Source organism: Mastacembelus armatus, chromosome 11, assembly GCF_900324485.2.
Source record: "Mastacembelus armatus chromosome 11, fMasArm1.2, whole genome shotgun sequence".
Classification (NCBI taxonomy): Eukaryota; Metazoa; Chordata; class Actinopteri; order Synbranchiformes; family Mastacembelidae; genus Mastacembelus; species Mastacembelus armatus.
In genome coordinates this window covers 16,121,574-16,362,037 of record NC_046643.1, presented here as the reverse complement: position 1 = coordinate 16,362,037, position 240,464 = coordinate 16,121,574, and the positions used below count along the sequence as shown (strand labels likewise).

General features: G+C 39.0%; 3 protein-coding genes and 1 long non-coding RNA gene across 7 annotated transcripts; 3 read left to right on the top strand and 1 right to left on the bottom strand.

Annotated features, from left to right (window-relative positions):
* Positions 1 to 84,645: 84,645 nt before the first annotated feature.
* On the bottom strand, positions 84,646 to 88,967 carry LOC113126365 (uncharacterized). The gene is made up of 3 exons (XR_003295298.1): positions 88,696 to 88,967; positions 88,558 to 88,597; positions 84,646 to 86,655 (listed from the first exon to the last, which is right to left on the bottom strand). It is a non-coding gene; the product is annotated as an uncharacterized LOC113126365 (long non-coding RNA).
* Positions 88,968 to 93,456: 4,489 nt separating this feature from the next.
* On the top strand, positions 93,457 to 140,781 carry angpt1 (angiopoietin 1). 2 transcript variants are annotated; one of them, XM_026299594.1, is made up of 9 exons: positions 93,457 to 94,323; positions 113,623 to 113,778; positions 114,405 to 114,526; positions 115,300 to 115,532; positions 121,332 to 121,459; positions 122,639 to 122,740; positions 125,383 to 125,549; positions 136,093 to 136,223; positions 138,794 to 140,781. In XM_026299594.1, exons 1-9 carry the CDS (start codon positions 93,940 to 93,942, stop codon positions 138,955 to 138,957), a joined length of 1,587 nt encoding a protein of 528 aa, XP_026155379.1. In that variant the 5' UTR covers positions 93,457 to 93,939; the 3' UTR covers positions 138,958 to 140,781. The 2 variants fall into 2 exon arrangements, with proteins under 2 accessions (XP_026155379.1, XP_026155380.1); XM_026299595.1 differs by lacking the exon at positions 93,457 to 94,323 and adding an exon at positions 98,146 to 98,166.
* Positions 140,782 to 148,464: 7,683 nt separating this feature from the next.
* abrab (actin binding Rho activating protein b) lies at positions 148,465 to 152,700 on the top strand. Its single transcript, XM_026301220.2, has 2 exons — positions 148,465 to 149,446; positions 149,709 to 152,700. Exons 1-2 carry the CDS (start codon positions 148,656 to 148,658, stop codon positions 150,190 to 150,192), a joined length of 1,275 nt encoding a protein of 424 aa, XP_026157005.1. The 5' UTR covers positions 148,465 to 148,655; the 3' UTR covers positions 150,193 to 152,700.
* An 841-nt stretch (positions 152,701 to 153,541) lies between these two features.
* On the top strand, positions 153,542 to 233,219 carry samd12 (sterile alpha motif domain containing 12). Of its 3 annotated transcripts, none has more exons than XM_026300399.1 (5): positions 153,542 to 153,706; positions 166,947 to 167,155; positions 174,006 to 174,135; positions 183,004 to 183,144; positions 185,059 to 185,268. In XM_026300399.1, the coding sequence occupies exons 1-5, from the start codon at positions 153,694 to 153,696 to the stop codon at positions 185,115 to 185,117; spliced, it is 552 nt and encodes a 183-aa protein (XP_026156184.1). In that variant the 5' UTR covers positions 153,542 to 153,693; the 3' UTR covers positions 185,118 to 185,268. The 3 variants fall into 3 exon arrangements, with proteins under 3 accessions (XP_026156184.1, XP_026156183.1, XP_026156182.1); XM_026300398.1 differs by lacking the exons at positions 153,542 to 153,706; positions 185,059 to 185,268 and adding exons at positions 154,148 to 154,517; positions 230,729 to 233,219; XM_026300397.1 differs by lacking the exon at positions 153,542 to 153,706 and adding an exon at positions 154,148 to 154,517.
* The last annotated feature ends 7,245 nt before the right edge of the window (positions 233,220 to 240,464 follow it).

Genomic DNA, 240,464 nt, shown 5'->3' with positions numbered 1-240,464 from the left:
ACAGGAATAGCTAGCTCGGCTTTGCCTAAAAATTATTTTTTTTAAAATCCAGCACTTCTGTTAACATATTTCTGATGGTTCCCCGGCAGACTCAAAATGACAAGGCTAGAAGTTGAAACGAAAAGTCACTGCATTCGAATGCTGTTTGCTAATCGCTAGATATTTCAATCATGTAGCTCTCTGTAAAACTTTAAGCTTTATAGAGTGTTACATGAGTTACAGTCTTTTTTTTTTTTTAAACTTTGGAAGAAAACAGTTGAGATTCTCTTTTTTCTACTGTATGCTAACTTCATTCCATTATCATACTAGTATTATGAGTGTGTAGGTCATGCTGTTCTGCTTTTTTTTTTTTTTACAATGTTTTGTATTTTTATAAATATCTCAGAGGAATGATTTCTTGTAGAATCTTTTCCTGAGTGGTTTTTGTCTAAAAAGTTGAGCGCAGATGCTTTACTTTTCAGCTCCTTAAGTTTAGAAAAACATCTTCAACAAAGTGCCCGTTTGGCTAAACCATTCCCACTATGGTTACACTAAATCCCAAAATACCCCTAAAAATAAACAGAACACGTAACAGTGAAATGTATGGCTGCCTTTAACACTCTACAGCACTTTCCCTCTCTCAACATTACTTAAAGTCTAAGGGGATTATCAGTGTGCAGATGAGTAATCTTTATGTGGTTATGTGCTCCACCATATCATTTTAGTGGCCTAATCTCTCCCCGTTACAGAAGGAGATTAGAGTAACGGTGGGGATTAATCTCTCACAGGATTGCACATCCTGAGTGATGCCATGATGGTGGAATGAGAAACCAGTGATGCCAAAACAAAGCTCTGACAAAACTCTCTCTCTCTCTCATTAACTGGTATATTTACTCAGAGTTCCCACATGAAACACATCAGGGCTTGTGCCTTATGCTCTGATGAGGTAAATGTGATTATCTCCTCCTGGAGTTGCTCATTAAAATGTTTTCCCTTTTTGTTCATTAAACAAATACATGTAGCGATTGTGACAATTAAGGTAGGACGCATTTAATTGCATCTGAATCTCATTAAGATTAAAGGAGTAATTTCACATTTTGGGAAGAATGATCATTATTATTATTTTCTTGCCAGGAGTTACAAAGAAAAAGGCACATGTGAATATGCAGGCATTACTATATTCTAAAACTATGTGTGTCCCCATAGGTGTGTTAGCATGTCAAACTGACTGTCTATGTGGATGCATATTGTCTCTTAAGAGCTGCACCTATCGATCACTTTTGGAGTCGAGTATTCTACCGAATATTTCAGCAATTACTCGAGTAATCGGATAAAATTGACATTTGCATTTTTAAACAATAATACTATTGTGAATGACATGTTACCTTAAAATGACGTTACCCTGTGTCGGCTCCGCTGGGTGAGCCGGTCTGGTTCACAACCGGATGTTTTCTGTTCAGATGTTGAAGCTTTGACGAAGTGTTGTTGTGGTTCGCCGGTTCTACTTTACAATATACGCCTTGCACCGTGTTGTTGTCTTATTTAAGTCCAAACTTTGGACATTTGCTGCCTTTTACGGACGGTTTCGCTCTCTGCCATAGCGCCAATTTTTGATACGGAAATGCGTTGTGCAACAGTGATTAAGGTCCGTGTGGAACAATGACCCCTATGCGTAGCATGTCCGATAACGCTAGTGATAGAAATTAAACGAGTAGTCCTCGACGATTTTTTGGGGGGTAGTGAAGCAGCGAGCCAATGGGGTTGTTTAAGTAACAGTCGTTTCCCAATCTGTCTGCTCCTCTATGTTGCATGTGTTTGCCCTTTTAATCTCCAGTTTGTGTCAAAGTGCAAAAAGGATTTCTACAGTTTTGTTTTGTTTAGGGGTCAGTTTGTGTTATCTCAGAAAAAAGAATATAAATGTAAACCGCAGTCAATAATAGGTGGATGGCTTTTAGACTACTTTATGAGCTTTGCCTCTTTCTTTTTACCATAAATCTCATTCTCTAACTGACCCTGTGTCTTCTCTTCTCTCGCTCACTTTGTAGCTACAGAGCGAATTTAAAGCTGTTGGCCATCAAGTGATAGTCAGTACCAAACCATGCGGAAACATCAAGGAAATGGCGTCCAAGATAAACAGCCTGTCAGGGCCCATAAGAGCTCATGACAGGAGACTAAGCCTTGGTACAGCAGCACAGCAAGCAGACAAAACACTGCACTGTATCTGGCCAATGAACCAGTCCAAGCCCAACCCCAGCACATAAAACTGTTTTAATTATAGTATGATGAAGTTTAAGTCTAGGCCCTTGTTCCAACCGCGAGTCCATATTCTAGTCTGGCGTTTGTCAGAGTTGTCACTGCCACAAGCCTCAATCTCAACACCACCAACCACTGCTGCATGGTGCTTTACACCTCCAAACAAAGAGGGACTCTTACAGCAATACAACAGTGACGTTCACTGGCAAAAACGTTCACTGGCAAAAACTACTACAACACAAAACAGAATAATATCCAAAACCCAACATACATAGTCTTTGCAGACACATCAAGGACAGTATATTTTAGTTTGAATTTTATTCCCATATCTACCTATGCCATGGGATGGTTAAAAAAACATCTCTGTCCTGCCTCAATGAATCTAACTTTTCTTTTGTTGAATCTTCACTGGATTTAAGGGTTTACCTGGTCAGATAGAGGATCACATTCTGTATTTTCCTAACCTTTCCTAAAAGCAAAACAGTCTCCCAGCCAGTGAAATTCACCTGTGTGGGAAGGGAGCTGAACACTTCTTGGGATCAGAGGTTTTAGCTTCGGAGGTATATCATGCCTGAATGTTGTAAAAACAGTAAATGCATTGAACTTGCACCAGTTTTGTGTGGCCTTAATTTCCATCTCCTTTATTATTGTTCTACTTTTTAAAACCTCTGAGTCATTTACAAAAAGGTAATTTGGGTCTTGAGGTTTTCAAACTTAATGATGCTTTTACAATTAAACAGGGAAGCATGAGCTAATTATGCAACAATTTTGCTCTGTTTGGGTGATCCACTGGGGAATTTAAACAATTTTAATTCCTTGGTTGAAAGTACAAAGACAGCTGAAGCAGGTTAGGAGTGAGATGCCTGGTTGCTACTGTAAGTAAGCCATCACTGGTGAATAAAGGATGAACCACTTGGAAATGAAGACAAGTGTAATCACTAATACTGAGAACACACCCTAATAATGAGAAATAAGGTTCTCCAGCACTGTCAGCAAAACCAAAACTAACATGATGCAGGAATCAATCAGAAGTAACAAAACAACAGTTTGGGACACCTTCATCTCTCAAAACATGATTCTTGTCATGGTAATGAAAACTAGATGTATAAATTCTATAACAGTCACAGGTTTTTGTCTCTTACATTGTTATTTAAACAAGAGAACAAACAGGTAATAATACATTTGTCTCTGCTCCTGTTGAAATATAAAACAGACAATATTGTTTGCAAAAAACAGGATTGCATTATGTCTCGATTCAGGTTCATCCAGTTTGTGGGCAATGTGTCATCAGGCCTGTGGGTCAGTGTAATTTAACAGCAACAAGATTGTGAGCTCACAAGATTGGCCTCATGCCTTCTTCTTATATATATATATTTTTTTAGCTCATTCTGTACAGTCACACTCAATTAAATTTCCTCTTTGCTCTAATTTTTGTTAATAACCTCACAGTTTGTTGACTTAAGACAAAAAAGTTAAGGACTAATGAGATAAATCTTTTATCAAGATCAACTTTAACAAGTTTTAAATGTCTTAAAAATACACAGAATATAATAATATAAAAGTATGTGTTGCCCCAAAGGACGACCACTTCCTGACAAAGTATGATCCACTTGGTATCAGTTCCAGCTATGCTCTTAAAGACTAGGAGCCAAAGAACCTAAGCATTCTTCTGCCCTAAACTCCAGCTGTCCCAGTTTTTATGACATGATTTAGAGGTTTTGGCCTGATTTAGTTGGAACTATCCAACTTTGAATGGTGGAAAAGTTCCAATAAACACTCAACTCTTGTCCCATTCACAAAAAATTCACAGAAAACACAAATGAAGACTTATTTAATCTCTAATCATGTCAAAGTCTTGGAACTCTGTAAAGTAAGAGTTCTCATAGAGGGGGCAGCTCTATGAGGATGTACTTAGACAAAGTGGTGCTTCACGTTGATATGCAGATGTTTAGTAGGCATCATTTTTTCATGTTCACCATTTAAGTTTAGTATTTTAATATGTGATGGGCATGTCATCAGTTTGACCTTTTTAACCTGACAATGGTCAATGGAAAGGTGCATTAGATCTTAATGCAGACGTGAAGCTTCATGGCAATCCATACAATAGTTGACCATGAATGTCTGTACAAAATGCAAATCACCAAAAATGTAATGGTGTGTTTCAGTCAGGACCAAAGTGAACAGATCGTTCACTTTGGTCCTGACTAGTGCAGTCCCTTGGCAAAAAATGTGCATCCTCAGAAATTACCAGAAACATTGATCACTAAAAAACTGTAGAACTGTAGAACTGTAGAACTGCTAGTAGGACAATGCACTGACTGATATAATTTAGAAATGGCTAATACACTTTTCCACACACACGACAAACTCGATTTAGTGAAACAACAAGCAGCTCAGTTTCCCACTTAATCACAGAGTTTCTTGATTAAATGCTGACTGATAATGAATGCAAATGTGCCACCTTGCTTCTTCTTGATAGGATTTGGAAATCATTTCATTCCCATAGCACCTTCACACAAACGTACACATGCACGCTTCTTATTACCAGACTTCTCATCTTCCCCTGCTATAACCCGCAACATGATATTACAATCATTTCATTTAAATGCAGCACACTCATTAGAGGTCCACTGAGGGAAAATGGAAGTTTTGTTTTTGATTAGGGCGCCCGTGATGATAACGTTTATAACTATTATATACTAATTAGATTTGAAGCTATGTGGAGGAAAAGTCACATGGATTCGTGCTCTGAGCCCATGGGAATACTCTCTCTTCTGGGACTGGAATGTTTATTTCAGTGATGGTTTAAATTATGGTTTTTAGTAGCGTTGAGGCCCTGGAACATCAACTGCATCTGCTCATTTGCTATTCACCATATTCCCTGTGTAGTAAAATATACAGTACAACTACTCTTGAAGTTTCTGGTAAAAATCAAGGTTGAAGAGGAAAAATATAGTTTTGATATTTAATGCATCAACTTTATAACTAGGTGTTAACTTTAACATAAAACACATCTACAGTACAGTGAAAGGGTTTAGTCAGGTCATAACATACAGGTATAACCATTCTTTTAACATTTCTATGGTTTGATTTGAGATTCATCACAGAAAGACGATTGTTTTCAGCTGCTGAACCTCAGAAGAACTTTTCAAAGACCTGGTTTTGCACCACTGCCTTTGTTCACAAATGTCTGCAATATTTCAGGATGAAAGCTCCATATATCCAAATAAACAGTCTTTCCAGGATATTCAAATCCAGGGTACAACAAAGTCAAATCTGAATGGAGAAAACTGGAGGTATCCTGTCTAAATGTTTGTTAATGCTCACAGTACATACTTGATGACTTATTTGTGGTGTGATGTTAATGATAATAATTGGCAGCTGGGCTCGAGAGGGTTTTGTCAGATTATTCTGCTGGTAATAGATACGCTGATACACACCTGACACTATAAGCTGATTCAGTGAGGTGAGGCTATTTTTAATGAGGACAAACAGAGCATTAGCATTCAGGGTCCCCCCCTCCTCCCCTCTAGCCACCACTGTTAATGACCTGTGCCATCTTTCCCGCTGCTAAAGGCTGCAGAGACACTGTGAAGCGCCAGAATCTTCCATGTCTCTGGCATTCAAATCATGTCCCAGTCTGGACCACCACCTCAGGATCAATGACTGCATCATGTTATCAACCCTATTTGGGCTTAGTTCCGTCTGTGGAAATGGAGCAGTTTCTCATCGGAGAACTCATGACATTCTCATCAGCTTCAGTTTCACGTTTTCACTCTGAGCATGTTAGTATTTAGGTAAAAGCACCGCACTGCTCTCTAAATACAGCCTCAGAGAACTGCTAGCACGGCTAGCTGACTTTCTGCTTCTGTAGACTCCATGTAGGAGACATGTACAGGAGTTTTACAAATACATTTTGCATCTGTCTTCTATTTGTATGTAGTATGTTGACTTTGATTTACATGTTCTTCTTGAACCTGCCTCCTGACATGAGATAAATCAACCAATCCACTTGCTAAACACCCAAATTGGCACACTGCACTGTTGAGACTGAGCAAACATCCAAGCACTGATGCAGAATTGTTTTCTGGAACCTCAGCTGTATCATCATGATCTCTGAGTCTGTCCTTCCATCATGCCTGACTGCATTTTCATCATTTGTGAATTAATCTCCGTCTGCAGAGAAAAGTAGTTTTTTTCTGTCTGACAGATGTCCACGCCTGCACGTCCAATCAAAGCAAAGTGACACCATCTCTTTGATTCTGTTTCTGTAGACTAAAGTGTATGCTGTCAGGAAGATGCACTACTTGAAGTTTTCATTCTCCTAATGATCACTTGTGCTGCTCCCTGAGGTTTTCCTCATCACGACATAGATCCACATGTCTGAAACCAAATATCAAATTTATCAGCTGTATCTCACACACTCTATATTATTATGATTTTAAGCTGCTTTTCTTTTCAAAATAAAATAGAGGACTGTTAAATGGCAGCAGAGTCGTAATTTAAAAGAGGGTATTAATGTGTACAGCAGTTTTTTGGATGAGGTTTTACGATATTCAGAAATTCTGCAGTTCTTATAACGAGACTTTTTGAGAACAGTGCATTTTCATTTGACAGCTGTTAAATTAGGTGGCACATCACCCTGCGACGGCTGACTTCAAACTGTGAAGCATTCACATCTGTTTCTATTCTGATTCTTCACTCAAGCCTATGCACACCTTTTCATCCGTTTCTGACTTAGTCATACAAGACAGAAAGAAGAGCAAGACAACATCACTGATTGAGCTGGAGCAGCAACAAAAGATGATAAGACTCAACAGACATGACTTTCTGTTTGCTGCATGGCTGATCTTTTTTCTCTTTGTGTCTTTTAGCCTCGCTTTCACTCTTTTTCTCTTTCATTCGCTTCTCTACCTGCTGTTTTTAATGGCTGATTGAAGGCAGGGGAGAAAGAGAAAATGAGCGAGACAGACAGTGAAAAAAAGGATGAGGAGGATGAGAATGGCGAGGAGTGAGGGGAGGGCTCCCGTCTCCAGGCAAGGCTTTAATGAAGAGCCTTTGAAGTTTCCTGTGATTGAGCAGCACCCGTGTCCTCTTCTCTCCAAAGACATGCCGTCATTTACTCTCCCTGCCCATTTTCCATTGGTCCCTCTTGATTTTCTCTCCTTTGTCTTTGTAATTTCCATGTGAGCTCTTTACCTCCTCTTTCTCCTCTCTACTGCATACAACTGGCTACTTTCACCACCACCCCCTACTCCCCTTTCATCAACTTCGCTTCACCTCCTGTCCTCTGTGATCAGGACATGGATCATGTCTCTACTTAACTAACCATGGTGCTCCCATCCCGCTAGCTTTAGGACTTTGAAGCCCATGACTACAGTACAGGATGAGATGTATGGAAAGAAGAAATGTGTGTGCAGCTTTGGTGGTACCTGCATGTGTGTCTTGCTTCGGTTGTCTTGGGAAATGTATCTATACGTGCAATGACACACATTCAGAAACACACATGCATCCCCCCAGCATTCAAAAAGAGATAGTGAATCCTCTCCCATCATCCCCTGTACACTGATACTTCTCTGTTATCTCAACAAAGTGGCTCAGTGGGTGATTTTGCCGCTGTTCACCCATCAATCCTACCCTCCTACACTCTTCCTCTTTTTCCTGCGGGTCATCCTCCTCTCTTGCGTTCTCATTTGCAGTGGCACTCCATTTACCCCTCCCCCAGCTAAATGAGCTATACTCCACTGTGGCAATGTGCCTGCCATATACAGTCTCTGACTCCTGCCTGAAGCAGTCTATCCGCATGTGTTAACAAAAGAAGTATAGAGTATATTGTGCTGCATATGGTTAGTATCTGTACTGAGGGGACGTGATCTAGCAGATCTAGCAGTGATCTAAAGCACCACAGGACCAATATTATGTGGAAAGCCCTATAAACATAATGTAATTGGACTCAGCCCACTTTGTCACAACAAGGAAACCCTTACTGATTTCAGACAACAGTGTGCTTATATGTTTGTGTCAACAATTTGGGGAAGGCTTTCTCCTGTTTAAACATGGTTGTGTGCAAAGTGATATTTATAAAGAAGTGGTTTTCTGACTTTAGTGTTTTGGCTTTATTAATCAACAACAGTGACCAACTTGACTAATACAAATATGGATAAACAGAAGCAAATCACTGCAGCCAGAGTCCAAAATCTTTTCAAAAACCTTTTCAGAACAGTGGAGGGTGTTGCAGCATGTACATGCCCATGTTTCAATACATCTTGTTTGTTGAGTCTGTCCACATACTTTTGGTCATGTACTGTATACTATTGTTTTACATTCATCTTTGTATGGAAAAAAAATATATTAACACCATGGAGAAAATGACCTGAGGTGGGTCATCTATCACAATAAACATCAAACGTGATAACTTTGTCAGTCTCATTATAATTGCATGGTAAAACTGTATTTTTTAAGATTAATCTGCCTGTAAAATGTATTACCAACCAATGATAAACACACACTGACAAAATGTGGACTTGTTCACTGTGATGGATTACACAGAACAACAATCGATAATAAATATCATTAGCTCTAGCCTTAATTATAAGAAAACTGCAGAGCAGCTATATATTCACACCAAAGTTTGGGAAAAGATACTTACATGTAACATGCCATTATTTTAGAATGTGACTTGAGTTCTATTAAGACTTCTTATGGTTATTTTGCAGCACCATATCAATATAAATTTGTGATTGAAAGTTAATTTTTCAGTCGACAACATTATCTTTGTCTTCATTCTTTACCTATGCAACCATCTGTTTTGCATTTGATGAGGCCAGGGCTGGCATGCGTAAATTTAACTCTGGATTTCATAAAATGGACAGGAGTCCAGGGACGACAAGTCAGCCACTGGCAAGCTTAGTACATGCGATTACAGCCCCCTTCTCATCCAGGCCCTGTTTTTGCAGCATGGCCAGAGAGAGATTAATGGGTTGAATGAAAACATTAGCACAGTGCTATGGTTCACACTCACCTCTCTGCCTCTGCCAGCTTAGCCATGCTGCCCTCACTCTTTTCTCCCTTCTCTCTCATTCTCGTCGAGTTCAGAAACCCTGCACTTGGCTTTTACTGTGAAGGAGATCTTTGAAGGACATCTTAATCACAAACGCTGCAGGTCTTGCTACTTAATATGAAGCTAATCCTGCTGGTTGACATTTTGCACACATAGTCCAACTTTTGCTACTAACAGTGAAATCAAAGCAGCAAAAAATATCTTCTTTTATTGTGCTTTAAACTACAGAGAAGTAATACCACCATATTAAGTCTTTTTTCCACCTGATAATCTCTTGTATATAGACTAACACCAGTGTGAGATGTTGTTGCTCACATGTGTCAGATCATGAGACACCAGGCCAGTAATAACCTAAATTGTAAAATCACTACACAGGGAATAAAGACCTGCAACATACTGATTGTACTGAAGCAAAAATGAAAAAATATTAAAAAAGGGTTTGGTCCCTTTCTTCTCTACGAAATGCACATGGAGTCAGTTGCCTGAGGTTCTATGCTGTGCTGCCTCATGTCTGGAGAACAACTTTGAATGTTAACCCATAAAAGATTCACAGTCATATTTTTAGGCTGAAGCCATTTTGAATGACATATTTATCAAGTGAGCTGTGTGTGTCCATATTCGAGTTGGCATAAATATGTCTACCAGTGAGATTTTCACTTTGGGTGTTTTAAAATGCTTTAAAATATTTATTTTAGTGCCCTGGTTTGTGGATCTTTAATCTTTTCGAAGGCAGGGAGGTTTAAAATACAATATTTGAATGAGAGATTATTATGTTTCTGCTGGATATTCATTTGTCAAATTAAAACTCCTTTTTGCTAAGACACCAGTAGAGTAGTATGTTTGCTATAGAGCACTACATCAGTAGTGAACCATGAAAGTTGATACCAAATTACCTAATTTCTAATTCTTAATGGAATATAAACGTCTTTCGACATATATTTTCATTTGCTTCTAGTTTTACTTACTGAACTTTTGACTTACTTTTACTAATGACTGAACTGGTCCTTGTTTATGTTACCACCCTGGAGCCAGTATGTGGGCTCTAATGTACCTGTCCCCAGAGCTATGGACCACACCGAAGTCAGACTCCTGACATGTAAAGACCTGTAAGACACTGTGAAGCCATTCAGCCTTTACAATAAACGGATGTCTGCTTCAAAAAAGAAAAGAATTCTAGATATGTCTAGCCCAGACAGAAAAGCTTCACACTTCAGTCAGACTCAGTTTTTTATGTCTTTTACAGTTTACAAAAGGGTTTTGTGTTGCAAAAAGAGATTGATTATTTAAGGTAGGCTAATGATGCTCTCACTTTTTTCTGATCTTAGAAGATCTCTGATCTTTTAGTGTTTTTTTAAACATTTCCCAAAAATCAAAGTTTGATAAGTGTTTGATAAAAGTAAGTTATACTAATATAACACAGATTAATGGAAATGACCTAATAAAGACTAATTGGTAAAATATTGTGTTTAATAAATCATGTTTTGAGAGATATCTATTCAAGCTACAGTCACCTGATATCTAAGCTTGTGTGTTCACTGCCTTGAAGCACATATACATAAAAGTACAGACAAAAATGTATCAACTAGTAATTTTATGGAAACATATAATTTCTGCCTCTATGAGAAGCTCTTTGTTCTATCATAACTTAGAAGTTAAACTGGATTTGGAATACACTTCCATAGCTTAAGAAGGATTTTACACTCTAGCCTTGTGGTGTTTTGGGAAATGGTGCCTTGTTCCAGGCACAAGTTGAAATTAATTCAAGGAAGCACGCTCGCACACCTCGTGCACACTCACAGGCTTGGCTGTTTTCCTGTTTTGACTTATTGCTTTGCGATGCACTTTTCACCTCCAAACCATAATGAAAAATAAATATGTCTACCTCTTGCGCAAAACGGAGACTGCTGATAATCCACCAAGCTGAAGATGGGCTCTGCACATTACACTTCTAATTGGAGTATATTCTTCTTTTTAACAACAATTACTTGGATGAGCAGAAGTAGTTGTTTGCAATGACAGTTGAAAGTGCTCCTGGGTTCTCCATTGGAAGTTATTCAGGTATGTCACAAGCTCTTTAATAGAACTTTTCTGTGTTTTCAGGTACAGAGTGCTTCTCTTTTTATGATAATGCATTTCTGAGCTCCCCAGTTCTCTTATTATTCAGTGCAAGTGATAACAACTGACTGTAAATCACATTTGTAGTGTGGAAAAGTGTGGGTGTTAGAATGTGAATAATCTTTTATTCCCCTACTTTCGTAAAAATATGAATATTTTTTCCTTTCATTTCACAGGAGCACAGATAATCTTTTAATGCTCTGCCTACTTCTTTGTCTTTTCCCTTTGCTTCTTCAATTTCTTCAATCCCCTAGTGTCAAGGAAAAATAAGAGTCTAGTACTCATCATATTAGGATACTAGGTTGTTCAAAGAGCATTAGTCAAAGTTGTAGACATATATATATATATATATATATATTTTTTTAATATACTCAGTTTTTCAGGATTGCCACTCTAGATGAAGAGGAATGTAACTCAGGTTCCCACACGCAGAAAACATCGCTCCGTGGGACATGACACCATGTAGACTGAACTGTCTGGGTGCGATTAACACCTGGTATTATATCACAGCAGTATCATTAATAATGTGGCAATTGTTCTACAGCTGTATCCTTAACTGCAATTTAGCAGATGAGATCTGTGAAAAGAGTAACATACAACCATCATTCTTAGTTGAAATAAGAGGCATGTCATTTTTGCAAAGTAACATACAGGACAATTAATACATCCACTATGTTTATCAGTGCTGTATCTAAGACCTTTATGAGACCGTAGCACTAAAGTCACTTCACACAGTGACTATTCCGAGCTACACATTTTTGTTTATGTCAACATGTTACTGCAATGTTATTTTTAGCCCTATGAGTCATAGATTACAATTTTTTGTCAAAAAGTTGCTAAAATGATTGTGTTTGGACTGTGACTCCACCCTGAGCTGCAGTGGCAAATCACTCCCCGTCACCCCCACCAGCCTCACATCCATCTAACTATACCCTGTTTAGAGAAAATTGCATTTCTAAGGCACTAAGCAAAAACCACTCCCTTGTAAAATTCTAGTGGTTTCATGTGACTGCTTATAAAAACAGACAGTGGCCTATTAGCACCAAATTAGGCTTTTACACAGTGTTATGAAATGGAGGCCATACACCCATTTAGTCTAACCCTGCCAGACTGAAAGATAAATTGTGGTTAAAGAACACTGTGATGTTTGTCCAGAAATTAGTTTCTTTTCATTTTCACACCTCTTCAACTCTTACGCTCCTCTATCTGCCACCATCTCCATGGTTTTTGATGAATTGATATTCATCTCCTGCTCCGGCCTCACGCTTGCTCTTGACGCCTACAATTGATTGGTCAGCCTTATGCATATTTCACACGAGGACAACCTTGTCACTCTGACGTACTATCAAACTGTGCTCACACGCATTCAAATAATGCCTTGGTGTAAATCCACCGGAGAAAGAAAAAAAAATCCTGAAACTAAACTCTTGCCAACCATGTTGCTTACCAATGCAATTTTTATTGTTTTTACAATTAGTAGTACTTGGATCATACTGCACAGCAAAGATCTTAATCTCATTAAGCTACTGAATCTTAATGACCTTGGCGAACTTGTGATTCTTCCTCTAGTGCCACCATGAGGTCGACATTTGTGATTTTGAGTGACATTTCTCAATTGTTTTATGCAATTGAGACATGTCCCCCCCAATATATAATTTAACTTCACAAACGAGGAGTGTGGTTCTATTGTTACCAGAGTGGGTAAACTGTCCTAGGTAGGAGAAAGGCTCCTTTGTTTCCCCTCTAGACAAGAGACATGGGTGCGCCATCACTTGAAACACTCCTTGTCTAGGCTGCACAACCAACACACCCTCTTAGGTTTTGTATTACACCCAATCAACATACCATGAGTGCGTGCTTCAGACACACTTGTGTGGCATGGAGAATAGAGGATGAGTCCGAGTTTCTGTTTCTAGGCTAAAAGGGAGATTCCACTCAAATCCTTTTTCATGTGTGTTATATATTAACACTTCAAGTGAGATTACTACCTTAGGAAAGTGTCACATAAGGAATATACATCCAATAACAATCCTATGGCACATACTACAGCTGCGTTTACTTGAAGAGAAGTCTGAATTGTGGTTTATGGCCTCACTGTAGACCAGTTTACCTGATGTATCAGCACACGTTCACATAAAGTACAGCTGTATTTTCACGGAACAGTTCAAGTGTGTAATTGAGAATCGCTGGTATTCACGACTGTTTACAAGGATGGGACGCACATTCATCAAGATAAACATACAGTACACACACACATACATACACACACACACACTGGTTTATAAAAACACAAACAGATATTTGTGGATTTTAAATCACTGCTGTGTGACAGGCAGGGCAAGGGCAACAGATTTGTGATGTGTTATGTCACAAAGAGATGCTTTCTAATGTGGACAGATGTGATCCCGCTTTGAATCAAATGGAAATATACAAGACTAATGAAGTCTGACATCAGCAAAAGCTAATCTGTGTGGCTATTTTTGTACTTCACAGGTTATCAAAGAAGATGTCCTTAAAACTCCTGTTTCACTGTATTTTCCCTACCCTATTTCAAATATTATCCACATTATCATTGACTGGTATCTTCATCTGATTTAACCTCTCCCCATATTGCATGAAATTCTGTCTACACCAGAGTTTTCCCTAAGAAATGTAAAAAAGCACTATGAGTCATTTCAACATAATACCTTGCTTTTGGTGAATTTTATAGCTAAGAAAGGAAAATTCATTGCAGCTGTATTAATAACAAAATACTGTACTACACTGTGCAACTATCTAAAATACTGTGAGTGTTAAATGTCAAGTTCCTCATTATCAACAATCAAATGCTTCACAGCTTGGTCCTTGTTCCTAACAATAACCTAAGAGGAAGAAGTAGTGAAGAGAAGTAGTGAAGGCCAAAAGATTTGTCTATTACAGCAGCTGTAATAGACAATAATACAGTGCAGCTGTACAATATACATACTGAATTTTGAGTGTGGTGAGCTAGTTATACTTCCACCCCTCAATTTTGACTAAGTGCAGTTCACACAACATCTGCAGGGAGTCTTAGCAGTCATTCTGCAAACTGCTGCTAAATATAGCATTAAGTAAAAGTAGATGAGGTGTGTTGAGGAAAAGGAGGTACACCACAAAAACAAGAACTTCATCATATGCATCCCAAAATAAATTCCTAAAATACACCAGACATCTCAAGCTGCAGATACAAAACACAGTGTGGATGCTCCCGACCATGGAGTTTTTCCACCGTCAAGCTGCAGTCTAAAAACAGACTTGTTGCCTTAATGCTGCTGGTTAAAACTATGAGACAATGCTACAACACTGTGTAACAGCAGTGTGACTAGAAAAGAGTGATTATGTCAGCAAAGTCGATAGTCTCAGTAAAGTTAGTTTTCACAGCAATATCTAAATATGACAATACTAGTTGCTACAAGCTCCTGGAAAAACCTTACCTACAGCTCCATGTAAGGTTGGAGAGCAAAATGTCTGAGTGTATTTCAATAGCGAAGATATGTTTTCTTCTCATTACATTAAAAGTTTCCTTTGTACAAGAAATCTGTGTGAGTCTGTGTTTCTTCTTTAAAACAAAAGTGCTTTAAACATCGATCTAAACAATTATACTGGGTTGCTTCAGTTGCGAAGACAGTGATTATACAAACGTGTACCCAGACATTTTAAGTGGATAAACACAGGTTAGACGAACTTTTCTTTCCTATCAGCTTGCTGCCAGTCCATTTCAGTGTTTCCCACAAAGTGTTTTCTGTTTTAAGACTTGTTTTAAGGCCTGTGCCTAGCAAACACTTTGTTTTACCTACCCTGTCTTAGATGGCTGCATAGGATAATTAAAAACCTGTCCTAAATGTCATGCATTTTCTTTTAAACTTAAAATATTTACTGTAACCTTTCAGGCTTAGCACACTGAGTTATGTAGATAGTTTCTAATGAAAAAAAAAAAGAAAAGAGAAGAAAAAAGCCAGTGCTGTTGAGACAGCTACAAAAACAACAGTTACCCAAATGCAACCTTGATTTATTGTAACTCTGCTGATTTATTTCTGTTGCTATTTGCCTCTGAAATGCATTAACAGAGATGTTGAAGAGGTTTGTATAGTACAAAAAGCAAAAAGTGCTCATTTGAAGGGTTTTATAAAAGGTTTCATAAAAGCAGCTGAAGAAAAGCACCATGGTTTGACGTTGGTTAAGGAGCAAATCATGTATTTGGGATGTTAAACCCATTAAAAAATTAAGAGAAAAGAGCAGCTGGAGCCAAGAATAAATCACTCAACTCTAGACTTACACTGCCAGCCATCTGAATAAGTTTAAGTCTGACTCTAACCCATGCTGTTGCCAAAAATACATATCACTAAGCACGAAACACTTCTAATTAAGGTGTAACCAGACACAAGCACCAGAATTACAATGTCTTGACTTTGATACAGTTACACTGCAAACTAGGAAAAACTGACTGCTGCTGTGTCTAATAAACATTTAAGGATTTTTCTGTTCTTGTGATAAATGTGTTTTGGATGCCATTGTTTCAAATAAATAAAAGCATTCATGCACTGAGAAGTGTTTACTTATTTAAAAAGCAGGGCAGAAATACATTAAAGAGGCCCAAGAAATATGTAGTATTTCCCTCCTTACGAGAAGATGGAAAGACGTATTTCATGTAGTGGCAAAATGCAGCTGACGCAGCACACATGCCACATACACACATACACACATACAATCTGGAGATGAACAATAGAAACACTGAAGCAAAAACATTTGCACACAACCTCTTGTAACCCCTTTGCCTAGCTCATTTCCACCCACACACATACAGTTATCAAGCAAAAGGAGTCATTGGAGCTGTGGCTGTGTTTGCTGGGGCTGCAGCCTGCTGTGGTGAGTCTGCCAGTGGATGTGGTACATCAGTCCCTCAGCCTGCTAAATGAAACTAAATGAAAGGCTCTCAGATGGTGTGACCATTGTGTAAGCGAGGAACCGACCAAGGTCCCTGGATAAGCTGATTACGTGGCAGGCTCATATTCATTTCCACATCTCATAAAAAGCAGAGTGGCATGGCTTAGCGAGCCCCATTCCTCTCTGCTCTCCCTCCCAATCTGCTCTCCTGCTCTCTTCTCTTTGTACTATATATTCCTCTATTTCCTCTCTTTTGGACTTTTAGTGTGTGTGCTGACACTGTCTGTGTGTGTTTCAAATTATCTCCTCTTACATGCTTCTGTCTGCAGGAGTCAAAGGCTAACTGTTAAATCTGTTGGAGATAGCAGTAGCAACAAGACTCAAAGCATGTTCCACTGGTTAAATACGCAGGCGTGGTTGTGCATAGTGTATATATTCACGCATGCACACAAACACAAGCCTAATACTTCAGATGGCCTAAACTAATGTAGTGTGCATAATGAGGTTTAGCAGCTGTAAAGGTGAAAATGGCAGGTCAGCTGGGGATGTTACCCAATTGTTTGCCTCGTTCTGTATGCCACTGCATACTTGTGGGGTTAGGTTAACAGTAGTCACACTGTCAGGTCAGAGTTGACATCCCAGGAGAAGCAGCAACAGACTAGAAAAGTGTCAGAGCTCAAAGTAATTTAGTAGAAGTTGTTTTTTTTCCTCAAAAGGAGGAGGGAGAAGAAGATGGGCTTATGGGAAAGTGAGGCTGTGACTGGTAAAGATCTTTAACAGGTAGTTGAAGTTCATCTGTCCGTTCCTTTCATGATAATACATTTCTATGTCCTAGCATGTTACTGTGTATGTAACACAGGGTCTCGTACATACATGAATACATTTTGATATAGTTCCATGTTTTGCTAGTTTATACTTTCTTGCTACTCTTGATTACAGAGGAAAATACTTCACTTCTTATACCCCTATAAGAGGGTTTTAATTTTTAATTGTTTAACTACATAAACATATAGAATACAATACATCATCCAAGAAGAAACCAGTGTACTGCTTAGAGAATCAGTATACAGTTAATCTCCACCTCAAACATCAACACCAATAATTGCTGCTTGAGCAATGATGCATTAGTATTGACAATCTAATTGAACAATGTCAATACAACACTCTAGGGCCTCATTGTATTAATATTATGTGCTTTTACTTACATAGGGGATGTTTATTGCTGTGTTGGTACTGTATTTTTACGTTACTCAGATTGTGCATTATTCATTTTCAATATTCAAGGTGGTTTTAATAATACACTCCTGTGCCATTAGATTTGTTCATTTCTCTCAATCCCCTGATCGGCACTTTAGATCTATTATAATAAATAAAAGAGTGCATTTCTTCCATTTTCTAACTATTGTATAATGAGCAGGATGTGTACAATACTGTAATTCCTGTACAGGTGTAACCACTGCATATCCTGTGTGTCGAGTGAATGAACAAAAGGCTTATTATAGAAGTTTCCTGTCCCACAGACGAAGACAAAAGTTGTGATTTAAAGTAAAACACTAGATATAAAAGAAAATAAACACAACTTGAAAAACAAATCATCAGCATACAGTACATCAGTGCACGTGCAGATGCTGATACAGCTTTTTGAAATCTCCTGGTATGGAGACACCGTAGTGCTATTTGTTCATTCTTTCGACACACATGGTACGAAGTGTAGGTGCAAGGTGCAGAATTTATTTTCACTACTTATTCAATATATTTCATGCACATTCAGGTTGTGATGCTGAAAATCAATTTTTCTGCTGCCCTTTTCACTGTGTCTCCTGTGCAGTTGACATGTGTTTGCTGGTACCTGCTAACCTATTATCAGAGCAGTAACTGCAGTGTCACAGTAACTGCCCTTTACCCGCACATACAGATTCATATTCATCCCAACCTCTCCGGTCCATTACCAGTGACCTGTTCTAGACCTGTATCCATAGCAACTGGACAAACTAAGTTACTTATTATAGGACAGGGCTCAGCTGTCAGGTGGTTTACAATGAAATTTGTCATATCCTCTTCCAAACAGGTTGACAGCACACAAATTACAGGAAGTCAAATGTTGAGATTGTCATTTTTAGAGTGTGAAAGTTTTTTTTTTTTCTTTTCAGAATTATGCTGTTTCTTTGTGCTCACTGGTGTGATTATATCTCCATTTCTCAATGATGGTTAAACCATTTTTAACTTAAATTCCTTTTCCTCACAAGGTTAGCTATTTCTAAAAGTTAAAAATGACAGTGACCAAGTTATGCTGGTGATATGATGACAGACAGTAATGCTTAAAGCAGAAAATCAAACCCAGGAGATGGACTACAAGCACACATTAACATACAAACTCAACCAGAGCCCAGCGCTGTAGCTTTACAGACCACTGCCCTTCAAACCAGCACTATAATCCAGACCCTAGAGGATGTAGGTACAGGTACAAGACCACACATACTTAACCAAAGTAATTACTAGCTAGTGAGAGGGCTGGCAGGACACTTAAGCAGCAGTTTGTACAGATTTGGCGTGCTATGTTATAGTTAGGGTTTTTGTTTATGCAGTAGTTACACATTTTTGGGAAATACTCTCTTCACTTTCTCACTGACTGATGAGAAGATCAATACTACTCTCAGATTTGTGCACTGAATATTGAGCTGCAGCCACGAGGGGTTATCTTAGCTTGGTATAAAGATTGTAATCAGGGGAAAACAACTAGTGCGAGTGCTTTGTTATAGCCACGTCAATTGAGTGACACTTCAAATGGCTTCACAGACTCCCAGAGAGTGAAGGAAGAGATGTGGCAGGAGGAGGAGGGATATTGGTTGGCAGCAGCTGCGGGCAAAGATGAAGAGATAGCATTGCAGACTGTCAAATTCCTCCCTATCCCTGTCTGTCCTCTGAAGCACATCTGCATGGAGGCCAGCAGGCTGGGACCTCAACAATGGAGGACATTCAGTGGCTCAGATAAACTCCACTCCTTTATCCGCCGTACCAGCATCACCACTGTTATCTCAATGCCTCCTCTGCCTTCACGCTTCTATAGGTCACTTCCTTCTCCTTTTTTGCTCTGTCCTTCAAATCTCACCACCACCTCTGTAGCACAGCTGCGTTTCCCTCTCTACCCTAGTGAACTAGTGCCTGCTATCCCCTCACCCGTGTTATCACCCTGCTGTTACCCTGCACTATGAGGGCCTTGCCTCATGTGATGTGTTGCAGCAGGACGTCCTCTTCAATACCACTTTCATTTTTTCTTAACTTGTATGAACATTTTTGGTGTAGCTGCAGTAACTTTCTCAATTAAACAGTTATTGTGTATATTAATCATTCAGTGAGATTCACAAAATGTATATTAGACATAGAAGTAATGCTGTTTTATAATGCAGGTGGAACTTATAGGGGTGGGGGTTGAAGAAAATACAATTCCAAAGAAAGGAAAAGCATTTTAAAATTTGGAAAACTCCTTGTTTGGGTAAATGTCCTCCCAGCCTCTTCAGCCTTTCTGTAGGGATATATGAGCGCAACTAAAAATGAGTTTCCCTTTTGTCCCTCTGTAACTTCTAGACTTTATTTCAGTAACTTTAGAGTGCATGAGTAACTAAAGAAAGATTTGACTGCCTTTTCAGTTTCATTACTCAGAAGAACAATACCATCTGATACAAAGCTTTGGTTCACAGTCATTGCTCTCATCAACATCAATTTTGTTTTCATTTTTGCATTGTTTGCATTTCAGTCACTATTTCAAACACATATCAGCTTCAGTCAATCTTCAGTGTCAAACTGGATCTTAACAGACCATTTCAGGCCGTGGGTGAAAACAGGTGGACCAGAAATGCACATTAAAAATGTCTGAAAGCATGTAACCAGTTTCTATTAGATTCCTGAAAAAATACTAACCTTACAATGAGCAAATATGGTCCCTTTAATCTAAAACTCTGACCATAAGCCAGTCTCATTACTGCCCCAAACTTTATGGCGACTAACACACATTACATTCATAGTTAAATGTTTATACATGCGGGCTATTGACTCTCACATAGCACTGAGCTTTAGGACATGAACACTGCATTTGCTCTGTTCTGTCAGAGCAATTAAAAACAGCCAATCTGGAGGCTTGTAGCTTTATTACCAAAATGCTGGATTACATGTATCAGCGTCAGAACTGTAATGAGCCGAATCCTCCCCATAATGAGCACATTAATCCAAACCCCCACCCAGTCTCCTGTCTTCCTGTTTGCAGTGATAAACCTGTAGCAGTAGATATGACTATCAACTCTCTCTTCCAACTACCAGAATTAGTATTTTATCAGAGGATGTTTCGTATACATCACAAAACTGCCTCCAAACATTTTTCCCCAGGTCTGAGTTATTTAACATTTGAATTAATGCAGCAGAGACAGACAAAATCCTGCCCTACTGATAATCCTGCCTATAGGTTAAAAACCACTTAATTTTAAAGGGTGACTCAGTGTTGTGGCTGCAGGTTGTGGCAGTTCACACATTAAGGAGGAAGCAGCCACTGATGTTCAAAGTCCACAGTGTGTCACGGAAATAATTACGGGCTTGTTCACTGTCTAATTTTATTAATTTATTAAACTGTATTTATAAAAACAGTTTTACTTTCAGAATATACTGACTAATTTTTATCACATGAGCATAATTTCATACCAAAGTAATGAGATAAAAACAACCATGAAAACTTCCCCTTTCTCCCAAAGGAAAAAACTTTTCTCTTGTATCCCGCCTGCACAGAGATGAACGTACTATTCATTAACTGTACATCATTAACAGAGGCCTTATTTTTTCTCACAGAGGAAAGGAGCATTTAATCACAACACCTCAAAACAGCTTAGGTGTGCAGGTAAAGAAGGTCACTTTTTAAGCCAATTCATACCTAAACTGTAGAGAGAATAGGAGGAATGCTCCATTACTCCATTAGTCCAATAAGCTTATGAAGGAAACACCCTTGAACATAAGGCTGGAGAATGCTGTTTTAATAGTGTTGATGTCTCAGGGCCTATTATACTGCTCCCATAACAACCTTAGGTTTACCCTGCAAATTACCAGTTAAAATCTGGTTTATGACACAAATCAAGAGAAATATATGTGTTTCTCCTGTGTATAGACAGTAATAAATATTATTCAGATTCACACACAAAGAATAATGACGCAGGTTGTGTACATTAAAGCCTAGGAATTTGGAATAAACTGGCAAGGCCATGCTATGAAATTAGATTAGAACCAGTAGAAAGCTAACTGGATAATGAGAAAACAGGGAATCGCCCACATCATGACCTTCAATGGCATGACTGCTAATTATGCAACAACCTACAGTACTTTCAGGCTGAAGCATGTGATTGAATAAGTTGTGTGTGAGGACACAAGGCAAACAAACTGATTGAGTTTTTGTCAGCAGGAAAGTATTTCCAGTGAAGTTGAATATGAATGTTCTGTTTGCAGAAAAACGTAATCCATGCTGGAGCCATGTACGAATTATAAAACAAGGTGGCCCCAGGGCACATCCATGCACCCCACACACTTTTTGTGGACATTTTACATGTTTTTCTATTGTTTACCTTAACTCAAAAGTTGGATTGATGTTGGTTGAAACTATTTTGTTTATAGTAGAGATGGAGAGACTAAATCCACTCCAAATCCTCCTGCCTCAATAGTTCCACAATGACATTTCTCTACACATATACCATCACAATCAAGGGAAACATGCAATGCAGGTTTTGTACAAGGAGAGCTATTGGACTGCCAAACATATTGGTTAATCATTTTAATGTAGGCATGCAACAGCCCACATACAGCATGTGTAGCATATGTACTGAGCAGCTTTATCAGGGGAAGAATGAAGAAAATTCTACCAAGACATGCTAGTACAGAACAGCAGCGCTAAATGTTAACTTTAGCATGCTAACATGATGATGTTTATCAGGTATAATGTTTACCATGTTCACCGTGTTATGCTATTTTAGCAGGAATTAGTACTACAAACAAACTAAAGCTAAGGTTGATCAAGTCCTGTGACATCAAACAGAGGTTCTTAGGGGGCCATGCAGGCCCCTTGGTTTGTACCTGTTAGACCTGTTCAGTAATCTATCCACGTGTGTGTCATTCAAAGAATACTGGGCATAATTTAGCTGAGATACGTTGGTTTGTGAGCATGAGCATAAAAAAAGTGGCCGCACATATAGAGTGCTTGTTAAAGTGTATTATATCTTATGCCTTTCACATCAAAGCCAGACCTGTACAGCCCTGCTATGTCAGAGAGGTTTCGTCCTGAATATTCGTAGCAGGGGTCGTCATGTAATGACAGCACCTTTCTTACCAGCTCATAGATCTAACACTTCCCTTCCTCTTCCTCTCTTTAATCTTTTCATCCTCTCTCCTTCTCTGCTCATCTCACTCTGATCTGCCTTGCTTATCTTATTCAGGGGGGGTCGCTGAGTGATGGGGCCCTTTCGTGGAAAGGACGGATCTGAAGATAAAAGGTGCGTTTAAAATGCTGGCGATTCAGCAAAGCCACTGTAAAATAAACTGGGATGGCACCTCTCTGCTCCCATCACGTGCTACCTGCTTCATTTTGATTCCTGGATCAGATAAGCAAGCACCCACTAACTAAACTGAAAATTCTCTCTCCTCATAAACCCCACAAAGATTAATTTAGTTTAACTTGCTCCCTTGCTCTCAGTCATCCATCTGTTTTTTCTCTCACCCTCTCTCCTTTAATCAGCTCTTGGTCCGTTTATTTAGAGTAAGTGATTGCCTGTAATGTGCTCCGGCACTGAGAGACCAGAGTCCCAGCCATCATTGAAAACTATAGATCTTCTCCCACCGCTATCGCTGGCTTTCTAGGTGTGAGTGATGATCTCCATATGCCCAGACAGACTATCCCCTATTCTTCCTAGTAAGACTGTGTATTATTCATCCCTGCACGCCATTATCACCATGTATCAAGTGGAGGCCTGGTATATGTGTGGGTTTGTGTGGACAAATTCAAGCATGCTTATGTGCATAAGCTTCAGATGACTGTACAGTTATTTGTATGTGTGTGTGTGTGTGTGCTCTTGCTTTTCTATTCCGGTGGGGACCACCACCTGACATATCACTTCACCCAAGGGGACCAGGTCTCGGTCCCCACACTCACAACCATTGTAATCAGCAAAAAACAGCCTCCTGATATGCAAGTGTGTGAATTTGCACTGGTGGGGCCCATTTTCCTGACAAAGTCCTGCATATTAGAAAACTTCATATTTAATGAAAATTATTATAGTTTGTGCACTTTATATAAAAAATCTTTATTCGTATCTCTGATATGAAATTAATTTGCAGAAAATCAGCAAGGGGACTCATGTAATCACTATTATGTCATTTTAAAGCAGATTAAAACCACAAATTTTAAAATTACAAAAAAAAAAATTATATATATAGTTTGTGTATGGATGTAATTGTTAAATGTACCTAAAGCAACAATTAACATGATAATTATAGATAAATAATATTTTTATCAAAATTGCTCAATCACCCAGCCAAGTTACTCCCATACCTAGGGCTGTTGGACTGGGGTGGGTGGAGGCTGAAATGGAACAGCTGTGGCTTCTATGGCGTGCTGACTGCGCCAACAGGTTAGGGTTGACTTATGTATGGACTACATTGAAAATGATGAATTATTTTGGCAGTTATAGCTGACACTTAGTGATACAACTTTTAATATACAACACAAGCATAGACTCATATCATGTATAATTTTCCATTATACTTGAGACTTATGTCCTATGTCCCCTCCACTCCCCCCAGTGTCAAAAGACCAGACCAGCTGCTGTTGCCTGACAGTATTTTTTGCATTGGAAGAAAATCAAAGCCTGGAGCAGAGTGAAACAGGCGATGGTGGAAAATGCTGAGGAGCAGAGAAGATACAGCCAGCAAAGGTGTAACAGTGACAGCGCTTTGAAAGTCCAACGAGGTGGATGCACAGTACAGTGCATTGCAGGTGGTGTATTTATAGCATGTCTGGTACAATTTATGCATGAAAAATTCAACTGGGCAGGAGAAGAATTTGTCAAAAAAAATGACCCTTTTCAGTCTTATGATTTCCTATCCTACAGCAGTTAGAAGAAAATGAATGCATTTCAATAAGATATGGGTGTGTTGTGTAGGTGAAGTATGATGAGCTGCTGCTGCCAGCAAGCATCAGATGAACTCAGCCATAAACCTGTTCAGACATCCAACAGTCCCTTTGCGAGTATCCAGACCCATCCATGTCTGTCCAGCTCAGCTGCTCCATCCAATCTGACAGTGGTTCTGGAAGATGGCCAGCAGTCTGAGTACAAAGCCCTCTTCAAGGAGATCTTCACCTGCATTCAGAAAACCAAAGAGGACCTCAGTGAAAACAGGTGGCCAGTCAGGGGCAGTGATTCACAGGGTTCTGCCAAATGATTGCATTATTCTTCATTCTGGGACTTGCGCTCATTTGTGTTTGTAAAAGATGTTGACAAAGGAGAAACTTTGAGGTTGCTTTGCTATAAAAATATCCATGGGCAGCAGATGAAACAGGCACACTCTGTCTCTGTGTATCTTAGACATACTGCAGACCTCTTATCTGCTGTCATGTTGATGCACCTATGTTTTTGACAGCACCATTCCTTTTATTCTGTCCTTATCCAAAAGTAAGTGTGTATATAGCAAAATATAAACAGCTGAATGATTGCATTTTAAAGTTTAGCAACATCTAATCAGAAAGCTATATATATAGACATATTTTTCAGAGTCCAGTCGTATTTTTCTGAGACCAGTCGTATTTTTGTGGCATCTTCTGGCAATGCCGAAACGACAAAAGGTGTGGTAAATTTCAAGACAATACAACACACCTTGAAGCCAGGTCAAAAATTTATGGTGAGTGTTTCCATTTTTTAAGTCATTTTCATCATGGAAAAATGAAGCATGAATTTAGCAGTTAAAATCACATCTCTAAACCATTCAGAAAGGGTGGATCCCACAAGGATTGTCCCAGTCATGGGGCCCCACAATGTATTAAAAATAGGTAGGTGTTTGTGTGTGTGTGTGTGTGTGAGTGCCCTGTTTCCATGTTGCTACTTGAGCTGGTGCCTCACCATTGCAGACATGTTAGCTTTTTGGCCAAGCTACTCAGTGGTTGTTTACACCAACCTTGTCTGCACCTCTCATCTCACCTGGGCTGCACCTCCTGTCACATACAGAAACTATATCTGTCTAAAAGTCAAAATACCACATATACACACATAGGACTGATACAAGGAGGAAGAAAATATATATAATACAAGAATGCTGCACATGCACATAATGTTGTTGCTGCCGGCAAAAAAGTCTAACAACTTTGCAATATGTTCATGATGGTTATAATGTTGAATTTAGTGACACTTTATGGTCTTTTGAAGGCTGCAGATTGTGGAACTAACATATTGTCCATGACATCTATTTAAATGAGGGTAGACTTTGTGAAAATATGATTTATTAGGACTGTGTTTTAAACAAGTGTATATAATCAAGTGGCAATTAACTACTGCATGTTAGACATAATTGATTTACACCACCATCTTTTCAAAAATTCAACAACTGAAAGGTGGCACTGCGGTCAGGCTGTATTCAGGCTATTCTAAATGGAAAGCAATAGTGAGTTGTTTACTGAGCAAAAACACGTCCACAGAAACTACTCAAACCACCACTGCAATCCACTTAATTCAAATATTAGTTATTAGCTACGCGTATATATGATTCCATCAATCTAATGAATACATCTGTGAGGGTATAATTAACAGTATAAATAGTATAAGTATTTAGTGGTAAATAGTATAATAGTATATCAGTATAAATTAACATAGGCCATCCTGCTAAACAATGAGGCAGTAGATGGCACAAGATCTAGAGATGAATAGCATGCATGTACTGTATATATAGTATGAGAACTATCATTCGGCTCATGCACAGATGCACATCACATACATATGTGCATGAACAAATAGCTACATACACTAAACTGACATGACCTTATGTTTTACTGTTGATATTAGATCTTTCTCTTATTATTAGTCATGTAAAACCCTTTAAATTACATTCAATTACAAAATCTACAATACATTACAAATAGCCTGACACTTGACTGATATAATGAAATATATTATATATAATGAAAGGGGTATTTCCTAAGACACATGCTACCTTCTGCTAATTGACAGTTATATAATGAAAGGGCTATTTCCTAAGACACATGCTACCTTCTGCTAATTGACACTTAGTTGGTAAATTTAGCTTTCCTTCTTTTTAAAAAAGGTTAAGGCAACTTGTTCTGACTTTAAATTTGCTTAAGTTAAGTGTATTTTCTTGCAAAAAAAAAAACATAATATGCAACACAACAGGGAAATTTATTTATTTACCTGACATTAGAGCACAGTGCATGGGCAGGGATTCAATGGCTTGCTCAAGGAGACTTAAGCAGGGAGCTTCAGTACTCTTTAAGCCACAGCAACATGCTGCCTGCTATAGCACTTTTAACAGTCATACAGTTTCCTCTGGCTTTATGACTGCCCATGGCTACAAACCTGCGACACTAAAGCTGAGGGGAGTTTCTGACTGTCTCATAGCCCTTCTTGTCAGAGAATTGCAGTTATACCATTTAGAGACCTTGTCCCATCTAAACAATATGTGTATCTGGTTGTGTCACTGCTACAGGCCAAACTATTTATTGCTCTCTGTACTTGTACTCTGCTGCTTCAGACATCCCAGGGCTCTGACACCCACGGCTGCATCTCTATTTTGTCACATGTTCCCAACAAGTAGCGCCAGAGTGGGAGTCTCCACACTGACACATGAAAAATTCGAACTTCCACTGAGGTGAACCAGCCGGAGGAGGAGAGATTAAGAGAACAGCTAAGAAAAATGGGAAGCAAAGTAATACAGACAAGGGGAAGGTTTTCAACTGATGCAAGGGGCAAAATAAAACAAAAAGAAAGCATTAGGACAGAGGCTCACAAGATGGAAGAGAACTACGTTCAATAATGTCCTTCTTGCCAACATTTCACAAGGCTGCGAAACTTAAAATTGCCTTGGATGCATTTTCAATTTCTTTGTAACAGCATTGCTTTGTGGCAGTGTTCAGTCTCCTCTAACATATGCTGTACATTTTTATTTAAAAACCTAAACACAGGCACACACACATACTCGTGCAGAGCAATGCGCACAGATGAAAAAAAAAAAAAACTAGGTCATGTATTCAGGTTACAAAAGGCAGACTGTTTGCTCGAAGGCCAACGAGTGGACGGCCATGCGATCAATCAGAACTCAGAAGGGCATCTGCAGCTATGAAGGAAACACATACTACAGCTAATAAGCAGTCACACACATGCACAATCACACCAACACATTCATACATGTCCGCATGCACACACGCTCATATAAAATGTGAAATTTAAGCTAGCTCTCACCACCACACCTTGAGACTGTGCAGCACTACACTCACTGCCAGACCACATCTAATGAGACTGCAAGGGACCACTAGCTGAAGGGAGTCTGCCTAGACACACACACACACACACACACACGCACACGCACACACACACACACACACGCACACACGCACACACACACACACACACACACACACACGCTTCACTTTAAAAACACTTGTATGAAGAAATACTGCACAGTATCCTGCTAGACCTTATAACAGTGTAATATTATCATGCCAGAGCTTATCTAACTAAATAAGAACATGATGTTGCTCTCATACATACATACTGTACTGTACTATACTGTACCCTTAGAATAAAGGGAAATTGTATCATGGTGTTACATATATATTTGTAACAAACCCTGGTTTCCATTGCATATCTGTTAATATCTTGTTCGTACAATACAGTATATGTGTATATATATGGACAGACACAGTACATTTGTTAGTATAGTATGTGAAAGTGGAGATGTTCTTGCAGCTGTTAAGGGGATGTAGCCCAGCTGAAATTAATTTAAAGGGTTGATTCAAGCAACAAAAACTGATTGAACAATTCAGTCCGACCACTCATACACTAAATATAACTGCCCCAAATACTCTCAGAACATATCAGATCTGAGAACATAAAAAGTATGTTGTAGGAATGTGTGTCTAACTGTAGATAGATTAGAAACTGGTGAGACCTTCAGGGCTGGTAAGAAAAGAAGGAGAACGAGGAAGTGAGAGGAGTAGAGAGGAAGGATATGAGGAAAAATTAAGTTTGAGTTTTCTTTCTTCTCAGTCTTCCTCTGTCTCTCATTTGCTAAGCATTTACTTTTATCTGCCAGTCATTTTCTGCAAAAAGTTCACCAGAATTCACCACAGCTACCTTTTCTCCACAGGTACTATATTCTTAACTCATCTCACCCCTATTGTATCTCATTTCCAGTTTTCCTCCACCCTCCTTCTACATCTTTAAAGTTCTTGTTTCCTTATAAATCACCAGAAATTAATTCATCCAATCTCACCTTTCTGTCTATGTCTTTTTTTTATTTTTATTGTAGCCCCTCAAGTCATATGGGGCTTGGGCAGTTGGCCAGGACAGTAAGCCGTGTTTAACTATGACTGCTCTCTTCCTGCCCTATAGGCAGATGGAGAAAGACAGAAAGAGCAATAAACAGTGCAGACGAGCTTGGGTGGGGGTATGACAAATGACAATGAGTCAGGAAATGGCTTTGTATACAGCCAGCAATATTTATAAAGTACTTAAATTGTTTGGATCTTGAATATTCATATACCAAAGCCTAAACCTGCAGCCTGTGAGTTTTTAAGAGATTCTGAATATATGCAGGACAGAAAGCATTAGAGATGCCCTGGAATAAATAAAGTATTATAGCGAAACTGCTTCAAGTGTATGCATTTTCATTAGATCACTACAGATAAACAACCACTTAGATGTTTTCATGGTTATTCTCACTCATACATACATAATGGCCAGGAGTAATGCAAACTTTCTCAATATGAATATCCTCTAAAGGGGCAGGGTTACAGCACAGATGGTAAAAAAGAATGAACTAATAACTTTCCAGTTACAATGGTTCCTTTCGCAAAGGATTTTATCATAGTGCAAAACATTCCAGGCAGCCATGGAAAACCTAAACTGATCTATAAATTAGCTTTCAGATCTTCTGGTTGGTTAAGCCAGAGGGATTACGGTACTGATTTGTGCCAATAAGTCTCAGGATCGACAGGCTGCCTGCCGGGTATCCGTGTCATATAATTTTCTTCCTCAGTGTGTTTGGTATTGTGGATCTCTGCTGCCATTGTGGTTCATACAGTAGATGGCATCTGCTGATATTCATTACGCTCTGGCCTCCCTGTCTCCATCACTGTCCGTCTTTTTCTCTCTTCATTTGCCTTCATAGATGGACAGCCCCTGTAACCCAATCCCCATCTTTTCCCTGCATACCTGAATAATAACATGCATACAGAGGAAATGCAGACAGGTCACCAGGGTTGGGACCTGCTGCCTGCCTGAGGTTGTGACCTCTGTGTGACTTCAACCTAAGATCTAAACATAACTTGTGGTGGCGCCTTGGGAAAATAGAGGCTAATGGATTAGCTATAATACATCTTCGGAGAGTGAAGAAGACCGTCTGTTGTACCTGGTATTTTTAGCCGTAATGCCCCAAAATAACTTACAAATCATTGCAACACCTAAGCTGGGTCTCACTACAAAAGCTGAAAATTTTATGAGGCAAAAATGTTTCACTCTTTGAAGAAAACAACTTTAATATTTTATCCTTTATTTTTCTCAGAATACATGAGAGACATGGCATCCTTGTTTGGCTGACTTTAATTATATTAAATCATTGTGCTGATAATGATGTATTTAACCCATCTACACTCAAACAGCCCCTTCATTAAAGACTGACTAATGACTTACTAATGTCTAATAGTTCTTCCTGTGTTCTGACTAATGACCCAGACTTCCAGTGTCACCTTGGCTCCAGTCAGATTGAACTCTGACCTCTGTGACATCATGGTTCACACTGATATTTATTAACAAGAACAAGGTCTTCCTAAACTTAAGTGTACTGTCTTGTCTTATGATCTTGTCCTTCCTTTTGTCACAAACAGTAGCACTAAAAATCTGCAGTAATACACCAATTACAGTGAAGTAGTTGCCAACAACTGTCAAATTAAATTTGAGTCAATTTACAAGGAATTACTAGAGCACATGATAAAAACAGTGAACGCCACCATCATTACCAGCCTTTCCTTAACATTTATTCTTTGTTACCCCAGTTATTTAACATCCATGATGGGTTTATTACCATCCCTGCATGGTAATAGACTTCTGATTGTTGAGAAGCCATGTGGCCTGGAGCTACTGGGGATGATGGGCTGGTTTAAAGATGGATCTGGTCGACGTGTGCTGTTAATTTAATCTTCTAACGTGCGTCTGTGCAAATGTCACTATGGCCTAGAGCTGCACTGTGTGCTCTCAGCCCCAGCACCAACAAGTAGGAACAGATATCACTAGAAATAATTCAAAGTTTTTATGTATGTGTAGTAATATCTGGGAGCATCATCAAAAAAATAACTTCAATGTAATGTCTTTGATGTAATGCATACATAAAAGAGTTTCATTCATCTCTCTGTTCTTTGTTGTAACATGATATTTTGTTTTCCTCCATAAGTCAAATTCTCATAAAGTCTTGAGCTTTGGGCATTTTGCTATCCTTCAGAACACTCTGCAGAGGAAACCTAGAGTACATGCTAGGCAAATGTGTTGCTGCCCTTGACCAACAATAAGATGTTTTGGGGCATCCCTAGACAATACAAGTATGGCAGCTTTGAATCGATCAGTGCTTTTTCCTGTTAACTTGTGCATTGAAGCAAAAAAAAGAAAAAAATTATCTTTTTTTGTGTCTGAGTTTGATTTCTGTACAATTTTGCTTATCCTATCTGTAGTTTTCTTTTTTACTGAAAGCCACTTTTCTAAGAATGTGTGTTTTATGGAAATCCAATACACAATAAAGAGCGCTGAACTTGAAACCAGACCCAGCATTGGGAAGGCTGGTTGTAATAGAAATACCGGACGCAGCGAAGTGTACAGTCAGTGCCTCACGCTATGTCAAATGTTAGAGGATGCTGCTACTATCCCATGAGAAAATCGACAGGAAGATCAATACAGAACAACAGGTCAGAGTACATTTGTTTGTGTGGGTGAATGAACAGATGATTTAGTATTAGGTCATGTGGGACTTAAGTACGTGTCTGTATAACATCAGCTGAGGTGGATTTGGAAGTCCAAAGCATCAATGTAACTGACTACAGACGATTATGAGACTTACTAATTATATTCAATTAAACATGTGGCAAACAAATTAGTGTGACTGTTTCATTGCTGACATTTTGAACAGATTTTTTATTACACACTGTAGGATTACACTACTTTGTCCATACGGGTGTGTATTACATAACCGTACATACATATTTAACATCATAACAGTCTAAACAGAGGGCACAGTATTAGAACCATGTTAACTAACAAGCAGGAACAGCTCTGATCTGCTGTGTCTATAAAGCAGGCATTCAAAAACAAGTATGTGTCTGCAGTCACCCCCCACTAACACACAGTCACTGTAATTATGTGTAATAATATGAAGGAGATTGAAAGACACAGTTAGAATGCTTTTCATGTGGACACACTGTGGGATAAGGTTTTCTAAAATAAAACAAAAATACTTGGACATTTTGGGAAATTCATGTACTCTCTTTCTTGCAGAGAATGAGATGAAACATCAAAACCACTCTCATACGGAGCTGGAATCAGGACATGATTAGGTTAGCTTAGCACAAAAAACAGGGAGCAAGTGGAAACTGTTGGCTAACTGTCTAACGCACACGTCTACATACATTATATCTGTGCACAAGCAAAAATGTAAAAACTACAGGTTTTTTTTTGTTTTACAAGGAATAATTTGTTGTCAGAGCTATAATCACTTTTTCTTTTGGTCATGGCGAGATGAATCTTTGTTTGAACTGTTCAGTTTCAAACATATCCTGCCCTCAACTCTCAGCAAAATATAAAAAGCATAAATTGTTCTATTACCAAAATTCATTTAATGTTGTATTCAAGTCAAACTGCAAGATTACCTGAATAACTATAATCAGTTTTTATATGATAAATAGTGTTAGGTTTTTGGCCTCAGATCAATTTATAATATATATATATATATATATATATATATATATATATATATATATATTCCCAGTCTGTTCATTGTTATTTCAGGACTGTCCTGATGTCAAACCAAATCACAAAACCTGAGTTCTCTGAAGAACCCCATACCGCACAGCATTCAGAGGGTATTTTTACCTTTCTAAGTGACGTGAAAAACGTCCTCATCAATAATAATGGATTGTATTGTCTCTGAGCTGTCTGCCTGGCATTGGTTAACTGTTGGCTGCTGAAAACAGTAGTGCAACCATCCAGAACAGGCCATGATATATCGTTGGTGGCACAATTAGCACACCGTTAATTGGAATATCAGAGGCAAATATTCAGCTTGCATGAATAGTGGGATGAAAGCTGCTTATATTTTGAAAAATTTTTGTGGAAATGGACATGTGTGAGTTCACATGTGTCTAGTATGAATATCGGTATTCCAGCACAGCTAAGGAAAGGTGCGATTTGCAGGGTTAAATTTCACCAGTTGAACTTTGTAGTTCAACATTTTGGTGAGTGAGGTAAATCACACTTGGGTGACTGCTGTCAGAAATGTGACACTTCAAACCGCACCAAGGGTCAGGAAGGAATTTGAAGAGACTGCTCTGTCTCATATAATTATTTTGACTAAATTCCATCTCTTGCTACAAGAGCAGAAACTTGTCCTATTAACTGGACTCCCAAAGTCACAAAGGCAAGTCTTGCATATAAGTGTTTTAGTGTGTACTGTATGTGTATTGGTCCAGTCTCCTTTTATTGATGTGTCAGATGACTTGAGAGGAAGTGAGGGCCCCAATGTGTGATGCAGATGTTTGTGATAGAGGGAAGACAGACCTCGATGATCTTCTCAACTGTACTCACTATCTGCTGTAAGGTCTTGCAATCAGAGATGGCACAGTTCTCAAACCAGACAGTGATGCAACTGCTCAGGATGCTCTCAGTGGTGTCGAGGGACCAGGTGAAATCCCCACCAGGTGGACACTAAGGATTTTGGTGCTCTTGACAATCTACACAGGGGAACCATTGATGTTCAGTGGAAAGTGGTTGTCCTGAGTCTTCCTGAAGTCAACGATCATCTCTTTTGTTTTGTCAAAGTTAAAAGACAGCTTTACATGGGTTGACTGTGTGTGGAGCTTTCCTCACATCAGCTGTGGTAAGACACAGCACCTGATCCCTGGAGGAGGGGTGGTCTTCCTCACTGACCTGTCATTCTGCATTTCAAACCAAGCGTAAAAGCTTTTTAGCTCATCCAATAGAGAGCCTTTGCTGTCGCAGGCAGAGGTAATGAGGAAGAGGAAGACATGGGAGATACATATATAAGAAATGACGCACTGTGGTTAATGGTGAGAATCTCTTCATTGAGACTATAACTGCCACTGAATGACCAACTCTACAACTGGTAAGGATCTGATAGCAAAACTCAACTAAGAATCATCTTTTTAAAATCATCAGTTGGTCCCAGGTTTTGAGATCACAATCTTGTAATGTAGGGTGCGTGACTGTTACAGTGGGTGCACCCAAATAATTTGTGTATCTTGCCAACTTGGTCTGCTAAAATATGGAGTATTTAAAGTGGGCAGATATAGGATTGAGATATTTTTGAAGTAAAGCTATTGTTTAAGTGTGTGTGTGTGTGTGTGTGTGTGTGTGCTGCCACAGTCCAGTGGTCCTGAAAAGAGGATGTCTGCTTCAGTGGCCTGTCATAAAAAACAAAACAGAACTCTAGACAAAGTCTGTTTTCAGTACCCCTTGACGACCCAGTGCACAGGTGTGTATCCGTATGTGTGGTGTGTGGCAACACGTCTGTACTATCACTGTGTGTATGTGTGCGTGTGTGTGTGCATGCTTAAAATGTTACTATTACAGTCCCTGGTGTACCCACTGGTTTCCTTTGTCTGATCCCTCAGACCCCATGGGAGCTCAGTGCCTGTAAATGCAACTTGACTGCTTCCTACACACATATACAGATACAAACACGATTCTACACTTTGCTCTATAGATCCCTAGTCTGCCTCGTCCTCCCATTGATCACAAAAAGGAATCCCAAGGGGCCTGAGTCAGCCTCCCTATTCATTTACTCCATGTCTGACATCGACAAAATGACCTGCAACCACTCAACCAACACCTTTCTGTTGCCTCCAATTTCCTGGTGATTTACTGATATAATACAGATGAGAAAGAGTACTGTAAAGAACCATGTGCTGTGTCAATCCTAGGTAGTGAAATGGGCAAACTATGATCTTATAGTGGTCAATAATATTCTATAATATTTGTGTAAAATCTCAGCAGAAAATTACTAGCAAAAGAAATCATGACTCATATGAAAGTTAGTACATGCAAACTCTCAAATGAGGATGATAGTAAAGGTCAGTGGATACAGGTGAAAGGTCTGAGGTGCGGAGACTAAAAGCTCTGGAGCACGGACTAAAATGGCAACAAGATTCAACAGGTCATCATCTTAGCCAGCCCAGCAAGCAGCTGGCGTCTGGAGATGCAAATGGAACTGCTATGTTACGCTCTTACACGGATGCCTGTTGGCAGTAAATGTGATGAGTTTCACTGATGGAGGTCAAATGAGCTTCCTCAATCTTGGGGAAAAAGGGTCTGCTGTGTCAATTTTTAGGCTACATCGTACTGTATTGTAAGTTCATGTCACTGCCCACATTAATAAGGAAGCAAAAGTAAAAATCAAAACAGTGTATATTTTCTAATTTGAAACGGATCACTAATTTTAGTTTACTCCTTTTTAGGCCTGACATTTTCCACAATAAGCTGACAGAGCAGGGAAATTGGTTTTAGTAGCTTTTTATTCTATTTGATCAAAAGATCAAAAGTCACTATTGAGGACAGATGGAATGGAAAATTTTTATTTTCCTCTGGAAACTGCAGTTATATTTTGAGTGCAGTAGTGATCTAAGTGGTAAATTTATGTTTTTCTATCAGACAAATTTGTTTGCAATTTGTGCAGGTGAATGGCTGCACAATGAGGACTGGTTGGACAGGTGCACAGAAAGCACAGGGCAAATTAATAGTGAAAAGTGTTTCTTCTTTTCAAATCATGGTCAAACTTCATAACTGGAATCAAATTATGTTTTAAATGTTGTGTAACATCCACGACAGCATTACTGTGACAGCTGGGTAATCTCAAAGTGTTTGACAGGTCATCAAAGCACAAACACCGGAGTCTGATCCTTTCGGCTTCATTTTGAATGTTCTTTGGTTTTGATTTTAATCTGTTATATGAAAGCCCAGACCTCCTCCAGCATACACACGTGCATGTGTATATGCACCACACACAAAATACTCATATCCCCAGTGTTCTGCCTCCACCCTCCTCTCGATCCCATCAGCCATCCGTTTCTGTAGACTTTATTGCTCTCTCCACCAGACATCATGATCTATTCTCAGTATTTGTCCATCTCCTAGTGAAGTAATCACCTCAGCTCTGCTGTAGCAAACTTTGCTGTCAGATGAATGATACTGAAGGAGTAACAAGACAAATCCACAGTGGCTTCATTATCCTACAAGTGAAGTAGAAGCCTTTCACATTCAGGCGTTTCTGATATTTTACACAAATAAAATGGACAAGCTACAGTATCTCCTGAAGAAATTCTCTAATCGTCAAATATGAGGTAAGACTGCAAACAAAACCCGGCTTCAAAGGATTTTTCATACAAAAAGTCATCGAGTTGCATCGAGTCAACCTTTGGAATTATTAGCTCAACACCAGTGTCTTCATCAACACTTCAGTTTGAAGTGTGAAGGTCTAATGCTGCCTTGAGATTAAAATGCTTTTGTTGTTAAGCAGAAGGAGATGTCAAAAATAGCTTATGACAATAACTGCTCTGCCTATAAAATGCCATAGAAAATAGCAAAATGTATGTCACAGTTGTCCCATAACAGAGGTGACCTCTTCAAGTTTTACTGTAGTACAACCAACCCTCCAGTCACTAGAGACGCAATTATTCACAACTGAGCAGTTTCAACAAGGGACTGTCTGGAAATTTTGCTTTAAAAAAAGCAGCATTTTTAAAACGATAATGACATAATCATGATTAGAAGAATAATATAACTTTAATTTAACTCTACACCCTTCCATAATAATACTGTGGAATTATTCCAACTATAGAATATATATAATTTACTATATTGTACTGATTAAATATGAATTCCATTTAACCTTAACTAAGACATTGCTTTACAAGAGGTAAAGGCCACAGTAAATAAGGTTACATATTTTTCTTATATTACACCATGTAAAAAATGTAATTAATCTGGTAATTAGAAAAACCATAGACATGAATAATAAAAAGGCGGTTCTTCTTCTGGTGTTTCTTCCCATAAGCCTCATTCTTCCTCATGCTTTATCCTCCTACATAAACATGCGCAAATACCCACACACACACCATACCGCCCACTATCTCAATTTAAGCATGGACTCTGTGAGGTCTTAAATAGCTCTCTCTTTCACTGGTCTGTCACTTAAGGATACAATGTGCATGAGGTCCAGTGAGCACACTGAATGATGGCATTTTTGTCTGCTATCTCTGCCAGAGTTTGAAGTGCCTCTCCTCATGGGCCTCATGTTTGCATCTTCTGTGTTGTGGCCAAGGTAGATTAATCATTAATCAGTCCTCCCTCTGTCCCAGCCATTCTTTGATGGTTCATCCTCGACTGAAAAGACCCCAACCATCCCTTCTTTCTTCCACTCTTTGTTGCAGCAGTGTTTGTTCATGCTACATGTCACTTTTGGATTGGGGACATTTTTGATTCAAGGGAAAAAATGTTATTGAAGAAAAGTCGACTTGAGACTAGACCCAGGATAAAAACTAAAATGTTTAAACATTTGACATTTGTGCTAGTGTTTACCTCATAATGTGAATAATAAAAACTCCTAAGCTGGGACTTACTACTATAACTTACTACTAATAATCCAATTAACCCAGGCTGTAATTGTTTCAATATTTACTGTGTATGTTATTTCAACTCTTGGAAACCTCTATTTTAAAATCTATCTTCTAGAAAAGGTGCATTAAATAAATTAAAATCACAATCAGCACACTGCTGTCTTTGACATTGGTACTGTTTTTGTTTTACAGCATGTTATTCCTTGACACAAATTTGTGACTTATGATTTTGGGTTATATAAATAAAATCTGACTTGACCTATATCAGGAGTTTATATTTTAACTTGCAGTAAATGGAACAATAGAATCACAGTCTAATCACCACTTAATTATCCTCAGTTGGCAACTACAGCGTCATTTTCTGGTTTCACTCATTATCCATGTGGTGTTGAGTTGGCCCTTAGAGGTCTTGCAGATTGTGGGAGCAGATGACTGTGGCCCCACAGCTGCTTTTCCCATTCTTATCTCTCTATGACTGTTGACTTCATTTCCTGCAGGCCTCGCAACAGGACACTAGTCTGCTTTTTCACTCCTCTGGTTTTCTATTTCTTCTATGTTCCCTCAAGTGTTTGTTTCTCTATGTTTCTTGCTGAGTCTATTTTTCTGACTTTTACTCACTGTCGTTCGCACTGTTCTTTCTCAGCTAACCTCGCTCTCTTTGCTGTGACCTGATGGTCACCAACCTGAACCTCTCCTGTCAGCCAGATCAAAATACTCAGTCACAAGAAAGTTTATCAAAACAAAAGACTGAATATAAAGTAGTACTCAATAAGATACCATCACTGTAACCAAGCATAGCAAATGACTTTATGATTGAGATATGAACCACATGCTTTTGAGCAAACAAGAGGCAGCTGACAAAGAAGTTCTGTTTCAGTCTACTACATCATCAAATCATTTTTGTTGCCATATTTCAACTTTTTATTGAGGCTGCTGAACTGTAAGTAGCTGCAAAGATACATTAGTACAGAATTAAAAATTAAACTTCCGACTTCACACAAGTGTGTGCCCCTTCCTCAGCTATTTAAATGACTTTTTAAAAGCAAGTGGTTCATCTGCAGGTCAGCATCAAAGAGACATTGGGTGATTTATGGTGTCTGCAGGAGGGAGGAGGAAGAAGAAAAAGGTGAATGGAGCGGGGGGCACATCTCACACCCCATTCAGAATGGGATGTTTTGGCAACCTGCATGTTTGGTGCCCCTGCCGTGACAAACTGTGTTGACACCACATAAAAAATAGGCTAAGGTGCTTTCAGGAACATGGAACTGTGAAAAAAATCAAAGACTCTATAGAGACTGCATCCCACTGTTTTTTTTTCTTTCACTTTAACTACCTCCAACCATTTCCCTTCGTATGTATTATGGGAAAATGTGGCATCAAGCTCAAAATAAGTTTCAATCACATGAGCAGTAATTTAAAACTTAGACACACAAGCCTTTATATACATTCATTCAAGACTGAAAAATAATTGACTGTTTTTATTGGAAGTCATTAGAATGACAACCATAACTGACCAGTCAGGTTCACTGCCCCCCACTGTGCTCCCTTCCTACAGTCACGCATTTCTTCCTTTCATCCTGAGCCACACTTTAATCACAATCACTCCTGATTTCCTCTCCATTTCCTCTTTCCATTTCTTAGTCTCAAACATCTAATGTCCCTCTGATTAAAAGCATATATCGGTCATGCATCAGTCAGGCTCTATTAGTTTTGTCATTCTTCACAGATATAGTAATATTGTCCGTGAAGAGATCCTACTGCCATCCAAGCACTCAGAATGAGTCTGGGTGTCACAGTCTTTCTCTAAAGAGGAGCCACTTGTGATGGCAATGGACATGTAAAAAAAAAAAAAAAAAAAAAAAACAGAATTATATACAGCAGTTCTGTGTTTAATAGGCATCGGAGTGTTACTCTTTACTCTTCTTGTAAACTGCCTCCTATAGTGAGGATAAAATAACTGCACACACACCACACACCAGTCAGAACATGCATCAGCTTTAGCTACTGTTTATTATTGAAGTTATTTTAATTAAATAAGTAAGTTATATATTAAATACCGCTAACTCTGAGACATCTCTCATCATTCCGTGTATTGTTATTATCTGTTGCTAAACCAAATATACTCACAAGCAATGTAAAAACTGTCTGTATATACAGAAAAGTGAAGAGTGCGTGAAATGTAGTGCACTTTAAGAATGTTAAAGTGAAAAGTGACTGACTGTAGTTTTTTGGGGGGGGGCACGTAGGGGTGACTTGGGTACTGTGACTGATGACTGAAACTGTTCTCATGGCGTGAGGTCCTGGTCCTGATGGATCGGAGTGTTTTGCTAGAGGGGAGGGACTGGAAGAGTTCTTGTCTGGGATGAGAGGGGTCGGCTGGGATTCTTGATGATGATCTCCTTTGCTCCACAGTTTTGTGGCTTTATTTCTTTATATTCAGTTAGAAAATATAACTCTTTCATCTAAAAGTGTGGAAAAAAGTAAACACCATATTGTTTTGGACTATTTCAGAGATAAACACAGCTGCTTTGCAAAATGAATGAGCAGTTTTAACAGCTTTTGCATATTTTCCCAAATTAAAATCCTGTTGATTCACTTTGGTTTCCAAATAATTTCCCTAAAAACACAATGAATATATGAGAGTATATTTAGTGCATAAATATTTAGATTAATTTTGGTCTTTACCCATGGTCCTGTGTATCCTGTATTTTTGTTTTCCTCTCAAGATGCATCAGCTCAGTGCTTCTCCTATGGGTCTAGTGTTTGATGTGGAGTAAAAGGCTCCAGGAGTTTATAAATGAATATTTCAAAGAGATTCAGAAAGGTGGTGCACTGCAAAATGGTTGCTCTGTCCTCACTACAAGTCGGTCAGTCAACCTGCCACAAGCCTAACTCTGGTATCTCATAAAAGCAAAGCTGCGTCACTCTGCTGCGAAGGTGGGTTGAGAACAGGAAAAGGCCTATATATGTGTATTCAAGAGAGAGATTTGAAGGAGAAAGAGAAACAGATAGTGTGAGACCAAAAAACAGCGGTGCAGGTTGTGGGAAAGAGGGCAAGGGAAAATGTGTTTGCACGTTTCTAAAATGGGAACTTGTGCTGTATGAATCTGTAGGTTGTCAAACCTATGTGTTAATCAGTGCAGAAGTTGCTCAAGATGTAAAGATATCTGTCTCCTCTCTATTCACAACCACATGGAATCTTCAAGAAAATCAGAACAAATAATATATTTAACATTTTTTTATAATCATGATAATGACATTTCTTAATTTTATGAGAATTGTGTATAAACATGATTTGTGTGTGTTACAAAGCATCCTACAGATAATATGCATTTACTTTCTGAAGCAGCAGAGACCCTCTCTGTAAAATATGATTTAATACATTCCCATATGTACTGTATGGGTGTTTGGCGTTGACCGTACTGTTTTCTGTACTCCCTGTTTCACAAGCACTTGGTGTTGGCCAGTCCTGTGAAACCCTGCAATCAGCCTGAGGCTTGTTTTAGTGTATGTTGAAAAACTACATCTATGTAATGTGATCTCACCTCTAGTTTCTTCTTTTAGGCCACTGTGTGAACATTCCTCTCTATCTAGTTCTAAACAGTCAATCTCTGTTGGTTTGGAGGAAGGACAGAGGAAGGCCATGATTGGTTAATAGCTGAACTACTGAGCTGCAATGGATCAATATTATCAAAGAATGCAATGAAAAAAAAATCTGCTTAAATTAGGACATAATGTCATCTTCAGAAAGCGTGGTTTGAATTTTATTAGAGCAGTTAAAGTATTTTTGAACTTAGTGGAAAAAAGCAAAAACAAGTTCTTATGTACTGTATTTGACTCCTGCCCTAAACAATATTGGGAAAGTTTTGTCTGGGAATGCTGCCATCTCTGAATGCATCACCTCAGACATCTACGAGATGAGCTCAGATGGGGCATATGTGCTAAACACACATGATACAGGGATCCCTGAGACATTAGCAGCAGGTTTTATATGTGAGATTATTATGGTCTGTCTCATTTAGGGTCTCTGGCATGTTTAGTATAAACTGACTAAAATGTCTGTGTTAGTGCTGGACTGCATGCCAACACATCATTTCAAAGCAATTACTCAACACATTTCTTAATTTATAGTGGACTGGAGTAAAATTTGAATCATTTTAAATTAGGAGAGTATATAAATGTCTGTATCTGAGTCACTGGCCAAAATACCCTGTGGCAACATTTTGAGGCAGAATCAATAGACAGCAGTTGGCAAAAAGGTCAAAATCAATATTAGATTGCCTTGCCCGAGGCAAACCTGCAATGAAAAAACACCAGTGGATAAAATATGTCATATAATTTGCTGTAAAAATGTTACATGCATCTAAATGTACTAAAGTTAATAGTTTTAAAGTGGTTCATAATTACACACAACACAGCCAATCCATTAGGCACACACCCAGTTTGTTGTTTGTCAAGTTGTAATCAAAATAACGTTTATGGATTTGTACAGCTTCAAGAGGTAACAAATGAAGCCCACTGTGTATGATGTTAAGAATAATAGCTGACCCAGCGATGCCTACTGACATGAGACAGAGCAAGGCACAAAGCTACTACTCAAAAAATGTGCACATTTCTTTCAGCCACCAAAGTCTGTGGAAATATATCGTTTTTAGTCTGATTTTAAACTTAAACTTAAACTTGAATTAGATGATTTTTATGAGCTGTGTTTTGATACCAGACACCTACAATCTTTGCTATTTTATATGAAAAATGAATATTGTGAGTCAAAGCCAGCAAGTCCACATATTTGTGACTTATTAAACTCCGACTGTAGAGTTTGAGCCAATCACTGACACAAACTAAATGATAAAATATAGTTTTATCTGCTTCCAGCTACTCCCAAGATGTTAAACTTACATCTCTCTTCTAATAGATTTTGTTTAGCACGAGAATTTGTGCATATCTTTCATGTGAGAACACTTGAGGTAGGTAGTTTTTTTCTCTTTCAAACGAAGCCTTGTAAATACCTGCTGAGGTCCCTTAAATGTTTGCTGATAAAGAAAAACAGGAAGGCTGGCATGCCTTGGTTCATTAGTGACTTAGTGAGTAAGGCCTGAGCAACTTTACACTACATTCACAAGTCAGTACTGCAAACACATACACACACAGGCTGCGCATATTAAGGAAGCAGCAAAATACACACATGCATGCTTACATCCATGCAATTATTAATGTGCACACTACTATAGAAGAATTCACAAGCTTGGTGTACTTCATTCCCAAATACACACAGGCATACACACAGAGGTGTGATCTGCCAGGCAAAGCCATGAAATGTCGCTATGTGAGAAAACACCTCGCAAAGCAAATAAAGCCTCACAAGGCAAGCACTTGTTCCAAGGCCAGAACCCTGAGTTGTGCTCCTCGCATCTCTGTGAGAGGAGATGGAATTGAGGAAGGAGAGAGAAGAGAAGAGAAGAGAAGAGAAGAGAAGAGAAGAGAAGAGAAGAGAAGAGAAGAGAAGAGAAGAGAGGAGAGGAGAAGAGAAGAGAGGAGAAGAGAAGAAGAGAAGAGAGGAGAGGAGAAGAGAAGAGAAGAGAAGAGAAGAGAGGAGAGGAGAAGAGAAGAGAAGAGAGGAGAAGAGAGAAGAGAAGAGAAGAGAAGAGAAGAGAAGAGAAGAGAAGAGAGCGAGTAATCAGATGAGATCAGACCTGAAATAAAAGGTTCTTATTTAAAAGTGGCAGAAGGGTGGAAGTGAACAGGGCAATGAAAACTGCAAGTAATTCACATACTTTTTCTTGCCACTGTATAAACTCACCACAAACCTATTTAAGATGAAATTCTCATCTTAAACATCTCAAATAAGTCAGCTAGAGTTGGCAGTTCCAACCAGCTAAGAGAGCTAATATTAATGGCTTGCTAACAGCTGATAAAATCTGCCAACAACAATGTTCAGCCAGAAAAACTGATGACAGTTGACAGCAAGAAATGAGAAACTGCATTTATCTGAAATCCCAAGCCCACAGTTTCAAGTCACTCATTTAGAGTGGTAAAACTGACAGCATTATAAATGACAAGTGTATATGTACAGTGCAAGAATGGAAAGTCTGACAGGCACACCAACAAGTTGGGCAGGGCTGAGGGATCTTAGCAAATAAAAATTAGACTTTTTTTTTTTATAGTGACTCTAAATACTGCTAATCTTTCAACAATGAGCCACAATGTCTGGAATCCAAGATCTAACAGAATATTTTCTCCTCTCCCTCTTTCTCTCTCAAAACGTTTCAATTTTCTCTTAAGCGGAGGCAGACTGTTTTGAGAAATGTGAGCTTGTTATGTTTTATGATCTGCAATCTGCTGTCTTAGAGACAAGTTGCTTTCCCTACCACAAGAGAACCCTTCAGTAACATAACTCAACATCCCCATGCAGCCTTCCATGTAAAAGGCAAAAGGATGGTCGAAGTTGTGGGTGTTTTTCCAGACATGCCTTTTAAAACAGCTACTTCAGGATGATCGCCACTCAGCTCAGTCTAGATGTCTGGCTTTTCCCTCTATAGAAATAGAAGTGAGATCTTACTCAAAAATGCATCCATAACAACAAGCTGCTGCCAAATATTGTAATGACTGTGCTGGTGCCAGGGAAAATGATAGTCTCTCATACAGAGCCAATGTTTTATTTTCGTACCCAGAAAAACATCCATATGTACAGTAACGACATTAATTCTCTACTTGCTTATGTTTATAAAGGAGCTCCTTTTATTAAGTTCTTGTCCAGTTTACTGCTAAATGTCTTTTCCCTCTAAACTATGATAATTGCCTCTGACAGTCTTTCCAGTCTGGAAAACTTTACTCTGATTGGATGACGAGTTGCTCAAATGCCCGGTCTTTGCTCTGTTCTGTTGCCATATGCATTCTGGGTTGCCGTGATGCCTGGCATCCAACTATGGGATTGGATGTTTATGTTGGCTATGGGAGCTCTGCCAGCTAAAAGTTCTGGAGCCCAGCTGTAATGAAATGCTATACTGCGTATTTCCTCTCAAAATCATAACAAACCTTATGTCAACAGCATTCATTAAACATCCAGTAATCCTTTCTCTGTGTTGCTTATGTATTTTAGACATTTGCATTATTGCTAACCAGAGCTGGCAAACATATCACTCACAGAGGCGTATTTGTAATGGGTCTTGTTGATGATGTGCATTAAACGGGCAGTGTTCTCACATTTAAAATGGCATCCAGTTTTCAGAGCTTCCTGTGTTCCCTATCTGTTCTGTCTCTCCAAGCATCTGTTAACCATCACCAAAACACCACTTCAAATGTAACACAGCTGAAACCAAACTGCTGGATAAACTGCAATGAATAAATACCAATCAAAGAATTAAACAACAACAAAAAAACACAAAACGTACTTACCGTAGTGACAGTGTTTACAGAATCTATGATTACCTTTGCTATTAAAAAGAAAAACTGCAGGAAGTAATTTGTCTTGTGAATAGATGCCATAGCTATGTAATTAGGATTTGTGTGCATAAAAACAACATGTAATATAGACCACTGAGGAATTCTGTTCATATTTTACATCAAAAATTAAACGTTATCTCAAACAAAACATCTTGAATCTGCTTTTCTTTAGAATGTCTCAATGGGCACGTGGGATTTACAGCATATCCACACATGTTGGTCAACAACAACGTCTTGTTCTGTCATTCCCTGCTTTCACTTTTATTTCATTTCAAATAATTTCATTTGTCCACACTCTGGGAATAATTTCATTTGGTTTCATTGTTATTTCAAATAAAACAATTTTTATTGCTGAAATAATTTTATTGGTTAACTTTTAATTCAGCTTAAACCACCAAGTCTTAAAATAGTCCTAAAATACTTTGGAAAGGACAAAGTTGGCTGAAAGTTTTGGTTCTTTTCCTGAGTTTGGGGGGGGGGGGGGTTTGTTGAGGTGTATGACTATGAGTGTGTGTCCACATGAGTGAGTGCAGTTCTACTTCTTACCACATACACGTGTAGGATGTCCACACTCTGGGAACCGGATCCAGACCTACAGCTTCTGCAAGACACTCCTCTCCTATTGAGATCCAAACGAACAGATTCTCTCTGGTGTTCCACATCTGGAAGCAGTTGAGCGCCAAGGATCCACTTTTCCTGAGAAATATACAAATATGTAGGACAAAGTGCACATGAGCAGAGGGGATATGACTCCATACTGTATCTATGTCACTGTGTCTAAATGCACCCTGCTGAGCTTTGATGTAAATATTAAATAAGTAAAAATTTATTGAACATCTTGCTTTATCATTCTTGGAATTATTTACCAAAACAACACAGTATTTTTATTATGTGTGCAATGATACTTATACAGTGGTGTGGTCATTGGAATCGTTTTACAAAGAGGTTTTTCAATAAATAGTTTATCATTTATTATTGCAGAATTAAATGAGAAGATGGATACCAGTTTCAAATATGAAGCTACCTCCAGGGGACAAGTTGGTGTAACTTAGCATAAAGACTGGAAAGAGATGGAAGCAGCTAGCCTGGCTCTGATAGGTGGTTTTAGTTTACCTTTGGACAGATCCAGGCTAGCTGTTTCCACCTGCTTCAAGTCTTTATACTAAGCTAAGCTATCCATTTCCTGCCAGTACCTTCTGATTTAGGCAAAATGGTGATCTCAATCTACTCATCAAATTTGGCGAAAACTATTACTTTAACAACAGCATGCCAACGTATCACCTGCTAGTTTGACCTGCTTGACCACATGCACTTGAACTGATCTATGATCTGTAGGGGCCCCTGATGACCCAGGCTAAAACAACACCACACAATGGCACCTCCTAGGGTTCAAACCTGGTTTATGGTCTTTACACCTTACAAATAAGATTAAAAAAAAAAAATCATAATACATTCCTCCAAAAATGATATGTTCAGTATCAAGTATATCAATTTCTCCACATCAAACGTACTCTATATATGTAATTATCAATAATAAGTGCATGATAAGCCTCTATAATCTCCCATGTGGGAATGAGGCCTTAAAAAAAACAAAAAAGCATGCATTGTTTTAGCATGTTTTTATAAAAACAGCCAGTGTGTGAAGTCAAGTGAAGATACAAAATGTTCTGATAGCCTCTGAGTACACACTGTACCTGCATATTCACAAAGGCTCAACTGAGTTAATACATATACATATACACAACAAAAATGATAATATTCTACCATCTGTGGATTCACTGACACCCCCCCCCCATTCTCGTGCATTTTTGTGCCACGTGCTGCTGCTCTCTGGAGTCTGATGTTTTTTTTCCATGTGAGATAATTCATGTAAGCACACTGCATGGTAATCACCAGCTCATTGCTGTGCATCAATCAATTAAGAGACGCTGTCAAAGCCCCATAATGGCTTTAATACAGTGTTTCTTCCACTGGCCCATGGGATCGGCTGCATAACTGCTATATAATTACAATGAGGCATCTTGGGTAGAATTCTACCTGATTAAGTGTGTGCGTAGATATAATTGCATGAAAAGTTACTGTGGTTTTGGATGACTTGTTTGAAAGCAAAGCCTTCTCTGGGGAGCTGCAATACTGAATATCAAAACAGCATTGTATAGTTGTAGGTGGCCGAGGCAGAGATTATTTTAATCATTTCATAAAAAAACATGAAAATTGATGAGCTCATCATATGTTTGTATTTAAAACCTTGATTTGTAACGTAACAGTAGATATTAATGTGATGGAGTAGAGTAAGCAAAATATTTCCCTCTGAAAAATACTGGAGCACAAGTATAAGATACTGTAGCAGCTAATGTGTCCTTGAGAAATGTACTGTAACCCCATAAATGTTCATTCATTCAAAGTAATTGCAGATAAAAGCATCAGCTATAATGACATAGCATAAATTTAAAACACTGTGTTACCTCATACTACCTGGATTTCATCTCAAACAACCAAGTGCTTCAGTGAAACATTTTAGACAGAATAAAAACTGTTTAATTCCAAGTCAAAAAATGGAGTTTTTCTTGAGAAAAACTAAAATCCAACTCTAATTTATCTCACAATATGAACATAATAACATTGCATGCTAAAATATGCACAGCTACCGTGGCACATCCTTCATGATCTAATAAGATAAGTTAAGGCTTTCTGTGAGCAATATATTGACAGTCAATTTAGCTGAATTTCACTTTCAAATGAGGCTATTGATGCTTTGAAAGTTTCAGCAGTCTCAGTCCAGCTGTGGCAGTTGGAAGCGACTACAGTGTGGTTTTCACTGCCGAGTAAAAAGCAACAAGCAGGGCAGAGCCTTTGTTGCTTTCATAAAATCCTGCCTTTTCCATCTGCTTTACTTTCATAAGAAATTCTTTCAAATTATTGTCAAATTTGTCAGGAGGCCAAGGATAAATGAATATATTGCCTCGCCTTGTTTCCAGTGAATTCAGCCCTAGTAAGTCTGTTGGGGCTTCCTATTAATGCTGTCTGGCCTTGTTTGGTATGGACATTGGTACCCACACCCAGGTCCTCTTAGTCTCTGAGCTAATTAAAGTCATTCTTCAGTAATACTCCTAAATCAACTGTTTCCTCTTTCCTATTTAAGAACTAATTGGAAGCATGTGCACTCAACCTGAAGGGCTGCTTTTAACCCCTGACACCTCAAGAATGTGTCTGTTGCGGTCATTGAATTTCCTTTGCTGTGTTTCTTTGTTTATTGTTGCAGTCAGGGAAACTGCGACAGTAAACTTTTGACGTCTTAACTCATGTCTCTATTTTATGAATTGATGGCAAGTGGTTATGATGCTTTGAAGGACTTATTTCAGTGTTATCAGCCCGTCACTCTCTGTAACAACACATAACTGTCCGGCTCCACTGCTAACCCCATGCTTCACGCTAAGGGGGTTGAATGTGGGTCATGACATCTGGTCGAGGGAGCAATATTTCACCAGAAGAGGCAGCAGGAAGAACACAGAGTTGACCCCAAATGACTTCTTACATGTACATCTGATGAAAAACATTGACAGAACAAATACTGTATGTCTAGCTGTATTCTCTGGGTAATTTTTGATGTTGAAACAATCTTTCTCTGTGATTTCAGACCAATTTCATCATAATAGTGCCTTCTGCAAATTCTCTCCAACTTGATATTCCTTGTTTACAACATAATCTGCCATATGGCATATATTATTAAAATATCACCAGAAGATTAAAGCATACAAGGATGAAACAATCTGCTGCTTCAAGTCCATGACTCATGGACAGAGACAGCATGGTTTGGAGTGGCCTTACAAAATTGTGAGACTGAAGAACTCGCTCTTTTCTTTTCCAACAAAGGTTCTGCATTTCCACCTCCTGCAGTAAGCAATGGCTTTGGTGTTTATCTACAAAGGGTGGATACCTGTTAATTTGCTTTAATCATTAATGTTGCTTCATTTGAGTGGATCTGCAGGTTGTTAGGGGGTTCAGCAGCCGAATCTGACAAAAACAGCCCACAAAACAAAGAGGCATAAAATTCGATTCGCATGTGAGAACATTTCAAAGATAAACGGTTGTGATATTTTCCAGCGTGCTTCCTGGTTGAATGGAGTGATTGCTGTGACTCATTGACGCACCAAAGCTTGTCGTTTTCATGCAGGAATCAAACATACGGATTGGAAACAATCAGAGGAAAGAGGCTAAGAGGGAAACTGATCTGTTCACCAACATTTCTGATCCATTAGGCTTTTTCCTATTCTTTTCACTCCTGATACGCCTCCTGTCACACACCTGCCTCCTTATGGTACATTTGTTGAGTTCAGAGGTGAGATAAGACACACTGCCTCTCAGTCTCTGTTGGTCAATATATCCATCTTTTGCCTATAGTTGCTTTGTGAATGGAGAGTTACTGTACCTGTGCAAATTGCTGTTTATGGGCAGACAGTCATTATTATTTTTGTTCACTGGAGTGCCTTCACGCAGTAAAGTGAAACGCACTGCAAGGAAAGCGGGAGGAAAAAAAAAAACAAAAAAAGAGATTATTGCACTACGTGCAAGCAAGCATTGCTTTCTGCCTCTGCACTGTGACGCTCAACTTGCAGGAGCAGAATATGTTACACCAGAGGATGGGCTTTAGCAAAGAATACTGGTGCTATTGTGTTGCAGTCATAACCATCATGCACCGAGTCTGTTAGTGTTTCATCCAGTTGGGTTTTTATTCTGTTGCTGTTTCATTCACTACATCTCTGTGTTCTGAACTAACAGGCTTTTCTATTACTTTGTCCAACTTTATATTTATATCAGAGGCTAGATTCAATAACAGAAACAATTCTCTGTATAATGCAGCAGTTTCATAGCAGCACCTAGTCTCCAATATGATCTCACAGTTAAATCAACACATATCTACAGCCTTTTTAACAAAAACTGAACATTATCACCTTTGTGCTTTGTTGTATTAGACTAACTCAGTCTTATGTAGGAGTGTATGCAAATCAATCACAGCACAGGCAATTTTAGGGGATAGTTTCTTAACAGCACTAAAGAGTATAGCCTCAAACATGACCATAAGCTGAACCATCACCCTCAATACTCTCAAAAAACAAATATTATGAGCTCCACCAAAGTGGCATCTACTGCAGAGTGAGAGCAGTGTATTATCAGGTGTTTAAGTCAGTTTGGCACAAGCACATATACCAACTGCCAGAGCTCAACTGTGACCCTGAGAGAAAGATTTGGTGTCAAAGGTCTTTGGAAGTAGCTTGGGCACAGTGGCCTCTGCTGGGTGGTAAGGGTACTGCATGCAGGGGTACAGATCAGTGGTAGAAACGTGGAGGAGGGCACAGCTGGCAGTGACATTTATTCAAGAATGAGACAGTGATCACTAATTAATTTAATCCTGCATTAATTTACATGGTCATGCTGATGCTTACCTTAAAGAAATAAATCGCACTCAGCCAAGTGGTGTGGTGGATTGTAACTGACATGGAAGGAGCCCAACTGCTTACTGGGAGAAGATGGCGGCATCTGTCCTGCCTTTGCACAGCTGCTGTAGAATGATGACAACAATGTTTGGCTTTTTAATTGAACTGGAAGGTAGTGCCAGATTAAATTAGAAGTCAGTCATGAATGTAGCTCATCAAATTATACCTGAGTGGGAGAATCAATTCTACGTTTGTATGCATTCTTATCATGGGGAGCAATATCAAATTAATATCTGACTATAATTAGCATTTCTGTGATAACAGAAAGAACAGAAGCTGAAAACAACAAAGCTTTCTGTGTGTCCACAAAAACAAAACAGCAAAACAAAACATACCCAGATGCATCTTTTAAAAACTCTTACTCTTTGAGGGCAAACTTTATGACAAAATGGAAACACTTTCAAATTAGTAAGTGCCAACCACAGACAAAAAGAGAACAAAAGAAACTGGTATTAAAAACCAAAGCTCTCAAGACAACAAATGCTATTGTCTAAGGGCAGAGCATTCAGCCTAAACATACTTCAAGTGATGTTTTCCCATAAAGTGCTGTCAAAGAACGTACTAAAGCTATTTTCAGTCTGTTTAAAAGTAGCCAAGCGCTGATATAAATCAGGTAATTGCTAACAGAGTCCCATGATGTAATTTTAGCTTTAAGCTACAAAAACCAAAGATCAGCCATTAAAGTGAAATAAAATGATACAATATAATTCATCTCCACTGAGAGGCCTAAGTCAAGACTGTGTGGCAATGTTTCATGTTTAAAGAAGTGCAATTTAAAGGGTAATTGAAGGCTTTTATGTCACCAAGTGTTTGGGTCTAAAGCTATTGCAGACAGATTAAGCCTGACTCTGATGACAGAGCATTATAAAAATGGGGTATTTCACAGTGAAGACAAAAAAAGCGATTTTTTTGGATCTTCAACGATAACTTTGATGTTTGAGCCAAATCTTCCATCCTACAAATAGACGGGTTTTATGTGTCATCATTACAGTTTAGGCAGATTGTATTACTGTATTCTGACACAAAAATACTTGTGTGAAAGAGTGACAGTTAAAACAAGATGCCAGCATGGAACAGCTTTTGGTATGTCAACTTGTTAGAGTTCTACATTAAATGGGATTAAAGAGGAAGCTTCTGCTTCGGGGACAAGTAAATCTGGAACGAAATGAGGAAAAAAACGATCATAATTTAAAATGTGCTTTTCTGCACTTTAAACCAAACCGTGTTACTCCAAGACATTTTGGTTGTGTCTTTGCTTGTGTCCCCAGTGGAATTTCCTATCGAATCATTTCAGTATGGGAAAAGGATTACTGTTAAATAAATGGTGAAATAATTCCCATGAGACAGGAGCAGGACTGAAAAGAAGCCAAACCCACCAACTACCCAGTCAAACCAACGTCACCCTCCTTCACTGCTATGTCATGACATCACCCTGCTTCCTCTTCACTGGTTTCCCTGTGGTCTGGTCTCCTAATTCTCTCCCTCGACACATGATGTTTTTAAAAAGAGCCTGGGGACTTAATCCAACACCGAGAGACAAGAAAATAATAGCACTCTGCTTTAGCAAGGTCCTGTTGCTCAGTCTCTCTGCAGCGTGCCAATGTGAATATTCTCCCTCTGAAGAGCGCTGTGATACAACCTGACATTAGCAGTTCAGACTGCCCTCAAATTAGATAGAGATAGTTTGCTTTGGCTGCACTCTTTGCTCCACAAAATCCTGGACACGGTATGAACTCCACAAATGTTTCTAATGACAGACACATACCACCAAAATGTGACTCTGAGCTAGAGATAATCACTGTCATTTAGTGGTAGAGCAAATCAGTGTTGTTAACACCAAGACCAGTACACATATACAGCAGCAGCAAGGGATCTACTTGGTTAATAAGAAACAGCAATATAACTTTGTCAACATTTGCTAAAATACTAGTTTTAATAATAACCAGAGAAACAGTAATGCAACACAATACTGTGCAGACTTTTTACTTTTTGGCCAGTGTTTCATCTGTTATCGGAGAGGTTTTAGACAAATCCTCAGGTTAGTTGGACTGATTTGAAAGAGGGAAAAAAGGCAGAAAGTGACATTTAGAGCTGAAACAATTATCTCGGTCAATCAACATAAAATTATCTGGCAACTATTAAGCCATTTGTTATGCAAATGCCCTAGACATTTGCTGGTGTCAGTTTGACAAATTGGAGAATTTGCAGCTTTTTCTTGTTGTTGCTAAAATGCTCATTCGACAGACAAATATAATTGCAATCATTTTTCCAGTAAAAAAACAAACATGTTGTTCCATTTTCTTAAATGCAAGTAAAAATATAAACTGCATGAATTCTAACTAATGATATTCATTTCTTTCACTGACACTGTAGCCATGCAGGACAATGCCACACTTGCAGTCCAGTATGGGGAAGCATTTCACCCTGCCCATCAAAGATGGGAATGAAACCCTCAGTGTTCAAGGACTTACACAAAGTATGGTACCAAAATGCAGATGCATTTGGACAAATGGTTTCACAGTGGTCACCGGACCCAGATGGGAACTCTACTGCCTCTATTCCTGATCCCTCCTTCTTTTTTTACCCTCTGCCATTCCTGGGAGACAGTTCCTCATTGATTCAGTGGATCCGCAGCCAGGCGTAGTGTCTGGCAAGAGGTGTGTACATCACTTCCTCACCCCCTCACTCTCGCAGACAATATTTACTGGAAACTATTTTTCAGCGTGCTCTGGACTTCTTCCTGTCCACCAACACGAGAGGCTTTGTCCTCTCATCTGTTAGTATGACAGAGTGCAAAGCCATGTTCATGTTCATGAGGCCATAAGGAGAGCAGACTGTGTCACCATTATCTGCAGTGGCTGGTTGAACATAAAAGAAACAGGAATTATCATTTATATTGTTAACTCCTGCACCTCTGTTCTACAAATCCACAAAGACAAAGGAGCAGACACGTGTATGTACATTCATTGCTGAGGAACTGAAAGATATCATAAATGAGGTGGGGCCACGAAAGGTCTTTGCTGTCGTCACTGATGGCTGTTTGGGTGGAGGTGGAGGAAGCTTTCTGCAACATATCAACTATTGGCTGCACTGTATGTGGCATCTAGCAGCTCTTTGATGACATAGTAGCACAACCATCCATGAAGGCATTGGGCTGGAGAGCTGAGCATGTGGTGAAGTATGTTAGAGAATGTAAATTATTAGAGACCTTTAGATACTGCCAGAAGACTAAAGTAAGAAACAATACTTGGATGCTAGCTCTGACTGGACTTGTGTGCTGAACATGTTCAACAGCCTTCTTGAGGGTCAGAACTCTAAAAGAAATGGCCTTGCAGGGTCCCTGTCTGGGTCTATACTGAACAAAAAGCTGTTATGGCATCACTAGTCAGGAATTTTGCCTTGAGCCCATCCACACAGCACCATACATGCTGGATCCAAAGCACGTTGGACAGCATGCATGTAATAGTGCTTGCTGTGTGATATCCAACCTGTCACGATCTGAATCTTAATGAGGGTAAAGTACTTGGCAGCTTTGCCAGGTTCTCAGCCAAACACGGACTATGGAAGTGGGCTGCGATATGGAGCTCATGTCAGCATATGTCTGCATCCACCTGGTGGAAAGGTCTGTGTTGCTCTGAGCCACAGCCTGCTCTGGTCTGTGCTTTAACAGCACGAACCTGGGAGCACTTACGATCATGTCTCTGCAATACAAAGATCCAAGGTTCTCTCTTAGCCGTCAGGGTACAAAAGCTGGTAGCAGTACAGATGAATCTCAATCTTTTAGAGCCATGTGATGGTGAGTACGCTCTGCTGGAGAGTGAGAGAAGAAAGTTTTATTTCAATCTGAAACTCAGTAGGAAAACAAAATGAGATATCTGGAAGCCGTATAGAGCAGACAGCATGGATTGTGAAGCAACTGGCCAAAAACCTTTACAAATCAATGAAATACAGACTGCTAGATTAAATTTAAATTTGACATAAAATGTATGAAGTTAGCCTAAACTTTCTCAGTTGTGAATACACTGTGCTCACATTCCTCTCTTCATGCCAGTGCCTGTGAAAAATGAAATCATATACAGTACAATGCATAACTCCCAGTTTTCTTTTACAACTTCAAATAGGATCTCTCAACAATATGTAATATTGGTCAGACTAAAAAGAGGTTGAAGCTTTGTTAATTATTTCCACTATGCAAACGGTCTAATTATTTCTTTCTGTGTGTTCTGGGTTTTTACCTGAGTTACGAAAATGGAAAATTCCTCTGTCCTAATTCAGTATAAATGAAAACCTGCTAATTTCAGTTCTGGGGGAAAGCCTTGTATATACTATCATTATTACTCTTAATATGAACAAACCAGGATGGCTCTGGAGGTCTCCCCCTCAAAGATAGCAGACCTAAATCTGAGACCTTTTTCTCCACTGCATCACTCAGAAAATCTACCACTACCTACATCTTCCCTCCCTCTGTTTTTCACAGTTGCTCTGCTGCCTGTAGTCTGTTCTGCATGGGGACTTTGTAGGCAGTGACAACAGATGTGTGGGCAATAATTAGTGATGGTATATATAATTTTACAGATGAAGAGGGCTGTTCTAATGATGTATGCTGTTTGGGACAGATGGCAGTGCGTTGGTTGGTTATAAAGTTGCCCTTTGTGTGATTTAGTCATACCAGGCATGAAATTACTGGTTTTCACTCAGGTTGTGGTTTCATCTATGTTTCATCATTCGCTGCAGGCCTAACTTCTCAGTGGCAGGGACCTGTGTGGTATCAGTTCATTGAATTGTTTCTAATAGTTTGTAACATTGTGCAAAAATGTAGATTTCAGGAAATCTTACAAACAAAGTGGACAGACAAAGAAATGTTCATTGAGTGTTTAAGGTAGCAGCACAGGTATCTGTGATCAGCTCAAAATACATTACTGTCATAATTCAATGTAATGTCACCCAGTGTAAGCTTTTCAGTGGTTTTACACTACAGTGAAAATCTGTAAACAGAAGATTAACTTATGAGACTTTGGCAATGAAGTTAACATGCAGAATATAGAATATTAGAGCAGTTTCTGAAGAACTGAGTCAACAAGTTTGTCAATCAACACTGTAGATCCAGTTCATGGAATAATGAATAGCTATAGTGTCACCAAAGTTCTTATAAAATGATCTCAAGGGAACTATAAATATATTTACTTTTTTGGCACGCCATTAAATATTTATTGAGATATTTCAGACAAAAATGCTAATGCTATATGGATACTTTATGCCTTCCTAAGGAAAGCATGACATTTCATCTCAGTTTCAGCCCAGTACGCTACTGAGGAAATACAAGCTCCCATCCTGTATTAGTTACACACATAGACTCATAAAACTCAGAAGGTGGTCTGGCAGCAACAGTCAACATTGGAAAACATTCTTCTGTCTTTGGAGAACTGTGATTGGGATACTGATTAAGCTGTCTGAATTCCCTATTAACTCTCTACAGCACATTACTCACCAAGTCTCTGGTGGGTACTATGGTGGGCACTACGACAGCAGATTTAGATGTCTCTCTTAACTCGAACTGGACATGTTTAACTTCAGAATAGCAATATGCAACTTGTTTGTAGTTCTGGGCTATAAACCACAGTTCTAGGTAAGTGACCCATTATGGTTCAATAATTAATGTCAGATGAGATTGAGTATAATTTTGTAATCTAATCAGGTCCACAAAGTATGGCTGCTTTAACAGCTGGTGCCAATCCAGCTATGACTCCCCCATCAAGGACTGATGTTGATATCTTGGCCTGGAACAATGGCTGGCTGTAACAGTGACTGCATGTTTGAGATAGGAAGCAAGTGAGGAGCCAGTGGACTGCGTACATTGCGAACAAAAGCAAGCTTGTCTTGAGATTACTGAGAACAGAAGGTTATATTTTTACACTAGTGTCAATGGATAAGGAAACTGAATATAAAACCTTTAGGGGAAAGGTATAATATTTCATCAACAAGTCTTTCTTCTCTCTCTCCATGCAGCATATGCACTGAAACACAAAAACACACACACGCTCAAATAGGACCTTGTATCTTCAAACCAGCTGCATGGCAACTACTTTTACATTGCAAAGAAAGTTATTTAATGATTGTATAGAGTTTCAACAGAATATATACTTTATGTTTACACTGAAATAACTGTTTCTGGTAAATTCAACTTATGTAACACCTTAAGTACAACTGTTAATGAACAGTTACAGTAGTTCTATAAAAGGAAATGTTCAACATTTCAGGGTAGACATTGGCTCTTCCTTCACTTCATCCTTCTCACTGAGCCCAAAGTGGCCAACCGACTGCATCAGTAGGCTTTATTTAGAGATGACCATTGTGTCAGACTGTTAGACCATGTAACCCATGTAACCATTGGTTCAATGTGCAGTCTACTGTAATAACAGACCGGCAACAATTTGTGGCTAAAGCCTCCCATTATTTTTTCATTCCTCACACAGGCCAACAACAACCCACCCATCAACCCACTCTCCTCCCACACTCAGCCTGAAAAACAAAAACAACAGATGGGCTGTGCCAAGGAGACTGTGACTGCTCCTGGCCATTACCACAGTCAGGAGCCAGAGGGGCGGTGGGAGGGTTTGAGCTGCTTGGGTTGCAGATATGTAAAGTAACCTAGAGGCAAGGAGAGTCTGGACTGTTCTCCCTTGCTTGTCCTGTTCTTGCTGTTCTCAGCACCTCATAATGCTTTTATAATTACATTCCAACCCATCTGAATCAAGATTAGGCGATTACAGCTTTTTTTTCTTCAACTTCAACTTCAACTATAAAGGCAAGTTGTAGAAGAAGTACTTCAAACCTCTAATAAAAGTACCAAGGACACAATGTAAAAATACTCAAGTATTATACACGACTATATATGTACTTTCAGTATTGTAGTTGGATGCTTTACCCTTTTGGTCCTTAGCATGTCTTTGAATGAAACTTTCAGAGGTTTAGAAGGGAAATCAGTCTTTGATAGAAATGTGTGTAGACATTTAAAATGTGATAACAAGCTCCAGCTATCCATCCATCCATTATCTACCGCTTATCCTGGCACAGGCAAGGTTGTGGGGGCTGTAGCCGATCCCAGATGACATTGGGTGAGAGGCGGACCGATCACCAGTTCATCACTGGCAACCATAAAAGATTGGGATCATTTAAAATCTTAATCAGAAAACTAACAAATGATAAAATCAATTGCCATGATTATGCATACTCAATAATTTAGGTTCATTATAGATTTTTATGGTGAACTATAAAAACTTGAACATTTAAGAAAATTTGCTGTATGAATATTACATGAGTTTCTTTTTTCCCCAAACACTTGCATGAAGCAACATCTGGAGTTTGAAAAAACTGGAAATGTGTTGCCTAAAATCGGCTCTTTGTTTTGAGCTGTGATGATTGTGTGTGAGTTTGCTTTGCATGATACTGAGCCTCATGAGGACAGAGCACTTGGTAGGACTTGGCGTCACACATAACCTCATTTTATTTCAACAAACACAAGATTTAGCTGAAAGCTGAGGGACTTGTATGGGTGAGAAATGGCATGAAATACCAGTAATGGCTCTGTTGTGGATGGTGCCATTTGCACTACACAGGAGGGCTATCTATTTTATCTTTGGAAAGTCAATTTGTTTGGGGTAATGGCAAGACATTCTTATCAAAAAGAGTTTGACAAAATTGCAAAAGACGAGATGAGGACATAAAACAAAGCCTGTTAAAGAGGGATCTTAGACTCAGCTGTTCAAACACTCTGTAACTTCCTACCAATGGGACACTGAAAATAACATTCATTTGTTTTTCCACCTAGTAATAACCACATTGGAAATACAGATTTCAGCAGTAGTCATAAAAGGAGCATGTGTCATGTTGTTATCATTAAAAGTGTGGGAGAGATCTGTCTAGAAGGCAGGCCTTGCCTTGCTAGGCCTTGTCATAAATCATTTCCAGGGGTGTTTTGTCCTTTGTCAAATGCTTACACCCCACCATCCTGCCCTCTCCCTGTCCCTTTTATCCTCATTCTCCATCTCATGCTCTCACTCAACAATGACTACTGCTTCAGAAGAGAAATCAAAGCAAAGATATGAAGGAAAGCCAGGGATGTCTTCCCTCCACATCTCTCCTCCCTCCCATGAAGACCAAGTATTAAATGGCTCTTTTGTTTCTATCCAAGAGATCAAGTGAGATAAGTGAACTGGGCCTGAGCTGCTCTTGGAATGTGGTGCTGCTCTCTTCAAGTGGCAGAAACCTCAGTGGTGCCAAGTATGCAGCTCTAACTGCCACCAGATGTGCAATTATAACCATTTACAACCACCAAGACCCTTTTGCAGGGCAAGGAAACTACTGGGCAAAATAGTGGGCGTTCTGCAGAAATATTTATCTGTTTCAGCTTTAAACTGCTTTTTAATATGGCTATTTTACTGTTTCTGAGACACAGATTGTGTGTTGTGAGCCACATAAACCACCGCAGAAGTTGACATGTTTTATAAGCTAATTATACCCCAAACACACCCACTGAATAAGACAGGGCGTATTGATTTTCATCCAACTCATTATTAAAGCCAACTCAATGTGCCAGATTCTTTTCTCTGTCCCAAAACCTCAACCAAATTCTGAATAATTATGAACCTGTTAGTTCTCCTCGATTTTTTTTTTTTTTTTTGACGACGTAATGTTCATTCAAGTTGACATATACTTTCTTTAACTGTGCCCAGGAGTTGCACAGCCCACCCATCGCGTCAAAATGGTCTTATTTTTCTCTGTTGTACAGATTTTGGAGTTTGTGGGAAGTTTAAGAAAGAGATGGGGGGAGACAGAAAGAATGAAAAACATCTGCTTCACATGTCTGGGAAGTCCTTTTTCCTTCATATCATACATATGTAAAATATTTTCTACTAATCTGCTAGATTACTGCTATCAAGTAGAAGGCTAGTCAGCAAGGAAAGGTATGTTTCCCCATTGCCTTATATATTATTATACACAATCTGTGAGGTCCTCACTGAATCATCCAGAGATTTTTTTGTGGCAGCAATGGTAAGGATGAGTCATTGTTATTAGGTAAAGGAGGAATACACTCATAAATCATCAAAGGGGCTTCTCTTTTTCTAATAATAAAGAATAGCTCACAGTATGACAGTGCTGTGGATACTTTCTTATTTATTTGCATTATTTGACAACTAGCAAGAATTTAGCCCATTGAGCCCAATATGTATGTTTTTCTCATGCTAATTACAGGATTTCGCATTTAGACTATTTAGACTGAAGTCTATACAAATACACTGTTTGTAGAAGGATGTAAGATAGGAAGCTACCCCATTAAAATGGAAATCATGCCAAAAAAAAAATCTTCCCTGCAAAACTGTACATTTTCTATGGAACAAATGCCCTGTCTGTTGGCTGCAGAGGATAAAACATACAGGCAATTACCAGCTATGCAAGCAAATAAAAAGCTGACTGGTCAGACTGTGGCTCACAGGTGCCTGACTGTATATATAAAATGTGGACAGCATGTTATTACAGGTGTGTAACCACATGTTGACGTACTCTCCATCCTCTGCTGACAGGATGTTATACTGTATGGTTCAGTCTTCTCTGACCCTGAAGGCCAGGTGAACACAGTGGAACTACTCACTGTAACCTAAGCTCCCCAGAGTATGACAATATGATTTAGCTTCAGTTTTGTTGTTAGGAACATAATGACTCAAAGCGTCGCAGGGAGTTGGTGCATGATCCTAAATCACTAATGCGAGAGGAGTGATAAATATGAATGAAGGCGCAGTCACTTAAGGCCCCTGAACAGGAAGAAGACCAAATAGTTTTTCAACAACTTATTGATCTTTTGTCTGAGAAGAGAAGGATGAAAATGCAAAGGTCTCTCATTAGGGGAGGGCAACTCTGTGGTCTTTTTTGTCTTATGCTGCTGATTTATAGCTATAATTGAGATCAGGGGTTCCAGTCATCTGACGGATCATAAAGCCTCAGTACGTGATGAGCAATTGATTTTCGTGAAGTTTGCTGATCATGCACTACAAGAGGACAAGTATTGTGTACTGCCAAGAGAAGCACAGGAGCAGCCATCATGACTTTGAGGCCAACATGAGTGAAATTATTAACTCATTTACTTACTTTTCCACTAAAAACAAAACTAGTTAAAGTTCTTGTAAAATGTTCTCTATGTGAATGCTGAAGAGGTGCTCCCTAGTTGAAGACACAATGTAGAATATACAAAGAGACCAGATGACAAGAGTCTTCATTGTTAGTTTACTATATGTCAGAATGAACCAATATGTGTTGATGAGATGTGAACCAGTAGAATGACAGTGGGACAGCAAAAACCAACACTGCCACACTGCACAAAACTGACATCGCAGGCATGAGTGGATCAGCCACTGTTCAATCTCTGCATCACTCACTGTTGCTGCTATGCAACGCCGACCAGTGAACTAATGACCAGTGACATATTTTGGCAGTTTATGAGTTTATTAGCAGACTACATTTGTATTTCCAAGACTATTCCATAGTCTCTAATTTCTTTTTTCAATCTGCGTCAAGTTGAAATATGAGTCCTGGTTATGTTAATAATGAAACATGTGAAAATGTATTTTAATGACAAATTAATTAGGGGAGAAAACTGAAAAGTGAAATTTTTAACAGTAAAACAGTAAAATGTAATCCTTTCTGAAAACCAGACATATATGCTCTGTCTAGCCCCAAACTGTTTTCCAACGTTATTGCACAGATTAAAAATTGATACCAGTTTTGTTGTTTTTCTTTTACATGTTGCTGCAGAGCCATTCAAAATTGCTTCGGTGGCTTTCAGAGGAGTCATTTTACAGCATAACAATATAAAACTTAAAATCATTGGACAAATATTGTTTGAGTCTGTTGTGTAACCACCGGATTTACAAGAGGACCTGACTCCATCTGTCTCTAGACCAGCTTGGTTTGTGAAGACTGCTAACTGCCTAAGTCTCCACAGTCCAATCTGGAGGAAAATAATCCAACCAACTGACACTTCTGTCAGGTCTAAGAACAAGTATCCACTATTGGATATTCAAACTTGGAAACATGCAGTGTTTTGGATTCCATGTTCCAATATTAGTATGATTTACATTATGGATTAGGCACAACACATTGCAAAATGAGTATTCTGCTGAAAGTGACATTGAGGATTTTAAGGATTTTTTTCTGAGCTTGATCACAGGTATCAACACTTTATACTACAATTAACTGGAGTGGAGATGACTCAGAGCTGTCACTGGTGTCTTCATAAATCCATCCCATCAAACAGTATCTATGTGGTTTACCACACAGACACAATATTTACTCCACATTAATAATTCATTATTGATTTCAAAGGGTTGGGGGGAAGGGTGTGGTGCTTGTGTAAATCTCAGCTGACATTGGGTGACAGACGGGGCACATTCTGAACAGACCAAGTCTCCAGTAGGCCAAGTTCTCCAGTTCACTTAACCTGCATGTCTTGAGAAACCCAGGGTACCTGGGTTGAATGGAGTTTGAACCTTGAACCTTCTTGTAACAGCGCTAACCACTGCACCTCCATTCCATCTTTCTTCAAAAACAAATGTCATTGTCAGATCACAATGGAAGCCTGCTTTTGTCTAACTAAAATCAGTATGCTGTTGAGAGTTTTGAGAGACAAATCAGCTGCTGTTATTACTGCAAAATGCATGTGCAGGAACAGAGTTTGACAGTTTGACAGGTGTAGCAACAATAACAACTTCCTGGGGAGCCATTCTTCATTTAGATAACTAAGATAAGTGTGACAGATTCAAAAACATTCCATTGATCCATCCTCTACACTGAATAGTCAAATTCAGGGTCACAGTGACTTGGAGCAAATACCAGCAGGGAACACACTGGACACATCAGCAGTCCACCACAAACACACCAATTAACATAAACACAAACTGCATGTCTTTGGACTTTGGGAGGAAGCCAGAGTATCTGGAGAAAATGCACACAGGGAGAACATGCAAACTCCACACAGAAAGGCTGCAAGTTTCAACAGGATTTAAACCCAGAACCTTATTGCTGTGAGTTGGCAGTGTCCATTCAAAAGTCATATTAAACTCAATAAATTACATTGTGGTGGCTAATGTGGATTGCTTCATAACAAATATTTTTTTTCCCATCAACCATTTCTATCAAGTAAATAGCCTGCTAGGATTTTACAGCCTGGAAATGATAAATGAAAACAGAATAACATTAAGACTGTTTTCTATGCGCCACTAAATTTGTCATATCTCTGACAATGTTGATGCATTATTTTGACACAATGCCATATGTTGTATTCAAGTGAGAATCATGCTTATGTGTTACAAAAAGATGCCAACCTGTGCATCCAAGTGTGGCAGAATCTTCATTCATTTACATTTGAATAGGAGAGGAAAGTTTAAAAGTAGAAAAGCTGTTTCTTCTTTCAATATGGCAGCACGTCCTGTTGATGGAATATGTCTGTGAAATGCACACATACATTATCTTCTGTTACAAGCACAGCGGAGCCTTACAGGCACCGGTGTAATGACACAGAACCTTTTCTGGTGACAACTCCCGCATCCACCTTTTATTCTCCTTGGAAATAAAGCTTATTCGATTTGTCACAGCTTACAATATTCTAACTTTCTAGCAGGAATTGAATGTTGCGTCTCCTGTGACATGCAGGTGGTAAAATGAGTTTCAGGAAATCTATGTGGTCAGATATGAGGCAGGAATCATATCGTATGAATCACTCGTTTGGAATTCATTGGGAATTCACATTGCCAGCACCCTCTTAATCCCTCTACGGTTTTGGCACGTCAATATATAAATATAAATATCAGATTTAATGCCATACTTCCAGATTGCAGTGGAATTAAATTATCAGTCTTTGGAGATCACAGTGAAAAATGACACAACATTCAGCAATATTTAATATGACTGATAACTGTGCTGTTGTGATCAACAGAGCATGTTGACATTTAGGATTAAACCGTAGAAATGAAACAGATAAAAGATATTTTATAGAGATTATGAATCATTTTTCATTCTACACACAGCCTGTGTTCAGTGGACTTAGAAAGCCTCTGCTTTTCAGCCAAAAAAAGATGTCAGTTCAGTGCCAGATTTTTCAAAAATACTGCAGTCCTGCAGTTTGTTCTGCGGTATGTCATGCTAGCCTCTTTCAGCATGTGTGGCTTTTTATATTAAGAAAGAGCACATTCACACACTGCCCTACAGGTGTGCTGTCAAGAGTTTAAACTTCTCTTTACGAGAAAATATTTTATAGAACTGCAAAGGGAACAATAAAAGCAATCACAGGACTGGAATGGGAATCGACAACATCACATAGCACTATGATAAACACACTTATAGTACCTAAATCATAGCATACACAGAGTAGTCTGCTTTGTCTCTCACTGTCAGTTCGTCTCTGTCTGTCGTCTCCCTCAGCTGTATAGACAGTAAGCAGGATGTTTTTCTTCCAGCCCTGGGGTTACCTTGGCAACCCACAGTAAAGAAAACGTGCCCGGAGACTGTGCAAACTGGGGCGTAGGCTGAATCATGTCTTTACAAGCTGCGGGGTCCATCACTGAGCCAGCCACATGTCAGCAGGCATGGTCACTGGCCAGTGCTTCTTTCCAGTAAGGGATTTCAAAGAGACCTGGCAGTGCCCAGGTCCTCAGGCAGACTGTCAGTGGGTGCAACTACACATGAAGCCAATATGAAGTGTTACATCTCTGGAAGACCCGGCTGGCTACACATTATGACTAATCCTTACAAACCCACCACTCTATGGTTTAACAACTCTGATGCTATTTGACTTCCATTCAGAGCCAAAGAGAAAACTAGGAAACATATAATCAATGAAGTCATGACTTTCCCACAGCATCAGAAAAGTCCAGTAGACATCTGTTGCTCAGGTACACAAGCATTTCTAGCCAAAAAGCCCTCTGAATGATTTATTGTGTGACGATAGGGTGATCAGTTTATTTAGAATTTAGTGATTTAACAAATCAAATGACATCATTCTTTCTAATTTTTCAACAGTAACCAGTAGTGCCCATGTAAACACCAGAACTTTTTCTCAGTGGTCACCTGGCATGTCTAGGACAGTCCAAGGCCATTCATACATAAAAAAGCTCTAAATCCTTATAAGCAACTCCAATATTTCGAGTGTAACATCCAGAAATATACCTTTCTGACCATGATGTATGCATGTGGACAAGACAGTGAACATTTACAAGGCACTTTCAATGTCTTATTATGGCTTTTGCTGACAAAAATATAGAATATCACCATCATCATGTTTAAGTATAGTATTTACCACTATTGAACCTTGTCTGGGATGAAAACTATCTGATCAATTTGCTCTATAATGAAAACATTTATTGCTTCTGAAATAAGGCACTTGAGAGATCTTTCACTGACTTTAGTCTGCAGTTAGATAAATTGTAGTGAGCTAAATTTCTCAGTACAGGGTGGTGAAATGACACCACTGTGTTTTTTTTGTCAAATACAACAACGAAAGAGCTGCAGTGTCAGTGAAACCTTTAATCAAATCACTAAACATTTCCTTTCAGGTTCAACATGAAGTCTTCACAAGCTTTAATTTAAAATTCCTTGGTCCTTCTCTGTCTTAGACATCAACTTTCCATCCTGATTGAGTACCCTACTTTACCACTGCCTAATGACACATTTTCACCATAGCAATGGCTGATGAGGGTGTTCTCCACCTGTCGCTCTCATTAATGAAAATTGCATCTCTTATTCTTTTCTGCTCTCTTAAATAAGCCACAGAGGCTTTCTTTTCACCATGATCCTAATTTCATTTCGTCTCTCCCTGAGCTATTTAAGAAGTCATTTGAGAGTGCCATTTTTTTCTACAGTGTCACTTTGTTCTTATCCCACCCTGCCTCTCACTATCCAAATGCCATGCCAGCACTCATGCTTTTTTAACAAGAGCAAGGGGATATGTTTATTCTGCATAGTCATCTGCATGTGAGTGCTGCTCACATTTGTTTGTAGAGATGAAACATGGTATCACATCAGCTGAGTGCAAACTCTTTTGGCCTCATTGACGGTTCTCTTTCAGTGGCAATGTTACCTTGCTGCTCACTGTACATGTGAGAATGTGTGTGAATGTTTGCACACAAATGCTGAATGTGGAATGGGCCTCTCATGACACGACACCACAACATCCTGCATGTCAGATCATCCTGACCGCACCACAGTGAATAAACGTGTACCGTACATGTGTATTATACGTGATTGTGTGTCCCTGTAAGGTCATCTTGCCTTATGTTATCATCTCCCGAATCACTGTATACTGGAAATGGAGAGAAAAGGCAGAGTTTAGGTGTAGAAAACCCCATCCCATCTCACAAAAAACAAATGTCCTAAAAAAGCTGATGTCTCTTATTCCGAGTCATCTTCACCCACAAAAGCTCATGGCAGCTGAGCTTTCTTTGGAATGGAAGCCCAACATGGGTGTGAGAAATTTCTGGATGACTGCGGGAAATGTGAAGTTTGATATTAAAATCCATAAAGTTCATGAAGTTAGATGGTTAGTAAGGTGGGAGGCAGTGGGTTGCAGCCAGGGCAGGACTATGATGGCAGATTTTCCTTCTGCCTTCATGTGTGGCAGGTATGAGCATTTCTCTGTTTAGACATGGTCAGATGACATGCAGCTGACTTTGCTAAGGTCTTTTTCATTCCCAGTAACACATCTTCATGAAAAACTCTTCCAGATGTTTTATTCATTTTACAGTTTATTAATGCAAGTAAAGGATTTACTGACCTAAATTCATGCATAACAGATACTTTGACCTCACTTTTTTCAAGCACTGACACTACAAAGTAGTTTATGTGTTTTATATTAAAATCATTAAAATCGGGCAAACATACTGTATTTATATTTAGTAAAATAAGTGCTTTGACTAATGTAGAAGAGCACACTTTAATCTTTGCTGCGATTACAGCTGGTGGTCCACTGGGTCATCGGGACCATGTCCATTAGATCAAAGCCATTTATCCCAGCAGACATCTCATTAGATAGCAAAAAGCAATCAGACTGTGTATCTGTAATTACCAGTCATCTCTCTGATTGCCTCCACACATTTTAATACCATACCAGTATCTGAGCTCTGTATCCCCATTATGCACTGCTTAATTAAAAATGCAAATTAACTCCATCTAATTACACATTAACTGACATGAAACTGGACAAAGCATTTGTGTGCGTGCATGCAGGGGTATGTGTATTTGTGTATGTGTGTGGGTGCGCATGGGGGCTGTATTAAACGAAAGTGAATAATTCAGCTGATGGTTTGAGTGGTGAGTTGTGAGGTTTTATGAAAATGAAATTGCAGTGAGGACAATTAATGAAACTTTGTTAATGTCAGTCAAATTTTAAAAGGTGAAATTAATCCTCAGACTGAGTCTGTCAGGGACCGGTATTGACATATAAAGTGCTTACAGCTCTGTAGATGCAGTCCATCCACCGTAATATGTCTTGAAGGAAATTAATAAACATATCTAGTAAGTCAGTCAAAATGCCCTGAAGTGCACCCTTCAGGAGAACACTACATATTGGGTGTGATTTTTACAAATGTCTGTTGTCTGTTGACTCTGATAACTCAGGTTATTTAGTGTAACATGAACACTGCTAAATCTATTCTTTGCCATCTTTTCCATTGGCAGCAGTCCCAGACATTTTGTTTCACAAAAGCTCTGTTTCCCCTGAACACCCTGAAACACCACGCTGGCATTTTTTTGTGGACATACTATTAAAAATGTGTTTGCTGTAGCAAGTACAGTAGTGTAAAGCATTACCACTGAAAATTCACAAATTTATTAGTTACTAATCTCAGTAATGCTTGTTATGTTGAAAATTTGGGTGACGAGCTTATTTGATGGAGGGTTGCAATTAATTTGGTATCTGTGCATTCAATTGATTCAGGTTAGTCTCTTATCTCACATAGGACTCACAGTAATTCCAAATCTGTGTAACATCTAAAGTTAAGCTGAATATTTTCAAAAACAGCTGGGACCTTGTGAAATCACAAGGTTTCATTTTATATTTTTGTGGTATAAAGGGTTGGGAGCTGCTCTGAGGTAGATTGGGGTTGAAACAAAAGTACAGTAATAAATCAGCGAATTATGTGGAGTGAATAGTAAAGCAATGTAACTACTTTTTCAACAAGAATTCTGAATCTAGGAATTACATAGATTTTGCTGGTAATGCTGAACATCAGTGTTAATAAAGGAAAAGATGAAAAAAAAACTCCATTCATAACAGATAATTGGATGTGAAATGGCATTTGTCATACAGAAATCTACCAATGTGATACTGTGAATTGGAATTAAATGTCATGCAGTTGCTCTGATGCTTATTTACCCTGAGATAATCAAGGCTTTTGGAAGCTCATCATAACCCAACAGTTCTAGTCAGAGATGTCACTGCTGCCAAACTGACCACATCATTGTTTACGCTGGCTTAATATTATATTTAGGAAGTAAATGGAAAAATAAAAGACAAAATTTACTACCTACTGAAGTAGATTAGATGAATTAGGACAAGAAGCAGGAAATGCTAAAGGGAGTTCATCTTGAGGTTAAAATTGATTTGGAGATGAACAAGAGGAGCCTTCTACTCACCGTGCAATCACCACCTTTTCTTTAAATCAGACATGACAGCTTAAATTGCTATTACTGGAAAAAGTAAGTGAAGCAAAGAAAGAGATAAAGTAAATGATGCAACAAAGGATTTTACCCAAGACACAGCTGTTTGTGTGTAACTGTACTGGTAAAAAAATAAGTGACTGCCTTTTTGGGCTGCGGAAAGATAAGAAGGGAAGCATTCCCTCTGCTCCACAGGCCGTCATATGTTTGCTGATCATTCAGCACATCTCTGGCTGTCAGAACTCCTCTCAGTTGGATGACCTCCAGCTCACACAGGCCCATGGGCTCGGCGCCCTACTGTATCTGCGTGGGCCCAGTTTCTTCTTTCTCATGGAAACAACAGGGTTCTAGTTTACCATGGGAATTTCCTTGGACTGCAAACATCACCTATTTAACCTACTCTGTGAGCAAGATGGATTTGGTTTTCTGAGAAAGTCAGACCCTTTCATAGGTATTCATGGAATTTCATTCTCTTCACCATGCCTGCTTAGCCTCTGTCTTGTTCATGAGATTTTGCTTGTATACGGTCTGCTGTCATTGCTATTTTTTGTCATTTCATTTCAGGCTTTCAGATCCACTGTGTCACTCTGGCAAATGTGTTTGCCTGGTTTTCACTTTTCATTCCACTGCTATCTAAAAGCCAAATGGAGGTAATCTTTGTATTTCAAACATTCATTTATTCATCCAAGTATTAAAGCAGTATGGGGTCCTGTCACCTCAGCCTGCAGTGTTATGTTCCAGTACCATAATGAAGCTGAATCCTGATGTTTTGTATAAGAGCCAGACCACAAAAAAGATCCACTTTAGTGGCAATAACAAAGTCAAATGTGCCCAAACAATCTTCTGACAAGAAAAATAACTGACAGGGCCGCAATAAAGAACTAAAAACTGTAGATTTTGCCGAGGCAAGGTTTTACTAGGTATAGTATTACATATTAAACAGTACTGCATATACCCATACTGAATTCAAATACAGAAATGTTTTTAGTCTAATCTTTTAATTGTCATTGAGGTAATCACAATGACTTGATTTTAGAACTACTGTGCATTATTGAGTACTGCTGTCTTTTGAAATTACCTAGTTTGAATTGAACCAGATAAAACTAACATGCACCTCAGTTTCATTTTAGCAATGTACTGAAGCACATGACCCTACATACGCTACAGAACAGACTAAAGGTAGAAACAGAGTATAAAAAGACATCAGTTCTGGTCATTGCATTATGGAGAAAGAAACTGAAAAACACCTGGGCACTGTAGTGGGATATATTTTAAATTAACTTCTACACTCCTTCCCAGTTACCTTGAAGAAAGCGACCTTCTCTGCTATTCGCCAAATGTGTGAACCAGAAGACTTTGATCTCTGCCCATCAACAACTCAGGATAGCACACGTGTGCCAGTGTCTGTCTCTGTGGAGGGGAAACCTCAGTCCTCTCTCATGTGGTTGTCTGCCCCTCATCCCAGCCTGTCTGTTCTGAAACCCACCAGACACAAGTGCAGCCTGCCCAAAGGCCTGTGCCCGCTACAGACATCCTATCAAAGCTCTGGGAACGACGTGCTCCAAGCAAAGTCAACTTGGCTGCATCTGAGAGCAAATATTTGAGCAGTGCTCAGTGCCACTGGCAAAGCATCACAGGATCCCATGTCCAAAACAAAAATTTTGGGAGGCAAATAGATCAGTGGACAGGGTGTCTCAATGTCAGGAATTTGCATTATGCATGTATGTGCACAGTTCAGGCCATTGCACTTACTGGTCTTTCTGCTACAAAAGGGCAAAAATCAGGTGGAAAGAATAGCCTCAGTTACCTCAGCTAAATCTTTAACAAAAGTTTATTTTTTAGTTATCTGTAATTTCAAAATATTAATTTTGACTAAATGACAGTTTGCTAAGTCTAATCACTGTTTCACATAAAAAAGTAACCATATCAACATGCAATGAAGAAAAATTTTCAGCTAAAAGAAAGAAAAAAATATCTTATTATAGCAAAAAGGCAGTAACTTCTATTCTAGTGAAATTCATAAAATTTGACAGGTACGCTTTAAATGATAAAATTCTGTATGTATTAAAATTTAAATTCATTTATTAAATCAGTTTTAGCAGATATGAACTACATTTTTAAAAATGTATAGACTTCAAATTGTTTTTCTTAAATAAACTAGTTAAAATGGATAAGCTAAAAAAACATTTTTATTGATTATATTGATTGATTGGGCAGAGTGCAGTAGTTGTGTAGGACAGAATACTATCATGTGTCATATAAAGCTGCTCAGACTCTGTTATGGAATAGCCTCCTGTAATAAATCTAAATTCCTATCATGGAGACAAATAAAATTCATAACTGTATAGTGTTTTTTTATACATGTAGGTGCTCTTCCATTTCTTCAAGCTCCTGCAAAAACATATATTAAATTCACTTCTGACGCCTTCCTGATCTGGCTGTGAGCATTTTATGTCTCATGGTGAAATATTAGGCCCAAAGGGTGCGTGTGTATGGTGAAGCAAGTTCACATTAACTTTCACTCAACTATTCAGATATCAAGTTTCAGGTTTGGCATTTATAAAACCCATAACAGAGGAGGGCATGGCCTCTATATAACAGAGTTACAAGAATGTAACTTTAGACTATTGTGTTCTTTCTCCTCTAAAACAGTAAAATACCCAGTTTTATTCACAGTCACATCGCTGGAGGGTTGGTATAGATTTATTCTCTCACACCTTGTGCCACACAGATAAATATAAATGCAACTCTCCTCCGAGCAACACTACAGTGTTTTTACCTGCTCACCTCCCACCTCTGGGAACATTCAACATGAACAAAAAAAATCTTTTTTAAATGCAGATGCTTGTTGATTTTATTCTGCATATTAATTTGAGGTATGTTTGTCCTCCAAAACTGAATGCAAATTCAAAACCATCCAATAAATACCATATTTTATGACACCAGGCATAAACACCATATGTTGTTAATATCTTGAGATCATATCAGATCTTCCATATTTCCCTGCGCATGTGTGTCTTCATTTGTACAGTACAGTATGAGTATGGAAACATGACGTTTTTTTTTTTTATGTAGAATACTGTAGTGCCATCTAGTGGTTAAGAGGTGTAATGGATTACATCATCTCTATCACCTCTTTCTCATGTCTCTCACTCACACACACACATCCACTTATACACAAAATGATGCTAAAAACTTTACATATCCCCATTTGATCAAATTCATCGTCTGGTTTGTGTCCAGTAATCTACCAAGGAATATTTTGGGACCTTTCAGGCCTGCACTCACCTCTTAGGGAAGGTTAGACAGGACACAGGCCGCCTAAACGCCAACACCACATATTTGCTGTGTAGCCCAAAATGACTATGGGACATAAACTAAACCAGAGACCCCCCCCCCCCTCCCCTGAGGGTGAATTTAAAACCAGTTTTCTTCAGTTCTGCTGGGACATGAAGGGGAAATGGGCACGACGTGTTTGTGTGTAAGTGTGAGTGCACTGCTAAAATGTAGAAGATAAATCATTACTGGTCTTAACGGTGACAACCTAATTCTCCGTCTCTACCCTAACCCTGGCACAGCAGATTCTCTTTAGATACGCAGACGCTGCATTTAATAGTCTGTTAGTGTTAACCTTGAATTCATTCATTTTGTCTTACTGTGTAAAACTTAGAAAACCTAAAAACCTTGAAGCATAATGTTCTGAAAGAACAAAACAAAACAATAAAATAAATTGTGTCCATTAATGACATTAATGAGGAAATCAGGATTTTTTTCAGAACATCTCAGCATATTTTTTTGTCAAAGGAAAAACTTAATTTCATTTGATCTAATTAAACCAGATATCAAATCTGCCCAATGAAGCCCTGATCCAGCTGCAGGACCCATGTATATTTACACCACATAAGAAGATGAACTCCACAGTAAAGGTGTAGCAAAGGTGTTGACTATAAACCACATAATGTACATACAAAAAAAATAAATAAACTGAAATGTGTGTAGAAAATTATTTTACAGTATAATCATTTCACTCTTTTAAACTATGCTTTTTTTCTGTCCAACAGGTGGCAGTCATGCTTTATTTTGCCTTATGCAGTTTCATTTTAATAACTCTGAGAAAACACCGGTGTTACATTTGGAGCAATTTGGATGTCCATAATAATTAATATCTATAATTAATAATAATTAGTATATGGAGCAGATTCTATCATTATTTGTTAAAGTTCCTATCAGTATTGCTATCCCTTTAATCTTAACAAATTCATTTATGCTTTCACACTTACTGACCCACAGTCTGTATTTTTTTCACAACATTCTGCAGATGTATTGTTCATCTACTGCCCATTAACTGAATGAAGAATATCAGGAACAAGACAGTTTCAGTGACTGATGTTAAATGTTCCCCTGTGTCAGCCCATGTCCTAATCTCTTCCACAGCTCAGATAAATCAATAAATCACTGCCTTTTCTGAATGTTGCCTTTATACTGACACTATTCCCACAGCAACAATTTACAATTCCTCTCTTCTATCCTTTTTTATATGATATGGAAATCCCCCCAAAAAATGACAGACTGCAAAGGAAGAGAAGAAAGATAACCATGCAGATGGATGATTTACTGACTACTTTTACAGGCTTATGTAGCCTTGGTGGGCCAGGAATGATGACCGTAACCCAGCAGTAACTTAAAGAAATCCGCTTTTTTCGCTGACTTCCACCGAGAGCCCTCCAAAGATCATTCCCTTACTATCAGCAGAACTCTCTTTGTCTCTTCGTATAGATAATGCGGGTCAATAAATGCTTTCCAATCTCCTTTCTCTTGTCCAGATCCCACCCCAGGGGCAGTTGCTATCAGAGGCCTTCATGATCCATCTTCCCCGAGGGTTTGCTACACCATAGCTGAAATACACACACTCCTTTGATCTCTGCCACAGAGCAGCTAACTGTTAACAGATTCTCTCGCATTTGCATAATGCCTCCTTTAGTCATTTGCAGAACAGGCTGTGGGACTCAGGGGGAAAGAAGCAGCCTGCACAGTAACTGCATAAAGGCCAGTGCTGGCATCATTTAGAACTATAGCCAATACTGTGTGTAATTAGTTCAACTGTTTTAAATGTTTTGCCTAAACTTTAAAGTCCATAGTATTTTTGCAATGTTGTCTTTTAATGGCCCCTATTTCTTCCCTCAGCTGTCAACAGTAAATGACATGAAATGCTCAATGAGAAGAAAAATAAGATGTTGATCGAACCGTAGTCATGTTAAGGCTAATAAATGATCTGCAGCACTTGGAGCGACTTGCAGATGTGGAGGAAGCAACTTTTCATGCTGAACAAATGGCAGCGTTTGATTGGAGGGAAATGACCCTTGGTATGTCCGACTATATTAACTGTGAAGGAAAATGTAACTGTAAACCATCCACCTGTAGTTTTCTTTAAAGGAACAATTAGTTTGACATTTTGCACAATATCCTTTTTGGTTGGTTTGCCAGGATAAACAGCAGGTGGTGTTAATTTTCCAGTCCGGCGCCATTAAACCGTTGCAGGAGAAGAAGCAGCAATAAGATAACATCATTAAAAAAGGGCAGCAGTTAAAGCTCAAAAGGTAAAAAATGTTTGATTGACATACAGCAATTCATTGTGTCTGTGTCATTTTTCCTCTTCTCTTTGCTTCACACAGACCTGTTTTGTTCTGCCACTATTTTTTAATTTAAGTGACATGATTTTTGTACGTTATGAATAATATAATGTAATGTAAAGGGTTAGGGGTTATAAAGTCCATTTCTGTAACATTTTGATTTCATTATTATAACTTTTCCACCTCATTTGTGTTATGTGCTCATTGAAAATGTGCATGAGAACTAGTGACTGGAAACCTGCCAACTGATATCAATCTTCTCATCTAACTTTCAACAACAAAAAACATATGTCCCAAAATGTTGAACTAATCCGTTAACCACACTCAAACTGAAAGAACGCTACTGAGAAATAAATCAAGACCAATTTTCTTCTTTTACTATGGACATTTTCACCACTAAAGTAAGGCCACCTTTATTCAGAATAAACAACAAATTGTTCAAGCTCCAGTGATCTTCTAACAGACTTCACTCAAAGACAAGTTTTACGGAGTCCGTGTGTATAAGTAAACCAGTCCAGACCTAAAGGAGCTTGTGTCTGCTCTTCAGCCCTGTGCACCACTATCAGTTCTCTGATGTGTATCCTGAAACCATCCGATCTGAGACAAACACAAACGCACAAAAGGACACATGCACAAACCCCCTTGTGACCTTGTCTCAGTCACATGTCTGGAAACTCAGGAATCTGAAATCCTGGACACAGCAGTTTTGAACTACCTGCTCAGATTCCTGAAGTTGGAATCCTCTACAACCACACCCCAGCCCTGCACAAACACAAGACAGTGGTGATAAGTGACAGCTTGGCCCTGCAAACAGAGTTACAGCATTTAAAATAGAGAATCATCTTGTTTCTCAGTTTCTCTAATCAGTAACCTCTGGATGGAGGGAACAGTGTTTTGAATCAAACTTGGGTTGGGTTTGCCACTATAGCAAACATATAAAAGAGTTAAGCTGTCATCCTGAAGTCGTATAGCTGCTTTTATAAGATCGGTCTCCTATTGAATAAACTGAGTCGACAGTGTGACTTTAATTGCTGGTACACTGCAAAGTTTTTATTGTCACCACACATTCTTCCTTGTCAAACCTCAAAGAGAAGCATAACTAATGTCACTCCAGTGGGACATTTGGATGCTATTTCTGTACCAAGTGACAGTGTGTCAGGCTTTGATGAAACATTTCTACATTTTGAGAAACAGATTCACTTGCTTGTTTTTAGTTGTGACACAAAGCTAACTGGCTGCTCGTAACAGAACTATATTTAAAACACTGATATGAGAGTGGTGTCAGTTTTCCCCAAGTAAATCTTGGCAAGAAAGGAAATAAATAATGTTTTATGAGTGTAAAGACAACCTGTTTGCTTTTGTCAATAAGTAAAAATAAACTAAAATCAAGTCTTTTCATTATCAGTATTTCCATGTTGTTAGATTGGATTTTTGAGCTGTGTATATTTAACATGCAGCAGACCTGAGGCTGGTGTGGTTCAATGATATTCTTGGATGCCATGTTTTACAGCTGCTATGTTTCCATTAATGATGAAAAGACGTGGAGTCAGTGACTGAGTATGAAACCTTAAATTTCACTTCTCTCTCTTAAACACACAGAAACACACACACATACACACACTAAAGTGTTACAAATCAGCACTATGCTAGTGTTACTGTTAGTTTACATCCTTCAGAGTTGATTTATTGTGGATGCTAGTTTTAGCTGCTCCATCCTCTTCCCCTCATTAGCTCTGTAAGTGGACCAGCACTCCAAACAGCACTTATTAGATAATTGTCTTTTAAGAGATCAATATTAAAGCCGAAATCATCAACTTATCATGAGCTGTTGAAATTATTTAAGAAAATATTCAAAGTGCACATTGTTCAAAGAAGCTTCAATCACAAGCAATTCACATTCAACAAACTCCTTATGAGTACTTATTCTTCTATTTGTTCTGTCCTTATTGTACTACTATCTATCAATATTATTATTGGTAATTTGTTTCTCTCACAAAGGACATTAAATTAATTTTCTATCTGTTATAAATCCACTGTCCATGTTACTGGACTAGAAGTTTCCTTGCATGGACTGCCCATATTGGATGGATGCTGCCCAAGAAGGGGAATGATCTTTACACGATGCAGTATAAATTTTAAACTATCCATCCATCCTCCAAGGATCATGGGGAGGGACTGAGCCAGTCCCAGCTGACAATGGGTAAGAGGCAGGACAGATCACATGTCTACCACAGGGCTGACATATACAGTATGTGACAGTCACACATAAGACCAATTTAGAGTCACCAATTAGTCTAACCAGCATGTGTCTGGACTGTGGGAGAAAGCCATGATACCCAGAGAAAACTGACATAGACTCCTGGGCCCCAAGGTTGAATGGGATTCAAACCCAGAACCTTCTTGCCCTGAGGCACCAGTGCCAACCACCTTACTACCATTTCAATCATACATTGAGAAAATATAATCAACAATAAATTTAAAAGAGCAAACAGAGTTGGATATTAATTAAAATCTTTTTGCTAGAGTGAACCTACAAGTGTGACAAAATGCACAATCCTCCAGCTGAACTTTATAATGAATTGATCGGCTCTAAGAAAAATGTGTTATGAGTTTATTCATTCATGCAAAAGCTCCTCTTCAATTATCTAAGCTGTAAAATAACCTAAAATATAAATAATATTCAGGTTCAGTTTGTGTAAATTATTCTGCTTAGAATTAAAGGCTTTGATTATCTGGCTTCATTTCTTCATACACACTCATTTATAGTTGTACTATAAAAATACTATAGTATTTTTCACTATCAACTTTTTGATCATTGTGTGGAGGCTTGATCAAAAGTTTTGAGGTGCACTTAGAGGTGAAATTGCTGTATGTTCACTTTGGCTGCCAATGCTTACAGAAAGGATTAGAAAGGTTTATGCCTTAATGAAAGCACATTATTTTCAGTCAGATACAAGCCCTAAAGCTCTATTCCCAGTGTGAATTATGACAGTGTATTATAACGGTGAATATTATGTGTATTCAAAAGGGTCTTGATATGACACACTCCATCGGATTTAAATTATGGAAAACATTACTTATAGTTCTATCACGGCAAGCCAGCTGACTTTTAAGAAAACCGCCCTAATGAAAATGTAATTTGTAACTCTATTCAGTGCTAACACTGTGAGTCACAATGACAATATTTTAAAACATGATGCCAGAATTTTAAAATGGCCTTCAAAGGGATGACAAATCACCTACAAGATCGAAGATAGCACACTTTTTCCTCTTTTCCCTTAAATGTCTTGCCCGAGTCTGGAACTCATTTCTGTCCGTTTTCAGATAAGGACATGAGTAGCACTGTTCGTGACACTCTGCAGAAGGCGGGTCTGATCCGGTCACACAAAGGGCCTATTCAGCTACGAGGGCAGAAATATCCTTTCAACACAGATGCCATCTCTCCAGCGACATATAGGACACTCAAGAGAGACGTGGCAGTAATAAGCATGGAAACTTTTAGGCAGCTCACAGCCAGACATAGTTCAGGTATGTGTGGTCAAGAGAAGAGGGAATAAAACACAACACTAAAGTGAAATGAAGCAGCTCTCTGGGCTAAACCGCTAAAATTGAGGTCAGATTTATTAAGGGCCACTCAAGGGAATGCATTGGTTTTCAGATTAATCACATTTATTCGTGGTTACATGTGCAGACACACACCATGTTGGCAGAGTCAAGACACTTCTGCAATTAGAGTGGAAACCTTTCGCTAAACCTCTTTTCATCGATCAAGCTGACACAGACTGAACTCATTGGCTCACATTCAGCGATTCCTGTCACATTAGTGATGTCAAACCGACAGTTGTGTGCATCCCACTGCCAAATCAAATACATCATATCATAGGTGGAGTGTGGCACACCGCAGTGGGCTCATATCAAGGCTTGTGCAACAAATTGACCATAATGCCAAGCACCTGTGAATGTGATTGTATAATTGCAGATAAACAGAGACATCTTACAGTCTGGATTTCCCAAAGCAACACAGGTTGGTTTGTTAACACAACATGAGCTCGTAGATAAATTAGGACAAATTAGTCATTGAAGTCTATTATTTGGGAAATAAAAAGGAAGCCTGTCTTAATGAAACATGATGGTTGAGAGTGTGTTTTTTTAATTTACTTGATTTTTATTGTAACCAGTGAGAAATGAGTTCCTAGGTCCCACAGGTGCCATTCAGATTGTTGAGGATGTTGCAGAGGAGGTCTAGTGTCAGTTTTACATGAGGCATAAAGCCGGGACTATGTCAATATTTGAGATTCAATTCATGTGCAGTGGTGGGATCGGAGTGGATAGACGCTTGGCATCCGGCTGTTCCCTCTCTGTCGGAATAGGTTCCATGTGCTGCCCGGATCTGCTGCACTGTACAGCTGTCAGGGGTTGGTAAAAATAGAGGGTGCAAGGGAATGAAAAAGTGATCACGCTGCCCTGTCATGACACCTTTTAGCAGATATGAAACACAATTAATGTAGTGGCTCTTCCACACACTTAGGAAGAAGGCAGTGTGTGGCTATAATCTCCTGGCACCTCACTGACACCACACCTCATGGAAGGGGCTCTACATTGCAAAAGGCCAAGCCCCTTCCCCATACTTCATTTAATGTATCTTATCGAATAGTTAAGAGAGCATGCGGACATGCACAAATGCATATTCATGGAATAGACGAAGCTTTTACTTACTTCAGTTTATTCAAGAGTACTTCAACCAGCTACAATGCTTCTTACATGCACCAATAATGAGAATCCATAAATATATCCTTCATTACCCATTCTAGATAACATGTACTTTAACATTTGATAATCCCACTACATTTAGTTGCTAATACTTTGAGACTTTCAGTTAAGTCAAATTTTGAAAGGACTTACTTGTAATGGGGTGTTTTTACACTGTGGATCAAGTAAATGATCTAAATACTTCTTCCAACCACAACACAACACAATTGAAACAGCAAATCAATCTAAAAGGCCCCTTCTCTGAGACATTTATTTTGCCTTTAAGATAAAGGGTACTCACTTTATAATCACAGACTTTGCCCAAAGCACAATTGAGACTGTACATTATCACCACAGCAAAGACCAAAGGGCTTGGCAGCAGTGCCAGTGTTGGAACACAGTCTCAGTTTCCAGGCAGAAGCTGGATTGCATCTGGCTGTTTGTCCAGCTCCAAGGTGACAGGAAGGCTGTGGCGATATCACAAGAGGGTGCTAGTCACCACACATCACATCAGGGTAACACTGCTGGTACTTTTAGGAATGTAGTTACAACTCCACATAAAAAGCAATCCGGCACACACGCCGGAGGTTGATTATTAAAATGAAACTGAATAATTTAAAAAATCTGCATTAAAGTCCATTTACTGCATCAGGCATCTACACCATTTTTACATTTCACAGTGTATAATGTGAGTTTTTTTTTTATACCTTGGACACATTTGGGACATAACCACTGGTTTGTCAAGAGGACAAACTAAGGGTGCAGCTTCGGTAACATGGGACCACAAAGTCATAATTTAGTTTTAACGTCCCAAGGGACTTCCAGGTCTGGCATTATTCAAGGAGCTAAGTGGCTGGGCACACAAAAATGGCAGAAAAAGTGGTGGTGGAAACTTGGCTACATACTGACTAATTGTAATTTCTACTCAGGTTTGCATCCAAAAAATTTAAAATGATACAGAAAATGTACAAAATAAATTGATTGAGAATTTCTATACAGACAAGTGGATGAGAACATACTCCAGTATTTTAATAGTTAATTTAACTTAGCTTTCATTTAACTTGTAATAAAGTGCATATATAATCTCTTCTGAAAGGTAGAATAAGTAATCAGTGTATAACATAATGGTTTGAATCAATGCCACATAAAAATACTGCATATTGAAAGTTGAAGTATGCCTTCAAATATGGATTTAAAAAGGAACACACACACACACACACGCAAGAGAGAGAGAGGGAGGGAGAGACAGAGAGAGAGAGATGACCAGTGCTCCTCTCTGTTGGTATTATTTATAGAGCTGTGACCCTTGGCTATCCTTTCTCACAAATTAGACTCTTGTTGTCTTTCCCAGTACTTTGCTCCCCTGCATGCTCTTTCCATATACCCTTCATCTTCTTCACATAAGTGCTTAATAGAGCAGTTTGAGAGTGCCCCCCAACTTCAGAAATTTTGTGCAAACAGCATATATTCAAGAGAGCGTCTCCCTTACTGAGTATGAGAATTGTAACCTTGCGATGTTAAGAACTTTTTACTAAACTCCTGGAGTAAATCCATGACTGTCCAAGAGACATACATGCAGAAAGGATTGGAAGTAAAACAAAATAAACTGGAAACAAACTTGATTAGGGACTAATGTCTTGTAACATTCATTGAAGTAGACTAAGAGGAAGAATAAGAGGAAAACATCATGTTGGCTACTTCTCAGCATTTTTCCATAGAGCTTGTATTTGTGGCATAGGTAGATGATTTTCATTAAAGGAAACCCATTTTGTAAGATTTAAGACTAACTCCTTGTAGCTTATGAATAAAACACTATGAAACCCAATAAAAGGATAATAGGCAAAACCACAAATATGTGACAAAATACTGTATGTCAGTATGATCGCAGAGGGGTGAAAGTTGGACCGTCACAGTAACAGCAAAAGGTGAGCAGTCAGTGTTGGTTATGGCAACAATTTCAAACTAAAACAACCCAATAAAAACAAGCAGCACTAAATTTGCACAAAACCCCCTCTATACAAAGTATAGTCTATATAGGAAGTCAGCAATACAAATTCCAAACATGATCTAAAAACACTTTACACAATCCTTAGCTTTTCACCCCTTTCTGTGAAATCAATATTAGCACTTGCACAATACCAACTGAAGTAAGACAGTTTCCCACAAAGTAACTTCAAATTTTGACTGAAGAGCTGTAGGAGCCAGAATGGAGAAAGCTAGGATCCATCACGCTTTTATCTTTTTATTTCCACTAATTTCTGGCTGCATAACCTCTGAGAGGTCAAGAGATCTAATATAACCGTCTTTCTGTGTCCAGTCTGTGGACTGATTACAATCCTACAAAAGTACTGTACCCACTGACAAGACACATTGACAAATGAGTCAAATGAGTCATTGATTAAAGTTGCATTTTTAGATACTGCTGATATTTATTTGCAGTATATATATTTATTTTATTTTATGGTTATATAATGGTGAAATGACTCAATTATGTTACTGAAATGAAAAGCATATCCAGTAACAGAGGTAAGAAGGGCAGTTGATTTATGCTCTTATGAGATGATCCTGGTGTGGTGTTGCCAAAGACCTGGGCCAGCACCCTCTCTAGTTGGCCTGCTCTACTGCGGTATCTGCAGAGAACTGGAGTCATTACTAATAACTTGGGGATTTACACCTATCTTTTTCCTTCTTTTCTGTTTGGAGATCCAGCAGGGAAAGGTGTTTGTCGGACATAAAAAGTGGCACTGACAGGCTGACTTTTTAATAAACCCAAGAGAAGCTATCATTCTGGGCCAATCTCCATGTGTGAGAGTTTTTCTGGCAACTAGAACCCAGCATTTGAAGGTGTTTAGTACAAAACGTCTCCCTTCACCATGGCAGCGGAAGGAATGAGGTGGAAGAATAAAACAGAGCCGGTATTTTAAAAGCAGCAGGGGTTGGATGCACTGTAGTGTTGAAAGGCTGGCTGGTTTCCAGTGTCCTGTGTGGTGCTGTGTGATAGACAAGCTATGGATGATATTAAAGGTTCTGCCCCAGTTGTTTGGTGGGGTCTGGGTGGATACACGTGTATTATAATGTATAGTCTGACATAGACCACAGAATCTGTGGAATCTGGCATCATTAGGAAGACTTATGACAAATGTTGTATGGCCAAATAACATGATTCTTTTAAGTGTAAAAGTATATATCTATGTTTCGCTATTTTTTTTTATCAAGAAAGGGTATCATCACATCTGCTCTCCTAGTGATAGATCTAGAAGTATTTACATTTTTTTAGGACAAAATAAAAGGTTATCTCAGTCTATGCTTTCAAAAAGCAGCAATGACACATGCATCTTTTCCAACAAACTGGACTGAAAGGACCTTTGCCGCATTTTACTGGAATTTACTTTATAAGTAGCAATAGTGAAGAAACTCTTTTCCCATCCTCACCCTATAACCTGGGATGTGGTCAAAATCTTCAAATAAAACATCTTCAAAACCACATTTGGACTGTTGCATATTAAATCTTCGGAGAGCTCAAACTAACACGCTTCACATCAATCTCTTGGCCTCCAACCATCAGCTGTTGCCCAGCACAGTTTTGAAAATACATCCCAGACAAAAAACAACCTGAAGCCAGAACTATGACTATGAGATATCATCAAACCACACTATTTATCACTGAATTATTAAAGCTGTACCGTTTATTGACTTTACTATGGTTTTTCATTTAAACATTTCAAATTTCCCTCCATCCACATATTTTTTTTATCACTGTAAAAATATTCCATGTGAATTCAATTTGTTGTATGGTTCATATCTAAAGGACTAGTTTTATATTTGAAAACACACTTATTCAATCTTTTACCAAGAGGTTCTTGCAACTAGTCAAGAAACTGCTTAAATTAAAAACAGCAAGTATAGTGGACACTAAAAGGCTGGATAACCACTGGGTTGGTTTAAACAAAAGTGAAAACTGGCTTACCTACAGTTTGAACAGGCAGGTGTCAGAAGACAAAGAGGCAATCCAAACGAGGCAATCAGTCCACAGGGAACAGACCTTCTAAAAATCCTGGCAATGCCAAAAGGGAACAGGCAAAAGTAAAGTCCAAAAGTCCAAGCAAAAGTGATAGAAAAGCATGATCAACAATCTGTCAGGGATCAAGGAAAAACAAATTGACACATTTATATTTAGAGAGAGAGGCTGATGAAGGAAGTGGAAAGAGGTGATCAGGAACTGGGAAAAGTCTAGGGACCTCTAGTGGCCCTTAAGGGAAAGACTGATTTGTGACATATATAGTCCAGTATATAACCTGTTAAATCACACCCAATGATTACTTGTCAGCCTTTGTACAAAATCAAGAGATAGAAATATATTAATTAGTGAGCTTTAGTGGTGCTGGTAGGTAGATTTTTCCAGCTGTTTCCAGTCTTTGCTGGTGGTGCGTATTTTCATCTAACTCTTCCAAAGAAAAGCATATTTGCCAAAATGTTGAACTGCTTCTTTATCGGCGATTATTCCAGGTAATATAATTACAAAATACTGCAGACATGTAAAAGGCTAAGAAGCTCTTCACTGGTAGTGGTGACCCTACGATACTTTGTCAATGTCAACTGTTTTTATAACTTGACTTGTACTTTTCCTGCAGGGTAACAATAGCAGTGAATACATCACAGCTGTATGCCCAACTGTGAAAAGTGGGAAGTGGTGTGTACCTCCAGGCCCCAGTTCTGTCAACTGTTAGACCACTAGAAGCAACAAACAGAACCAGAGAGATCGGCAAGTTGGCCAAACCCCGGGGTCAGAGAGGTCACGTACCATGTGGTGTTGCTGTTGCTCCCCATTTGCTAATTTAGTTTCCATTTATTTTTCCTTGGAATGGTGGCTTCAGTGTGTGACAAGTTCATAGACATATACTCAAATAAGCGCTAAGGACCCTGACTGGTGTGTCCCGGAGGCAAGGCAAGATGGCCAGTCAGTGATTGTGTTTAGTGTTGGCCCCCTGACCCATACAACAAAGAGACATGATGTAAGCCATTGGTGCAATTCTGGCTTTATTTGAAGTGACAGACCTCTGGTAAACATATATGTGGCATGCTCCAGTTTATACCACTTCTCTAGCTTCCAATTCATTTTTTGAAAGCGATACGGTCCAGTCATCAAATGTGTGAGCACAAATTATCCTGATTTAACGGAATCAATTCATCAATCATGGTAGTTTAATGAGACATTTGTTTGTGATCAGCAGCCAAGAAACAATTCAAGTGTTTTTCCACATAAAGTGTGACGAAAGAATTGAAGATCTGGTTTGTAGCACAGTCTGTGTTTCTGACACTTCACCATAACACACCTGCCACCAATCACCAGGTGAATAACTGCCAGTTTGCTGTGAGCCATGTTAGACGTGCTATTTGCTATTTGATTTTTAATAGGCAGCTAATATCCCTGCTTTCTGTGAAGTGTTTATGTTACACCATGTCGCTTACTCCCCTGACCTCACTGTGTTTCACTGGTTGAGGCAAGCGTCACCAGACAATGATGCCATGATGCCTCACATTTCCATATTCACAGAAACTAGAAAAGCAGCTTGCATTCTCCTTTCACATTAGGGTAATATCCTTTCCGTTCTCTTTTTCTCTCTCCCTGTCTTTTTTAATTTAATTCTATAAATGTCTCCAGTTATCAGAGGGTCTTGTCAGGCAAAGAAAGAGGTGCTATCAACAATGGTCATATGGGTTATTTACTTATTCGTATCACTTTGACATTACACATGCTCTCACGCACTTTCTAAATGTTGCACTGCGTAACATCAACCTAGTGGCAAAGAATCAAAAATTAATTGCTTTGGCTCATGGACATTTAACTTTCTAAGTTTGCATAGGGATGTGGTCATATCTGTTGGGTGCTGTTTTCCATATGGTTGTCATAAAAAATATGATCTTATAAGCTTGAAACATATCTTCAGAGAGTTGTAAATCACATTTTGGCACAGTAGCAGACTTGGCAGCAGAAAATCACCACAGTGCTATCACAGCTTAAAAGGGTGCTCAGCAACTGATACTTGTGCAAAAAGAAGATAACCACACTAAATGGGTAAAGCTGTAATACCCCAGTATCTTTTTAATGTACTGTTACAGTGGTGAATGTCAAAGCACAGCAAATGTACATTTTGAGGCCGATCAGCTTGTGGATATCTATTGGTGACTCATGACATCACAATAAAATATATGAAATTTTGACATTTACAAACCATTTTAATAGCAAAACATGAGAGAAAACGTGGAGCATTTTTTTCATTCAGTTTAGCTGCAGGGAACATGTGATAGTCACAATACAGTCGGAAAAAGGGAAAACCCTTTGTGTTACATTTAGGGGTCATCACTGTGGTGAAAGGCAATAAGAAAACAAAAGCAAAACAGCTGAATTCCTTCACATTACTTCAGAAATACAGGGCTAGATGTGAAAATTAGGAAAAAGGTCAAAACTAGCAGTTCTCCCAGTGACAACAGACCCAAATGAACTCAGTTCATTTTTGCTCCATTTTGCTTTAGTGTGGTGACAATTGTTCATTATATAAACCAATACAAACAAAAACGTGAGGAGACTTCCACATATGTAATACAAAAATATTGTACATTTTTAATAGAAAAATATAAACATATTGCATTGCATTCATCAAACGTAGTGTAACCCAAGCTAATCTAATGATTCTGAGCTGATGACAGCACGATGTGCAGCAGTTCACCTGGCAGCGTTAGTCAAAAATGCTTCACTTTTGTTGAAAACCTTTTCCAAAGGCTTTTTTTAATCAGATTAAAAACATAACACTGATTGTAGATTTCTAGTGTAAATGAACAAAAATGCTTTGCTTTTACCAAAAATATAACAATCTTTTTATATTTTCCCACAACAGAGAAAACAAATTTGTAGATAGAAACCTGACTACCACAGCTACCACATATTCAATCAAGTTAATTGATGACAAATCTACTTTGACATCTGCTAACACTGGTGCTGTACCATAAAAAAAATGCAGCTGATTAATGTCAGCACTGCAGAGAATCAAATATGAGCACCACTTTGTGTTGTCATCAGGTGTTCCAGATGTAGAGGTTCAAATTGAAAACAGACCATTGTGTGGGTGCGTGAAAGTGAGAGGATGGGAATACATATGAATTAAAAGTATTTTTTTTAGACTATTAGTCTATATTCTATATACACATACACATTTTTCTCATATAGTAAAAAGCTGATTTCTATACAAACTGGTACAAGTACTTTACGGTTCATAACACAAAGAAAAACAAAATACAAGAAAATCAACAAACACTGTATCACTAAAACATAGTGTATGTAAAATGGAAGAATACATATTGAGATATTAAACATAAAAAAGGAAAGTGATTTATATCTGCTCTGTGGTGATGCAGTTTGAGCCAAGCTTGGTGGCTGCTTTCTTCAAAGCAAATGTTCAATATGTGAAATATGACAAATGCTAAAGTTTTCTTGTCCGTGACTTTTTTTCATGATAGTCAAAATATTTGGCTTTTATCGTGGTGCCGTACGGGTTAAAAAGAAGCTGTTTTTTTTATTTTATGCCATGATTACTAATGATTCCTACAACAACAGTAAAACAAACTGTAAAAATTATAGCATGTGTACTTACTGCGGCATGCCGGCTATAACAAATCATTCATGTTACTTCATGACCATTCTTTATACAATCGGTGATTGATTTAACACATGGGAAACCTTAACCCATTTTGCTGGAATTCAATAAATCAAACGAGTATTATCCACCGTTTGCTGGAAGTAAACTGTGTAAGGCTTTTATTGCTTCATTGTAGATAACGCAGGATGAAGATGGATATTGCATCAAAAACAGTATCATAAAGATCCATCTTCTGTAACGTTTCCATATTATACACTACCTTACACTGCAAAGTGTGTGAACATTCTTCTGTTCTCAGCAAACTAGTCCATTAAAGGATTATCACTGTGCAGAATTGGAAAAACCCTGCTCTGTCTGGTGTTAGTTGAGTCATATGTCAAAATATTCACAAACAGATGAGTAGTTGCATGTGGGGCGGACAGTGAAGTGCACGACCCCACCCTTGTTTACAAGACCTCTTATTGGACACCTTGCCCTCCATACAGTATGTGAGAAGTTAGCTGACGGGGGGATCTGTCTGAGATGAGGCTGGTGGTGTAGACTTCATTGCATCATTCCAAAGGAAAGTGATACATAGACATAGACAAAAAGGACAGAGAGTACATGGATTAAATTCTGTATGACAACCATTTTCAACACTGTTTCTCAGACTATATATATGAGTCATTGAGCATGACAGACAACATGCAAGTGAACACACCAAGTGCAGTGAATCTGTATTTATTGCTTTCACATGTATGAGCTCACTCAAGTGCAACACTCACCTACAAACTGGCTCAGTATATGTTGTTGACTCCACAGGCAGGTTAAGTAAAGAAAATAACCATGCGCTGATGTCATGCTCCTTTCCCAAGTGAGGAGGAGCGACTGGCCCCATTACCACAGAAGAAAATATAACATGACAAATGGCAGCAAGCTGGCTGCACATTAAGATGAAGAGAGCAAACAAGGCTTGCCAGCAGTGGAATTAGCAGAGTAAGTAAAAAGATATAGTTTGGCTTACGGCGTCTCTTCTGATGTGTGACACTGGACAGTGCAGCCTATCTAAAGGCAACAAACAGCGTCTCCATCAGTGTCATCATGATTGATGTCAAGCAGTGGTCCAAGTAGCCAGGTTAAATTAGTTAGCAGCAGATCAGGTTCCACTGTTTGATAATGTTGGGGGACTGCTGCAAAACACCAAGGTGAGACTGCTGTGGGATAATTGCATTAACCAGTCTGCAAATTTTGCTAAAGCTGACAGAGAAGCATGTTTATGGCCAGTTTCTGATTGTGTAACCATACACATATATGCTGAGGAAACATGGCAACAGCAGCAAACATCAGCTTGCTGTTGTCTAGAATACTAAACTTCACTTTATCTGATGTGGCAGAAAAGGATGGAGAACATAGATGAAGAGTATTAGCTAAAGGCTGAAGAATGTGATGAGTGAGGCTATTATAATTACTGATGCTGGAAACAGAGCTTGAGATGATTTAAACATACAAAGCATGGGAATCTCAATACAAAACGCTTATTTCCACAGATTATTTAGTACTGACATTCAGTAAAGAGTGCATACTGTATTGTTCAAATGAGTGCATATAAAGAACAAAAGATATCACACAAACTATGATTGGAATAACATTTCAGGCCTCACCGCTGAAACCTAAGGCATTAAAAATATTTCCTCTTTGCTTTCCAGTTTCAGACATTTAAAAATAGCCAGACTTGGGCCAACTTGCTTTAATTAACACTGCAAATTGTAGCTACCACTGACCCAACAACCATAACGTGTAATATATGTACCTGTTGAGCCTATACATACATGAGCATACATTTATGCATGTTTTCGTGTTTTTTCTGAAGATCTACACACTGTTCAGTGTGAGCTCAGTTCTCTACACTAGTGGATCAGAGTAGCATACCCAGAGTACTGTAGCAGATTGTGGCCAAACCTTCTTCTAACCAAGCATTGAAGCAGCAAAGGTCATACTTTGTGCATTTGTTTTCACATGGATAGTGTTATGATTGTGAATCAAAAACATAGTCAAGTGACATCATCTAAACTTGACTGTGACAAATTTGATCTCAGTGATTTGCAGAAAATTATCGCACTATACACAACAGAGACAAAACTAAACTAAAACACAGTGTGTGGTCAGGTCATGATGATGCTTTGGAAGAATGAGGGTGAGAAGTTGGAAAAGGTCACATCAGATGGGACTGGTAACATACAACATACATAATATGAAGAATGTGAACTTGAAAAAGATTTTTCTGCAATGACAAATTGGTGAAGCACAGAGGCTAAATAAACATGGGTTTTAAACTGCAAATGCTTTTGCAAATTGGATGCAAATCCCTCATCTATCTTTTTGTTTTTGTTTGCTGATGTGTTGTTATGCGTTTTGTAGTGCTACCATGGTGCCATAACTGTTGGACCTTCAGGAGGCAGGTTACCTTGCTCATGGATGCCCTCAGTTTTGTAACTTCTTATTTCCTGTTGAGAGAAAAAAAGTATGTGATAAAACGCTGTTTCTGTTAAGAGGTTAAATAAATGTCATGCTGACAGAGAAGTCTTCTTACTTTTCCACTTACCTCGGCCTGAACTTTGCCTCCTGAGCTGAGGATGGGAGGGACTGAGGTGAAACAGGGATCAGGTATGGCTGCTTTGACAGGAGACAGAGGCCATGCCTGTGGTAATCACCAACATGAGAGCCCTGGGGATAACAAGGAACGACAGCCATCTTGTTCTAATGGGCATGCAGTGTCACTCTTCTAGTGTCTCATGATGATGACATCATTGCTCATGTCACATTGGGTTGTTCAGGATCGCTATCAAATTATCTGTTGCTGCAGAAATGAGTCTCAGCCAGCACTGACAGTCAGACATATTTATGTCTTTAAGCACTGCAGGTTTTTAATCTGTATTGTCAGTAACCTTTTTAATGAAGAGAGGATAACAATTCCAAAAGCCTATACAGCCATGCTGCTGCTGCTGCAATGTTGTATTTAAGCACCATCAGCATGTAAACAGACACAATGTTAACACACTGAGGTTAAGCAAGTGTAAGATTTACTATGTTAAATATCCGAGCTTAGCATGTTAGCATGCTAGCATAGGGTAATTAGCACTAAACATCAAGTACATCTGAAAATAATTAAACAACATATTGGACAAATAAAAGCTTTGACCTGATGCTGTTGGACTGAAATGATTACAGTTCATCCTGAAGGGAATGTGAATATCTGTACTATGGCAATCCATCCACATATGTCAACTTCACGGTGGTACTAGAGGAATAATCTGGAGATTAAAGTTATTAGACTCATTAATCCCTGTATCAAATTCTATGGCAGTTCATCCCAGAGTTGTTATGATGTTTCATTGAAATCCAAATATCATTTTGATGGTGACACTAACACATTCTGTGCCAGTAGATATTGTCCTGCTTGTTTTCCAACTACTCCTCCCCTACACTCTGCTGATTACCTAGATCAATCAGTCAGAAGCTGGAAGATATCATCTCAGATGAGGGTTGGGGGGACAAAGTGAATTGATATCTTCCAGCCACTGATTGACTGGACACATCTGATCTAGGTAATCAGCAGTGAGTGGGGCAGGAAAGCACAAAGTCATTAACCAAAGTTCAGTGAGATATTCTGTTTTCTTCACTGAGTATAGGTTTTAAGGAATTTAGGATTAAAGATTTAAATCTACCCTCTCCAGAGGGTGTAACAAAGCAAACCACCTTGTTAGGTAGGCCTCTGTTTATCTTAAGACTCAGCTGAATGTCTATTTTTCCTCTTAATCCTTTTATGTTTGTCTTTGCAAGTAGAATTATAGGAGGTTGAGGCTCAGTATTATTTTCCAAAAGGATTTCTGTAAGCAGACCTAAAATTACTCTATAGACTTACTGGCTTCAGAGAGTAAGCCACGAGTGTAACTCCTAACTCCTCACATAGGTACTTCAGCACATCCACTCACACCGAGTCCTTCACAAAAGCCAAATCCACTGAAAGCACACACCAATCTATAATTCCTCTCACCTTTGAACCATCAAGCGTGAAAAGTGAAGTCATCACTCAGCCAAATGCTAACGAGACTATTGTGTGTGAGATCAACATCCCGGCAAGGTCCCAGCAGATTGGACTGTGGTCTTTCAGAAGGAGCTCAGAATATGTCAGATCTACCTTGAATACAAAACAGGAGAATAATACATGAAAGCGACCAGCATTAGCTGCAAACAGATGTCTCCCCTGTAGACTCAGTGGTGTGGATGCTGGCAATGGTTCAGCATTATCACTGACACTGTGTCTTAAGGTGAGTGCACACTTTAATAACCATTACAAATGACAAAACATAAAGGCATAAAAAACTGTGCATCGCTTTTTTGGCTGGGTTATACAACCATTTAATCAAATTCAAATTTTCCTAGCTGAAAGAAACTGGCAAACACTGAGTGTGCCAGATGTGTATTCAAGCACATCTGAATTACGCATGTCTGAATTGGTTGCTACGGTTTTTCTTTCCAGTCAAATGGAAGCTCTTATCTTTTACACCCAGTGACAACAGAATTTCTAACTTACAGTGTGTTTCTTTGAGTTCTGTCCAGAGACAAAAAGAAAATACAGCCACGTTTTAAAAAAGCAAGTAGAGCTGTAAGTACTAGTAACAGTAAATAGAAATGTTTGAATTTCAGGTATGTTTTAAAGTGAAATAAGTTCTTTCCAGGCAGAATGTATTGAGTCTTAGAGGATTAGAGTATTAGTGGTCAAACCAGGGAGGACTGAAAAAGATATAAAACTATGATCTTCTATGTTCCCACGTCATAAGCTCAGTTTTACAGGCAGTGTCAGTCAGATTGATGTTGAGTTATACAAAGTGTCCTCCCAAATTTTTCACAAATAAAATGTAAGCCAGATTCCCATGAAGTCCAGCTGCCTCGAGGCCTCTCACAACTGACCGTGTTTGACTGTCACCAGCAAAATGATTGTTGCATTTTACCAAAGTGTGCATTGAATGTGTGTGGGACAGTCCACACAGAACAGCACGGGCCCTCAAGAGTTAGCAAATGATTAGACATTTGTAGCTCTGAAAATTAGGTTTGTTTTTTCAGTGAGTTCACATTCCCATAGGAATTTAGTTCTGAGATTACAGCATTCAGTTACCGACTCATAAATATAAACAGCTTGTGTTTTCTCAAGTTCTGCTGCTTGTTCGAGTAAGACAAGCCAGTGCTGGCTGCAATACAGCAAAATATGAGAAAGTTGATTTGGGTGTTGCAAAATAGGGTTTTAAACGTATTTCACTGAAGAATATATGTACACTAGTTGATATCAAACTCTAAATTTCCATATAATGCTTGGGCAACATTGACCCTTGGTTAAAATCTGTCACCCTTAGTTTCACTCTTTCTGCCTTCTTCAGCATCTCGTACAGCGCTGTAGTTAAGATAGTGTTGTGGCTGATTTACCACTTGAAATTCATGTAATTTATTTTGAAGAATCTGTCTGATTTCACACCAATCACACTGTCGATTTTGTTGGCAGAAATGAAACTACTTGTCTGGACAAGCGAGATTAGAGCAGATGATCACATTATTTAATCCATTCTTTACACTTTTGCTTTTACAGTTTTGGTTTTGGAGAACCTGAGAAACGATTTACAGGCCTTTTGTACCTAATTATGATTAAATAACTGCTATTCAGGGGAAGAGGTTTAGCAAACAAGTTAATTCATAATTCACAGAAGACTAGATATAAACGCATCCCTTCCTGCCTTCTTTTCTAGTTTTGTGTAACTGTTCAAGTGATGTATATTTTCAAGTTTGCAAACTCACAGTTGCCCAAGGGTTACGATTATCTCCCACTTAAGTTTCCCTTGGATACAGTAACTGGCGCCCAGATTTTAGTGCACCAGCAAAGTACGTCAATGTAAAAATCAAGGTCTCCAAGAGATATTTGGACATGCTTTGTGTATGGGCCAGTCTGGATTATTCAAGAGGAATGTTATCCTGAGTGCGTTTGTTCACACAGGCCTTCTGCTTCCACACAGAGGGTCCGACTTTTTATAGCCACTTGCTATCACTAAATACACACACTCTATCAAACATACACATCAAACACAGACATCAAGAAACTTAAAAAAGTACATGGATAATTATACACATATACACAGTATGTGTACGTGCACAATACATGCATGCATGTACATTAGACGCAAATAAAAGCATGTACCTCTACATTAACACTGCATGCACTCTCACAGATATTTAGATGTTGTGCTGGTTTAAGTAATGTTAAAGTCCAGCCAGAACTCAGACAGCAGTGTCTCCTTGAATCTGAGATTTTAATGGACTGTCCACAACAAGGACTTGACCTTTGACCCAGGGCTTTTCAGCACCTTGTGTCCTCACTCTGCTCCTTCTGGCCTGATGATGAAGGGACATTCCTTCTTCTCCTGCTCATTCTTGGATTTCACTTTTGTTTTCTCAAAAACATGACAGCATAGGGTGTGTGTGATACAGATTATACTGTAATGTATACTGTAATAAAAATGGGGGATACATGTAGTTCATGTAATGGGGATTAAGAAGACAAAAAAGAAAGATAGCAAGTCTCATACTTAAATTGGTTCTATTCTTCAGTGATTGAAAATAACTATAAATGTCATTTATACTATATGTTATATTTTCATTATCTTTTTCATTACTATTTCCAGAGGGGGATTTATAAAGTATTTCTGTATATGATTCTGGTTCTTAGTTACTGGCAATAGTGGAGTTTAAAATCTTTAGAATAAAAAATACATCACCATTTTGCTGAACTTATAATCCTAAAACCTAAATTTTGTTCTCTGCATCTGCTCAATCTTAGCTTTTTGTTCAGAGATTTAAATTCAAAAACGTTCATAAAGCGTTCACTTACCATGATGATGGTTTATGTTGTCAAGGGAGAGACAAGAGAATTTGAGAACCAGCCTCTAGAAACACCTTGAAATTTACCTTCCATTGTGTGTATTTGTAATAGAGCACCTGTTGTTGTAAAATATGGAGCACAGTAGTTGTACAGGAGTATATACATTAAGTACCTTTAAATCAGTATTTTGTTTCAACACACAGCTCAGAAGGCAGTTCAGCCACATGAGCTTGCAGTCAGAGTGGCTGTAAACTGATCCTCAGAGTCTAAGCACATCCTCTGTGCTGGGGTCCCTTTTCTGCCAGGATCACACACGCACGCATGCACACACACACACACACACACACACACCCACACACAAAAACACAAACACACTTGTCCGTGCACATACTCACATTCCTCTGCATGCTCTGTAAGGGGCAGGCGCAGAGTGTGCTGGAAGCTTGGAACTGTTCTACAAAGTAAACGTCTCTCTCACTCTCCCTAGTCCTTAAACCAGAGAGCAGAGGAGGAAGGGAAGGCAGAGAGACCAGGGGAGGTCTGACGACACCAACCCGGCACCTATTTTATATGCACAGATTGATAAATGCAGGCACACACTCTGTGCCTGCCTTTGATGTACAGGAGGAACATCAAAATTTATAACCAAGCTGTCAGTCTGCAAGTTATGTGTGCAACTTTTCCTGCCAGAGCAAAAACTTAAAAGAAGCTTTGGAAACAGCATTTGTGAGTGTCCTTGAGTGAGTCTGCAGTAGTTTTCAGTGCTGGGGGTCCAATGTAAGGATGGATGGACATGTTCCAGGCTAAAGGTGTTCTTCACCGTTTTCTGATCCAGGTTTAAAGGAAAGACCTTGCCAAACGAAGAGGGAGTAGCTAAAGATAAAAGAACTTGTTCACCCGCAACCTGTTATTCAGGCTGATATGATGCTGTGGCACCACTTTGGCCACCACTTGCTGTCGCTGATGGCACTTCTGGTGATTGTGAGCTGCGGAGGAGGAGAGCAAAGGAGAGGGACGGATAGCAGCACCAGTAGCACAGGTGGCAGCAGCAGTAGCAGCAGCAGTGGACTAAGCAGTAACAGACGTTTTCATAAGATCCAGCATGGCCAGTGTACCTACACATTCATCCTACCTGAGGAAGAAGGAGCCGGAGGAGGCCCTTGTAGGGAGGCGAAAGCCGGTAGCCCGCAGTACAACGCCAACTCTCTCCAGAGGGACGCTCCACCAGCTGAGCCAGACTTTTCCAGCCAGAAGATCCAGCAGCTTGAACACATTATGGAGAATTATACACAGTGGCTACAGAAGGTAAGAAGTGGCTCAGGTGATATGCAGTTTCATAAATAATATTCAATGTTTCCAATCTTTCCTTTAAATAAATATTTCTTAATCTATTGAGGGAAAAAATGCAATTATGACTTAAGAGAGAATTGGCTGCTGGTTTGCTGTTTGTATTGGATCTCACCAATAACATTCCTGCATTTGACTGTATCTAGTTTTCTTTAAGTGGTCATGCTGTAGGACAGTTTTTTTAAACAATATTTGTGTTCCTGTGCGTGTGTGGTCTCGACAGAGAGCCTGTTTGCGGCTTCACTAGATAACTTATTTTGGTTTCTGGATGAGGCTCTCAGACAAAGCTAAGCAATGTTTTCTGTTTTCTTGTAGTCAACACATTGTCAGTGTCAGTCAGAGAGTACATGCTTCAGGAGTCAAGCATTTTGTTTTCAGTGTCATGCTGTGCAGCTGGTTTCAAAATAAAGCATCAGTGAGATACAAATTACTCTGACATACATGAGGATATATATACGAAAAGGCTTAAAATGCTTTTAGTAAATGAGAACTGATCACGGAACTTGGTCCCATGAAAACTTTTCAAAATGTGCTGACTCAGACAGCTGACGACACAGCTGTTTTGTTTGTTTCACATGTGTTGATGTGGAGAAACAAAGATCAGACGGTGGCAAAATATGCATTTGATAATGTAGTGGCAACAACCCTGCTGTGTTATGTGACTGTGTACATTAACTGAACTGAACTTCTTGTTCATGTGGGTGTGCGCATGTGCATGTATGTGTGTGTGTGTGTGTCCATGTTTTTGTGCTGTCACGCAACTGTCTGACTTTCCAGCATCCACAGACATTTTGGACATCATGTCTCTGCTGCTCTCTACCAATGCAGAGATCTATTTTTCCTGTGTAAACTACCGTGTGAGTGAATTCCACACGTCCAGTTGAGTCGCACAGAATGTTGGTCATAGAGCAGAGGTAGTTATATGTCAGTCACCCCCTGCTCTCCAGTGGGCCGTCTCTTTAATGGCAGGAAGTCAGAGAGAGCCCCTGGAGACACTCGGAGGAGGAAAAGACAAAAAGAGAATGCTCACTTTATTTATTCAAGTCAAGGATGTGTGAGTATAACTTGAAAAAATCTACACACACGACAGTGAAAAGGCTCTCTAACCTGTTTGATTTCTCTATAGGACTAAAACAAACACAGTCCCCATTATATTTGAGCTAATATGATATTACTTAATTAATGTTGAACAACAAAATTAGATTTATTTATAGAGTCACCTCTCTATTTATTATGTTCAAATATGGTTCTACTGTAAATTAATGAGTCGCGATTTGTGAGGCCATCTCTGGTATGGCTTGGCTGCCATCCTGCTTTTCTAAGCTTTGAGACTTTGTGTCTCCAGTGACTGCGAGACTATCTCTATGAAATGAATACATGAATCAAATAAACAGACTTCCAAATTTGGCATAACCATCTGCTCCTCTGCTTTCCCCAATACCATTCATCTCAAATAAGATTAGCAGGTCCAATCTGTGATTAATTGCTTAAAGCTAATGGTTTATTTTTGTCTACAACACAGTCCAATGTAACAAGAAGCAAATGCACACACAGATAATACCTGAGGGATTTGATGCATTACAATAGAAAGAGAGGAATTAATCAGCTTGACTGTCATCAGTACCCTGAGTCTGTTCATTAGCAATCAGCATGTTCTCCTGCAACTCTCTGCGCTTCTCTGCTGTGCCTGCTTTTCATTTACCCAGAGAAAGAATACGTTTTACTGCTTGAGTTAAAGGAAATAGTCATTTCTCATCAGTTAACCAGGTGTTGGTCACACTGTTACAGCGAGATGCTGGTTGAGTTTTTGAATAGGAAGGTTCACTGTTGGATGCTACTCAAACCCTCGTGCAAATTAACAATCTCCTTCTAAATCACAAAGCAGATACGAATGTGTCCAAATCCAAATGAAGTATTGCATGAGAACAATTTTACGATTGCACCACAGTATCTGTGCAATATCAGCATATCATTGGACTGTATATCACTGATTCTACCCTGGTTTAGAAGAGGAATTTACTTTACATGGTGTATTTCAAGGTTTAAGACGTGGTGTAATGCAATAGCACTGCCTGTGGATTCACCTTTATATGTCAGAAATGCTTTTTCCGTTTTTGAATCGTTTGAGTTGAGACCTGTACATGTTTCTGTATGGCTCCCAAAAGTGATCCATGTGTCAAGAAAGGCCAGGGGTGAAATAACACTGGCTTTATCTTTGCTCAGTGAACCTCATCCATCTGTGATAGTATAAGTGATACTATGAAAACACAACAGCAGAGTTGGTTGACTGACGGTTGGACTAATGAGACCTCTAGAATAACTTTCTCTTCTGTAAAAATGGGAGTTTTGGAAAACATCTGCAACCCCAACAGTCCTACCATGCTTCTTTCTTGATATTGTAGGACCATTTACTGTAGATATTACAAGAAAATCAGAAAGACATACACTGTTAACGAGAATATTGTATGTTATGTAAAATTCAATGGATTACATTTTTTGTAATGAACAGAATTATATTTCCACATCCCTGTGTGCGTGTAACTGAAAAAGTGTTTGGCTCTGGACAAACACAAGCATAAAGTATACAGATCAGCATAACAAAGGAATTGGTGTAGACATTTCAGAGGGGATGCTTAAACACATAATTCAGCCTAATTATGTTGCATGGGTGGGGGGTGGGGACATCAGGATGCAGTTAACATTTTTCATTGGACAGAAGATTAAGTGTCCTGGCCAGACAATCTATCTTAATAACACCAGCATTTTTAATGCTTGTCAGAGATAGAGCTCACCCTGATATTGCGCCAACCAGCCCTGATGAAAGAGACGGACAGTGGAGACCATTCCAGATAGCCCCATACCCCCATGCCTCGGTCCTCAGTCCAATGTTGGAGGTTAGTCAAGGAGAGAGAGTGATGCAGCAAACAGCTGTTAAAGTCTGAGATCTTTCCTTCCTCAACCCAGGGTGGAGTATACGGACCCTGATAACATTCTTGACCAGTCATAGGTGGCTTGTGCTTGTCTAAGAATTATTGCCCTGATGTGCTTATGAGGCAAAGAACATCACATAAGCTTGGGGATCTGAACTTAGTGAGAAAATGGATCAGGACACAGTGTTATTTACATATAAACTAATCTAACTCTGACCTTTTGTTATCTAGCACTTTTCTTTAACACAACTTGCTGCATTGCAAATTTAAGGCTGAGAAAAATATGGTGTGTGAAATTACTGATTGGTTTGGGGCTGTCATAGGTAAATGTAATAAATCCTGGATGAAATCTACAGTATAATAAAAGGTGATTTTAGCTCATAATGTGAAAGCATGTCAGCAACTAAAGAGAGCTAGCATTAAAAATCTGACAGTGCCAGAAATTTAGTGTGATAGCTACTACAAAATACAGACCATCGCGTAAATGAAATGACGCAGAATGCACTGGCAGGCTGTCATAATGTTGCTGCTAAAAATATACTGACCTCAGACTCATTTAGGAAAATCAGCATGTCATGTTACTATCTTTTCCCTGCCCATGACATGGCTTCACAATCTCCCCCTACTTCTCTTTTGAGGTTTTATGACTTTTAAGCATAGCAATGCCAAAGTGTGCTTTTTATTTTTATAAACTAGAGCTTTCCTCAAATATTTATGTTTTAAATGTTATACTTAAGGGAGGAATATTAGAGTGGTAACAATCTTTTCATCTAACTCCTGACAAGAAAGCAAATCATTTTTTTCCCAGAATATTGAACTGCTCCTTTGACAGACATGAATAAAATCTTATTATGGATTCTAAAACCTGCAGGTAAGACTACTTAGTGTTTATTTTCTTTCCTAGTATTGATTTCATATCTGAATTTTGGTATAAACTCCAATTTTAATGACCGATTTTCAATAACAATACCTTAAATTTGGGTACTTGATGGTGTTTGAGTTTGAGTTTTGAAACAAGACTCTTCACCGAAGTAGCAAGTGGACTGACAATAGACATTTAAGATAAATGAAGGCTGCAAAGATGAAACATGCACATCACACATGTACATAATGAGAATATGCTTTCTACTTCTCATATATTTCAAGGACAATGAAAATTTGGCACAGATAGAAGTTTAGAAAGCCAAATTCTGTTTCTGCTCTCAGGGGACTGAAAGTAATAGAGCTTCCTATTTCCCTCTTGGTGGAGGCAGTAGAAAGTGGTTGAGAGCAGTGTTTCTTGAGGAGGACAGCCTGTGCCAAACTAAGCTGTTAGGGAGGAGAAAAAAACTATCAGCAGTGTCTTATCCATGTGAAATTCCCATCATTCTGCCTCTTCATGAACACGACTGTGCTGCATGTGGGCAGGAGCGTGTTTCCCTTCTATGCTTTATACAAGAAATTCTGAATACTGAGTGTTTCTCTACTTAATGCTATCAGAGGGCCACACAGCATGCCTGGGGAGAAACCTATCTATTTTCAGGGTGACTTCCTCTATTAGGGTTTATTTTCAGTGATAATGTGGGCCAAAACTAACAGCTGGATGATGCAGACACACTAGGAAATGCTCAGAGGAATAAGAACTTCTTCCTTTGTGTCTCCAAAACTTGTAAAAAGAAAAGCATGAAAATTTCTGCAGGACATTACAATAACAGTTTTCAGAAAAAAAATTGTTGCGCTTACACTCTGAAAGCAAAAAGGAAACAGAGCTTGCTGCTTAGTATGTCATGGGAATATTGAAAAACATAATGGACATGTTGCAGTATTTCCACATGGACATGAAAATTGAGCCCAATATTGTTAATGTTCCTGATTGTCAGGAAAAGGGCATTTAGTAGTTCTGTCATGCCCAATATGGCAAGCCACTTTGGGTTTTTTTTTCTTCTCAGAAATCATATTTCAGCTCAACCAGACACCTGTAATATGCTGGAAGTTTTGATATTGTGCAGACAGGTGTGAAACACCTATGTGTCTTTAAAGTTTAGTGAATGAAGCAGTGAATTCAATGGTAATTTTCTGTGTGTCCTAAATCTGTCTACTTTACCTTATTGCTGCCATAAAGCAAATGTGTAGTTCATTTTCCATCATTCATTTTAGTGAATTACTCTCTGGTGGGTACTTTATAGGGATTTATTTTATTTTAATTACAAGGCTATACATTTGGCTAAATGCATGCAGGATTTATGATGCCCCTTCTGAAAACATTGCTGTTAGCTTGTAGTTTGGCACCCACTGATGCATCTGTGGGATAAATTGAGAGTTTCCTATTTGTGTTTCTATGCACCCTTAATTATATTTACTCAAGCAATGGCGCTAATTTTTCTTGGGTTGGTTGCTGAAAGTAGTGTAGCTGTAGGTCCTCAGCAGCATGTTAGTCAGGTATGGAAGTGATCTGTTTAAACCTGGAATTGATTTCTTTTAGGCCACGTAGAGTCAGCAAAACATTCGATAGTATAAACACAAAATGTAAGTATTAATATGTACTGGTCTGGTCTCCGCCAACTCCAGAGGGATATATGAGGTTGCTCAGAGCTCCACTATGTGTGGCAGCAAGTTTCTAAATGAGTCCGTCTGCTGATTTTCGTTGGGTAGGTAGTACAGAGTTCGTTTTTCAGGGCTTGTGCTAAAAACTGTCAAGTGGTGTGATTAAAGCAACACTGATTTGAGTAATGAGAAACCACAACAGTAAAGCTGTGCATTCTAAAACCAAAACAAAGGGCTTAAAGACTATAAAATGCTAAGTAAAGTTAATGGGAACTGCAGAGTTCATAATTATCTATGGGTTCATCTGTACCTGCACCATCTAACCCACACATGGTCATATGATCCACTGTTAACACAAAAATAGTAACCACAGCAGCTTTGAGGTTAAGTTAGGTTGATGTGTGATGATGTGAGTGCCCTGCAGCATGTTATACAGGTATGGTCGACATACAGTATTTATGTATTTTATTCAGCTCTGGTGTTTAAATATTTTCTTACAAAATGGCTGAAACAAGAGCAAAGGTTTTTACAAAGGAATGAGTATAAATAATATTATTTTGGGCAGGCAAGTGGAAGTCATTAGTACTGAGTGTGTAAGTTATGGTCAGAAGAGTTGCCAAAAGCACAAGGTTCATGGCTGCCACTGCTAAGCCTGAGTGATTATGACTTAAATATGAGATAGCAATAGCTTAGATAGAGTGAAACATTAGACATTGTATTAAATCTGTGTGCACAGTTAGTGGGCAAGTAATGTGGCGCTTTTGTCCTGCAGCAAATCATGACGTGTTTGAATTTATTTGAACTGAACTGACTGTTATCTTTGTTGTATTTTTGTTACATGCTGACGCTTGATAAACAGAGCAGATGATAATATTACTCACCCATATCTCCTGCTATTTTTTTTTTCCTCCAGCTTTCAGACTTGTTCAGTTTGTGCATTGTAAATCAAGGTGTGATGAAGGTCACAGGACGTGAAATGGCAATTAAAAACAAATCCACTTTTGAGAATTTGAGCTGCTTGCAAAGGACACCACAGGACATTGACACAGTGTGAATTTACAATAACGTGTCAGTCACTTTTTTGAAATTTTTTTACAGCTGCTTTGCTTCCAGGAAAAGATAACACAGAGAAAACATGGATGACTTGTACTGCTGATTCTGGCAGCAAACAGGGGAATGAAAAATCTGAATACATTTTAAGTTTGAGTGCTTAATTTTATGTCCTTCCAATTCTGAAGTTTCTGTAAGTTTTCTCAGGAATCCCCATGTATTTGAAAATTATTAATCCTTAAGTTAATTCTATAAAGTCTCTGAACCTGGGAGAAAAATTCCTGAAGCCTCCCCACATGCTGCCTCTGAGGCCTACTCTCCCCACAGCGTCTCTTTGACTCTCCCTGACAGATGTTGCGTTCTGAGAGGATGTCTTTGTCTGTCAGCGCTAGGGAGCCTTCCAGAGGTTCCAGAGGACAAAACCACTTCACCTTTTTTGGAGTTTGTTCAAGCGGATCGAGTGTTGCCATAATTTCAAATATGAGAAACAAAAAAATCACAATCAGATGCTGTTAAGCCAGAGGAATAGGCCAGAAATGAATAGGCCAGAGACGACAGAAAGCAAGTGAAGGTGAAAAGAGAAATAAAAGGAGATAGGAAAAGATTTCAAGATACTACTTGAAAGATAAATAGCTTCACCCCCTCACAGTGTGGGTTAGATAGATCTTAAAATGACTAATAGTTGGCTCCAGTGTTTTTGTTTTGTTCTTGTGGCACTGGGATCGGAGCCACTTGTTCCTAAGTTCTTAAAGCCTCTGTGTCACATCCAGGAATTACTTCACTTATTTTTTTAAGCTTTTCTTGTACTTGAGCATAGTTGAGAGAACTCTACTGCTGTATTATCTTCAAATTTCATCCCACACATCTTGATGGTACAGTCAGGAGCTTTGCAGCATGGCAGCCTGATTGGAGCCTCTGTTCTTTGTGGGTGGTTTGAACACTCAAGCATGCTAGGTCTTGATTTATTGGTTAAGAATTGTGATTGGTGCAACACCTCAGTCTGCCTGCTCCCAAGCTGACAAAAAGATGTAGATGCACATGCAGACACATACACACCACAAATCTGCATAAATGGTTTGCAAACAGCAACAGACTCTTAACCCTGTCCTGCGTTGTTTGCCTTGCCTGGGACCTAAGCCAGGCTTTTCACATTCCACATAATACAAGTGCTGGAGCTGGCACAGAGACTCCAGATGGTGAAGTGGGTTACACCCCTGACATTTCTTATCCCCCACTGTTCAAAAAAATCAGCCTCAAGGCGTACGATATGTGAGTCAAGTGTCCTCATAAAATCATCCTCAGTGTTGACTTTTCACTGTGTTTCTTGTCTTTCTAGCTTGTTGCATGTTTGGTGACACCTGAGTCCGTATTAAAGATGATACCATGTTCTTGGAAAACTCCACACAAATATCATTTTTCACTGAATGAATCCATTATCAGGTCCTTATTTCTCTGATCCTTGGTCATGTGGAGGCTGGGGTTGATAAGTGCATTTTTTTAGAACATTATTTTTTTTTAAAAAAGAGTATTTATTGCATGTTTTAAATGCAGCCAGGTCTCTTTGGGGCAGCAAAACAAGCTGTAAAAACAAAGTTGACATACTATCACCTTATAAATTTGATACGGCAAGTTGCAATTCTGGCCACCTGATGAATGTAAGTCCATACTCACTCTCCATCCTCTCCTGAGGAAACTATTGCTTTGCTCTTTAGCTGCCAAATCTTCCACTATGTTCACCCGCTGGTCATAAACTATATCTATGTTTGGTGCTGGAAAGGTAGCAGTACAGTGAGTAAATTAATGTTTTGTTGCTAAAAACAGCTGTTGGTGGGAGTGAACCAAAATGTGATGACCTAAAAAGACCAAAACAATAAGCTTAAAGACACTAAAGCTAGGTTTAAAAGGTGGCTGGTAGGTTAGGTTGTTTTATCCTCCTTTTTACTTAATAGCAGTTGTTATCTGAGCTCATTTTGTTCACGTCTGATTATAACAATGACAAGTTTTCAGCATCCATCCATTATCTTTACCTGCTTATTCCTAACCAGGGTCACAGGGATCAGCTGGAGCCTATCCCAGGTCTCTTTGGGTGAAAGGCAGGGGTCCACCCTGGACAGGTCACCAGTCCATCACAGGGCCACATAGAGACAAACAACCTCACACACTCACACTCACTCCTATGGGCAATTTAGAGTCACCAATCAACCTGACATACATGTTTTTGGACTGTGGGAGGAAACCAGAGTGCCCAGAGACAACCCACACAAGCACAGGGAGAACATGAAAACTCTACACAGAAAGGGCCCTGCTGGGTTTTGAATCAGGAACCATCTTCCTGTGAGGCAACGGTGCTAACCACTAACCCACCGCGCTGGTAAAAACATATCAAACGTATTATATTTTTACAGATAACTCTACAAACAAACTAGTCCTAAAACATGCTGTTGTAAAGCTGTGACTCTGGTATTGATCAAACAGAGGGATGTGCGTTTTGGCCTGGGTTTACATTTACAATGCAAATAGTTACAAATGGCTCCTTAATGTTTATTTAAATTGACATGTTTGCAGCAGCCCTGAAACGGAGAGGCTAATCCACTAGAGGCCTATGTGTGTATATTTACAGACAAATCTGTTCCACGCTGATGTACATTTGTGCATATGTGTTAGTGCATGACAGTGTTTGATGTACATGAGTCTGTGTTTGGTTAAAATGGCCTTCATCTTAACTGAAGGCCTGTAAAGGATCAAATAAGATGTTTTGTGTCTGGACTCAGTCACTCATCGCTCGGACAGAAAAGAGGCTGTCACATTTTGCCAGTGGCTTTCCAAACAGCACTTCCGTTATGAGCGTAGATGTATACATCGCGGTGATGAATGCTTTCTATGTGGATGGCATAATACATGATAGAAACAATTGTGTCAAATAAAAATCCTTCCTGAAGAAAAATATGTAAGACACACTTGTCTGCTCTAACTCAAAGTCCAGTCTTAATTTTGGAAACACCAGTTTTAAAAAAAAAATCACCACAAGGTTTACAAAGCCTACAGGATGGTCTACAAGATGACACGTTAAGGATGTTTGTGTTTGGCAACACTTTTGATGTTTACTCTTAAACATGGTTGATGTTGAGTAAATCTAGGTCCATGGAAATTTTGTTCTGTTCTTGAATGTTTTGCTTTGTTGTCCGAACATAATCCCACTCTGGTTGCACTGGATTTAGTTTTATCATTTGATCCATCCTCTACTCTTTCCTCTGTCTTGACTGTGCTTATTCAGACATCCTGTGTACTTCAGTCTAAGAAATGCAAAAATAAATAGAGACTAGGCCTGGAATGATAAATACCATACTTTATGCTCCAATCTTATTAAACCACCCTTTTCCTCATAGAAGGGATTTACAAAGAAAGTTCACTGTCAGTCAGATTTCTATGTTTGTTTGGTTTAAGTAATTGTAGATGCATGACTGATATATTCATCTACAGCTTTTATAGAAAACTGAAAAATGAAACAGAGCAAACAACAAAACAGAAACATTAACATTGGCAGCATTTTTATGCATCATCAGCTGAAGGTCAGACAGCAAATGGGTCTAATGTTGCAGCATGGTGGTGATACAGTGGTGGCTGCACTTCATCATTAACAGCAGCATCTATTTTCCTCCAGCCGCCATGGTGCAGACTGAAGCAGTTCCATGTGGATATGTTGGAGCTACTGCACCTCGTCTTCCCACTCATCTCTCTTGTTTAGATTGAGTGTTGGACCAGGCGTCACTCAGTGGAAACTCAAGCAAATATGCCTGACACAGCCACATATGATCCATAAAAAGTGACAGCGGGAGAGTAGAAAATGAGTCTCAAGTAACATAATCTGGACCTGGTGCAATAGCGTCAGTTCATATTTGGTGACAGAAGCAAAGCAAAGCAGAGATTGTGAGAAAAGAAAGACAGAGAACAGTACACAGCTAAGTGGGAGACAGAAAAAAGAAACGTTGCAAAGCCTTTGTTTTCCCCGACCAGGACATTCAACATGCAGCACAGCAGAGTTTAAAATGAAACATGTCCTTTTGCATCTATTTCAACACCTTTTTCAGAGAGGGATCCCCTGCTCTATTGAGAGCTTACGCTAGAATACTATCTCAACTATTTGGATGTAAACCCCTCCTTCGTGGGATGGTGGGTTTATGGTATCCCTGTGTGCTTTGAGAATAAAGCAGACTGACATGGCCTGTAGCTCTGACACAAAAAAGCCATCATCAGGCACATTCCTGCTGGGCTGAGTCCCTGAGGAAAGATTCCCATGCTGCACCATTGCATCATGATAACTAGAGACCTTCTGCTGGTGCTGCTCACTTCTTAAGAGCTCTGGATGAATGACCAGGTCTGAGTTTGTTTAGCTGTTTGCTTTTCCTTATGCATTCCCATGTCCTGGGTGAAATCAACTACTTCCTCTCCCATACAGCCAGATACGCATAATTAATTGGTGCAATTTTTGGGCCCATTTTGACATTAGAGAGCAGGACTGAAACATGAGGATTTCTGAAAATATACATTCATGTGTAAGCTCTACTTCACTAGTAGTATTTGTTTTTATTTAACATGGATAGACACCACGTGATGTCTCTGATAGCGATCACTGCATCTGAGTCAGACATTAAAGAAATATGTTAAGTTTGTTTGATACAGGATTGTTCAGGTTCAAATGGGTCCTTTAGTACAAGACAGTTAGTATAATTGTTTCATCCAAGCCAAACAATAAACAATTCTCAGATAGTTGTGCATCAAGTCATATGAGATATATGTTATTGTACATTTAACATTGAAGGAAATGAGAATTTTTAGAGAATTATCTTCTGTGGATGAATAATAGGGTTTAAAAGTACTCTTCTTCACTAGTTTATCTTCATTATAATACAAAATACTGTAAAAACATTCTCTTCTTGTAGTTCCACAGACTGACAGAACAGGTTATTTACTCTTAACTTTTATTTAGCGACAACAGACAGTTGGACAGTTGAGAAAGATGTACCCAGGCAGCTAACATTAGATTGTTTATTAGCCAACAGAATCACCTTTCATTTGGTCTTTGTGAACAGCACCGATAAGAAATCCTTACTAGTCAAATATCAAAGTAATACATAGAGGTATATGACTCCCTAATACACTGGTGTAGGTTTACCAAATAACAGCCATTTCTTTCATTTTGTAATTTGGCTTATAACATGTGCTGGGAGGTTGTTTGGAGGTCACAGGGGGTTGCTCTAACCCTGTTAAACAGTATTTTCATGTTTTTCCGAGAGCTTTTTTCAAACTATCTACTACTGTGTTTTTCTTTATGGAGATTTTAAAATTCTTTTCCACACAAGCAATCTGTGACTTGAGTTATGTGTGCTGCTACTGGAATCTAATCAAAGAGGAGATCCAAATGTTCTGCCTAGACTAACTCTGAAAATTAATTTCCGGAATGAATTTTGATTGTAAAAACAAACGAATGTCCACACCACTGTACCAGTATCAACTAAAGAAAAGCAAACATTTCTGTTGGATGTGCCCATTTGGTCCGTCTTTGTCTTTCTGATGTCAAGAGAAAGTTCATGCTTTTCATAACACAATGTCAAAATTTAATTTGTATACCCCACTTAACTTTTTAGATGAACTGGCTTTCATCTTACATATTACAGTCATACTAAAGACTTTCTTCAATTCATCTTGCAGTAGGGGTCATAGTCATGGAAGGTATGTCTTGTAGACATAACACTGTCAGAGTACTTGATTTAAAGTCAAGAAAGTTAAATGTAGATCACAAATGTGATATTTGTGTCCAGGGGAAAAATTGACGATAATAACAGTAAAAGCAGATTGGCACAAAAATGTTTGAAATATGTCATTTACTTCCCAAAGGAAACTAAAAACAGCAGCGGCACATCCAGCTTCTTTTTAACTTCTCAGGGTTTTTATATTTTTGGATATTTGACCTCATAAATACGTTTTTAAATCTCAAATTAACTAGAACCACATTTCTGCCCATTCGTGTTTCAAAAGCATGATTTAGCATCACATTCTTAACATTTTACTCAGGCTTTCTGAATTCAAGCCTTTGTGGTCCTCTGTTGTTGCAACATTTCACTCTGTTTTTACAATATGTGGGTAATTTTTTTATTCTTAACACTGATTTAGTGATTTAGAATGCCTGATTTGTACTGTACACATTTGACTATGGAAATCAATTTGGCCAAAACATTTGCCCTCAGAAGTTAGAAGCTCTGATGAGTTTTTCCAAGGAAACACAATCTTGAAACTCTGCCATTAATCAAATTTTGTCACTTTCTTTTATTTTCTTCTGCCCTGTTGACAAACCATTCTGACAGAAAAGCTTTGCAGGGAAGAAACTGGTGTGCATTTGAACCTGCCAAAAGATTTTGGGCACCTCGAACTAAACACCATGATTTACTCTGTGATTTATATGGGGGAACTGTTGGTTTGTTCTTAGGTTGTGTACACAAGGCTCATTACGGCCTTGAAAATTCACAACTGGACCACAGTTGACAAGAACACAATACCAACTTGACAGAAAGACAAAGGGGGGGAGATGAAAGAAAGATGCAAAGCAGATGATAAAGGGGCTTTAGAATAGTGGGTGTTGGCAGCAGCTGGGTTGTTTTTCGGATGGCAGTCAGACTTTTCTGGCTCAGGAGAGTTTGGGAATTGACATTTTGAACAGAGCAGTAGAGACCACCCACCTCACCGTGCACCTCTACCATGAAACAATCAAAATTTAACACTCGCCAAGTTACTGTCTACAATGGTGACAATAGCAGATTTACCACTGCATTCAAAGATGGCGTGCCATTTATTCCTATGAAAGCTACTCACTTGGCGTGTACTCCAAAAAGTGTTTCCACAGATTTACACAGCCTTTTCATTTTCGTACCCAATCAAGCTTCTTAATCAGTTAGAGAAAATGAGTGTCAGAGACTTGTGTTCGCCACATCGACTGATCAAATTCTCTAACAAAAACAGTCAAGTTTAGGTTTAAGCCATTGGTACAGTGACTTTGTTTCTTCTTAGTTCTTCCTTTGTCTCTACTGACATTCTGTGAGAGGAAAAAAATTATGGCAGCAAATAAGAAAACACCTGGGTGAAGGTAAGTTGTACCTGAGTTGGAATTCACTCAGTCTTGACCGAATTTAAGACAGACATCCTTAAACCTCTTGGGAGTGGATATAAAAAACAAGCCAGTGACTGAGTAAGGCCACTTTCTAAGAAACATACAGTATCTGTAATATGAAATGCTGAAGTGTGGCAACAGAGTGACTTGGTAATACCTTCTAAAACTCTACCAGGGTGTCAAATACACTTTTAACATTCAGTAGGCGATAAGAAGGCCTAAGTGTGCATGCTGGCATTGGTCCCAAGGTGGCTTGTGATACACCAGGAGGTGCTGATTTGGGGGGTGGGGTTATAGACCCCCATGCTCTTGTCCATGAAAGTGCTCTGAAATGAATCCAGGAGTGTAAGGAATGCATCCCAGAATCTGGACTGTCCCAGTAACACCATCGCCATCACCTCCCCCCACACACACAAAGCCAGAGATAAGCAGGGATGTGACAGAGCTCTAGCAGTAGGTTTTATACAGTCCAGACCTAATGTTTTCTACTTCTCACAGTGTCTCGGCACCGCCACTGCTGCTGTTTAGAAAGAGATCAAGACCCCCTTTTGGAATGGAAGTTAAAGTAAATGGGAACTGTCAGAAAAGTGGTAAACATCAGCACTAATCTGTAACAATGATAGCAGCAAGTATCATCAGAAGCGGTTATCCTGTTATTGGCTTTTAAGCTAAGGAAGGTCTGCTATGATAATGTAAAGAATATATATGTTAGGGTCTCAGCTAATGGGGTTTGTACATTTTTGCATGTTATGCAACCTAAACTCTTGTCGCTTTATATGATGAACAGTCCATTTGCTCCTAGAATCTGGATCCTCCTACATGCTTAACGCTGCTGTTTATTTCCTTGGCAGCTCAAAGAAGCTTGTTTAGTGATAATCAGTCAATTGTACCTCATAAACTGTCTAAAAGGACCAGTCTGTACACGTTGCACTATAGGGGTGCAGTTAAAATACTAATGGCTCTCCATACTTCGGATGTCTACCAGCATCATTAGTCACAGACTGGGCAAGACACACTACTTTAAAACCTTTATGTGTCAGTGTAAAATAGTATTTAGGGAAACATAAAAGGCTGTTTATGTGACTCTTACTTAGCAAACAGTTATTTTGTGAAACCAGAGACCAGATTTAGGAGTTTCTAAAAACAGAGCCTGGTATTATTGCACTTTCCGGAATGTCTCTAATAAGTCACTGGTTTATTTGTGTTTTGTTGAACATAGAGTTTAATTTAAATAAGTGTTGTTTCATACATGCCACGTGAAATGGTGGACGTCTATGGCACAGACCAATGAGACTAAGCTAAACCAGGTTCTGGATTCACAGAGATTACAGTGAGTACATCAGTTTCATTATTAGTTTCAGACATTGTATGGGATTTATGAAATAAATCATTGGCCTTATCCCTTAAGGCAAGTTTATTGGTCTGAAATTTGTTTCTTGTAAAATTCCTGTCTCTGAGAAGAATTTATGAGTATTAGACTAAATTACCATTTTTGACATTTCAATGGCTTTTTGACTCTGAAATGCATAGAGAACAGCACCATGACTTGAAAATAATTGGTTCCAGTTTGAGGTTAACTAAAAATGGATATAATACTGTATATTCTGGAGAGAATTATCTACTGGCATAAGAACCTCTTGTCTTTGTAGAAAATAAAGCAACACAGCCTTTGCATTCTCATTATGCACTCATATTTATTTCACCATCTCAGTCTCATTCCCAAATGATGGAAATTAACATTTCGGGTCTGGCAATGGAAGCAAGTATTTGCTTTCATTGCTGACAATGATTTCTATTTGTTCTCACTGGAACCTGGAAAATCACATTTGACTGGAGTCTAAGTTAGAAGCCATCTAAATAACCCCCTAACACCCACACAGCCCTATTTTACAGCTTCCTGAGTGGTGATGTTTGTGTAATCTTGATTTTCCTTAGTACTTTCTGTTTATGACCCACCAGTTCTAGCCATGAGTCAGTCACATTCCCTTAACTATTAAGTGATCACTAGGCTTAGGTTTCTGTCAGACATCTGTCCCTTTCCTACCTTGTTGCTCAGGGTGACCTAATGCTGGGTGACCTAATGGCTATCACCATCCTCAAACAGTGGGCACACTGATCTTTACCAATGCTGCTGGTGTAAGATGTATAAAGCAGTGAGATTCAAGATGCAAAGTTTTAAAAATAAGCCTAGAAGAGTAAAAAAAAAAAAAAAACCTACAGCATCTGCAGAGATCTGATATGCTACATTTTTAGATTGATCTAAAACCATTTCCACACACGGTTGTATTCTATGGTTCATCATCAGGTAAAGTAATCCATCATCATTTCAACCTCATGGATTCCAAACTGTTTTTTTTTCTTTCCAGTTACTTGGGCCAGATCATTGGAGGTTATGTGAAAAGTGACACTTATATCAGCGTTATGTAGTTCACAGTTAGGGGAAACTGTATTATGCCTGAACTCTGGCCTGAAAAAATGTTACATTTGACTTTAATATTGTTGCCAAGACAGAATATTATATTGAAAAGTCACTTGGACTTGGCAGACCTGTGCATATGTTTGAAAAATGGTTGTTTCTGTTGAAAAGCAAAGATTTTCTGTTTCTTTTCTCTTGTTTTAGTATCAGTAATCTTGCTTAATATTGGACTGACTGCATCTGCAGGTATTCTTCTTGAACATTTTTCTCAAATGTTTTACTAATAATATCTACAGAATAAATATTATCAAGATTTTGCTGTGCCAACAGATACACCTAGATTTTTTCTTAGTTTTAGAAACATTATGGTCACCAACACAGTTCCAAAACCAATATATATATATATATATATCTGTTATAAAGTATAACATGCAATTTTGTCCTTCCCTGTGGTACAGCATTTTGCTAACCTATTAATTCACTAATTTAAACATTAGATCAGATGGGAAGTTGAATCACATCATACAGCTGTCAAGACTGGGCCATAACAGAAAGTGTTTAAAAACCGGAGATATCACCAACTTTTAACTCACTGTCAGGGGGTGTTGCCAGACACTAACTTGATAATCGGAAAAAATTTGTACCTTCAGAGAGACTGAAGGATGAGTTGAGACAGCTGCTTTCAGTGGAAGTGTCAGTTTTAGGTTATAGCTTGTAATAAATTCTTCCCAATTCCCAAAGTAATTTTTTGTTCCAAGGCAGTACAAAAGTGTAAATAGGAATTAATCTGTGAAGACTCTGCTGTAATGTTACATTTATCTGGGAGTCCACTCACAAACTTGTCCATGTTGTACTATCGGTGCTCAAGCATGCCCCACGACCCCAGTGCAATAGCTCTGTGCCCCCTCGAGAGGTCCCACCCCCCACTTTTGGAACCACTCATATACAGCATATACACAGTGACATTTAGCCTATATACATATACTATTCTAAGACTATACTCTTTTACCTGAAGCTCTGTTTCTTGAGAAGTAGAAATACAAATGTCTCCATAGTTATTTTCAAATCACTTCAAACTGTGTCCAGTGTTGATAAGTAGAAAGTAATTGTGCATTTTAACACAGCGTGGTGAGTGCAGTCTAGCTTGTTTTCTCAGTGTGTGTAGACTATGGATGTCATGTTTTTCTGTCTGGCACTGATTGTCTTGGCTGATGCATTCCTTAAATATGGCTGTTACAGTCCATTGATGAGCCAAAGCAAAACTCAGAAAACATCTTTTAGAAATCAAGTGGTTGAGCGTCTCCCCACAGGCTGATGATTGAATCATCTCAGTGTTTGTTCAGAATGTAAGCCACTAGATGAACAAGTGGATACTTAAAATCTAATCAAGTTAGGCTTACTGTCTTTGTTAACTTTGTTATCTGTTTGACATTGTTATCTAATAAATGAACAGTCAAGGCAACAAAATAAACACCAAACAAAAACTTTGAGAGAAAGACATTTTTAGGTTGAAACTATTCACTACTCATCCTATCAGTTTCATCACTCCAAGGGAAAGCTGGTATGGAGTCTTAAATGTATCATTCGGCTTGGTTTCACTCCACCCCTAGTCTAAATAGGCTTGTTAGGTGAACTATGTGAATGGGTGAAAGTGGTTAGACCCACAGTCCTGAGTTGGTTTCACTTCACACCTGGCCTGAATAGGCTCGTTAGGTAAACAAGAGAAGTGATCACAGGTGAGGGTTGTTAGGATCTAATAGTGGGCTCATGTGACCTCTCTGATTCACTAACTGACTGCAGAGTGTGTCCTCCCTGAAAGACATGTGGTTTGTACCTTAACTTCCTGGGAACGGATGAAAGGGCAGCATGGTAGATTGAAGACAGGTTATGTCTGAGCCCTCCACCCTTATTAAGGGAGGGTTTTTCCACTTGAACCCATATAGCTTCTCTGACCACCTCTCAAACCATCTATCTTCTCTGTCCAAAATATGTACCTCACTGTCTTCAGATGAGTGTCATGTCTCTTTTAAATGGAGGTGCACAGCTGAGGAGGAGCTGCTCCTCCTGTGCTGTGCCATCCTCCTGTTAAGTGGTTTCTCCAGTGTAGAGTTCTGAGCATTCTTCCTTACACTGGACAGCATATACTACATTGCTCCTCTTTTATTTTGGTGTCTGGTCTTTAGGGTGAACCAGTCTCTGTCTCTGTATGTTGGTGGGTTTGAAGTGAACTGGTATCTGATGCTTCCTCTCTGAAACACTCACTACATAAGGAATGGCCAGGTTTTTCCTCTTTGTCACTTGCTTTCTTGCCTGATGTGAATGTTTCCTTGTTGAAAGCCCACTTAGGGTCACCACAGGTTTTGAGAGCTGTCTTCAAGCATGTGTCCTCCTTTCTCTTGGCCTACAAAGACATGAAAATAAAATCGACAGGAGGGTTGTGTAACCCAACCGACCTGAATCTCAATAAAAGAAAAGAAAACACTCTAAAATCAACATTTCACTGGGAGCACAGTGAATAAAAACATCCTAGCAGAGTACACAGATGGTCCATATAGTTAATCCATATGAAGAATCTTATCTAACCAACAGCTTTATCTCCATCTTCTCATTTGTTTGCATTTTAGAGATAAGCATGAAAGAGCTCTTTCCAGACGAGCTTCAGTGACTATCTGTTCATCTCTGCCTCTTCCATCCCAGGCTAACCACCTATATTTGGCTGTGTCTAAACCCATTTTTCACTTGAGTGCCACTCAAATGAAGGAAAAAAATGTCAGTGCATTTCTTCAGACGCATGTGTATGACCCATGTGAACCTCTTATCTTGATGAAAGTATGTGACTTGGTATCCTTTCAGTCTGGTGTCTTCGTGAATGTGAATTTGTACTGTAAGTGCGGTGCACATTTTTCCATCCCAGTAGGTCAAATAATATCAGCTTCTTACGTAAGATACTAACATAGTTTTTATTGTACAAGGTCTGGACCACAGTTAATCTTGCAACCTAAAAATAACCTGAGCAATTGTGTTTCAAGGAGTCCACTGTCATCATGTCTTATGTAACGTGTTCATGCGTGAAAGGGTCAGATTTACTAGTTACCTTCACAGTTGTTCTCATAATTTGAACCTTATTTTCTTCAAAATCTCATCTGTTTTCTGTTTTCTGACATCTTTTGGTGCAGATTGAGAACTCCATCAAAGAGAGTATGAAGACAGAGATGGCTCAACTGCAGCAGAGTGCTGTCCACAACCACACAGCAGCCATGTTGGAAATGGGCACCAACCTTCTTTCTCAAACGGCTGAACAAACACGCAAGCTGACTGATGTTGAGACACAGGTAACCTACAAAAAACAAACACACCTGCACTAATGCTTTCACACACACCTGTTTCCATAAAACAAAGCAGACATGTACCACACGATTCTCTCTTTGTCTTTCTCTGTTGTGTACGCACTAACATTGAGGATCTGTCTTTTGCTCCATTAACCCAGCTATTCCACATCCAACTGGCCCAAAACGGTTACAGAAAACTGGCCAAAGACAATAGTGTTGTTATATAAAAGCCTCTTCCTCCTGTGACTTACTTAGTTCTGATCTCTTTCAGTGTTTACATGGTGTTTAAGGAGTTAATGGAAAGTTGTTAAGTTTTTGTCAGTAATTTTTGCAAAAGCACTAAACTAAACGATGTTTTTAAAGTTTAAAAAAAGATAAGCATGACATAGATGAATAAGTATTACCATGTGTTGGGTAAACACTTGACAAAATGAAAACAAAAGTTGATGGTTTAAATGTGGCTTGAACATCCAGCGTGTTTTTCCTGGAGAGAGCTTTAAATACAGGCTCTGCTGCAAGATGTGCATGGTATTAGATCTTATTATTGTAGCTACCACAATATGTTTAGGTGCATATTATCACCTTCATCACTTTTGACTTTTGCATCTGTGTATTTCTTTGCATGGCAGGTTTTAAATCAAACATCCAGGCTTGAGATCCAGCTGCTGGAAAATTCTCTTTCCACTAACAAGTTAGAGAAACAGTTAATGGTCCAGACCAATGAGATCAGCAAACTCCATGACAAGAACAGGTAAACAGACACCGCTTCTAGAAAACAAAGTCCACACAGCTGGCCACCATTCATACTCCAGCACACTGAATAACGATAGATTGGAAATAAAGATAACACACACTGTAGGCGAAAAACATATTTTACTGTAATTACTGCTACCAGCTCTCATTGCCTTCCACATCATTTGTCAATTTTTAAAAAATATTTTCCTTTTATATAAACAACAGTTTCAAATGTATGAGGCTATGCTTTCCATGTGTCCACTGTGCATTTCTTGCAAAATCAAGGAGTAAAATGCAGGTTTTGAATACATTTTCTTGTCTCACAATACTGTTAAGTGGTTGGTCTTCTGGGATTGTCCGAGAAGATATCTGAGATGACCCTGATGATCAAGTGAATGCTTATATTGCATGGTTCACACATGGGAGCCATGCCTAAAAAATAACAGATTGTCTTCCCATATTGCTCAATAGGTAAAATAGTTTTGAAGTGAAGGAAGTCGGTCAGGATATTTTGATTCATAGTGTTTATCCACACAAGAGGAAGTATAATTAGAGAAATAATACAGTTTTAATCAGCTGACTCCTATTCATAAAGTTGTAAGACAAATGAAACGGATATGTAAGTGAAAGATGGATCAGAACAAAAATTGCAAAGCAGTATTGACTCTATTTAAATCTCATGAAAACACATCCCACTTTAGTAGATTTGGATGCCCTGAAGGATCATAAAAATGAAAAACTTCCCCATCCTCCATAACAAACTTTTCATGACCCCCCCCTTGCCCCCAGCCTCCTGGAGCAGAAGATGTTAGAGATGGAGATGCGATACCGTGAAGAGCTTGAAGCGCTTAAGCAGGAGAAGGGAAGCCTCCAGACTCTAGTGGGGAGGCAGAGTGGGGTTATCAAGGAGCTAGAAACCCAGCTGAGCCGGGCCACAGGGAACAGCACGGCCCTACAGAGACAGCAGCAGGAGATGATGGATACTGTGCACAACCTGCTCAACCTCTGCTCCAAAGATGGGGGTAAGTTAACTGGAATCAAAGCATAACATGTTGAGGGTTGGAACTTTTTCAGGAATCCACAGTGTAAATGTGATACACAAAAGTCATCATGTAGGAGCACATTATATGGTGCCAAGGTTAGAGATGAAGAGAGTCTATTAGATGTGAAAGCAAATGTTTAACAAACCTGATAGCCTAGCAAAGCCACTGATTAATGATTGAGCCCAGCAGCTCAAAGCTGGAGCAATCAGTGAAATGCCAGGAATGATTTAAATGTTGCTAGCAACAAGCAAGGCTGTGTTTTAAAGCGGAACTCGGGGACAGTGAAATCACGAACAGTAAAACACAGAACATTATATATTTTTGATTACAGTTGATAGTTGTAATTTGACATTGTCAAAATAGCAGCTATATTTTTAGTAATGCTAGGGTCTCTGTTGGATGGATGGCCAAGAAATTTTGTGCGGATATTCATGATCCCCAGAGGATGTAGCCTCTGACTTTCTGTACTGTACTGTAGTTCCAAGATAAGGATGATGTTTTTGGTTTTTACTGATACATCTCATTTGCTGCACATATTGATGGAGCCCAGAGGATTGGTAAAATTCCATGACTATCCCTGTAGCATCATGATCAGGACAGATTTTCTTTATTCCAGTGAAGTGTTTCCAAATAGTCTCCAATAGTTTCCAAATTTAGTGCCACCAAAGGTTTGTCACACATTCTCAACTTCAACAATTCACATAAAATTAGTGTTGTTTTTCACAAAATCTGGTTAAAATTTGTTCTATACTTGCCTGAAAACAAACTTCTAGTCTTGTTTCACTTTAAACCCTGAAGTGAAATCAAGAACATCCAGCTATGCACTGGATTTATTCATTCAGGAAACAAAGGTTTATATTTGTTTCACTGAAGGAGAGCACTTGTCAATCATCTGTTGCATCAGTTACAGATTTTGTCCGCCCCCACTGACAATAACCCAGATCCAAGAAAATGCCAGACCACGGTGTGCAAAGCAAAGTCTGTGGGTTGGCTGTTCAAAGCTTGAACTATGGGGCAACACTTGACTTGTTTTGGATTGCTTACATTCTCTGGTCAGATGTTACTATAACATCATGGATTTTATGATCCTTATGACATTATGATGACCAGATCTACAAACTTTACCCCATACTGAAAGACACAGGGATGCACTGGCTATTAAATTCTGCATCACTGAGAGCAGCATGAAGAAAGAAATATGGTTCTTATTGTAACCCGGTGTGCTCCTGTTAAAGAGGTTTGGTGCTCCTCATAAAGCAGCATGGTGCTCCGTTTTGCAACAATCACTTTTCACGATTTAATTTTATAAATTCTGGGAACATATCTCTTCTAAAATGTCAACTAGGACTCTTGTTATGAAGTAATAGGCTTATTTTTGTGCCATTTCCCTTCTTTTAATAACATGACTAGGGATTTCCTTTTTGACCCATCGTTTGACCTGACGGCAAAATTTCTTGTTTTTAAACACCACTTTATTCTAAGAACTTAAGCCCCATTGGTCACAGGAAGTTTGACATGAATGTTTTCATTTTTGATTTGTGGATTCCCTGCAGTGACACCCAGAGTGCTTCTTGAAACTTTTCATCACAAAGGAAACAAGGGTATGAAAGGGTGTCAGGGTGATAAGTGGAAAATTAATGCTCACGATTAACACAAGCTCCCTTTTGTAATTTTAATGTTCCATGTAATAAAGGTCATTGGCGGTCTCTGCTCACACTCCATTTGTTTAGTCTGGATTTGTGTATGTTACATTTAATTACCCAGTGTCTTCTGAGACCATATTGGCCTCACTGGTCTCTATGTATTTTCTCTACATTCTTCATGTTGAGATTCAACTTTGTCCTGAAGCAATTTGTTTGGCTTTCTACTCTACTGTATCAAGTGGGGTTCAATTCAATGTAAATGATCATTTTCTAGCCTTTATTTTGCAACTATTTCTGCCGTTTTCGTGTCGGTAAGGTCAGTAGACCAGGATACCCCAGCCCATCCCCCCTTCTGTGATTGGTGACTGCCTTAACAAGAGGTGAAAGAAATGTAACATGGCCGCTGCTGCTCTGTGGTTGGTCCTTTCCTCTTCCATGGTGGTGTTGAAGGTTGAGGTGGTCGTGTGGGTCAGAGGTCTCCCCTTTCTTCACCCCAGCCTGAATAAGTCAAACTGTAATAGCTCCTGGGGGAAGTCTTGTCCAAAGGAGGTGAAGCAATAGGCAGATCTCACTGATCATGTGACATGCTGCCTTTGTTTGTCAATGGCATTTAAAACACAGACATGGACAATCTTTATTTTTTTTTCTGTGTTTGGGGGAGGGTTTTGTTTGTTTGGGAAAAGTCTTAGTGTTTTCATTTGAGGAAAGGGTTGGCATTTCGTGCCACAGAGTGGCGTCTGCTTGTGTTCGGCTGTGTTTTGAAAACTGAGCCTAACCATTTCCTTTAAATCATGGACTTAAATCATCTTTGACTTTGCTCTGGACTGGATGTTAGATACTTAAAGAATGTTTTTTAACAATAAAACTCCATATACATATCTCTCATTTTCCTACAATTAAGGTTCCAAGTGTTTCCCACTATTTCAGTGGCAGGGTTTGGAGATATTTGCAGTGTGGTCAGATGCTCTTTTTTAGATGTGGGCTCTTTTTTAGGTCGTATTCATTACCTAAAGCTCATTAGGGTGCAATAAGCCACTGTTATTAACAGCAACTGACCTCAGTTTTGGAACACTATGTACAATTTTTGGCTGCTAAATATGATTTTGTCTTACAGTGTTCTATTATTCCACTAAATGAATGACATTCATCATTTTTATAGCTGCTTATTCAGAGTTGAAGAGTGAAATCATGTTAAGTTTCCATTCAAAGCTTCAAAAATTTGTAGTGTGCAATCCCCCAACACTACAGTATGGTAAAGCGCACCATTACACACTACTTCTCAATCCAAATCAAATTTGTCAAAAATTTTTTTTAAGTGCTGCACATGATTATTTTTATGCTTCATTGACCAGGAGAATGACTTGACACCTATTGTTGGAAAGTGTATGCACCTTTATTTTCACAGAGGGAACTCAAGTATTTTATTATATGTAGTGTTTGCACACATCTGTTACAACTGCTAAATGAAGCAATATGTTTTAGAGCCATTTAACAGTTAGTTAATTGATTTCACCTGACATTTCCAATCCATCGAGACTTCAGGATTACAGGATAGAGATTATATAGTGTAGGTTACCTCGAGGAAATCTCTATTAAATGTGTATATTATTTGCTTTGCTAGTTGTTTTAAAAGCAGAATATAGGTTGGGATCATAGTTAGTTTGCATCAAAATGGACATTTCAGCAATCCCCATCTGTTCTTTACAAATCAGTATATCATAGGTTTTGTCATTTTGACCAATTTACCTTTAACTACTGTAACTCCTGAATTATAGCCAGAAATATTCACACAGCCATCATCTTCTCAGCAAGTTTAGCAAGGATTACAAAACTTTGTAAAATATATTGTGGGAATGAGCTCGTTTTATTTTATAGTGCTTTGCATATTTCATATGTGAATACATCAGGAATTCATTGGGACTTGTGTGAATCACTTTAATAGTCAGCAGTATTTAAAGACTCATTGTGGTCACATGGGAGCAGTGATGTCTATAGCAGTCCATTAGCTCCATTATTTACTCTATTTAGTTCTAGCATTTGGGCTCATTTGCCAAGGGTACTGATTTATGCAAACACCGAAGCCCTGCTGTTCTTTTCACATGAACCCCCTACTGAATACAAGTCCCCAATGAACCACAAAATATTTTTCAGTAAATAAATATTGGGACATAAATAATATTTGTAGAGCTGGGCAGCAAGCTGTTCAAGAGAGCCGCTCCTATACTGGAGCGTCCATTCCCTCGTCACACAGTCCACAAAGGGATCACTCAAAGGCGATTGTGTAATAACTGTCCACACTATCAAATACCAGAAAGTTCCCCTCTGACAGCGATCTCCCTGGCCTCTAAAATGTGCCCCGCTGTCTGCTGGCTTGGGGTAAATTACCGCCTGACAGGGCCGCCCTTTGTTGTATTAGAGTCTGGTGTGCAAGGGCCCACTCTGTCAACCTGTCACAGCAGGAGATTCTTGTTGCTGACACTCAATACTTTGTCAAAATGCTCAGATAGTACACCCAAATAAGCAGCCCTCTTCCACCAAGGAGTTCTTTGCTGAGGAGGAGGGGATCAAAGTGAAGGTTAAGGATCGGTGACACATTTCACTTTTCACTGACATCTTCTTTTCCACAACAATCCTAACAATACCACCAATGGTGTGAAACCTGAGGTGAACCGCTCATCATATGTGAGGATACAGGGAGGAAAAAAGAGGTAAGACAAAAAAAAAGAAACATCAGAAGGAAAAAACAAGGGATTAGAAGGTAAATATAAACCACTTGTTACAACAGGAACTTGAAATTTAGAGCTTGTAGAATTTCGTTTTTAGCCTTTTGCTTGGTTTCAAAATGGTGTCCCCATAATTATCCACAGATGGAAATGTATACAGCTGGTCTGTCAGAGTCTGAGGACTTTGCTCAGAGTGAAAGATGATGCAGTCGATTAACAGCGTTTCTCACGTTACTATATATTAGTCACCCTCAGATTTTGTCGAGCAGTTAAGGAGACCTCACTGATGAGCTGCTGCCCCAGACTATATCTTCTCCTCTGAGATGTGTATGACAAATGAGTGTTTCATGTGCAATTTGTGATTTCATAAAACATTACAGAGGTAGAATTTCCGCACTGATGGAAGAGGCTGCCTGAAGGCTAATACTTTTTAATAGCATGGGCTTTATTTACAGCACTATTCTTGTGTCTGTATCTGGTGGATCAAATGTTTATTTGATCCCTCCTATTATCACACATATTGTAGTGCCAACACCTGAGCTTTAGAGCCCTGTCACCCTGTGCTCAAAACTGCTCCTGTCATTGTTCTAACAATCAACTGGCACAATGTATTGTTGATGTGAGCAAAAATAACTACAGTTAAGACCACTCTGGGAAGAACTTGACATGTTTGACAGTTGTACCCTCGGTGGCAGTGGTAGAAAAGAAGTGTGGCTAATAGCAATACAACACAGAATCTGCACTTTTCTCTGGTTTAGCCACATACAAAAACTCTGCAGAGAGATAGAGGACAGATACTCATCCTCGGAAAAGATTCTTATGTATGTGTGCTAAATATGGTGCCAGAGCTGGGGGGGGGGTGGTTAACTTAGCTCAGCACTAAAATTATAATCAGGGGTAAACAACTTGCCTGGCTCTCTCCTAAGTTCAGTGGTGGCTTCTCTTATTGTCACCTAGACGTTGCTAGTCATCCAGAGGAGACTCTGGAAAAAAACTATTATGCTCCATAATTTCTAGTAAAATCATAACTTCTCATTTAAATTTGTTTGTGTGCACAGGTTGAAAAAAAAAAAAAAAACAAAACAAGATAGTGTATTCATGTGTTCAACAGCTACTGGTAGGCAGATTTTTGAACCTTGGATAGAGCCAGGCTGGCTGTGCTTCAAGTCTTGCAAAGTTTAGGATCTAATCACCTCTCATTTCCAAAAGTGTCAAACTGTTCCTTTAAAGTAAAGGTAGCTATAAATCGCTGCAACATATCTAAAACAATGTTCCCTTTCATTAGCACAACCTATTTCAGAACCATGAGGGCTTTTAATATCTCTGATAGCTAATGTACTTTTCCTGTGTTTAATCAGTGTGATACAGTGTTCTACGGATAAAATAGTGTGTCCTTTCTTGTGTACACACAGTTGTGCCAAACAGCACCAAGGTTGTGGATGAAGAAAAGAAGTTCCGCGACTGTTCTGACCTCTACCAGGCTGGCTTCCTAAAGAACGCGGTCTACACCATCCAAATCAATTCACAGGAGACCAAAAAGGTGGGAAGCCATCATACAGTAGCTTATAGCCAGCAGCCTGTTGCAATGTTAAAATAGCTGCCCTGTTCATCACTTTTAGAAAGTTCTTTCATAGTAGATTTATGGGGTTTCACTTGTTTTCTCTTGAGTTGAAGACAGTAGGCCAGCACAGGACATTGGCCACTGATGAATGGGAATGACGGGTGCTGGCTGCTACAGGAATATTTAAAGCTGATACACTTGGAAGCTTTGACAGTGCGGTCGTTTGGTGGGATGGGTTGGGGTAGGGGGGTGAACTGTGAAACAGGACACTGAGCTGATCAGGATGGTAACGATTGTGTGTGGGAGTATGTGTGGATAGATGTGTGTTTTAACTGCACCGCTATGCTTACATACTCATTCTTAATGGGAGTGGTGATTTAATAGGTTAAGGGGTTGGCAGAAGGTTTGTGTGTCGATTTGTATTTCTCAGACTCTCTAATGGTTCTGCTGGGCTGTTTACACAAGTCAAACTGAAATTTGAAGGGTAAAAACCAGATTCAAGCCTCTAAGTCAACGTTTTCTATGGCAGCGACTGACATCTAACACATTGTTTGTGTGTGTGTGTGTGCTTTTTTTTTTTTTTTTTAATGCATCCATGTCATGAGCTAGTCTCAGGGAAAATGATTCTGTCAGAAGTACTTCCTTAATTATACCCAGGCTGTGCTAGTGTGTGTTCAGCTGTGTGGGCTGTCTGAGGTGAAAGACCTTCTCCACTCTACCCTGGGGTCTCCTCCTTAAAACAAAGACCAGCATTGCAGATAGAGCACCAGCTCTACATTATCAGCTTACGCACACTGAGGTCCAAGGTTAAGGGCCACATTACACCCAGGTGTCTGCTGGTATGCATTCAGCCTGGACCTCCACTTTCATCCTAAAGAAACAAGCCCCCAAGATGAGGAACATCTCTGGGGAGTTGGTGAGGGATAAGGAGACGCTGATTAAGTTTGGAGAGGACACAGATATGTTGCATTCCCAGGGATGATTCATCAGGAGGGCTGGGAAAAGAGAGCATCTGAACCCTTCATTTTTCGTTAATGCCACTGAGTCACCTCGAATGCTGAATTCATTGTGGTCACACTATAAATGGGTGCTACTACTGTTCCATGGCTTTACATCTGTTTTCCCCACCTTCCCTTTCGTTTCTTTAAAATTGCATAGGTTTTTTGCAACATGGAAACAGCCGGTGGTGGATGGACGGTCATCCAGCGCAGAGAAGATGGGACGGTGGACTTTCAGAGAACATGGAAGGACTATAAGATGGTGAGACAAGACAATTATGTGCACACAGACACTTAACCAGACCCCAGAAAGTCTTTCATTAAAAGCTGGATGTAATAATGGTCAATATACTCACCCACAATGAGTAGACATAAATTACAAAATTGTAATTAACAGAACATCCTGATAAAAAAATATACCTCCACAACAGGATTATGACAAATACAAATAGTGAAGAAAACCATTTGGGAAGCTCTGGCCAGATGTCATTCCTCCACAGCACTAACTGCCCTCCTCCTTATTTTTGTATTAGAATATTGTCCAGGCTGTCTGCTCTGTGCTTCTGTTATTCTTCCTCTCTTCTAGCAGGAAATGTATTACCTAAATCTGAAAACAACATGCAGTTGTGTCATCAGTTTGCCATCAATGAAAAATCTATGCATGTTTGCTGTAAGGGCATTAACATTTCCCACTTTAGCTGTGTTTATACAGTACATTTGATTTATTATTACACATCTGCTGGTTTAAATAAGGATGTGAACAAACATATCAGAAGCAAAGGGTTTGTTGTTTGAACTGATCTGGGTCTCACTGTCTTGGGGTAAAAAGAGGAAGGTGCAAGGTTAGGAGGGTAAGAAAGACCATTTAGAGGGAGACAGTAAAGATCATTTGAGGCCCAAGAAAGTAAGCACCAATGAGTCCAATGTAAAAAGCCTCTAGCTCTGAACAGGTGTACAGATAGAGAGCATGGCATGCATTACAGTACATAAGGACACACGTATGAACCTTGGATGACATTTACAGAGCTTAGCATTACCCTTCTTCTCAAGTCCTTAAAAAGACTAAAGGTGATCAATGTTGTGTTCTTATTGTGTTATTTATTTTCTCAGACATGTTCTCCACAGGCTTGTGTTTGCAGATTTAATGAACTTGGAGGATCTGTAAATGTTTCAGTCAAAACTGAGATGCTGATTCTTTGTGGGAGCTCAGGGAGAATATTGGGAACAGGGATCGCACAAATTAAAATGTGCTCTTAACATCTGATGTTTGTAATTAAATTACCAGGAGACTAGATCACTGGAGACTTTGTAAATTATATTCAATAATTCACTCTTTCATCTTATCAGCATGTGAAAATGATAGATGAATAATTAAGAATAATTGTTCTAAAAGTATGTACTAGGGTGTCCCTGTAGTGCAAATACCACAGAGGGTACTTATCCTGTAAAAATGCAAGGTAATAAGTAAAATTACAGTAACTAGTAAGTAAATGCAATTAGTATGCAAATTTGAATAACTAATAATAAAACACTGACAAGTAAATTTAATGAAAAATGATGTAATGATTCAAATTTTAAATAACAATCCTGCTTCCAATCCATACGCAGGTTACAGTTACAAAAACAGTTTCAAAGGGTTGAACTCTCACTGTAAGCCAAAGTTATCTGTGTATGTGCAGCAGTTCTTGATATTTAGAGTTCATAGTTTATAAAAGTAAGTTTAGCAAGTGAAAGTGACATGCAAAATGAGTGCTCAGGCCAACAATGACAGCTCATATCGCCTCATCTTTTCTGGGCTGAATGATGTAGATCAGGTTTGCGTGTAAAGAATAGTGAGCGCCGTAAACATACAAGGGAAAGCTGTCAACAGAGATCGACTCCATGCCTTTTCTCCAGCTGTGGTTCCTGAGATAAACCACGGCCACAGCGGGAGGTATTGGACCGAACTGAATGCCAGTCAGAAGGGAACATCTCATCAGGAGTGAGATCAATTGTAGAGAAATACAGAGAGACAAAAGAGGAGAAAGCAGTCATGGGCCCCAAGTCGCTTTTTCTTCCACCCCAGTCGGCAGGACATGCCTAAGGCCAGAGGAATGCCCCATATTTACTTTCCCTCCTTCCCATTCCTCTTCACTACACACGCTCAGCACAAACACAGACTTCCCTGGGTGACTCCACCCTCCTCTTTCCGAGTCTTTAATGGAGCAGTCCAGACTGTCCTGTCAGAGCTGTAATGTCATCCTGCTTCCCTCTGCAATCTGCTGATCTTGCTGCTGTCAGAAGCACTTTGCCTGTGACTGGGAGCCACTCTGATCATATACTAACATTTACAGTTGTTTGAAGTAGTGTCCATTCATGCAGTGCATATTTTGATGAAGAATTCTTCAACTAATAAGTTTAACATGTGTGACTGGAGTGGACAACAGAAATGGAAAAATGTATATGTCTATTTCAGCTGGTACCAATTTACGCACTTTTACAGATAGGTGAAGTCTGTCTGAGCCAAAGAGCATCTTTTAAAACCTCTATAAAATACTTTAGAATATGCAACATGATTGATGGCTTTGGCTGTTTGACTGTGGTCTGGAGAAAAGAGAGTTTGTATCCTACGAATTAAAAAAAAGCTATTTATGCAGTAGAGAAACATTTCTGATGGTGGATTAAAAGCAACATTACTGTATTTATTATCAGGAACTATTTGTTCTGATCTTACTCTTGATTGACAGAAAAATAAATTAATAAATAAATTTAAAAATGCAGTCCCATCCATTCCACAATCCTCTGGTGGTGAGATTTTATCATTCTGGGAAAAGAGGGGAGATAGCAATGAATAATATGATTTACAAAGAGGATTTTCAGTGGAATTTCCACACTGATTGTTGTGTTTCTCTTCTGTCCCTGCAGGGTTTTGGGAGTGTGTCAGCAGAGCACTGGTTGGGGAATGAGTATGTTTACCAGCTGACCAGCCAGAGGCAGTATGCCCTCCGTGTAGAACTGACAGACTGGGACGGAAACCAGGCCTTCTCACTATATGACCGCTTCCAAATTGGCAGTGAGAAACAAAACTACAGGTAACGCTGCTCATATTGCTTCTAGCAGATAAACTCAAGAATAATTGTTTTTTCAAGCCAAAGAACACACACACAGCTTTTCATCGTAGCTGTTAAACTGTAGCTGTGATCATCAACATCTCAGGGACTGGATATGTTTTTTGCAGAGTTCAGCTGTAGGTTGGACTGATGTTTCATACTTTTGCACCACATGTTAAAGTGAAACAGATGTAATACTGAAAAGTGAATGCATGAGTGAATCTGGAAATATATATATATTTAGGTGTGGCTGTACTGGTGGCAGTATCAGTTGCTCCACCACGTTGTTTCAGAATAAAATATCCCAGAACTTACCAGATGATTTGCCATAACATTTCCTGCACACTCCCTGTACTTGTGTGGGTTTTCTCCAGGTACTCCTGTTTCCTCCCACAGTCCAAAACATGTATGTCAGGTTGATTGGTCGACTCTAAATTGCCCATAGGAGTGAGTGTGAGTGTGTCAGGTTGTTTGTCTCTATGTGGCCCTGTGATGGACTGGTGACGTGTCCAGGGTGTACCCCTGCTTTCCACCCAAAGAGAGCTGGGATAGGCTCCAGCAGATCCCCGTGACCCTGGTTAAGGAATAAGCAGGTATAGATAATGGATAGATGGATGGATGGATTTACTGCACATATTCATGGTCGCTAGTGAATGAATCCCAGTGAATGCTTTTCTAGCGCCACCATGAGGTTCACATTTGAGGTTTTATGATAAATTTCTTGACAGCTGAATTTATTTTTCTTTTGACATCTGGTACAAATATTGAAGCAGAATATCCCTTAAACTTTATCATTACTGTCAGGTAAAAATTTTAATCAGTCTTTTATTACTTTACTCTCTCTCTCTGTGTTATGAAAGCAGAAGCGTCAGATGGTATTGAGTGTACAGAGCTCAGAGCCCAACACACAATCATTGTACATTGAATGAAATGCTTCCTGTGTAGATGAGCCTCTGGCTTTGGTTTGACCATTTCTCTCTCTGATTACTGCATATCACATTATTGTGAAACATTGTCTTCAGTGACCGACACTAGTAAAACAAATTATATTTTAATGGAAGGACAAAATGTTCAGGATTATTCATAGCTAGGAACTGTGAGCTTTTCAGACACTTCAATCATATCTATCCTGGTGTTATGTAAGTCTGTGGTGAGGTTTTACTCATTGCAAATTCCTTCCAACCCAAATGTCTCACTTGTCATCGTCTCCTCATTGCAAACTTTCCTTTGATTGACGCTTTGTCCTTGTGTGTTGCGGGGGCGAAGGTCTCTATTTTCTTTTGAGGGGGTTAGTGATAACAGGCCTCATACTAAGGCAGATGCCTGGTGCTTTCAGATGTGGAAAACTACTAAAAATTCCACAGATTTCTGAGCAATTGCTGACTTCAGAGAAGGTCTGACATCTCCACTTATGCACTTTTCACTGGATGGTTTGTTCTTTCTGATTAGACGTCCCTTTAGTTGCAAAATGTCTTGCGTTCAGCTTTGAATGTTGAAATAAGGAACAGGACTGTGTGGCCTGCAAGCCTTCAATTCTTTCCACCAAAGTCCCAGAAAATAATACTAGTTTTAAGTATTTCCCAACAGTAGGGAGGCCATTTTTGCTTGTTGCAATATCAAATTTTTCGAATTGCCTTGTGATGACAGGAGTTTCACTTTACAACATTTCTGTTTGAGGAGTTTGTACCTGGAGTAGGCTCTGGGGTTTTTTCCCTGAGGACTGGAGAAATGAATTTCATACAAGTGGAAGAGATGTTTTTTGTTTTGAATTTCAGAGTTGAGGTTTTGTGTAATTCCATCCATTGTTACCTTTAGTCTGGCTGTGGTCTGACAGCAAAAGCACTGACTTCTCAATGTTTTATATAAATATGGAAATGCACAGGAGGGGTAGATATTGGATTTTAACTTTTAAGGACACTTTGGCTTTAAAAAATTCAACCTGATTTTTCGCTTGCTCACATTCTCTTTCACATACATGCATACTCTTACGTTTTCTTTAATATTTAACAGCCTGAGCGTTCAACAAGACCTTCTCTTCTTTTACATTTGGGAAACTATGATTGGGTCATGGCCACTCATTCTGGATGAGTCCAGTCGACATACTGCTCTCTATAAATAGATTTGTTCTTGAAAAATAGTTGTGGTATGATAATCACACTTTGCTTCTCTGAAACACAGGCCAAAACAAACCAGATGGCTGTGTCTCAAACAAACTGAAGCTGCCACGTTCTCCATTCTTCGTACTTTGGCACCACCCTGATTTTAAATGTCAAACTCTCCAGATTACTTTTATTGCTGTGAAATATAAGAGATAGCTGTAACTGATAAGGCCTGACTTTTAGTTGGTTTTGGAATATATTCTGCCATCGGTGGTGGTTTACTGGAACACAGTTTGCGTCAGTGCATGTCAGACAAACATTTATAAAGACCTCATATGGTACTGTCACCCTACGAATTACATAAACAAAGTCATGAACAGACGAATTGCACTTGGAAACTGAATGGTCTAAATCAAACAATGCACATGATTCACTATTTGTCATAAACAATATTTAATGTCACCAGCCAGGAATGTTTGTCTTGCTGCCAGCTTATTGGCTTCATCTACATTTACTGTAAAATAGAAACTGTTCGACTTGCAGAGGGAGAGAGATGTGCAATTATTCCTTTGTGAAATACGGGGGTCATAGTCCTTTTTAAATTAAATCATGTGACATGGAATAAATGTTATCTCAGAAAGTTTGGAGCTACTATTCACTATCCTTTATTCACTCTTCTTTTGTATTGCAGCTTTCTACTATAATAGCTCTGACACATGGATATCAATATGTTGTGTGTGCGCACACACGTGGGTCTGTGTGGGTTCCTCATATCCATATTCAACATCACCAGTTTAAACATCAGTAAACAACAGTTTTCCCCTAATTTCATAGAATTAGGAAAAATGTTTACCTCTGTCAGTGCTATTAGATTAGATCGGCATTTTTAGACTTTGCTTCCAGGAATCATAATTGATAAGGTGTAATTACACTTCATGCAGTCCAACACAGCCAAATAAGAGAAGAAGTCTTTTCTATTTACATCTGTACAGTATATGCTGAGTCATCAACAATGTTGCTTTAACATGAACATAAAATCCTGTTGACAGCACTTTGAATGGTAAATCTGGGTTAACCGGGGCTACTAAGTTCCCACTGAACCACAACCTCATATTATTGTGAAATGAGCTCATTTAGTTTTTTTTTAGCATTGTGACTGAGCTCACCATAATTACAGGTTACTCTTTATATACACAATTAAAAAGCCCGCCCATCATCAGAGATAATGCAGTTGATGTGATACAGCAGAAAAGAAAATAATCAAATATAATTTGATGACCTGCAAATACTGTTTTACCAATAGCCATAAGATCAACACATTCAGGTAATTATGCTCATTTATCAAAGTTTCTTTGTTTCAAAAACTGCACTTTGTGCTAAATATCAATAGGAATAGAAGGGAAGTTCAGGTCAATCTGATGTAACAGCAAAGAGACAAAAACAAGCTACAAGACTAATTAGAAAAAATACAGAGAAGGAAAATCATGGTAGAAAATCAAACAAACTACATGTTGTAGAAAACTAAATTATCTAACAGAAAAGACTGAACCGCAACCCAAAATGACTGAAACACAACACACTTAGATAAACTGTTTCACACAGATAAAGAATGAGTATTGACAATGGTCTTGAAGAGGCCAGAGCAATTTGTATATTTTTCCATGACAAAGGGTTTGTCAGAAATCCAAATTATAATTATATCTCTTAGTCAGGAAAGACCCAGTGAACTTGTCATATACAGTGCGGTTGTGCTTATTGTAATTATGTCAAACCCAAAAATGAAGAGTGACGGTAAGAGATGTTCCAGCTGTTCATTAAAGAGCAGTTGTAATTTTGTTAAAGTTAACAGAATTAGTATAAACACAAGACACTGTCATCTGTATAAAATGTTTCTGGCATGATGTTTCTAAAACAGTACTGAAAGCTGAGAATATGTGTATCCATGTTTTGAGGGTAGACCTAAAATGGCATATAGTATAATTGTTCTCCTAAAAAATGATCATACTTTTCAATAGTTATTGTGCTGTAATAAAATATTGATTTTGATGATGTATGTGGTTAATAAAATCCAAAGTGTTTCTACCTCCCATAAGAGAGAAACATCAAAGGATAAAATCCAGTCTGTGCATCCTCATGCAAGAATTTTTAATAATGGAAGATTGTAAAGCTCCTTGGTGCAAATTTGTGATATTGTGCTATATAAATAACTCTGACTAACATGATAAAGGGAGATATTCTAGATAGTACCAAATTCATTAAAAGTGAAGTAGTTAGGGCCTCGTTGACAGTAATTAATCAGACATAAAAAAGGCTGCCTGCTGCTTTTTAAGATGCAATTTCTGACCCAGTCTCCACCCAAGTGGATCATATTTTCTATTAACTTCTTATGAAATGTATAACATGTAAAAATACTCAAACCCTGATCATTTCTGCAAATATGTAGTTAATACGTTTTTTTTTTGTTTTTTTTGTTGTTTTTTTTTAACATTTCATGCAACGACTTCCCAGAAGTTAAACGTGGTTAATGCAATGTTTTGGTGTGTTTACTGCATCTTAAACCACTAATGTTTGTCTGAAGTTGCAGTGAAGTGTCCTGGACACCAAAGGGAACCATCATTTTAAAACGATCTACTGTAGGAATATGCACAGACACAAGTTGAGGTTCACAAGGGAAATATACTTCATATGTACATTCAAAGCCTCTCTAATGGAAAAAAAAGACTTCGATGTTTATTTCAGATATTTTCTGATTCACCCAGTGATGTTCTTAAATCCAGTGATTTCTCCATGTGGCTATGGCCTGAGTTCACCCTGGAATCATATAGATCCAGTTTAGAGGTTTTTCATGCAGGGATTTAGGCAAATTGGCAGAGATTTAGGTTCCAAAACATGGTGACCTCTCTCTTTTCCAAGACCCACACTGAGATAAGTTATGGCTATGTGGATTCCACCCCTACAAGCTTCAGGTTCCATGGTTCCTGTTTCCAAAGAGAATAAGCATGAAAGCTATGCTGTTGTAGGTTGGAACAACAGATCAGTTAAAAATAAGCGTGTTGTGGGTGGTATTTAAAGTTTACCTTCAATTAAATTACATCATGAGATTTTTCATACAACACAAAGGAGATTATGTAGCTCCCATCACCCTGTTAAATTGAGTAACAATAAAAAATGAAATTAAAATATACAGAATAGATTTGGCAAAAAAAGAAAATCTACCTCAAGATCCATTTATTATCCTTATCTAGAGCTTTCAACCATACCACATGGTCTTCATCAGTTTGAGTTTGCTCAGTTGTCAGGGAGATGGATCAGTTGACAGTTGATCCAATAGCAACTACTGACCTCATGTGTCAGATCTATGTCTGTGACAACTAAACAAACTCCATTTGCAGATGAAGCCCCGTAATATGTTGAAAATCACAGAAAAAGCATACAAAACAAATTTCCAGCAATTTTTCACAGAAGGTTTTTTTTTTTTTCAGTAGAAGAAAAAGCAGATTTCCATGTCAACGCTGCAGAGAGAAGTTCATTATCCTGGTTTTATGTTGCTATGGGCTGTAAAATAAGATAACTGTACTTATCATTACAACTAATTCACATATCTTAACTGCAGAATTAGACAGTGTTTTGTCAGTCCATATTACACTTTTCTCAGCCTACATGCAGTGGTGGAAAGTACATTTACTCAAGCACTGTACGTAACATTGTCTATTGTCTAATTTTCATTACTTTTTGGAACCAGATCTATAATGCAAAAGTGTACAGTATAATCATAAAACTTTATTGATCTATAGTAGGAAATGCACAAACTACCCAGCAGTGTGTAACATGTAAATTAACTCAAATTATAAGTATCTGTTAGCTCCACTTTTACCTCATGCATTCAATTTATGAACACAACAATGGATCAATAAATATGATCCAGTAATATAAAATACGTTAATGTGAAATGTGCCATTGAGTACTTTTAATTTTCGCACATCAAGCAGGTTATATTTGGCTGCAAATACTTTTGTACTTTTTTGTACTTTTACTTGTAACACAGTATTACTACACTGTGGTATTTATACTTTTAAGTATAGGATCACAGCACTTCTTCCACCGTTGCCTCTATGCATATATACATAGTGTTTGCATCAGAGTATATGGATCTCAGTGGAGCTATATGACACTCAATGGCATAGGAACAGCCAACCCAGTCTCAGCCTGCCAGACACCTCTGTGGTCTCGCGGTAGGAAGCAGACCATTGGTCAGGGTGATTAACCTCTGCAATGAGCCAATCAGACTGCAGTTCAGGAGGCTAATGACTCCCAGGTGTGTAACAGCATGGACCTTCGGCTGACTGGTTTGTTGCCTTCATGTTTGGAAATGAAAGAAAACAAGCAAGCTGACCTTTGCATGTGAGTCCAAATATAACAAGTGATTTTTTTTTTTCCAAACACCTTAATCCGACTCCTATTTAGAGCTTCATATTACAACACTTTAGGATGATCATTCACACCATGTCCTTACTTTATTCCTGGCAAAATCTTTATAGAATAGCTTGAACTTTGTACAGGGAAACTCAAAGGTACTGCTTGGAGGGCTTGATTCAAACCTCTCTAGAGGATTTTTTTCCACGAAGTTACTATATGACAGCAATATCTTCTGTTCAGAATAGCACAGTGTGTTGTGAAATGGGACATGTCAGATAAAAGGAAGGCAGCAAACATGTTAGCAGATCTCCAATCCTATCTGGCTCAGCTATAATCCAACACATTTCTATTCAGTGTGAGCAGACACATTTTGTTGAGGGAAAACTCCAATGAGTCCTCTGTGCTTCTCTTCATCTCTTTAAATTTGAATGTGCATTTCTGTGGTGTGTTGAGAGAATAGCTTTAAGATACTCAGCCCAATTTTTCCTTTTAAACATTTTCACTCAAGAGTTTGAATTTATTGTGGCTTAGTAAATATGCTTATATTTTATGTGCAAGCCATAGAAATAGAAAAAACAGAATATTGAAAAAAAAGTTGCTGCCTCTATTGTACTACTAAGAGCAGTGTTAAATGTGTTAATGATGTTTGCTAGCCAATGTCTTTAAGATTCGGTGTGACAAAATGTCAATCACTGTAACCTAGTTTTTCTTGGAAATGGTCTCAGATAAACATTTCACAGTCATCTGATTCCTCACCTGACCCTGTTACAAGTCCTTTCCCACGTACACACAGTTTGCAGCTGTAATACTCCAGAGCATAGAGTCATTATGATTGAAACTGAATCTGTATCAAAGCTTTAAGGCGTCAGTTCACCCAAATGACAAAACAACATTTTCTCACTTACTCCTTGTGGTATTTAGTCAAGCAAATAGTTTTGGTTTTATTTGCCCACATTTTCATGGATCGTGCTGGAGGCATTTGCAGCCGTCATAACGCAACAAGATATCAAATAACACACTGAATAATTACTCTTCCTAGAAACAATGCTGCACTTAGTTAGGATAAGCATCAGACCCCGCTGTGAACAGATTTCATTGGGTAAGAATTTTCTGCTGTAATGTCGATTGTACTGCATGACCTGGAAGTTGTTTCTTTACAATGCATGCTGTTACTGTGATGATACTGCAGCTACTGTGCATAGTTTTTTAAAACAGGATAAAATCATATTTGCACCTATTTGTAGTAGCAATGCTATATTCTGATAAAGTCTTGCCTTGTTTAATAATGGTTGTGAGGAAACATTCTGCTGGTAACTTTGCATTACAGTCTGAAAATAGCTGTTGTGTAGTTGATGTAGACTGGAGTGGTGTTTGTGAAGCCTGGGAAATATGACCAAACTGCAGGCATTTGCATTAGGGATAAATAGGAAAATATGTTTTGTGTGAAGTGACACTTTAATGATGCAACCTTCTAAATATGTTGAAAACCCACAGATAGGCCAGCTGGATATTAGAGGGATGAGATGGCATGACACCAACCTCCCCTCCCTTCACATGTTATTGAGTGAAACCAAATTATTCCCTCACAGCTCAGTATTTGGGTTACTAATGTGCCTTGACCAATCGCATTACTAAGTTACTTTAACAGGAACAACCAGATTAGCATGACTTCTGTTAAAGTCTCAACCTGGCTGAGCACATTTCTTTCCCCTGATACACTTCATTCAGCTGTAGTGTCTCTGGCTGTTTTTTTTTCTTCCTCATTCTTAGAAACATGCCTCAGGAAAAGCATCTCTTCCTCTTGAGTTCATTACTTGGCCCATCTTTGGATTACCCCACTTATCATTTGAGTGCACAATAGTCCCTGACAGGAAAAAAACTGCAGATGTTAGTTGGACTAAGGGATTGTTGGTCTCGTAAATATGCAGCACAGCCGGTAAACACACCCGCAGTCTATTTAAAGCAAACTGTCAAAGTGTCATGCTGAAAATCCCTCTTGATGATGTGCCTTGGCGATTCATCAGCACAACAGTGATCGTAAGCGCTTTGGAAAATGGAGAGTAAATGTGCGGTAAAGTCTGTTCTTTATCAGAGCAGTAGCAGACCTCATCCTTGACATTGCATGTTTTGTTCCTAAGAATCAGGAATTAGCTGATAGAAGTCATGCTTCCCATAAGTGAAGTAGTGTGCTGGGAGTTTACTCTGATGTGCAAAATATCTCAAAAGACATCTGCTGCTTGGAAGACAGCGGATACTTCAGAATGTGCCACAGATGACGTACTGTTCACAGGAGCCTACACATTTATACATACACACACCATTTGTGGTATACTCACAGGCCTTTATCCATACTTGCAATGCTCAGTGGTGCCACCGATTAGACACGATTGATCCTTGTATTGTAGGATTACACATACTGGTTCAGTGAATTCCCTGCAGCCACACTTTTTACTCTGCCATTCAAATCAGCTGTTTACACAGCTGTCTAAATACAGGAGTCTTTCACATTAAATGACTTTCTTTCATGGGGAGTCCACCGGCCTCTTTCTTTGACATGTTCAACCTGAAGCCTCAAAGCTAAAAAGCGTTACAGAAGGTGAAGGCTGGAGGTGCAAACGGAGTGTTCGACATCTGAAAACATAAAATATTTTGCATTTGTTACTTTCTCATCAGTGAAGCCAAACTGGGTGCAAGGTTCACTACACACCCATGGTCCCCTGTTGTTTAGAAATGAACTCAGGAAATAACTTTCATTGAGAGTGAGCCGTACTTAATTATAGAAACCTCACTACCATGGGGCTGCAGTATTGCTCTTTGGATGTGCAATCTCTTCTACTGGGAGAAAGTGAAACCAAAAGAGCGTGAGAGAAACAAACACATTAAAAGAAGAATGAGAATGTGTGATACAGTAAGACAAGGGAAGGCGTGTTCTGCTAGTAATGGTAGAGCTATCAAAGTGAGGCAGGAATCATGAGATCAACATGCAGCAGTTGCTGTTCAAACCAGGAATGAGCTCACATTGCGACATACCCTTGAGAAATTTGCTTCCAAGCTCCATTTATTAGAGGAATTATTAATTATATAGTAGTGAGTTCTTGAGCTCTCCTCTGTGTAGTAACAGCAGTTTCATGTATCTTGTTTCTAAAAATGTGAGAATACTTATGCAATAATTTGCATCTCTGCCATCTAAAAAACAGTGCTGATACTTAATTTCCAATCCACAGTCAATCTACAAACTTCCTTTTACATTGCACTCCCCAGCTACAGGGTTTAAGTGAGGAGCCCCAGCAGTGCACTGATATCAGCTTCATTTTCTACCAAGCAACCTGGACCTGTTTTCTTTTTTTTTTTTTGAGAGGAAAAACACAGTGCAGACTCTGTACTGTTTTGTTCTCTACAATCACCACATGCCTGCGGCTTCCTGATGAGCTTTAATAAAACCCTTTACATTGGGCCTGACATAAAATATCTTTGTTTTTCATGGTTTCATGATAGGAATGCAACATCATGAAAAAGAGGAAGAACACTAGGGCCAGAGTACGTAAATGCAAAAAGACAAGAAGCAGAGAAGAAATATTGCATATTGGAGATACCAGTGCGTGGATGATAGCCCGAACAGGTTGCTTATTGCTCCGTTACTGTGCCGAACTATTTACGAGTCTGTATTTAGTGATTTAGTCTGTTTTTGTAATGTCAATTTATGTACTGTGGTCCTGTGGATAGAAATGTGATTCCCAGACATACCTTCCACTACATGCTCTTTCCTCTCTCTGCAACTCTTACATTACTTTTATTCTCCATTAATGTTGTTCCAGGTGTTCTATATGTACTCAATCAAAACAAAAAAACAAATATCTCTCCAGAGGCTTTTTTTTTCCAGCATGTTATGTTTTCTTACTGTGTTTATTGCTCACTCTGCTCACAGCAACTGTACTCCTTTCTCCTCTTCCTCCGCCTGATGTGTTTTCATATCCTGCCTCCCTCCTCATCCTCCTCCTGATGTCTTTCAGGCTGTTTCTGAAAAGCCACAGTGGGACCGCAGGTAGACAGAGCAGTCTGGTAATCCATGGAGCAGACTTCAGCACCAAGGACATGGACAATGACAATTGCTTGTGCAAGTGCGCGCTCATGCTAACAGGGGGTAAGTGCCGCCAAACAGGAGGCCTATGTGCACTTCACCATTACCTCCTGGTTTATGGATAATCTGAATTTATTACAAACAGAGTCTAGTTCTTCTAGACTCTGCAGAGTGGGCAATACATTTCTGTGGGTTTGTTATTAGAAGCATCTCCTTTCACATAAAAGTACTAACTTATTCAATGATAACAATACTGAACAGATTGATAATAATAGTGATAATAATTGAACCATTCACTGTTTCACTTTTTTACAATTAAACCTAAACCTTGACCTTAGAAATGAATCATCTGGGTTTTTTTTTAAGAAAAAGAATAACCTGCTCTTTCTAGACATGTAATAGCCTAACACGACCACTTTTATATCTATCTGCACCTATTTGGCTATATTCTGCAACCCCTGCAGCACTATGGTTGGAAACAAGCACCTTATAAAAATCCCTGGGCGCAGCACCAAGTGTCAAGGAGATTTAAAATGACTCCCCTTCCCCTGCTGTGCAAATGGAGCCCAGTTACTTTCCTTCTGCCACTTCATAGTAGTTTTGTTGCTGTGGTGTCCTGACCTGGTACTAATCAAAGATTTCAAAGTGCAGATTTAAGACCAGCATTACCTCTTAGGTCACTGTGAATGAAGCAAGGTAAAAGGTCAACACCCCTACTCTCCTTGATTCATAGTCTGCCCATGGCCAGTCACAATGGAGAAGCATGACAGCATGTATCCTGAGTCAAGACTGGCCCGAACCCAGCCCTGTTCCAGCTATAGAATGTACAGTATATCATTTAATTTATTCCCTGTGTGTAGAAGAGCAGGGCTGACATTAAATGTTGTCAGCGTCTGGAACCAACAAGAGGAAAATACCTCTCTACAACATGTACTGTGTGAAGTATATGATATACTGTGGACACACAGAATGTGTATCACTAGAACATAACAGAGGGATAAAGCACTGACATAAGGAGGTGGGAGGATCCTTCAATCATGGGAACAAACTGCATTAGCTGAGTATTTTTTTTAAAAGTCAGTGAAAATCTGTGGTCTGGAAACAAGGAGAGCACTGATCATAAATCCCAAAGGATTGTTGCTGTGCACACTGGATGTTTATGTGTTGAGGGCAATTGTGTGGTCTGCGGTTTATCAACAAGTAGAAGATGGCAAGTACGACAGCATCCTGCTTTATGTCTGAGGGGTGAAATAGTATGTCAATAAAATAGTTCAATCACCAAAAAAAAAAAAAAAAACATAATGTAAAAGTTTCAATTTACAGATTATTTTAAAGCAAAGTTTGTGTGCTCCCATGAGAGTATTAACTACACATGCTGTCTTTGTCTGCTTGTTGCTTGGTGCTGCCCGGGCCATGCTTAGCTTAACTGCCAAAGAAAATCTGCCAACTGTGGCAGGAACCAGCTATAATTAGTCAGACTGAACCAAAATAAAAATGAAAACAAATCAAGGCAAGCGACCTCTTTCACATCACATACAATTATTAATGCTGTTGCTGATTTGGAGATATTGACTACAGCAGATTCTACATGTTTTGTCCACCCATGAACATGAACAGGTGCATATTCAATTCCCACTGGTTCCAGAATGATTAAAATATATGCAGTCGTGCAAATGCGAGTGATTCCCATGTATATGACGTGTATGTGTTCTATCCTTTATGAAGTAGCAATCAATGTGAAATGTATATCTGAGAAATCCATGCCAGCAACAAGGGCAGACGATCCTGATTACTGACAGGACTTGATAGGAAATGTCACACTGTAGCCCACAGTGGTATTCAGGTCTGTTAGAGGAGAAAGAAAAAGAGATGCCATTTGTCACTCTGACTGATACATGCCATGCCTCACATACTGTATGTTCTATATCTGACTGTATCAGTCAGGGTATTTTCCATTGCAGTGTTTTATGAAGAATAAGAATGAGAATATTACATTATTACGTTAAGATTTACACATTGACACGTTTATTGCTGGAGTGTTTGATGATCTGAGGCAGAGACAGTAAACCAAGCATCAAGGTGCTAAATCATTCAGAGCCTTATCAAATGGAAAACAATTTAACATTAAAGGTAACATAAAAGAAACACAAAGCCTGTGCCTGGCTCAAATTATAAACTAAGCTTCACACAAGTCCAAGTACATCTACCCTTTTTTAAATGATAAAATGTGTCACCTTGGAAGCAAAATAAAAGTTTCCCATGCCATTCACTACTCTAATGCCACACTGGAGTTCATGCACATACAGTCCTGCTTAAAATAGGACGATGTACCAAAAGTGTCCAGCAACAGGTACTGGCATCCCAGTGAACCCAGTGACAGTAGCACTCTGAGCAGATAGCACTGAGCCACTGCCATGGGAAACTTCCATCCAAGGACAAAACCTATGATTGAATTGACTTCACCACTACCTTGACAAAACAGGAATATCTAGCAGGAAATACTTCATACAAATAGTCAAAGCCTTGTAAAGTCTTTTTTTTGGGACCCACAATAGAATTGCTCAGCTCAGTCAGGCCACTGTATGACTTTATTTTATGGATTACATTTTTCCTTTTCCTGATCTTCTGTTCAGGTTGGTGGTTTGATGCCTGTGGCCCATCCAACCTTAATGGCATGTACTTCGCTCAAGGACAACACATAGGGAAGCTGAATGGTATCAAGTGGCATTACTTCAGGGGCCCCAGCTACTCACTAAGAGCCACAGCCATGATGATCCGCCCACTGGACTTCTCCTAGCCTTCTGAACTGCTGAACTTTTAACTTCCAAATGACTATGTAGCACATTAGAAGGACGCTTCCTATTTTATCCTCTTGTCTCATCTCATTTCGCTGACCATGAGAGTCAGCCAGTAAATCTTTTGTTCAACAGGGTTCTTCCCCAGAGCAGCTTATATTGCTGTGCTACTGGAGCCTCATAATCTTTCCCTTAATTGAACTGAAATGCAGCCACAGGGAGGAATGCAAAGCAACACATGAACTGGTTACTGGCAAATGCATTTTACAGTAGAATATGTGCACATTTTGAGCACTCTATACGGTCTGCTTATATGAATATTCAAGCATGAAGTCAAACCCCAATTTTTCACATATTCCTGGAGACATGTGTTGTAATCATGTGGAAAGCAGCTATCACAGAGCAGCACAGACTGAAACTGCAGGACAGAAGTTATCCGTCACTTTAAGGAGACATTTGAGAAATCTGCCCTTTCATATTAAAATGTTGCTCACAGAATGCAGGCCATAAAACTTCTGACTGTATTTCAACATTGTGTTTTAGTGCTATTTTTGTTATCCCATATGTTTATGATATCTAAAGTGAGATGAAATTGTTTTTTTGTATTGTACATACTATGCTAAATTTCTATCTGCATCATGTATGACCTTGAAATTCAAGTGCTGATGTGCAGTTGGTAATAGTTATGAGAGTCACTTGCAGTATTTGCTGGCAATTACACACCTGATGTCCTGAAAGAGTGTGATTATTTTAAGAGTTCAAGATGTGAGGTTATTAGTGGATTAGATTCTGGACTCGGATCCATTTGCTTTTGTTTTTGGCTGAGAAACATCTAATATCTACCAAGGTTCAGAGTGCCAGTGATAATCTTACCTCCGCTGACTAATAATATGGACATTAATTCAAATGCTTTTAATTACTAATAGTAACAATGACAGCTTTGTGCACATGGGGGATATAAATGTATTTGCAAATACTGTACAAATAATGAATATTGTCAAAAAATATGAAGAGATATGTAGTATATCTGGCTGTAATGATGAAGTACTATGTGGTGATCCTTCCATAATCAGACAGATGTACAGTACATGCTTATATTAAGCAAGTGCCTATGCCCCCCACCCACACACACACCCACACACACACACACCCAAGTTCATTTTTACTGTATCCCACTTCTAACTGCAGACACTATAAAATGCCTTCAAGACTAAACCTGTCAGTTTCTTCATGTTCTTAACTCTGACCTCAAGATGAAGATCATTAAGACACATTGCTTCCAAAATATTTTTCACAGACCTCAGCATTACATGTGATCATTCTCCAGCCAGTTTCTGTTTCTCATCAATGCAGATTAGAAAAAAAGCAGCTGGAGGTAAGAAGCATGAAATTAATGATTTCGCAAAGTGATCCGTGTGAACACATATTTCATCAATTACAGCTTACAATAACAGCATCAACTGGGGAGTATTTACTAAACATACAAATGGAAAGAAGAAAAGATCTGTTTCTGGAATTTGTGAAACTACAGTTGACACCTTTATTAGCATACTAAAATTGCATAATTAAATATGTCTGTATGTAAAAGCAGCTTTCTTGAGGAAAGCTATTCTTTTGTGCGCTACCAGAAATATAATAGAGTTTTGAAGTTGAGCATTCGACATAGAAGTTAGGATAATAACCCTGGAGAAATGTGCCTTTGATAACTCTGCTTTTACCTCATTAAATTCTAGATTTGCGGATTTATTTAAACTTCTTTTGTAACATGTTGTTAGTGTTGTGTTGCTATATTAAATAAAAGAGCATGTGATGCACTAAAGTTTTCATTACGTCTTTAGGCTGCAACTTTTGAGCCAGAACAATGTGATAATAGAGATGGGTTTAAAAAGTCCAAATTGTGGCTTTAGCTTTTGGGGTGCAACACATGCTTTATCCCCAAAAAGCTTCCTTTATCAGTTTAAGTCTTCTTATATAAACAGTATGAACTACTGTACGTCATGCAAAGCAAGCTTTATGGTTCTTAATGGCTCATGCAAAAACATGAGAAAGATGATATAAATTGGACCAAACCAGGTGTTGCAAAGATCAGAACTGTAATTCTCTGCTCAGGCAGTGGAGTGGCTATTGTCTCAAGTGTTCACTTGCTTGCTTGGTAGTGGCAATGACAGATTGCTAAAGTGTCAAACGATGCTGTCGGGACCTGTAGTGTCTCTTCATAGCTGACATTCCTGGGCTTAATCAGAGGTTAAACAAATTACTGCAGTCTGCAAACCACAGCGTGTCCTTCAGCGCCTACACTGACCTGACACCCATGCTGGAATGTGTTCTATAGAGTCTGAGTCAGTGGAGTGTGAAGATGGTCCACACAAGCTGGCAAACACCTATGTGGGTCTTAGGCTTTGTCCTTTGTTGGTGTTAAGTCAGAAGCTACAGAGAATCACTTCTAAACTGGGGAAGTTTTGTCTCCAGTGGCCATTCAGGATGTCAAGCAAAGTGGTGTTTCACTTGCCACCTCCACATCCGCACATATGCACACACACCACCATCTCCTTACATCCACAGCCAGGGTGTGCTGCTGAAAATTGATCCTTTCCTGTTAACTGAGGAAGAGCTCAGGGCTGGCAGAGCAATGGGACTCCCAGAGGGAGGTGAAGGCCTGAGCCGAATGCAGATGGACAGTGTTGGTACCCGACCAAATCAGATATGACAGAACACAGTACCTGCAGTATGAATACTCAGGGCTATTAAATCCCCTAAAGAGACCACATTCTCACATGAAAAAGTAAAAACAGAACATATGTCTTTAGCCATTTCCCATATGCTTTTAGATTTAATCACAATGTGTGTTCTTAATTCAAATATGTAATTTGCACTTCAGGACCATCATTATCTGATATGTGAGACTGCTGGGCTTTAGGTATACAGAGATGTCCCAAAGACATAATAAATAAACTCCTGTAGTGATCAGAGCCAACAGAGAGAAGTGAACACAAGCAGAAAGATCAGAGTGGCATCAACAGCTAACCATATGATGCTCTTTCCTTTGTATACCAGCTTTTAGAAGCCACTAGTAGTTGAATTTTGCAGTACACACACTATACCAAAGGTGCAGGGGATTAAAACTATTTAGAGCTGAAGAATTAGCTGCATTGCTGTGTAACTGAACTTGTAACACTACACCACACAGATAATAGTGGTTACAGCACTGACTCATTTTCCATGACCTTTTGTCTAAAAATTGTACATGGTCTTCTTTTTTTTGATTTACAATCGCCTGTCATTAAATGTGTTGTGTTATCTTATACTGTTTCGCAACTGCCTTCAGTAAAACATCATAGGTCAACATCAACCTTTATTGGAAGTGTGCCTAGCTCACTGCATAGCTGTACAATTACAGTATGCGTAATGTGCAGAAGAAAGCCCCTTGTGTTGGCTTTCTATGACACTGCCTGACATTTTGCCTGTCTTTAGATTAATGACTTGGTCAGTGTTTTCATGTTACGGGGAATCACCAGCAATGTAAAAAATCATTTGTTCAACCACATAACTGGCACAAAATCAACCACTGATGAAGTAAACTGTTTAAAAAAGCTGTCACCACACAAAGTAGGGTGTTAAAAGGGCACTGGGGAATGAATTCATTAATAAATCAGATGCATTATATGCAAGTCAATCTCTTTCTCATTGCAGTAGATTTGTGGTCCTTGGAGTATCAGTGGGATGGTCAATAGAACACTGAAAGAACCACTGTTTTTCTAAAAATGGATTTTATTAAACTAAAATAAAATCAATGTCAAGTTCATTTATTTTAGAGATGTCTAAATCTACAGCATGTTATCAGATCACTGATTTCTCATGACTACAAAAGACGAACGTATCTGCTATTGTCTTGACAACAAACACTGGTTTCTATGATACATACTGGTTTATTCGAAAGATATTCCATCTAGCTAAGGAAAGAAAACTCCAAAGATTATTTAACTGGGAATTATAAAGCAATTTTGTATAATACAATCCTGGTTTTGAATTTACCAAAATAAATGGAGGGAATAAGGATGTAAAAGTGAGCTGAGGCAAGGGACTCCCACATCTAGAAAAACCCAAAAGGAGTTTGATATGATTGATTGCCTTTGGGAGTGAGAATGACATTTGGTGTACACAGAGGGTGTGAAGCAAAGAAAGGCTGCAAGCCCCAACAGGATAATAGTATTATGGATTCTTTGTTTGATGGATTACCTAAGAGCTTAGAAGTATCAGCCGCAAATATCAAGTCTCTTTCAGGTTTTAGTGAAGGCTGTATCAGCCGATACGAATCCCAGAGGGACTTTAAATCAAATTAAAACATACTGGGAAGTTTAGCTTGTTTGTTAAATTCATACAATCAAGTTGTTATTTTATGAGTCTATTGCTATGACATTTTCTATGCTGGAAAATGTCTAAAAAAAATATATGTATAAAATATGTTGGCAAAAAACTGTTGAATAAGTGTGATGATCCTAATTTGGGTTTTTGATTTCACAGCTCAACGTCTGTAACATCATAAAAGTTGATGTACTTGAAGTGAGAAGTGTGTAGCCAATTATTGCTCTAGAGGCTGCTGTGGTCAGAAGTAATGAAGTGTGATTGCTGACTGATGCAATTTAAGCCAAAAGCAATATGTTTTTATAAGTTCTCTGGTAACAAGACAGTGACTCAAAATAAATAGCCCTAATGTTTGACTAGCACATTCAGTATCTCTAAAGGACTTTGCATTCAAATCTCTATGATTCCTATATAAAGATCAACCTACTTTATCATAATTTGGTATATATAATTTCATAAGTGGTTTCACATCATGAACAAACTCTTTCAAACTTACTCAATAATAATTTTCTCAAAGTAAAAAGTAGAGCATGTCCATGTCCATATTCACTATATTAACTGAGGCATAACTTTCTAAAAATATAAACTAAAATATGTATTTAAACAAAAAGACCCAGTAGCTCATACCATACAAATTAACCAGCTCCACCACATTTTGCTTAGATCCAGCACCCTATACAGTCCCTTAATTGGGTACACCTGTTCAATTGCTTGTTAACACAAATAGCTAATCAGCCAATCACATGACAACAACTTAACGCATTTAGGCATGTAGACATGGTCAAGACGACTTGCTGAAGTTCAAACCGGGCATCAGAATGCGGAAGAAAAGGGATTTAAGTGACTTTGAATGTGGCTTGGTTGTTGGTACCAGACAGGCTGGTCTGAGTATTTCAGAAACTGCCGATATACTGGGATTTTCAATCCCGCCTTGTATCAATGGTTAAGGCTGGTGGTGGTGGTGTAATGGTGTGTGTGATATGTTCTTGGCCCCCTTTGGGCCCCTTAGTACCAACTGAAACACCACAGTCTACCTGAGTATTGTTGCTGACCATGTCCATCCCTTTATAAACATAGCGTACCCATCTTCTGATGACTACTTCCAGCAGGATAAGGAACCATGTCACAGAGCTCAAATCATCTCAAACTGGTTTCTTGAACATGACAGTGAGTTCGCTGTGCTCCAATGGCCTCCACAGTCACCAGATCTCAATACAATGGAGCACCTTTGGGATGAATTGGGAGAATTGCATCATGGATGTGCAACCGACAAATCTGCAGCAACTGCATGATGCTATCATGTCAATATGGACCAAAATCTCTGAGGAATGTTTCCAACACTATGTTGAATCTACGCCACAAAGAATTAAGGCAGTTCTGAAGGGAAAAGGGAGTCCAGCCCAGTGCTACCTAAAAAAGTGGCCGGTGAGTGTAGATCAATAAATAATTTTAGCACAATGGCTAGCAAGCTAGTGTGCATTTTACACAAATGCAGACAAACTAATGTAGCTACCATCAGCCTTAAGTTTAATGCTATTGCATGCTATTATGCTATTATGCTAAACAGCAGCATGACAGTATTTCTACCATGGCCTCTGAAAAAAATTATTATCATAACTGAATCAAATCTGAAAACACTGCAAAAACGTAATTCATTCACAGTTGGCAGTATATCCAGTGATACAAACAGTAAAAGTGAAATCAGCCTACTTAACTTGCCGAAATATAAACAAATACTGGTTTAAAAGATGGACTCATCTCACTGAAACCATGGCAGCATACTTCCTGTTTCTTGTAAATGTTTATATTAGTCATCTAAATAAAAAATTTAAATGTAACCGACATTAATAAACGTGACAGAAGCATAACTCATTTGACTGGCAGGTTATTGGCAAGTGATAGTTTCATGTGTTTTAGAGTGTTAAGTATTTCTACCAAGCATCCATGGTTTGTACCTGGACTCACTGTTTCCTCTGAACTATTAGATGAGCTACTCAAAAACAGGTAGCAAGCTTATGGTAACCTGCAGTGTGTTGGAGACCTCGGCTATAGATTCTTCTTTTTATTTAACATAATCACTTGCAAGTGACAGAAAAACATCTAAAGCCACTGCAGACTTCAAACTGTAGACACCTTCCACTCCTGTTTTATCATTTTTCATATTCTATCATGTTCTACTACCATCCTCTACAGCATGTAATACACTGTCAGGGTGCCTGTCACATAAATCCGAACCAGGGACCTTTAGATCTCCCTGACTCATCTAATGAGTTTGTCTGGCTCCAGCGGTCCTCTGTCATCCTGTCGCTCCCTCTGCAGGGGACCAGTTTCCCTCTCAGTTTCCTGGAGAGCCCTCACTGACCCCAGTATGAGGTTAGATTTAATTTACTGTGTTCCCCAGTTTTAGTTATCACGGCCAAGTGCCACAGCCAAACAATAACATGCAGCCTTTTCGGAAGGAAGTATTAGTGGATTGTATGGTGGTTTACTTTTCCTAGGACAGAACAGATACTGCTGGTTTCTTCTCTGAAAGACAAGAACACTCAAAACTGTAGTTTATTGTAGTAACTTCTGATGTTTTATTAACAGCAACATAGTTTCATAGTTACAGATGTGATTTTTGCTTTGTCTGGAAGAGAAAGCCATGACAGCATCGATCAAATTCAATACAAAAGTGAAAAACAATTCTGATTATAGCTTTTTCATTAGTCTTTTTACGGTTCCTCTGAACAGAGTTATTGCAGCAGTCAAGACGATAGTTCTTAATATCTCATACTGCACTTGCAGGGATGTTGATTTTATCATTGCAGCATTTCAAGTATGCACAAGACAATCACCCCAAGCACGTCGGTAATCCACATGATATACAGTCAGCAGTCAGAGAAACAGCTTGAGAGATCCTCACGGATGCATTCTTTTACAATTAATACACAATTATATGTACAGCCAAATAAAACAACCTCAGAACAAGCAGTGAAAGGTAAACAAAGCAGCGGTAACAGAGCAGATGTTGATAAGCACCAGGAAACACAGGTGCAGTCTCTTTCCACATTTGGACCTTGACTGCCTGGTCTATTTGGCCCAAATCATCACAGTAGCCTTAGGTTTGAGTCCTGCCTGCAGTATACAGGTCCTTTTTAAAAGCTGGGACTGAGCAAAAACAGTCTGAACACATTGTTCCATTGCTATCATGGCTCCTTTGTAAATTTTAATAGAGCAGATGGTTAATGATGTTTTAATGGGAACAGTCATCATTTTTAGCACTTATGGATCCTGTGTTATTTTTTATTCTTGACAAGGTTTTGGTATTATGTTCACTATTATTTTATTATCCAAAAATGGATCTCAGAGCCAAGTAAACCAAAAATCGAGAACAGGATGAGGTAACTATGCTGTATAACTTCCTATTATGTTTCCACAGTAAACTGTCAAACAGACTGCAAATTAACATTCTCAAATACAATAACACTGTGAATAGTTTCCTCATCAGTCGAAATGTGTACACAATTACACAGAGATTGCAGGATAAGATATTAAAATAAAGCTCTGCACAGACCATATTTAAACCAGTTGTTGAGTGCTGCTGCTCCAACACTGAAATCATAGTGACCTCTACTGGTACACCCTCATTCTTACTGGTTAAAATCACTCTGCAAATTCATGTTTTGCCTTTATTATCTGCCTTGTTGTACATTCTACATTTTTATTTTGGTCACTTGAATGGTAAGAGATATTTTAAAGCACACTATTTAGATAACAAAGTACTTGGTTTGGTCTTTATTTGGTTTTAATTTCTTTTCCCAGACCCCACAGCATAAGATTGTAATGTCCAAGGCCTTACAAGGCTCAGTTTTTGCTGTACATACTGTAACTTAAGCACTAAGGTTGAATTGTGGGAGATACCAGCATCCAGTAACACAGTTTAAAGCTTTTGCATTTGTGACATCAGTGTTTGCTGCATGTGTTTTGTATAAACCAGAAACTGTAATGAGCCTGTTTGTCCCTGTGGCGGAGCACTAACCTTCCTCTCACACCACAATGTGAAGCTGCATGTACTGTAATATCATGCTGACTTGGTTTGAGATGATGTTCTTTGCTGATGCTCATTGAGTCACTTTTCTCTATGACAGAGTGGCAACAGCTGCAAATTAATGTCCACGTGCATGTGTGTGTGCCAAGTTCTAGATATTAATAAAACCCTCTGCAAACATGGATATGAAAAATCAACATATATAAAATGACCTTCTCTATTTTCTTATAAAACACAGGTCTTAAAATAACACTGAATACTTTTGTCAAAGCTCAGTGCTCCAAAGAAAAAGATTTCACTGACAACAGACTGCATGTTGCTTTCTGCTCTTTTAGGTGAATAGTGATCTCACCTCCAGCTGGATGGGAAGCCTAAACCCCTTTGTGCGTAAGCAGGAGATCTTTGTCTCTTCCAGGTATTGCTTTCTATCCTGGTCAGATGTTTCCTATTCATTTTCTAACCTAGAATAAAATGACATCTTGTATTTCAGACTTTCATAAACTTTACTTTGGTTCCTTTGCAGCACAATCTTAAATCCTGTATGCAAGAGTTTCAAAACACGGAGTCGGTTTAATTTCAGTTCCTCTTTCCCTTTCCTGAAAAGCTGTTGGTAAATGCCTTTTATGAAAATCTCCTTATGTAAACACTGATATCTGTACTGTAATGTTTCTGTGTGATGCTACTTTATACTGTAGTTTTACTGTAGTTTTGTGGTGACAGCTTTTATAGTTACCTTGACAGGTATAGTTACTATTAAAATAAAGATTATCCACAACCACAGTAGTGTCATCTGGGCCACTATTCTGCATATTATATATACTTTAAACTTAACATCCATCCATTGTCTATACCTGCTTATTCCTACTTTAAACAATATTTTTAAAAGATATGAGTACTTTCCACTAATTACTAACACACTGTGTATTTTTTACATACACTGTATATTTTTAGAACTGCAAAAGCTTGAACATTAATAAGGGATAATTTGGGTACCTGTCAATAGTTAGAGCTTTGATGGTCTTTGCATGTTGTGCTTAACAAGCTCCACAATTAGCACTGAAACGCGAGAGAGTAGAGGTGACCGGTGTCAGGGAAAGACGATCAGGTCAGCTGCCTGTGATAACTCAGATACTTTCCACCGTCATGTTTCCACGCTCTCCCCATTTTAGAACTGTAGCTGCAAGTGTGAGGGTGGAAAACAACAGAGGGAGAAAAAGTTACAGAAAGAGAGATCCAAGCAAAGGGGAGGTGCATTGATCACTTACTGTGATTAATTTTGCTTACACTACCACAATTATACAGATAATTATGTCTGACAGAAAGACCAGCCAGCTCTCCCAGAGGAAACCATCCACCAACAAGAACATCAAGAAGCTACGGACCATTAGCGTGGTGTGCAGCCTGACAAGCAGCTGGCAGCAGTGGGCATCTGAGAATGAGAAGAAACAGGCCAGTGAGCCCAGTGGCTGGGTTCCATCTTCACTGGGAGGACCAGAAGAGCCCAAAAAGACTTGGGTCCCAAAGAAACCACCTGCACCCCCGCCACAGCCAACCAGAGTTTCTCAGGAAAGTCCAACTGCTTCTGAAGATGCCAAAAAGCCAATAACATCTCACAATAAGAGTCAAGATGCTTCCATCATTGAGGAGGATAAGACAGCCGAGCAACCACTTGAATCTCGAATCAAGACAAAGCAAGTGGTGAAAACAGTGACCAGTGGGGTTCTGGAAAAGGGTTCTGGCATCAGTCTCTTGACAGAAAGAATCAAGAAGGAGTCACTGCAATCAATTGAGGAGATTGACAGGCTACTGAAGAAAAGCTCACCTACACGCCGTCGGAAATGCTCCAACATGGTGTCATCACTGACCAAAAGCTGGAAGCAGGTAGAGAATGAAGAGAAGCTTGGAAAAGATGGAGGACCAGGAGAAGGACGTGTCTATAGTGTTGATAAAGATGACAGTGGACACCCTGAGGCAGAGAACAGATTGGACATGGAGGATGTTCAAACAAACGGGACAAACGTTATAAAAGAAGCAGAGCAAAACGACTCTGAAAGAGACATTGAGTCAGGAGTGAGGATTAAACGATCCCAAGTTTCAATGTGAGTATCAGAGTGCTTCATTTTATATTTCCAGTAAGGAAAGGAAGTTATTTCTGTTTAAAATGGATCTTGACGATACAGATGCACATGCAGTAGCTCATGTTCATGTCACACAGAAACCAAATTATATTAGTTAAGCCAAGTAAAAAACTGCTTCTTACTACCAGTCTTTGCAAATTCCCTTTTTTTTCTCTTGTAGGTTCAAAACAGATGCTGAGTGTATTGTACATTTATCTGTAATGTAATCCAACATCTCTCCCAGGTACAAAAGGGAAGCTGAGGATGCCATCAAGATCAGTGCCCTCTCCAAGAAATACAGCACTGTGGGAAACCTTAAGAGCCGCTGGCAGAGCTGGGCCTCAGAGCACACCATTAGCCAGAAATTAAACCCCTTCAGTGAATACTTTGACTATGACTACTCAATGTCCCTACGTGTCCAAAAGGGCCAGGAGGGTTATGGACGCCCCAAGGAGGGTACGAAAACAGCAGAGAGAGCCAAACGAGCCGAGCGACACATCCACCGTGAGATCTCCGACATGTGCTATGTGATCAGGACTATGGCTGATCCAGACCCAGACGGAAAGACCCGTATAACATTTGGACAACTCTTTGACAGATATGTTAGGATCTCTGATAAGGTGGTGGGAATTTTGATGAGAGCCAGGAAACATGGGAAGGTGGCGTTTGAAGGGGAGATGCTGTGGCAAGGCCAGGATGATGCAGTGATTATTACTCTGCTGGTGTGATATTAACTCCAGGGTTAAAGTTGTGCTGGAAATCCTCTTACAGCTACTTGCCTGGAACAATGGACCGTATGAAATAACCTCCATCATTATCAGACAGGGCTAAGAGGAAGATTGAAAATACAGTTTGACCCGGGCTTAGTCAGTGGACACTTGCAGAACAATATCAAAGGGATATAGAGACACAAAGCTTGCTGCTATTTTTGTAGCTATTTGAAGACTCCTTGTTTTGCTTTTGTGGACATGTGGGTTGTAGCTTTCATACACATGTTTTAAGAAATCTGTTTTAAGAAGACTGAATTTTTAATTCACAAGCTCTGGAGAGAGAGCACTCTTGCTTTTAGCTACTTACATTTCCAGTCAGGGTAGTTTTCAGATGCTCATATTTGTCTCTTATGGCTTATGTTAATGAGGCACTTGAGTGTGTCTTAATGTTCTAAATAACCAGCAGCTTTATGGTATACTGTAGCACAGAAATTGGATTGGCTTTCATTGCCTGGATTCCTGCAGCTCAGCATTCATTACCCTGTATCAGGCACAATCCTGGGGCACAAAGCAGACTGCAGCACTTTTAAATCTGTTAGACTGAGTTTGTTATAATGAATGTAAAGAAAGACTGTCTTGAAAAAAGAGAAAATGTTACCGCCACTTATTGAATTTCAGAAGAATGTATTGGGGTTTGTCTGACCATTCAGAACCACTTAGCAGTTATTTTACTGGTAAACAAACAGAAGCCATGATTTCTTGAGGCATACTGTATGTTTTAGGTGTTGCAGTTTTAGACTATAAACTAAGTCATAATTAAACTACTGCATCAAATTCAAGCTTCAGTATTAGCTGCAGGCATAGACATAGTAAGATTTATTGCACTCTGTGGTTTTTCATGCAATATGTCAATACTGGTTTCAATGTACATGTACATGTTAGATTATCCAGTATATACTTAAGTTATATAGTTAATTCCATTAGCCACTTGGGGTAGAAACAGGTTGTGAAGACTGATATACAGAATCATCATCTTCTTAACAATTATTTGCACATCTAGCCAGTTGGGGCAAATAAGTCCAACATTCATTATCTTTTATCTCTGTTTTTAGTCTCTACTACTTCACTGAAGGAAATATCTGGTTCTTTGGGTGCTAAGTACTCCACTGTGTTACAGCTAATCACCAACTGTGTGTGTCTTCGGTTGACCAGATTGTACAGTGGGTTTTTAGGGGTTTTTCACACCTGGCTACTATGTCCACAAACAGCTCTATTAGAGCAGAGAGAATGAACCAAAACAGTAAAGTTGTGGGCTGTACAACTAAGAAATTAGCTAAATCATATGGTCAAAACCTGTACAGCTAAAGAGAGCTTCAGATTCATGTGATTATTTCCTGTAGATTCATCAAGCATCACTTGGTTTTCACAATGGTATTTGATACTTTGTTTTTAAAAATATAGCCACATTATACTTTAACATTTTTATAAAAAATGTTTTACAGGATTATAGTTAATGTTGTTTTTATTTTTAAAATAATGTAGATGAATTACTAAAAACTGCTGTGGGCCTACTTCTCCTATCAGCCTGATTTGCAAGCTTCAGTCAGTGCATACTCATTTTCTAATGCTTTGAAAAGTGCAGCTCTTCTTGTCTGTTATGTCTCTATTTTGCACTGTTTTCATAGAGAGCTTTAAAACATTCTTTAATTATTGATTTGGTGAAGATAATATAGAAATGCACAATATATTTTTCTACAAAAAACTGATGTAATGTCATTTTGTTATTTCTTAAGCATCTAGAGATGAACTTACAGATATAATATAAGTACATGTACCAGAGATACACAGTAGTATCATGACATGACAAATGTACAATAGCAATCCTCAGCAAGTAAGTTAATGTTCAAGAAACAAATCCATTTTTTGTATGCTAGAGCATATGTCACACCATTCCCCTTCAAAAATGTATTTTGATTAAGCTTGACCACATGTGCATACACATGTCCGTACTGTATATACTGTCATCAACTCCACGAGATACAGTTTATTACAGGAACCACTCAGAGAAGTCGAACAGGCATTCACACAGCTCCAACATACTGTTACATACCAACAGGCCACACCTGTGTGCGACCTGGTTCATTTTACAGTATGCACCACCCACAAGACATATCCTGCGAACTGACACACTTAATCATGCTGTCACCTGAATTAAATTGTCTCTTCAGGATATCAATAATGAAAAACGTCACACCCAAATACCAGGACACCCATGTGAGGTAAACCAGAGCAGCGATGTAGACATGTCTGACCCTGTGTGTGTTGTATTTACCTGATTCCACCATTAGTGGTTCTTACTGAGGTTTTGCCTCTTTCACTTTAATGCAATGACCCCATGACCACTTGATTTTTATTGATTTGTTTATTTATTTTTGGTACAACTCATATGTATATGTATTAGTGTTCATAGAAAGAAAATGTATATAAATAACACACGGAATAAACCTTTTCTCCTTTATTCAGGCAGTAGGTGTAACCTGGTGAAGCTTTTCTATTGAATTAGTATATATATATTTTTTTTACAGCTTTCACCCATGCTGTGCAGAAAGAAGGAACCCCCGCAAAGCTGAATTTATGACAGACGGGGATTTTTATAGTACAAGTCACATGCACAAAGAAATGATTAATGTGACAGAAAACTACAGTGTGTTAACCACATTGTGTGTGGTCCCTACAGGACATCAGTGCAGAAGACAAACAATATATTAAAGTTACTGCCCATATAGAGCGTACATTATACAGACCCAATAATCCAGTCTGTTCTCATGAGGTGACCCAGTGGAGGTTTTCTAACTGTACCCAGAATATGATCCAGGTCGGGCCAAGGGGCTTTGAGTTATTTGTAACTGTTCTGTGAAGCCTGATCCATCACAATAGTCTCTATAGTTCATACTGTAGGTCTTGTCTGTGGAGTGCATTTACTTGTATTTTATTCATCCCAGTCTTTTATGTTTCAATATAAGGTGCATCAAGCTAAGGGGAAATATACTAATTTGCTTTCTTACCAAGGGTTAGATATGAGGAATGAATTCACTGCATGTGTCTACACAGTATGAAGCTGAAACCAGGAGACCAAGCTTCTCTGTGTATGCAATTTGTCACTATACACATTTTAATCTTAGTGCTTTATTATAATGTGATGCAATGATCATGCCTTGATTCCACAATTACTTGTTTTACTGTGACCTTCTGTTATAGTGAGCAAACCAGAGACACAAACAGAGAGAGGAGGTTCTTTCAAAGTGCTTTCTCTGCATAACTAACGAAACTTGCCCTTCCTTCATAGTCCAGAAAGCGCTGAGCCTACACTTCCCAGGATCCTTTGGGGTGCGGTAGCAGCTGTGAGCCCCGGCTTGCCCGCAGCAAAGTGATGATTACACGCTAAACAAGGTACGATGAGAGAGCCTTGACTTGTACATTTCGCCGGTTTCCTGATGCCTAAATCTGGGGAGCAGCACAATGGCTGTTGAAGGTAAGGCGCTTCAGTCAGTGCTGGTATTTCTGTTTATGCTTCGCTTTAGGAGTTACAGTTACTGTGATAATGTGAGATGCAATGGTGTGCATGGCTCAACCCAGACACAGTCGGCTCAGCTGTGAAAGCCTGTGATTGGGTGATGTTGTAGCCCCTGCTCTCTGTGCATCACGTACACTGTCCCGGTCTTCTCCTGTTACACTACTGTACAACTGGAATGTTGCACCGCTGCTTTTCTCTGTGCTGCTAGATGATCACAAACCATAAAGACTCGTGTTAACGCGCAGCCTGTTTCTGTATTTATATTGGTGCCGTGTGTGCGTCTGGTAGTGATCTGCGCTGTTGGAGACACCGCTGGTTAACAGGTCTGCGACCGAGGAGCGTCCAGTTCTTTTGCGTAATTATCTCCAGTGTGCCGGGTACTGTGCCGGGTGCTGTGTGTTCTCAGGAGGATTCTGGGGCTCACTGCTGATATTTATTTTAGGGACTTTGCTTTTAGAAGTTATGATTGTCTTTTAGATTCTTATTCACCGGGCTGGTTTGTATTGTGATGCAACAGAGCGCTGTGTGCGCTCAGCCTGTTCCACAAGACCAGTCTAGTTGAGGCGGCTCATCTGGCAGCAGGTGGTGTGACATGTGAGCTGGGGAAGTGACCCGCTTCTCCAAGTGATTGTCAGTAAACAGTTGGTTAAGGTGCTCGTTCCGGACATTAGAGGTAGGACAGGGGACAGGGACTGTCCGTGACTCGGGATGCTGGGCCAGTCTCCTCATCTTATCGGAGGCATCTTGTGGATCCAAAATCCAATGAGAGGTATGTCGGGTGGAGAGTGAGGGGGGGGTGTCACATGCATGCAGTGAGACTAGATTTGTCCCTCACAGGCTTTTTCAGTCCAGTTGAAGGGGAGATGCTGTGGCAGTTTTCTGTTTGCATGCAGGCTTGATTGGTATGAGAATGTGGGACTCCTGCATTCCTCTGGAGCAGGTTTTTCATTCCGACAGCCATTACAGCTCAGTTTGTGCACAATGTCCACATGTGTTCTGTCTCTTCGTTTCCTGTTTACACGCACTGACACTGATGGTACAGACCAAAAGCCAAGAACTGCATGCAGAATATTCTCATTGTGTCACTGTAGCATGTTTCTTATGTTTTCATGTTTCCAACACAAATAAGACACATGAAGCCACAAACTATGCCTTGATATGTAAAACAAATTCCAGAGTAACAATTTAAAAGGCTAAGTCATAAAGTAAAATAACCTGTAGGCCACTGTAAAACATTTCAAGCTCTTTGGCATCAACCAGACTATTTGTGCCTTTAAGCTCGAGCAATGTCTTGTACAAAATGCACCTTTTTGCTCAGATGTCATAGCTTTTTTTTTTTATGGTGCTGACAACTGACCTGTGGGTGCAAAGATATTACCACCTGTTTCAGCTTGAAAAATGTCTTAAGATACTTGCCATGAGCATAACAGCAGCTACAGTGCTGCCAACCTTCAGCATGTCTCCCAGTATCATTTCATTCATGCATCTCTTGAGATTCATCTTTCAAAGCTGTAAAGAACAATACAGCTGCTGAAGCTGCCTGCAGATGCACACTTTGTTCCAGACATGAATGCTTTATCCGTTATCCAGTTTTATCCATTTTTTATCCCTTCTCGTCTGTTCTCGTCCAGGCGGGCACCCAGGAATAAAAAGAATTTTTCAGTATTTTAACAGTATTCTCTTTTGAGATAATAATTTTATTACTAAAGAGACTACTATATGAAATGAAATTTCAAAATTATGATGCAGCTCTAGCATTGTCATGAGAATTTCAGATTCACCTTAATATCATATAGAAGTATCACCTGTCGACTTTACTGAAGGTTACCAGAATGTGCCCAGCTCCTAAGTTAGTTTCTTCTGTGATTGGTGCATAAATGGAAGCACAAAGCATCAATACAGTTTGTGACTTGAGCAGCTATAGGACAACTCGGTGCATTCAGTCATGATTTACTGACCTGTGCCATTGGGAGACATGAATTCTGAGTCATGTGTTTATCATCCAGAATTTGGGTGAAAAAAAATTGCACTTTTAAATGTACAAGGTCAGATTTGAGTTTGGTAGAGCTGCAGAAAACATCCTATACAGGTACTGTAGCTGAAATATAGTATAATAAATATAATATTTCTTTATTGAGCACAGCAAGCTACAGTGCTACATCTCAGAGTAGATTTAAACTACAGAGGATTTGGTGGTGGAGAGCACTTAATTTCTGAGATACTTTTGAGTAGTTCAGTTTCCCATTTTGTGTGTCTTCATGTTTACATTTCAGAAGGAAATTATGTTTTTTCACTCCCTACATTTATCTTAAAGCTGTAATTACTCTCAAAATTTAGATTTCACCTTAAAAAAACTGGCAGGACTTAGTTTGTTCTTTATTCCTGCCACATTATTCATCTCACACCTCAGACGCTCCATTCTTCTGACTGAACACCATCTAGAGTAGCTGTATAAAGTACTTAAAACTGCCTGCACCTCTACCAGCTACAACAGCAAAATACTAATGCACTGAAGCTTAAACATGAACCGCTCTTACAGGGTTCATTTCTCTGCAGAATGAGTGGTTTTACACTTGAAGCCTTACGTATATGTTGATGTTGCATGTGTTCTCTTACTTAAGACAGATACCATAATGGTGTATATTTTACTTTTTACTTTGTTGCTTAACTAAGGGATCTGAATACTTCTCCCAGCATAGAATGAATTATATTGTTTTTGTTCTGAATATTTTTGTGTCTTTTCCCTGATACAAGCAAAACAGTCCCTGTAGATGGGACAAAGGTCACTGCGGCACCATCACTTTTTGTTTGGGATGTGATATTTGAGAGAAATCTGACAATGAATTCTGCAATGTCACAGTTTTCTGTTCCAGTGCACCACAAACCCTTCAAAGGTAGAGAATATAGGTCAACTATTTAATAATTTACAACACATTAGAAGACAATAAGCTCTTTCAGAAAATAGCACTTTGGGGTGCTACAGAGTGGTTCACCCATTTGAGCATTACTTTGGAAGGCACTTTTACTAAGCTGAGGTTTGCAAATTTAGCCTGAGTGAGGTGACAAAAAAAACCAAAGAAATTTCTGCAAAACTCTGCAGCGATGATAGTCAAAGCTGGCGAATGTTAGATTTACACTGTAGACCAGAGGTGTACGATGGCTTCTGTCCTGATTGTTTTCCAGCTGTTCCTGTCCTACCGGCTTGGATAAGTTGTTTTCAGTCATCAGAAACTGGAAGATACCATCTCAGATGAGAGTGGAGTGTGTAAAACAATGTGAATTATCTGTTTGCCACATCTGTCCAGCTTGCCAGTCACTGTGTGAAGTAGGTAGGAGCGTGTTAATTCTGCTGTGATAACGTTCCAGTGTTGTGTTGCCTAAAATGACGTTTTGCAGTATACTCCCACTAATACAGCACAGCTTTTATGATACAATGCCATTTAAGGTCATTCTTGGTCGATGTTAACAGCATAGAGACAAGTAAGAAAAGAGTGGAGAAGTGAGAGTTATGAGAATGACATGCAATAAAGGAATAAAACTGGTAATGTTGTGGTTTAATAGTCCAGTGTGCATCCTAACCATATAGGCACCACGACATGTTACTGTTTTCTGTCTGAGAGCAGCCTTTTCATGAATGTCATTACTTTAGGCATGCTGTAAAAAGAAGAGCTGTGTGTCATGTAGACACATATAAGCATGTTTATGCATGAAAACACACACATGTATATATACATAGAAAACAATCTAGTACTGTCCAGCCTCAACAGTGTTTACCCCTGTGGCTGAAGTTGTTCATTTCATTCCTCCTTTCAAGCCTCCTTGATATATCCTGCCCTGCCCTGCCTGCCAGTGCACCCATTCAGAAAACTCATTTCAAATCCATTCCCAGGATCTAGCCCAAGAATAGAATCAGCATGATAAACATGTTTATTTGAGTGGGATAGGATCACATCTTACTCAAGTTGAACAGGAGTTGGATGGAGACAGTAAAGGAATATCTTCTGAACATTACTCAGCTGGAGTCGTATTAAGATATAGAGAAATAGAAGATGTACTGTAGCAAATGTCATAGGACAGCAGTGTTGTGTAATCGTCCTTTGGGTGGACCAACAGCCATCTCAAATTGCTACTGCCGGGAATTAAAAATGAGAGCTAAGCACAAAATAAAAACAGAAAAGAGTAGTAGTAGGTGCGGCCTCTAGCCATGTCAGCATTCACAAATTAGTTTTATTCTCATTAACAGACTTGCATCTCCAGCAGAACTGTTTTAAACTCATTCTGAAATTTACTGCATACATCTAGAACAGCTAAAACTAATATAGTAAAACAGTCCTGCATTAAATCCTCCTTTCATGAAGGTGATAATGATTGCATTGTAATGAGAGATGTGTCTATTATTTTATCCACCCCTATTTATATTGATGAGGCTAAGCTAAACAGAAACACCTGCCTGTACAATGCAGCACAGCTTAACAGCAACACAAACTACAACCTCCAGAATGCTCATACAGTTCAACCAACACATCTCTGGCTGGAACAGTGTCAACTTTAAAGGGGGGATTTATTACACTGATGATACATTAGACTGCATTAATTTTAGTTACATGTTCCTAATAAACTGCCAGCTGAATGTACATTAAACTGCAGGCACTTGAATGAATCTGTCTAACAAATGTCTGAGGTTTATGCAATATAGTTATATTGGATCTGTCTTTGGTCTGAGTGCTTCACTGACTCAGCTTTCATCACTGTGTGTGACTGTCAGCTTCAGGGAAAGGCAACTAAGGGGACTGAAACTATTTCTCATTCTTCAGTTGGGAACAACAGTATACAACAACTTACAGAAAGGCCAGTTTTGATGTAACTAAACCTGATTGTGGGAAATCTCTTGTGATTTAGAGCAGAACTAGTCTACATATGTAAGATTTAAAACTTTTACCTTCCACAGGCTGCAGCTCAGATGAATTCAATTCAAAATCACCGTGTGTTGTGAATATCCATATTTATGTCACACCTAGGATAAAACTTCTCACTCACTGTTGGAAGTGTCATCCCCAGGATGTTTTGTGCTACTTCACAACTGAATTATATGCCAAGTAGTGTTTTTGTACCTGACATACTTCACAGATGCAGATTCACAGTGATGAAACAAAGAAAGATTTTCCACATTTAGAAAAGATCAATATGCAGATGAGGGAAGGCAAAATGTTGAGAGAAGTATAGCTCTTCTTGCCTTTGTTTTATGCAAATTCACTGCAGCATCTGACCTGTATTTAGGATGTTATTTTAATGCACTGCAACATTAGCCTGTCTGACATCTTTGGTCCTTGCCTTTGTGAACAAACAGTGCAGAACAAAACCTACTGTACACAATACAATAGCTTTATCGACCGTTATAGCATCAGGCAAATTAAACTCAGGGGGAGAGATAAAATATTGCTGATTGTTTCAGTCATTTATCACTCATTCTGCCATTCTAAGGCACTGTCAGCCTTTTGTGCGCGCCTCTTCACTCTCACAAATGACGACCTTCGTGCTTTTTGTGAATATTTGCCACCCTGTTGTGATGAGTGCAGAAACTTGGCAGTGTGTCAGCCCTGGTCCCTGGTGACCATGAAGTTCTCTGTGCTCTGTTCTACTCACTGATTGAAGCTGCAGATCTGTTGCAGTATGTGTGGCACTGATGTTACAGTTGCACAAGTGTGTTTCAGGTGAACACACTTGGTACACTATGGTGCAGTTCAGCAGTGCCGCAAAGTGGGTTCTTTTGACATTAAAAGATTTTCAAACGCAGAATGCAGAAATCCCACTATACTGCATTTTCATATATGCAATATAAACTGTGATAATGAGGAACTTGTAAAGCATATAGAATAGTCAAATGCATGGGTTGGAAGCAAATGTAAACATTTTCTGTTTGACAGTCGAAACAACAAAAGGGCTTTAGGAACAGGCAGACAATCAGTATGAAACCAAAAAGGCCAAGTCAGGCAGGCAGGCAAAAAGACTGGAAAAGTGTCATAACATATCAGGCAGGCAGGAGCATAGAGGCTGGACAGGTTGCATGATAGAAAGGGAAACAGAGAGAAAAGGGACATGTATCCAGTATATTCACAGCAAGAAGATGAGAAACAGGTACGTACGTGGGTGTTGGATATCAGGTGATGCGAGGCAAGTACTGTATGACTAGCACATTGCAGAAAATTTTAAAAGTGCCTGAGTATTTTTTTTTTATAATCCTACAATTGCCATAAAGTAGAATCAGATAAAGGGATGCACTAAGTCAACTTTGTTCTCTTCTGATACAGTTCCAGTACCTTAACAGGTGGTCATGCATTGCTGTGATGTCTGCAGCTTTATGACTGACATACAAACATGGATTGATCTCATCTTGGTTGATATCCGTTCTCCATATAGCTGTGCTACCAGCCTCACTGTTTCCCTACATGAAGCATCAACATTTTGCAATGTCACAGAAGCGCCCTCTGATACTGTTTTTTTTTTTTTCTTTTTTTTTTGTCCCTTTAGGGCTGATGTTATATACCAGGTTTTGATCATGACCCTGCACAGTCAACACCATATCTCAGCAAACTAAAAATAGACAATGGTCTAAAAAACAAAAGGACAGTAAAATTTGAAAAGTTTAAAAGTCATAAAGCATCAGCCTGACTGATAATAGCCAATGAAGCCACCAACTTGCCTCTGTGTCGGGAAAAGCTCCTGTTGTGGCCAAACAGAGGAAGCTTGTGTCTCTTTTTGAATATTAATAGATATTACTCAGCTCTAAATTGAGACAATCTATTTTTGACATCCTTTGCTCTCTACCTCTGAAGCAGAGCATGTTAACAGCTTTGGGCTTGGGATAAATGCTTCACAGTGAGCCGGAGTGAACAGCAGTTATATTTAGCTCCTCTGTGTTTGTGCTCTAAAGTGGGTCATTTTGCTCTGGCATTTTTTTCCCAGCTCTGTCTTACTGCCTCATTTTGTCTGTCTTTCTTATTCTCACTTTCTGTCTCTTTCTGAAACCTTTTCTTTTTATCCCCTCTCACTCCATCTTTCTCCCTTTTTTTTGCTTTTGTCTCCTTCACTCTTCAGTTGAGAAACGTTCAAAGCTGAGCACATCTGTGCCTCCCTGTTACCTGACTAACCAGTCATTGCTGTGTGAATTAAGAGCCACATACAGTCTCTATTCCTAGTCAGTTCAGGCTAGTGACTGTTTTGTGTAGGGTTTGTATTCATTAATGAATACAGTAAAGCCAGCAAGCCTACAGTATAAGCTCCTCAGGAGTGTTTCCTCCAGGTGTCGTGTCTTGTTAGTAATGGGACATTAAATGTATATCAGGGTTACGCAACAGGCTTGGATTCAACTCTTACTGCACTAAACCACCAAGTCTATGACTCTGTGGAAGTCACTGGAGCCTTAACATATAAAAATTAGCTCACTAATGAAGCCATGTAGCGGCAATCATTCTGAGTTCTGCTAATAAACGTGACCAACACGGTATTTTTAGTCACTGTTACCTGAGATCACCTGTGTTACTTGAATTAGATCACAGCCTGGCTAATGAATTTTAATGTCACAGGGAAAGCCAGAAATGGCAGGTCTATTAATGAGTCATGGATTAGTCAGGTTAGCAGAATGATGGCCTACTTATCTCACTGTTTGAAACTGAACGCCTAAAGCAAGTCTGGCTTGCAGTTGAATACCTTGTTGGCTTACATTACCATGCACTCTTATTCCTCTGAAAGCAGCAATACCTATTCTGTCTGATACTTCAACAGGAGCTCTAAGTAAACTTTCATTCGCTGCATCATATTCTTGATAAAATGGTACTTTCATTTTGTTACAGATCAGGAAGCACTTTTATTTTACAGCATCTTTTCTCCCTCAAGGACTGCTGTTTGGGTGCCTTTGAGCAACACAATTAACTCTTCATTGCACAAATGTAGCTGCTCATCAGCTGATAACTAGAAGGCTGTAAATGGTATCTTTAGGTGTGATTAAAGGGAACATCATAGATGTGGTGATCAAAAACTGTCTTCATTTTGATCTGCATCTGCTAAGCAAGTCGTTTGTCGTCGACGGGCATTTATAAAAAGTTCTTATTAGTGCTGTTTAGTCCTGATGCTGCTACCATACCTGGGTAATGGTGCAGACATGAAAATGCTTTTCAAATATCCATTTTGAGGAATTACATTTTCCTTCATACACATCTCGTCTTACTCCTGAATCTAATCTCACTGAGCAGTGAGTTCTTCCTACAGACTCCAGTTCATTGCAGGCAATGCTCTTGTCTCTCTGTCTTGTTCTACCCTTCAAAGATGCTCTTATTAGTGCAGTACATTATTAAGCATATAACAGGGATCTGAGGGTGTCTTCTGTCCTCCACTGATGATACTGCTTTCAAAGTCCTCGGGGTAGACAGCTCAGCAGACACTCTCTCTTCACACATTCACACTCTTCACCCATTTTTTTTCTAAATGGGGGAGGAGTGGATGGACTCCCCATTGTGAACACATCATGTAGATTTGCTCAGTTTCTGGTTGAGACTCAGCAGTGCATGCAGCGTTAGTAAGGCCTTGTTTGCTGTTTGTGTGTAAATTGTTGTCCCTGAAAGTACTTGCAGGGCTGTGTCTAAGTCTGTATTTGTCATTGTGGAGCTGATCGTAGAGACATGAAGCTGACCACACATTCATTCCTGGACTGATATGTTATTTCTAGTTTTACTGTTTTTTTTTTTTTCATCTGCCATGTGATGGAGATGATTTTTCATTCTGCTCCAAACCACTATTAATATATAAAAGGAGCAACAGCTGTGTAGATGACTGGAATGTCATTTTGCTAGGATCCTGCCAGATATGGTGCCTGATTTCCTCTTCAGTTTCCCAAGAGTGTATGTTGGCACAGTTGGTTTGGTTCAGCAATGAATGTACCCATGTCCTTCCTGTTCAGTGTACATGACTTTTAGCTGATGGTAGTTAGCTTTAGTTTTTTGCTAAATGCCCAGGAAGCAGGCAAATGTCCAAAGGTCTCATAGCTGCAGTGCAAAGACTGTATAGTCTCATCCGTTTTCTGGCCTGGTTTACCCTTATTTCTTTCTCCCGGCTTCGTTTCTGGGTCATGTAGTTGATTATACTGACAAACAATTTATTCTGCCAAAGAGAGTCAGCCAAAGAGAAATACATCTGTATGAGCCTGAGTGTGCCCACGCAGAACAAACTTCACTTTTCATTATGGACCCACTACTGGTTTCACTTTGAACAAGCTCACACAGTCTCTGGAGTTAGCACAGAAAACCAGCATTTGGTTTCATCCATTGGCCCTGTTTTAAAAAAAAAAAAAACACAAAGCTTTTCCTTTCTGCAGGATTTACGCCATGAGTGCAATGTTATGAGAAAATGTGGAGACATGTCCACCCCAATAATTCCATATAAATAATTTCCCCCTCTGTTAAGCATTCAGTTAAAGGAATATGCATTGGGGCTCCTAGTCATATTTCCACCAGAGGTGTTTTTCTTCTAATTTGACACATGCTTTAATATACATAACAGTTCAAAAGTGACAAGATTATCCTATATTAAAAAAGATTAAAGTACAAAAAAGGAGAACAGATTTGTGTATCAAAACGTTTTTTTAATCCCCTTTTCCAACCTCTGTGATTTCTTTTACCTCGACAGGATCTTCAGTATTGAGGAGAGAAGAGAAAATTTAAGAGGAGTCAGCAAGTATTTCAGCATTTCATCATTACAGTTTTCAAATACTGTCCATCATCTTTAAAAGTTTCTAAAACTTCCTGCTGGGATAATCTGAACCGTGGTCACACTGGCAAAATGTCTAATGAAACTTGAAAATGACAGCACGTGTCATGCAGGCTAAGAAAACTTAAATGTTGTAGAGTGTAATAAATAATATAGTCTTCATATTTATGATCAGGATTGTCATGACAATTACAATCTAGCTAATGCTCTAAAGTGAAGTCACGATAGCTGGTGCAGTAGTAGCCTTGAGGTAAAAGAAGAGGACTTATGACTGGAGCGATGCATGGAGAAACATCCAAAACATAACGGGAAGAAATTTAATGAGCCAAAGTAAAAGACGTGTGCTTGCCCCTCCCGACACCACTGAAGTACCCCTGAGCAAGGCTCAAGGCTGTGTTGCTAATACAAATGTTCAGATCTGTCTAGACACCATAATACCTGTATTCTTCAGCTGCAGTGCTCCAGAATCATGGTATACCCAAACAAGTTAAAATGATTACGCAGTATATCCTGCGCAGTGCTCTTTTTGGCCAGTGTTTTTCAGATACGATGGTTTGCAATAGCTCTTTGTTCGAAAACCATGTACAATAATTAAGAGACACAGACTAATGTCTAATCTTTATTAATATCTGTCTAGATGGTAGAAATCCATTTGGTTTTGCAGGAATGGTGCTACATTTTAAACATCTCCATGTGTGCTTCATTCATTTTCTCCCCTCATTTCCCCATTACTGAATCTCATTGAGAGAAATAAAGGAACGGGTGAAAGGAGGCAAGCATCCTCTCTCTTCTCTCTCTTCCCTCGCGATGTTTGCACAGCGCATGTCAGGGAGGAGAGAGGGAGAAATGTAATGGTGCTATTTATAGTAACTGTTGCCAATAAAAAAGGCATTTCTCTATCTCCTAGCCCCCTTCCACACACTCTTCCTCTGTTGAAAGGATAGAGAGCAATGCAGAAGTCCTTCCTCTCTGTGCCATGTCCATTGCCCTAAACCCTCTTATCATCGTCATCCATCTACCCTTCTAGCCATACAGTCTGCTTGTACCATTGTTCAGATGCTCTTAGCAGAGGATATATAATTCATTTCTCCTCCAGAGTGGTTGCACCAGTCATGAATTGAGTCAGGAAGGAGGAGGAGAAGAGGGAAAAGAGTGAGCTGGGAGGAGAGACAGGATTAAAGAGGCAGTGAGAGGGAGTAATGCTTCGTGCTGTGCATCTCAAGCTGGCTTTGTTTAAAACATGGCCCACTCATGTAAATTCTTTCTGTGGTTTAAATGGGGGATCTCAGGCCTGTTTCTTATCGGGGATCCAAACAGTGCAGGTCTGCAGCTGCACCATGTTTAGAATATTACTTTTAGATAGCAAACTGGTGTCTGTCCATCAATGATTAAACCTTTAACAGGTTGCTGTTTTTATGAATCCTCTATTTATAAGAAATGACAGCACAGATGCTGTTGTCTTGCTTTTGTTCGTTCAACTGGTAACTGCTTTGTGACACTGGACTGAAAGAGGTCTCTAACCGGCTGTACAGCTCTGCCAGCACACACACACTGAGATATTTTATAGGCCGATATATGTTTGTCATCTTTGTAATGTCTGCTAATACCATCGTGTCCAGCAGGGATATCAATATATAACTTAAGCATTTATTTATGCATTTAAATAATTTAGTTTCTGAAATGACATGCACTTCTAATGTGTTCAGCTTCACTTGGGTCTTAATCCATGTAGACACTGATGTGCTGTTCTTGTTGACCTTCTCTTGATCCGGTTTCAGCTTCATTCAGTAATTCTTTTATGCCATTAAGCAAAGCAGCAAATGCAGCCTTTGACATTGCTTTGATCTTAATCTGCAGCTGGAGCAGAAGCTGGATCAGCCCTCAGGTGTGATGAAAAAGGGTCTTTGGCTCCTGTTCCACATCAATGCATTGATGGTGTTTTTAGAACAAGTGGGCAGATTGCTTGATGACTGACACATCACAAATCACTGCTAGCTGTCACTTCTGTGCCTGCATCACTGCCTGATGAGACTAAAATAGTGCCTATGACTGACACTTCATATGAAAAACAAAACTAAAAATAACCCCAGTGAAAATGCCCTGTAGTGTGATACAAGTTTATATGAGGCAATATTAGCTTTCTCCTGATATTTGACTATTGTACTTTGTCTCTTCAGTGCTCTAGATTTTAATGTACATCCTGCTGTGTAACACAAACACTGGTACATGTCTACAGTTTGATTTTTTTTTTTTTTTTTTTTTTTTTTGATTTAAGGCCTGTCTTCATTTTGAAATGCTCTGCTTGAGACTTGACCTTAAAATTTCACCATGTTTTTTTTTTTTTTTGTTTGTTTTGTTATGTTTTTTTGTTGCTGGTTTTTATTCTGACAAAACAGCAACCACATTCACTGAACATGCTGCCTTCCAGCTGAAGATGAATCCTGCTGAAATACTAAATGATGATATTATGCCTATATGCTTATACCTAATTCACTTGATTTTATTTTTTAGTGTGATGTTGTAATGCCTTGCAATTCTCAAGAGAAATTTAGGAACTTCTTACAACTGTAAAAAATAAATAAATATCCAGTGTGGGGAGTCAAAACGTGACCAAACTGGCTTGATAGTAGTCAGTAATATCCTTTTAAAGTTTGCTAACAATTGATAATATTTTAGTGTATAAAACTGGGCGAGGGTGTGCTTTACTGCTTATTGACTGAACATTTCATTTGTAACAATGTGTTATTTCAAATGTTATAGTATTGCTCCTAGTTTACAAATTTTGAATTTGTAGGAGGATCCAAAGCCTCAACTTCTTATTATTTGTTGGTATTATTTGTTCAATACACACAGTGACACACTGTATTACATTGTGTAAAGTATTAGTATGTAGAATACCAACACAGCTTCAGTGGTTACATACACCATCTACCATTATCTGCTGCCACCTGGTGAAATGTAAGCAGTACAGCATTTAATATGGGGACTAATAATTTGAAATGCATAGCTCACAGATGGAAATGTCACTGACCTAGTGACATGAAATGATATAAGCTGTAAAGCACCAACTTCAATCATATTGAATATCATGTATATTAGAATATACCAATACTGTAGTGCATGTGCATTTAATCCTCTATAGTAAAGTGCAACCTACAGTTTGAGAATTTAACTGTGGTGCTGTCTATCTAGATTGATACAGTGGCTCAGAAAGTATCACAGGTTTAATTTGAAATGCTGTGATGTGGTGATGTGAAAAATCGCTATTTTATCTGTGTAAATAAAATATTAAAGTTGCTGAAGTAGAAACACTTGGAATCCTCTGTAAATTGTGTACTAGTATTAATTTATTCATACTTTCAAAAAATATCCTTGAATGTACTTTCCTACTTTTTACCCTTGGCTCATTCTGTTATTTTTGACTTGTTGCTCCACACAGCTGTTCACTGCAACCTGAGCCAAAATGGCATTGACCACCAGATGTGCCCAGAGGACGTGACATCACAGTTGGAGGAAGAGGAGGAGTCTCTGGATGGGGGTGCTGTGCTGCTGGACGATGACAGCCCGAGCTACCAGGACGTCAGCCCTCCTATGTACCAGCGTCATCCTCCACCACACCGCTCTGTCTCTGAATCTGAGCTGACACGGGTAAGTGTTTGTCCAAAAGCACTCTACACAGTAAAAGTGTTGGTGTCAAAGATTTATGGTTGAGGATGCTCCACTCTAAACAACTGTCACTATCAATGTCAATATCAGCATTTCATAACTTGACACCTGAAGCCATGATGTGTAAAATCTTATCTTCATTATTGCATCTTTTAGTTTATTATTATTTCAGTGTTTATAGATAAAATAGAAAATGATGTGGTTATCCCTTCAAGACATTGATTTTAGTGTAGCTCTTCTAGTGGTGCACTTGGGGGCACCATAGACTATATGTTGAATCTGTGCCGCTTCATTACAAACAGAAATTAACAGGGAATAAACAAGGAAAGTAAAGGTTTTGTTTCAGGCTGCGTTTCAGTTTTTCTGATAATATGAACCCAAAGTAGTCATCAGTGGCAAGACGGAATAAATTCTGTCCCTCTTTTTCAGAAGTTTGAACAGTGGGAGGAGACAGGAATGATTACTCCTGATGAATAAATGCTCTCATGTTCTCTTTTCAATGTAAAATCGGTGGTAATCAGCTGTAAAATGCAGCCGGCACAGTCTTCTGTGTAAACCCAGGATAAGCCATTGAAATGCCAGACAACCAGTCCTGGCTTTGATTAGTGCAAACACAGAGATAGGGAATAGAAATGGTCTGTTCTAAATGGATTGTGCTGTAACTGTAAGTTAATATGTGTTGATTCCAGTGCTCAGGTCTGCCACTTAGACTTAGACCGCCACTGTGGTAAAAGAGTGACAGAAGAGATACGGCAAAGGTGTATCGCTGCCCATTATTGGTAGCGAGCACAGCCCATTCATGGCACACCTTGCTACTGGTGGCTGTAAACTGCACTAAAATGAATTAGTGTTGTGAACTTGGCAAGTATCCCAGCAAATGTGCTCCTGTCTGTTATCAAATTAGCTTATTATGACTTCATGCAAGGTGTAAATAAATGAATGACAACATGCAAGGTGTGCAGTATAAAAATATAGAACCCTGGAATGATCACATCTGATCTTATCACGCACCTCAAAATGCACCGGGACAGTTTAGTCAGTCAGCACTTGGGTTAGCTCAACATCAGCTTCTAATGTTATCTTTATTATTATATCTAATATTTTCTACTTGTTACTAGTTTTGGAGAGCTTCGCAGTCTGCACAGCATGTAACAAGCATTGCTCATTGCAACCATGAGACTTCAGACTTGACTTGGACTTGTCAGGATCTCTGGTTGATTCTGCAGTGACAAAAAAACACCATCTATATCACCCTATCTTCACTGTGTGGTTTATGCAAATATCATCACTCCATTATTCTGTTTGATGCTGCAGCTGAATCTGAACTGTACTGGAGACCTGGTGGAAGTATTGTATTTGGTGAAGTAATTTAAATGACTGAGCTTTCAGTCTCAGTGTTGTGTGTCTGGATTGCAGTTAATAATGAGATTTTCTCTTGGGTAGAAATTCAATAGATCAAGTGCGTAAAAACTATAATTATATAGAATGGCAGTCTGTTCTATCATGCAGTACAGCCTTGGGTCAAATCGTCTTTATTAATACTTATAGGATCTGAGCTTAGTAATTAAGTGTTAAAGGGAGGTTTGCATTAACTTCATTGCTAACAGCTAAAATCACATTGAAACAGAAAATAGAGCTATAGATTCATTAATGTGACATTATTACTGGGTAAAAGGAAACACTGAGGCAGGGTATAATTGTAAGTGGAATTTAAATTAAGTTCTTCATGTTTGATTGAATCACTTTAAATAAATGGGCGAAGTTTCACTACCTCAGATCAGATTTTTCTGCCAGCTACCTTTCCTTAGGGCAAGACTTTATGTCACAGTGTATGTTACCTCTGTGACTGTGACAATATACTCCCTTTAAATTGTGTTGCAGCTTGTATTACTGTTGATTGCCAAAGATATATATATTTTTCTACAACATAGTACAAATAAACTACAGTCTAAAATTGTTTAAAAGAATATATTTAAAACATGAGGTCTCTGATCAAGCACATAAATAAACCAGGGCATCAAAGTTCATCTACCTGATTCTTATATAGAGTAAAAGTACTTTTTTTTTTTTTAATGATGCTACAATTAACACTTTATTATGAAGACATAACAAATGCTGATCTTACTGCTAACCTGTCCAAAGCAATACCATAGGTCATTTCAGTTCATCACATCAGCAGATTTAATTTTTATAATATTGGATTACAGCTGAAACCTGCGCCTTGCTCAATTTATTATCGAGCCATGGCTTAGCCATAGATTAAACGTGAAGCAGAAAACAGCCATTTAGACTCACTGGATAGCTATAATATCCATAGCAAATCAGCACATCTCAGTCGTAATCAATACCAAACCCAAGGTGAATATATTCTGTTTGGTGTTAACACACCCTGCTATGCTTTCTATGCTTTATGGGCTCTGCCAAATCCCAAGGTCAGGGACTGTGAAGAGGTCTTGTGTATTTTCTTTGATGTTCCTGAGTAAAGTTGGCACTGCCTGTAAATCCAATTTCAAACAGAGGCTCCTTATGAAGGCTTACTAATTTATCCAGCATAGTGTGCTTTTCTCTGTCAGCCATCCACAGCTCTCTGGACTCCTCTTCACCCTGTCCGTCCACACATGCAGACTTGTGCACACACATGCAGGCATAGGCATATCTAGGTTTCATCACCATTCCTGTACGTAACAGATTAATTAATACAGAGTTTTCATCTCCTGCCAGCTCCGGCTGGGAGAAATAGAGCGAAGCAGAGAGAAAAGAAAGTGGGAGAGAGCGTGCCAGAGCTGTTAATTAGCTGTGCAGTGGAGATAGGGCAGATGACACAGGGCTCCATGTCTCTAACAGCCATTCACTCAGTCAACATGACACTAATGGTAGTCACCCTCCTCCAGTCAGTGCTTTTCTGTCCAGTCACACTCAAATGTGGTTGCAGTGTGTAGTTGTGACACTAGAGGGTAGTATGTAACAGGAAATCTTTATTTCTGTAACGTAAGCAAGGTCAATATACAATCTTATGCAGACTTGCAGTTTTTGTAGCATTCCTTGATAGATATAGATGAATATATGTTGAAAAAAGATATAACCTATTGTGGTAACTTCATTTTAATGACACCTATAAAGAAAATCAGTATACTCATTTGCCATTTTATTGGATACAAGTAACTAAAACTAATGGTTCTTTCATCAGTCTTAATATGGCAATAAATCTTCCTTTTATGAGGTCGGTTAAGTTCAGTCTTTGTTGATACTGGACAAAAAATATGGACAAAATGATTGAAATACCTGTCAGTATTTAACACATGATTTATAAAATGCTATAAGTAAGCAGATATGAGGTTTTAAGTGTCATTTATGTAATTTTCAGCAACTTCAAATCCCCCTCATATGCATCCTCAATGGATGCAGGTATTTGAACACAGAATGAATTGACAGTATAAAATATTATTATTATAATTATATAAAATACACCTGTGTAGGATAAATTAGAATTGTTGAGTTTTCAATTTTTCTCCACTTTTTTCTAGCAGAAGTTTTAATTTGCTGCCAGCTTGTATTTAAGATTACATGAAAAGGCCAAAAAAAAAATACAAACACTATATAAAAGCAGATTACTGGAAGTTTGTCATATTGCATTTAGTGAAACTTTAAATGAAAATTAATAAGTTAATAACCGTAGGTTTTCCTCACCAAACTTGTAGATGACTTATAGAAAATGTCTGGTTAAATAATTGAAATTATGTTGAAAATAGCTAGTTCACTCTCAAAAGATACATTATGCCTGGTTTCTTTAAAATAGCCTTAACTCAGTCATAGATAAAGGAACTGTACCTCTCCCTTTCTTCTGATAAACTTGCAGTCTGACATTTCATATGGTCTTTTGCTTATCTTAACATGATTGTATTACTATGAACATAGTCATGTTTCATCTAGCAAACAATATTGCTCCTCATGAAGACTGCTGGACAGTTCTGTACAAAAGCAACAGCTCTTTTACTGTCAAAAAGCAATTGAATATTTGCATTACACATTTTCCTTTGTTTGAGGAAGCATCTAAAGGTCGAGGTTCAGTTTTAGGCAATTCGGCCGGCTAAACAACTCTGAATCGTTGAATCTGTTATGAGGCCTTTGTGGCAGGTTTGATTCTAAATACAGCAACTTATTGACAATGCAGTGTCATCATATGTGTTAATTGCTGCTGTAGTTAACATTTTTAATTGAGTGAAAAACCATTTGACCCTGTAATCGCTTAACAGTCTTAGAGCCAAAATGAAAACCATGACTCAAGAGCGTTGTAGCACTCCTTGAAAACAAATGTATACAACTATATGCAACACAGCTGCCAAATTCACACTTTCGGTCTGTGCTGGTTGTGTGGTTGTCTGTGAAATGCTTATCATTCCCAGTTCTCTTTGTATTTCAGTACTGTTTTCACAAAGGGGCCATGTGAGAGCCCCTTGATTAATTTAGCTGAGCACATTCATATTGAATCTTTAAATGCTTATCAGTGATTACATGCTTCATTATGTATGTAATAGTTTTCCTCTGTGGTGGTTAATGTGTGGATGTGTATTCCAGATTCATGTTAAGGTTGTGTGGTTCCCCAAAGGCTTTATTCCTCATCTTTAATTTTTGCAGTTGCCCTTGCTCTGTTGCTAAGGTAACATGAACAATACTGGGAACTGTACTGGGTTTTCACATATCAAGGACAGTGCAACACAGAATGCATGTTAGCACATGTGGAATTTGGATATTTATGAGTATGCTTAATGTATGTATATGTTGCATGCTTATATTTTCTTTTGTCTGTGTGCCTGGCCATGCACATGTGGATATATGTGTATGTGTGCCTGCCTGTTTCCAGACGTATTCCACTTAGAAATAAAGCAGACTTCTCCCCTCACCCCTGTGCTGTCACTCACATGTTTAATTGGTCTGGAGTCTCTTGAACGCAGCTCTTTGAGCATGATTGTACTCCTGTTTTCTTCTCTCTGCTGTTTTCTCTCTCCCCTCTGGCTTGGCTGGTTGGCAGGAAGGCACTGGCTCATCTATTGTACCAGCCCCAGGAACATAGCTATAGGTTAAATCAGGGCAGAATGTAAAACACAGATGGCCATTGACTCACAAATGGGTTCATGGAAAATGAGTCTCCTGTGTCAACTGAGTCCACTCTAGAGTGTTGGCTTTTTTTCCTGATCTTCCTTTTTATTCCCTTCCCTCATCTGTCAGTACAGCCGTCCTCCACACTCCCAGCCTCCTCTTATTTCTCTCTTGTTAGTTCTACTCTGCCAAACTCTTTTTTTTTCACCATGCTTTCAACACACACATTCCTCTACCTCTTCCTTTTACTTCGTCCCTCATTCTTTCTCCATTCTGGACTCCCTCTCTCTTTTGTCGCCTCGGGCTCCTAGTCGGGGTTAATTAGCATTGAGTTGAGCTGTGTTTAATGGTTAATGTGGTTTCTTCCTGCAAAACCACTCCCTCCTCTCCCTGCAGATTCAGCATCTATCCATGCAGGCTGCCAAGCAATCGCATTAAGAGTCTCACCTACAGTACCTGCCTACCTGCTTGCTTTGGCTAACACTTTGCCTACCTACAGACCATATGCCCAAACCAGCATGTACATCTCCCCCAATTGCTCTTTCTCTCTGGGAGGCTAGATATAGTAGGAAGGAGCAGTGGAGAGGCACTGACAAGGAGTGAGGTAATACCAATAATAAAAAAACAAGTGAGAGAGAGAGAGATGGGAGATACAATACGTGGGGAGTGGAAGTGAGAAAGACAATGTGATAGATCTGACAGAGACTGACCAAGATTGAATACAAGGGGCAGATGAGAGACGGGGGAAGGACTGAGAAGGTACTGTTGAGGAAATACTGCCAGTACCTGTTATTCTGCTTTCTCTGGGTGGAGAAGAGAAGGGCTTCTATTGCTATGCCACACCACACGGCACCCGGAGAGCAGGCTGAAGTGGAGGGGAGTGGATGTGAAATTTTAATCACCTCTCTCTGTTTGTAATTTTAGTAGCCCCTCAATCAAAATCAAAAGCATTGCCAGCACTTTCAAGAGTGATCCTTTGCCACACTGCTGCGCTGCCTACTGTTGAAGCATTTCAATCTTGCAACCAGAGTATGGTGCATACAACCAGAGTATGGTGCATACATACAATACAGATATCTAAATGTACATATACGTATATTCTATCTGGGTATTTGTGTGTAGGTATGTATGTACTGTTATATGCATTCTAATACAGTACACTGATGAGCCATAACATTGCAGCCATCCCTGCCTAATATGCAGCTGGTTCATTGCATGGAGCCAAAACACCTCTGATCCTCCCAGGTTTATACTGCTGAAGGTGATTTAGGTATCTGGCACCAAGACGTTGGAAGCAGATCCTTGAAGGATTCTTACTTTGGAAGTTGTGCACGCTACATGCTAGTTTGTGGTTTTCCTCTGCTTTGACCATTGATCTTTTTATTGATTTTGACTATATATATATGTTTAAATAAGTCAGGTGGAAAGCACTATGACTAATCAGTGGAAAACACCACCAGAGAGTAGTATTTTATTTGCCTATTACTGCAGCTTCCAAGTCATATGCTCTGACCAAAATGCCAAAGTAATGATCCGTTCACAATGACCCCAGGCTAGTGTGTGTCTGTAAGACTTCACTGGGTACACACCAAAAAAGATGGCACAATGCAGCAAACCTGAAAGAAGTGGAATCCTCTTTAGTACATGTCAGAGTATATTGATTCCACATGAACAAATAATAGGTTAACATTATGATATACTTACAAAATTCAATTTTGTTGTTTCTGTAATACAGTCGGGGTATGTGAAGCTGTCCAAGCCAGTGGCCCTGTGGACCCAACAAGATGTGTGCAAATGGCTGAAGAAACACTGTCCCAATCAGCACCAGATCTACAGTGACGCCTTCAAACAGCATGACATCACAGGTACTTTTTGGATTTCTTTTTGTTTGTATTTTAATGTATTCAGCAACATGGGATTCAGCTGTCAGTAGGTGATGGGTACATAGTGGTTGATGCTTACATTAACTTTGTTGGAATTTAGCTAGTGGACTCAATCCAACTTATTTGTTACTCAAAGTGAACGTCGCATTGACTCTTTTTTTTTTTTTTTCGGATCTGGTAATTTGCTTTGCAGAATGTTTATCTTGCCAGTGCAGTTGAACGCATAGTGGTGATTGTGATGCAGAAACAATGACTTCATCTGTGGACAAAACAGTTTTTTGTATTTTTCATTTCTTGTCTCGATGAAGCCAAAACTCATTCATAACATCCCAGGTGCAGTCTGCACCCACTGTCTGCCATCTGCAGTAGTGCCACCCAGTCTACCCGTGTGTCCATCCCTCCCTTCCTATTGTCAGCATTACTACTGACAACAGTTACTACGTCAATCATTTCCCTAATGATGCTCCTCAAGGTCACCCTGGCCCTAACAACACCGTGGTCCGCATAGCGACAGACAACCGTTAATTGCTATGCTCTCTAACTCTCAGAGCACGACTGATCACATTAATATGTTTATTTGTTGCTGTCGAGGACCTCCTCGACTGGCTGGCAGGATAAAATACTTGGCGGTCATGATGAGTGGGTAATGACTCACGCTCCCATTTTACCCTTTGATGCATTTTCTCTGTTATGTGTTTGCATAGTGAGTTTTGAGATTTAGCAACCTCTGTTTAATGGTCTGAAAATACGAATGTTTCTGGTTTGCATTTCAAGTTTCACATATATATCCTCAGTAGCATGGAGGTCCAGGAGATAACCCACACTTCATTGCATGCTTGCTGAACTGTTCCTACAGTTTGGATCCATCTTCAAATAGAAGCACTTTGGAAATTTTTATTCTGTTTACTCTTCCTTTCAAGGTACAGTACAACAACTAATCACTTGTAGAAACATGAATTGTCATTTCTTAAATGTAAAGTGGGAGCAGAGTGTGAGTCATTACCCATTCATCAAGACACACATACCAATAAATGAAAATGACTTGGAGTCCACCATTGAAGACACGCCTCTTGTTACATTGACGCTCATTTCTCACGTAAGAGAACTCATGTCAAATGCATTCATCCAATCTTTCAGTTTGCAGGATTTCCTCATGTGATCCATGCCTAATTAAAGAGTTTTAATCTGACTTTTCACATTAAACACTTAAGTGTTCCTGACTAAATAAATAATATTTTTTCTCATTAGTCTTTGAGTGATAAAAACAGAATTTAGCTTCCTAATGCTGTGTTAACCTAGTGACTGGTGTTTTTTAGTGTAATTATTTTACAAGATCTCACAAGTGGGGGGTTAATCAAACATGCGTGCACACTCATGCACGTACAGTGCACACACTTTTCTACTGGTACAATTACAGTAAGAGATGATCATATGTGCAAAACCTGCAAGTAATTTACGTAGTTTGTCTTCAAGTCTCACATTAATTAACAGAACCCAATTACAACAGGGCCAGCCAAACCAATTGGGCTCACAGGGCAATTTGCATCCCAATCAATCTTTGAAATATTATGCAGCTTTTGTTTGGTTCCTACACCCTATTAGAATAAACAAGGGGAAAACAAATGATGAATAGAATATTGTTGTGGAAAACAATCATGCATAGACAAACAAATAGTGAGTATGAATACATTTATAAGTGCATGCAGACGTGCATTGGAGAATGTCTATTTGTTCAGTGTGCTTCTCATACATTAGCTGTGACCCTTGAAAACTAGAAATGTGTGTGTTCTCGTGTGTCTGCATGAAGAGGTCTGATGTTTGGTTTTTCAGCACTGGATTCTCCGTAGTGCTGAATTTACTGTGTTTTCTCTCCAATCCATCCATAATAAAATACTGAGCCCTCTTTTTGGCTACCAGCAGTACTCAATCTTACTTGTCTGGGCAATGTAGTCATCCCTTCATAAAGTAGCAAATCAATGAGCAGTCTCTATTCCAGATCATAATTCAAATAGTACTACTTTGAGTCCTCCCACTTTTGACATAAAATAGTGGTAAGGGAAATGCATTTCACTGCATAACAGGGCTGGTGCAACATTTTGTCGTCAAATGTCTTCAGTATGCAGCAACTGTCTCTCTGCTAGACTCCTGTAACCACTGCCATAGAAATCAATGTTTGCCATCCTCTCTGCAGCCTCTCCTGCCAAGAAACCCTTTGCTCTCCTCAATCTTCACCTCCCACCCCCAACAGTGCCGAATTTGACTTTAACACCCAGCTGTCATTAAAAATGCATTAAAGCATATTAAGGCATAATTGGATATCACTTCATAATACGTTGTAATTACAAGGACAAAGCTCTTTTGGTGAGATAAATGAGTTAAGCATACAATTTCCAATACCTTAGATGTAATCAGCACAAAAGGTGTGACGACATAGGTAATCAAAAGCAAGAGAGTGGATAAAGAAAAAGGGTGAGTCACTAACGAGTTACATTTTCTATCTGAGAAGAACATTACATCACATTGTGGAGATCCAGAGTTTCTTTAAGGGCATACAATAACAGATTTGATGCACGTGTAGAGGCTGGCTGCAGAGATAGGTTTAGAAATTTTTGTATGCAGCTGCCAGACTGGCACAGTTTTACAGAAGGATAGCACATTTGTAAAATGAATAAAAATGTGTCAAGTCTCAAATTTAAAGCCCTGGTTTTTGGCAGTAACAAACTGTTCATTATTACCAGTGACACTGGTCATTATTCAGTATAATAAACATCAAATGAGCATGTTCGAATATTAAAATATGAATTAATATCAATAAATAACATCTGTTTGATTGTGCCATGGACAGGTAATGAGACAGTGGGCCCCTAGACATAGACATTTAAAAGACCCTCATTACTCCTACATAGGTAGAAGACTGAAAGAGAGAGGTTGTTTTGCATCATGTAGTTATTTTGTGCCTCTTTCTCATTGTCTTTAATCTTTTTGCAGTGATTTTGTGTCCCGTGATGGTAGTTTTGTGTCTCTTGATAGTCATTTTGCATCACTTTGTAGTTGTCTTAGGTTTGATTAAAACAGAGACAGCAGTGCAGTGTGAATTGGGACCTGAAAATGCAGGGGAAACTACGCCCACCATCCACTGGTGAGACTGTTTTTGTCCTCACATAGGAATACTCTGAAAAATGAATAACCAGCCTCATAATATCCATTGATGTATGGTGCCATAAGGCCATACTCTGAATAATTAATAAGCTGTAATACTAGTGGTTTAATGAAGCCTATGTCCAGCAGCTCACACTGTATCACTTCAGTTAAAAATCTGTGTTCAACCGACTCTGGTTACTGGATCTGTCAATGCTCCACTTAGAAAATATTAGCAGCCTGCGTAGCTATGGCCATGATCACCTCGGCCACAGACAGTCTCACACTGGATACAAAATGTATACTTGATGAGCTGCAAAAACGGATGAAAGGTGACAAACACTATTTTAAAACCATATGAGGCCATCTAGAAACAGGCCTAAATAGCATTTGAGTGATGAGACAGTGAATTCTGCAGGCACAACAGACTGCTGTCATAAAAGCAGCAGTAACACAGAGGAACAGCCATATAGTAGATGAGTCAAAGGGACTAACATGGCTGCATATCAATTCTCGAGCTCCACTGGTGATCATTGTTTTGTGCAATTTCCAAAAGGGAAATTTGAACAGTTTGCTGCTGATGAACTGTTTGGGGGCAATTTGGTCCACAGACAAAAGGAATAATGGTTATTGATGCCATTGGCAAGGTGATTATATAGCAATGTGTAAAATTAGTTACTGTTCTGCCAATTGCACGTTTTGAATGGATATCATCCTTGTGTTTCAGTATGGAGAGTTATGATAATATAGTGTACATCTATAGTGGTAATTTTAATGAACAAATGTAAATACTGCATTTGTATCTCTAGGTTATTCCCTTTTATTCCCTCAGCTATGCTCTCTTTTTATCACATAAAAAAGAAGAAGCCTGGGCATACCAATCAGCAAAAACTGACTCCTGATATTCAGGTCATTACAATTTATGTGCCCAGTAAGTCTGTTGTAATGACCATAGCAAGAAAGTTTGAGAAAGACAAAATTTTTCATTGCCACTATGTGGTCGTGTGATTACTGTATCAGTAATGTTGTCACACAATGCTGTATATCTCCTATTGGTCTTTTACCAATATAATTCACCAGTGACACTCCAGCTAAAAATGGCTAAGATCAGGCAGTGGTCCAGTGAAGCCTCCAGGTATCTGTGGGGTCTGGATTTTAACACTGCTTGCCACTACTACTTGTGTATCTTTTCAGGACATTGTAGGGGGTGAATGCTTGCATGATGATTATGCTCAGATTGTATTTGTTTATTTAGATAGTATAAAAGTAATTCTGTCAGCTTGAAACTACCAATATTCAACAAAAGTCTTGCTTTGGAATCTCAGTGTTCCCTCTATCATTCAGTAAATTGTTCTTCCATTATGACCACTGAAATCCTTAGTTGTCTGTTTAACTCAGAACACCTAGTTAGCTCAGCAATAATCCTTGCAGTGATTTCAGTAATCTGTAGTGATTCCACAGTCCCACTGAGCTGTCTACAGGTTGTTAGCTGTGGCTAGCCAAGAAAGGTGCAGTATAATGATCAGCAAACTGAAATAGATGAGTAGTGGTGAAATCAGCATGAGGCTACGGCTCCTGTGACAAGTGGAGGATTGAGGTAGCTTATTATGTGTGTGTGGGTGTGTGGTTTGCTTGCTGTCTGGCTGAACTAGCTTTTTTGACTTAGACTGTCTATTCTCTCTAGAATCATATGTGTCCTCTTCTCTTACAGTCAGGAATAGCATCAGCATTGGCTCACAGGTCCCCAGCTGCTGCACTCACCTTTTAGCTGCAGGACTACAAGCAACTCAGTCTCTGAGGAAAATCAGTCACCATTTTCTTTAAGGACTTCAAGCTGTGCTATATCACAGTAAATACCAGCGACTGATATGCCCAGTGCTGCCACAGTCTATGTTTTGCTGTCATCAGTTAGTTGAATTCAATGCTGTTATCCCACTTTTATTCTTGAGGGTGACCCTGTCACATATAGTAGCAAGAAGTATATTTGCTGTCCAGTGCTCAACATGTGCATCACTTGTTATTCTGTGCTTGACAGAGCGCAGTGCAGGCTTGGAGGGCAGTGCACCAGATGCAGCTCAGTGACATTCATCCCCAGAGGACGCACATATGGGCACACAGCTGTGCAGGAAATTTGAGAAATATGACTGGTGTGGAAGATTTACCTGAGAAAATGTAGTCATAGAATACATTATTGTAGCATATTGCTGGCTTTCAGCAGGACTGAAAACTACCATTTTTCAAGCTGGAGGAAGAAGAGGGTTAATTTACTGTCTTTGTCCTCCTGTCCTTATCCATAGCTGACCCCACAAAGCCATAATTAGCATGACATTGTAGCTCTACCTGCAAGAGGAAGTTCACTCCCTCCTTAGGGTTAGCAGTGGATATGGTTAAGATTAGGGTAAGTCCCCAGTGAATGAATGTAAAGTCTCAATGAGGTATGAAGACATCTTTTTTTATATGCATGTGCTCCAATTGTTGTACCAGCCTTTAGGTGCAATTTAATCTATTTCAGCACAACACATTTCTGGGGAATGTATTATGGGGACTGCCACGATTAAGAAAACAGGTCAGATGCAGGTCATATTTATCATTAGCCTTATTCTAAGCAGTTATAGGGTACTGGGGTACATACCTCTTCTTCTGTTATTGTGAAAAAAAACCTTCAGTTAAAGGTACATACCACTATTCATCATAAAGCTCCCACAGTAAAGTCAAAAATGAGGAGTGTTGAGGAGTACACAAATCAGTGTCCCCAGTCCAGATACGGTGTTTCATTCATGTCCCCTCTCTTCATCATCACAGTGCTTGATTAAAAAAGACCACAACTGTCATCTTAACCAAACAGAAATACTGTAATGAAGTACTGAGGCTGAATTAACAAGCAGAATACAGTACAGTGCGATAAAGTTTTGGGGAAATTGGAGTACATTAGTTAACAGCAGTAATTGATACAAATTCAGCAATAAATAAAAACAGCAGTCAGTACAGAGAAAAACGTCCACGGTATTTGTGAGCTATTTAAATGTATGATTTTGATGGAATTCACTGAAATCCTGTTTGGCATGTCAGTAGAAGTAAGAAGGCATGAAGAGAAGAGAAAAAAGGAGAAGAGTAACATTTGAATTAAATCAATGCTCTGTTATAAAAGAAGCAGGAGTGACAGGACCACAGATAGAGTCAGTGGAGTTTAAGAAAAAAAAAAAGAGATGTCAAACCACTGACTGTACAGGTGCTCAGAAATGTTCGCATTAACTTGCCTCCTGTTAAGCAAACGGAAGAGTGTCAGTGTGTAAAATGTAAGTCAATGATTTTCTGCCATGTCTTTGTTTTGCCATCATCTTTATGTGTTGACCTGCCAAATGAACTGAGGCCATGCTCTGTCATACAACTCTGTAACTGTAGAGAATTAACCAGGCAGCAAACTCCAAGCTGACACAGTGTTTTATTTAGTATTGCCCACTACACAGTCAAGTCATGCTCTACATCTATGCCTGTTTTTGCAACCAAATCTTTATTTTTCTCACAACTTTTCTTCCAGCATCCCTCCTTCTCTTAACTCGTTTATTTCTTCTTGACCAATTTCCTCTTTTGCCCTGTCCTTCTCCTCCTCCTGTTCCTCCTCTCCTCATAGCCATGCTACACTGCCCAGTGTATTAATTGTGGTTTGAAAAATTCCCAGCTGAGGCTTGGTGGGATTGTCAAAGCCAATGATTCAGAACTGCAGGGCTAGAGAGTGAAAGCTTGGACTCCTTACAGAAACTGTTCCACCCTGCTGATACTGCCTTGCTGACTGGAAGGAGCGGCGTGTTGGCACCCACCTCTGAGAACTGGCAGTTGGTTCAGTCCTCGGCATTCGCAATACTCCACCTGCCCACATTAATACTTGTAGAGACTACTTAAGAGATAACAATCCAGATTTTTTTTTTTTTTTATGATACGTTCATGCTTGATGTCTGTGAAGATTCTCAGTCATCCAGGTGAAGTTATCTAAAGGCTGAGTCATGGCAACTGGACTTTTTTTTAGTAGAATCATTTCACCATTCATCCAAGTGGCTTCTTCAGACTGGATGAAACTTTTCGAGCAAAAAACTCGAAGTCCAGTTGCCATTCATGCTTAATGCTTTCATGGAAGGTTTTATTAACGCTGTTGTTCTGTCCGAAATCCTGCAGATTTATCAATCTCTCCCAAAAACAAACAGGAAGTTGTTTAATAACCATTATAAGCCATGTGTTTTCCTAACTTTATTGCAGTTGTATATACATGTTACAGTCCTTGAATATGAATTCCTCTCACGTTCTGTGTAAGAATGTGCAGTCTGTAATGTTACTGCAAAATGCTGAATAGTGAACCTCTGTTGCCATGCCAGTCTATTTTTGGTTACACAATGAGGTGCCAGGTAACGGCTGATCAATATTTATAGACTCATAGCAGCATGCTATATGTTTACACTGGTTTTCTTTTGTCAGTTTGTTCGTCCTCTTCTCCTCAACTTTCTGGCCTCGGCCCCACCTTTGATTCAGTTGTCCACTCTGTCTTTCCACCTCACTAATCTTCGTTTCCATCTTACTGTTTAATATGCTCCTCTCACTTCTCAGCCTTTATGAGTCTACTTAGCTCCACAGTATTTATGTAATGGGTACTTTCAGTGCCATTTTGCATTGAAGCATCTTAAATCTGTTTGGCATTTTACCCCCATCTGGCTGTAGCACTGAGAGAAGAGCTTCTTTTGTTAAGGCCAGACAAAATTAGCCAAACACAGTCAACATTATACTACTAACGCTAACACTTAAGGGTATTCAATGACTGCCTTTTGTGCTTGGGTAGCAAAGTGGTTGTGTGGGGATTGGTGTGTCCCTACGATCTACAATAGATTTTACAAACAAGTCAACAGACATGAAAAAGTTTGTCTTTCTTTCTGCTGTGTTTGAAAATGGACATTGACTAAGATCAAAATGGTGCATTAATGGTGAATAAAGTTTTATATTTGAACTGTGCAAAAACATGGCAGAGGGGATAAACAGGAAAAATACATCAGTCCAACTTCAACGAGCCTATTAGGTCTAATATTTACCTCTGCTGTCAGCCAATCAGAGTTGTGGTGGAGGAGCAAAGGGAGCTGTTGGGGTCCAACCTAATGCCTCGTAATTACCCTGAATTATCATCCTTTCTGCTTACCATCCCACATGTTACAAAGGCACTCATAACAAGCGTTAATAATTACACCATGCTCGACTCTCGTTTTATCAGTAGCCCAAATCCCCTTTACAGATACTGATTGGCTGATTAAATTATGAATTTTATACAAGGATTTGCAATTAAGGAAAGAGCTGTTAGGGAATTTTGCTCAAGGGATGTATAGTAACGATATTTATGTAAAACAGTGCTGTGTTGAATTATAACACTGAGTTGTGCTTGGCCTATTAGCAAATTCCAGACAAATTGACAGTCATATAATACTGAAAGAAGTTTTTTGGTTTCTGTCAGAAAACATTGTCGCAACCTTCAAAAGCTCTGCTATCAACATGCAGTGCACAAATTCTCTAGCTCTAATCTACTGACCATATTTTGCTTGTGTGCTTTGTCTCTGTTTTTCTGCTTTATCTGTACCCTTTTTAGAGTGTCTCCAGCTGTGAATACCAATTCCCACTGGCCTACTGGTATTTCTGTCCCTCAACCTTCAGCCATGTTTTTTTTTTTTTTTTCCTGTATAGGACGGGCTCTGATGAGATTGACAGACAGAAAGCTGGAAAGAATGGGTATCATGCATGATGCCCAGAGGCAGCACATCCTGCAGCAGGTCCTGCAGCTGCGTGTTCGGGAAGAAGTCAGGACCCTTCAACTTCTCACACAAGGTAGAATTGTCAGCACCTATTTTCACTACTGAAACAGTCCAGCATATTCTCTCACACTGTATATTTTTCACTTTTATACTTTCACCTTCAGCATATCATTCATGCAATGTTAAAAATACTGTGATCATATACAGTGTATTTATCGCCTAGATAAAGAGTATTCACAAGAAGACTAACATCTCACATTTTGATAAATATTCAAATCATTTAATGGGCAGTATTTATGCACATGCCATCTGTAGTCATGGCAGTCAGTGCAAGTGATGAATCAAAGCTGGTTATGCAACTACAGGAGTATAGTACAAATTGTCTCTTTTTGATACTTTTGATGTAAAGTGAAAATAGACAATCTTGGTTTCTCTATATTTAAGGCCACATACATAATTACGCATTGCACCTGCAAGGACTGGTTATACCAGAGTTTAAAAAGGAAACATTTCATAATGAATTCAGTTTATTCCAGTTGAATCAGCCAAGCTTGCTACCTCAGTGAGCTTTATTTTCTTTGACAATAATTTATATAATGAGAAGTGTGATATGGTGAGCATAAAGCTGAGCAGAGCCAGGTTAGAGAAAATATAAAGAGATTCTTGGAGGCTTTTGACCAACTAGCATTAGCTCATTTAGCTTGTGAAGAACAGCTATTCATCAACTATTTCTGCAAATAATCACTACATCACCAGACCTTCTGCTGCACCTATTTTGTGTGAGCAAATGTCACTCGTGGGTGTGATCATTTCTTTAAACTATAGCTCTTTTTCTTTACATTCACCGTTTCCTAAACAAAATATGATGTACGGCTCAGCACACATGTTGAATACAGCCTAGGTTATTACTGTCTGCCTTTTTCATTCTTGCTTTTGTTGGCTCATTGCAGCAGTTCTCAGTGAAAAAGTTTGATTGCAGTACTGTGTGTCATATGAATGCAATATGTGGTTATGTGCTTCATAAATCAAATGCACAAGACATACATACAATATATATATATGCAAAACGAGGGCCCAACATTACTATTGCACAATAGAACAACTTGTCAAAAACTCTGTAGTGTACCTTTAAAGACTGACACCTTTACTTTCGTGCACTCTTTGGGCATAGTGACTGGCTGGAGGTTAAACTGCAAGTTGTTTTACATCACATTTCAGGATAGTTACAGAATTTATAGAGCAAGCAATGTGTAGGTGCCATTTCACTCTAACACAAGCACAAGGATAATCAGCACGTTGACCGAAGAACAAACACCTTCTCCATTTTGAGAATAAAGTATTAATATGCAAAATAGGAATCTGAGCTTAACAGTTTACTGGGCTTGGGAGAGAGATCTGCACTGAAAATTTGCTCAGTCCTCTGAATTCACAATGCATCATTAGGAAATGACCTTCCAGCAAAAATAAGCTTAGAAGCTATACTGATTAACCACTAAAACATCTCTTACGTTAACATAGTTTGTTCAGTAACAGAGGGGATTTTCCACAGTCTTAGTAATTCAGGTCAGCTTCCTTTAAACTCGATTCACAGTTGGGTGGACAATACTCAATTATTTGTAAAACTTTTGTGCTTAAGGTTTATTAGAGAAATTACAAATAATGCATAGCTTCTAGGAGCGCAAGAATATCTTATCAGAAACCCACTATAACAAATTAAACATTTCAAGAAGAGAATAATTCAATTGTACAATAACACATTAATGTTATAAATAACTTATAGTAATTTATAAATTTATAATATTCAGTTTAATTTACACTACATTATACTACTCTACAGTTTCTCACTTGGTCCTAATTTCTTTGTTTTCTACGAAATTGCGTTTCTCTCTGCACAGTGCGTCCTCTTTAGCATGTTTCATAACAACAGTCTGCTGCTGTTGTTTTCAATCCACTCCTCACTTTCTCTTTCTCGCCCTGTAATTCTCAGCTTCCCTGGTCTCTTCCTCAGCAATTCTAGCAGCTGCCCTCCTCTATCACCGACAGTAGCACTCCACATCACAACCACTACTACCATCAGCACCCGTCTGCCCATAGACTCAAAGAAGGATTTGCCGCAGGGCCTGAGGAGAAAATTCTAGGGATCTTTATCACTCCATGAAAATCTTTGAAAACATTTCGAATGCAATAAAGCAGACTCTATCCCCCCATTGCAGTTTTGGTCTCCTAGCAAGTTGAAAATAGAGAGTGCAAGAGATCTAGTTTGGCTGAGGGATGACACTCTCCTAAGGACTACTCTCAGCCTCCCATACCTTATCCTTCTCCTATTTTTTTTTTTGTCATATCTCTCTTCCTCTCCTCACCTCCCCTCTGCATTTATGATATGGGAAGTGACAACCCATCAGCTTTAACAGCGAAAGGCCACTGCCCTCCCTTAGGGGGTCTGAGGGTCAGAAAAAAGTGAATTTGGTAGATGTAGTAAATGTAAAAATTGATAAGACGGAGAGAAAATGTTATATACTTTTACTGTAGGAAACTGTGGGAAATGGTTCACACACGCTGTTTATGACCTGAATTACAACTAAAGTCATTACAGGAACTAAAAACAAATTGGTAGTGAGTAATACTAAACAAAAACATCGACATTTTAAAATGTATTTGATATTGGTTATGCGTTATCATAGCCATTGTTTGGTTTCTTGTATCTACTAACTACTCACTGGTATCACTGAAAGTAATGCATGTGATGAAATGGTTAGAGTGGAACAGTGATAAAAGGAGAAGTATTTTAAGTCTTCTAAGCTGTCGCTTCTGGAGATGCTGTTGGCATGGAGTGAGAAATTGGAATGAGAGGAGATGGTGGAGTATTTCTAGGCCCAGGGCACACTTCCTGGAGCTGTTGCTAGAAGGAAATACAGCTCTAACTAATAGGAAGCAGAGCAAGAGAGAGAAATAAAGTGAGAAGGTGGTGGGGAGTGGTGATGAGATGATGAAGAGAAGTAATGAGGAGGAGGAATGGTGAGAAGTGTGGTTAGAGAGAGACAGTAGGTGACAAGAAGGTAGGATGAGATAGAAAAGGAGAGAGAGATGTGGTGAGAAGATGGAGAAAAGGGAGAGAGTGTGAGAAAGAGGGGAGGTGAGAAAAGGAAACCCTCCTGTTTTCGAGATCATATTGAATACAAATATAACTATGAAACATCTATATATAAATTATCTTTATATGTGTAAATTACATATGTGTAAATAGGCATTAGAAGATGAGTCGAGAGAAAAAGCATCTCCATAGTAAGATGAGAAAGATACGCATCAACTACCTAAAAGGCGAGAGAGTGCAGAAAAGCGCTGAAGTGGGCAAGGTACACAATAGAGAAAAAGACGAGTGAGTGAGGTGTTGTAATTACTGCAGTGTACCAAGACAGAATTAGCTAGACGGGCAGTGATTAACCTTTAAGGCTTGCAAGGCCATGGGAGGGAAATAATTAGATTTCCCCTCTCTCTCTCTCTCTCTCTCTCTCTCTCTCTCTCTCTCTCTCTCTCTTTGCCACGGTGATGGAGTAGAGTGGAGGCTCATCGGTTATTGCTTACAGTCAACAGAGGTGGACTGACTCTACTCCAAATAGAAAGTAATACCCAAACAACAACTGCTCCAGGGTGTCGAGTGGAGAGCTTGATAGAAGCAAGAAAGTGGTTCATACAGTGATTGGCAGGGCACCCTTGGGAGCATAAAGGCAATGCAGGGGTGGCATACTCTATGGTCGGGAGGGGAAATGTAGAACAGAAATAAAGGTGAATCAGTCTGATTAATGTTGTTTAGTTAAAATGAGCTAGTGGTTTGTGACTGGCAAGATTATTCTGCTTCAGGTTAAAAGGATTTGACGAGGATGAAAAGAAAAGCAGGTGATTGTCAAAGGTTCCAACACCACCTCGAACTGGGTAATGATATTCTTCAGGCAGCTGCTGTATTCTGGCACCTACTAGACAGTAAATCCAATCGAAAAGAGCTAGATTATCTTGAAACAAACTAGTTTGTATAAGATGTTGTCTGATTGGCTCTGAGGGTGAGTGTTTAGAGCTGTTGTGAATGACAACATTCAAAGGCAGTATGAAAACCTTTCCTCATATCCGTGGTGTTTGTTCAAGCAATAAGAGACAGAAGTAGTTGTGGAATGAAAAAAGGGAGATTGAAAGAGAAATCCTGCCTAATTTCTCACCTTCACACATGTGGTCAGTTGCAGTTTTTCTCCTTATGAGAATAGATCTTTGTTGTAAATGTTCCTACTCACCACAACAACGCTGAAGTGTTTTACTGGGAATGGAAAAATTGCACATGCTGACCTAATTATGGCACATAATGAATAAGTGTGTGCCATACAAAGTCAAAGTAGTCAAAGTATGATATAGCTTTACCTCCCTGTATGCCTCTATAAACTTTGTCCAAAGTTCAATTTATTTTTTTCATTTGCACAACCATCAGCACCTAATATAAATGTAAAAGGAAATGAATGTTTTTCATTATATCATTGTGATAAAATAAAAATCGGATTTCGTTACAGACTTACCCAATATAAGTAATGGTTTACAGAAATGAAATTGTTTTATGGGGAAGGCAGGGCATGATGTTGCATAAAATGTTTGAGAAGCCCTGCACTAATAAAAAATAAGTGGAATGTACCCCTGAAGCATTTTCCTGTACACAGGTTTAAACTTACTTAGTTAAACATTACTTTTATTTGGGTGCCACGGTAGCTTTGTGGTTAGCATTGTTGCCTCACAGCAAGAAGGTTCCTAGTGCGAAACCAGGCGGCTTTCTATGTGGAGTTTGCATGATAATTTACATATATCCATATGTATATGTGAGGCTTTTGTTATTGTCCTTCACAAATACAAATGTCATTGCTGTAAAATGAAATGTTTTTCTCCAAATGTATATGACATTAAATGAAAAATGAAATCAATAGTAAGTTCTTTGCCAATGACATTTATTTTTGTATTTTCAACTTCAAAAAGTAGTGTTGGCATCTGCTTTAGTGCAATGCTGTTTGATTTCCTCAGCTCATCTACTTGTCCTCTCTTTGCTGAAGTAAAAATACAAGAATCCATAAAATCAGAGGGGTTCTCATTTGAAAAGAGTTTAGAAAAGAGTTTAGAAAATCTTAATGCACCATGTTTTTTTGCTGATTGGTGAACTGTCTTCCCTGTGCTTTAGCACAGAGGAACACGAAGCAAAAGAATATCAGCAGAAAGACAGTTCTTTCAAGCAGAAAAAGCTTTTAATATTAGATAAAAATAACAAAACCACTAAAACTTTTGTTTTGAGGTGATGATGATGATGATGGTATGGTCAATGGAGTGTTTTCTTTTAATATCTTCATCAAGACACACACATATATCGTATTGTTTATATTTAGACGGTGTATCCATAGAAACAAATAAAGATCTTCATGCACCCGAGACAAAATGTAGAGCGCACGATAAAAAACAAAAGCATTTCTGTCTGGCAGTTTAGTTAGCTATGGTTAGTTATGGTTTTCATAATAAATGGTCTGACAGCTTAAAACATCAGAACGAGACAGTGGAAAACAGAATGTGAATGTTATGATTAATTAGCTTGTTTTCTTCATTATGGCATTTAACAGTTCACATAGTTGAGTGTAACAGCCTCTGGTGACTCCACTGCACCTCTCTCTAAATTAACTCTAATACAAAGATTGGAAGCCGTTAAGCTGTTGTATTTCTTCGCTCTTCAAAAAAAAAAAAAGAAAAATCTCATTTTACTCTTCTTCTGTATTCAATTTCATGCTTATAACCATTTCAAAGTTTTCAATAACAGTCCTATTCCAGTAAATATGCTATTACTGGTTTGCAAAATCATCACTCATGAATTACACAGCTGACAGAGCTCTATGAAAGTGGTTTTCTGAGTACATAGTGATAATCTATGAATGTAGACACAGGCTTGCTGTTTATGCTTCATTTACTGTAACAGAGTCTCATTTAAAAGAGAAGACAACTTTGAAAGAAATCAGACATAGATGCCGAGTTTCACTTTTATTCACTTTATGCATTTTTGTCCCTTACTGTCACCCAGAATTAGAACATTTGTTTTTATACGTTCAATCCTTGATTTATATTTTTGGTACATTGTTATCAAATGTAAGCGTAAACATTCAAAATTTAGTAAATAATTACAGTGGCCAGTCTTTCCCTTTTTCTTACATTGTCTGGGTGTTATTCAGGATTCAAATTTGCTTCCACGAAAGATCTGCAGCCGCTTTTCTAAGCTTGAATCTCAAACACAATAGGCTCAGTTTTTTTTTTTTTTTTTTTTATAAAGGTCTCAGGGTGAAAAAGTTCAATGACAGCTTTTGTAGAGAACTCTGGCCCCAGGGCAGTAAATGAAGGAAGCTTTCCTTTTGTGCATTAGTAGACCTCAGTTCCTTAGCTCCAGGCACCTTTATGAATTATCTCTCCACTTCATGGAGGAAATCTCTCTAGTCTGATATGTTCACTGAAGAGGATGTCCTCCTCCGTCTTTATTCATGATTTTTAACTAGATCAACATGTAAAATCTGCTGATATGAAGATCTTGAATAACTATGGAAACTTTCCTGAGCTAAGCACAAATAAAAACTGTGATTATACAGTCATTGGTTGCATGTTTTCCCCCAGACAGGAGATTAACACTTCATTTTACAGTCTGATGATTGTGGGATAACAAGGAGCCAAATCAATAATTTGTTTAATTTAATAGGAATGAAGAGCAAACATTGTTAGTTTGCCATAGAAGTAGCAAGGATTTGTTGCACTATCTCATGTCTGCTACAAGACCCTTTAGTGATTTTACTTCCATACTATACTAAAACTATTGTTTTTCGATCCATTCAGAAAATATTATTCACTTTGGAGATATGTAACAACACTGTGGCTTCAGGTCTTAATATATAGTTGCAATATATATTTTGGATAGATTTAGGATTAACTAGTTGTTGACCTTTAAGGATGACTTACTGTGATTGTACCCACAAACAGCCAGATCATCTCTGTGAAGCCAGCTTTTTCGATTGTGATAAGTGCTTGTTTTAAGTTTTGGTCCAGATAGTTGGCGGGGCCACCAGCTAATCTAATCTATCCAGTTTTTTGGCACCTTTGTTTGGGGTCTTTAATACATCTGCAAATTGATCCCATCAGATCCCACTTGCTTTTAATGCTTCCAGTGCAGAAGCTGTATATTGTAATACTCACATATATCTGTATCCTATTAGCTTCAAATATGGATGTAATGGATGTTTAAAAATGGAAGAAACTGATGCAAAGTCTGTGGAGATTCTGATGCAAATCATTAAGATTCATGGCACATAACTACATAAGGTTACTGTAGAAAATTTCTGTTGCAAAATACACTGTATCAGAACTGTGCAGGTGTCAGACAATATTTTTTCTAAAATGAAACTGATCAATTAAATCTGAGGCAGAAATTGATACAGTACATCAACAAACCTTTTTACATAGTGACTATGCCAGGTTTTAACCCAAACTATGTCACCAATGTTTCTAATGTCAAGGATTAAAAGCCCATTCAAAGAAAGTGAGTTAAGGCACTTTGGAGCGACAGGGATTAAATTGGGTTGGAGCCCACCAGAGCTGAGCTCCACCTCCTGACATCCAGATGGCACCCTGCTGAAGCTCAGTTCCATCTCATTCAGCAGTGCAGTGTTGGCAACTTTCATACTTAATGACTTGAAACATCCGGTTTCAGACACTGCTGACCAAACAAATGCAGAATATAATGCATTTTTACTGAGATCATTCAATCCTTGGGACTGTCAAATGGCAACAGGTTAGGTGAGTGCCTCTACATTGAGTAAGGAATAGTGCACACATGGCATAGCAGCATAATGGTGTTAATGATTTAAGTCTTCTTCTGTGACATTATCTTACTGTAACCACATTAACCTAAATGCTTCTCTGCACAGCTGCTGCATACAGATTCACAGTGTCTATATGGAAGCACAGCTGCTGTGCTCAGGATGAGTCCGGCACTATCAGAGCTGTCACTTTTTTTCAGCAAAAGCTTAAATAATGTTTCCTCTGGAGAATCGCAGTACCTTTTTCTGGCTTGTTGAATGATGTGTTGCAGGGGGTTTTCAGTTCTGCTACTTAAAGGCAATATCTGCAGCATTACCGCAAGCATCTTAAGTAAAATAAAAGTAAATAAAAGATTATGCACAAAGATAGTAGACCTAATCATAACAAATATAGTTTATTTTGGTGTCTCTAATATATGTTTCAGAGATTCAGCATGCTACATACACATATACCTTTTCTCTCAAATTAATTAAAACGGTTGCTTCACTGCTTTACAAAAATATACAATTGTATATCGCTCAGTTTGAAATATCAATCTGAAATTTCACCAGCAGAATTCTAATGCAGATGAATTGAGTTTAGTTTGTGGCACAGCAATAATCCAGCTATGTTCTGCTGAAGAAACAGTCCCTATGAAAACTGTTGATAGTGTGAGTTGCGACACCTCCCCCACTGCCCATGCTGCACAACACAGCTGAGGTCTTCAGTGAAGAAAGGCTAACAGCACACTTTTTCTGAGCATGTCCTGTTAGGCATCATGAGTGAATAGGCTATCTTAACCCCAAAGTCTTTACTAAATCTATTCACTCTGAAGGAGCCCACGGTGACTACTATCCTTCTTTTGGGCTTTTTTTTTCTTGCTCCAGTGTGTGGAGAGCTGAAGCTCTCATTATCTGAGTTCTATCCTCAGGACCTTGGCCTCTGTGGAGGCACTTCCTTCCTAAACCTCCCTTGATGGCATCTGTCCACCCTCCCCACTGTCTCTACCCTTCTATCTGTTCTCTTTTCCTTGCTGCAAGTTAAGGGTCAAATTAATTTTTTTTTTTTTATATTTCTTGTCATCGAGATTCCTCCTATTTATGGCTCAGTGTCTGAATGATGTGGTTAAGGTGGAGAGATATTTAATACTTTTGTCTGACAAATGGAGTAATGGTTTTCTTCTATATATATATATATATATATATATATATATATATATATATACTGTGTATATATACTGTGTATATATATATATATAAAAGTTGTATTGTAATGTCAGAGTTAATAAAGTCTCCCCAGTTTCATTTTTACTTTTCTTAGAATATGAATGCAATGTGGATGCCTTGGTTGACACTCCACATTAGGAACTAATATAGGCTCATACTCAGGAAGGAAATGTCATTTAGGAGCAAATGGCTTCACTGCTCAGACAACATAGTGTGCCCTAACCTTGGTCATTAACACCATGGGTCTCTCAGGGCCTCAAAGCCTAAGTGCAGACATCCACAATATAGCTACACACCTCAGATGGTAATAATGTTACGAAATACAGAGAATAATTGCATCCCCTGTTGTGAAAGCAAAAGTTCTTTTCATTAAACCATGAATTGAAACTGGCCTTTGTAATGAAGGTACAACAGACACCCCATAGCTGGTATGGCCCACATTCAGTCAGTAAATGGAGTCTGGTTGTTTTGGAAATAAGGATGTGGAAAAAAGAATAAGAAAATGAGTATAGCTAATGTTGCATATTGAAATACTTTTTTTATCACTGCAAGTTATAACTCTCCTTGACATGTAGTGAAGACTCCCCGCTCAGGGGCCCCAATTACAGAATTTCGCCTTACTCAAAAGGCTTTACTGGACTGCCATCTTTTTTTTTTTTTTTTTTGCAGGAAAAAGAGCAGTGAGGGAATTGAGTAGCGTCAAGGTTAGGAGAAACACATTTCATCTAGTTTTACCCAGGGAGAAGCAAGGGATGCAAGGATATAACAAACCCACTCTTACCTCCAACTCTGGCTCTCAAGGACACTAAAGCAGGACGCAGCCGAGTATGAACACCATGTGCAGATCTCTTAATGAAGCTTGAGGAAAGAGGGTACTGCTAGAATTCAAAATTATGTGAGAAAAAATGGGAAAGAATAATGAGTTAAAATCAAACAAGATAAACAGAGTGGCAAGAAAGAAATAGAGAAGTTGAACAAGTAGAATAGCTATTTGTAGAGAGATGATCTTGTACCACAAAAAGCCAAGTCTCAGCAGAGTTGGGCTGCCTGTTGTCACGTAAACTTAATGGAGTTCTTTCATTTTGCAGACGTGAACTCTGTAAATGGTATGCTGGTGTAAAATCACAAGCTGAACTCTATATAACAAAAATGACCCCACTGGTCGATGAAACCCAAACACTCAATAATGTGCTCTTTTATGCCTTTTCAAATCAGAAGCAATGGGTAAGGTTTCACTGTGGTTTCATTAGTTTATAGTGAAATGAGAAGCCATTAAAAAGTCATTGAATGGGTCGCCTGGCAGCACTTCTGGTTCCACCCAGTCTGCTGCTGTCTCCAGCCTCCCTGACCACCTCCGGACATCCAGGAGCCCAGACAGCGTGGACAGACCAGACTCCTGTGCACACGCCTTCATCTTCCCAGCATTCAGTCATGATCTTACCAACCTGAATCAATAGTTACAGGACATTTACTGTACTCTGAGACTGGCTATTATCCTGTGAACGTGCCCGAGCACTGGCCCCAGACTTACTGTATCTCTTAAGAAGAGAGGAATGGTACTCAATAAGTGTTTGTTTTTAGGGCAACCACTATGCACCTTTGATGCAGTGTGGTGGAACACCTATCAGTTAACACATCAACAGAGGAGACATCATAATGAGCTACTGTTCGCAGGTGCTTTACTTGAGATAACGTAATGGGATAATGCATCAGATTATAATCATTACCACCTGCTTTGAGCTTATTACACTTACATTAAATTTATAGTAGTCAACGTGCAAAGTCCACGTTGAACATATATGCACAGGAAATAAACACAGGAAATTAGGAAATGTAAAATATTTGTTTTTATGGGCTTGTGGATAGGAGTTTTTAAAGACTTAATGGAGATATTTCTGACAGAACAGAAATATACAGGCAAATGTAATAATTAGTGCATATTTATACATATTTAGGTAACTGCATAAATTCATGCAGCTGCAGCCCCACAAAACTAACACACAGTCATGTGGTCTGAGTGTGGCCTTATGTTTGCATTGAGACCCCGAAAGGTTCAATTTTGAGTTTTGTTGTTGTCGTCGTTCAGGGTACTAGGTACTGTATTAAGCCGTCACAGACCCCTTTGTATTTCACAAACTGGCCTTACTTCATCTGTAGTTTACATACATACTGTCTTTCGACTTCATTGTTCTGTTCTTATTTAAAATACAGTATTACACAGTGTAAATAATGTGATTAAAAGTTCAATATTCTAGTGCTAAACTAATATTCCCTTGTCTGTTTTTGTTATTTATGTGAGCTTCAAGCAGACATAGTCAGCTAGTCCAGGAGCAAGAGTGATAGACACAGTATGAAGAATATTTATTTATTTACTAAATCACCTCAAAACTCATAGTAGCATAGTTGCATACAGGCTGGAGTGTGATAGAAAGATGCTGAGTGAAAGAAAAAGGGGATACCAAGGACATTTTGAGGGAAATGGGGTGCAACGAGTACGCACATAAAAGGAAATGATGTATATTACACCAGTCTGAGATCATGGTTTGTGTATTGAGGATTTATGGAGGTGTACTTTGCAAAAGTGCAGCACTACAGCTGATCATCCATTATTATTGTAACATCTTGCACTTTGTGGGCAGACATGATTGATGGGGAGCTGTTAATGACTTTGGGTTGAAATTGTTATTATCACACTGTTTAAAAAGGTGGTTTCTTTGCAAATGGACATTGTCTAAAAAGAACATAGTCATTTGTCAGATTATTACTGGATCATAAAAAAAAAATCTTAAATAATTGACAAAATAGAAACGATTGTGTATCTTCCCTTGATCCTACTGTATGATCCAAAAATTTGAAGTCTTCTGCATTATTATTTTTAGGTTTAGTTCATCATTTGAGTAAATTTGTGGACAAAAGCTTCTAAGTACTGTGTGCCATAATCATCCTTCTATATGGGCAAATTATAAGCAAAACTGCTCATTGCTGTAGCACCCAGGGGATGCTTCTATTCTGATTAATATGATTATACTCTGGTATGCTCTCATAGCGCTCCTTTCTCACAATCACTGAAAAGACAACCATGGCAGTAGCTCACTGTAAAACCAACCTGAAAAGAAAAATCAAAAGCAAGCCTTGCATATGAAACACTGATCAACCTAGCCCACATCAGTTGTAATTGGTGCCATTAGTCTTTTTATGCTTGATTACCTGCCAAAATGTCAGCCTGTCTATTTCCCTCCTGTCACATTTGTCTTTTTTTTCCCTTTTTTTTTGAGGAGGGGGGCTGTCAGTAATTAAAAGTGATAGTCTACTTGTCACGATGCCAAGTGGGAAACTTCAAAACGTAGAAACATAAAACTGTAAAAAAGTTTGTGTTTTTTCCAGGTGCTTGAAATTGTGAAGCACAACGTCAAGCACAGGTCCTCATTCCTGTACATTGCACTGCAAGTATACTCATCCCCCTGTGTGCTGAGTCATGATGGAAGCAATTAAACATGCCAGAGAAATAACACTGTGTCTCATATGACTCATTCTACTGACCCTGGGTGAAAAGTCAGTCTTTCAGTCAGCAAGGCACACAGAGTGGTCTGATACAACATATGCTGCAATATGCACAAGACAAGTGGAACTTAATGGAAGGAGCAGAAAATGAAAGAAGTCAAGAGGACGTGAGGATGTTATTGGTTGTTAGCCAACATGGTTGCAGTATGGTACACGAAGGCAGTGGCCCTCTGCTGTTTTTTAGAAGTGTCATGTTTGGACATAAACCTTCTTTGCACATTTCCAGCTCATTCATTATCTCCAGACGATGAATCCTACAAAATATAACAAGCCCCTATGAGAGCCGTTTTACCCTAGGTTAACATTGTTCCGAAAGGTCTTTGCAGTTAGTGCTAATTAGCAAAGGTGAGCATACACTAAGATGATTAACATGGTGAGCATCATATCAACATCAACACTGTTGGTTTGAGCATGCTAAGCTGCTTATGATTTCATTGTGTGTAAGCACACACTCACAGAGCTGCTAACATGACTGTAGACTCTGTGTTGTTCGTTGGACATACACAGTGGTTGGCTTCACAGGTCCCATATCAAGGAAAGATATGGGACTAGAATTTCTTTTTGCTCATACAGGTTGTGAGTTGAACAGTTATTTGTTAATGGAAATGCAAAGCATTCACTGACCTCACAATAGTTAGCCCATTTTTAAGAGAACTTTACTGCTCAAGCATTTTTGAAACTGCATCAGTTTAAGTATCAGGTTTTAGAGCAGAATTAATTGTAACCGAGCTTTGCTTTTTATCCACCACAAGACCTCAAGCTACAGAGGATTTTTAACTTTTATTTTAATTACTTAATAAATATTTAGAGGCACGGGTTGCCAGAGGGATGAAATATAAATGAGGCTCTTGGTAAATAGCTCAAGATATAATTCTCTCTACATATTTTTTTCCTCTGTGTTGATGAAACCTGAGAGTGTCTGTAAGTTTAAAGGTAGGTGTCATAGTTCTGAAATATGCACCATAAGTACAGACTAATCTGAATAATCTCACTCGATCAGTGTCTTTCCACTAACTTTCCCATGCCTCTTACTGTATGTGTTGTGCATGATACGGGAGAGGAGTTTTTGGCTGAACTTGCCCTCCATTAAAGATTTAGTTTGTTCACAGAGGGGAGTTATTAGAGGCAGGGGCCCCTGCGCCTCAGAAAAAAGTTTCACATCAAGACCAGTTTGTTACGTTGTTAGAAGATTAAAGCCAGTTTGTTGAAAGGTTTTTTTGCTATTCCACAGCGTTGATCTTCTTCGATACCCCCAACCCCACTACTCTTTCATATGCCAGTTACAAATGCCAAGCTGGTTTCCTCGTCTCTCCTCTGTCTTGATTTTCTTGGCTTGTCCTGTGACTTATATAAAGAAGTGACTTATATGTGTTAATTTACTGTCATTTTGTCAAATAGTCACTAATGTTAGATGGTACTCTTAGCACAGCTGAATTTAATACTGTACCGCCGAAAATGTAGAAACGCTTATGTTCACACTAAACCAGAACTGAAGTGAAGCAGCCGACCCAAAAGAACGAGCTATACTGCAGACTTCAAAGTGCAGGTAATAAAATATGCAGCTGAAACAAAGTTTGGAATAAGTGTCGGCATTCAGGAGAGAGGAGGTGGTTCAACCTTCTCCCCGATATTAGAGTCTAACGTTACTTGTTGTTATTCCTAGCCTACTTTCATAGGCTATTTGAAATATAATTTGTATAATTAGAAATGCGACTTATACACTAAAGCAACTTTTATATTTTTTTTCTCTTTGACAAGGCCATTTTTGCTAAAGGCGACTAATATCCTGGCACGACTTATAGTCTGGAAAATACAGTATGTTTGTCTGTTTTATCTGTTTTGCATATTAAATTTATATCTTTGTTTTATTCACTTTTGTCCTTCTCTTAGTCCCACATTGCTGGTTTATTTTTACAAGAGCACTTTCCTTTCTTGATTATTCCGTTCCTCTTTTTTACTCTCCTCCTCCTCTTTATCATTGTCTCTGTTTATAAATCTTCCATGTTATGTGTCTGATACTGGTCTACCCATGGCTGCTACTGGCCTTTGCCCCTGCCAGTCGCAGCACTTGAGGGTCATTCCTGCTATAATTATAGCTTTTGATTATCCTCCAAACTGTCTCCAGGACAGCCTGGCCCTAATGCAGCACCAGTCTGCCAGCTGCTGCTACTGCTGCAGCTAATGAGGGATGCCTAGTGTTTCCCACTGCTGGCTGACTCCATGATTTATTGTCTCGCTCAGTTCATACCTGTGGCTGCATTCCTCTATATTAAGAAACAGTAAATAATAAAGATTACTATACAGTTGATCTACCTACTCCAACATCTACTGCTGAAAAGCATGCTGATGCTAAAAAAAACAGTGTATAAGTAGCAGTGATGTAGGTATAGAATTCCTCTTGTGGAAATAATTTTTACTGAAGTGTCAAATGCAGCATCACACTACATAAATTGACATGACATGAAAGCCTGACATACAGCACATTCTGAGAATAGATAGCACAGATAGAGTACATCAGAGACAATCATGAGATGCTCATATGGTAACGGTGTGTATAGTTCAGAGAACTACAGTATGGTAATCTGGAGAGGCATGCATACCCTTTATTTACTACTCTATATATTTTGACACTAAAGTATTTTTGCACACAAAAGAACGTCTTCAATGTTTTCTATTAATCTGTCCTGAACCTATTTCATGGTTCTATCCCATTAACCCTGGGGTCAGAGTTATTTCTCTGTTACTTTGAGCTGTTTTGGTTAGTGATGCAGCTAACTAACCCAGAAATATTCTTAGCATCCTGCTTCTATTGTCCAATAAACCATATACAAACTGAAAAAAATATATTCAATGTTTATAAAAACATAAAATAACACAAATTCTTAAATTTGAAAAGCTCAAAGTATTTTTTTTTTTTTTTACCTATTTTTCCTTGGAAAATTTATTTTAGATGAACGTTGATATTCAGGTAGAAAAGCTAAATATGTCCAAAACAGCCATTCTTCAGTCTGATACACTATTGCTGTCAATCAGAACATTTTCCATTGGAATGATTGACTTTTGGTGTCAAACCAGTGGAGCATAAAGTTGTCAGTGCAGCAGATGCAAGGTAAATTTATGCTCTTGCCAATGTAGAGTGGTGTTGATGCCGTATACTGCTTTTTTCCCTTCTGTCTTGTGTTTGTTCCATTTCTATGGGCTTGCATACCCTGCACATTTGTCTGAACAGATGTCATGCTTTACACCATATATATTCTTGCGTTGTATTATACTGTATATAATAAATCATTTGCAAAAGGCACAATGAACATCAAAGCCTGCAGTGTCTCAGTGTAGCATTACTATTGCAACAACACATCATCAGTAGGGTAAAACTAACCTGTCTCACGACAGGTAAGGAGTATATGTGAGGGGCTCTTTGATTACCTGTGACAAGAAAAATGCTAATTTAACATTGATTTAAATCACCACACCTATGCATAGACACATTACAGACCTGTGCGCATGTTGCATTATAGAAACATATCCATGTTTACATACCCGGTGACTCTTTAATGAGATGCCAACTAATGATACAGCCCCCTGTGACAGTTTTAGTGCAGGTGTAATTTCCATCTTAAATACGGTCACTGCATTTAGCCCTATGGTTGTGTGTGTATGTGTGTGTGCGTGTGCGCTCGTACACGCAGATGAAAAAGGCACTAAACATTATGGACTGTCTTGCATAGACATACCAGCTCTCTTCTTTTGCTCATCTGCCATGTATACAAGCTCTTTGTAATTAAAGCAGCTCGTAGTAGTGTGTGCTGATTATGGGGGGAAATGCAGTCGGTGTTTAAAACCTTGGGAAATCAAAGGAAACCTCTGTGACCTCTGATATTTGGTTGAATATACACACATACACACATGCACGGGTGTTTGGTGTCCTAACCGTAATTATGCAGATAGAGAGAAAGTGGCTAGCGAGCAACACTTTCATTTGAATTTCTGCTTTCACCCTCTATGTTTCACTAATGGTTCAATTTACAGTCATTTGTTCCACCCCAGGCAATGACTCATAACAAAAGCGTTTGGATGTAAAACGAATGTACAAAACACATGTATGCACACACACCCTTTTTGTCCCCCCCTTGCTTCTTCACAGATTTTACCTCTCCTGCTTGCACTTTCCTCTTCTCCATCTTCACCTCCACTTTTTCTGTGCTACCAGTGTTACAGCTTTTGGCAGCAAAAAGTGTAGAATTATGGCATGTCAGTGCTTTAAGTACTGCCACTATAAAATGGGCTCAGAGAAACCATAAGAAGTAGAATGAGGCAGGGAGGCCATGCTCTGCTATGCCAGCCATTTACTACCTGGCACAGCAATATCATGATACAGTACACACCTGGGGCACATGACACCAAATCTACCCAGCAGATATTTATGAGGGATATATTATTTTTCATTATCACTATGCACACATTAAATCATCAATTGAAATATTAGTCAATTGCTTACTTTTTTTTTTTTTTTTTTAACTCTATGAGCCTGGGGCCTGTGTGAGTCTGAAATATTTGCAAAACTCCTGTTTTTGCTTTAGAGTTTTATTTGCCCATTACAGCAGTGACTCAGAAGTACTTCACTTTTGAGTGCCTTTAACTCTAACACTGTCTGTTTGACTCTGACAGACACAATACAGATTGCTACTTAACCAGTTCCCAGTGGACAACAGGACACTCTTTCGAGGATATAACATCTACGGGACCTTTTATGGTATATTCTGGTTCATGTGTTTGACTACCTGAGAGGGCAATAGGAACAGGAACGAGTCAACATCCAGAAGGATGTTATGGATTTTATCCAACAGTTACCATAGTACACAATCACTTTCTGGTTCTTACAAGAGATGCCATAACCATGTTTTATGGGAATTAAGATCTCAGTCATTCACTGCTGAGGTTATTGTATAAATATCTCCTGAAAACAGTTTGACCTATGAATGTTAAATATTGATTGGGATAAGAGATGCACTGTTTGCTAAATGTTCTACACAAACTTCACTGTGGCGTCTCATCTGTTTTCACGCCTCCATCACTCTTGCTAACCCTTCTGGTGTTAAAGGTTGTTCTGCAGCAAGAGTACCTTGCTTCCCTGTCACACATGAACTCCATGAGCGTGTTCGAACGAAGGTAACTGACATGTGGGTGTGAGTGAGTCACTGTTTTCTCTGTTGAACACACTGTTGATCTGTGCATACTCCTTTGGACTGTAGACCCACAGGACTATGCATCCAGTTTCCAAGAATAAGCATGTTAATCTTGGATCACTGGCCTGGTTTTCTTCAGCGTCTCTCTCAGAGGGGTAGTAACAATTTACATTTTGTCTAATTTTATATTTAGTTCAAAGACCCCTAAATTATTTAAACTAAATAAATCACTGATATTCACACATTCTGTATTCTTGAAGATACATTTTGTCTATTTTTTAATCATAATTAAGAATATGTGACTCTTGATGTGTTGTTTGAGTGTTGTTCAATTCAAATGACCTGTCAGTGATTAAAAGTGAAAATTTCAGGGGTCTCCCCAGTATTCAGTTTTGTTTAGCTCTAGTTTTGGTCCCCCGACTAACCTCAGAGACTTGTCTGGGTCGTGAGCTGTGAAATGCTGCACTGTGTCCACCAGCTACTCCTTAACTTTGCCTGTCTGTTTGTTTGGTGATGGGTAGGTAGCATGCAGAGATTTTTTGTGGACAATGGCAGTATGACAATAGTGAGCCAGAACTGGGCTGCAAAACCAAAACATCAAACTTTAAAATGCTAAAAAGTTCAGTCAAGCTAATAGGAACTATGTAGTCATTCTTTGTGTGTATATCAAAATATGTAGGTCTTTTGACAGTACACATAGGAACCTGATCTATTGTTAATATAAGAATGTTTGTTAGAGCAGATTTAAATTTGGATTCCTAAATGTGTCTTTAAAATAAGCCTTGTGTTCTAAGCATCAAATATACTTACACTTTATTGGTTTTAATAGTGTCTTTGAAAAACTGACTGTTGTTCATTTAAACTCAGAGTAAAAACCTTTTAAATCATCCAGAAAAATAATTTGCTTCCCTGTCACTTCATAATCTCCAACCTGCCATGTGTACAAAGAAACTTCAAAAGACAGGGAGGAAAAATGACAGAACTTAAAATGCTCTTAAAGAATCTGTGAACCTTTGTTGTCTGTAAAAGATAAAACCTATTTGAATTTAAAGAGAAATAAATACAGAGATGGTTCGAGATTTAAATCAACACACTGTCTCTGGTTTCTCTCTGTGATGGTGCAGCTTCCTCTTCTGTGAATTCCTCGTGAATATTATATTTCTGACATCAGGTTGTAAGTTTATATTTAAATACATTTAATGCTATTCACATCTGATAAACAGCAGCCCTGCAATCCACCATATTTAACGTCACGACTGCTATTCTTAGACACTTCAATTATACTCACTGAATCTCATGTACTGTAGTCGTAGGCCTCTCTTGTGTGTGTCCTCTTGAGGTATGATTCTAACAGACGATGAAAAACCAAGGCTGGTATAATTAAAGTATTGGACTGAGGAGCTGGTTATGATTCTCTCAGTCATAATTTGCCAGGTTATTAAAAAGGTGAAACTTGCAGGCAGGTTTATTGTAATTCAAAATTAAAATGTGCACTGTCAGTACAGTTGCTTATCTAATGACGGTGGCTGCATGGGAAATTATCATTGCCCTGCTGTACACGCCTTAACTGGTCTATTAAATTACTACAGTTGATGAAGATGAATAAGAAAATGATACATTCATGTCTAAGGCCTGCATTTTTCACTTGGGTATTTTTCTCAGTGGATAATCCAATAGACATTTGCACTGAACATGGACCCATCAGATCCACAGATGAATATTCTCTTCATTTAGAATTATTTTGGCTATTCTGACTGAGACATGCTAAATTGTTATCCATGCCTTCATTAAAAGCTGATTGGACTATTGTAATTTCCTCTCCGGCATCTGTAAAAAATATATCTCCTGTTTACAGCTCATCTAAAACTCAGCTGCTGGGAAATTAACTTTTTCAAAAAAACATGATTGCATTTCACCGATCCTTGCTACCTGTTACTCTCCAAATCGATTATGGAACTTTACTTTTAAAACCCTGAGAGATATTCTCCCAAGTTATATTTCTGAACTTCTGTTGTCTTATGTCTTAAGGTGATAAAGCCTCAGCACTCAAAGCTCCCAGATTTGGACGGGCTTGCCTGAGGAGAGTAGAGCTGCAGTCTAACTTCTGCGACTTATTTAGTACTTTGTTGGTTTTCAGTTGTCGTTATAGTACTTTTAGTCTTTTGTGTTCTCATTTTTGCTCTGTTTTTACTGTTTATTGTTTCAGGTTAAATATGTGGTGAAGTCTCAAACATGCTGATGTTACTTAAAGCCACAAATTTATTGTAACTAGGTTTGAGATTTTTTTAGAGGTATTTTTTTACAGTTTGTCCAAGCAAGAATAGTGACAAGTTTATTTTTCCTCTATGAAATGTCCCACTATCTTGCTAATAGTTTAAACTAAATCAGAAGCATCCATATAATAAATTTGTTTATGTTTAGATATACACACAAATAGCCGATATACAGTATATGACTTTATTTTTAATCCCATTGTCAAAATCAGTTTCGACCTTAAACACTTAACTGCAGTGCTGAATAAGAAAAAGTATATTGTTTTACATCCCACCAAAATAAAGATCATTTAAAACAGTGAAGATGAGAATTTATGTATATGCCCTCAGATCAGTTTCAAAGATGTTAATGATCTTGACAGGCAGAAGAAAGAAGAAAGTATTAATGACTGCCAAAGTCCAAATGTTTCCACTTTTAACACCACAGATGCATGTTTATTTAATTTTCATCTGTGTGAGTGAATGACTGGTTTGTTAACTAATAAAGCACAATTATTGTTGCATTTACCCTTTTTAGCTGTCATTTTAATTATTGCTATACTAGAGTGCATATTTTAATGAAGCTCTCAGCATTTAATATCATCTTGCTTTCAGTTTTGATACAGGGTCAGCTATATAGTTTTACAGACAGAGGCATTTTTATAGGGTCATTTTTTTCCTCATTATTGATAAGTTAGTCTGAACTCTTCTCTGTGTTCTTTCCCAGAACGGGAACAAAACAGCATGATAGATACCATAACAGGAAGACACATCTTTCACACAACACCAAGAAAGATGATAGTCATCAGCTGTTATTATGTTCAGCTGGATGCTATCCATCCTTGTTTACCATCACTTGGGAACGCTGAGCAAATGTCAGACACATGCTTCAAAGTTCATCACAATGGACCATTTTATGACAGGTCGTCATTTATACGTGCATGTACACACACTGCGCGATGTGGAAATACCTCAAACTACAATCATCATCCACAGCCTTTTTATAGATGCCATAAAGATGCACTAGATTTTCCTTACTGGCAACTATCTGTAAATTAGCCCTTTGTCAATTGAAACCCTAGGTCCATCAACAAGTGACCTTTTCAAATATCTGGCTTCTGTCAGAGTGAAAGTATGCAGCTGCATAGTTTAATTCTGAATAGCAGCCAACAGCACTGACTTAATCACCTCCTTATTTACAGCCCAGATCGTATACAGTGAAGGCACTTAAAGCCAATCTGTCCGGCTCTCCCATCTTTCCATAACATGAGATGACGCAACAGACTGCTTCCCACACATTCCATGTGGCTTTTTAAATCCATTTCTCTAGGCTTTCTGTCACTTGCTGTCTTATTCCTTTCCTGTACTTTTGAACTTTTTCCCCCTTAATCCTATTTCCTAAAATGGCCTTGTGTCTCTACTAAGCTTGTCTGGGCTGTGGCGAGAGAATTAACGTCCAGCCAAGTGTAAATGAACAGACAGGCAGTGAGAGAGGAAGGAAGGGAAATGGAGAGAAGGAAAGTGAAGCACCAGCAAACAAAGAAACTGACTGAAAGGTGTGAGAATGGATTGATTAAGGTGATACTGACATCATCAGCCCTGAACCAGATTGCCACTTCCTCCTTCATAACCTTCAAAAAATACTCATCTTCCCGTTTTATTCTTTTGACAGTATTTTCTGTTCATCTCTGCCACTACAGTCTCTTGTTATAGCACCACTACATTTCTTGAGGAGAAGCTCAGGCAATGGATATGTGTCTTGCTTTCAGAGGCAGTGGTCTGCATCCCATCTCTTACCTGCAGTCAACTTTCTTGCTTTTTCTCCTCAACCATAGTCAGAAGAACAGGGAGGCTCCAATCCAGCTTCCAGGTCTGAAGTCACGTCAGCTTTGGGTTAACACTCACTTCTTATAGCCGACAGAGCTGAGTTAAGTCAGAACTCTTTTACTGCACTCGCTCACAATCATACCATGCACTCCTTCCCCCTACATCACTACACTCACACGCTACACACTTACGCATGACTAAGCATATTAATGTGGAATTAGTGTGACAACAAAGCCTTAACTTGAGGTTCAGGTACTAGCTTTCCCTGCGTCTTTTTTAAATGAATGGAATTTGCTCAGAGGTCATGTCACCTGGTTTTTCACCAAAGGCTAAGTGAGCTGGTTGTAAAGAATATTTTGTTAAGGTACTGTGTGTGAGGTCAAAAATGTATTACGTTTTTGTGTTTCTCTGCTGTGGTGCAGTAGGTAAAATAGAAATAAAAAGAGAGAGAGCGATGAAGAGTGAAGAGGGGACAGACAGATGTGAGAGAGAGAGAGACAACTAGAGAGACTACTTACACCGCATCAGGCTCAAGGGAAATCTAACCAGGCAATATCCAAACCAAGGCACTCTGCTCCTGCCACCTTAGCCCCACACAATTACAATACTATCTGACAAAGATATTGAGCGCAGATCCCTTGCTATTTCTGTGGATGTGTGTGCCCAGCGAGAGACTGATTTGATATAAAAGTACCAAAAATGGCATTAAGACTGACTTATTGAAAAGGGAGGCCATGCAGCCAGGCAGCGCAAGCAAACGCTGTAAGAATATGTTGACTCTCCTGAGTCCAGCAGAGATAACAGAAGGTGATTGAACTGCTCATTTTATTGTCTGAGGTGAAGGGTGTGTTTTTGTAAAGGTGACCTTTTCCACCACACCACCTCTTGAAAGGCTCACTGGTGATTGCACAGAGTGCAGAGTAGATGTGTAGAGTCTAAGTAGAGAGTGAAAATCCTGCGTGAATGAGGCCTGGATGGGAAAAGGGACAGGGACAAATTGCTGTCTTGTCTCACAATGAGAAACAAAAGTTCAGGAAAGGTTCAGATTGACGCAAACTCCAGGGGAGAAAGTTTTGTTATTTCTAAACAAACACATATAGGTACTCCCATAAACAGAATTACCTGCATTGCACTAACACTGGGAAAGACAATGAGATGTAGTCATACACTTAAATTACCTTTTTATTTTTCAAAAGCATATTTTTGAATTAAGACTTCTTTGTTTCATCCACATAAAAAGCTGCAGTAGGTTTATTGTAGAAATGTTTGTTCAGTTGAGAATATCCTCTTTGATTGTTTTAAATTTTTAATGAAACTAATATTGTAGCTATAAAGTCACTGTTCTGCATAGCAAGGAAACAGCAAGACGTACATGTACTTTTGTGTGTTTTAAGGGTTTCACCAGATGCCCGATCGAAGAAGGTAGTGAAAAAGATGAATCGGGCTCATGAAGCACCTACAGAATTTGAGTGCTGTCAGCGTTCTTGGTGGCAGAAAGAATAAAGTGCTCCATATGGGGACTGTTGAAATATGCCATTCATCTAAGATGCTGTTTTTTGTCTCTCATCGTATAGCTCATGGCTATAAGAGATGTTTTTTACTGTCATTTTTAGGACTTCGGATAGATTTTTGAACTTAATGTTGGCATACACATAACACTAGCAGAACATATTTTGCTCTCATTCTACATAGACCAGTCTTTTCATACACTCCATTAAGCTTTTTGTCAGATTTGGTTAAAACTTTTTCAATGAAGCTTTATCTAAATATATCCGTATTTGAAACCAGCCTGATGCTTTGAAAACAATCTCTTCTGCCTGTGAGTCATATCAATTATCTTGTTCTTTTGACATTGCTCTCATTTTAATGAATCTCCACAGCCCATGTTAAATTAAAGAGTCTTACTATTTTCTCATATTCTCCCAAGGGCTCCTTGAGGAGGTATAATCTACTATCATCATCACTTTACCTTTCCATGGTCATTACAATCAAGCACCAGTGGACATCAGCAGAGAGTGAATCTTTTCTCTCTTACCTTTTCCAAATGAGAATTATGGAACAAGATCTTTACAACCTTACAGCACACAAAAACCGACAAACGTTAGCTTATCTGATCATTTTAATAATGCACTTGGTTGGATTTGGAAGCAACATTAGGTTGGTAATAGTAAGCTAGTTAACAGAATGTTTAATAACTGCACCTTATAAACGTAAATATTCTTTAGTCCGTTCATTTTTTCCCCTGTTTTTTTTTTTTTATTTTCAAAGACTGAGAAATACAGACCTCACTCCAAACTCTTGAAATGCCAGTTATCACTCTTAAGCCCCAAGCATATTGCTTTGGCATGGGGAGAAATTCAAAGCTTGACAGGCTTAAAAATCCAAAAATAAATTAACTAATTTCACAAATGAAAGGATAAAATATAAAAAAATAACTTTTTAAATCCCCTGATGACATATGTTTAATGTAGAATGCAGGGAGCTTAGTTAAACCATATATTAATGGCAATTGTCCAGGTTCCCTGGAAGTTACAGTACTTACATATAATGTCAATGTTTTGATATTTTATTGGCTTCTGCAAGAATTTTACTCCTCACCCCACAGGGTGGTTAAAGTGCAACTTTAAGGGTTCACTGTTTTGCTAAAGAGTGAAACATGGGGCACTCCAATTAAAGAGCAGTATTCGTATTTGCTGTACCACCATCTTTCCCACATACATGGACATTGTAACCCCCCAACTCCTCCTGCAATTATACTACATACAGACTTTGATATCTAAGTCTCTTCTGCCAATTTATTTACCATGTAGCCTCTAAAATTATGATGTTATCTAATTATCAAAGCAAAGATTTATTTGCCCCATTCTGAGTTTTTTAATAGCAGGAACACCAAAAAAGTGCTTTAATTTACACTCATAACTACTTATTATCTAATATGATTTTTAAAATGAAAAAATATTGACTTGTTCCTTTCCTTAGATGTAAAAGAGCAATAAAACATGAGCTGAGCCTGAGGGTTTCCATCATAACTACCTTAAAGAGACTGTAAGCATCTCTACCACAATGAAAATGTGAATGTGAATGTCTATAAAAATAAGGATTTAAGGGCAATGGCGTCAGCGACACCGCTGGAACATCATGTTCTCTTAGAGATAATATTCCCTTTACTTATGGCTGCACCGCAAGCCTCAGGTCACATCTTTTTGCACTCAATGAATTCATAATGCAAAGCTAAAGCATGATCAGTTAATGGAATGTGGAAATGTAAGACTAATATATGATTTAGGATGAGAATGTTCTGTATGCTCAACCAAAGAGGCGCACATGTTCAGATTCTTTAAAAAAATGTACCAGTACATAACATAGAAATACTGTGACAAACAAGTCATGCATTTAAAGAGTTATCAGCAAAATATACTCGTAAGTATCATTGGTGCAAATCCTGTAATGCAGAATACAGTATATTCATTATTGGATTACACCCATAAAAGCAGCATTTTAATGTTATAGCTGGTGGAGGTGGAGCTGTTTATACTGTTGGGTAGTTTTTAATTTGTAGTGGTGATTTATATTTATGACATGATCATATGCTGCAAGCGCAATTCTGAAGTCTTGCAAACAGCATAAAGCATAAAGCACTCAAGTATATATGCACTTCAAATTTGTATTTATAGCAAGTCTACAGGTCCTTTAAATTAAATGAAATATGATTTGGTAATATATATATATATATATATATATATATATATATATATATGCATGTGTTTGTGTTTTGTTTAAACATCTTGTTCTATATTCCATCCACCCAGATCCATCAGACCAAGGCCATTATATAGTACTTTGTACTCTGCTCCTGGTGGACAACAGTCATAATTTTTACTTCCCCAAGAGGGCTTTTCACTTGAGTGTAAAAATATGTGGTTTGGGGCCATTTGATGAAGTGATTGATGCTGTTGTTTTTCTTGAGAAGGCAGTCTCACATAACTACAGAAAATGTATAATTTTGTTATACTTGTGTTCTGAGAGAATATAAGTGCACTGTAAGACAGTGTGTGTGTGTTTCCACGTGCATCTCCTTCACTTTGTACATATAGTGGAGTATCTTTCACAAAAGTGCCATACACATAGTAATAACAGAATTATATGTGTTCCCATGACCACATATGACCTTTCACTACCACTGCATCATCACTCACTATCGTTTTTACTCCTCCCCCACCACCATAACCCTACCAGAAAGGAAAGGAAGTGTGTGGTTAGTAGTTCATACAGGGGTTTGTGTCTGGAGGCACACCTTCCTCTGGCCTCTGAGAAACTCACAGAGAGCAAGGAGCTCTGTGTGTGTTTAAGTGAAAGTCCTGTTAACCCCCATTACCCTCTGCAGCACTGTACTGGAGGATTAGCAGAATACAAATAGCCCCACTTGCTTTCTTCTATAGTTGCTGACAACGAGAATGAGTAAAAATATTATTTGCAGCCAAGCAGGTATTTACTGTATGCAAAACTGCCCGGCTGCTCATTATCAAGGCTTAATTGTGGGAATACGCTAGGAAATTATTTGAAATCTTTAAATTGGGAGGAGTTACGAAGAAGCACACCACTAAAATATTACTGCTGCTTGGTAGCATGTGATCATGGCTTTCAGAAACTCAGATCATGGTGTAGAACAAGGGAAAAGCCAAAGGTTTGGGAGGCCAATTAATAATTGATAAGCTAATACTTTGTATTGCATTTGGTAGTGTGAAATCAAAAGGCATCACAAATCAATTGTAGCTTGTCTATGAGCCAGAAACTGCCCACACTGTTAAATCATCTGAAACATTTCTAGATATTGTTGATAACAATGTAGGGCGCTCAGATTTTTCAGAGAAAACACTGTAATAAAAGGCTTTTTTTTCATCATCTTCATTAAATAAAGGGATTTGTGTATGATCCAGGACTACGACCAAGAATTTTTTTTCTGATTAATCATTTAGTCTGGATGTCAGACTAAATTAGGTAAAAATGCTCATCACAGTTTCCTTGAGCCCATTGCGACATCTTTATGTTGTTTTTTTGTTCAACCAACATCTTGAAATCCTCAGCCTGATCCTGAACCACTGTGTGGAATATAACTCATGTCTCCACAGGAAATCACAGATCTGCTCTGAGCTTCTTCCTGACAGTAGGCTGGTTTATTTATTCAATTATTTATACCATGTAAGAAATCATTATGCCGTGCTTTCATGGTTAGCAGATTTAAACAATGATTAGCTCTTAACCTTCAGCCTTAACCCAGTTTGAACAAGGAAGTAGAGTGAAAACCACAAAGAGGGTAACTATTAATTTTCTGCGCACACACCTGCCCTCTGCTCCTTTTCTCTTCATCTCTACTTTGCTGGACGTGCCTCTCCTTGTCTTCTCCCAAACGTTTTTTTCTTACTTCCATTTCTGCTTTCCTGTCTCATTCACATCACTCGCTGTGCTTCCATTGATCCTCCCATTTTCCACTGTCTTCTTTTTTCACTCCTTCTCTGTCTTTCTCAGTAGCTCAGGCCACTATAAAAGAGACCAATATGAGATTTCTTGGTTGATGGAGAGCCACAGTCACTGTATCTAGCATCTTTGTGCTACTGTGTATGTGCTGTTTTGTGTGTGTGTTTATTTGTTTGGAAGAGACGGAAAATGATTTTATAGGTGTCTGAGAGTGTGCATCTATTTCTTTGTGCCTGTTTGTCACACTGCAGCTCTGAAGGCCACTGGCTGTCAGTCTAATTCCCCTTCTGTGGAAGACAGAGATGCTGGAGATAGCAGTGTTGTGTGAGCTACTGTACTGCCCCGGACTTGTGTTTCAGTGGAGCCTCAATTAAAGCGAACTAGCTCCTGGGAGAGGAGTGGTGGCCATGCACCATGCTGCAGACACACTCTATTCCCTGAGACTGATCGAATGGTTCCATACTATACAACACCGCTTGACAGCACACAGCCTGATGGAAAATAGTGAAGCAGGCACACAGAAACTCACACACTAGGCCCACAAATAGATGCCTACATACACACACCCAACACTTGCACACATTGCACACCGACTCTGATTGCAGTTGTGTTTTGGAAGGTCTGCATGATTACTGGGTCTCTAGGAATACCAATATATGCTCCTGCTGAAAATTGCATTTTAGAGAAAGTGGCTACACAGTGCAGGTTGTATTATTTCATTGAGCACAAGAACAACAGAGAGAATTCAGAGTATTATAATTGTGAGAATGACTTCTCGAATCTGAATCTGAGATTAGAATATCTTTACAATGTTTTATTATATGCAAAAAACTGAGGATGATCAAATCACAGTTTTGTTTCGTTTTATTTTATTTATTTATTTATTTTAATTTGATTTATCTGATATGCATTAAAAACCCAAAGTGAAGATTTTGTTTGGCTGGCAGGCCTCCTGTGAAAGATTCTCTTGACTTCTCTAGGCCCTTGTTGTAGGCACAATAAATCCAGTTAGAAAAAATCAGTTGAGTAACAAGAAATAGCACCTTTGAACACAGTAGATGTATGTACTGTCGGTTGCTTTGCCAAACATTGATAAAGTAAAATGGACAATTAACAATCTCATCTCAAGAATTTTTAATAGTTCTTGAGCTTTTGATTGAGTTTGCATGGACTTGATTTCATAGACTTTAAGGACTTCTTGAACTCTCTGGAACAGACTTCTCTCTTCTGTTCCAGAAGAGAGAAAAGAAAAGCAAGACATTTTCAAAACAATGCAGTTTAATAGCCTCATACTCAACAGCTAAGCAGAAAACATTTTATAGCACATCCTTGATGCCCTTTGTGTTGTCTGTAGTAATTTGGACAGAGAAGATGTTGCCAACTTGCTTTTCAACTCTAACCAGTTTTTTTCCTGAGCTTTCATGAAAAACAAACCAAATCATATTTTTTTCCGTAGCATCCACTTACTTGACTTGTCCCCACAATGATAATATGCAGTAAATAAACCCAAAGAAGGGCTCCATCAGAGTTTACTCAAGTCAGCACTTCTTAATCTTGATGTGTGACAAACGACAGTAATTTCTTCTCCTGTGAGTGCTCTGCTTTCTTGATGATGAAAACACCTCAGTTTATTATGGCTGCTTCCAAATTGCATGAAGTGGCTGCTTCTGTAATTGCGGGTTTGAGCAGAATGCACATGCTGATGTTAAAGACTATGCTTGTTCTTACATAGGCCCTTACATATTAAAAAAAAAAAGGTAAATTTATGTTCAAAATTTCAGTGTTGAGTCGATTGTGGAGTGGTGTAGAGAGAAGTGTGTTGTAAATGATCCTTAAACAGTCACCTCAGCTAGTGACTCTATCACATCTACAAATCTGATTAAGATCTTTAGGGTGTGACAGTAATTACCTGCCAGGTACTCGTCTTAAACAAACTGCAGACCCCAAGGAAGGTAAGGGAAAGCTTGAGAACTAAACAAGAGAAGATGGGGAAGTGAAGATGAATATGTAGCATTTGGAGTAAAAACAAAATCTAGGGGAAGTAGAAAGAATTTGAAAAATTGAGTGTTAAGGGGAAAAGGATAAAGTGCAAACTGAATTTGGGGGATGTTTAAGAGGGCATATGGGAATAAGACAGAGAAGAAAAAATGGAAACAGATGAAACTGAGCAGGGAGTCATAACCCCAGCTGGCCACCCCCTCTGACAAGTTCATTTCTCCATTTTAGTTACAAGACTTTTATTTCTTAGAGCAGTGATGCTTGTTTCATCTGTGGTAGGGAAAACCTAAATACTTAAAAGCCAAATACAGAAAATGTCACTGGGCTGGCTCGTGCAAATACAGAGCATTCTCCTTTTCTTCTGAGACATAATACTGTCCACTGATCACACAGAAAACTTTTCATCATAAGGAAGCGGTCACATAGTATCTTTAATAATTGCACTTGTCATTATGATTTGAAAAAGGCAGACTGCATGTTCCATTATATTTATTTTCTCTGCCAGGATTATGTACATTTATAAGCACAACTGTACATGAACTTCAGCATCAGCTCACTGCCCACTAGCCCAAAACCTGCCATCATATCTGAATACATGAATGTAAGACTCTTATTAGAGTGAAGGCAAAGTGTCTAGCAGCCCAAACACAATGTTGAACACTAAAAGTCAGCATTTGAATGCAGATTTTCTCAGTGATTACTGTGAGAACAAATGAAGCTTCAAAGCACACTGTGAGCGTTTGAGTCAAATGTTTTCATTTTCAATATCAGCTTTTCCTGACAAACTGTTAAATAGTAAAAATGTGTCGGTAACTTTGTGTTGGAAGAAAGCGACTAGGTTGGCTGTGTGAAGACCATATATGTACTGTAGCACTGAGCCAGACATTATTGTTCTGCTGCACCAACAAATGTCAGCCTATCGCTATTGAGGATTAACAATGGGATCCTCACGTCTCCATTTTCCTCCTGTCTTCTATCTATATCTCCTCGTCCTTTGTTCCTGTTTTGTCAGGCATTGTAACTCCCATCTTTTCACCTCCTACAAATTAAGGCCTGCATTCAGCCATCAATCACACGAGTGCAGTCTTAAACAGAACAAGGAGATAAAGAGGCGAGGACTGTAATGCTTACTTGTCTGTCAACTCCCTCTCACTGACTAACAGGCTGACTCAGAGCTAGCTTGCAAGCGATGGCCTTGTGGTGTGTAGGATCGGTGTGTTATTTGGTTTGATTTCTGAAGTTCTTGTTATTTGGTTGTCAGAGTGAGGTGTGAGGTCGTTTGTGCACTATTTGCTTGCCTTGCGACCACTGATCCATGAAGACAAATTCATTTTCTCCTTCGCCGGTAATGAAGAATGAAATCCTTTTGTTTAAAGCAGTGGCTTTAGCACACAGTTGTCTTTACTTCTGTCTGCACGTACAGCCAGTCAAGTAGATTTTACTTAAGTGCCTTGCGCTCTCTCAGTAAGACAGATGATTCATTTAAAGGGGCATTCAAGCATATGTTGTAAGCTTGGTGCCGCCTTGGATACACACACTGATGTTTTCAAGGGCCTATTAACGTCAGCATACAAACTAACACATGGGTGGCTGCATGAATGCATATGCATCAGGCCCTTACATAAATGCAAAATGCTTCAAATCTTTTGGTTTTTTTTTTTTTTTTTTTTTTGGTAATTACCGATGGAAAACACAAGGTATAATTATATACCACAACAGCATTAAAGCACCTTACAACATTCAAATTAGATTTGCTTGTTTACACTTTCTAAATTAAATCATAATTCCTCAACCTGCAATTTAAATTCTAAGGTTAATCTATTCTGTCTACTCACTTCATTCATCTTAATGGAATTTTTGAAAACGCAGTAAAACAGGTTCTTTTTATTCTGTGGTTTAGAAATGGTTGGTAGCACCAAAGTACACATATTTCCATTTAACCATTTTAACATATTACCAAATACCCAAGAAATATAAATTAAAGCTGTACTAGGGAATATTTTAATTGTATAAATCAAATGGTTACATGTTATGTCCAAGGAATTGCCTGTAGTTATGACCCCACACAAACATTTCACCTGACTCTACACTTCCCCTCAGTTTTTCAAGAATTTTTGTGTTTTTAGCTTCTTGCTTTGCAGCCTGTTACTTTGATTAGTTTCACTCTGACCACCGTCATCATGTAAAGTGCCTCAAGGTGATTTTTTTTTCCTTCTAAATAAAACTGAATTCAATAAAAATTAAAAGTCTCGTTTCAAGCTGCATTAGATAGCAGTGTACGTTACCTATCCAACAGGATGAAGTCTAAGACAAAGCTAGCTACTAGCAGGTGAACAGAGTAGAGCGTTCAGTAAGAAGTCAAATGTTACCCTCTGGAGTTGGTGTAGAGCAAACAATAGTGAAAAGACTTCCAGTACATCTTTTGGATTGCATGCTTGCAAGTTTGCAGTATCACTTTTGTGATATATAAAAGCTCTATTTACAGATTCTGCAGCTCCAATCTGCTGAATGCTTTAAAGTCTATACGAATAAAATAAAAGAACTTAATTTTCACTTCTGTTTCCTCCCACACCCTCGTGGCCATTTTAATTTGATTATCTTTCTCCTCAGGTTAGCAATTAAGCATCCGCAGGTTTTCTCACATCATCTCATTTCTTGTAGAGAAAGCAATTATCATACAGTAGGTGCTTGAGAAAAGATTGATTTACATTTCTATCAGTACTTCAGTCAGCTTTCCCCAGACATGCCCTTACTCTTGAAGGAGCAGAAAAGGGTTGTTAACACAAGGATATATAATAGCCCTTCATTAGAGTACTGGCTCATATCCAGTGTGCCTAAATTTTGTTCGATCCAATTGATATATCTTATTCCCCTGCAAACCTGGGTCAAATAGCACTTGTAAATTATTCAGTGTTTATTTTAACCTACATAAAGTGCTGGGTGAGGTTTCACTGCAGCAACCTACAGGAAATAGACACCGAAATGTTTTCCTTTGATCGGCTTTTCTTTGGTGTTCTGTTGTTTAATTTAACCCTAACCATCTGGCACACACATTAGCTAAACCATATCATACCAAGTCTGCTGTCTTGTTCTAATGCTTAGTATGCCTCCCGTTTTGCCTCAGTCCTGTAATATGTTGTTCCATCAATACCTACTTTCACATTACCACCCTCCTCATCTCTCTAGGTCCTATTTCCTTCCTTGTTTCTGTTTTGCACTTGTTTCTTTGTCCTGTTGTTGTGTTTTGTTTTTTTGTTTTTTTTTCACAGCACCCCTCCTATCTTTCCTCTCCCTCCTGTTCCTACTTGGCAAACATTTAGTACAATATGTGTGCCCAAAGCAGCTGTTCTCCTGTGTGACTGCAAGGGCTTATACCTGACATTTTATTACAGTGACATTCAGAGCTGTTTGTGGGAGTGTTGCTTATCTTGTCTGTTAATAAAGAAGGGTGGATCATTGATATCTCATGACTGAGCTGATGAGAATAGTATTATTTCTTCAACAAAGAGCTTTGTACATCATAGTAGTGTTAAAGGGGTCAGTCCTGATCCCTAAGTTACTCCCTCTGGCACTCATGTTTTTTTTTTCTTCCCTCCCAATTGGCAGGGATGAATATAAGAGGCAGCACTGCCATCCAGTACCATGGCAAATGTCTCTCACTGTGTGATTAGTCAGTGTCAAGTAGGCGGTGGAAACAGGTGACACGTTTATTTGTGGGGCGTGCGCAAAGAAGGCTTTGACGATTAGTCATCATTTGTGCAAATGTTCCCTCTTTTCACTTTCATTTCCTGAAGAGACCAGTCTTGATTTTTAAAAAAATGAAAATAAAAAACACAGTCACCACACATTGACTGTGACTTTGGCATAAGCTGTCAGTTTTACTCCTACACTTGTGCCATACCACCTTGACTGTAGTTATCTACTTACATAAAAAGCCTACCTATGGCACGGAGGGCTGGAAGAGATTCATATGTTAAATTCACTCTATGCCTGTAAGAGCAGTGGGAATAATGATAATAATGATGGAGCACTTCAGTTCTATCTGTATGTAGTGTACTCATGTAACACTTACCACTCCCTGTAGTAATCTCTTCTACTACAGTCCTGCTTTCTTCTGCAGCCTTCCACTTTAAAAAGGAGTTTCTCTGCATTGAATTGGTCATATGTGTAATTTACAATTCTGGGTCATGCAGGACATATGAACATTCAGCTCTTCTGACCTTCCTTATTGTCTGTGCAGCTTAACATGTCTGACAACCGTAAATCTGAGCGATGAGGTACAATGATGAATTAGAATTTAGACATAAATGCTCTCTGACTTGTAAAAAATGTTTTTAAAAAAACAGAAGATGACGAAGAAGAGTGCTTAAGATGCACTCCCAGACAGTATTCAAGTATCAGACAATCCAAACATATCACGTCTGAAGTGTGTCAAATGTCTGACAACGATCTCCAAATGGATATGTTTCTGCACTTCTTTCTGCTAGTTCAGACTGTGTGTCTAATGCATGTGGCAAATAACACTGATGCTCGCCTGCAGTGAGGCAGATACACTATCAGCTTCACATTAACCTCCCTCTGTGTTCCCAATGTCTGTTGACCCAGACAGATTAGAAACCTACAGGTAGGCGCTGGAGAGTACCATCAAGAGACGCGACTGCTGCACACTGGAGAGCAGTGCTATCCTGTCACACAGTAGGAACACTATTGTGACATGCGGCATAATGTGCATATAATTTGAACACACATGAAGCTCTAACTACTGTGCTCTGACTGGAGGGCATGCTGAGACACAGCACCTTGTTGCACCGGCAGATATGGCTGTGTTGATGGCTAAAGTATGTATACAGTAGATTCCCCCCAGGTAATACCTTAGTACAATCTCCAGAATCCCCACATCTGCAGCACGTGTGGTGATTAATATTTATCATGAGGCTCCTCCCCTGCCTGCAGATGCACCCTCTATATCCACTGGGATCTACACACCCTGACACTAACGTTATATCCATTTACACTCAGCTGACCTGATGCAGTGCATACTTGACTGCGTGCTGTGCTAAGGTTAAGGTGTCTGACTCAAGGGTGATGTGGTGTAGCGGTGGCAGGTATGGTCCCACTGGGAATTTAGGAGCCTCGTCATGTATGCAGAACCCCAGCTGGTAAATACACGTTTAATGCTACACAGTCAGCAGGGGCAGGTGGTGCTCACAGAATACACAATCACTTCAGGTGATTTACTTTGAAATGGTGAGGGAGTGAGGGACTGTTAGGAAGATTTTCAGTGTCAGCACATGAAAACTGTTCGCTACCTTACATGACTTGAAAGCTAACACTGAAGACCTGTTAAGAGTTGGCATCAGATTTTGCAGTGGTTTTCTTGCATATAATATAGAAAATTAGCTGGAGATTCTGTTTCGTCATTGTTAGCAGGATCATTTGAAACTTGGATTAAATAAATATATGAATAAGTTGCATAATGTCATATCATCATAGTACAATTGCACTGAAAGCTGATTAATAATTTTGAACACTTGGTCTAATCTCAATAAACTCCAGTGCTAAATGTCTGTTTTTGATGTGAGTTACTGAAAATGTAAAGCTGTATTAATCAATTTTTGGCCACTTGGGAGCAGTGTGACAAGCTGAAAACAAAACACTGGCTAATGTTAGCAAGCAGCTGGCTGTTTACATATCCAGCAGACATAGAGCAACATTAACATTCATTTACATTTGAATCGGTATCCACATGGCAATTGTAAATCCAGTTTCCTCTCCTGTTATATCGCTGATTTGATCCACTGACTCCTGAGAAGAATATCTGGCTCCTTAGCTGCTAAATGCTCCACTGTGTTTACCAGATAGTCTTTACTGTCTCTGTCTGCTACATGGTGCAGAGTTTTTAAAGCTTTTTTGCTCAAAACAGCAGCCTGCAGCTGCTGGAAACGATACTGATGAGATCTGTGACACTGAACCATAGAGTTGTATGCTGTAAAACCAGAACAATGCACTGAAATTCTAAAACCTTCCTTGGAGCTGAAAGGAGCTAGAGTTAGGTGATAAATTCTCCATGGATTTAGTGGTTTAAGGAACTGCACTCAGATTGCAGTACACATTGTCATTTGACCCATTATTCATATAAAAATATTGATTAGAGGTGTTTTAAAGGCAAGAGCGGTTTTGTATTTTGTGCTGACATTCAACAACTGTGCAGGGAGAAAGCACATATATTAATTTCCTCCCTGACAATAGACAGCATGTCTTGTGGCAATGCTGCCACAAAACATCATGTCTATTGAGTAAGGGAAATAATGCTCCCTTTTTTGCCTGGAGGTTCTCAATCTATTGCAGTTACTGTGCTGTTGCTATCATTATCAGTATTGTACTATACTCCTACACAAATTGAATGCAACAAGTTCACTGCTGTTCTCTGGGGGTTGTTCAGATGCATTGTGGGAAATCCAATGTAAAAGCCAAAGCAGCAATAGATAAGGCACCAAAATGCGCTTTGCACGTAAAGCACTGAAAATCACAAACAGTAAGTTTATCTACAGTAAGAACTTTCCTCAAACCCAAATATTTGGGATCATATATCCAATGAATTGTAACAAAGTTTTGCGTAGTCCCAAATATTCAACCGCCTGTTTGATGACACTGCAGATTCAGATCCTCTACTGTCTCGCTCTCTAAGATGTGTGCACTTGTAAATAATGTTTCAGCATCGGCAGCAGACAGTGTGAGTGTAATGGGTCTAGCATGGACCAGAATGTGTTAAAATGTGCATACATTGTTGTGTTTTTCCAACACAAAAGTAAAAAACCTTCCTATCAGAAGGCTCCTCCTCCTAACACCCACACAGCAAACACTCGAAAACTTGCCTGAACACATGCACAAGCTGTCTGCACACACAAGTGCTCTCCACACTCAAAGTCCCACTCACAAACACTTAAACAAGTAATACTAGCTTGCATGTACCAGCGGAACTAATTGCTTGTAGAATTGATTTCTTATTTAATTACCAGACAAGCAAATTAGTTTAAAGTTGAAATCCCAGAGCCACTCAAGGGAGAATTATAGTGTTTCCAAAGTTTTCAGTAGAGAAGAAAATGAAATTTTCTTTTCATGGTGATTGGTTATGTCGCTGAGAGGAAAGCTTTATTGCACTTCACCCAGATTTATCTAGGGTGTATACACAGCATCTCACCAAAAGAAAATTGTAAGAGCTTCATCACTTTTTAACGTGTCTCATATACTGGTTAGATTGAGAAGAGAATATATATTTCCAATACTGCACCTTTGGTAACAGCATCCAGATGCTGAAAGCTGCTTGTTTAAGTTGTCACTGTGTGAAAGAGGATAATGATGACATCAGTAGCAATGGTGCCTTCAGGGACAGAGGGAATGTATGAGTCAGATTAAATGGAAATGGAGAAAAACACAAAGAAACTGTCTTGGCTTGTTTTCATCCGTTTGCTTATGATAATCCCAAACGTTGTTTTATTGTTTTTGAAAAGTGACACAAATGCTTGCAGCTGTAAAGATTCACATTCACATTAAATAAAATGGTTAAAATACAAAATACCTTTTATGGAAGAACTAAAACATTTTTCTAGGTATTGTTGTTTGCCTGCTCAAAACAACCCTAGATGAGTCTGTTTACAGACTGCAGCCTACACACCTACCAGCATATTGTACTGATTATAGAGCTTTGGGCCATTCATTCATCTAAAACTAAGCAACTTTGGCATCACACTAGAGACCTTCCTCCATTTTTATAGCTTTTCCACATGAGAAGGGTCCACTCAACCCCCCCCCCCCTCCTTTATTTTCATCTGTCATCTGTTCACTTTGTCAAAATGTTTTCTTCAGGTTTAAAAGAAGAAAAAAAAACAGTCATCTTCTGCAGCTTGTACAACTGGTCCAACTGGCCTTCATGTGTGCAGGGTGTGCTGCATTGTAATGAAGAAAATAGCTTATTTTGGTCTGCCAAGTTTTGCAGAAAGATTTAAAATGGTGTGCCTGACACTCTAGAGCTAGACGGATGTTTTGTACAGTCTTCAGCTGTAGTGGTAACTGGCTAACATTACCCAAGGTCAGAGAATACATCAGTAAGTAACTGCAATAGAGAGCTGAAATCATGACATCACATCCAGGCTACTCTCTGCTGCATTAGCTTCTGTAATGTATATATTCTGTTATTCAGCATTTCTTTCACTGGTCTTTCTGAACTTTTTTACCTTCCATATTCCTCCTCATATATAATAGGGCATTCACACAACATTCGCTAAAAGAAACTGAAATTTAACTGTGTTAAACACAGTTGAGGAGCACAGAAAAAGCTTGAAAAGAAAGTGACAAACATGGTAACTTGAGTGTTGAAGCTATTCTCTATTCATAGACGTCACTTTCTTGGTGTAATTCCTAGAGACTGAAAACTGATCAGTACTCTTGGTCCTGCTGTGGTTACAGACAAGTCAGAACTAGCCATAACCCCTCGACCTGCCCACAAACTCACCTTTTCTGTTGAGTCATCTAAGGCTTTAGTGAGGTTGGTGTTTATTAAAGACCGCTAAAAAAACACTGGTATTAAATAAACAACATTAATAGATTCGTTAAAAAAAAACTACTTGGCCTTTGTTGCTCTCTAACCTTAGAATTAGTTACTTCCAAGTCTGATGAAAAGGCAACATGCAGTGCCACTTTCTGACCACAGAACTGCTCACAGTTGGCAGAAGAGCAGAAACCTCATAAAGAGAAATAAGATCTTATTACTACACTCACAAAGGGAATTAAGACTTGTCACTGTCTGAGCCATGGCCCCATGTGAAGTCATCGTTCCTCACCAACACTGCTAAGGGTTTCTGTAGATACAAAAGGTGAGACAGACAGGAAAGAGAAAACATTAAGTGGAATACATTGCAATCCTTTTCTTACTGCAAGCCCCACTTTCCTGCTCCCATCATCTACATCACTGCTGTCCTCCCTGTTGTCGAGTCATCACATTTCTGCAGAAAATAAGATTCGCTGTGCCATGAAGACTGATGATCCTCTTTAACCTCAGCTACTGAAGCACTTTTTCCATTCCAAAATAGCAACTAACCCTTTTTGTCTCTTCTCTTTGAAGGTCTCTCATATTTTATATTTAAGTGCTGTTGACTTTGAACATGCCCTGCTCAAATCTTGAGCCATGTCAGCTGAGCGACTTGAGGGGGATTGTTTCCTTCAAGTATGCTCAAAGTACACTCAACAAGCGTATTCCAAGGGTAAATTGGATAGCACTGTAGTCATAGACTTGCTTTCTTTACTTGAGTGGTATATCATTGATTCAGAGGCAAGTCCTAAAATGAGGAGTTTCATAACACTAATTTCACTCATGTCTGGTGTATTTCGTTATGCTCCATGGAGGATTTCAGACTACCATCATATCCATTGATACAAAATCCACATAAAAATGTATTTACAGTATCTAACTTTTTGTTTACATTGGAGACAAACTTTAATTACCCGTGTTTGTGTTTATATTTTATTCTTAATTGTGAAGCACTTAAAAGTTTTTTTAGTGTTAATATATTTTTTTGATGATGAGGTATTACTGCTGATGAGGGTTTTCAGGTACATATAAAATAGTAAAGATTAAACAGGAGCTAAAATAACCAAGGCCATGCATAATAAAGACTGCTCTGGCACATTTTGAGCGTTTGGTCAATACAACACAGCCCATCTGTGAAATTGTGTTACATCTTTAGCCATGTCCATAAAAGAAAGGTAAAGACTGGTCATGCAGACATAGTTATTGATAAGCAAGCAGATAATTATGGTCATTTCCATAGCAGAGTCGTACAAGAAAATGGATCTTTGCATAGCTGCATTCAAACAGAACCTCTAGGACAGCAAGCAACACCATCAACACTTGGTGTTTCATAGTGTAACTTATTGAATAGCCAGCAACTTTCACTGTCTTTCTCATGGCTGCATATATGCTATGATGCCAGTTTATTAGGTACAAACAAGCTAAAACTAATGTTGTCAGATGTAATTTATTAGAATTATGTTGCACTTGCACTGTTCTGAGAGATGTTTTAGTAGTTTATTCACCTTATTTATAGCAGTAAAATTGGACCAATTACATATAATATATAATACAATAAAAATACTGGTAAATGTATAATACAATGCAATTCAATAGCACTAAAAACTTCAGCCTTCAAAGAGATCATGTAGTCCAGTCAACTGGACAGTGTCACCTTCATGAAAGAGGACTTGTCTGTATATTGTCTGATATATACTGTATATATGAAATGCCTAGTGAGTTCACTTGGTTGAAATGTAGTTCACTGTGGGAGTAGAATTATGCCTTGGGTACCAACTTTCACAATTATTCAGATTAATGAGAGAAGCATGTGTACAGATGTACAGACAGGGTTATAAATATAACAATTATAAATATATCCTTTCTCTGCCTGCTGTAAACCTACACAGAGTTTAATATATCTGGCTCCAGATTAGGTTGAATAGTTTATTCTAATAAGCAGATTACTACTACATGTCAACATCTTGCTCCTCGCACTTTTATTATTTGCTCTCTGGGCAAACATAAACCCAAACATTTTTCAGGATTATTATGAATCAATCAACAAAGCCACAACAGAAGAGTTTACTGACTTTTATAAATCGTTGCAAGTATTTTTACTTTTTTTAATAACTGAATACGAACATAGCTGCTGTTTATTTGTGATGGTTTTAGAGAGACTGAGTTTCTAGAGGAAAGAGTGATTTCGATAAAGAGATATGAAGGGGAAGTGGGGAGTATCACAGCTAAAATATTGTGGGAGAAAGTGAGAAAGAGGAAAAATCTCATAGAGAGACATTAAAGAAACTATTCTCTGGGAATACAATGGTGGATGGCTTGCTCCAGCTAAATAAATTATCACGGGGGCTATTTTTAAGCTGAAGTGTAAATGCAGTAATCCTTGGAGCAGGAGCTGCGAAGAGCCAGCACACAGAAGTCACATCAGGGAATACGGCTCTGCCTTTATCTTCCCCTCACCCGCCCAGCTCTCTCTCTCACATACACCCTCCACTCCCCACATCTCCAGCCTGTCCCAGTACCTCTATATCATTTCTCACTTTATGCATTCCACACTAATTCATTTTTCTTTCTTTTCTCTCCTGCCTTTCATATGATAAAAGGCTTCTTTCTGTGTCGGACTATTTTGTTTATCTCTGAGCCCTCTATGGGGATGCCACTGATTTCTATTGTCATAAACAATAAGAGACAGGAAAGGGAAACATGTAAGTGACACACAAGGAAGCAGCAGTTACAGGATACCAGGACACAGTGGGTCATTCTTCAACCTGCAGACAAATCTTTCTTCACTGATATTTGCTATGGTAGAGGATATCCTCTGTCGTTGTTTAATAGCACATAATGGGTTGTTGTTAATCACCAGCACAGGCAGGTTTTACAAGGTTAATGACAGTGTGGCTGAGCTCTCAACTGTGCCCCTTTTCCTCAGGTATTTATCTGCATCAGCAAGAGCCTGAGAGCTGAGGATAGTTCATGGTGTGTCCACATCTTTATGTTTTCTTGTCTGTTGACTGAGTAATCAACTAATTCTTTGAGCTCTGAATATATACAGAACTGTGCAAAAGCTTCAGGCAATATAAATACACAAGGGATGTTTTTATTATAAATTACATGAATAGTTTTTCTTTTATCAGTTGATATCATACACAGTGCAGAAAGAGAACAAAACCTAAATCTAGTCATTATTTGTAACAGTCCCTTTTGCCCTTAAACCAGCAGTAGGTCTTCATCAGTTTGACCTGTGCACAGTTTCTCCTGGTACTTTGCAGCACCTTGAAGAAGCTGCTGGATTTCGTCTGTAGATTCAAGCTGTCCCATTATCTTCTGTCTCTTCATATGATCCCAGACTGACTCCACACTGATCAGGGCTCTGTGAGGTCAGACCATCTGCTGCAGGAATCCTGGTTCTTCTTGCCTCTAAAAAAAATATTTCTTCATAAACTCTAATGGGTTCTTTATGGGCCTATTGTCCTGCTGCACAATGAACCTTGGCTGCACAATGTACCTGGGATCAATCAGACACTTGATGGTGTGGTGTGATAAGAATCTAAAGTCTCTAAAGTGTCCGAACAGTATTGTAAATTATTGTGATTTAGTAACATGGCACAAAATCCACATACTGGGAATCTGGGAGAGACAGTGAGTTTTCCGCCATATCTTATAACCTTCAATAGCAAAAGACGTTTGCTCAGCTCAGTTGAAGGCCTGCAAGAAGTGGCTGGAAGCTCCAGCAAAATAAGTGTGAATCAACCTTCTGCTACCATTATCAGTAATGGACAGCCAAGCAAACTGTTTTCACTTAAAATAAATACCCCACAAATGACGGTATTTCATCACAGTTAAAAATGAAGCTATAAAGAGCAACCAGTTTGCTTAACATAGCATTAAAACAGGTAGCAGACTTCAGTTTTGCTGTATTCAGCAACTGGAAACAGTTTATGAGCTGGAATATTAAATGCAGCATCATAGCTTTTCCTTATGTTTTATCACCAATACCAGTGATGTTTTTAAACAAACCCCAGATGTTGCTGAAGACTTGGTGAAATCACTCCTCTAATGTCATTTTAGGAAAACTAGGGGATTGTGCCTTTGTGTTTAACACCATAAGCCATCTAAAGGTATATCTACATAAATTCCCTCACATGCAACCATGATTTCACCCACATGAATGTACACATAAGTAGGTACGTGCAGACATCAGCATACATGTGCTGAAATAAATGAGGGGCTTGTTTCTACTGTTCCACTTTTTGTTCCTTTGCAGTGCTGTGTTTAAACCCTGAAGGCCATGACAGCTCTGTGTCAAGAGAGGTATCCTGCATGATAGAGCAGCACAGTAAAGAAATGGTAGTGAGCTCGGTTTGACAGTCCCCTGCTGAGTAACTAAAGGAAGTTGAAGCATGGAGGTGAAGTCTGCATGCGTGCGTGAGTCTGAATATGTGCTTCTCTGTGCATTGGCAGGTGGCACTGGAAAAGGCACAGTAGCAAACAAATCCAACTTGACACAAGTTAGAATACCAAAATACAAGCACTTTGAAAACCACCACTCCTCTGTTTCTTACTCTGCATAAAATAGAATTATTTATTTAAGCTCACTGTGTTACGCTGATGAGGAGCTCTGCTTTAAAGAGATAGACGGAGAGAGGGAGAGGGGAAAACTTTCTGTCAGTTGTTTATGTTGTTGAAATCAGGGCAGGAGAAGCAGGCGTGCTCGCTTCGAGTCGCAGAATAAGATGACCTATTTTGAACACATGCTGGGAGACAAGGTTCCCTAAACCTTATCTGAGCATAACAGAGGTTTAAAACTCTACATAAATGAATATATACTGCATATTAACATATACATGTCTGTGTGTGCACATATGTATCTGTTCCCTTTCCTAACTTGGATGAACTGCAGTGGATATGTTAGATCTCGATTTGGTGACCTCTCAGTTTCAGCAACTACCTTCTGATGGAAGCCTGTTATGGTCTGGTCTAAAGTTATCATAGTCCAGACCACAGCCATGTTTACTCTACTTTTTTAAAGAGTGTGAAGCTCACAGAAAATTAATTATGTGAATTATGTGTAAAATTATACTATGTGATGATAGATAGGTTTACTGTGTCCTTCAGCAACCAAGTGGGTTAATAACCAGTGAGTCACAGAAGCATCATGTAGGTTTTAGATTAAGAACTTACTTTATTCATCCCAAACTGGGAAATTCCACTCTGCATTTAACCCACCCAAGTGCGCCCACACACAAGTGGGCAGCCATTACCTCTCACCTCAGTCATGGTATTGAAGGTTCACTCCGCTCCCACCGACAACTCCTGCCGGTGTAACTGTAACTGTAACTTTTGGGTGACAAGTCCAACTCTCTATCCATTAGGCCACGACTGCCTCAAGATGTTACATGTTCTATTTATTATAGGCATTAAGTCCATATTGGACAGTTCCACACCAGGGCATAGCCATGATTTTTTGCTATAAGCACAATCTTTACTTTTTCCCAAACTGTCCTTACCTTGTGCTGACTTTGTAGAAAGTACAAATTATAAAAAAAGTTGGCATTGGACACTTAGTCACTGAACGTAGCCAAGGTTTTGCAGTATGGCTAATCCAATATCAAGATAAAAACTTAAATATGTTACACTCAGGCATATCTAGGGCATCAAGCATTCCTCAGTTGTGAAACCCTGTCACTTTTGTCTCTCAGGGGTCACAAGCTGAAACATTTGAGAACCACTGCTCTAAAGAAGGAGTGTTGTTCTGATCCATTTCTTTTTACATTACTTGTTGATGATTAATGGAAGCTTGTCAAATTTCGCTTTGATGCTGCCATCTAAGGCTTAGGGACTCCAGTCAAGGCTTTTGGATTATAACAAACATTATACAAACAGTAATAAATAGGCCATTTGTTGGCCTATTTGTTTGTTGGGCTATTTCCAGCTATGGATTAATACATATTGGTGTGTTCGTGGGTATTTCCAGCAGCACAACAGTATATATCGCACGGACTCAAGCTAACTCACAGTACATGTGTGAAGAAATATGTCACTCAGTGTGACATATGTGTGGTTCAAATATGTTTTTTTTTTTCATAGTTTTTGGACTAAAATGTGGGTCAGTGGCACAGAGGAATAAGTCTTATCAGGCTTTGACTACACAGACAGTTCTTGACAGTTGGTTTCATGGATTTGTTGACAATAAAAAAAACATATTAACAACCTTACCTTTTAAAAACACATCTTTGTGTCCCATCAGTGAAACACAGCCAAGTACAACTTGGTTGTGGTGTATAGAACAGATATGATATCTAGATGGGCAGAACCAATGCAAATAACTTTGTTCATGTTTTCATGTCAGATGTGGCGGCACGTTGTGGTGTGCTCAGATTAAACAAGCGAGACAGGTGTGATTACGAATGCATGACTGAGAGCCATAAAGAAAGAGAGGAGAAGAGAGATAAAGCTAAGAGTGAAGCATGGCAGGAAGAGGAAGAGAGAGAGAGATTTTGATGAGCCGAACATTTGACTACTTGTCTCTGAAACGCTGCTCATCTGTTAATACTGACAAATGGAATTCATCATTCATACCAGTGGCAGAGGAAAGTGAGCTACTACAGTCTACAGGAGCATAATGTGTGTGTATGTGGGTGTGTGCAGGTGTGTGCAAGCATTCATGTGTGAATGTATGAGTATGGGACTGAATCTGTGTGTGAATTACACAGTGGAGCAGTACACTAATAATGGATCAACTCCCCCTTTGTTTGGGACGTAAGTGTGATGAGTGGGCTTTGTAATTGGTTGGTTTAATGACTGGAGACAACCCAAGTGTTCTCTCTCTCATTCACACACACACACACACACACACACACACACACACACACACACACACACATGCAGTTACACACCACCGAAACATGCTGAAATTGTAAATGTCAGATGTTGGCACACACACACATACACGTCAGGGAGGCATTCACTTGCTGGTCTGTTCAATTTAGGTTGGCAGATTATAGTAATTATGTTAAAGAAAAGATTTTCCAGAGTAATTTGCCCTTTTCTGCCCTTGAAGACTGAAACACGGCTCACTAAAGTATGTTCATACTCCCTTTTTTTATACTGCTGCTCAAGTGGAGAACGTGTTCACATAAAGGTTGTGAAAATATCCAGAGATGTATTGTTTTATAGCAACAGTAATCTCGTTGATTACTCAAAAATCTTTTCCTATCAGTTTAACCACAGCCATAACAGTAAACTATCTGTTGTATTAAGATGCAGAGTGTGTGTGTTGTGTGTTTAAGTGTGTGTCAGAGAGAAAGGGTTCGTGTGTGTAAACTGGCGGAAGAGAAGCGTAGTGACACCAACATAAATTGGAATTACAGAGTATGTCATTGAACTGCACCTCTGGGCCTGCTCTGCATTCACCACTACCTCAGAACAATATGTGTCAATATATGTGTGCTAGTGTGTACAAGTGTGTGTGAGATGGAGAGAGTCAATGTAAACTACCCATGAAATTAAGATTTAAAGCAGAATTTTCTGTGTGTGTGTGTGTGGTGGTGTAAATGCAGCCACTACAATGCAAACTATGCTTGAAATTAAGATGATCAGGAGACATGCCAGTCTGCATATGTGTGTGTGTGTGTGTGTGTGTGTGTGTGCGTGCGTGTGTGTGTGTGCGTGCGTGCGTGCGTGCGTGCGTGCGTGCGTGCGCGCGTGCGTGTGTGTGTGTGTGTGTGTGAGGAAACAGACAGCCAAGCTTAGGGTATTCTCAGTATTCATCACAGACAGAGAACAGGGGGATTTGAAGACTCTCTTGAACATGCTGACAACCTGACAAGGTCCTCCTACAACTGTAATGAATTTTCAGCCTTTTGTGGCGTGTGTTCCCACTGCACTGATAAGCCCTGACATTAATACTGTTGACAAGGTGTGTGTGTTTGTGTGGACTGATATGTGCTTTATGTTGATGCAGAGCAGCGTGTGTCCGTAGTAGTGATGGATATTACATGACTAAATTTGCCTGGTTGTTATTGTGTATGTCCCATATGTTAGCAATATAAGCTAGGCCAATAAGGAATGTAATAAATTACAATTTTGAGGTACTTTCCTTAAGTATTCCCATTTATTTATTTGCCTGCTATAGATACTAGATTTTACAGGAAACAGCAAGACTATCCTCCCAAGAAAAACAGCAGCATGAGTGGTTTCAGTAAATGCCCAAAAGCATAAGTTTACATCTAAGTGACAAAGTCCTGTAGCAACAAAGCATTAAATGTTGAGAGGGTTTCCTCTGGTTCACTTCCCTTTCCAGTAAACGCTCAATGTTTTTACACTTGACGACAATAATTGCCAAACCTTAAAAATGCAGGTGGTTGCAACTATAGGGGTGTGTTGTTTCATGAAACGGTAAAATACAATCCGCGTGATCCGATTGGAAGAATAGATTTATGTGTTTAAAGCACAGTACCGTGGGTTATCTTTCTCATGTTCGTTCATGTCAGTCTCTACGTTGACAGCAGAAATAGATGTTCAGATTACAAAGAGGTCCATCAGAAATCAGCTCTTGTGCGGGATAGGCCAATACAGAGCTTTGCCACATGCATTGCAGGAAAAGTTGCAGCAGATCCAACTTTGTTTCAGTGCAAAGCCTACTTAATAAAACTGATAAAACAGTTTCGGAAGGCATGGATAAATGATTTTTGCCTAGTAATGGAGTACTTTTACAGTTTTTTACTGATATATTTACTCAAATAAAAGATCTGAACACTTTTCCAAACTGGAAAAGTGTATTTTTTGCTCTAGCCTCAAGTTACAAAATGTTCAAATGAATCCTCAGCACTGTGTGGCTGTGGCTCTGCCCTGACATTCAGCTCCCTTAATTGAAAAGAATAATGTATAAAATCACAAATTGCTTTCCTTGCACCAAGCTTTCCATCCACACACACAAATACACACACAAACAGACACACACACACACAAGCAGTTGTCAGAGTTGAGGTTGGCATGTATCTTTGTACCTTGTCATCACATCCTTCAACTGAGCTCTAAATGTCACTTGTCTCTCTTTGCTTCTTCTGCCTGACTCATTCTTTGTCTTCAGTCTGCATCTGAATTGCTTCTGTGTTTGTTTGTGACACTGACATGTGCTGGTGTGTACGTGTTTGATGGACACACTGCAGCTCTCCGCCTCCCTTTGTACCTCGCCTGTAAGCACAATGATGCCCACTGCATTGATTTTCTTGTGCCATTTTATAATTATGTCTCCTCTCTTTTTATTCATCCTCCCCCTCTCTTTCCCTCATTCTGTCTTTTATCCTGTCTCTCTTATCTGCCCCCCCCCCTTTCTGTTTTTCTAATTCCATCCCCCTGATCCATTTTTATGCCTCACTGTGCCCGTGCTTGTTATCTCGGCCCTTTCTCTTTTTTTCCTGTTTGATCTCAACTTCTTAATTTCCTCTCTCATCTACGTCACTCGGCTCATTTTTGCTTTGCACCCCCTCCCTGCTCTTCTCTGTGAACGTCGTCATTGTTTCTCTTTTTGCTCGGCTGTTTTCATCTTATTTTTCTTTTCCTTGCCATTCCTGATTTTTCTCAACTTCTTTATCTTTCCGAGAGTGATTTTTCTCTCAATTTCACACTCCCCAACCCTCCTTTCTGCTATTTTCTCTTACAAACTTTTTTCTAATCTTCATTGTCTTCTGTTTTTTTCCACCAGCCTCTCTGGAGTGCACTCCATCTTCGCCATAACAGGACAGCAGGACTACCCTGTAGCACCCAGTCACAAAAGGACAGAGATGCCCGCTACCTTGCCGACATCCACCCAGTATGTGATCCCCAGACCACTTCCTGGATCAAGCACAGCTCTCTATCTCACATCTTAGGTCTCTGGCTCCAACTCCTCCAAAGACTAATCTGGAAAAAACCCATGCCTTCTTCCCAGCCACTCCTGAGTAGCTCCCACGAGTTCAGACTCAGTGTTTCTTCGTAGTCCAAACAATTTTTCACAGCTTCCTGGAGTCTGACCAATAGTTTCCATTACAGGCGTTCCATCTCCAGTCATTTCTGACCTTTGCAGCCAATCCTTCACCAGACCTCTCACGCTCTGGCTCCTACACTTCTCTCAGACATCCCTTCACTCCCTCTCGCTCAAGAACTACCCTGACAGCCAAGCTCCCTCAATATCCATCTATCCAGAATTCAGTGCTTGCTTGGCTCGGTTTCCTAAAAGCATTTCGACTCAAAGATACCATTGCCTTGTGGTTGGATGCCAGTTTTAGTGTGTGTGCTGTTTAGCTTTTAGGAAAGTTATCTCAGAACAATACTCTTAGGGTAGACAGTGACAGCCACAGTATGAATCCACTCCTTTCTGTCACTAAACAGTATCTTGTCTGTGGCATGTTAGCTCCTTCATTGTAGCACCTTATTATGTATTTTCTCCCATGAGTACTCCTGTGATTCACTGCTGAGCCTGGTTCCGCCCCACTAAGAACTTACAGTAGTGGCAGCAAAAAAAAAAAAAAGACTACCACCTCTCCTTACCTGATGCTTTCTCCTTATCTCCCCAGACTATACTACAATAATTGCAGGAGGATGATACATTTTACACAACCATGTGTGCATTTTGTGCGTTTTCTCTCTAGATCCTGGAAATGGTATCTGACTACGCCTGGTAAAGTATCCATATCTCACCTCACTTTTGCGCTCCCCATATTTTGAATCCCTCACGTAGTGTAGACTGTAAGTCTGAGAGAATTTCAGTGTGAAACAGCCAACAGTTAATAGGGGAATAAGCTCTGAACCTAGCAACACATTAGGTATGGTTAAGTTGACACCCCGAAATAAAGACAATGTTGTGAAAGGCAATCTGAAGGACATGAAGCAGATCCTGAGAAAGAAGGAGGATGAGGTGAGATGGAAATTCCCTTGGTGTCCCTAAAAGCACTGTGCTGGCAGGTTAACTTTATTGGTAACTGAAAATGAGGTGGCTGCAAGAAAAGCATGGAAGCAGGCAAAAGCAAAAGGGCTCCGTGAACCAAGAGATGCTTTGACTTGAAATTCTTTACCGCTAATGAGGAGGGAAAAAGAAGAAAAGACATCGCAGATAACAAAGAGCGTTTTTCATTTCCCCCTCCATACCACCAACTCTTTATTGTTTTGTCTCCTTTCCATCTCACTGCTTGAAACTATTTTTAGATGATATGTTGAAAATAATGTAGAAAGGAAACATGCTGTGCAAAAAAGCTCATCATGGAAATGTTGTCTGTCAGTCAGTTAGTAAGGTACACTATATTGTAATATAAAATCTTTGCTGTCAATGTAAATAATGGCCACTCACTGTTGATATTACAGGTATTTTAACTGCACTTAAAAGCACATGTATCTGTTATGGAACAAAACAGCTGTTACGTGGATCATTGTCATCCCTTTCACTGTCTATGAGTGTAAATACATTATAGAATTCTGTAGTCAATATAATGACTGTAATTATCAGCCACTGATTTCAGTGTACAAAAGTGATATTTATCAAAAGCTCATATCTATGCCTGTGTAGCATGAGCTGTTGTCACGGTAACAACATCTTTTCTTTCCTGGATGAGAGATGTCAGTCAGAGAAGAATAAAAATGCTGCTTAATTTGGAGGAGAGGAATAAAAGGGGTCAGCATTGGCCCCTGAGAGTCATTGTGTTTTAATGGGATTCCATTTGTACACAGAACCCTGTGTGTCCAGCCATTCATTGTTTGGATAGTAGCCGTAGCCTAATGCGGAGAAGACCTGCAAGCAGATTGAATCTTATTGATCAGCTCTTCAGGACATACAGTCAGTCCTCCAGGATTACAAAAGCTTAAAGGAGTGTACATGTGTGTGTGTACGTGTGTGCTGACAGTCAAATAGGAATGAAGTTGTTCAGGCTAAAACACAAGTGGCTATTTCACGGTCGGGTGGAGATGCCGTGTTCATGTCTGTCAAGGCCACAGAAGGGGAGGGCTGAAGCTTCTGTTACGTTGGGAACTTTTCCACTGCTGGATTTCACTTTAATCATTTGCAGGGGTAAAGGTTATGACATGAAATACCCAGTTTAATTAACGTAAACATTTGTTGACAGGAATTTTGGACTGTATTTTGACCAGAATAATGAAAAAATAATATATAGTTAAAATAATAACTGCTTATTAACGTTAAACAAATAGCATATTGGGAGCTATGTTTATTTGCACAAAATGTGGAGCTACAGCTGCTAAATTCAGCTTAAAAGACCGGACACTGTTTATTTGCTTTCACGCCAGCTTCAGATTAAACTGGGTTTATGTCATGTCTGCCCAATAAATATGAAGCCTAGCAGCAGTGGTTTAGCTGAGCGTAGCATAAACCTGGTTTTATCAGAAGATTGCTTACCACTGTCTCTGAAGTTGTTTAATTTTTACAAAATCTGAAATGCTACAATGACAAATAATGTACAGAGTTAATGGTGAGCTTTAAAAGTACTGGAAGGTTGTTTTTGTTTCCCCCAAGAGCTCTGCTAGCTGCTTTCCCCGTCTTCTGGCCTGTGCTATAATCAGATGTGCAAGTGGTTATTAATCTTCTCATCACAGCAAGAAAGACAATAAAAATATATCCCAAAAATACCTATAAGTTCTAGGTTTATAAAATTATTCAAATGTGCACTAAAGAGCCTTACGAAACAATGTCCATGTTTAGAGAAGACAACGTTGATTCTTTGTGATCTTAGTATATGAACCACTTGCATTGAATTTCATCATATTTGTGATGGTGGTTCTGTACAGAAAGAATTCCAATTCAATTACAGTTCTGCACTCTAACATGGCTGTTAAAAATGAGCAAAAATCTTTGTATCAAAATGTGTTTCTTTGCTCTTAGAGTTTCTTTGAAATTAAATTTGAAATTTAGCACAGACAGTCTAAAGGTCAATTTACTTGCAGGCTCTCCACTAAATAACAATGTATTCGTTTTAGCAGTCCCTATCCGTGGCTGCACCGTAATAACAACGGGTGTAGGCAATAAAATAATGAATATTTACTGTTACTATCCAGAGTGTGTGTTCCCTACTTGCTGGGAAGTGAATCCATTTTCCTCCAGCAGCATGAGTGAACTTTTCCATAGTGTTTCTGGCTCAGATATCCAGGTATAACCAGCTCCAGATCTGGCAACTGTGCCAAGGTGTCCGAGGACTTGCCTGAACTGGTTCAGCCCATAGTCTCCCAGTACCTGAAAGAGGTTTGGCACACACTCATAGACACACACACATACACACACAGACAGTACACAGTTACACAAGAGAACACCAGATTAAACCTCACACCATGTTATTGCACAACAAAGTTCTTACATGCTGGCACGCACGTAAAATCCACACAAAACCAGACTTTGTGTGTAAAATATACAAGCACACACACAGTGACATTGTGACATTGTACACACCCAGAAACGCTATACACACGTTTCTCAACAAATGGACAATAACCAGTAACCTCCTCTCACACCTTTACCCTTAGTTATACATAAACATGTAGAAGTATACAACAATCTAAGCAGTCAATGTCAAACAAACCTAAGGTGTTTATCTTCTGCCATGTTGACAGCATGTTTCTATCCTGTTCCGAGTGCTTCTGTAACCACCTGGCATGCACACCAAGTCTCTACTCCCAATCGATCTACATATAAGGTGCCTAATGATGGAAATTAATGCTGATATCATGAGTATTTAATAAACAGATTGATCTTCATGTATAGTGTATTCTCTGTTTAAGATGTGTGATTTTCAAAGTAGGATATTACACTAATGTACAGATACACTGTTACACTGTGATCAACTGTGCGAGGCTCATATTAAAGGCTAGTAAAATATATATATATATATATATATATAATTTATTAGTACTTTAAGTACTGCTACTTAAGTACAGGGCACTATAAATGATTTATTGACTATAAGTGAGCTCCTTACACTTATGGCTTATTAATAAAGTATCAGCTTGGTTTGAATTTTGCTTGCATGCCATTTTGTACACTATCGTCAAAAGTTTAGATACATGTTCAGTTTGGCAAACTGTCCAGACCTTTGACTAGTAGTGTACATTCTATATATTTCTTCAAGTACAGTGCAGACACAGAGTTTTCAGAGTAATTAATTACAACAGTAGAAGTAGGCTGCATAAGAAACGTGTTCTTATTTTTGAGAAACTAATTATACCAATGTACCACAATTACTGCCACGGTGAAACCAGTCTTTGAATGAATTGAAATTGATGCCCTATAAATGCTATACATGCTGTAGCATTTTTTAAGTAAGCCCGCTGCAGTAGGTGAGGGTGGAGTGAGGGAGGAAGAGGTGGATGACAGGAATGAGGGATGAAGAGAAAGAGAGCTATGACAGAAAATCGCTAGCACTCAGTCCCCTGCCTGCCTCTCCTGAGACCTGCAACACACACCCTCAGCACTCTGGGCTCTCACCGCCTGCCTGAATGAGATTTGTGTGTGTGTGTGTGTTTGTGTGTGAAATTTTCTTTCACTGTTTTCTCACTTTGCCCTGCTTCTCCTTTCTCTCTTTCAGTTTTCCTGCTCTAATTCTATCCATCACACATTCTGTGTGTACCAGCATCTGAGAATCTTTCTCAAACACACGCTCTCAAATCTATTCATTTTCCCCCTCTTTCATTCTCTGGTATCATTTTATTGCTTCACAGTTTACAGCTGTGTCTATTTCTATATCCTTGTTTTCTTTGTCGCTGTGGATACGCCTACATCACTTTCTTTTATTTCTCTCTTTCTACATTGACGTTCTATCTCCTTGTATTTATGTAGCCTCCCTCTCTTATGTCTCTGCATCATCCTCAGACTGGCTGTTGCACATTCCCATCTTCCTCCGTCACATTCATGTTGAGCACAAGCAGGCGGCTGTATGAATTAAACATCTTAGACAGACACATGCTGAGCCCCTTTGGAGTGTCAGAATGAACACTGACAGACAGGGGGCTCTGGCCACACACCGTGAGCGTTTTTTAGTCTGCGTGTGTGTGTGTGTGTATATGTATGTGTGTTACGCAGTACTTGACACTGTATCACATTGAGCAGCAAGGGTTATCACATCTGTTTTCCTTCATGTTTTCTTGTCAGAGGGGGGAGAGGGAGCAGTACGCCTTCTTTAGTGCTAAAGCTTTACCACTTTGACAAAGAAAAGTTTCTGTCTTCTGTTTTCTCACATGCTTTCTCATGCTTCTACCTGTCTTATCTCTCCTCTTCTCTTATCTTGTTTGATTTCACAGTACGTGTTGTTTTCAACTAGTGATTTGTGTCAAAACACAACTTCCCTTATTCCCCGCTTTATTACCTCGCTTTCATTTCTCAGCTTTTATTCAGCTTTTTTTTTGTTCTTTGGTTTTTTATCTTTTTGCCTCCTGTTTTTCATGTATATCATACCCTTTTCTCCCTGCACACCTACTCTTCCTCTCCCATTTTATCCTGTTTTCACTGATCCTGCCCATGTAACTGAGCCTTTCAAAGCAACTAGTGTTTCTTGTTTTGACAAGGATCATCCCCAGCCTGACTGAGCTGTGTGTGTGTTGGTGTCTGCGTCTCTGTGTGTATCATTATCTCGACATGTGGAAAACATCCATGTGTTCATTATATATGTACTGCGTCTTCACAAAACTGTGCACACGTGCAACTGGGCATCAGGAGAGTCTCTTCACCAGCTGAGGAGGTTAAGCCTTCTTATCGGCATCCACTGTGTGTGGATTCAATATAGATCAAACTGACATCCATCTGGTGGTGAGGTCTCTGCTGCCTAGCTGTGCTCTCAACTCCAACAGCCACTTTTCATGGGGCTTTATCTTGCTAGCTTTGCCATGACCAGTGTCAGTGCTGCAGAGGATAATGCACACTTCTGTTACACTGATTTGCTGTGGCAACCTTTCAAAGTTTAAGGGGTCTTTTTTTAGGTCAAACTAGAAGTCTGCAAAATCTATTGGACTGGACAAAGGGAAATAATAAGTCCGAGCAATGGGGTGGCTTCCTTTAAAAACTTTCCATTTAGTTTCCACTGCTCTCCCCAGGTTACTCCTAGTGTCAAATTTAAAAATAATTAGCACAACATGAGTGTTTCCCACAGCACTCAAGTGTTTTAGAGTCTTCCAGCTCATGAAGTTACTGGCTATTTACAGAGAGAGGAACCTGGCTGGTGGCTTTGCACACTCTCAACCTCAGCCAGTCAACTGACAACAGGTAATCTTCCATAACTTTAATATTTTGTTTCACACTTTTAAAGCTTGATATATTTATATCTTTGTCCCCTCAATGTGCTCTCTAACTGCTTTACAACTATTATTCATTCTGCAATTCCTTTCTTTTTGCCTCTTTCAGTGGTGAAACTATCTCAAGCTCTCAGCCTTGTGATTATCCCTTCCTTAACTAATGTATTCAAAAAAGAAATAGCTCTTCTGCAGGAAGATGTTTCTGGCCAGCCTCCTGTGGCGGTGGCGCAGTCACACAGTTGAACAGGTGACGACAGGGATGCTTCATGGATGCTACACCTGTCGCCCAGTGACTTTTCCCAGCACCTCTCACAGCTGTGTGCCACGCCAATCGACTTCAAGGGGAAGTCGGGGTTATTACCACTATGTTTATATGTCAGGCAGAATCAATTATAGCTTTGGCGGCAGGAGAGAAAAAAGAGTGCACACAGTAAACCTTTCCTCCCTGAGGCTGGTATGTGTATGTGAGTCAGCTCCTGAATGAATGTTCTCTATTTTTGTATGCGTGTGCATGTGCCTGTGCAAATGTGCTCCACAGGTAGTTAGACAAAATAAATGTCCACCCTCAGCTCCCTCCCCAAGTTCAGCGGTGATGGAACAGGCCAGAGCCCCTACTGTGGAGTCAGAACCTAGGGGCCTCCAGCCAGCAGGCGCCACAGAGGATGGAGGGGTGCTGTGAGCCCGCTCATGAAAAGTCCTATGCCTGACCCTAATGATGTCTGCTGGTATGCTTTCCTCTTTACAGCCCTCACTCCCCTGCCTTTTTTCCTTCCACCTCCTCTCTCTAACTGTATCTCTCCCTGATCCCCATCTTGCCCCTCCTTTTCACCTTTACTCTCCCTCCAGCCGTCCCACTTTCTTTCACCACCACCATCTGCCCCTCTTCTGCCCTCTCTCCCTCTGTTTGGGTGAGGAAGTTGAACCCGTCTGTTTGAGGGGAGAAAGGCTCTGTCACACTTGCCTTCTAATGAGCAGTTGCTCTGCATGCCACCAGCTCTGACAGAGCAAAAATGGCCGACACATTTCACACTGCTGGGCCTTGATCTGTCAGGTTTGTGAGTGACTGGCTTGATGGCTTCACTGTGGAATGAAATCATGTAGAAAAAAAGAAAAAACAAAAAAAGAACAAAAACGCAGAACAGAAGAAATGATGTAACATGCCGGCTTTGGTGAGAAATCGTCTATTCTTGCTTTCACTGTTGCACAGAACTGGGACAGTGAAATGTGTGGTGGTGCTGGTATCCTAAGGGGTTTAAAGTACAGGCCTGTTTGATGGTCTCCTCACTTTCATCTATTGTGTGTATGAGTCAGGATTCATTTGGAAGTTTATCATTCACCATTTCCCTCTTGGACAGGAGACATTTGATGTCAGGGTACTTCCACTGGTGATGCTTAACGTCAGTGCCCTAAATTGCTCACTTACCAGAATAGTTATTGAGAAAGAGGCTCGTTCCTCACAGGTCATATTTGTTTTACAAGTTGATGATCAGTAGAATGGAGACGTTTATGGTCAGCAATCTAAACCCAAAGCAAACAGCACATGGGGAAAATGTTATTCCAGTGCCACTGACATACATTGTCATTGAGTGCCTGTTGTACAGTTTATTCTGCTGCATTGCATTCTCTTCTCAGAGAAAATTGGACCTTTTCACAATAACTTTTTGCCAAATTCATCACAGCCTTGGGTAAATACGGGTGGTTGGATCAAACAAACACTCCTCCTACCTTGTTGTGTAACCTTGTATGTGGGTTCTGGTTAACATAGATGGATAAATATATCACAATCATTTGCAAATTCTATCTACAGTAGTTTAAAAAATCCGATTAGCCATCAGACACTTATTTCAGTTTGGGTTTGTTTGATCTCTAATGCTGGGGTCTACTGGACCAACGAACGTGGATTACAGGTCGGACCTCAGCCAGTTATAGCAAGAAGAGCTTCTGTGTCTTTATCAAGTTCACATTTGTGCACTGAAGAGCACATGCTCTGCTGTTGATTGGTGTCATGAAGCACGTTGTGGAATATTGTAATATTTTCAAACTCGATAAGAGATAGTGAGAAAAACACTTATGTGGACACTTGTAGTCATGTTGAGTCATAATTGTTCACTCTCAGACGCAAATAGGGAGAAGTACTGTGACATTATCTTAACACCACATTTACTGTAGTTGCTTTGTTCACCACTTTGAGCCAGACTGAAATATCTTAACAGTTACTGGATAGGTTGCCATGGTTCAAATATTCATGTCTCGCATGAGAGGAATTGTGATAACCTGGTAAATCCTTAACCAGTTCTCCAACAGCAAAACTAATGTCACCTCCATCACTCTCAACTGTACTTTGTGTTTAGTTTTAAACAGCATATGTTAGTATGCAAACATGTTGTTTGACAGCTCAACATCATGTTACCATTGTGATATTGAGTTTTTTAACTTGTTGATGTTAGCATTTAGCTCAAAGCACCACTATTCCTAAATAAGACCTCACAGAGTTGGTAACATAGCTATAGATAAAAACAAATCCCTCAAATGGTTGTTTTTGAACCCACTTGCAAATTCCATATTTTGTTGTTTAGGCTGGAAGACATGTTGGAGGCAGCAAAAACACTGTGACATTTTCCACTGAGATTTTGTTAGCATTCTGTGTGTCTTTCGCATAGGTGTGTGGGTGAGGTACAAGTATCTGTCGTTCCATCATGTGCGCATACTTGAGATGGGCATGCAAACAGGTATGTACTAGATGTGTATGATTGCGTGTGCACACGTGTGTATCAGTGCAATCCTGCAACCACTTCTCGTCATACGGTTGCACAAACTGGCATCAGTTCCTGGCAGTCAAAGCAACAAAGGAAATGACATCCCATCCACACCTCTGAGGACGAACGTGCACTAAATAAACACAGCAAGACACATTGAGTTTTCTCAGTACCATACAGCACAATAACCCATGATGACAAGTATTCTTCTGTGTCTAAGAACCAGCACTGTGGAGTATTTGCAGCTGATTGGCTTGGATGAGATTTGCATAATGCATGGGCTGAAATAACGCTGAACAATAACTGTTTCAATATGAATGGGCAGTTTCAGATCTATGGAAACAAAACAGTGAATAAACAACAATTCAAAGAACAAAAGTCACTTTCAGCTCTTATCCCTCAGCCACAGCTGAATGTCTTGATTTT

Coding starts and splice junctions, on each gene's coding strand:
- abrab (XM_026301220.2), top strand. CDS start 148,656: ATGTCTGACAGAAAGACCAGCCAGCTCTCCCAGAGGAAACCATCCACC. Junction 149,447..149,708: donor AAACGATCCCAAGTTTCAAT/GTGAGTATCAGA, acceptor CATCTCTCCCAG/GTACAAAAGGGAAGCTGAGG.
- angpt1 (XM_026299594.1), top strand. CDS start 93,940: ATGATGCTGTGGCACCACTTTGGCCACCACTTGCTGTCGCTGATGGCA. Junction 114,527..115,299: donor AAACTCCATGACAAGAACAG/GTAAACAGACAC, acceptor CCTTGCCCCCAG/CCTCCTGGAGCAGAAGATGT. Junction 136,224..138,793: donor CGCGCTCATGCTAACAGGGG/GTAAGTGCCGCC, acceptor TCTTCTGTTCAG/GTTGGTGGTTTGATGCCTGT.
- samd12 (XM_026300397.1), top strand. CDS start 154,457: ATGCTGGGCCAGTCTCCTCATCTTATCGGAGGCATCTTGTGGATCCAA. Junction 154,518..166,946: donor GATCCAAAATCCAATGAGAG/GTATGTCGGGTG, acceptor TGCTCCACACAG/CTGTTCACTGCAACCTGAGC. Junction 174,136..183,003: donor CAAACAGCATGACATCACAG/GTACTTTTTGGA, acceptor TTTCCTGTATAG/GACGGGCTCTGATGAGATTG.